Source organism: Cryptomeria japonica, chromosome 4, assembly GCF_030272615.1.
Source record: "Cryptomeria japonica chromosome 4, Sugi_1.0, whole genome shotgun sequence".
NCBI lineage: Eukaryota > Viridiplantae > Streptophyta > Pinopsida > Cupressales > Cupressaceae > Cryptomeria > Cryptomeria japonica.
Window position 1 is genome coordinate 306,821,712 of NC_081408.1, and position 284,077 is coordinate 307,105,788.

General features: G+C 37.9%; 1 protein-coding gene across 3 annotated transcripts; it reads left to right on the forward strand.

The window, feature by feature from the left end:
* Window positions 1-21,014: 21,014 nt before the first annotated feature.
* On the forward strand, window positions 21,015-205,237 carry LOC131052122 (uncharacterized). 3 transcript variants are annotated; one of them, XM_057986722.2, is made up of 15 exons: window positions 21,015-21,266; window positions 59,921-59,959; window positions 60,210-60,264; window positions 60,368-60,459; window positions 92,400-93,195; window positions 93,410-93,477; window positions 93,760-93,842; window positions 105,557-105,656; window positions 111,897-111,982; window positions 149,509-149,591; window positions 149,721-149,857; window positions 149,960-150,061; window positions 195,734-196,030; window positions 204,353-204,475; window positions 204,692-205,237. In XM_057986722.2, exons 3-15 carry the CDS (start codon window positions 60,261-60,263, stop codon window positions 205,112-205,114), a joined length of 2,394 nt encoding a protein of 797 aa, XP_057842705.2. In that variant the 5' UTR covers window positions 21,015-21,266; window positions 59,921-59,959; window positions 60,210-60,260; the 3' UTR covers window positions 205,115-205,237. The 3 variants fall into 3 exon arrangements, with proteins under 3 accessions (XP_057842705.2, XP_057842704.2, XP_059075790.1); XM_059219807.1 differs by having other exon boundaries at window positions 21,118-21,266; window positions 59,875-59,959; XM_057986721.2 differs by lacking the exon at window positions 59,921-59,959 and having other exon boundaries at window positions 21,016-21,266.
* The last annotated feature ends 78,840 nt before the right edge of the window (window positions 205,238-284,077 follow it).

Sequence of the window (284,077 nt, forward strand, 5' to 3'; positions counted from 1 at the left end):
CCACTTAATTTAAAATTAAAATTTGATCCAAGGTTGCAAATTTGAATTTGAATTTTAATTAGCAACCAAATTTGAAGACGGAAATTCAAAATTTAAATAACCCACAAGTTCAAGTTAAAAATTTAATCATTAGGGTTTTTGAAATTAACCACTTAATTTTAAAAATTAATAGTGAAATTTGACTTAATTTGAATTTGCAAATTGTAAAGTGGAAAATTTAACCCTAGTGACTCCCCACCTAGGAGAGAGAACAAGGATAACTTGGGAGAAACTTCACATTCAAAAGAGGGACTTGAATCCACTAGATCCAAATCCAAGGAGAACAAGGATATGAATTTCAAGTGGATTGCAAGGGTTGGAAAGTGATTTGCCACTTTTGTAAATAGATATGCTGACGTGTTGACTATGTATAAAAGGGAGATAAAATGATTGAAATGGGGAGCTACCAGTTTGGGATCCCGTTGTAATTTTGAATCTAAGATATTCAGACTGATACGGATCTGCCCTGCAAATTTGGAGAAAAGTCATTGGGACTGTGTTGAAAGTGCACATGGTCCTCCGAAAAATACACATGCCAAAAAGGGTTTTTTTGTCTCTGTAAATGGAGTCCAATCCTACAATTATAGTTGCTCACCTACAACCTACACACAGAAAAGAGGGGAAAAAGGATTATGGATAGGGGTTTGCCTCAGTCAAACCTCGGTTGAGGAATCAACCTTAAAAGAAAGTAATTGCAATACTTAAATATACAGGTGTCGAGGGATGGGGCACTGAGTGGGCCTGTATGGCTATAGTGTGGCCTACCAAGTGGTTGTTGGCATGATTGGCATAATTGATGCAGATGAATAATGGTGACTAAACCGGTAAAGGACTGTTTGTGATGACATTGTGATGAAGAGATTGATATTGTATGATCGGATGACTTTGATCAATTATTTGTGTTCTCGTTGATGGCAACTGATGTTTACTATGTTGTATTTTTGCTAGGGTTTAAGGACCGATAAAGAATTATCTTAACCGGTAATAATTTTATTGGTATTTTGATGATGTTTTGGTTGTCATTGATGGACACACACTACTTGATGTATGAGTTATGCTCAACCGGTAGTTGTTCCAACTTGTATTGTATGTCATTGAATGTGTAGTCTTTAGACTATTGGTATTTTGTAGGAGATGGTTTACTGGTCACAGATTGACTGAAGACCCCAAGCGGTATGAAGACCCCAAGAGGTACGAGGATCTCAATCGGAACGAAGGACCCGAGCGGTAGTTAATTTTTTATTAGAACACTACGATCTTCCAGTCTTCATTTTTGACAACCGATAATCGGTATATTGTATCAACCAATATATATCTGTGATGAGTTACCAATCGGTAGTATTGTAATATGTGATGAGTTATCATCCACCGACACTTTGGTGATGTTTTTTGTGTCATGTTACCAAATGTGTCTAGATGCACTATACCTAGGAACTTGTAGTCTAATCTTATTGGACCAACATGAAATCAAATTCCTTTATAAGGACATCATGTCTAGGTTTTGTATGCGATACAGAAAAGGAAAGGTTATTATGTGCGATCATTGACGAGAAGGTTAGGTCTATGTAAAGAGATAGAGTGTGGAGATATAGAAGACTGAAGTAATGCTGAAATGCATTAACAAGGAGTTGTCAAGGATCTAATTAAGCATAATGTGCTATTATCTAGATCATTCACTTGTTGATTACTCACAACTTCGACAATCTAAGGCCCTTAACCGGGTAGGCTCAACAAAGCCTTTGTAAATCCTATAACAAGGTGGTTCACAACTGTGGATCTTAAATCCTCTAACAGGTAGTCTTTAACATGACTTAACTCCTAACAGAGATCTAGATTCCTAACAGGATCTATTCTGGTGAAGAATATTGTATGACCTTAACCAGTCTGTTTACTATTCTGCAAATAGTTACTTGTGAGTTTCTGCTTATCGTGGTTTTTCCCATTTGGGTTTCCACATCAAAGATCTTATGCTATGGTGATTGTGCTCTTGTGGGTGAAAGCTTTGTTTGCTATTTGGTTTGCATTTATCTTAACCGATTTATTAGTGAATCTGCTACATCGGTTATCCGCTAAATTTTTTAAGAGTTTGTTTACAATATTTTTTGGCATACTAATTCACCCCCTCTCTTAGTATTCATCAGATTTTTGGTTTGGCGGTGATCTACATCAAATTAAAATGTTGGTGATGACCTGGCACAAACCATGTGAAGTGTTTGAAAGATGTTTTGGCGCATTTGGAGAGCGAATTTCTTTGGAATATGCAAAGTGCTTAGCGGAGTGTTCTAAGGGTTTAAATTTGTATCAGATCGAGATGCGATGATAATTCAAAAATTGTAATTGACTTCTAATTGATTATATGATCCATATGATGATCAATGATAATCTATAATAAGTTGTAAAAGATTTGTGATGATCTATGTTGTAAGTCTTAGAGTTTTGTAACTGACTAAGTTGAAAATGTTATTTATGTCAATATAGTTGATGTTTGTTGTGTCGGTGGTTTTGAGAAAAGTGTGAAGCCGAACCATAGATATGCCAAAGAGTAGCAAATTTGGAGTTTAATTGGATCTAATCAAGCAATCAGTTAAGTGTTGTACTCAAATCATTCACTGTTGTTCTCTAACAATTGCAACAGTCAAAATCCCTTAACTGGGTAGGTCCTAACAAGCCTGACATTGTAAATCCGTTAAACAGGTAGCTCTATATCAAAGTGTTAAATCCTCTCATGAGGTTGATCCTAACAGGTCAAAGCTCCTAACATGGCTCATCATCTAAATCCCTTAACCAGGTGACTCCTAACAGGGACTGCTCCTAACAGGGCATCATTGTAAGCTTCTAACCAGGCTAGGCTCCTAATAGGGCGCATTCTGAAAGAGTGCACAATTTTTGTGGGTACCAATTCCCACCGTGGTTTTTCCCTACTTGGGTTTCCATGTGAAAAACATGGTGTTCATATGGTGAATGTTTTTATGTGTTGTTATGTTTTACTTTCAGTTTATGCATATTGATGAACACTTAATGAGTTGTTATGATAAACCAGTTTAACAGCTGGTTATAAGTGACTACCGGTAATGGTAAAGAGTTTATTACTGGTTTATGTTTGATTTGAAGAATTTTTATAAGTTCAAGTTTTGAGATTGAAATTATTGTTAAAACCGATTCACCCCCCCTCTGAGTATTAACCAGATCCTCTAAGATTAACAATTGGTATCAGAGCATTGGTCCTCTATGTGTAGAAAGCTTAACAGCTTGAGGGAAAGATCCTGAAGAAAGATGATGAAGGAGGGTCCCAAGTTTACCAAGGACAACTACCAGATATGGAAAGACTGGATGAAGATATACATTAAAGGATTGGGTGCTCAATATTGGAATCATGTGTTAACCAAGTATGTTGCTCCTACTACTAGCCCCTTGACACCGGATGAGCTTAAAGAACAACAAGAAAACATTCAAGCCTTGGAAGCAATTGTAAGTACTTTATCTAATTTTGAGTATATAGATGTTCATGGATTAGAAACTGCATTTGAAGTATGGGAGAAATTAGAATTGATTTATGGAGGAGATGAACATGTTCAAAGAGCAAAAGAAGAAAGTTTAAGAGACAAATTTGGTGACATGAAAATGGCTGATGGTGAGAACATTGCACAATATGGTCAAAGGATTAAAGAAGTTGTAGGTGGCATTAAGAGTGTTGGAGGTAAGATTGATGATGATATTGTTGTTAGTAAAATGCTTAGAACTCTCCTACCACAATATGCTATTAGAGTTTCTGCAATTCAAGAACTGAGATCTATCGCTAAAGATAAAGTCATTGTTGATTCTCTTATTGGAAAGTTTACTGCATTTGAGTTAAACAACTTTGATAATAGTGTTTCAAAATCGTCTGAATATTTTTTTAAAGCTTTTGCAACCAGTACATCTATTAGGAAAGGAAAGGATATTTACCATAATCATGACTGCAGGTCTAGTCATGGCGGTAGTAGAGGTGAGGATGATAATGAAGATCATCTAATGGAACTTGAGGCACTATTGGCTAAAAGATCTCCTAGAGGCACTGATAAATATAACAGTAAATTACCCTTGAAGTATTTTACCTGCAATAAGATTCAACACATTTCTGCAAATTATCCTAACTGTGATAGAAAAGAAAAGTTCAAGAAATTCAAAGGAAAAGGATAGAAACATTGCTATGTTGCAGTTGATGAAGGAGTAACTAATGAAGAATCAGAAGATGATGACAATGAGGAGATAGTGTTTGTTGTTGTGAAGGAAGATCCAACTGATGAAAAGGCATTGGCGTCTCACATGGATAGTAGTGATGAATGGATAATAGATAGTGGTTGCTCACACCACATGACCGGTGATAGAAATAAGTTCTCATCCCTTGAAGAATTTGATGGCGGTGTGGTAAAATTTGGTAACACACCCTGCATGGTTAAAGGTAAAGGAACTATTTCATTAAATGGAAAAAGCAATGCAGATGATGTCTTTTGGGTTAATAGATTAAGACATAACCTTTTGAATGTTGGTCAATTAAATGATAAGGGATATCTTCTAGAATTTAAAAGTGGAGTGTGCAGGATTCTTGGAAGTAATGGAGAATTGAGTGCTACTAGAAAGCGGACAAGAGGTAATCTATTTCATCTGAATACTAATGTGAATATTTGTTTGGTGGCAAAGATTAAATATGACGGGTTATGACACAAGAGGTTTTGTCATGTTAATTTTGACAATTTGATAAAGCTTGGTAAATCAAGTATTGTGAAGTTTTGTGATGAACAGGGAATCATGAGGCAGATGTCAGCTCCAAGAACTCCACAACAGAAAGGGATAGTAGAGAGAATGAATAGAACAATTGTTGAAGCTACTAGAACCATGTTGATTCAAGGTGAAGTACCGAAAATGTTTTGGAGAGAAGCAGTTAGCATTGTTGTCTACACTTTGAACCAGGTACTTGTCAAGAGAGGTAACAACAAAACACCTTATGAGTTATGGCATGGCAAGACTCCTACTGTAAGTTACTTTAAAAAATTTGGGAGTAGATGTTTCATTAAACATGATGATTACACTAGAAAGTTTGATGCAAAGTGTGATGAAGGTATTTTTCTTGGTTATTCTACAAAGAGTAAGGCTTTCAAATGTTATAACAAGAGAACAAAAAGGATCATTGAAAGTGAAAATGTAAAGGTAGATGAACTCTCTGAGAAATATGATAAGACCAGCAGATCTGAACCTAAGAAATATGAGGAAAACCTTGTGCTCATTGAATCGGAAGTACAAAAGAACGATGAGCAGGAAAATGCAAAAATAGGTGCTCAACCAGTAAATGAAGAGAGCGATGAAGAACATGAAGCAGAAGGCACAACACCAGAACCGGTAATACTAAGATATGTCAGACTAAATCATTCAGAAGAATAAATTATAGGAGATAAAAATATTGGCGTACAAACTATAGAGCCTAAAATAGTAAGAGAGACATTGAAGGATGATGATTGGATCAATGCCATGAGTGACGAATTGGATCAGGTAGAGAAGAACAAGACATAGATACTTGTTCCGAGACCGAAAGACAAGAATTTGATTAGCACTAAATGGGTCTTTAGAAACAAGTTGAATGAAGAAGTCAAGGTTGTGAAGAATAAAGCAAGGTTGGTATGCAAAGGCTATGCATAAGAAGAAGAAGAAGACTATGGAGAAACCTTTGCACCGCTGGCGAGATTGGAAGGAGTAAGAATTTTACTTTCTTATGTTGCTAAGAACTTTCTTAGGTCCCTGTGAAATTTTAAAAAGAAGTACGGTGGCGGTGGGGGGAAAACCCCCACAAATTTTTTTTTTTTTTTTATATAAATAAAACTTTTACATTAAATATGTAATAACTGCAAAAATAATAATATGAATTTTTTTTTAAAAATCACAAAAAAATTCAAAATATATTTTTTTTTTTGAAATTCATACTGTACAACCTAATAGGTTGAATTTTTCCTCCAAGCCTGAAATCTGATTTTCACCCAATATGGGTGAATTTATAGTCAAAATTCATGGAAATGGCCACCCAGACATAATGGTGAGGTTGGATCTAGTCTAGGACACCTCTAAAATATTCTTCTCCTCATATCTTCCTCTTGACCTCCTTCAAGGATGCAATAAAATCTCTCCAAAGGCTATGCAAAGGTGCTCCAACCACTTTGATACCATGTGATATTATGCTTGAAGCAACCAAGATCAAAGAGACTAAAAAATAACACAATGACAAGAGAGATAAAATATGACAAGAATAAAGTGTATTCCTATCAATATGCAAAAGAGATCTAGATCATCAAGAATTACATACAATGTATGAAGAGCTTGCTTATAAAGATAAGGTGAAACAATCATCAGTGAGGAGGGACCTCAAAGAGATCAATCTGGATCGGTCATCAAGAGTAAACATAATGAAACACAAAGATACGATGGAGGCAATGCAGAATAGGTTATTTTATTTCATGAAAATTGATTACATCCAGCCAGTAACAATTGGGTTACAACATATCGGCTCACAAGCCTAGTAGAACATACAAAATAGGTCACAATCGGGACCTTGAATCTTGAAATCTATCTTCTATGCATAGTCTAAGAGACAAGAGAGCACAAGGCTAAGAGAAAAGAGAGCACACAATGATGACATGTGGCTCAATGAGATGCAAGGGTAGTTAGGAGAAATAGTAAAATATTCCACATGAGGTGGATCACCCACCGAAGGTGGAATTATCACTCCACAATAAGTGGATATGATAAAGTAATAACAAGATCACACCATAAAAGGTGGAAATTCTCCTACATACACACTTTCAATGTATGCACATCTCCCGAAGTGTCTCATATGCAAACTACAATGTTATGCATGTACCCAAGTAAACTTAAGTAAAGTGTAATTATATCCAACATGATTAAATAATTACACCAACAAAGGCAATCTATTGAAATATCCTCCACCCAATATCACATAATTTACACTTTATGAACACACAGTTCCTCTCTACATATGATCGCTCCATTTCAGAAACTGTTCTCAAGTAAACACAAAGGATCACTTTTGTAATCATACTTGGTCGATGTGTGAACTGTTAACTTAAAAAAAAACTCAGAGGCTCTAAAAATAGTGTAACTTAATAATGTCACGCATGCGAATAATCTTTTATGCTTTATACCTTTTCAAAATACTAAAGCTTCCTTATTAGTCTTTCAACCACCAATTCAGTTACTATTTTGAAAATCTCTGTCACCCGTACCCATGCAACTTATTTCACCGCCGCTTTGAATCCCTTGGTCTTGTTGCATACAAGGCTTTCTATTTGTCCCATCTAGAGCTATACTTTTGTGAGTGATTTGATGTGATCTTCATGTCCTTTGATCATAAAATTCACGTTTTCCACCTTCATGAATTATAATATTCCTTGTGTCAATATCTTCAATTCTTATCTATCGATTTAAGCACATATATCACTGCCCACAAAGGCTCGACTTGACACTTGATCCCCACATGTCATTCCTTTTGAGCTTTTTTCAAATCCACGTGTATCTCTAACATTTCTTTTTTATGCTTGGAACTCGTTGAAGCCATCCTTTGTGCCTCTTTGTGTGTTGAGCTGACATGTTAGACCCCATTTTCATCAGTTGATAGAGCACCTCATCCTTTTTTACTCAAAGCTCATTGAAATGAAGAAAATGCCTCCAATGAGTGTTGAGTGAATTTTTCATATTACTTCTATAATCATTCTCCTTGAATACTCATTGAACTAGAAACAAAAAGTTCACCAAACTCCGTGTTCTTAATCTTTTGTGGCACGACTTGTGATAGTGAAATAAGAAAAGCACCTTCACCATGTGTTGAGCTCTTCTTTGGAACATTGTTTAACCGCCACACTAGACAACAACTCAACATACACAAAAGACGTCTCAAAAGCAAGGCCGACTTTAAAACAAGTAAAATCACGTGCTTTGATTCAAGTCTCTAGGACATCATGTAGGAGGGGAACAAAGATTAAGGTAAATTAAATATTAAAGTTACCAATTGAAGAAAAGACGTTAGGAACTAAGGGCCCGTTTCCAATAATAAAGAACTCATGTTAAAGTGACTTAAACAATAGGTGACCAAAACAAAAGGTCAATGATAAAAAAGAACATGCCTGCCAAAGGGACATTTAAATTCATGTTGGGACACAATTTTGATTTATTCATTGAGCCCTCAAAAAGTTTTTTAACAAATTTTTTAAGGCTACTAACACATTAGAAATTACCCAAGATAACATTATTAATGTATTTTCCTCTCCACTAGAAGTAACTGTAGACGTATAAATCTGACCACTTTCCTAAGTGAATATTTAATATTCATTTTAACCTCGTTCCCCCTATTAATAAAATTCTATTTAATTAATTTCTTCATATTCATCTATTTGATTAAATAAATTACTCAATTTATTTAATTAAGTTCACCTAAACCTTTTCTAGCCTTTGATTAAATAAATCACTTTATTTAATTAATTCCCCTTTCTCCCTTTTTAATTAAATTTACATTTAATTAAATTAATCATTGCAAATAAATAAATCTAATTTATTTATTTAAAATCCCCCTCTTGCATTTTCTTGCATCTCCCACCTGCCTTCTAAACCTCCTTCTAGATTCTTCTAATCACTTCCAATTTAGCCTAATCCATCTTCTAATTATTGTCACAATCCTAAGCAAAGAGAAGTCACTTCTCAAAGTCTTCAAAGTCTTTGAAAACCATTAAAGGCCTTATGTCCTCAACAAGTTAACCCTCAAAGTCTTCCAAACCATTTAAGGGTCTTACATAACCATTAATGGTTAACTCAACCTTCTTGCATGATTAGAGACTTTCTCTCTAACTCAACCCTCATCTAACCCAAGGGTCTCATCAAGCATTCATGGCTTTAACCTTGGTTATCCCTTTAACCCTTGCACGAGAGTTTACCTCTCGGGTAAAAGCTTTATCCATTGGATAACCTTAGTATAACCTTAACCCTTACCTCCTACGGTAACTTTCATGTCTTCTCAAGCATTTAATGCTTCTTTCATCCCCTCTCAAGCAGCCTTTTGTTGACAATTGTCACCATTTCATTGGTGAGAATTATGAACATGGATTGATTAAATTTCAATCCTGGCCCTTATTAAGATTATTCAATCTTGACCATCCATTGCCCTATTTTCCCTATAAATAGAGTTCTCATTCTCTCATTTTGATATAGAAGTTTTCATGCATCAAGCTTACAGTCATTTTACTAAGCATTTTAGCCTCTCTTTGATAAATCATCTTAATAAACATTTAGAAATATTTTAATATCATAGAATATTCATGTTAGACTAGTATATCATTGCTAGGATAATTAGCTAAATCTTATCATCATCTTTATGCTAGCTTTATCATCATAGTTTCAATATCATACATGTCTTAGGAATGCATTCATGTATAATAATCAAACATCACTCGTTCTTGGAGTTGTCATTCCTAAGTCACTTTTCTTAGTGATCTGAGAGCAAAGACATTGACTTTAGGGATCCTGTGAGATAGAGAACAATGGGACACCCCTTGGGAAGTTGAGCTATTTTGATATAGTTCCTATAACTTGCACCAAGAGTCTCATTGGTGTGTGAGCCTTTTGAATCATACTTTTACACTTATGTCACCCTCATTTCCCGCATAGAGTAACATCCAATATGCTTAATGATTTTGATAAGTTATTGGTAGAAACTGGTTCCAAGCCTAGAATGAGCCATCTATTGAGAATCCTTCAGTTGTGGTTGTTACTACCTCTACTTCATCTATATTAATTGTTGTTTCTCAAGGCTAGGGGATTACATCTCAAACACTATTTTTCGGTTTTGAAAATGTTTTTGTACTTCCCCATGGTTTCTTACAAATTCCCCTAAAAGAAAGAAAAAGGTAATTTCTCCCGATGAGTTTAATTTTTTTCAACGAGTCATTGTGAAGCCGAAATATACCAAGAAGGCCAAAACTATCTCAAGAGTAAGAATTGACCAGACCAGGGATAAGTATGTTGAGATTGCATAACCTCCCGTGGATAAGAGTGTAGATGAAGTTCGAGTATAAGATTATGTTGCGAAAAGAATATATCTTGGCAAATAAACTCATGATGGTGCCAAGCAGGATGCACAAGAGGCCTTCTGATCTCTCATTGTCAAATATGATGAGGAAAATGCTAAGAAATATTAGCTCAAGGTTCAGGTGGAATTACTTACCAATGTTTTAGTCAAAATTACTAAGTCCACTGAGATAGTTGAGCCAGTAACTTCATCAATTGATGAAATATCCATCAAGCAAGTTGAGAAGCTCACCTCAAGAGGTACTATAGTGGGTGAATGGATGGACAGGATGCTGAGTCAAGGGACACATCTTTTGACTTCAACAACCAGGTTGATTGATAGTATTCAGGGTGTTCAATATGAATTTGATACCATGTTCGAGACATTGACACAAGGTATTGAAACACATGAAAACAGTTTCGAAGCATGACTCAAATTGAGAGATTTTTCTTAGGATGTTCTTGTTGACAATAATATCGTTCCTTTAAGGAAATTCTATGTGCAACATAAAAAACTTCTGAAACATAGAATGGAAGTTTGAGAATAATTGATTGAAGATATCAAAAAGGCTAGGAAAACTAGTCACTTGGTACTGTAAAATAAATCCTAGCCAAGATCACATAATTTCCTTGTAAAATGTTTGATGAAGAGAAAAGATTACTACCCTTGGATTTGTTTATTCGGGCTTTCAATTTATTCATCAAGATGAGGTTGAGCGAGAAGACTTCTCAATTTTCTCACTTGACAAGTTGATAGAAATTCAAGTGATTTTGGATGATCTGGACTCTCTTTTAAAGAGATCTAAGAAGGAATGCACCTTATTGGAAAATTCACTCACTAGAATATAAGTTATCTTTGGCTATGAAGATGAACTGAATGATGTTGAAATCCAAGTTTCTTTTCAAAAGTATGAATAATTTTTGAAGAAAGATGGAGATGACGAGACACAAAATGGAACACCCCTTAGTCATTTTATACATTCATAAGATAGTGCCATTTTGTAGTTTCCATTGACATTTTCAAGTGTCATTTTAGAAAATAGTTTTGCATTTAGGAGTCTATGTATCTTAAGTCAAATCTAATTATTTCTTTGACTTAGTCTTAAGTTAGTTGTACATTTCCTATTTTTTCTCATCACACCTCTTCTATATATATGAGGTTTCTCTTTGTAATTAGCATCTTTATTTTATGCAACAAAACTCTGTCGAAGTGAAAAGCAAAGTAAGATTTTGTGTTCATGTTGTGAATTTGCAAGCTTATATAAGAGAATATAAGTTTGGCTTTCAAACTTTGTGTTGGAATCAATCTTGTGTATGATATAGATGTTATTATGTCATTTATGTTTTATGTTCTTGAAAAATTTAAGCTGAGCAGTGTTATTTGTCTGAGATATTGAAGAATAGTTTGAGTTCATATAAGTAGACTTTGTGTTACTTTGATAATTTGAGTATAGGAGCTTTGTGTGGGTAATAGTTTAAAGACTTTGAGCTTGTGCTTATTATCTTAAATGTTTATTGATAAGTTGTATATGAATAGCAACCTATAGACTTTAAGCTTTAGTTGTTATTTAAAAAAAAATGTTAGAAAAAGAGTTATTTGTAAGACGCTGATAGGATAGTAATTAAAAGAAGACTTCGAACTTCATTGTTACTTTCCTATCCCATTAGTTATTTTGTGAAAAGAGGAGCAACGAAAGGATATGTATTCTTATGGAAACTTTGCTTCTTAATTAGCATAGATTTTAGTATTAATGCAAATGAGAAATTGTTTTTAGTCTTAAGAAAATAAATCCATTCTAGATAGAGAATTGGAAAGTACTTACTCTAAAAAAAAGAAAGTGAAGTAATTGCATCATCCTGGATTAGTGTAAAGTTATAAGGTAGATTAATATTAAATATAGTTTGTAGTAGAAAAGGGGGAGCCTTCTCTTATAAATAGGAGGGACTGTATCTTGCCTTCTAAGAGATTGTCTCACATATTATGATGAAATCCACATTTTGTAAACATCCTTGAGTTTACAAAATTTTCACCCAACACATAATTATATTAAAATTATAAAAATTTACATAGAGACCAACATGCCAACTAACCAAAAATAATTATGGTTGGCAATTGAATGAAAAAGCCACCCTAGCAAAATAGAAACCTCTAAATACAAGCTAATCCTAACCTAACCCAAAATCCATCCTAGAAGGACCAATCATCATATGACAAAGAAAGTCACAAGTTGACAGATACATCTTTCAACATTGTTAAATACAACAAAACCCAACCCCAACGACTCACCTACAACGAAGACCTAAGAAACCTCCCCAAAGATACAAACCATTAGACCGCACTAAGGAGGGACCAACAAAAAGACAAAAAAGTAGAGGTGATTCATTCACTCCTTGTGATAGAAGTCATTTTAGCAGACCACCTTCACTATTCTCTCCATCTAGGCCTCATTCTCTTCCATCACAATTCCCACCACATGATTTAAAAACTCTTTCCCTACTGTGGCCCAACAATTATGGCATTCTAATTTGTGAGTAGAAATGGTTGCTTTGTCACTTCCACATTAGGTAGGAATAGCTTTGGAATGTTGTCAAGCCAAGGAATCCCAATGCCTCGTTCAAATAAGACCATATTGTCTATGTTCAATAATTTTTTTGCCTTGAGCACATGCTTGAGCAACAACAACGATTAAAACTTGGGCTCCCCTAGGTCAAGTAGTGATGCAAGAAAGTAAGAAGTAATATCTGTATTTAATAGGTATCTATTGGTCGAGTGCAAGAACTCTCTACCCAACACCATCTTGATTAATTCCATAGACAACAACTTTTCAAAGTGCATGCTACCTGTAGTTGTTGCTCATTGATGAAACCAAGAAATGACATTTGTCTCTTGTGAGTTCTAAGCTTAATTGACATCTCCATATTTGAAGCTTATGAGCAAGAATATCTACAATGTTTTACTTATAGGAGAACTTGTGTTACTCCCCACACATCGTAATTGCCAAGATATGAGAGATCGTAAATGTCTTGTCCAACCGATGCTAAGAAGAGGTCATGTTTATGCCAATTTATACTAATCCAATGTTTGGATCTCCTAAAATCTAGACACCAAATTGTGAAAAAGATACAGAATGAAATAAATTTAAATAACGCAACTTCCAAGGTACCAATAAATGACCATAAGAAGCTCAAAATTTAATGCTAGTAGTACAAAATGCAACAGATAGGACATATTCCATCGACTGCCACTAGTGTGTCACCCAAACCCAATTGGTCCGTGTGACTAAGCTGGCTAATCTGTTGACATCTCTATTTGCTTCACGATAAATGTGATTTATAGTGAAAGTATCAATAAATCGAAGAAAATCCATTATCCTATCCACCAACACACCAAGTTTCTAGTTCATCGTACTTTTCAATGCACTCACCACAAAGAATCGCCTTCTATCTCCATGTTGGGAATGTTCAAATCTTTTTAAAATAGTAACTCTTGAATTAATGCTTTTAATTTAGCCACAACATTGGTATATTTCTGCAAAGGGATCTTGAGCCCGTCAATTACCAAACCCTCCCACATTCTTATAATACAACCAACCCTAGAGGGGGTAGGATTACCACAAGAGGCACCAATCAGTTTGAACCACCCAAATTTTGAGGGACCCCATGTCATGTGCATTCTAATTGAGTCCATTGCACTTCCACCCATGCCTCCAAAGGAAGGGATCCACAATCCAAGCCAATTGAATTGTATTATATCATCCAAATCAGTGAATTGAGCATACTTCTTAAGGTGTAGAGTAGATCTACTATTGACAATTTATATAATGAGATTTCCTTCTCAAAAAATCTATGTTTTTGTTCTTTCCATTTTTCCCAGATTAAGAGGGAAGGGTTTGAGATCTATAGGAAGCCAAAGAGGGAAGACCTATGAAGAAGCAATCACCCCTTGAAGAGGATCATAATGTCATTTAGGAGGGTGGTGATCCACCCCAACTTAACACACAACCACCTCCAACAAATTTGGGTGAAGGGACAACCAAGTAAAAGATGGTTAATTGTCTTCCCTTCTCACCTAGAAAGAACACATCTTGACTGACATTCATACCCCATCCTCTTGAACTTGTTTGTAGTTAATATTTTATCTTGGATCATAACCCAGATAAAGAATCTGGCCTTGGGCAAGCAAAATTTTCTCCAACATAAACGAATCAAAGTATTTTCTCCTAGTTGAAGATCTACCTTTGCCACCATCCTATATCCATCCTTGGCATTGAACGAACTATTCTTCAACCCAACCTAAATCAATTTGTGCTAACCCCTTCAAAACACCATAGTTTTGCCCATCAATACCCCTTAAGTCGATTCACTTCATCCTCTAGAAGAGGGAGGGAATGAAAATCCTTCCAATACCAACCCAACAAGGGATCATCATTGATGAATGCTACATAATCTTTAACAATGCATCCTAGTGTTGCTTCAAGAAAGCCTTGGTGTAGTCTGCAACTACCATGTTATCAATGTTTGGATAACCCCCCTTCCCCCCCTCCCCCTAAGAAGCTTCTCAAAATAATATTGAGCCTCCATCGTGAATGTCTCATGAAAGGTAATCTGTAACAATTGACCTACAACTAAGCATGAAATTCCACACCCGAGATCCACGACAAGGATTCATAACTTTGAAAATGTCAGCTGGATTGTTGTTAACCAAAATTTTTTTTGGAGAGTTTTGACCCATTTAAGTTGAGGTTCTTTATCCATCCTCCACACAAATTTAGCTCTCAAGGGTTTATTTTGGCAAAGTTGATTGTGGATTCCAACACCCTTCACTCCTTAGCCCTACAAACATTATCCCAAGAGATCAAGGCCACCTTGTCTTTCTTAGCAAGACCTTTCCAAAAGAATCTTCTCATTTTCTAGATCAATAGATGATTTACTCCCACAAAGAGTGAAAGAGAAGACAACAAGTAAATAAGAATTATCAAAATCATATATTTTAACACGACAATACTGCTAGCCCAAGATAACCATCGACCCTTCCAAGATGAGGCTCTCTTATCCATTTTATCTCCTAAGGGATCCCATAGTTTGGTAGTTCTTAATCCTTTATCCAAAGGCAAACCTAGATAATTACAATTTAATTTGCTTACTTTAATGTTTAAAATACTTAGGATCTTTGCTTCCTTTATAGGAAGAACCATAAAGAAGAAAAAAATTGACTTTTCTTTACTGATCTCCTGACTTGAGGCTTTAACATATTAATTGAGATCTCCTAAAAATGTAGATCTTCTATTTTCTTTGCGGTCCCAAACAAAATTATATCATCAACAAATTGTTGGTGAGATATAGCTTGTAATGTGCTAGTCACTTGAATCTCCTCAATTAAACTAGAATATTGAGCACTTTTGAAGGCTCTTCCTAAGACTTCAACCATGATAATGAACAAGAAAGGTGACAAGGGGGCCTCAACCCTAGAAGCTTCGAAGAAACCCATGAGAGTCTCATTAACCATAACTTAGAACCTAGGGCTACAAATATAGTTGAAAATTTAGTTAGTCCATTGTTTGTCAAATCTAAAGGCCTTTAAAGTCTTACACATGAAACACCAATCAACTTTGTCATAGGTTTTTTTTAATGTCTAACTCAATGAGCATGCTAGGAGCCTTATTGTTTTGGGCTAAATAGACGACCTCTTGAGGAATAATGATACCATATAGAATGGATCTCCTAGGAACAAATCCAATTTGTTCTTCTAACAATGATGTTCAAAAGGAGCCTCTTCAATCTATTGACCATTACCTTTGCCAATATTTTATATATTGTGTTACAAAGGGAGATTGGTCAAAATTCATCTAGAGAATCGACATTTTTCTTCTTAGGGATGAGAATAATGAAGTATTGATTTCCCTCAAGAATCTACCTGGGTTCTTGGTGGACTCTAATGCTTCCACCAATTCCAAGCCCACCATTTTCCAATATTTTTGAAAGAAGCCTATATGAAAGCCATCTCGCCTTAGGGATTTGTTAGGATGCAACTATTATAAGGCTCCTTCAATTTATTCCTTAGTGAAGCTTGCATTTAGGGGTCCATTCTAATCCTCTGTATCAATTTAGGAATCCGTCTAATAAGGTCTAGCTAAGCCTGAAGGTCTGGTCCTTCCAAAGTGTTTAGGAGACTAGAGAAATATGCAACAAACTCGTTAGTAATCTCAACTGTTTCTTTAATGAAAGAACCACCTGGTTGCTTCAATTTTGAGATTATATTTATATCCTAACACTACTTAGTCACATTGTGAAAAAAAAACTTAAATTCTTGTCCTCCTCTGTCAACCAAGTCTCTCTCTATTTTTGCCTCCAAAATACTTCTTCCTTAGCCAAAAATATCTTCATAGGATTTCAAAAGGTCTCTTTTCATCATAAAGCTATTATGATCCATCCCATTTCTCAATACCTATTCATGTCGGACAATGAGTTTCCCTTCTAAAACACTTTTGGATTCAAAGATGTTTTTAAAATGATCCTTGTTTCACTAGATGAGCTTCTGTTTAATCACTTTAAGCTTTGAAACAAGGCATAAAAGATTGGACTATGAAAATTGTTCCTCCAACCACCAAGTATCAATAAGATCAAATAAGGTCACATGTTGCATCCACATTTCTCAAATCTAAATGGGCATCTGAAGGGTTTCCTATCTCCCACTAGAACTAATTAGATTAGACAATGATGCGAGTTAGAAGAAGGATAAATAAAACCCTTTAAACCAAAAGGGAAGGTGGCCAAGTTCCATCAAAAAAATAATTTGTCTAACTTTTTTGCAATGTTACTGAACCCTAACCTTTTGTTATTCCAAGTATAGGAGCCATTTCCCAAACCAAGATCTCTAGTAGATAGTTTCTAACCACCCAATCCTTGAAGTCTTTATGTGTTAGGTTAAATATTTGGATCCATCCTCTCTTATCCTATATATGTAAAATAAAATTAAGATATCCTCTAATAATGTTATGTGAGAAGGGATTGGCAGCAAGAAACCCATCCAACTTCATCCAGAGTTCTTTCTTCTTGAGGAAAACAATTGAACCATAAATAATTATCAACAAAAAGTGCGAGTTTGATGGGAGGAAATGCACTAGACCACCTAACCATTGTTTATCTTCTGCCAATTCTCAAATATCATTGAAGAAGGGTTCCAAGGGATAGGTAAACCTCCTATAGCACCATTGGATTGATTTGCCTCTATTTTTCAGTTCTTGATTTTCTTAGTAAAAAGATCCATCTCTAACTTGATTAGTTTAGTTTCTTGGATAAGTAGCATATCTGCCTTTGTTATCCCTAACTTGCGCTTGACCAAGCATTGCTTGTTAGGGGCATTTAACTCATAACATTCCAATAAAAGAGCATCATGACCCTTGGGTAAGGGGACTCCCTTTTCTTATCTTAGTAACATGGCGATTTTGAGTTGATCTTCTACTTCTCCATCTTTACTTTTGAGCTCTTGTAAAGTTTTCATGCCTTTCTCTTTAATCATGCTTTTTCCATATTTTGGATTTGTTTTAAGAGATAGAGTTTGATAGTGCCTAATTTATCTAGATCAATTGACATCTCTACATCTATCACTAGTTGGTCAACACCCCCAAATAGGATTTCTTGCTTTGCTTCTTGTACCTCTCCATCCTCTAACAACTCTTTCAAAAGATCCCATTTCTTGCAATGATTATTATGGTTTGAGGATGGATCTATTTCAACTACCTTGGCATGGTAACCAATGATACCAAAAAACTCACAAACTGCCCCCAATTACAAAAAACCATCACCCATGTCAAGATTCAAAAAATCTACCTCAATTTAGTTAGCCACCTGAAGGTCTCCACCCCGTTCTAATTTGTTAGGAGCCTACTAATTTACGTCCAAAACCTCCCTTTGGGTTTTATCTTCCTTTATTTCTGGATGTGGTTTTGGAGCCTCAAAGGGACATACATCCTCAACATGGGCTGTATATTTGATTAGGATTGATAAAAAACCTTTTGACACACTAGGGTTTCTGTCCACCTGTTTTAGTAATCTAAAATCTCATTTTTTTTGAGACTCTTCTCAACTCTTTTTCTAGCAATGGAGTTTTCCCTTTCTCCAAACCCTAATCGAACTTCTCCTCCTCTACAATCTATTGGAGCTTAGTAGTTTGATTTGAGTTGATTTTCCCTGAAGGTGATCCCTCATTAGCCTTAAAAGCCCCCAAACTACTCCTCCCCTCATTTGTGATTTTAGTCTTTACTGCCAGCCTAAAACTTCTTGCTTGAATAGTCTTTCTCTAAAGGCATCGACCTTAGATCTAACTCCTTGCCTTTTGATACCACCTTCCATATTAAGAGATAATCTCTAATTCCTCCAAAACCTCTAGATCCATAATAATTTCCACATTTACATCTGCCACAGATCTTGATTTTCCATTGAAAAAATCATGTACCCCTAAAAAGGAGCTAAGGGCATCACTTATCTTAATTAGGACATCAATATTCTAATATTCCACGAGAAGACCAACAAGAAAAATCCACATTGGAGTTTTCTTAATTTTGTATTTAAACCAATTGAAATTCAGGATCCAGTCCAAGAAATGAAAACTAGGTCCCTAAAAAAATAAAGGATTTCCATAGAGGATCTCTTGTTTTAGGGAAGAATTTATGCATTCAATAAGAAAGAAGTAATTAAGGAGGGGTTGGATGCTTATCCTACCTTTGAAAGAGATCTTCTACCATTTCGTAGTTTAGTTGCTAGGGCAACCATCTCCGCACCATTTTGACTAACATGGCCCAATCCTTGAGATGATCCATGAATGAAGCAATGATCTTCAATGATAACAAAAAGCCTTTGCTGCTATGTGGCTTTGTAGGATAGACAATCTTTCTTTTTGGCCCACTTGCAACTTCTCTATACCTTTGCCCCCATTACATTTGTCACTCATTTTAACATTCTTCAATAAATTTCTCTAGATATATGCCTTACGCCTGAACTCTTGTCCCTTTCTCCCAATGCCAACTGGGTTCGAATTGGCTCTAGTCGCAAATAGAAGTTTTATAGGAAACCCTTCCCCATATGTCAATATTCACTTGCCTCTTTGGGATGCTCCTCTAACTCACACCTTGCCTTTGTGCTCATTGTGCCGTCTAGCTCTATTATCTGCTCCTTTTGCCATTTTTCCTTCAAAATTTATTTAATTATCTAACATTTCCCTCTCATTATCTAATTGAGATTTATATTTTTAAACTTAATATATTGTGACATTATTTATCATTGGTTTAAATTTTTTGGTGTTATAGGAGCAAATTTATAGGAATGATAGATTTTTTAGGTTTTTTAGATTTCTTTATATTTAAAAAAGAAATATGTATTTAATTTAATTTTTTTAATTTTTTAATTTTTAATATTGTACATAGTGATTTTTCTTTATAGATATATAAATTTTAATATTTTTTTTAATTTTTCAAAGGTAATAACATTAATTAGCTGTTGAATTTGATTAACAATATTTAAATTAAGTTAAATAAAAAATGAAACTTATTCATTACAAGCATTACACAACAAGTATTTCTTTAAAAAAAATCAACTCAATTATTGTATGTATTCTTTATAATTATAATTTTGTATATTTTTTTCCAAAATGATCTTTTTTATCATTTTAATATGTACAAAATATTTTGATAGCTTTTAATATAAATTTAAATATTTTCATTTAGTCATTAAAAATACCTATTTTCACTCTAATGTTTATATTTTATAATTTTATAATTATTAATAATTATTTTATTTAAAAAATTACAATTAATATTACATAAATAGAATTAAAATAATATAATCTTAAACTAATAATCAATTATTAAGTTTATGGTTAATTTTATTATTATAATTATAAATATATATTTTAGTTAAATTATGATTATACTTTTAAGAAAATGTTGATTATTAAGTTTATGGTTAATTTTATTATTATAATTATAAATATATATTTTAGTTAAATTATGATTATACTTTTAAGAAAATGTATATTTTCACAATAGTGTTTATGATATATATTATAATTATTAATATTTTATTGAAGTAAGAGTCATAATTAATATTACATAAAAATAATTAAAATAATAATAATTCAAAATTATAATATATTTTAAAAAAGTATATTTTCACTATAGTATTTATATTATAATTATTAATACTATTTTCTTGAAGTGAGAGTCATAGTTAATATTACTTAAGTATAATTAAAATATTAAAATTTTAAAATACAATAATTCAAAGCACTTGTTTCTTTAATGTGATGTACATTATACTTTTGTATAAAAATGATATGTATAATCATTTATAATAATAATAATGTGATAAATTATATTAGATATCATGAAATTGATCATAAATACCCAATTACTATTTTCTTTAGTGTAATTACATATATAAATGATGTATACTTATTTATTGTGATGATTTGATAAATTATATTACATATTTCATTAAGTATGAAATTTATGAAGAATATATATATATATATATATTTTTGATGGAGGTTCACAAAGTAGTTTTTGCCACCCGATACAAGGGCACGAGTCAATACGCTGCACCTCTTTGGCTCTTATCCATTCCGTCAAATTCGCCCGGGGCACGATCCAGACCTCATTCCTTAAGATGTCGGAGCCATGCACTCAACAAGACTTGATCCCTAGTGGGCTCATTTAGAACCTTTCAACTGTCTATATTCAATATAATATATTTGAATATTTAATTTTTTTCCTCAATATCAATTAAAAAAACAAAAACAATATAATCTTTATTGCACTTAAATTTTTTTTTTTTTTTAAAACTCGCCACCGGTAACTAATATTTTCGTGTAAAAGGATGCAAAAACTTTTCTCCGGCTCATAACTTGGAGCTCTAAAACCCGACCGATATTTAAAGAGCCCTAAACCCTGATATTTTAAATTTAATTTCCATTATTCTGAGTAGAAGCAGCATTTGCAGCGAGACTGGTTTTGGTTCGTCAAATTTTTTAAAACTTCCGCTTTGGTAGGGTTTCGTAATATTTATCCTGCAAATTCTGCCAATTTTTTTCCATTGGATTTGTCAGCACGACACAATTTTTGCAGAATCTTGAGGTAAATCACTTCGCATGGTGACTTTTTATTGTGGGAATCTGTACCCGGCCGTGAAACTTTTTGTTGTGTTTAATTTCAGTCTAAAACAATTCTGTTGTTATTTGTTAAATGAAGGCATCGAATACGTGCATTTATTTATGGCTGTTTTCACATGTTATAGCATTGTAATACTTTTTTGATTTATTGATTAAAAAAAAAATAGCAGTTTAAAAAGGAACTGCCATGAAAAAGAGAAAACAACCAAGTAATTACGATGCATAGCCCAAGGACAATTAAACAACTTTCTACAGAATAGCAGGAGGACTTGTATTAAGAAATTCTACATGAACATCCAGACTAGGATGTAACAACAGCAGCCACAGCCCTCTAGAAATATGATTGAGCCGAACTTTTAACTTCCGAGCAATCAACAAGCTGATCCAGGAGCATACTCTTAAAAAAATACAGCTGAAGCACAAATTAAAATTGAAATTTAAATAAGTTCTGGAGCAAAAATTGGCGTTAATCACCTCCAAAAGCTGCTTGTATTTAGCATTTTTTTTTCAGCTGAGAACACTGAGTGACAAATTGTAACATGATGTCATAGTAAAATTTTAGTATTTTTACTTCTTGATAAATCGAATGATTAGAAAACATAGCTAAACATCTACTTTTTTTGTATGTGAAGCAAAATAATTTGTTTCATAGTATCAACAACTGCATTTTTATGAAGTCCATTACCCAAAATAACTTCTTTCCAACCGAACACATAATAAAAAATAGCAAGGAAATGACCAAATATAACATTCAATATATTTTGCCGCAAAAAATACCAAAAAATATGTTTTAAGCTTTTAGTATGCTGACAATAAGGACTCTTGGCTGGCTGAATCTTCAAATATTTCAATCTATCGGCAATAGGAAGCTTGTAGTGCAGGATTTTTCAAGTTGGATTTGAGCTTTTGCCAACATTGTAGACTTTCAATTTTGAGCACTAAAGTTCTTCCACTTGTTTTCTCAAAATCTACAACTCCATTTTGTTTTGTCTTGGATTTAATTCCATATTTGGAAGGAGTTTAAGATAGATCTTCTTTAAAGGGAAACAAAAAAACTGATATTTCTCCAGTCAAAACCAGTATTTGAAGAAATTACATTGTAAAAGCATACAAATTTCATAAGAAGATCCATAGGAACCAAAATTTTCACAAAGATCACAAACCCCTTAAACCTATTGTTTAAACTAAATGATATTTTGGAGTTTTGCCAGTTAGCCCAATCAAGGGAGTTGAAGTCCCAAATATCACCAAATTGCTGCACAACTTTTTTTGATAGATAATGAGATTGTTTAGGAAAGGTAACAACAAGTAGTTGCTTATGATATTGAACAAGCCAATTCCACCAAATAGAAGAAGTCAAAAAACTAAAATCATGTTGCAAGGAATCCTTGATCCAATTTAGAAATTTGCAGAGTTGTTGCTAGGTCTTTCAAATAGATTATAACAAGAATGATGCTATCTAGCCACCCAACTCCCCACCATTTGCTATTCATAGCAACAAGAATAATATGGTGACAAACCGAGATTTTCCATTGTTCTTTTTTTCTTCAGATAATTCAATATTCGATGTATTAACAAAGGAGATGATGGGTCCTTAAATAGAGCTTACAAGACGATGTTTCTAAAAAGAAACAATTGTTAATAGGAGTTACAAGTAACGCTAAAAATAGAGACTACCTGTCTAACTCTTAAGACTAAAAAAAGAACTCAAGATGACAACTAAGACGACAACTAAGTATAACAACTAAGATAACCATTATAGAATAAATAAAATATTATTTTAATACCCTCCTTAATGGTCATTTTACTCAATACCCTACAAAGGACATTGCAGGTCTTTTGATCACAAATGCAAAGAAGATTGCCCCTTCTCTTCAGAACACTCTGTTGTTACTAACATCCTGTGAGGATCTGCAAAATGTTAATGATCAAGAATACCAGAATTTGTCCAACTTGATGTAATGCTCACACGTGAATCACATAACTATCACACACGAATTACTGTGCTGAAAAAGAACTTGAAACCACGATTTTGAGGAAAAATCGGCAAAGCCTTTTTTAGATGAGCATTGAGCACTGTTCACTCCAGCAACTCCAAAATAGATTGCAAGATACCATGATTACAGATGTTCGCCCCAACAACTCTAGGTGCGACCCAAAAGAGATTGCGACTAACCATGATTTTTGTGGAAAAAATTGTCAAACCCTGAAATTGAAGTTGCAAATCATTGTTTTTTTGGTGGAAAAAAATAAGAATAACAAAACCCCACACGAACATTGCGAAGTATAGATGATACACGATTTTTGAGGAGAAGAATCGATCAAAACCCAACAAACAATTTTTTTAGGAAAAAAATCGTGAAAACTCAAAAACAATTTCTTAGGAAAAAATCGTGAAAACCCATACAAATAATTTTTGAGGAAAAACCATAAAAACCCACGGAATAATTTAGTAACTTAGTCAAAAAATGCAACCAGAAAATGAGCAAATACAGTGTCGCCATGAAAGGAATTGTGTGCAAAAAACTCGACAAACCCGTCATTGCATGCAGAAAAAAAGAGAGCTCAAAATCCTGATAGAAAAATGGGAAATCCACTAAAAACCACGAACTTGGCACCCACAAACCCATTGCATAGTTGTTGGGGAAAAATGAATAGAGCACGCGTCGAAAATCCTACGCATAGGGTCGGGGGAAACAACAAAGATCGTGTGGCATGATTAAAAAAAAACCTGTCGCCGTTGCAATTGAACCACGAAAAATCACGCCCTGAATAATGAACAGATGTGCCGTTGGAAAAACATAGACTTGTGACCGTAGAATCGTGTGAAAAACACCCAAAAAAGCCACCAAAAAAACGACCCAAAACTAGGTTGCACAGCTTGTGAAAAATGCCGCCGACAAATGTTGCTGTCACAAACACAAACGCAAAACATAAACCCTTTGAACAGCAAAAATTGCCCAATAGACATAAAAAGACGGGTTAAAAAAACCCTCATGAAAATACCTTAAAAAAAAACTCTGCGAAAACTACCCACGAATTTGATAAAATTTGCCAAAAAAATTCCAAATATTTTTTCCATAAAAAAAACCACGAAATTCTGACCCAAATTGCAGAATTTGAAAAACCTCTCAAAATCTTGGGCCCTTCGTGAGGGAGTTAGACCTAGACCCGCTCCCGCTCTGATACCATGTTTAGATAATTCAATATTCAAGGTATTAACAAAGGATATGATGGCTCTTTAAATAGAGCTTACAAGACGATGTTTCTAAAAAGAAACAATCATTAGCGGGAGTTACAAGTAACGCTAAAAATAGGCTACTTGACTAACTCTAAGACTCTAAAAAAAGAATTCAAGATGACAACTAAGATGACCATTATAGATGAAAAAAAATATTATTTTAATATCTTTTCGTGACACAACTCTCATTTTCCATTTAGCTGATATACAAGTCCCTGGTGTCTTGGGATCCAAAATATCCAGTCCACTTTTATTTTTAGGTTGTATACAATGTAAAAAAGAAGAGGATCTAAAGCCAGTTTTTTTGTCCCAATTAGTCCACAAGAATTGTTAAAATATTTCATTTCAGTCATCATATCCTTTTTTGTAGGGCATCCAGCAAAAGGAGTAGTAAACATGAGAAGCCAAGAATATTCAATTCACCAGTTGTATTTTGCCAGCTAATGGTAGAAATTTATTTTCTGTAATGTCCCCTTGTTGAAATAAGATTTATTAATAAATAATAATAATAAATTAAAATATAAAAGAATAAAAATAAAAATTAATATAATTAAAATTTAGTTAAGGTTAATGAATGGTCCAAAGGCATGAAATGAAAAGTTGTGTCTCCTTCAAACATGAGATATAAAAGGGAGAGAAGAGAACTTGATTTGGGGAGAAAAAGGAAAAAAGGAAGAAAGAAGGGAGCAAAGGAATTAAGGAAGCATTAATGGGAAGAAGATAAGGAACTGACTCTTTCAAAGGGGCAGCAATGATGAAAGGTTGTGACCCTTTCCAAGGGTGGTAATTGTGAAAGGTTGTGACCATTAACAGTGGTGTGACTCTCCCTCACATTGGAGGATATAAGGTGGAGAAGTTTTCATTTGAGAAGGAAGGATCCATGGAATAGAACAAAATATCTTAAGCATTTAAAAGTAGATTTAGGAGTAGACCTAAATCAGAATCATAAGAAAATCATGATATGAACATTTATCAAAGAGACCAGAACACATACAAATCTGCAAACAATAATAAAGCAGGCATCGAAGGAAAAGAAGAGGAAACATTAAATCAATAACCAGCGAATCAGACCTGATGGGATAGAAAGGATTCTCATATACACATATATATCTGAGTATAGGCAGCAGATCAGATTGATATAAACAACAGACCTGTGCATTTAAAGGGGGAAGCAACATCGAATTGAATCTGTCCAAATTACCACAACAGACCGAAAATACATAGCCTGCAATAATTTTTGAAGTATATTGGGCAAGATTTAGTGTCCTTCCAAAAGGGGACATTACATTTTCCCAAGTATAGATTTTGTTTTTCAGCTTGGTTATGAACAAAATCTGCATATTATAAAGAGTGACCTCCAATCCAAAGGGAATACCCAGGTATTGAGTAATCTGTCCATGCCTGATTTGTTGTTTGTAACTAGGCTAAGGAAAAGGGGTATTCAGATTGCCTAAGGCAACATCCGAATCCCTAAAGGGCTGGGCCCTTTTGCCAAAGGGTAACTTGTAGAGCTGGACCCTTCACACCAAAGAAGATAGCGTGTTCCTAAATAGGGCCAGCCCTATAATGAACACGCCACACTCATAAAGACCTAAATCAAATTGGTGCCAAAATATATATTTAAATAAGTCGACTTGAAAGGGTATATGCACCATATAAATAAAGGCTATTTGGCAAGTTAAAAAACGATCATTCATTCATGCTCTTAGCGATATTCATCTGCCTCTTGGTGTGCGAAAATAATCAGTGAACTTGGCGAATTTATCCAAGGAAGATATAGCGAATTTTGGTGCTCCTTATTGCTGTTAGATGGTGCATTAAAGTGCAGACTTGAGAGACTCATACTTGCAGACCTGAAGCAAACTTGAAAGTGCAGATTCAGTTGTAATGAAAGAGCAGACCTGGTGTATTAAAAGGGGCAGATCTGATTCATTCAAGTGTGCAGTTTGAAGATCCCAGATCTGAGTCACATGATTTGAGCTAAGTATTGTATTGTTGCAATTCAGAATTGAATACATAATCAGACCTATGGGTCTTTAGTGCTGGGTTTTTCCTCCTTGGAGGTTTTCCTAGGGTAATTGAGTTGGTCTCTTGTGCACTTGTTTTCTTTCTTTCGTTTACTTGCTTATCATTTACTTAATGTTAATCTGAAATTAAATACTGAAAGTCTGATTGCTGGTTTGAGACACAAAATTTACATGATTTGCTTCCATTATTTAGGAATCCAATGTGGAATCAAATCACACTGGATCATGAGAAATTCAGTTTTATGATAAGCTAACTTTGATCTCAAAATGGGGCAATACAAATTTAGAACCTCCAAAACACTCATTTTTTTTGATTCAAAATTTAGAATGAAGAGCATACTGTCATCAAGAAAATGTGAATAAAGAACTATTGCATTGTTTGGGATAGAAATACCTTTGATCAAGCTCATTGATTATATTTTTGCAGCAGATAATCGAGTGCATCAACAACAAGAACAGAGAGGAATGGTGATTAAGGACAAACTTGCCTTGCTTGATAGATTGTTATAGGGGGAATAGATTGGTCGATGAATTATTTATCACCAATTGGGCATCTGTATCTTTAAATAACATTTGAATCTGTTTACATATTCTGGGAGAAAACACAACAATTGCAAGATTTTGATGATAAAACCCGATTGCATTTTGCCATAGGCTTTATCAAAATCTATCTTCACTAGCAAAGCATTTTGCCTTGATTCTTGTGCTCGTTCACTAGTTTTCCAAGCCTTGATTAAGTTATCAAGAATAAATTTGCCACTTGGGAACCTTGTTTGTTTAGTTCTAACTATCCTTTTGCCATTTGGTTGATCACTGCAGCTAAAGCTTTAACAATAATTTCATAAGAGGTGTTAAGTAATAAGATGCCATCCAAGGATACAATCCACATTTAACCCCTTTGGAAGAAGCTTGATAGGCCTTTATTAGTATTAGATTCTAACAAACCTTGTTTCAAAGCTTCCAAGTATACAAGATAAAAATCTTCCTTAATATTCTGCCACATTGTTTGGTAAAATGCAACTAATGGCCCATCAATCCTCGAAATTTTACTAGGGGCCATGCTCCAAGTCTTCTATGGAAAGATATTAGTCTAGAAATCAACTATATTCATGATACACCTTTTTTAGGTATGTGTTCTTTGATAATATCTTCTAATATTAATTATCTTGCTAGTGAGGGTCCTTTCTAAAAAGCTTCTCATAAAAATGTGAAATATATATTTAATTTCTTCTAGGTTTGTATGAACCTCTCTAGTCTCATCTTGCTAGCGAGGGTCGTTTCTAAAAATCTTCTCATAAAAATTGTAAAATATACATTTAATTTCTTGTGGGTTTGTATGAACCTCTCCAATCTCATCTTGCATTGCTCAAATATATTCCTTATGTTTATAATTTAGGTAATTGAAGAATCATTTAGAACCTCTATTGGCCTTCTTACTTGAATGTAATCTAGCCTTGATTATGGTCTCATTGTGACGTTTTCACACATCGCCCCAATGCAAATGGGGACCCCCTACTTTTTAGGCACTTCCGGTCTTTTGGCTTTGCTTTTTGGGTCTTTTCGCAACAATCTCGTCAGTCTCTCTGCTTTGTGAGTGGTCGGGGGTCAAATTGATTAAGTCTGCTTTTCGTTTGAGCGAATTTGGTTAAGTCTAGGGCTCGTTTTATCAATTTTAGGGTTTCTATCTTTAGTCCTAGATTTTAGGGGTTTCTGTTAGGGTTTTGGAAAAATTGAACATATCATTGGAATCAACACCCCTCAAGGAACCTCTTAGTAAAATTTGAGTCAAAACGGAGCAATCTTCTATTTTTAGAAAGTTACTATTTTTTAGGGATTTTATTGAGTCCCAGAATGTCTTCATTTTGCCAAAAAACAAATTTACTATTTTTAGTAATTTCTATTTTTAGTAAGTTCCTATTTTTTAGGGATTTTATTGAGTCCCAGAATATCTTCATTTTGCCAAAAAACAAATTTACTATTTTTAGTAATTTCTATTTTTAGTAAGTTTCTATTTTTAGTAAGTGCTTTCCTGACCTATTTTGTCCAAACCCAAACATTTTGAAACACTTACTATTTGGGAAAATCTATTTTTGGCAGGTTTTTCATAGGAAAACATTGGAAACTGAACATCCCTGAGGACGCTGAAGACTGAACGTTCTTGAAGATCATTTCTAAATCTGGAAGAGTCAGAAGGCAGACAAGTGTGATCAAAATTTGGCTAAGTATGGGAACCAGTCCAAGAATGGAAAGCTCAAAAAATCATCTGTCTGGAAATTCACATCAGTCCACAAATGTCATCTTGATCCGGAAATGGCCTGAAATTTGACTGTCTGAAAATTTAAAAGATCTTCTAAAACCTAGAATTGCATTATAATTCCTAGAGATCTGAAACCACTCTCAAACATCCTGCCAATATATATTAAATATAACTTAAAAGTATAAGAAAGGAAAAAGACATATTGAAATGCCACTTAAATTGAATGAGACCAACTTGTAGAAATCATGAAATTCCTCCTTCCTTGGAAAATAGCCCGTGAAGTAGAAGAGGTGCCAAAATGTAGCATGCATGGAGGGATGGAAAAATTGTGAATTCCTTGGCCTAGGTAAAATTCCGCCCTAGCATTGTGGAGGGCACCAAAAATCAAGTGGCAAGGAAAATTTGAAAGTCATTGAATTCCTTGACCAAAGGGAAATAGCGCCCTAGGGAAGGAGGCGCCAAAGGGAGGTAACGAAGGTGAAAGTTAAAAATCATGAATTCCTCCCTGAATGCAGAATACTGCCCAAAGTGTCAAGAGGGCACCAAACAGAGGTATCCATGGAGAGCAAGAATTTCATCCATCAAAGTCAAAATTCTATACCTAGTTAGGAAAATTGAAAATTCTTCCAAGGCTTGGAAATGATGAATTCCACCATGAAGAGTGAATTCCACGCCTAAGTTGGAAAACTGAAAATTGTCTAAGAAATGAAAATCCAAGGGTCAAGGAGGAATGGAAAAGCAGAAATCCCCTCGGGAAATTTTTAGAAAAATCCATTTTTAGATACCAAATCTCGTTTGAATTTCAATTTTTTTGTAGATTTGCATTCGTAGGAGAATTTTTTCTCTCCTTGACCAAAACCCTAATTTTGTGGAAGATCCCTAAAAAATAGGAGATGGTGGAAAATTGTTGAAAAGCTCTTCCAGAGCAAGGCAAGTTAAAAAAACTTCAAGAAAATGCTTCCAGAGTTAAAGATTCTCCCTCCTGAAGTTTTCTCTCTCCAGGGGTTTCTCGCCTAGTAGCAACCAAGTCAGCGCATATTGAATTAATAGCAGATTCCTTTTGCATGCGACCATCACGTCTAGGAGGTGATGGTGCATTTATGGCTTCGTGGTGGTGCACTTATTGTAGGAATATTTTGACCAAGTGGTGGATTGGTCGATGCATGTTGAATGCATGAAGAATCTTTTTGCATGTAGCCGCCATATTAATGATTTTATGATAGATTCTTGCCGCATGTAGCCGTCGTATGGAGAATGATGGGCATTTATTTTTTGCATGGGATTATTCATGGTATTTTGGGCAAATTTGATGTAATGGAGTGCATTTAATGCACGAGTGGATGCCATTCTCGGATTGTTTGAATTTATTGTATATGGGCTTAGTGGGCATTAATTGTTGATTCCCACTTTGTTGAATCATGTGTGGGGGATCTTTTAGGGAAAACCCTAATTAGGGTTTTGCATGTAATCATGGCCTGAGGCCTATATAAAGGGGTGACCCCCCTCATTTGTAAAGGGGGGAGATTTGTATGAAATTGTTGCGATAAGTTTTTTGAGATAATAACAATGAAACATTGTTCTTTGATGGTGTCCACTTAAGTTATTTCTTCAGAACTTGCATGGTTTCACCTTCCTCACTTAGAGTAGAAGTAGTATAGTGCTTTGATTTCAATGGAAAATGTAATGGTGTCTGATGAATTTCCATGGTTCATACTTTTTTCATCTTGCTGATTGTAAGTTGCAGTGTAAAGTTAGCCCGAGCCACTAAATTTGTGCTAAGTTCAGTTGTGGATAGTTGTTTGGATTGCGCCGTTTTGGGTATTCAAATGCATTTTCTATATTTGAAAATCCTTCAACATCCTCAAAAGATTGCATTGGTTCTTGCGGAGTTGTAGTTAAACTTGGCGAAGCAGAGCTTGGTTTATTTGGAATTTGTCCACCAGAGCACTCTTCATTGATATCATTGCCCTTAGGAGTAGATTTAGATCCTTATGAACCCTTTCCCCTTTATTTTCAGTTCATTTTAGTTCGTTTGAAGCAACAACATCACAAAATTGCCATATCTGATGATGAAGTTCCAACCACAGTGAAGAAGTGAAAGAATGATCCAAACGTAAGGCCCCTTGGATTACCAGCAATCACATTCGCCAACTGAGTCACGTCCATTGCATGAAGGAACCTTGGAGTTAGCCGTTTGAACTTTCCATAATCTTAGCATACTGTTAAACTTTGATCAAGAGAGAGTGAAGTGACCATTGGTAACTTTACTCTGTGTTCGATGCTGTCATAAAAAACACGTCAACAGGTCCCTTGCCCCTTGTACACATCAAGTTTATGAAGTTGGGTTTTGATATCAGCTATAGAAGTTTGAATAGTTATATCACTAAGGTTTGGACTAAGTGGATTTCTATTGATTTTTAACTTCCCTTAGAAAGATATGAATAGTAATATTACTTAGCGAGAGACACCAATCTCTCCTTTAGGGAGGAGGCACCAATCTCTTCTGCAAAAATTCACCTTATAAATCTGCCTTAAATTTCAATAGGCCTGCAATACATCTGCCTTAAATCTGCTATGAATCACTTCAACTTCTTCACAATACTGCTCTAAACCTCTTCACAAATCTGCTCCAACTCTTTTCATAAATCTGCTCTTAATGTCTTTGCAAATCTGCTTTAACCTTCTTCACATATCTCCAATACTCTTCATATTTCCTGTTCTAGATCTGGTCTAGATCTGCTATAGATTACCTCCAAAATTCTGCTATAAGACTGCTCTTAAGTCTGCACCGAATCTGCTGCAAATCACCTCCAAAAGTCTGTTATAAAACTCCTTGAAAGGTCTGCTATGAATCTTCCTCGCAAATCACCTTGAAGTTTTGCCTTAAATCAGCCTTAAATCACCTTGAATATCTGCCTTAAATCTGCTCTTAGGTGTGCTCTAAATCTGCTATAAATCACCTCCAAAAGTCTGCTATAAGTCTCCTTGAGGGTCTGCTACAAATCTGCTGATGGAGAATATACTTCTGCTCTATATTTGGAAGATATTTCGATAATTGCTTGATGTCTTTACCTTAACTTCATCTTTAATTTATACCCCAATCATGCCTTTTCACCCAAGAGGTCGGCCTCATATGAAAATAATAATTCTATAATGAATGGTCCTACTTATCAATTGATGAGTTAAAGGGGCTCTATAATGAATGGTTCATAAGGCACAACACTTGCTGAAGGTTTTGCAAATGGGGTTGCAAGCTAAGTGGGTTTAACCTTGGAGGGAACTCCGTGGTTAAGCGCGCTTGAGTTGGAGTAGTACTGGGATGGGTGACCTCCCGGAAAGTCCCAATGCTTCATCCCTGTGAGCATCACCTGGATGCAATGAGTGCTAAGTGGACCATTCATTCTCATGAGAGATGGGTTCTTGTGAACCACTACTCATGAAACATGGGTCAATGAGTTTGACCCAAAACTACACAGTTGAACCTTGATAGCAATATCATAATAATAATTCTAGTTTAGTTTCACCAAGGAGGTTGGCTAGCTTTTTCACATAAATGAATTTATTCTAGTTCCCGAAGTTTTTATTATACCAAGGAGGTCAGCCAGCCCATAAAATTTAATTATTTATCTTTGGAACTCAGTAAATGTTTTCTGACGAGACCTCCTTTGATATCAATATTTAATCATCTTGACATTAATTCCCTGTTGACATCAATGGCAACAATATTTCCAACAATCTCCCCTTTTATCATTGGTGTCAACTTCGTGATCAAACAATGTTATGAACATAATGCTCCCCTTGTCTCTAATGCTTCCAATTTTTGTAACTCTCCCCCTTTGACTTCAATGACAAAGGGATGCCCAACACTTACAAAGAATCTCCCTCTTTTTACAATACTTTGTGACATCAACATCATTTTCTTTTTTCCAGTAACTCTCCCCCTTTCTGAAATCAATGACAATGAGATGCTTATTATTTTCAATCAGCCAATCTATCTTTGAATTGTCTTCTTCACAGAGCTTGTAAGCTATTGCAATAATTATTTCTCCTTGAATTTATCTTGTCCTCAAATTTGTGCATGGAGTGCATTTGGCACACTCATAGATTTTTCCTCCACATTATCTTGCTCTTGTTTCCTTCTCCATACTTTTGTAAACTTTCCCTCGTGTTTGTTCATGGTATCTTCCTTGTTCTCTTTGGGTTCTAGTAGACTACTACTACAAAATCTTGCTTTATGCCCATGGTTGTTGCAGTTGTAGCAAATGACATTATGATCTACCAATGGAACAAAAGAATTATAGTTCCTTCTTGAAAACCCATTAGTACTTCTATATGTGTTCCAACTTAATTATATCTCACATGTTCTCTACAATTTGTTGCCTTATGACCAAAATGATTGCATGAAACACAATAACCATAAAAGAAACTTTTGAACCTCATCATATGTTGCTGTTTTGTTTGGGAGGTGTTCACATTAATTTTCCCGTAACTAAGGTTTTCGGCCGGGTTGCTTATTTTGCCTTTTCAGTTTTCCAGCAGTGCAGGGCGTACAAGACAATTGTCAGCTCGGCGTTACTCCCCTGGTCCGTATTTGGTGTTTAGTTTTTGGAGTAGCGCGACGGTGACAAATGGAGAGATGTTGGTGATTGGACTTCTTTTTGGGGCCCACATTTCAACGCACAAAGCAAACGGTTACTTGACACCGTCATGTTTTGGCGGGTGCATTTCTGTTTGAAAGGGTTTCCTAGCTTGCCCTCTGCTGTTAGCAAAATCTTTTCGGTTTATGACAGTATGAAGATCGTTGCAGGCAGGGAGTGAAGTCTTGGGGCCGTTTTGCTGGGTGTGATCTTCAGGGCGACACGGCATGGTTTTCTGTTCGGGGGTGGTTATGCCTTTTTGGCATGCTTGGGAGCTGTTTGTAGAGCCGCGAGCTCTATTTATGCTTGCTTTTTCCCTGTTAGTAGGGGTTTAGAACTTTTCAAGAAGAACAATTAAGTTTGTTTAGTAGGAATTTTAGCCTTTTAAAACTATTATTGTTTTCTGGAGAAGGTTATTCAAATTGTGCCTGCGACCTTTGTGATACTTCTTTCAGTACGTTGTGATGGTCTTTTTTTGTGCTGTTCTATTAGAATTCCAATAACTTTGGGAGTACATTTATCTAAGATTTTGCCGATTAAACTATGTTTTGCACAGGAGAATGTCATAAAACTCCTTGGGAGCATTTGCAAAATGTAGCCACTGTCTGCACTGCCCATGGTATCACTGAACAAAATGTGGCTCTAAGATTGCTCGTAGCCTCTTTCAAGGGAAAAGCTTTGGATTGGTTCAGATCCTTTGGCCCCAACACTATAGGAGATTGGGATCAGCTGGGAGATCGTTTCTTTCAGAGATTCTCGGATAAAGCTGACAGATCGTCCTTGATGCACCAACTCATCACAATAAAGAGGGCTCTGACCGAAGCACTAATTGATTTTAATCTGAGATTTCAACAAACCTGGTAGAGGATACCTTTGTTTGCTCGCCCTCCGACGGATATGGCTTTCGTATTCTATTTAAAAGTTTTCAATTCTGACATATTAGTGATGATTCAATATTTAGGAGGCAATACTCTTCCGCAAGCATTTGACATAGCAGTCCAAGCTGAAAATAACCTTATCGACATTGGGAAGCTAGCCTCTCGCCCTAGAATGCCAGTATTCCCTGAAATATCCACTCAAGTCTTAGAAGAAGCTACTTCCAGTACGTCCGCTCCGCAGTCTATGTATTCGTTCCCTACTCCCCAAACCGCTTCTCTGGTTGCTGAAGTTAGTGATATGAAGAATCTCCTAAGATCCTTCTCCAATGAGATTGTCAACCTAAAAAGAGCCCAGGTGTCTCCCGCCGAGCCCCCTTTTCAGCAAAATTTCCAAGGGAATCGACCTCCGTACCAACATATAAATCATCGTGCTAATAAACCTCCTCAACCGAATGGCCAAATAGTCCCAGTCCCCAATCCGTTGCAGGTTGTCTACCCAACCACTGGTAGGGAACTGATAGTGGGCCAAAATAACTTGGCGGGCGACACCAACTCTTGGTGTTTCCCGTGCAACAATGCTCATACTCCAAGGAATTGCCCAAGAGGGAATTTGCAGCAGAGGGTTGCAGAACAAAGGAATTCAGGCATGATGTCGGATGAGTCTGCATATACATCTCCGGGTATGGATAATGCGGCTTTTGTCGCTCAGATGCAAGGGATGTCATTGCAACAAGAAGCAGAAATCACCCCTGATCATGCGCTTTTTTCATGGATGGAAGATGAGGATGCAGTGCTGACCAACGATGCAGTCACCCCGAAGGATGGAACTCCTCTCGTGCACGCAGATTACAATCTCCGCTCCAAAAGGCGTTTGACCGGGGAAAGCACCATCAGTATGAGAGCAGTGCCCGTGGACAGCCCCCCTGAACCACCAGTCACTAACTCTACCTATCCGAGAAAAGAGTTCATCCCTTATAAGCCGGAGGAGCCGAAGGTTCTCACACCTCAGGTGCTAGACGTGGTAGAGCAATTGAAGAAGGCCTCGACTCATGTCTCTCTGCGGGACCTCCTGAGTATTCTGGAGCAAAAGAACAGACTAAGAGAGGCGTTGTCTCATGACGGAAAAGACGCAAGTGCGATAGCTCCGCAATCTCTTCATATTGACGGAACGGGTCTCCGACCCACAACAGGCAAAGCGCACTCTCTAGCCGTATTAACAAATGAAGGCTCGCCCCCTGCAGCCCAAGTAGAAGGTAAGCCTAAGCCAAATCCTTTCTACCTTACCCTTATAGTTGGAGATAAAATTTTGCATAACTCCATGATAGATTCCGGGGCTAGCACTACCGTCATGCCTAAGCAAATCACCGAAGTATTAAACATCAGGCATGACCCTTTGAATAAAGTGGTTATGCAGCTCGATGGGAACAGGGTTCAGATGAGAGGTCTCATCAAAAACCTCCCCCTAACGTTGTTTGCATGTCCAAGTGTGATGGTGCCTCAAGAAGTAGTGGTCATTGATATCCCGCCTGTCTTTGGGTTCTGTCTTTCTCGAGATTTTACTGCTAAAATAGGAGGCTATATGTCCCTAGATTGGTCCCATCTCATCCTCCTTACCCAACGTGGTGCCAAGCTGAAAATCCTTTCAGAACCCCTTCATGCTGAGTATATAGCCAACCAGGCCTTGATCAATTTCGAACCTACACACACCTCTATATCAAACGATGAACGAAAAGTGGTAGAGCTTTTAGAAGACGAAGAAGTAACGAGAGAAATTCCACCTGAGCAAGAGGCCTTCTTGAATGAGTTCATAGATTCAGACCCCTTCTCTAACTACCATGCCACCGGCCTGGGTACCTATTGCATTTTTGAAGAAAATCAGATCATCCCAAAGTTTACTAAGGATCCGTTCTCTGAAGAGCAGTTGTCTTCGGCACTATGGACCCTACACTTCGACGGCGCCAAATGCAAGATGGACTCCAGAGCTGGAGTTTGTCTCACCCCCCCTTTGGGCGAACAAATCCTAAAGCCTTTCCGGTTGCAGTTCGCATGCTCAAATAATGAAGCGGAGTATGAAGGACTGATTCAAGGTTTGAAAATGGCGGAAAGGATGGGCATTAAAAAGTTGAAAGTCCTTGGCGATTCTGAGTTGGTGGTCCATCAAGTTCGAGGGATATCTAGTGCCAAGCACGTCCGCATGAGGTCTTACCGCGCTAGAGTGTGGGATCTAATAGAGAGTTTCGATGCTTTCAGTATCATAACCATTCCTCGGAAACTAAATACCACAGCGGACCAAATGGCCACCATTAGAGCACAATTTGATCCTGCTACGGACTTTCTCACCAGCTCCCAAGCAGTCAGCGTGGTTGTTCGCTCGGCTATCCCTGATAATGATACTCACTGGCAAGTGTTCGAGAGCGATGAACATATCACTTTGTTCATCCAAAGCTCGGGAGAATTTGTTGATCAGCTGCAGCCTAAGATAAAGGAAGCCTACGGGAATCAGGTCATCCAATTGAGATCTAACAAGCTCCCTAACGGTTTGATCACTTTAGAGAACCTGTTTGACCACGAGGATGCCAAAAAAGATAAGCGGAAGCTCACAGCAAACAAAGAGGATTATGCCGAAATGTCAGTCGACAGTGGGAGAGTTCTCAAGGTCGGAAAGGATGTTTCCTCCGAAGATAGAAAGAAGTTGGCCCGATATTGTGATGAATATGAAGGTGTCATGGCTTGGTCTTATGAGGATTTAAGAGGATACGATCCTAGTATCATCCAACATACCATCGAGCTTGCAAATGAGGCCAAACCGGTCCGGCAGAAGCAAAGACCGGTTAACCCAAAAATTGAGTCTCTCATGGCTCAGGAGTTGAAAAAGCTGATCAAATCAAGGATCATTTACCCCATAAAACATAGTACATGGGTGTCAAATTTGGTGCCTATTAGGAAAAAGAACGAAGATATCCGGCTCTGTGTGGATTTCCGAGATCTAAATCAGGCGTCTCTCAAAGACCACTATCCTCTGCCATCAATGGAGCAATTACTGAGCACGGTGGCGGGATCAGGAATGTTCTCAATGCTCGACGGTTTCTCAGGATATAACCAGGTAAGTGTGAAAGCGGAGGACCAACACAAGATGACGTTCACCACTAAGTGGGGGACGTTTGCATACCAAAAGATGCCTTTCGGATTGTCAAATGCTGGGGCAACATTTCAAAGTGCCATGGATTTAGTTTTCAAAGAGCTAATTAATAAGATCATCTTAATATACTTAGATGATCTGACCGTGTTTTCCAAGCACAGGGAGGATCATTTTGACCATCTCGAATTAGTCCTCCAAAAATGTCTTGAATTTGGGATTTCTTTAAACCAAAAAAGTGTATCTTTGGGGTTCCTCAAGGAAAATTACTTGGGCATATAGTTTCAAAAGAGGGTGTTTCCATTGACCTAGACCGAGTCAAGGCCATTAAGGATCTTCCCCTCCCGATCAACAAAAAGGGAGTCCAATCTTTTTTAGGAAAGGTCAATTTTGTTAGTCGTTTCATTTCTGACTTTGCCGGAATAATAAGACCCATCACCCTCATGTTAAAAAAAGATATACATTTCAAATGGACTATTGAGGCCAAAGAAGCTTTTGATGAAATAAAAAATGCTATTTGTTCCGCTCCTGTATTGTCTAACCCAGACATGTCAAAAGATTTCATAATGTACGTCTTTTCTGGTTAGCATAGCATCGCCATGGTCCTAACCCAAAAAGGTGCCCAAAAAGGAGGAGAGCATCCCATAGTTTTCCATTCAAAAACTTTTAAGGATTATGAGGCCCGATACAACTTCATCGAGAAGCAGGCCTTAGCCGCTGTAAAAGGACTAAAGAAATTCGGGCATTTCATTGCCTGTAATAAAACCACGGTGTACGTAGCCCATCCCGCAGTAAGGGAATACATTATGGAGGGTGACATCACTGAAAAAAGGGCAAATTGGATCACCAAGATCCTAGAATATGATGGCGATATCAAGCCAACAAAGCTCGTTCGTGGGAGAGGCTTGTGTGAATATATAGTGCAAGAATGCGAGCCCCGCGATGATGAAGTGGCCACAGAGGAAACGGTTATGCTTTTGCTTGATGTTCCAAACAACAGCTGGATTGACAAAAGAAAGCAATTCATGAAGACCAGGATTTTTCCCGAAGATCTCCCCCCGGCTATGAGGAGATTTTACAGACTCCAAAATAGCGGTTTCCGCTTAATAGATGGAACTCTTTTCAAAAGAAATTTTGATGGAGTCCTGCTCTGTTGTGTAGATCGGAGCCAAGATGATAAAATCCTACACGAGTTCCACTATGACTCCTCAGGAGGCCATTTCTCTGCACCCACAATTGCTATCAAGATTACTCAAGCCGGGTATTTTTGGCCGCCCATGTTCAAAGACACACAATTTAGTGAGGGGATGCAAAGAGTGCCAGTATTACATGGGAAGGAGCAAGAAAGCTGCAATGCCACTCAGGCCTGTGTCAGTGGAAGAGCCTTTGGCTCAATGGGGCCTTGATTTTATCGGAATGATCAACCCCCCCAGTTCAGCCGGACATAAGTGGATCCTGACTGCTATTGATTATTTCACTAGATGGTCCGAAGCTGTTCCTTTATGGAATTCATTAGAAAGCGAGGTGCTGGCTTTCCTAGAAGATCTAGTGTGCGGATACGGTCCCCCAATAACCATTATATCGGATAATGCTCGCGCATTCATAGGCTCGCGAATTACCCAATTCACCCTCAACAGAGGTATTTATCTCAAAACCTCTTCTAACTACTATCCTCAAGGGAATGGACTTGTCGAGTCCACTAACAAAAACTTGATCAGACTTATTAAATGGATAGGTTCTGAATACAAGAGGGAATGGCATCACCACTTAAGAAGCGCATTATGGGCGGACCACATAACACCCAAGCAGATTCTAAAAAACTCCCCGTATAAGCTGGTATACGGAAAGGATGCACTTTTCCCCATGTCGCTAGAAATCCCAGCTTTGCAATTACTAAAATCAATGGAAGTGGCTGAAAATGGCCCTATGGCCGTAAGATTGGCAGAGATTATGGAGCTAGAAGAAGCAAGGGAGGCAGCATTTGCGGCCCTCCAAGGCAGACAGGAAGTCGTCAAAAGATGGTTTGACAGTAAAAAGAGCTCTGATTTGGTCTTCAGCCTCGGGGACCTTGTATTAAAATATAATGAGAGGGCGGCGAAGCCTGGTCAGCACGCCAAGTTCGACTACCTGTGGGAGGGACCTTTCCGCATTATACATTGTAAAGGTTTCAATGCTTTCGAGCTAGAAGACATGAATGGGGACCCCCTCCCAATCTCGGTTAATGGTTTCCACCTCAAGCCTTTTCATTAGGTGTTCCGTGCCCTTTTGAATGTATATAATGTATATATTGTATTTTAGTGCCTATTTATCTTATTTATTCCAAGCAAGAATAGAAAGAAGAGAAAACAGAGAAAGGAGAAAAGCGCAAAATCCATTATATTAAAAACATTTTTGTATTTTCATTACATAATGAGTAGGCTCTTGACCTCTCCTTTTTCTACAATCATTTTGCTCAAGTCCAAGACGACGGTTCATCCCATCTTTAGCAGCTCTCCTCAGTCTTGGCCTCCTCAGCGTCAAATGTTTCCTCTTCTCCTGACCACTCAGAGTCAGAAGCGCTCTTGAGCTCCCTGGGCATGAAAATAACAACCAGGTTTGGTTGTTGATCTGGCGTCAAAATTCTCGGGAAGATATAGTCCCTGAATCCAGTATACAAGTCCGTACCTTCCGGGACCGGGACTATCAAATGAACACGCAAAAGAAATTCCGCGGCAAGATCGACGCGATATCGATGAGAGGACAACGTCAGTGTTTTCAGCCCACTGATGAGCGGGTGCCAAGCTACCTCCTCGTTGTGTGTGATGAACCGCTCCAGGTCAAATGGCAAGGGAAGCCCTCAGAAAGGGACGTAGTATGCAACCACATTCTCCAATCCGCCCAAGTAATCTTTGGAAAAGAGAGCCTGAGTCAGCTACGACGCTAGCAACCCAGATTGACCGCAATCTAGCAGAGAGGCTATGAATCGTGAACAAATGTCTGTATTCACTCGGTATCGGTCTGGATTATCAATAAAATCTTCTCCAAGTATCCATTTAATGGCGGCTATTATTAAAGGATTCTTCCTACGCGTCATCCTCTGCAACCTCCGATTAGAGATATTTCCCAAGAAAGCGACCTGCGCTTTGTTGCTGACGAGCCTAACTGGAGTATCCATGACTACAAAAGTTCCGCCGTTAAAGCTTGCAATGTGGTAAAAGAATGTTTGAAAAGACATATTTATAGTAGAATTTCAGCAGAAGATGTCAAATGCTCAAAGTGCATGCCTTCCCAAATCCCAATGTTTCTGTCATATCTCCATTAATTCGCGTCATGCGAATGGGCTTGTTCTCAGAATACCGATGTCCTGCTAGTTACCTCGAGAGGGAGGTTGATACGAGCAAAGAGCCACGCGTATGTACAGGTACATCGCGTTTTAAATACCAAGTTCTGCTAGACTGTTTCAGCCTGCACGAACTTTATTACCGACTGATCCTCTCGATCAAAGAAAAGATTTGCTTGAATGAATTTTCCTCGAGTAACGGCAGACTAGCCAAAGGCATTCTTGGGAAGTGGGAATGGCGGCGCCCTTCATCCGTGGGAGTTTATTGCAACAACAATTTGAGCTGGCGCGCGTGTAAGCAGGTACTTGCCATTAAGCGTTCGCTTTTGCGAAAATCTAGGCGCGTTTTGCATTTAAGGCTTGAGGCTCTTCCCTCTTATCCGTCCGTTTTTGAAAAGCGAAAGAAAGGAAGACGAGGTATTTTTCTCTCTCGATTTTAGAATTTTTCCAGCAAAGGAAGGAAGCTTTCTGCCCATAATGGAGTTCGAGGTTGCGTCCGCAAGTGTTGTTCCTGGAGGTTTCGGGGAGCTATCCTATAAAGAAGGAGTATCCAAAAATGAAGGCCAAGGCTAAAATGACAACTTGGAATGCGTCTGCTGTTCTGGATTCCTTGGAAAATATTTTCGAACCCGAAGTTCGTAAGCAGCCTAAGAGTCTCAGAGAGGCTGCATGCTCCTGGATGATTCATCACAGAGCTGACTCCCAATCCGTGGCAACATGTTTTTGGAATAGCAGTGCTCCCCAATGCGTGGTTCCCCTGGTCCCATACTGCCCTGAGCTCATAGCAGCTTGCGCGGAGGTTTTCGATCCCTCCTCATGCTCTGTCAACGACTCCCTCTTGAGATTGGTAGTATCTCCAGAGGCCATTAGGGAGATGATGTGCTGCCCAATTTTTGAAGCAACAGAGGTTTTCTCAGAAAGCTCAATGGAGGAGTTCTGGAGCACCAGGAGGGATGCTTTGACATTCTGTCAAAGCACTCTCAATCGAAGTCTATCCTCTGGACTTCCGAAGTTCCCTTTGTCCTACAGTGATCTAAGGCAAGAAGACCTTAAAGATATCTCTTCTACCCTGGCATGGCTGTGTGGTCATGACAGCGACCGGATATCACAGCCTCCATGATGGGTTTTCTCTTAAAATGTAGGAAGCAAAGGGAACTGTTTCACTTTGACTTCTTTGTGACTATTGCCAGGGCCATTATTAAACAATTATCTGAGTTCCAACAGTTGCGGCACTTCAGATTCTCTTCAGTATTGGTGCACCTTCTTTTACACCAAAATGAGGCTTTCTTCAGTCAGTTCATGCGGTTGGCCATGTACGATGAATCCGGAAACAGAATGCCGGTGTCCTGCTGGACACCTCTTCTGCTGGCCTCCTATGATTCATATCAGTTTTCGGATCTGTTCATGACTCCCGTGCTCAAAGACCTCAGAGTGATCCCCAATGAGCTATTAGCCCGTTTCTCCCAGGTCCAGATGAATTGGATGCAAAATGAACACCCTCCTTGCGACTGGTTCATGGGCCTTGATTTTTCTTTCATCCGGGTGCATGGGTTCTTCGAAGAACCCTTTCGGTTGCCTACTTACGTAACTGATCGAATCCTAGCTCTCGAAATCGCAAGGCAGTTGATGAGGATCGAAGGAGCCATTGGAGCGGGAAAGCATGATACCTCTATCATCAAAGACAACAAGGCCATTGGTCCAATCACTCTAGTGAGAAGGAAAATTGTAGAAGAGATCCTGACCTCAAAAATGGCACAGCTCGGTCTTGTAGTGATTGATGATTCTTGGAGCTATGACCTTGACGACTGCCTAAGCAAAAGAAAGAATGTTGTTAGGCATGAGCCTCAGAATTCATGGGCAGAGCGCACGAACCCATGGGTTGACGACTCGATCTTATATGTAGGCCTTGATGATTTTCCTGTCCTAAGACGCCCCCCATGGCTAAAGTTTTATTCCCCCTTGCAGAAATTCAACCCCGCGAAGCCTATCCCTCGAGCGTTGTTGGAAAATATGAAGACTTTAGCTTGGCCCAGAAGAAAAAGGGAAGATTTTTGGGTCTATCGACAAGAGGTGAATCAGCCTAGAGCTAGCATTGGAAATGCCCCGCTGGATGAGCGTTTTGAGTAGGAATGGTGTAAGGTAAATAAATCTGATGATGAGACAGGTGACAGTTCCTCACGCGGGGACTCGTCTCTCGAGGTTGCCCCGTGGCAGGAGGTAGAGGTTATAAATATTGAAAGGCAAGATCCAGAGCCACGAATTCTCCTTCCTTTGGATGGCGCAGCTCGCAGACCTCGCTCGCAGGCTGGTAAAAGGCGGTCCGAGAAGTAGTCGCGTGAAAGCCCTCCAAAGAAGAGGCAACATCCTAGCACATCAGGAGGGAGCCCGCCCTCTCAAACCCCATAAACATCCTCAGATCTTCAGCGGCCGGTGTCTTCCTTTGCTCAGGTACGTCCCTTTTTTACCTCATCTCTTGTTCAGGATATTTCTTTAGCTGTCCCCATGACCGCAATGCAGGCCTCAGTCTCTACTGCTCTCATTTTAGCCCCGGCGGGTACGTCGGTTGATCCCCAAAATGTTCTCCCGCAGGCCTCTGTCCCTTTCCTGGCCACAACTTTTATATCCACAACTTTTCCCTCGCCAATATCAGAAACAACCCCTGTGTTGCGTAGGCTACGTTTTGGAGAATCCTCCCCTCAGATTATGGGAGTAGCGTCCTCAAGCCCTGTCCCGTTAGGACCTTCCCCCTTTGTCCCGTTATTTTCCCCGTCGGCTCTGGCTCATCCCATCCAGACTGCTTTTGTTGGGCCTATTTTGCAATTCCCTTTTGCAGTTCCTCTAGGCGCAGCCTTTGCGGGTCAGGCTATCGATAATCCAGATGAGTTCCAGCAGCAGGTCGCTTATGATAGAACTACTTGCTTTGGTAAGATGGGCAAGCGAAAGGAAAAGGAAGGTGCTCGTCCAGCCCCCCCTCATTTGCAGACACATTTCAGCGAGCAAAAGGATTGCCTCTACTTTGCAAATCTTTTCCCCAAGGTTGACAAGCCGGAATCTGAGATGAGACCTAATGATTACACACTACACGCCATCGACGTTAGCCTTCAAAGTGCCATGACATCTGACAAATTAGAGATGATGGAGGAGACTTCAAAAGCCGTATCCACAGATTTTATCAAGAAGTGTCGCCGTCTGGAAAAGATCCAAGCGAAGAATGCTAGTCTCGGAGATTCCCTCACCCAGCAAAAAAAGGAAGATAAAGCTCGGAGCTAAGAAATCAATCATCCACAAAGCCTGCTGGCTCAGGCTAATTCAGAAAAAGGGAAGCTACAGTCGGCCTTCAACAATGTGAGCTCTCAGCTAAAAGGCCAAGAGACGACAAGGAACGTGGCTCTAAAGGAATTGCAGGAGAAGGATGCAGAGATACAACAATTAAAGGTAGCCTCTAGGGATGTTACTCAGGTCCAAATGCAGTTGCGTGAGGAAATTCTTCTAAAAGAGGATTATGCCCGTCAACTGAGTGAGGCTCAAGTATCATTGTCTGAAGAAAAGATGAAATTCGAAGCAGAACTGAAAGCGAGAGAGGCTAGTCTCGGACAATCCAGTGAGCGCATTTCAGAGGTGGAGACTCTTTTGCGGCATGAACAAGATCATACATCGCAGCTACATCAAGCTGTCCGAAATGGAGAGGCAAAGATCCTCACTTTGGAGAATCAAGTAGCCATTAAACAAAGCAAATGCAGCAGGCTCCAACAGGAGATGGTTGCGAAGGATGATGAAATTTTGTGATTGCTGAGTATTCCACCTCCGGAGCAGGTTTCCCAAGACTTTTCTACCATATTGACAAAACTGTATGTTTTTCATTGGGAAAAGGTAAAACAGTGTTGCCCTTCGCTGCAACCTGTGCTAAGATTCCTTAGTGAAGCGCAATCCCTCTGTGCCTAGGCCAATGCCCTTATTAGCAGTTCCATGCTTGTCATCGGTCCTAAGTTCCCGGTAGCCCAGGATCTTATTCCGTTGCTGTATGCTGCTCGAGATGAAGAATTAAGGGAAAAGGGGATTGTTGACCGTCGGCAATTGATTAGAAAGACGAATGTTTTCATCAACCGGCACAAGGTAATCATGCAGACTTCGGCAGCCCTTGCACCTTTGCAGTTTCCAGTTCCGGACGTCAAGCTGCATTTAGAGAGGTTTGTTTCCTTGGGCCCGCCTTCTCCGTTTCCCGCGGATGATACTGTGTTAGGAATTGAGCAAATATTAAGCCAAGTTGAGCATTTGCAACAAGATAGAGCTTTCCTGCAGCGCCTAAGGAATCCTATTTCGGCAGCCGAGGGGGAGTGTCTTTTACACCCTCTGGCCCAACTCTCTGCTCTCCTAAAGCAGGTCCAGGATGAACTTGCACCCTTACCGTTTGATGAAGTGATTTGCCTAGATCAGTATTTCCAGAATTTGGAGGCGTAGGTTTCAGTCTTCGAGGATGAATGGTTGCCTTTGCAACAGGCCTTCGATCTGCTCCATCTCGTTTTGGCATAAGGTTTGGTCTGCGAGCCAGTAGTTTTTGGGTTCCCAAATTCCGCAGGCAGAATTTCCCCTGTTAGTCGCCAAGAAATGTTCACATTAATTTTCTCGTAACTAAGGTTTTCGGCCGGGTTGCTTATTTTGCCTTTTCAGTTTTCCAGTAGCGCAGGGCGTACAAGACAATTGTCAGCTTGGCGTTACTCCCCCAATCCGTATTTGGCATTCAGTTTTTGGAGTAGCGCGACGGTGACAAATGGAGAGACGTTGTTGACTAGACTTCTTTTTGGGGCCCACCTTTTAGCGCACAAAGCAAACGGTTACTCGACACCGTCATGTTTTGGCGGGTGCATTTCTGTTTGAAAGGGTTTCCTAGCTTGCCCTCTGCGGTTAGCGAAATCTTTTCGGTTTATGACAGTATGAAGATTGTTGTGGGCAGGGAGTGAAGTCTTGGGGCCGTTTTGCTGGGTGTGATCTTCAGGGCGACATGGCATGGTTTTTTGTTCAGGGGTGGTTATGCCTTTTTGGCTTGTTTGGGAGTTGTTTCCAGAGCCGCAGGCTCTATTTATGCTTGTTTTTTCCCTGTTAGTAGGGGTTCAAAACTTTTCAAGAAGAACAATTAAGTTTGTTTAGTAGGAATTTTAGCCTTTTAAAACTGTTATTGTTTTCTGGAGAAGGTTATTCAAACTGTGCCTGTGGCCTTTGTGATACTTCTTTCAGTATGCTATGATGGTCTTTTCTGTGCTGTTCTATTAGAATTCCAATAACTTTGGGAGTACATTTATCTAAGATTTTGCCGATTAAACTATGTTTTGCACTTGTTATTTGGTAAATGCATGATAAGTATTTCCTTATGTTGCAAAGAAATTTAATTGCATCTTGGCTATGTTCCTAATTCAGACTTGTAGATTGTTGAATGGGCTTTAAAATCATATGTACTTGGGTTTTGTATGCTCATGTCTTCTAAAAATGCTCTGGCGTATCACCTCAATAGTCTAGATTTATTGTTCTTAAAGTTTCCTTCTTTTCCCTTTCCTCCAAACCCATAAGGAAGAGCGGGCTTCTCAATCCCGGAGGTCATTCAGTGAAACCTGCGCAACTGGTCCCCCATCACTGAATTTCCGATAAGGCTGTTCGTTTCCAAGGTAAAATTTAGAGTCAACAGAAGGACTTTCTAAAGTTGTTCTTGTTAACTTCTGGAGGAGTATTGATTATTTTTGGATCCCAATTCTTCTTTTTCTTGCTTTCACTTTTGATTGGGCTTTTTAGGGATTCAACATACCTCTTTGGCTCTTTATTTGACTTCTTTGGTGCATTTTTGGAGACTTCTTTATTGGCCATTTGGTTTTCTTTATGACCAAGTCTTGTCTTATTGAATGGTGACTTCTCTTCATTTTAATATATCATCCAAAATCTTGTACTCTTATCAAACTCGAGGCTCTTGTTCAACTTGGAGGATGTCTTACCTAGTTCCTTTCTCAAAGAAACAATTTCGGACCCTAACCTTTGACACAATATTCTAACTTTACGTTTAATTGGTTTCTCATCTCTTCCTCAATCCTTTTCCCTTCTTCAATTTGAACTTTTAGATCGATGATCACTTTTTCGGATTTTTCAAGGCTTCATACTAACTCCACATTAGTTTTATTGTCCTCTTGAAGTTGTAGCTCAATTTTCTGATTTCTTTTCTTAAGTTTCTCAATCTCTTTGTAGGCATAATGGAGTTCTTCCTCAAGATCCACTTCCCCTTTGTCTTCACCATGCGCTTCCTTTAAATCTTTTTCTTCTACATCCATCTCTTGTTTTCTTTCACTCATAAAGTCATCTTCTCTTTCTAGGATATCATCTTTTGTTTTTGTTGCCAAGCGTGTTCCGTTTCTCACCTCGTCACTTTTGCTTTCCTCTTTGCTATCACTTGCATTTGGTTTTGTTTGCTGATCAAAGCTCTGCTTGGTATTTCCTTTTCTTCTTGCTATGTGTGCTCCCCTAGATCAACCTTCAAGTTGTCAAACTATTTTTGAAGTAACCAACTCTCATACCAATTGATGAGCACATGATATATTGAGAGGGGGAGGGGTAAGGGGTGAATCAGTATAATACAATCTTCAACTTTTTCAAACTCAATACAATATCATTCATATAAGATGCAACAATTACGCGACACAAGAACGCAAGATTTACGTAGAAAACATTACAAGGGAAAACCACGACAAAAATATTATTTATATAAACTTGTCTTACAAACTTCATAGGCACCAACTCATAGGAGACACCAATCACTTCAATTCGTAGGCACCAGCTCCCACAACTAAGCACCAACTTAGTGAAGGACACCAATCTCTCCTCTAGGAAGGAGGCACCAACCTCTTCTATAAAAATTCACCTTATAAATCTGCCTTAAATCTGCTATGAATCACTTCAACTTCTTCACAATTCTGTGCTAAACCTCTTCACAAATCTGCTCCAATTCTTTTCATAAATCTGCTCTTGATATCTTTGCATATCTACTCTGACCTTCATAAAAACCAAATCTGCAATACTCTTCATATTTCCTGCTCTAGATCTGCTACAGATTACCTTAAAAAATCTGCTATAAGACTACTCTTAAGTTTGCTCCAAATCTGCTCTTAGGTCTGTTCCAAATCTTCTACAAATCAGCCTGCTATGAATCTTTCTTCGTGAAGATCTGCCTTAAATTACCTTGAAAATCAGCCTCAAATCTGCTCTTAGGTCTGCTCCAAATCTGCTACAAATCACCTCCAAAAATCTGCTATAAATTTCATTGAAAGGTCTACTACAAACCTGTTGATGGAGAATATACTTCTGCTCTAAATCTGAATGATATTTCATTAGCTGCTTGATGTCTTTACCTCAACTTCATCTTTAATTTATACCCAAATCATGCCTTTTCATCGAAGAGGTCGTCAGCCTCATGTGAAAATAATAATTTTAATTTAATTTCACTAATGAGGTTGGCCAAGCTTTGCACATAAGTAAATTTATTTTAGGTCCGCAACTTTTTATTTTACCAAGGAGGTCCACCAACTTTTGCTTATAAATAAATTTATTTTATTATTAATACATAGGTTGGTGAACCGTTAAAATTTAAGTATTTATCTTTAATTGAATAAATATTTTTTGATTAAACCTCCTTTGACTATCAATAATAAGTCGTCTTGACATTAATTCCCCTTTGACATCAATGACAACAATATTTCCAACACAAATTATTACATTTTTCCTCTAGTGAAAACCCTTGTGGTTTGGAGATTGAACTTGGTTCATCTCAACCATTTGGAGGACAAAAACCCTTTTGGAGAAGATTGGCCATGGTGGTCAAAGATCCTCTCTGCTGATTCAGTGTGGCTCATTCAGAGTTGCAGGTTGTGCTTGGAAAGAAGATTGCAAGTTCAGTTGAAGGTTAAATCGTGAAGACTTGTAGGCAAGATGATTTATTTAAGTTAGAGGTGATTGTTCCTCTTGAGTTTTATTTATTTTTGATTGGTAATATGCAGCCAAAGCTGCGGAAATATATTAATTTGTTGAAAAATTACATGAGATTTAATCAACAGTCTGAGCAACATGGCTTTAGGACTACTGCCAGAGAACCCAAAATCCAAAAACCACTCAACCTACTGGTTTCTGATACCACTATCAGATACAAAATCTACTCTACTGCCAAAAATAGCAGATAATGAACAATTAAAATCAGCTCTGAAAGGTCAAACCCCAGATTTGGTGTGAGATCAGAGAAGCATTCCGTTGCTTGCTTCTGCACATTTTTTGTTGTTCTTCTTTTTCTAGACTGTGTGCCATGCATTTGCTCTGTCTCCCTCAAAATAATTCTTTAGAGGATGAGGTGAAGCTTGAGAGGGAGTGTAAGCTAGCCTACGAGAATTGGAACTTGCATCAAGGGCTGAGGAGTCTGAAGGATGCTTGACCACTAGGGCTGTGATTATCGTGTCACTGTATTGTGGAGGATCCACCATGACGGAAGAGGCCTTATTGAGTGCTGTGTTGCAAGAAGTCGATGAGGCAGGACCTTGCCTAAAGATTTTGTAGCCAGGTAAGGGAGAGGCTCTGCCAACACATGAATCTTTTCTGTGTTAGGTTCATCACCAGCAATTGGAGAAAGATATTGGTGACAGGGTTTAGCCCCAACTCACCAAGTGCCCCTCCTTTTAGGATCATTAGAGGTTTTGTTGCCCTTTGATGGATTGTGCCCAATGCAGTAACATCTTCGACACCTGAAGGGTATTCTTCATAATCAATCGGTTGCTTCCACACCTTATTGCAGGATTTGATTTCAATTTCTGTGGGTAAAGGTTTTGAAAGATCCATTTCCACCAAAATGTGAGCTAATGTGAAAGATGTCTAAAGGGTAAAAGTAGATTTTGAATTGGAAGATGCATTGTGTGAGTCTCAACATCCTCAGAGGTCTCCTTATCCAAGTCAACAAAGAGCTAAGTGGGCATTCCATAATTGAGTATTGGAGCATCCATCGATCCAGCGCAAGATATGGGGTTGCTTGAGACCCCAACGCTAAAAGAGGGGATCCAATACAATTCACCCGTTGGGAATGGTTTGGGGCTTTGCTTTCCCTCACCATTGATCCTCCTAGTGTTTAGAACTCTGTGACTAGGAAATGAAGCACTCACCTTGTCAGTGCCGTCACCAGATGCTAGGTTTCTAGGAGGATTTGAATCGGATCGATCAAAAGCCCTAAAGGAGGAATGATTGCCTGAGCTGCCATCAACAATACAAAAACTCGATGTCCATTTAGAGGAATTGCTTGAAATAGAGATGTTTTGAGTCTTGGTGCTAGGAGGAATGAAGTCAAAGAGTGCAAAGTGGTCACTTACACCGGGAGATCATTCCTTGCTCCGATCAAAAACCCTAGTCGCATGTAGAACAAAATTATTTGAGAGTGCCATTTTTTTTAATAGTAGAAAAAATATTATTATGGGGTGCCTCTTGAGTTTATTGTTATTCTTGATTTGAAGGATTTATTGGGAGGTTTAGTTCATCTTTTTAGCAGCTAGCTCTTCAGCAACTAGGCATTGAAAGCTATGATGTAATAAGTCAATGGTTTCACTTCCTCTTGTTGGGCATATGAGTATATGAAATTTCGGCTTGAAGTTTGTGCTGGATGTGGAGGAGATTTGGAAACCATGTCAGTCCTTAGCCAATTCACGGGTCAGAGACAGAGTTAGATTGTGGAGCTAGCAAGGAGACAGTAGTGAATAAATACAAAATAAAAGGGAAATCGTGCGCCTATTGAAAGACGAGTGGTGAGATGGCAGTTTAGAGCAGCCGACTATTTCCAAAAGGAAACAAAAAGGGAATCGTGGGAAATGAATAAGCTGGGTGTGGAAATTAAATTTGAGTTGGCATTGAAAATAAAGACTTACTGGAGGTGATTTAAGGCATAAAACTGATTGCTGCTAGTTTCAAGGAGCTCATGGGAAATCTAGCTTGATGTGAGGTTGGTGAATGTTTAGTTTGGGTAGATGTAATTGTGCAAATCATACTAATGTGACTGAATGGGTTTTCTGTTCGATTGGTTTAAGGATGGCATGAAGCTCCAATACTTTGGTGTGAGAGGGGGATAATTGTTGAGTGCAAGGAAAGTGCAAGGAAAGCATTTTCTTTGTTGGTCGTTTCTCTTTGTAGGATTGTAATGCGCTTACAAGGTCTCATTGAGGGAGATTTTGTTTGACTGATGTTGCTGCCTCCAAAGGGCAATTGTGACCATCCCTCTAAAGTCAGAAAGATGCTAATGTCAAGTTTGTAAACTGAATTCATTACAGCAGATTCTTAAATAAATTATTGTTGCTTTATTTCCTTCCAGTTAGTGTATGCTGCTGCTGTGTTATTTATTCTCAGTGCAGTTTATAAAGTCTTCCCAATACACTTAAATATTAGCAAACTCCAAGCATCATTAAACTCAGCAAACTGGAACCCTTCACAAACCCATGCAAGCGAACTGTTGGACATAATTACAAGTGAGAAGTGCCAATTTTTTTTGTAGCTACAACAGTGGTGTTTCTTACAGATTTAGAACTTGCTGAGTGCTTGCAAGATATTTTCAAAGCTAAGTTACTCAACCTTGAAATTGCCGATTAATAGTGCTAAGTTTTGGCTGTGGTCTTATGGATAAACATGTAAACAAAGCAAAAGTGCGGTAAAAATGCTGATTTTTGGTCTTTTAAAGTAAATCTGACCAATGCAGGCATTTTTGTGTGATTTTAGATAGTATTTCAATTGCATATGAATAATGGCATGTACTATGAAGGTCTATGTCATAGTTCGAAAACTTTGCAGACTCGCCGCAGACTTGCCAAGACTCGTGAGTCCGTTGGCGGGCCGAGTTGACTTGCCACGGACTCGTGAGCTGAGTCCATTTAACACACTCGTGATTTTTTGCAGTGGACTCGGCTAGAGTCTAATATCAGGGCTCACGAGTCCTTCATCAGGACTCTTGACATTTGCTGGAAACACACAGTTAGACTTAAAACACATTTTTTTTTCACTTTCCCTCATTTCAGTCAATTGTTATTGCTCAAAACAAGTCTGTAGGGTTTGAAGAAGGTGAGGAAACAAGATCAAAGATGAGGACTTTGATGTTGAAGAAGAAGAATCAACTCATCATTTAGATACCTCAGCATCTACTAGTTCAAGGCTGGAAAAATTGAGTTATATTAGGAGAAGCAAGATGAAGATGTAGTCTTTAGTTTGCTGTCTTTCACATTTGGACATATCATTATATGTTATTTTGTAAACATTTATAAACTTATGCTGCTGTTATACATTTTGAAGTTTGAAAGTCGAAACTATGAGTATGAATGATGAAATTTCAAATATTGAGTATTTGGAGATCATATGACGTGTAATGTTTCAATTATGACTCTTATGGTCTCTAAATGCATTAATTTCTTTTTCTTTTTTTGTAAAACTATGGTTTTCTTTTTTTGCTGAGCCCTTGCCAAGTCCTTTCCCGAGTTTTTGCCGAGTCTGAGTCCGAGTCCAATTTTTGGGTTGCCGAGTTCGAGTTTTCCAACTATGGTTTATGTGGTCCCAAAATCCTTAGTTTGGGCTTGCTGGTGAGGGCTTTGTTCCTTGATCCTGCATCGTATTGTGGTAGGGTATGTGCTTGGGGTGCTGCTCACTGACTCCCTTCGGGGCTTTTCCCCTAGACCTTACAAGAGTTGCTACCTTCCAACTCTATGTTGGGCTACCAACTCCAATATTAGAATATTTAATTATATCTTAGTCACCTATATTTAGTTCCTTGTTTAATGGTCATTTAGCTTTTTAGTTAATTAGCTTTTAAGCTTTATTTAGCATTTAGCTTTTTAGTAGTTCACTTTAAACGACTTGTTCTTAATATAGAATGTCGTCCTTGTAATCTCTTTATATACGCTTGTATATTGTTGAATAGTTTATCTGATTATTGAATCATTCATTGAATTTATTTTTCATGGTATCAAAACAGGTCGATGGGATTCTTTAAAGTTTGGCAAATTTTTTAATAAAAATTCATGGCCTTCTTTCTGGAATATTTTCCAGATTTTTTTTTGTTGTTTTTTAATAAAAAAATGATTTTGCGTTTTTGAAGGCTTTTTGAGGGTTTCTGGTTCGTGGGTGAATTTCTTTGTGTTGGGCAGCAATTCATGTTTTTTTAGGTTTTGGAGATTTTTGGGCCTGCAACCTGGAGTTTTTTTTTGCAGATTGAAAATTTTCCCAGGGTTTCTGCAATTTTCGGCTAGGGTTTTGACCCTTCAGTTCAAGTCAAAATTTTATTCTGGTTGCAGATTCTTGATGGGTTTTTCGAGACCTCAACTGGGTTGTCAGATTTTTTCAGGGTGCATCGTTTTTCGTGCCTCAATTTTTGAGCCGTCGGATTTGCATTTTGATTTCAGATTTTTGGTGGGTTTTTCGAGAGATTTTCTGGGTTGGTCTTAGATTTTTCTAGGTGCCTCGTTTTCCATGCCTCAAATTTTGTGCTAGCGAATCTGCCTTGGAATTTAAAAACAGTCCGCAATTTCTGCTAATTTTGTGGACGTCGGGAATTTTGGTGTTTTCTCGGCACTATTTATGCTGTTTTAAGTTTGCAGAAAATTTTAATTTATGGGTTTCTTCCAAACCTCAAAATTTGCACCTTGGAATTCGTGCCAGAATTCTCCTCCAGGGTTTCAGTTTTTTCAACAACTGCTTCTATTTTGATTTAAAAAAATAAATCAGATTCTTTTGTCTCTTGCTTTCACTCAGTTGACCTCGATCAACCTCGGTTTCCGTGATGGCATCTTTTACCAAAATCATGTTGGAACACAGACAAAAGTTCAACAACTGCCACAACATTTGGAAACAGTGCATGTTCACGATATTTGAATATCGTTGCCTTGATCAAATTGATTTAGGCCATACCTCGTCCTACAGGTCCCAGGGTTTTCACATTTTTTTTCCTCAAAAATTGTTCGTGGGGTTTATAATTTTTAAAAATTATTATCAGTCATCTGCAAAGCTTGCGTGGGTTTTCTGATTTTTCTCCACAAAAAATCATGGGAGGGTTTTGCTTGATTTTTCCTCAAAAATCAGGGTGTGTTGTTTTACCATGTGATGTCTGCTATTTTGCCGCGTGAGGTTTGCTGTTTTACCACATGATGTCTGCTGTTTTTCCATGTGATGTCTGGTGTCTTTCTTGCATGATGTCTGATGTTTTACCGCGTGATGTTTGGTATTTTACCACGTGGTGTTTTGGGTCTTGCCATGCGAAGTTTCTGGGTTTTTACCATTTTTTTCCACAAAAAACGTTTCAAGGGTTTTTACCATTTTTTTCCACAAAAATGATGATTTTGTGTCTTCAGTATTGAAGGGTTTGCCGATTTTTCCTCAAAATCATGGTTTCAGGTTTCAGTTTGGTTACCCAATGTCAGGTTGGATGGATTCTAGTGTTCTTGGTCATTAACACTTTTCAGATCCAGGGAGGGCCTCCACCGCAGCAGAGTGTTCTTTTCATTTGTGATCAAAAAACCTGCAATAGGGTAGTTAGTAGATAGAATGACCATTAAGGGAGGGTATTAGAATATTTAATTATATTTTAGTCACCTATATTTAGTTCCTTGTTCAATGGTCATTTAGCTTTTTAGTTGATTAGCTTTTAAGCTTTATTTAGCATTTAGCTTTTTCTTTTTAGTTAATTAGCTTTTAAACTTTATTTAGCGTTTAGCTTTTTAGTAGTTCACTTTAAACGATTTGTTCTTAATTTAGAACGTCGTCCTTGTAATCTCTTTATATACGCTTGTATATTGTTGAATAGTTTTTCCGATTATTGAATCATTCATTCAATTTATTTTTCATCCAAATCTTTGCTTTGGTTTTTGAAAAGCAAAAAATATAAATTGTTTCAAACCCATGTTTTCCGTAGATGAAATTTGTAAAATATTAAAGCAGATATGTAATGACAAGACATTCTCATTGTTGCACAATAGATCCTAGTTGCTATGTGTTGACGTGTATTTTGTACACAATCATACACAGAATAAAATACCTAAAGGCATCTTATCCTCTCTTGAGAAAATAGTCTCTAACTGCTGAAGATTCGCGTAAAGGATCAGTTAGGTAGACTCCAAGGTTCTTTTAGTGGGATCTCCACGTGTGGACAAGCTCCAGTGGTATGATGTGATTTGCTAGAATCACAAGGGGACTTACATTGAACTTCCGATCTGCTTTGCTGGACACAGGCTCTTACTAACTTAGATTAAAAAAAATGGAAAAAGGATAAGGGCGAAGAGAGGATCTAATCCTAATACTAAGGATGTAGGAGCAATGATTGATTTTTGATGAAACTCTAACTAGATCTTGTTTTGACATCAATGGAACATCTACACAAGACTAGTGCGATCTTCTAAGGGAGCTTTATGATGTTCAAATCATCACCGCAGGCATAGATACCATCCAAGTTGATGCATATCAATGAAGAGGCGACAAATTGAAATTGAGCTTAAGCTGAATGATTCCAGTTGACTACGCAAGGCAAGTCTGCAATCAACAAACTGCTAGTAGTATGGATGTAAGAATTCCACCATCAATCAATCACATTTCCTCCATTCATCTAATTATCTACCATCTAAGATTGAAGACTTCAACAAGAAACCATGCAAATTGCAAGAAAACGACATATTTCACCATTACTTCAATGAAAATGGAGTTTGTTTACAATCAATGGCAACAATTTCTTGCCTTGTCCTCCTATTCTACTCTAATTGCTATTCTATCAACTATATTCTAACTCTTCCAACTATTTACAACTCTCTCTAATCATTTAAAATTTTTCCTTTACAAAATGAAATGCCTGGGCTTATATAGTGCCCACAATACAATTTGATGGCTTAGATCAATTCGAGATCAATGGCCAAGATTTTACAATGAAAACCCTAATTAGGGTTTGTTACAACCATTACATAACATTTAATGCTTGACCAATGATAAAATTGTATTGCTTGGACACATGTCCCTTTTAGAAAAATCGACCAATGGATAGCCGGGGTAGGTACATCGGAGTTTGTGCCACCTTCCATGAGTTAAGTACATTGAATCTGGACATGCTGAGGTGGACTTCACTGACTGGAGGAGTGATGACTGGGATGCCACCTCATCTGACACTTGAAGCTTGCTAGATATTCAATTTGATGTCGTTGAGAGGCTATCTTTAATTAACTCTTGTTCTAACTCCTTTTGTCCTTGATGTGCAGGATGACGATGTACCTCGCCTTGGAACGCTGGATTGAAAGAGGTCGCCCATGTCTTGGCTTGATCGTCCTGGCGAAGACCGTCCTGGCGAAGACCGTCCTTGATCCGGCTTGATTTTCCTTGAAGAGACCTCCATTTGATGCCTACACAACATTTCAAAATTAGTAACAAGATTTTGCAATACATAACATAAATTAGAGAGCAAATTTTAGGAAACTTAATGATAAGTCCTTTATTAACCATTTCCTAAAACAACTGAGCTAAGGCAAAACAAAATTTCAAAATCCAAAATTAAGGAAATGACGATCAACGTTCGAAATTAAAACAATAAATCCATATCGTCATACCTCTTTGAGAGCTTAACTCTAGAATGCAAAATAAAGGAATTCGCCTAGGCAAAATTTGAAATTCGATAGTCTTTGACTTGATCTTGAAGGATAATGAACGTCCTCCTTATTAATTCGCCACCCTTGGAATCTTTGATGTGTTCTTCAATGTCCTTGGCAAGTTCGCCTAACTTGAAACTTCAAGTTCGCCTCTCCTTTGGATAGATGTTTCGCCTTGGATAAAACTAGTGCCTTCTTTTGTTTTGAAATGAAATTCGCTCCTTCAAACACACTCGCACTCCCTTGATGATGTTTGCGCCTTCCTTGACAAGACCCGCACCTTGAAGATAATTTCGCACTTCTTCCTTTGAGATCGCATGAAAAATGATAATGTGAAAATAATGATTCTCACCTCCCTTTATAGCGCTCATCTCACAATTACCACCTTAGGCCGACTTGATAATTAATAAGGCAAATTTAAAATAAACTTAAAAGGCCGACCTTCAAAAACAAATAAATACCAAGCGCTCCTTTTGATTTTTAATGATTAATTAATAATTAATTAAATGCCTTTCGTTTTTTAATTTGCAAATTTCGATTTTAATAAAGGCAAAATAATTAATAAATGTTTAACGCCACATTAAATGCTAGTTTAAATGGATTTTCAATTTTATCGAACTTAGCATTTAAGGAAAATTTGAAATGTTTATTTGGCGCCAAAACTATGAAAATGAGAGGGACGTACCTCATCGCCCTGGTCCCTTGGAGAGGGACAGGAGCGAACTTAAGCATTTTGGTCCTTTGTTGACGTTTGATAATCTTCAATTTGTCTTCAACGGGTTCGATTGACCTCCTTTCTTGCCTTCGAACATAAAATTTGCTTGATCTTTGCCCAGATCGTACCTTATGAAGAACTTCGCTCTGGTCCTTCAGTGAGGGACAGGAGCGAATTTGACCCTCTAGGCAAAACTTCATCATTTCATTGTTTTTTGATCAAGTCTGGATGTTCTATCATGCTCATTTCGTCCTTCACCATGCCTTTGATGTCTCGATTCGTCCAAACAAGGTCAGGAATGGCTCAACTAAGCATTTTCGCTCTGGTCCCTTGGTGAGGGACACGAGCGATTCGCCTTGGTCCCTTGGAGAGGGACACGAGCGCATTTCGCTCTGGACCCTTGGAGAAGGACACGAGCGAAATTTGACTTTTCGCACTCTCAATCAGGACAATTTTAATGGAATATAACATTTAAGTATAAGTGTACTTTAAGTTATATTCCATATATACTTTCAGGATGTTTGAGAGTGGTTTCAGACCTCCAGGAGTTATATTGCAAAATCTAGTTTTTGGAGGTTTTTTCAGTTTCCAGACTTAGTCAAATTTCAGGATCAGGACATTCCAGACTTAGCCAAATTTCAGGATCAGGACCTCACTCAAGCCGGACTTGCTACCCTGTTAATCTCCCCGACAACACTTCAAGTTATATTCATTTGATAAAATGTACCTCTTTGGACCTTCTCACATCGTCAAGACGTTAAAATCTTGCAAGGACAAAGCAAAATTGGATTTGTAGCTCCGGTCCTTCACTGAGGGACAGGAGCGATTTAGGCAATTAGCACTGTTATGGACGTCCCAAAAATCTTCAATTTATATTCAACGCATTTATCTCATGTTTTTCCTTGTTTTTGAACGTAAACTTGCCTTGACCTTTGTCTGGATTTTGCATAATGAAGGAAATCGCTCTGGTCCCTGGGAGAGGGACGAGAGCTACAAGGTACCTCGCCCTGGTCCCTTGGAGAGGGACAGGAGCGATTTGGTCAATATAGGTCATTCTCCTTCGTTTTTGCATCTCAAATTATATTCATTTGGCAAAGCATCTTCCTTTGGACGTCCTCAAATCATTAAGTCATCAAAATCTTGCAAGGACAAGACGAAATTTGAATTGTAGCTCCGGTCCTTCACTGAGGGACAGGAGCGATTTTCCTCCTGGAGGCATTTCTGTGCTCATGAAAATCTTCAATTTATATTCAATGGAAAGATCTCGCCGTTCTCCATCACTTCAAACGTAAAATTTGTCTGGACTCTGCAAGAATGATGAGATATTTGAGATTGAGCTCCTATCCTTCACTGAGGGACAGGAGCGATTTTGCTCCTACAGGCCAAAATATCATGATTTTACACATTTTATCACTTCACAAGGCGAAAACAAATCATTTGAAATGCCTAGGATCAAAATTCAAAAAAGTCAAAATTTGGTCAAAAATATTCAATTGGACAAAAATTCACATTTCATCTTCAACACTTAGACAAATTTAAGCTCTGCATCAACATTCCAATTGAAAATTAGACCATTCTGGCGAATTCATTTCATTCAAAATTTGCATTCTAGAAAAGGAAATTCAAAAGCCCTCAAAAACGACTGGATTTTGGCCTGAAAAGACGGTAATTAGAACCCTAAGGCTTGACCCTAAATCCAGACAACCAACAAACTAACAAAACCCTAGAAAAAGCAAAGCGAAAACGAACAAAATGAGCAAAAAAACATGGGTCCCCATTTGCAATGGGGCGATGTGTGAAAACGTCACAACACTATGCAAGACATTCTGATTGCTATGCAGGAGATCTTAGTTACTGCATAAGGGTTTATAGTGGCTGTGTAAGAGATTAGTTTAGTGCACAAAATGATTATCTTCGTTGTGCAAGTATCTTTCTTGCCGTGCAAGGTATTCCTTTGGTCAAAAAGCAGTCTCCTTGTCACACTTGGCACCCTCTGGGTGCACAACCTCTTTTCTTTGCCATGCAAGAAACATTCTTTGTGATATAATTCTGAAAAAAAGAGTATATTATTCTGAATATCCTCTCTGATTTTCAGACCTGGTGGCAACATAGGGAGGGCCAAGGTCAAAGGTCTACCCGCCACCCTCGAGGCACCCATAATCTCCTTCAGGAGCGCAATGTTTTTGGTCACATGCAACCATCACTCATACTAGTTAGTAGGGTCACTAGTACAGCATGGTGGTTAATCACTAGACTACGAATGTGACGAAAGATTTCCTGGCACATTCAGGTTTGGGAGCATAACTCTCATGCGTTTACAATGCACCCAAAGTTAATTTGCTTAGCTTACAAATTACAGCGAAAAAGTAAACTACACTTTCATTAGGTGATTCTCATATGCTTTCAAATTGTCCGAATTTAGCTTTTTAAGTTTACAAATTACAGCAAAAAAGTTACACCAAACATAACTATAACTCAAACAGTGCACATAACATTTTGCCTTCATGCTTTTGTAATTTGCTTTTTTGAGATGCATTTCATCATTAACAATGTTACATTACTGCTCTGCATATTACCTTTGACCTTTGACAAATCAACTTCTAAGGCAATCTCTTGTTACTAGTGAAAACACTATTTAAACGTATTTTGATCTATTAAATCAAAGAATACTTTTCTAGGTTTTAATTTTATGAGAATGAAATGGTTTAACTAGATACATAATAGTAGCAGCAACAATTGAACTGACAACCTTGTTTCAGCTTGCTGATGCTTGGTTTGCAATTCCAATCAGTCCCGAGGTAAAATTCCATCTTCAATATAATAAATCTCATTGCTGATGGTTTTCGTGTTCAATCTAAAGCAAGAAAAACCTGTGTTTGGTGGAGAACAACCTTTTCCATCTAAAATCTTCCTTCAAATAAATAAAAAATCTGTTATTTTTACTATATAACAATTGGTTGAATTGACATTCTAATCTTGCAAGAACTCTATGTAAATTATATTGGATTGTGATACAACTTTGTGTGTTTTGTAAAATTTTCAATGCAGATTACATTGCATTTCACTGACTGCCTGTCAAGGAGGCTGCAGTCTTTGGCAATGGGTAGGTTTTTAACCTTTGAATTACAGTCTGATTTTATACGTATAACCAAAACTGTAGTTCTTTTTTTGGTACTCACATGGTTCATTTCATAAATAATTTACAGAAAAGGATGCAGTCAAATCCAGGAAGGCAAGGAGAAAGGAAGCAAGGTTGGCAAAGCAGCAACAGCGACTTCAATCACGGGTTCACCACCAAGTCTGTCTTCTTTCTTTCTATTTACAGACTATGTATATGGGTTTTCTTGTTATGCTTTGTAGATTTGGGCTGAGTTTATAAGAGATATTTTAATCTGCATGGCATAATCTTGGATCACATTCTCAAGAGCTGTAAAGGTGATGATGACAATAATCATAACTTATTAGTAGATTTGACTTTTTTAGACAAGATTCTGTAGGACCTCTCAAAGTGTATAGGCAAATTAATATAATAATGGCCTTGATTATTTTAATCCTAAAGAACACAAAAATTGAGTTCAACATTCTTTAGGCTAGAATGGGTCTGTAAAAACCATTTGGTACACTTATATGTACTCATATTTATGACAGCATAATCATGGGGTTACGTGGTACATACTGTCAAATAACACGCTGCCATGAATTTTTAATATTCCATCAATCAATAGAATTTTACACTACATCATTTTTTCTTGGGACCCCCTTATACGCCACTACCTCTATTTTTTTCCTTTTTCTTTTTAAAAGTTGTTTGACCCTATGACCACAACCTCTCCACACATTTGCTGAAGATATTGTTACAAAACTTTCTAGCTGCCATTTGAATAATCACAGGTGAACAAAATAAAAGCTTCACAGCATTCAGACCCCTTTTGAAAATCCCCATTTTTAAGAGCTCTTACAAGCTTATTGGCAACATTTCAACATCACATATCATCAGCTTAATAAACAAACTGTTCGTAGTGGGAGTAGAAGGCCCCGCATTATCATCATGATTAGGTCCCCTATACAATTTTCTCCTTCTTCTTGTCCGCCCTTCATCTGTTTGGCCTATAATCTACTGCACTTGTTCCGTACGTTCATGGAAATGGTGTTCGATCAGTTCTTCCCATGCTAGAAACATGTGTAATGTCCCTTTTTTGAAATTAAGCGAAGTTGCCCATCACACATTTTCTGTGGATTTTGGGAATTTTGCACTAATGAAATGGGATTAAAACCGTAATAAAGAGGGCCTCAAGAAAAGTTAAAATATAAAAGACATGAAATGAAAAAGCTGTGAATCCCTCGAACATGAGATATAAAAGGGAGAAGAGAACCTCATTCGAGGGTGTAATATTCTTACTATGCCCCTTTGAAACTTAATACAGTATATGTTTATTTATTTTAAAGAAATTGATAACAGCAGCAATTATTTAAATTTCGACTCCAAACTATTTAAAAAAGGTAGGCATTGGATAACAAGTTTTTTATATTGAAATTCTGGAAATTTGATTCATGGACTGGTTTTTTCAGTGTTCCACCGGCGTTGGGGATGGGTTTCTGGGACGGGGGGACCAAGGGCCTAAGTTTGGGGACGGCAGTGGGGGGTGGCAGGGTGGTGGTGCTGATATAGTTATACATATACATATAGTACTTGAAAAACTAGTTTTGAAAAGATGTATGACAGTATAATAGTATAAGAATTACATTTCAAATGAAACTATAGGAAATTTGAAGTACCAAATCTAAATACTAAAATTTCTTCAATGCTAATTGCTAAATAAAATTGACAAATGAAATTGTCAAATTGGAGATCTCTATAATATCGAAAAAGGAAAATATGAATATCTGATGCCATTGCAAAGTCTATAATAATAAAGATGATTTTACATGATTCATCATTACAATGAGTAGCCAAATACAAATACTAATAGCAATAGCATTACAAAAGAGACTAGAGTCAAAGACAAAATGGCAAAACTCAAAATGTAGCTAATGGAGGCCTCTAATCATCTGCGAACTCCTTTTTTAAAAATTTTTAATTTACAACATTGCATTCACGTGGGGCGACGAGAGATGTTTGGGCGTCTCCCTGCCCCTCGAGAGATGTGCAGACGTCTCCCAAGGAGACTCGAGGATGTCTCCACGTCTCCTCGGCAGACGTAGAGACGTCTCCCTGTCTTCGGCGGCGCTTGGGTGGCGGTGGCGGGATGGCGGGGGACGTTGCGTCCCCGTCCCCTTGTCCCGGAGACATCCCCGTCTCCGAGACGCGGCCAAAAGGGGGGGGGATGCGTACCCGTGGTACATTGGGTTTTTTCAATAATCGAATTTATAGATCACGCATACCAATCAATAAGCCTGATTTGCTGTCAAAGGATTAATCTCATATGTGGAGCAGACCATAAACTGGAAGCTTTTTGGCGTCCAAAACCCTTAAGGAGCTGCGATATGTATTCTGGTCACCTGTGTGTGTTCTGGTTGGTGGAAAGGCTTTATATCAATTGCAGATCGCTGTACCCACAAATTGCTTCAGACTGAAATAAACTCTCCCAGATTGCTAGAAAGACCACCAACAATTCCAGTGATAGGTATTTTGATGAAATCATTGCTTCCAAACTAGAGTAGAATGCTGTTGCAGACCTGGGGCTACGTCCAGAACTGCTAAGACATGGTTTTCGTCCTGTGCTTATGCTGAGTTGCAGAGCTCATAATTCAACAAGAGAAGACAAAACATAATAATACTCTTAAACATTGACCTCTCTTTAAATAATAGCTTCAGCAAAAGGCATCGATCCATCTAGATACCTCCTTAAAAGACTTGGGCACAATATCCAATGTTATGTAAATTATTAAATTGACCCCCATAATGATTCGCCTAGGGGAAACAACTTAATAACTTAAAATGGCCCCAACTTAAGTTATATTGATGAGTTATAATTTTTGATCTCCAATCATTAGCTTTTTGGGGTAAGTCATTAATTATTTATTTATCCCCTTTATTAATTGATTAATTCTAGCCTAGGGGATGAGAGTGGCTAGAATTTGACTGTCATTGGCCTTTCAAAAGAATGGGGACATTACAGTCCTCCCTTCTCGGAATTGCTCCAGCAATTGCAAGCTAGGGTGCTGCAATATCTCCTCACCTTCCCATGTGGCGTCTTCAAGGGGCAAATTCTTCCACTTGATTAAGTATTCTCGGACCACTTTATTTCTTAACCTCCTCTCTCTCCAATCTGCAATTCCTTCAGGAACTAAAACCAACTTCTCCTCTTCATCTAAAGGCAGCAACTCAGGAGAAACAACTGTATGCTGGCCTAACACTTTCTTGAGGCAGGAAACGTGAAGTACATTATGTATTTTGCTGCCCTCTGGCAACTCCAACTCGTATGCAATTGCTCCTACTCTCTTCAAAATCCTGTAGGGCCCATAAAAACATGTCTTTAACTTTTCTGCCCCACATATCTTCATCGTGGACTGTCTGTATGGCTGCAAGCGTAGAAAGACTAAGTCTCCCACTTCAAAAGTCTGTTCAACTTGGTGCCTGTCAGCATACATTTTCTGTTGGTTCTGGGCATGATGTATGTTATCTTTGAGTGCTTTGAGAATATCTTCATAGCTCTGCAGAGTCTCCTTAGCCCGTGGGTCCTTACTGTCATCAAATGCTAAATCCATAAATGATAAAGCCTCATATCCATACAAAGCTTTGAAAGGTGACATGCCAATGGACATGTGATAGGTAGTATTGTAGCAATACTCACCAAGATAGAGCCACCTCACCCAAGCATGCTGCTGTCCTGAAACATAGTTTCGCAAATAGCCTTCAATCCACTTGTTAACTGTTTCTGTCTGCCCATCCGTTTGAGGATGGTAGCTGGTGCTAGGTGTCAATTCAGTTTCTACCAATCTGAACAACTCTTGCCAAAATATACTCATAAATCTGCTATCTCTATCACTCACAATTGTTTTGGGCAATCCGTGCAATTTGAAGATCTCCCTGAAAAATAATTCTGCAATCTGCAATGCTGAGGAATCTGTAGGAACAGCAAAGAAGTGTGCATACTTAATGAGCCGGTCAACTACCACAAAGACACAATCTTTCCCCTGCACATGAGGTAGACCTGTAGTAAAATCCATTGATATCCCTTCCCATTTCTGCTCAGGTATTGGCAAGGGCTGTAGAAGGCCTGCAGGAAATGTGTGTTCTGAATTGTTTTGCTGACAAGTCAGGCACTATCTAACATGTTGGAGAACATCATCCTTTAATCCCTTCCAAGTAAATCTCTCACGAATATGGCGAGAAGTTTTGAAGAAACCGAGATGTCCTGCCATGTGTGTATCATGTAATGCCTTCACAAGCAAAAGAATTCTTTGAAAATTTGTAATCAGTTTAGAGCCAGGTACAAGATAGATGCTGCTTATATAATAAATAATGTCATCCATCATTGCATATTTGTCATCCTATACCTTATCATCAAACAGATCACAAGCAAAAGAACTCTTTGAATATTTAGTCAATAGCTGCGTTTTCCAATCTGCTGCGATCTCGGTGAGGGAACAAAGAGTGGGTTTCCTAGGAAGAGCATCGGCCACAACATTTTTCTTTCCCTTTACATATTCTACATCAAAATCGTAAGCTTGAATCTTGCTTACCCATTTTTGTTGCCGCTCATTCAGACCCTTCTGCTCCAGGAAATACTTCAGACTGTTATGATTTGTCCGCACTATGAAACGAGTCCCTACCAAGTACTGCTTGAACTTAGCTAGCGCATGCATAATCGCTATCATCTCCTTATCATATGTGGAATAGAGTTTCTCAGTGTCTTTCAACTTTCTACTTTCATATGTGATTGGTTGCCCGTTTTGCATTAACACTGCACCAATTCCTTGTCCCGATGCATCACACTCCAATACAAATGTCTGCGTGAAGTTTGGTAATGCCAACACTAGACATGAGCTCATAGCATCCTTAATCTTATCAAAGGCTAATTGTGCACCTTCTGACCATAAGAATGCACCCTTCTTAGTTAAATTTGTCAGTGGAGAGGGTAACTGTGAAAACCCGCGCACAAACCTCCTGTAATATGAACACAACCCCAAGAAGCCTCTCAACTCAGATATGCTTTTAGGTGGTGGCCAGTCTTAAGATTGCCTGAATCTTTTCTTGATGTACCTTCCAACCATTAGCGCCAATGATATGCCCTAGATGCCTTAGAGGCTTTTGCATAAATTGACTGAATCTCCATTATGCCCAGCACCACATCCAAATGATGCAAGTGATCACTCCAAGTTCTGCTATAAATCAAGATGTCATCGAAGAGACCAAAACAAATTTTCTCAACTGCTCTCGAAACACATGATTCATACAAGATTGAAATGTGGCCGATGCATTTGTGAGTCCAAAGGGCATGACCAGGAACTCAAAATGCCTGTAATGGCAACGAAAGGTAGTTTTGGGAATATCCTCTTCTTTGACTCGTATCTGATGATAACCGGAGCGTAGATCTATTTGTAATGTCCCTCCTTGGGATTTTCCCTAATTCAGTCCTGAGACAACAATTTCAACTTATAGTGAGAATTATAATACATTTATAAATTAAATATTATCAAATCTGAGGACATTTCACTATAATATTTAACTTAAATTTCTATGAATAATTCAGAAAGTAGAACTTAAAAGAAGGTAGAACTTTTTTTTTTTTTTTTATGGTAAGAGCTATCATTAAAGGGGATAGCACCCTTATATTAACTTCAAAAAGTATTACAAAATTGGCTTCTAGGCCTGATATCATCATCCCTCTACCTAATATAACCCCCTGGAAATACAAAAATCCATCTACATGTCATCCTGATACTCTACCTATCTAGACCCTTACATTCTTTAAATATTTGCAAAGAACAGTATGTCCAAAAGTGGGGATCTTCTCATATCCAAAGACAGAAATAGTAACCACATTATGCACCTCCAGGGAGGGCTTGCATAATAACCCCGGCGTACTCACCCACATTGATCACTGTCTTTGTAGCTCCCGCCGAAAACCACCATGTCTCTAAGATTGTCACCCTACGAAAGGGAGCCATGTTCCCATTCCCTACTGCACATCTGAAAACCTTACAGGCATTCTCCCCGAACGTCCTCATCAGCTCTCTCAGTTCTTCCTTCTCCAGCCTCTTGGCCTCTGTCCTCTTTTGCTCACTGTCATCCGATGCCTCACTCCCATCATCCTCACTCTCCTCCTCTTCATCTTCAGACTCAGAAGGTAGGAACATGCTCGGCTGGAAGTAAGTTTTTAGGATGCTAAACCACTCATTCTCTGGCAGATTTAGAATGGTATCGGCTACACAGTTCCCATTGGCAGGTTTAGCAAATCCACACAACAACTCCACAGCCCTTTCCCTATTCTCAATGACATCCACTAAAGGCATTAGGACAGCTTCATAGACCGTGGAATCACACCAATGCCGCTCAAAATTAAGCGTTATCCCTACCAGTCCTTTGATCGCCCCATAGACATACTCTTCTGTAATAAACAAAGAGCGAATTTGTGCATCAAGAGTTTCCTCGTAGTTCATACAGCCAATTCTACCAAAATATGCCATTAGAAAAGGATGCTTCTCCTTCCCAAAATTCTGCTCCACACTCCAATATCTTGTTGCCGAGCCAAGTGAGGTGAGTCTAATATAATTTCTGATTTATCTAGTAGTTTCCTAAATAACTCCCACTTGCTAAAAAGATCAAGGTCTTGCAAACTGCACCGTATTGTCTTGCAAATGCTTTGTTGACCAGATGTTACATTCTCTGCCGTCACTGCTTCTTTGAAAGCACGACTTCTCTGCTATCGTCTCATGGTGCTGCAGGTACAGTTGCAGACCTAGAACTAGGACATCTTACCCAATCCCGTCTCTGTTCCTTTCAATTAAATCCATTCTGTTCATCTCCTTAATCTCCGAGCTTATCGAGTCAAGGTCAACAATCACCTCAGCCTTGTCCGATATGACACCCAGATTGGCAAGAAGATCTGCCAATCAATTTCCCTCCCTATAGATGTGAGATATCTCATAGGGCTTGATTGAATGTAGCAGGTTGTGTATCCGAGGTAGCCATCTGGCCAATTGCCAATTTGTGAATCTGGAGTTAATAATTCCATTTTAATAATTTGAGAATCTCCTTCAATCTGTACATTTTTTAAACCTTTCTTTTTGCAAAGAAGCAACCCAGCCACAAGTGCTCTAATTTCTGCATAATTGTTTGTTGTATGTCCAATCTTCCCATAGGTGCCTACCACAATATTCCCTACCTCATCACGTATGACTTCCCCATAACCAGCCTGTCCAGGATTGCCTCTATAGGCCCCATCAAAATTTACTTTTACCCAGTTACAGAGAGGCTTAGTCCATCGAACTTGCTTCCTATCTAATTTCTTATTTGTATAGTGGCAGATTACATTCTTAAAAGACCAAATCTTTTCCATTTCTAGATCCCAATCATTGAGTCTGAGCTTTCTGACATTTTTAGGCTTACCACTAAGAGCTTCCTCAATACCAGCCTTAAGATTTCTAATTACCACCGCAATTGGATTAGATATCTCTTTGAATATACGCTTGATCCTTTCCTTCCAGATCTGCCAGACAATCATTGCAGGGCCTACCTGCCACAATGCACCCCATTTAGATTGGCTATAAATTGGCCATGAGACTAAAAAATCTTTCAGAGTCACATTTCTTGCTGTACAAAGGTTCATCATGCCTAGAAACCAATCCCAACACCCTTGAGCAAACTTGTAGTTGAGCAGTAAATGATCCACCGTTTCTTCGTCAGTGTTGCATAGCGTACACCAACTTGGTCCTTGAATACCAATTGTCTTGAGTATATCCCCAGTAAGGATTCGGCCGTTCAGGGCAATCCATAGGAACGCCCCTGCTTTAGGCAGCACCCATTTATTCCAACATAACTTGCCAGGCCAGTTTGGATTGACCACTCTGTGTCTCTGTACTTCATATCCCAACTTAACGTTGTACTCCCCTGACTTGGCAGCACACCAAAATATACAATCCTCATTCGTGGCTAAGACTGCTCTGTATTTTCGTAATTCCTCCAACCTCTTGCACAACTTAGGGTTGCCTATTGCTATCCTTTTCCATGTCCTAATGCCATGACCGTCAACTTCTTCAAAATAATTAGCCACTTGCCAGCCTAAGGCTAATTCAATAGAATTAATCCAATCCATGTCTTCGAAGCTTTCAGTCAGTGGCGGTTCACCCTCCCATGAATCTCGCCAAAACTTAGCCCTCCGCCCATTGCCTACCTTCCAGGAGATGTGATTTGTGACAATGTGTTGGCTTTTCCATAGAAAGTTCCACGTAGGAGAACCCATTTCCAAATCAGCCATTGTGAGAATTCGGTCCGGCACATCCGAATCCAGATATTTCTTCTGGAAAATTCTGCACCATAACTTTTCCGGATTCTTGTACATTTTCCATGACAGCTTTGCCCCAAGGGCCATGTTTTGGAGATTCATTTTTCTCAACCCTGCACCCCCATCCTCTTTCAGCAGACACATGGTATCCCAGTTGATCAAAGGTATCCTTCTATGATCCTTGGCCCCATCCCAAGCAAATTTCTTTATAAGTCCATCTAATTTGGCTCCAACTTGATTCGACATATGGAAACATTGCATGCTGTAAATCGGAACTGCAGCTAACACAGACCTTATCATTAGAAGTCGGCCCGCCTGAGTGAGCTACCTATTCTTCCATTGCTCCGATTTCATTTTGCATGAGTTTAATACATCATCCCAAATTTGATTCTGCCTACTACCCTTATCTATTCTGATCCCCAAGTATTTAAGAGGCAATTCGGTATTGCTGAAGCCCAGTACCTGAGCGATGCGATTCTGATTCCCTTTGTTTATATTAAAGAAGAAAATCTGTGACTTATCCTTATTCATTTCATGACCCGAAAGTTGGGAGTATTCTTCTAATACTTCCCTCACTCCTAAGGCTTCCTTTACCGTGGCTTCTCCAAACAAGATTGTGTCATCCGCGAACTGTGAGTGTGTGATGGGATCCATAGCTCTATGGACCCGAACGCCATTCCACAGCCTTGCCGCCCTCTTCAAATTAATCAATTTCCCCAACACCTCCGCCATTAGGACAAAAAGAGCAGGGGATAGGGGGTCCCCCTGCCTCAACCCATTGGTTGCTTTAAAAAAACCACACACTGCCCCGTTTACCAGTAATGAAAAATTGACTGTGGATATGCAGTCTATCCATTCCTTTGGGAAGCCATAACAAATTAGTACTTTGACCAAGAATTGCCATACCACCTTATCGTATGCTTTTGCAACATCAAGCTTTATGATCATGCCTTTTAACTTCTCCTTGTGTATAGAGTGCAATACTTCAGACACAAGAATGATGCTGTCTGCTAGCTCCCTTCCAGGGGTAAACCCATTTTGGTTTTCCGAGATGAGGTGAGGTAGTATTTTCTTCAGTCTGATAGCCATCGCCTTCGATAATATTTTATATATATTGTTGCATAGCGATATAGGTCTAAAATCATTCATTGTTATGCAATCCTGTTTTTTGGGAATTAGTGCTATAAGTGTGTTATTCATTTCTTTAACAAACTTACCTTTTTTCCTGAATTCTTCTGCCACCATCCATATGTCGCGGCCCATAAAGTCCTAGCATTTTTGGTAGAAGTCCGCAGTCATTCCATCTGGGCCCGGGGTCTTATGGGGGTGTAGTTCAAATGTAGCTGTTTTAATTTCGTCCAAGGAATACGGTTCGCACAACATCGCGGCCTCATCCGCTGATACCATCCTATGTAAAATTTCGGATAATCTGTTGTCTGATGCATTCCAAGGCTGATTGCTACTCCCCAAAACTTTTTCGAAGTGCTCAAGTGCTGCTTGCTCAATACCAACCTCAGTGTTTCTCAGAGTCCCACTGTCATCCAGGACCGATACTATTCTGTTCTTGTTTCTTCTGCCTTTGGCAGAAGCATGAAAAAATTTGGTGTTTCGATCCCCTTCTACAATCCATAGTGCCCTTGATTTGTCCCTCCAGTATACCTCTTCTCTACTCAATAATTCAGCATATTGGACCTTAAGTGATTTTTCTTTTATGAAATCTTCTTGGTCCATACCTATCGACATAACTCTGTTATTAATCTCTTCCAATTCTTCTTCCAATCTTATTTTCTCTGTGAAGATATTTTTAAATGTCAACTTATTCCATTGCTTGATTTTATTTTTAATGTATTGGATTCTTTTGACAAACTGGTAGCTAGGAGATCCCATATAGGAATTGCTCTCTTGCCACCATACCTTTAATGAATCTAGAAAAAACGGATCTCTCCACCACATGCTCTGAAACTTAAAGTAATTCCTATTTTTGGGCATCTCATGGTTGATAGACAGTACAACCGGTAAATGATCCGAGCCCGCTTGTGGAATAATGTTAGTATCCATGGAAAAGTTGCCATTGGTCCACCATTCACCTACAAAGAAACGATCTAATCTTTCGGAAATATTAGAAAAGTTGATTCTTCTATTGGTCCATGTAAACTTACCATTTTTAGGAACCACATCCATTACTTGACATCTCGAAATGAATTCTCTAAAATCCTCCATTACTCTTGAGCTCTTTCTAAGACCACCAGCCTTCTCATCTATATCGAGAATTGCGTTGAAGTCCCCTGCAAGGATAACTTTCTGTTTATCCATAAATTGTAATTGATCATAAATCTCAGTCCATACCCTCAGCTTATCGTCTGTTTTGATTGGCCCATAAACGTTGACAAGTGGGAAGTATATGCCCTCGATTATATGTTTGATGTTGCAAACCATCCAAAATTCATTGGAAGCAATTGGATTTACCTCAAAGATTTCTGAATTCCATAGCATTCTAAGCCCCCCAGCTGTACCTCTAGCGTCTTGGAACAATCCTTCCCATTTTGAGCAATACTTTATGAATTCCTGTGCTTTATCTCCGCATAACTTTGTTTCCTGAAATAAGATCATGTCCGTCTCAAGCTTGATCAACGCTCTTTTGATCAAGCGTCTTTTGTCAAGGGCCGAAAGTCCCTTGACATTCCATGAAGCGATCTTCATCTCTTTCCAAGGGAGGGGCTGCCTCCCTTGGAGCTCTTTAGAAAGTCTCGAACGCTGACTATCCCTTTTTCATTACCTTTTTCTTCCCTAATTTGCCGATTGCTTTTCCTGCCTTTACCTCCTTTAGCCCGACCTAGGAGAGCATTGGAAGATTGGCTAATGCATCTGGGATCTAAAATATCAATTGCATCACCATCTTCTTCTGCCTCTGAATTGCTAGTGTTGGATTCAATGATGCAATCATCATTTTCATTCGCAACTGGAATTTCTATAGAATGAGTCAAACCAGGGTTTGTGTTGTCCTCCCACTCTTGGTTGTCTAATTCAGATTCCACCATACAAGGCTGAGGAGTAGGCTCTGTGTGGATGAAATCCTTAGATTGTGTCATCAGATCCTCTTGAGTCATCTGAGGCCTAGCATTCATTTTCTCCAGCTAGACCGTTTTTTCATCCTTCTGTATTTTATTTTTTGCCTTACGCATATACATTCTACATTTCTTTGTTGAATGTGATCTGCTTCCACACCTTTGGCATTCCTTCAAGTCTTCCTCAATTTCTATATTCTGCTTTCAAATCCCGTTCGCCGTGATTAAATTTAAACAAGAAGGAATCTGTTTAACTGCTGCAAGTCTCATCCTCGCGTAAACATAAGAATCATTTTCAATTATACCCTCATCTATCTCCAATAAGGTACCCAGTGAATGGCCAATTTTTTCAAGACACGGATCCCTCCAGTACTCAATTGGTATATTGAACAATCTAATCCATATGGGTGTTTCATAGACCGCCAAATTTAATGGATTAAAGTTGGGTGTCCAGGGTTGAATGTATAATGGAGACTTTTCAAAATACCAGTTTTTCGTATTTAGGGCTTTGTCTCTTTCATCTTTATATGCGAAAATTATGATAAAAAAGCCTTTTGGGAGGTATTTCACCACTACCTGGCTACCCCAATTCTTCTCAACCCAGGGCGTGATGCATTTTCTTGGCTGTTTGGGACCAATAATTCGGGCAATAAACGCTAGGTCTTCCCAGATACCCTTCTCTTCCATCACTTCGTCTGTTAAATCAATTGATATCGAATTGTCTTTGTTGCTTTCTTCGGTAGGTTTTGATTGTGGCTCAATCTCCTTAAAGAATTCAGTCTGATCATTGCTCCAATTCCTGTGAATTGATCCGTTATTGTTCCAGTCCCTTCCGATATTCGCCAATTTGCCTGAATAACCGACGACTGTTTCTTTGTTTGATCGCCAAATAGGTCATCCGCCTCCCCTGAAATCGCTTCCTACTGCTTTCCACCATCCTGTGTTCTTCTATTATGAGGATCCCATTGTGAATTTTCCACTGTTTTCTGTGCGTCGTGCTCCTTCTGCTCCTCGCCCAACCTCTGCACCTCACAAAACCTCTGCGCGCTGTGCTCCTTCTGAGTTTCGCTCGCCATTTCTTTCATAATACTTCAATATAACCTTTATCATTTATAAAACAAGGTAGAACTTATCTTGATAGCTTTCTCCATTTATGTACTTGAGAGTGGTGCTCCTATATCATAAACTTATGCTCTACTAGAGAGATTCAAATCTGAAAACAAGAAATAAAAGTCTTCAAGCGTCTTTCTTCAATTTCCCCTACTTATTCTTTTATGTATTTTTCTCCCTCTTCTTAAATTAATGAATGTACTTGATATGTCTCCCTTATATATACCATGCCATAATCTTCATATGACTCTCTCTAAATCATGTGTTGACACTTCAATTGATCATGATTTACTACAGCTTTTATTTGATTGGTATCTCACAAGTAGTGGAGAATGGTGAAAAACACAAGTAATTTTCCCAAACAAAAATCTTCAACATGTTGTTGACTCCTCTTAGACATTCATTGACCCTTTGGTAATAACCTACAAATTCCTTGTGAAAGCTTAAGTGGGGTTGAAGTAAAAAACACAACCAATTTTTCAAAGAATTACAAGTGGGTCCCATTCCATTTAGTGGAGCTGCTGCTAAAAACACAAAAAATTGTGAAACCTTCAAAACCTCTTCTAATTGTTGCAAATGCTGTTTGGAGATTCTTTTATTATAATTATTGTGTGGGGCCAACAAAGCACTTTGGCAAGTGTATTCTAATACTAATAAATCTGAATTTCTATTGAAGTCCTGTTTCTTTAATTCTGATATCTGTCAGATCAAAGGCCCCCACATGGTATTCCTTCCTTTATAATCTGCTTCCACATCACAAGATAATTATAAATGCTGCTGAATTAATATATGTTTTCTGAATTCTCCCCCCTTTGACCAACAATGTCTGGTTATAATAATCAGACAGAGCATATATAGAACATCCTATATTGTGTCACGTATCCTATACCACAACTACAGAATTGAATTGAACTGCTGTATATTTTATCTCTTATAAATGCCAATATCTCCTCTTGTGGTTCGTGTATTCTGACCTTCTCCGATTTCTCCTTCTCCCCCCTTTGTTGAATGTGTGAGTCTTCATTTATACTTCTATCTCTTAAAGGTTGCACCTCTTTGATGAGTCATATCTCTCCCATTTGGATCAGTTCATTGTACCCATAATGCTCTTAGAGATCGTTGGCAACTTTAGCTGATAATCAGCCTTCTTTTAAAGGTGGCATCACTTGTTAATTTTGTTTTAAGACTTGATCGATGTCATTACCCTTTTAATTCGTATCCATCAGCCATGATCATAATCAAATCGGATTTGTACATAATCAATATTGGCTTATCATGATTGCTATCCAATCAACTCTTAATGTCAACTATACTTGTGTAGTCAGTCCAAACGATATTTTATTTGTTGATTATAATATAGGTGAGAGGTGTCGAATGTAAATGGTTTCTTTATTCTGTTATGATCAGTGAACATGGCTAACCAATCGATGAACATAATGTGTGTAATCACTACCGTTTCTTCATCCATCGATTTCCATTCACTACCGTCATGCCAATAATCGATCTTTGTCTTCCCTTGTTTAGCGGCACTTACTATATTAATATACAATGCTTGGTGACCTACAATCTTTGTATGAGCATTTACTAATCTTGCGTGTCATCGATGTTCCATTATTTAGACAGTCAACTTTAAATGAGTCTTCGTTGTATTTAACTAATAATCTCGAACTCATTTATATTATATTTTATTATTATTATTATTATATATATATATTTTTTTTTATTATTATTTTTTTTTCCTCTTTTGTATTTTAATTGTATTATTATTTATTATTGAATATATAAATTATGTTGAAGTTATTATATAATAAATAATAATCATATATAACAATAATAATAAATAATAATCATAACAAATAATAATAATCATTAATAATTATATATTAGAGGAAAATCGTGAAGTCTCATAAATGAGACGATTTTCCAATATTATTAAATGTTAATTAATAAATCTTTTAATTATCGTATTTATTTAATCCAATGTCCAAGGAGGGGTTATGACACTATTATGGAGAAGTACACGGCCCCGTGTAGTTCATCGATCAACTCATCGATCCTGGGTATGGGATATCTGTTTTTTTATAGTTTTCTTATTCAATGCCTTGTAATCTATACATATGCGCATCGTCCCATCTTTCTTCTTAACCAAAACTACTGATGAGGCAAATGGGCTTGAACTGGGCCTTATATGTCCCGTACTGAGAAGCTCTTTAATTGTCTTCTCAATCTCCTCCGTAAAGTGACGTGGGTGCCGATAAGGTGTGGTGATCATGGGCTTTGATCCCTCTTCGACCTCAATCACATGTTCAAATCCTTTGTTAGGTGGCCGACTAGGAGGTATGTCTCCAAAAATTGCACTATGCTTATCTAACATTGTCTGTATGTCCACATGGTACTTTGGTTTCCTGCTGGAGGTCGGTTTAGTGGAAACAAAACATTGTGCTGCCCAATCGACATCTCCATGCCTGAAAAGGGCCTCCATCCTTCTAGCTGACACCACCTGAGGACCACCATCTGTCATGGCCTTAAGTATTGTCTTTTTCCCATTCACCATAAATTCCAACTGCATCTGTTTGAAGTCTTAAACATAGTTCAAGTGACTCCAACCACTCCAATCCCAACACAACATGTATGTTACTGAGATTAATCACATAGAAGTTCCCTGTCAAAGTGTAGTCACCAAACTGTATACTGAGTTAGGGAATTACCTTAGTGCAAGTCAACGGAAAACCATCAGCCACTATGACACTGAATCCTGGAAACTCCTTAGCCTGAAGCCCATGCCTCATTACTAATCCTTCGTCAATGAAGTTATGCGTGGCTCCGCTGTCAACCAAACATACCATCCTCTGTCCCTTAAGAACACCCTTCAGCCTGAATGGCCGGCTACAAGGAACTCCAGATAAAGTAGCAATATGTGGAAATTCTTTAGTCGCGGAGTCCTCCAACTCTATCTGTGGTGGGTCTCCTTGATTAGAACCCTCATCAGTGCTATGATCCTATTCTTCTTGTTCTTCATCCTCAGAAATCACCTCCATCAAATGCACCTTGCCTTTACCAAGGCAATGATGGCCGGGCTCCCATGGTTACTTGCAGTTAAAGTATAACTTCTTCCTGCGAAGTTCATTCCTAGACTCCTGATTTGGTTTTGATGGAAAGTTCTTTTGTTGTTTGAAACCTTTTTGCTTTTATTGGGAACCACTAAAGAACTTCTTCTGCGGTTGGAAGGGAGGTGTGGTCTCTAGATCCAATGCTAGACTAATGGCATCGTGTAATGTGCTAGGCTTATGAGCCTTCACCAACCCTCACAATCTGTCACTCAGGCCTTCAACAAATAGCATTGTAACACGCCTCTCGGACATATCAGGGGCCATCATTGCAATTTTTTGAAATTCGTTGATATATGCTTCTACATGACCAATCTGCTTAAGCTGTGCCAACTCCCTATAATAGACCTCCACATCTTTTTGTCAAACCGGGCTATCAATTTATTGACAAATTATTCATAAGAATGAATTAGTGCATGATCCCGAGAGACCAACGCATGTTGCCACCAGTCATAGGCCACTCCTTCTAAATGCATTGTGGCAAATTGAATGGCCTTATCTTCTTCCATCGGTTTGAGTGACAGGAAGGTGTCAAGTTTGTGTACCCAAGATTTGACACTCATCTGTCCACTGCCATCAAAAGTAGGTAAAGGGATTTTATTTAGTGCATCCTTATATTCTGCCGGTTGAACACCATGCCTACCTTGTCCTCTAGGCCTTTCGTCTTGCTTGTTCATACGGTATCTAGTCTTTTCCTTCTGCTGATCCATGAACTGATTCAAGTTCATTAACGCTCTAACTTGTTCCAGAAGTGTCATGTAATCAGCATATGCAGCCATCACATCAACTGTTATATGAGTTTCTTCCTCTGGTTGCTACAGGATTGTCTCTTCCTCATTTTGTCTAGGCAAGGAGGTAGGACAAAGGGGTCTATTTGATCGTGTAGTCACTGTCTTAACAGCATTAGACCCTGCTCTGCCATGGTTTTCATGTCTACTATTGGCCCGACTGGGTACACTACTTGATCTTCTGGACCTAGAACGATCCATCCTCAACTGACCCATAGCAGTGATCATTCGATCTTGGAATTGTTGAAACATTTGCTGCTGCTGCTGAGCAAATGTTGTCAGAAATTTATCCATTTGATTGCTTAAATCTCGAGGTGGTGATCCATCTCTTCTCTCACCCATTTCATCTTCAGCTGGTCTGATTTCAGATTCCTCCTGATGCCCGGACCGGACCTACTTCTGGTGTTATATCTATACATAGAATTTCTTTATTTTGACATGCAACCACCAAATTCACCATGAAACTGGCATGCAAGTGATATTTGTTGATGTTTATAGCGTCGGTCAGTATCCTTCTGAGCCAACAAAGCAAAACTAAATGTCTAATTGGCCTTCCAGCCTTAGACATTTTGTGAAATCGAGTCATATGTATCGATTTAATATTTATATGCTCTTACCGATTTTTTTGTATTTGAAATTACCACTAAATATAGTCCCGCCATCTTTTGTGAAAAGTCGGGTTAATAATAATATAACCAATGACTAATAAATAAGACGTGTTGATTGGTAAGAAGCCGACTTTTGGTATAAGTCGTGTTGATTGCTAAGAAGCCGACTTTTGGCATAAGTCGTGTTGCTTGATCATGATATGGTCGGGTATATAGATCGGTGCACTCCATCTCCTTTGGAAATTCAGAATTATCATAAAAGCAGATCGTATTCTACTTTGACATCATAGCGATATTCTTCAGCGGTTCGAATCTCCCACACAACAAGCAGATCGTGTTCATCCTTAAGCAGTGATACATTCATCTTTTGCAGATCGTATCTTAGTATATCTTTACTCAGCAGTTGCATAGACAGTGAGTGGAGTGCACTTTTCATACACTGCAGATCGTATATATATTCTCACACTTTGTGAATGGACGATTAAAGTATTCAATAAATTGTTTGATGCTAGCTTCAAGGAGTGAAGCAAATTCATTGTAAAGACATCTTGTAAATTGATAAATACAATAAGGAACATCATTGCTGGGTTTATCACCTTCAAGAGGAAGGTTTTCCCAGGGTGAATTTTGTGCATTTGTGTTTGAATTATTTCTATCTAATCTGATTACTAAAATTTAACATGGTATCAGAGCCACGGTGAAAGAAGATTGTGATCAAATTCTCTACAACTTCTTAGTTTTCTCTTCTCTCTCCTTTATTCGAAAAGTATCCTCTAAGTCTTGAAAATGGTCAACGGCCTTAAAGTTGAAGATAGGCTTGAAGGCGCATCTAACTTTACCTCATGGAAGTTTAGAGTGCTCATTGCACTTGAAGAAAATGATCTTCAATTCGTGGAAGAAAAGGATCTATTCTAACCTGAAGATCATGAGGAGAAACTTCAATTCAAGAAAAATGCCATCAAAGCAAAGAAGATGTTAATCGACTCCATGAGGGATCACTTGGTGCCTCTCATATCCAAGATGACAACTGCGAGAGATATGTTCAAAACCTTGGAAGATTTATATGAGATTAACAACATAAGTAGGGCTCTTGCCTTGAGGCAGCAACTCCACTAAGTGAAGATGGCGAAAGGAGATTCAGTCATCACCTACTTCATGAGAATTTCAGAATTGAGAGATCAACTAAGTGCAATTGGAGATCAAGTGATTGATAAAGACCTTGTCATGCTAGCCTTGAATGGTTTGCCTCATTCATGGGAGCCATTTATCCAAAGCATAAGTGGAAGGTCCAAATTACCTAAGTTTGATTGACTCCATGTAGATTGTATTCAAGAAGAATCAAGATTGATCGCTAGAGGAATTATCAAGAGTTCTCAAAATGAAGATACACATGTTCTTGCCACTCAATCTACCAAGAAACGTAAGTATTGGAAGAAGGGCAACTTCAAAAAGCATAGAGATTTCAAATCAGATTCTGCACCAGACTCTAGGAAGAGGAAGAAAGATCTCTCTAGCATCCAGTGTTTTAGGTGTGACAAGACCTAATCATCAAGGAGCAAACATCAATGAAGTCTCATCTTAGAAGGAGGTTGAAGATAACTCGAATGGTTTTCTTTTCATATCAGCATTATCAAGCAATGTTCCTACGGACAGTGATACATGGTTAATCGATAGTGGAGCCTCTTGACATATCAACGGTCATCGGGAGCACTTTTCTGATCTAGTGGAGAAAGAGTCACATCTCCATGTTATTATTGGGGATGATGCACGCTATGCTGTAAGAGGAGTTGGTGCGACATCTCTAAACCTTGAATCTGGAGTTTCTCTACACCTAAGTGATGTATTGTTCGTGCTAGGGATTAAGAGAAACCTTGTGTCTATTTCAGCCTTGGAGGATAAGGGCTATCAAATTGCATTTTCTGAAGGAAGAGTTCTTGCTTGGCCTAAGAACTCTAGCATCAAGACTGCTCGAGTGATCGGAAATCGACATGAGAGTTTATACAAACTCTCCACTCTCCCTGTTCAAGCTCTTATTCTTGATTCTTCCAATTCCAGCGAACTCTGGCACCGAAGACTTGGACATCTTCACTTCAGGGCTCTTCCATCATTGGAGAAGATGGTAAAAGGTATTCCTAAACTTATTCATGTAAATGATGGTACTTGTAAAGGTTGTGCTATGGGCAAAAATATTAAAAGTCCTTTTCATAACAGTGAAAGTAGGTCTAAAGAAATCCTAGATCTTGTACATTCAGATTTATGTGGTCCAATGTCAATTCCATCCCTAAGTGGATGTTTCTATTATGTAACTTTAATAGATGACTACTCTAGGATGACTTGGATTTATTTCTTAAGGTCTAAAGAGTCTGCTGAAGTCCTAGGTAGGTTTAAAGAGTTTAAAGATCTTGTAGAAAATTTATCTAGAAAGAAAATTAAAATTTTAAGGTTTGAAAATTTTAAGGTCGTGATTTCTGTATTGAGGTAGGGATCAAGAGGGAGTTTTGTGTTCCTTACAACCCTCAACAAAATGGGGTGGCTGAAAGGAAGAACAAATCTATTGTTGAAGCTGCAAAAGCTATGATTCATTATCAAGACTTTCAGATTTATCTGTGGGCAGAAGCCTCTAGAACATCAGTGTATTTCAGAATAGGTGTCCTCATCGTATATTAAAAAATATGACTCCTGAAGAAGCCTTTTTAGGTATCAAGCTTGATATCAGCCACCTGAGATTGTTTGGTTGTCCTGTGTATGTTCATATTCCCAAGGACAAGAGATCCAAGTTGGAACCTTCTGGCAAGAGAGGAATATTTGTGGGCTACAGTGAAATCTCCGAAGCCTACCGTATTTACATTCCTGGTCAGAAGCAAATAGAAGTTAGCAGGGATGTCACATTTGAGGAAGATGTTGCATTCAGGAAATCAAAGGGCTCATGCATGGAGATAGATGATGAGACCCCTCAAGACATGGATGTTGATCATGCTCCTGAGATTTAGAGGGAGACTACAAAACCTGATATGAGTAATGACACAATTGAACCTTTGGATCCCATTGATGGGCCTAGAGATATTGTTGTGTCTCGAAAGAGACCTCTTTGGGTGCAAAACACTATGCAGGTAGCATAACAGTTTGCCGCTCCTAGAGGCACATTCAGAGAAAGCAAAAGACCACAAATATTTTTTGGTTATGTTGCATTAATGTGTAATCTTATTGAGTCTGAACCTTCTAGTCTAGAGGAAGCCGCAAAACAACAAGTTTGGAAAGATGCAATGGATGAGGAGTATCAATCCATCCCAAAGAACAATGTGTGGGATATTTTGCTATGCAGTGAGTGCACTTAGCCAGTTCATGAGTGAACCTAGACAGATACTTGCGTGGCACAGTTGGATATGGCTTGAAATACTCTTCTAGTGTGGACCTGATACTTGAAGGATATTTTGATTCTTTTTGGGCAGGGAGTGTTATTGATCATAAGAGCACTTCTGGTTGCTGCTTCAGCTTGGGATCTGCTATGATTTCCTGGTGTAGCAGGAAGCAGTCTTCTGTAGCTCTAAGCACTGTAGAGGCAGAATACATTGCAGCATGTGTGGCAAGTCGCGAAGCAGTGTGGCTTCGCAAGCTCCTTGCAGGATTGTTTGGACAATCATTGGAGCCTACTACCATACATTGTGATTACCAAAGCTGTGTGAGGCTTTTAGTCAATCAAGTATTTCATGACAGAACGAAGCATGTAGAGATTCAGTACCACTATATTAGAGATATGGTACAAAGGAATGCTGTTTAGTTGAGATACATTTGTACCGAGGAACAAACGACTGACATTTTCACGAAGCCTCTTGCAAAAGTGAAATTTGTGCATTTTCAAGACAAGCTTGGAATTGTGGAAAATGAAGCCCTTGCTGAGAGGGAGTCTCAGCATTAGTGATTACTTGATATGTATTATAATGCATTCTTATCTGTGAGAGAAGTTTGAGGTGCAAGCCTTTGTCATGCATTCGTCTCTGTGAGAGAAGTTTGAGGTATCAACCTTTGTTGAGCATTCTTCAATGTGAGAGAAGTTTGAGGTATCAGCCCTTGTTGAGCATTCTTCTCCGTGAGAGAAGTTTGAGGTATCAGCCCTTGTTGTGCATTCTTCTCTGTGAGAGAAGTTTGAGGTTCCAGCCCTTGTTTCACTTTCTACAAGTAGGTGTGGTGAATGTCATGTGAGAGACTCCATGACTTAGCATTTGTGTGTACTCACCCTCTGGAAGTAGCCATGGTGAATATGACTATACAACTCAGATGTCGAGAAGGATTCCTCCCTAGCTAAGAGGGAGTGTTGATGTTTATAGCGTCGGTTAGTATCCTTCTGAGCCGACAGAGCAAAACTAAACGTCTAATTGGCCTTCCGGCCTTAGACATTTTGTGAAATCGAGTCATATGTATCGATTTAATATTTATATGCTCTTACCGATTTTTTTGTATTTGAAATTACCACTAAATATAATCCCGCCATCTTTTGTGAAAAGTTGGGTTAATAATAATATAACCAATGACTAATAAATAAGACGTGTTGATTGGTAAGAAGTCGACTTTTGGTATAAGTCGTGTTGCTTGATCATGATATGGTCGGGTATATAGATCAGTGCACTCCATCTCCTTTGGAAATTCGGAATTGTCATAAAAGCAGATCGTATTCTACTTCGACATCATAGCGATTTTCTTCAGTAGTTTGAATCTCCCACACAGCAAGCAGATCGTGTTCATCCTTAAGCAGTGATATATTCATCTTCTGCAGATCGTATCTTAGTATATCTTCACTAGCAGTTGCATAGACAGTGAGTGAACTGCACTTCTCATACACTGCAGATCGTATATATATTTTCACATTTTGTGAATGGAAGATTAAAGTATTCAATAAATTGTTTGATCAGCTTTGAGGAGTGAAGCAAATTCATTGTAAAGACATCTTGTAAATTGATAAATAGAATAAGGAACATCATTGCTGGGTTTTTCACCTTCAAGAGGAAGGTTTTCCCAGGGTAAATTTTGTGCATTTGTGTTTGAATTATTTCTATCTAATCTGATGACTAAAATTTAACTATATTCCCACACAGGCTGTTAGGAAGAGTGGCTCCGATACCACTGTAATATTCTCTACTATGCCCTTTTGAAACTTAATACAATATATGTTTATTTATTTTAAAGAAATTGATAACAGGAGCAATTATTTAAATTTCGAATCCAAACTAATAAAAAAAGCTAGGCATTGGATAACAAGTTTTGTATATTGAAATTCTTGAAATTTGATTCATGGACTGGTTTTTTCAATAATTGAATTTATAGATCACACATACCAATCAATAAGCTTGATTTGCTGTCAAAGGATTAATCTCAGATGTGCAGCAGACCATAAACTGGAAGCTTTTTGGCGTCCAAAGCCCTCAAGGAGCTGCGATATGTATTCTGGTCATGTGTGTGTGTTCTGGTTGGTGGAAAGGCTCTATATCAATTGCAGATCGCTGTACCCACAAACTACTTCAGGCTGAAATAAACTCTCCCAGATTGCTAGAAAGACCACCAACAATTCCAGCGATAGGTATTTTGATGAAATTACTGCTTCCAAACTAGAGTAGAATGCTGTTGCAGACCTGGGGCTACGTCCAGAACTGCTAAGATAGGGTTTTCTTCCTGTGCTTATGCTGAGTTGCAGAGCTCATAATTCAACAAGAGAAGACAAAACATAATAATACTCTTAAACATTGACCTCTCTTTAAATAATTGCTTCAGCAAAAGGCATCGATCCATCTGGATACCTCCTTAATAGACTTAGGCACAATATCCAATGTTATGTAAATTATTAAATTGACCCCCATAATGATTCGCCTAGGGGAAACAACTTAATAACTTAAAATGGCCCCAACTTAAGTTATATTTATGAGTTATAATTTTTGATCTCCAATCATTAGCTTTTTGGGGTAAGTCATTAATTATTTATTTATCCCCTTTATTAATTGATTAATTCTAGCCTAGGGGATGAGAGTGGCTAGAATTCGACTGTCAATGGCCTGTCAAAAGAATGGGGACATTACAGAGGGGGGATAATTTGGGAATCAGAAGTGCAGATCTGATTTAAATAACATGTGCAGATCTGATTGTGAAAGGTTGTTTGCCTTTCAAAGGGCAGAAATAATGAAGAGTTGCACTCTTTCAAAGGTTGCTAATGGTGAAAGGGTGTGTCTCTTGCCCAAGGGCATACATGATGAAGAAGTGTGACCTCTCCCTCACATTGAGAGGTTTAAAGGGAAGGAATCAAAAGCATCCAATGACATCATCATTGATCTGATCAGATCAGATCAGATCTGTTATTAAGCTACAGGCGTGGTATGCATGGGGATGTGCTCAATATGTATGCTTAATGTATGAAGCCTGATAATATTCGTATGCAGAATTTAGTAGGAATATTAATATAGACTGCAATATGTATGAGAGTCATACTTAATTTCATATATATATATTCATAGTACATGAAAGACTATTATATTAATAGCCCAGTCCTTAGTCTTCTGCTAATGCCTGTGTAGGGATAGGGGTTTGTGTAGGGAAAGGTGGAGTAATTCAGTCGCTAGATGAGTAAATCCCAAGATGGGTAAGCGATGCAGCCAAGGTTCGGAGGGTCCTCAAGGAGAACGATCCAGATCATGCAGCAAGAGTAACACAACGGAAGCATCGATACAAAATAGAGAAAAGGCAAGATCAAACATCTGCAACATCATAGATTCGTCATAATTTATCCGACAACATGCGGGCAACATGCAGGCTTACAGGCCTAGTTTCAGAATAGATTCCAGATTACAATCCATCTAGACCTCCAAGAGGTGTTCATATTGCCAATCAAGAATCTATATCATCCTATCTTTCTAGTACTCTCCTAGAATCAAATACAACAGTCTATATAGCATCCATAACACAGTCGGGTCGCCCACAAAAGATTACATTCTCTAAGACGGGAAAAATGAAACATGTAAAATAGGTTGGGCCCCAAGTGTGAAGATATCTGCCAAGAACAAGAATGAAGTGTGGACCACCAAGGAAGGTCAACCAAGGGCCTATGAACATCGTGTGTGGTGCCAATTAGATCCGCAAGTCACCAAATCGCTCTGCAAGAGAAGAAATCTCCAACTAGCCGTCAAGGTCAAACTGCCCCGGGAACGAAGAAATAGACGATCCAGAAGCGACAACTTGCCAGAAAAGAGTCCAAATGAATTGAAAATTAGGAACTAGGAACAAGAACAAGTGTGGAAGCCAAAAATCTGATCCACAATGGAAAATGAACAACTACCGGAGAATGCCGTAAGAGCCACAAAAGCTGCAACACAGAATTGAACCAGAACAAAACTGAAAATAAATATTTTTGGTTGATGCAAGATTGCTCATCAATCAGGGATGCTCTTGCATCAGACACCCCAGGTAGAAAAGATGTTCCATGAGAGGGAACTCATGAACATCAAAAAGGATTTGGGATATAGATCCCATGCTCATTTTTGATCCAAATATCTTCCTTGTCTGCAAATTTCTTCCTCTGTACCCCTTTCGGTACCTCAACCAGATCCTCCAACTTTTTCTCTTCTCCTCTCCTTGCTTCATACCTACACACTGTCTCTTACCTCCACTCTCCTCCTTCTGCAAATCTAATTTATTTCTTCCACGAAAATTCATCTTATGTGCCACCATAACTCTAACTTTATTGCCATCTGGTACCACTTTTCTATTAGACCCATCAACAAGGCCATCTTTTGCATCCTGCTTCTTAGCACAACAATTCTTTACTAAACTTAGATTCTTTACTTCCTTCTCCTTCTTCAAAGAAGCCAAAGTAAACTTCTGCTCATCCTTCTCAATAGTGATTAGGTTTCTTCTACAATCATAGATAGCTCCTCTATCAAACTGCTAAGGTCTATTCAGCAAAACGTGACAAGCACTCATAGGCAAGACATCACACCAAGACTTCATCTTTGTAAGGTCCAATATTAAATTTTACCAAGCACTGCTCTCTCACCTTTACCACATGATCATCTTTCAATCAACTCACCTTGTAAGGACAAGGATGCTCAAGCCTCTTCAAACCAAGCTTTTCCACCATCTCTTTTGATACCAGACTTTTAGTACTTCCACTATTCACAATAACTTTACAACATTTAAATTTTGATTTGCATACAGTCCGAAAAAGATTCTTCCTTTGTGTAGGTCCAATTTCCTCTCTGCTTTGCTCTACCAAGACTCTTCTAAACATAAGGTATTCTTCCTGTTCCGGTTCTACCATGCTCTCATTTGTAGCTCCAGTCTCCTGATCCTCGTTTACCATGAAATTCCTTGCCATCCCTTTACTAGTCCCCTGAGAACACTCATAAGATTTATGTTCGGTTTCTTTACACTAGAAACATTTACCCAAGAATTCCTTGCTGCTACTGCCATTTCCTTTTCTTTGTGTCTTTTGATCCAGTTCTTTACTCCATTTAGATTTTGATTCTTCTTCAACAGTTTGCTTCTCCATACTGCCTCTCATCTACCCTCTATTCGTTGCATATCTCTCTCTTCCGTTAGGGTTATTCTGCTGTCTTCTTTTCACTACACCTTTTGCCTTCAGAGCATGTTGGTAAGCCTCCTCAACTTTAGAAATCTTTAGTATACTCATCTCATCCTGAATGTTAAATCTATGTCCATTTATGTATCTAGCCACCTTCTCCTTATCCATCTCTCGATGTCCAGATCTGATCATCTTGTAGAATTCCTCAGTATACTCTTTCACACTCTCGTCCTTCTGCTTTAAGTTCTGCAACTTCTTAAACAATTCCAACTCATAGGCTTTTGGAATGAATTTTGCCTTTAATCTCGCTACCATCTGTCTCCACCGGGTGATTTTCATCTCACCATTCTCCACTCTATCCCTCTGCAATTCTCTCCACCATAAAGCAGCATGCCCTTTCAACTTAGTTTGTTCTAACCTAACCCTCTATAGATCTTTAATATCTTCAAACTCAAAGTAGTCCTCCAATTCTCCCATCCAATCTATCAGGTATTCCAGATTCAATGTACCTGAAAAGTTAGAAACCTCAACTTTATGAATTTTACTCACTTGTGCCACTGCTCTAAGGAATCTATCTTCTCCCTCATCTGCTGGTCCTTCAGCCTCTTCGACCTCTAGCTCTTCCCCTGCCTCTTCATATTCTTCCTTTGATTCCGTATTCCTTTGCAAACCAGCCAGCGCGTTTCGGATCTCATTCCTGAAATCCTCCATCATCTGCTCTACCCTCCTAGGGTTTATCCTTCTCGGTGGCATCTCCTCCTTTGCTCCGGTGCAACTGCCTCAGCTCGACGGTCTGACTACAAAGTTCCAATTGCCTCACAGTCGGCGATCTATTGAACACACTTGCAACCTGCCTTAAATCAACGATCTGTTCACCCCAAAGGAATGCCTCAAGGTTTGCAACTAGCTTTGATACCATCTGATGCAACCAAGGTCCGAAGGGTCTTCAAGGAGAACAATCCAGATCATGCAACAAGAGTAACACAACGGAAGCACCAATACAAAATAGAGAAAAGGCAAGATCAGACATCCACAATATCATAGATTCATCATAAATTATCCAGCAACATGCAGGCTCACAGGCCTAGTTGTAGAATACATTCTAGATTACAATCCATCCGGACCTCCAAGAGGTGTTCGTATTGCCAATCAAGAATCTATATCATCGTATCTCTCTACTACTCTCCTAGAATCAAATACAACAGTATATATAGCATCCGGAACACATCTGGGTCGACCACAAAAGCTTACATTCTCCAAGACGAGAAAAATGAAACGTGTAAAATAGGCCGGGCCCCAAGTGTCAAGATCTCCTCTGCAAAGAACAAGAATGAAGTGTGGACGACCAAGGAAGGTTGGCTAAGGGCCTAGGAACATTGTGTGTGGTGCCAATTAGATCCATAAGTCATGAAAGCGCTCCGCAAGAGAAGAAATCTCCAACTAGCCGCTAAGCTCAAACTGCTCCAGGAACCAAGAAATAGACGATCCGGAAGCGACAACTTGTCGGAAAAGAGTCGAAATGAACTGAAAATCAGGAACAAGGAACAAGAACAAGTCTGGAAGCCAAAAACCTGATCCACAACGGAAAATGAACAACTACCGGAGAATGCCGGAAGAGCCACAAAAGCTGTAACACAGAACTGAACAAGAACAAAACTGAAAACAAATATTTTTGGTTGATGCAAGATTGCTCATCAATTGGAGATGCTCCTGCATCAGTAAGGACATATATTTCTCAAGCCTTGAGGGAGAGTCCTGAGATGGGTATAAACATATGTTCCTAAGAAACCTTGAGGGAGCCTACTCATAGATTGTTTCCAAGCGCCCTAGCAATAGTAATTCCACTGTCTTCCATAGGGTTAGGAAGAAGTGAGGGCGAACCCTAAATTTAATGTTATTTATTGCATTTTATATAACTAATCTCAATATCTTAATATGAGACATAATGATGTTAAATGATGTATGTAACTATTGGGAAATAGGTAGCGTTCTAGTAAGGGACATTACAATTGGTATAAGAGCTTTGATCTTTGAATCATTCCAGTCAATAAGAAGGAATCTAATAACACATGTATTTGTGTGTATGCGCCATGTTTGCATATATCCATGTGTATGCTCCATCTTTTTATGTTTATGGTTCATGTCTGGTATGTTTCCAGCATGTTTATTTCATGTGTGTTTCCAAAGCCATTTCATATTGGGAATCATTTTGAACACTCCATGATCATTTCTTGAGGACAAGCAATCTTGAGGGGGGCGGACTGTAATGTCCCCACTTTGAAATATAATTTAATAATAAACAATAAATACAAAAGAATAATGATAAAAATTAAATTAAAATATAAATGAATATAATTAAATATAATTAAAGTTTAAGTAAGTTAATGAATGGTCAAAAGACATGAAATGTAAAAGTTGTGACTCCTTCAAACATGAGATATAAAAGAGAGAAGAGAACCTCATTTGAGGGTGGCTAATTTGTGAATTAGAAGTGCAGATCTGATTGTGAAAGGTTGTATCGCTTTCAAAGGGTAGAATTAATGAAGAGTTGCACTCTTTCAAAGAGTGCTAATGGTGAAAGGGTGTGTCTCTTGGCAATGGGCATGCATGATGAAGAGGTGTGACCTCTCCCTCAAATTAAGAGGTTTAAAGGAAAGGAATCAAAAGAATCTAGTGACATCACCATCGATCAGATCAGATCAGATCTGTTATTAAATTACAGGCAGTAACATCTTTGTTCTTGGTGGTATGCATGGGGATGTGCTGAATATGTATGCTTAATATATGAAGTCTGATAATGTTCTTTTGCAGAATGTAGTAGTAATATTAATATAGACTGCAATATGTATGACAGTCATACTTAATTTCATTTACATTCATAGTGCATGAAAGATTATTATATATATAGCCTATTCCTTAATCTTCCGCTAATGCCTTCATGAGGATAGGTTGGTTTGTGTAGGGAAAGGCAGAGTAATTCGATCACTAAATGGGTAAATCCTAAGATGGGTAAGGACATATAATTCTGAAGCCTTGAGGGAGAGTCCCGAGTTGGACATAAACATATGTTCTTAAGAAATTTTGAGGTAGCCCACTCGTAGACTGTTTCCAAGTGCCCTAGCACAATAATTCCACCGACTTTTGTAGGGTTAGGGAAGAAGTGAGGGTGAACCCTAAGTTTAATTAGTTATTTATTGCATTATATACATTTCTAATCCCAATAACCTAATTTAAAACATAATGATGTTAAATGATGTATGTAACTATTGAGAAATAGGTAGTGTTCTAATAGGGGACATTACATGGCAACTCAATTTGGTTGGATAGGCCATCATATGGACATGAAGAGTGCCTTTTTCAATGGAGATTGTAAGAAGTACAAATGTATTAACCACAAGGTTTTCAAGTTATAGGGAAGTAGTATCTTGTATGGTGACTGGAAAAATCTCTATATAGCTTGTAATAGGCACCTAGGGCGTGGTACATCAAAATCGATAGCTACTTGGATGAATGGGGGTACCAATGGAGTCCTTTAGATTCCAATCTATATGTTAGAAGCATAGGTAATGATATCATTATGCTGGTCATATATGTAGATGATTAATAAGTAGCGACACACATGCTATTAAATAGATCAAATCTATTATGATTGTGACTTTCGACATGACCAATCTAGCCCCCCTACATTATTGGCCAATTGTACAAGTTTGGCAAATAGCCGGTGGCATTTTTGTTTTACAAACTAAATATTCCAGAAGTTTGCTCAATAAATTTATAATGATTAATTTCAAAATCTTGTCCACACCTATGGAGAAAGGGTTGAAGCTTTAAGCCAACATTGACTGTCAGAAAATTAATGAGTCATCCTGTAGGCAAATATTGGGGAGCTTAATATATCTTACAACCACCAGACTTTATTTGAGCTATGTTGTGAGTTTTATTTCTCGATTCATGACAACACCAAAGATAAAACATTGAACTTTAGTGAGGAGGGTGTGGAGATATGTGAAAGGGACCCTTGACTTTGGCATTCTATAAGTGTACTGGAGAATGGTGATGGGGGTCCCTTGACTTTGGCATTCTATAAGTGTACTGGAGAATGGTGATGGGGGTTTATGGTTTCAGATTGGGCACGTTATGTGGATGATAGAAATTCCACTTTTGGATATGTTTTCAGCCTTGGCATGGGTGAGATATGTAGTAGCTCTTTTCTCAATTGAAGTAGAACATTGAGGAGTAGCGAAAGGAGCATTTGAGGTAGTTTGGTTCAATAGGATGCATTCATGTGAAAATGCAATAGACAACGCATATAAACCCTGTTTTATGGCAATCAGGGAGTGCTCAGACTTGCCAAGCATCCAATTTTCCATAAGCATACCATACATGTCGAAATACGTTGCTGCTTCATCATACAACTTGTAGAAGATGGAATAGAGGACCAAATTGTAGATATTCTTGCAGTCTTTGGGTGTTGACAGATTTGTAAAATTTTGGGATATGCTTGGTGTAATTAGTAGATTGATCATTAAAGGAGGATACCAAAGTAATTATTATTTAGTAACTGTCAATTAGTTATTATTAGTAGGTTTTCATAAAGTCGTTTCGACTTTAGGATATACTTTATGTTTTATTTCACTTTAGTATGCTTTTTTTATTTGCCCTACATTTATAACATGGGTTGCCTCCCATACTTGTAATCCTAAATAAGAAAGCATTTGCTTCTTATTTTATCAATGAATATGTTGTTAAATTTTATGTGCTTGATTTCTGTAATAAATGTAATGCATCTCTTAGGGTTTACCCATTTTGGGTTAACCCCCTTAATTTAGAATTTTTTGTTTTTGTTATTGTTCTTTTGGCTTGTAACCTCTTGTTTTTTAAGATATGCTCTTGTTCTACTGCTCATGTTCTACTCCCACTTGCTATCGTAACTGGCTGTACTTCCAGGCCCCATTGATCTCTTTTGGTTATTCCTGGACATTAATATAATCTCTCTCTCTCTCTCTCTCACACACACACACACACACACACACACACACAAACACACACATCGTCTAACCACTGATTTAACATTGCTATGTCTTCTTTTATCATATCTTCTTCACTATCTATGAAGGATTTTAAGGTTATCCATTATACGCTTGCATCTGCCATCTTCTAAGCATTTAAAACTATGTTTCAAGGAACGCCACAAACATTCACGTCTATTTTTCTCCTAGGATTGTTCATTTTGGAGCACAGACAAGATTTTCTTGTAGAAAGGCATTTAAATGCGTCTATCATTCTTATTATTGAGCGTATTGCAATTCATCCACAATGTCACAATATGCAGAACATTTCGGCATCTCCTATCTCTGGAAGTTAGGATTGTGCAACTTCTTAGTTGAGTCTTTGTAGCCTCTCTCTCCCTTTTCAATTTTCATGGCACTACAATTCTTCTTCCTCTCCATTTCAAATGCTATTATACACATATTTGGTTGGATTGGCATTTCATTTGTCAAAAATTATTTTGTTTAGTATTAAAGGCAACTTCAATAATGAAAATCTAGTCTCATAAATTGGTTTTCCATTTAGTTCTTAGTTCTAATGTTTTATAATATAATTGCCACAACTTTGGAAACTGACCACATCAATATATATCCAAGTGTCTTCGTCTTGGACATATGGTCCTTCTAATCCAATGACAGCAGCCTTTTTCCTTCCATTATTGTTTTGCTCAGTAGCGAACTTGATATCGCCCCTCTTTACTTGGAAGCAGTAATGATTAATGTAATGCCATAAACTGAAGCATTATGCAGAAGTTTCACATGTTGTCATTAGAATTGAATTTTGTGGACCTTTCCCAAGGAGGTTGTCACTTTTATTACTTTGACTAGCACTAAACTGGTGTTCTGAAGAGCAACAAGGCTTCTGAATATTCTCACATGCCATAAATGCACCATAGCTTTGAAACCTTGCCATTAAACTTTATCCACATAAATTTCAATTGGTATTACTAATCACAAAATTCTATCATTACTGGATAACAATTCTTTTATTACAATTTGTTAAATATTACTTTGCAGGACTGCATTCTTGATGAATCTGAATCCTCCCTCCAAACAATTTATGTTTGAAAATTGCATTTATAAATTTTATACTATCAAAAGACTTATATGGTGTTTTAACCATTCATTAATTGTTGGCTATAGTATGTTTATTAATCTAACATTAATACATCTTAAATTTTAATATATTTAGAGCTCAAAGTTCGCCTCTTTCAACATGTTTATTCCAAGAGCACCTTTGACATTCATCATAAAAAGATGTATAAAGTTTGTTCATAAGAAAACTCTCTTTTACTCCAAAGAAACCTGTTTGTTCTTCCTCACAAACTGGCAATCATTGTCTTTTAATTTTCTTTTGACATGCTTGGATAAGCTTGGAATATTTAGATTTGCACATTGTATTTTTATGTTCTATAGAACCTTTAGCTGTTTTCTCTGTGTACTTATTTTCACATGCTTTATACCATTTGAAGATATTAATGACTTACAAATATCTTTTGAAGGCCTTTATGAAACGTAAAAGGGACAAGTTGATGCTGTCAAAATCAAACAAAGTGGCATCACCATGTGATAGGAAGTATTCAACATTAGATAAGAAGGTACAGAAATGTCAAAACAATGTTGAGCCAAATGATACAAGTTCTAAAAGCTCAAGAATGAAGGGATCGTCTGACAAACGATCCAGTACAAAGTTTGAAGAGTATATAAAAATGGAGGAGCAGAAGACAATTTCTGCTGATGAAGATTTACTGATGGAGCAACAGCTTGCAAAAAGGCTGAAGGTCAAGGAAGGTAAGCTTGGTGGTTCTAAGGATGGGCTGAATGATCTCATGGATGGACTTTTTTCATGTGATGATTATGTAGAAGTAGATTTTGAAACGCAAAGAAAAGAAAAAAAGAAGAAAAAGAAACCAGTGGAGCCTTCTGATGCTAAGAGTAAACCAAAAAAGTTGTCGGAAGAGTCTACTTCCTCTGTGAAAAGGGACCCTAATTTTCTAGGTCACAATGAATCAAGTGAAATGTCTATGGAGGTGGATGTTATGCTTGAGGATGCTAAGGATAAATGTATTGAGCTTGAAGGGTCTGAAGCTTGTGTGGAGGGCTGTCAAGGGAATGTGAATGATACATTTAGACCTAATCATTTGTGTAATTCAATGTCAAAAGCTGCTGGTACAAGTAAAAAGACTGACCAACAAATTAACACAGAAAGTTCTTTGGTAAAGTATGTGGCACCACATTTGCGGTCAAATTTGACAGATTCAGCTAATGAATCTGCTCAGACACGGCGGCACATCAGAGGTTTGTTGGCCACCTAAAATAATATCATCATTAAATATGGGATTAAAAACAGGCTTCTCTTTTGTTCTTTATTTTTCAGGTTTTGGGTGCTTTCTTTTGATGAAGAACTTTACTTTAAAAGAAAGCAATGAAGCATGCGAGATTTTGTTTACTAGTTCACGGGTTACTTATTTTCATGGTGCTTTTTGCTGATTTGCATCCATTGTTTTTACAGGTCTTTTGAATAGGCTCTCAGAGTGCAATGTTGAATCGGTTGCAGCAGAAATTTCATCTGTTTTTCAGGTAGGATATTCTCTTTAGGCCTTTTTCTCATGAAGTGTATACTGAGAATCATTCTGTAGTCTCATCTTTAGCATCTGTCATTCATTGTTGATGTATCTCTGATTTGTATTAATATATGCTTAATGCTGAGTGAAGTACTTCCCTTTTAGATATTCATTGGTTACTTAAATCTGATTTTGTTATGCTAGTTTCATGTTATTACTATTATTCTTTTGAGTTTGCTAAGTACTTAGCTTGGTTATGATTGTGTTCTGTAAAACCTTACTTTTACAATTTTTGAAGTCGCATGGTAGGAGTTTGGTAGCTCAAATCGTTGCAGCTGAAGTTGTGGCATCATGTTCCAAAGGACCACGTGGCAATGAACAGTAAGGGCATTCCCATTTCTTCAGTAATTTCAGGTTTAGTGACATTTTGCTATGGTAGTGTATATGTTGTTTTTGCAATTTCTCTTCCTAAAAACTATTTGTTTTAATGTTTAGGGGGATGGTTTCATGTAATATCTCTTCTTTGAATCAAATATACCTGTGATCCTTTGATGATCACACCCCTGCAAGAAAGATATGTTTGGCTAATGGGATAACTGAAATATTCTTTTCTCCAATGTTTATGAAGAAAAACACTATTTCTCTTGTTTGTTCTCCTACTCTCCACCCTATTGTGACGTTTTCACACATCGCCCCATTGCAAATGGGGACCCCACTTTTTTCACTTTCTAGGTTAGTTGTCTTAGCTTAGACATTGGTAGTTGTCAAGTCTTTGCTATTTAGCCTTTTATTTGTAGTTGCTCAAGAGCTGATCAAGTCTCTCCCTTCAGTCCAAGTGTCCGACCTGCCTCTCCTAATACTACCAGTGGATGCTGAGGTCCGATCCCTTCCTTCCATCTCCTCCATTGCCTACTTTTATTTCAACCCTTATACCTCCCAACTTTCATTTACCACACCTTCTATTTCCTACCTTTCACTCCCATCATTCTCCATTTCCTAACCTCCCTTCCCTAAACCTCTCCTTTCATTCACCCTACCTTCCTCTAACCTTCATCCCCACTTCCTACCTTTCTTCTACCTTTTATACCCTCCATTCCCTACATTTTCTAACCTATATCTCATACCCTTTACTCCCTTTAGCCTACCATGCACACTTCATACCCTTTACCCCTTTATTCCCCTAAGCTTACCTATCCTAACCCACCTTCCTTTCCTTAGCCTAACCCCCATCCCATCCCATCCTACCCGTTCACTACCCTTTATACCTCCCGTTCCACTTCACTCCCCAACATATCTTAATTCCTTTCATTACCCCTTATACCTCCCACATCCTCCATCTACCTTCCCCACGGTATGTCCTACCGTTCCCTACATCCCCCATATCCATATTTTCCCCAACATCCTCTACTTCTTTCCTCACGTGGCACCTTTTTTTACCACTATTCACTTTCAACCCACAACATCCTAACATTCCTCTCCCTCTCCTTGCCACGCATTGCTTGGGCCCACCAAAACTTTGGAAAGAAGGTAAAAGTTTTAAGGCATTTTTTTAAAAGAAAGCATCCACTTCACCATTTCCTTGCAAGGTGTGGAGCCTGGCCTTTGAAAGAAAAGACGTGTCACATAAATAAAACACATAAATTTAAATTCAAATAAGGTAAAATCAGACATAAAAAGAGGTCTTATCAAGCATTGAAGCCAGTAATGCAGGCCTAAACAAAGACAAATTTCTGCCTATCAGATCATAGAGAGAGAGAACAGAACGCAGAGATAAAGATTTGAGCAAGCATTAAGGTTGGAATTCAAGCAATACCAACGAATTTGATCAGCCACCAAGAGCAATATCAGCCATATCAAATTCAAGCAAACAGTATTAAGGAGATAGATGGCAGCCCTAAATCAAGGAGGATTCAAAAGGTGAAGGCAAGCAAAATTGATTAATCAGATCATTGCATGCGAATGGAGCTCTCAGGACTGATTTATCAATGAAGATTCTTGTTCACACAAAGATAAAAAAGTTCTACACCAAAAGAATTTGTGCAAATGAACACAGAATACCGATCAGTCTTGGTGAGAGGGGCAATCAATATTGATCAAGAGCACTTACGTTTACAAATGAAGAGTAAAGCACTGATTTGCTTAGTGTCAACAAAGGGATCAAGGTTTGATCAAACATATCAACTCATACAAATGAGGCTTTGAAGGCCGTTTTGACTAGAAGCTGCAAAAGGATCAAAATCTGATCAACCCAATCTGCTGGTACAAATGAAGCCTGGAAACCCGATTTGCCTTTGTGTAATATAACAATCAAAATCTGATCAAACATGTGTGTTGATGCAAATGAAAGATAAAATACCGCTCAGCTAGCAAATTGCTACAAATGAAGCCCTTGAGGCTGAAATCTAATACAAATGGGGGTTAAAATGCCGCTAGCATGCAGTGGTACGAATGAAAGTGAAAATACCGCTCATGTTGAGAGTCTGCAATTAAAGAACAAAATCACCGATTGACAATGTGAGAAAATGGATGCTAGAGAAGATAACTGACATGTTAGTCAATTTCTTTCTTGTGCAAACAAAGACAAAAAGTCCGATTTGTTTTGGTGAATGAAGGCAAGTGAAATTCAATCTTCCAAATGACTTTAGTATGAATGAACACAAAAAATCCGATCCACTTTGATAGAGCAAAGTAATTAAATTAAATTTTGATTGCTCAAATCAATTTAGTACAATTGAAGGTGAAATGGCCGACTTAGCAAAGAAGATTTTGTTCATGAAAAAATGAAAAATGCTTTTCACAAAATGAACTTGGTAGAATGAACCTTGAATTGCCGCCACTTCAAGTTTGAATTTGACAAAATGAAAGTGGTACGAACGAAATGCAAAATGAACTTGGTATGAATGAACTTTGAAATGCCGCCACTTCAAGTTTGGATTTGACAAAATGAAAGTGGTACGAACGAAATACAAAATGACTTTGGTATGAATGAAAGGCAAAATACCGATTTGCTAAGTGATTAATATTTGATCAAATCAAAATCAAATTGTGCAAATAAAGATGCAAATACTTATTTGATAATGTAAAACAAAGGATGAATGCCGACTAGTTTTGTGCAATTGGAAGCATGAATGCTGACCTCCCTTGAACATCAAATTAATTGGTGGAGATGCAAGTTGGCTAATATGAAGGAAGCACCCAGCAAATAACAATGAAACGATTTATTTATGATGCAAGTCGGCCCATATCAGGAAAGGACACATCCTTTCATCAAGTGCTTATAAATAAAGATGCTTTTGAATTCTTTTAATAATCATTCAAAGCAATTAAATAATTTCAAATCAGATCTGCATTTCCAGAATAGGCGAATTATAGTATTAGGTAGCGAATCTGACAACCATTTTGATCATTGCATTTGATCAAAATACTCTTAAGAGGGCGATTTTGATTAAGAGAAAGTTTTAGGATCAAGTTGAAGGCAGATAAGGGGCATCATTCTTTGAAAATTCACATAGCATTAGACCAGAAATAACTTGAAAATCAGAGATGCAAGATTATTTCACAAATCAGACCTAAGATAGTCATTTCCAAGATTAGTAAGATCTGGTATATATACATTCTCTAGAGGTTTTCAAGTATTGCTCCTCATTTGTAGTTGTTCTTTAAGGAATTTCTTTGCTCTTGCAGGATCGATACAACGTAAAGAAGTCAAGACTCCAAAGTATAAAGGAAAGACCATACAATCATATCGAGGCAAATCAACATTGTGAAGCGTTCACCACCTTCAAGGGTTCATCAAATGTCAAGGATCAACATCTAAAGTCAAGATGGAGATGAACAACATTAGCATGAAGGACTTAGGTTCAACACCAAGACAACAACAAGGCAGGATTCACACTAAAAGGAAGTGATGAAAAATCAAGGATTCCACAACATGAAGTCAAGAACGATACCAAGGAATGACAAGATTAAGATCATGAATAAGGGAAGATCAACCATCATATCACATCGAAGATCAACCATCACATCACATTGAGCAAACTGAATAATGTTGAGTATCAAGAGATATTGCTCAAACACTTTGTATTGATCTATCAAGTCTACAAGTGCAAATTGAGATGGTATCCTAGTCACCACTCATCCAATCAAGAGGTTCCATGTCAACATGTCCAGATGCAACACACTTGACTCATCTTATGGAGACACAAACTTTGAGATACCTACCCTCATTTTCTATTGGTTAACATTCAATATTGAACCTAAGTTTAATATTCTCATTGGCCATAATGGAGTTTTTAACAAACCCTAATTAGGGTTTCTATCATGTAATCTTGACCATTGATTGTGAATCAATCTGAGCCATTCATTGTAAAGAGCTAACTATATAAGGCTCAATCTTCTCATTTGTAAGGAATTAATAATAGGTCAACAATAGTAGAAGAATAGAAAATAGTTATCAATTAGAGTAGAAGTTAGATTAGGAGAAGGCAAAGATTGTTGCCAAGACTTTGTTGTAAAGAGCATATGATTTCGTTGAAGCTATGGTGAATTTAATGTGTTATTTCAACAAGTTGCATGGTCTCTACTTCTCAATTCATTTTCATGTTGATTAGATGAATGATAGAACTTTGTGCATGATCAATGGCGAAAGTCATATATCCATACCACTAACAATTTGCTGATTATAAGTTTGCCTTGTGCGGCCAACTGGAATCCTTAAATGAGCTTAACTTCAATTGCTATTGACACTTTGATATGCATCACCTTGATGGTATCTTTGTTGTTGATAGTAATTCGAACATCATTTTTGCTTTCCTTAGAAGATCACACTAAGCTTTGTGGAGTTGTTGCTTTGCATGTAAAAGCAAGGCTTAGTCGAGTTTCACCAAAGATTGTCCATCGTTCCTACATTCTTAGCATTAGATTAGAATCTCTAAACTTTATGTCTTTTGCCATTTTTTTTTTTCCAAGCAAGTAGTTAGAGTCTATGTTCCAGCAACATCCAAGCATTCAAGCATTCAAGTACTCAATGCAAGTCCCCTTGGATTACCAACAATCGCATCAACCAATTGAGCTATCTACACATCAAGACCTGACTAAAGAAACCTTGGAGTCATCTTGGTTGATCACATCATTTAGCATCCAAGAAGATTTTGATCAAGAGAGGATAGAATACTTTTGGTATTTTATTCTGTGTTTGAAGTGCATAAAAACACATCAACACATCCCACAAGAGAATGACGCTAGTTCGGGTCATGGACAATACCAATCAGATGATAAAGAAAGTTATGATCATGGATATTTAAAAGTAGCGAAGAGGACTCTTCAAGAACAACAATAGTGCACAAAGTATTGCCGATCAAGGTGTATTGATCTGCCATCAACACTGAATAACTTAAATGAGGCATGCATTTATAGTTACAATAAGCTAAACGCTATGGTTTAGGTTCTGAAGTGAAACATGGCCATATACTGGGTAAGTGGGTAACTCAAATGAGCATCACTCCCACTTTTATTGTCAATCACATCTCTTGTGTATTTATTAATGACTATCAAGTGGTGTCAAATTAGTTAATAGGGCAACTTCTCGATCAATGTACAACTTTGCTGTATGCACCCATGCCTGCAATAATATTCAGTGCTGTGCCAAAATCAAAGTTTGATACCCACCTCAATTTTGTGTCAATTATGCACCAATAGCTGCTGTGTCAAAGTCACTTTTTTGTGAATACAGACTGTGCCAAAGTCACCTTTTTGTGAATACGGACTGTGCCAAAGTCTAGTCAGCACCACCTCTGATATTCAGGGCCAAGCCATTGCTGCACCAAACTCCAATTTATAGTGGAGCCTTGTACAGATGGGACATTTTTGTCAGTTACAAATCCAATCCTTGTAAGTTTATGATGGATTAAAGTTGAATTTCCTCATCTACCTAAATGCCATCATTGTGTGATCTATACAATATGTATTATAAGTACAATGTACTTATATAAGTGCTTTCATATGAAGGATTACATGTCTCATCTTAGAGAACTTGTGTACAGAGCCATTTTACTACTATGTTACCGGTTCAGCCCCTTGAACCTATAGGTTTGGGTCTGATTTGGGTTCAATTCATAGGGGGGGTCCGTGTAGGGTTCATGAAAATCATTGTGGGTTCGTCCAGGACAAACCTAGGCGAACCTGTCACAAATCTTCGGAATTTTGAGCTGCCATCCAAGCATGAATCCAATGTAATGCGTCTGCAAAAATATCCTCTGTTCAAATCTACTCGTCGCATCTATGCCCTCTATCTAGTTGGGCTGATGTATTATGTATAATAACAATATGAATGAGCAAATGTCCAAGCTCGAGGAGCTGGCCATATCCGCAACTCATTATGAGAACAAAGGGGTAGTTGAAATTGAATGACACTTTATCTTTGAATGTGTTGCTGACCAAGATATCTATGGTCAATATGAGAACAACTTGAAGGAGGGTTGTCTAAACCAACTTTCGAGGGAGCAAGGCTTCACAATACTATTAGCTTCTTGATAAAGATTCATAATCAGAGACTAACATCGAGTAGAACTTGAAGATGGCTTAGGATGTGATTCTTGGTCCCTTAGAGTACTGGTCTCGTGGAAATCATTAAAATTCATTCAATTCAATCCAGTTATCACTAATTGGGAATGTCTGTAATCAAGGAATCAAATCATAGGATGAAGATTAAGTGGAGGATGGAGTCTTTCTCCATCCATCACTATTGTTCTTTTTTCATTTCCTAAGTTTTTTGTTTTATGTTTTAGGTAAGGTCTTAGGTTTAATTTTTAATTTAATTTTTTTTTCTCTATTTTAGTAATGAGTTCTAATTAGGGTTAAATATATGAGGATTATATTACAATTGTTTTATCATTATAATGTTTTTTAATTAAAATAATAGTTATGATTGTAAACCTAATTTTTAATTATATTATTTTTATTAAGATTAGGATTATAATTAATACTTGATAAATATCATTCAAATAATATATGTTTAAAATAATAATGATTGTTTAATCAATTTCTCTCATATCTCTTGACATATTTTACATAGTTTTTAAAAAGATATACATGATAGTTTTTTAATGCATCTTTATATCGAAATTTGAAAAAAGTAAAATGATATTTATTTATAATAAAAATGTATTTATATTTCTTCTTTATTAATATTATCTTTCTTTATATTTTTATTATTATATTATATTATTATTTATGAACTTTATTAATATTTATAAGACAGATATTATTATATATTAAAATATGTATATATATTTTATTTTTATATGTTTATATATGGACGAACCCAAAGTGAACACAACCCCAATTTTTATTTTTTGATCGAATCCTCAAATTGAATCCCCCAACCCAAACTTGAACGAGTATGAGGACCGGTAACATAGTATTACTATAGTGAAATGCGATTCTTTATTTGATGTGATTTATTCTATCTCATCTCTTTGTTGTGCATTCAGCTTTCTTCATTTGAGTGCATGTTGCTTAATTAACTTCCATCAATGTGATAGGAAAATTCCTCATTGACTATGTTTGTCCCTAAGTTATTTTGCATAGATTTGGATTAACGGTCTTAGAGCATTGAATATCTATGAGAAGCGAGTACAAGAAGGATGAGATTCTCAATGTCAATCTCTTTTTCTATGCAGTCTTAGATAGTAGCCAACTCTAAAATACTCACTGTAGTTTGCAAAATGATGAAAGCTGCACTTCAGAGATAGAACAAACAACTTTGACAATTTTGCATGGATTATGTAGCAAGTGAATTCATTTTCAATTTCTTGCCAAGAGGCATAACTATAGTGGCAAGAAGTGATGGAATGTAGTGGTGCTAACAATTGAACCATGGGGATGTGTTCCCCACGTTTTCGAGACAAGGGGATGTGAGGGAAATGTCCCCCCGTCACACTGCGACTATTGTCGGGATGTCAGGGACTTCTAGGAGTCCCTTGGCTGTCCCGGGGACTCCTAGGACTGTCTCATCATCCCCAGTTAGAAAATCCAACCCTAAACAAAAAATGGTGAAAAATATGTGAAAATGACATTCATAATGATGAGGTTTTGAAGGCCCTATTTGTGCTTGCTGGCAAGGGCTCCGCCCCTCGACCTTGCCCTATATTGTGCTATGGAGCACCCAAAGGGTGCTGCCCTCAGATCCCCTCACCGACTACACTGGGGGCTTTGCCTACAGACCATGCAAGGTGTGCTGCCCCTTGGCTTCACTAGAGGCTTTTCTCCCAGACCCTCGCAAGGGGCATTACTTCTTGACCTCATTGGGAGCTCTACACCAAACCCCCACAAGGGGCACTACCCCTTGACCCCAACCCTCCATCCACCATTCTAATTGTTAATGCAATCATTGCCATGCTTTTTATGTTTATTAGTTTAAACTTTACTTAGTTTAGTAGAGTTTCATTTGCAATTCTTATACTTATTCTTGATTTGCTCCCAAAGTTTCTAATCTTTGCCCACCATTGTTAATGTTCAAATTTCAAATTTCAATGCAATCATTCTCATGTTTTTAATGTTTATTAGTGTAAACTTTACATAGTGTGGCAAAGTTTCATTTATAGTTCTTATTCTTATTCCTATTCCTTACACATTTATAACTAATTTTTCAAGTACTATACGTTTATGTGCCGCCCTACTCCGGCCCCCCACCATCATCCCCTCACCATCCCCAAACTTAGGCTCTTGGTACCCACATCTCCGGAATTCGTCTTCTCGTCCCCTAGTCCTAAAACTCCATGGAATATTGGTGTTAACAAAAACTATTAAAGAGCCGACATCTATTTAAAAAAAAACATAACATAACTATTAAGTAAATAAAATAAAATAATGCAGTTTATACAAAGATAATAACTCTTATATAATTCTAAAGTAAAATTTATACAAAGAAAATAACTCCTAAATAATTCTAAAGTAAAATAAAATAAAATTGTAGAACACAATTCTACTACTGAGATGGGGGTGTTGAATCAGTAGTAGATTAAAATTTCAATTCCTTAATTAATTATGCATACTTGATAAACTGAAAAGCAGAATAAAAATCAGAACTGAAAAGAATGCAACTGCACATAGGATCCAACACATATGAAATACATGGAAAACCTGGAATAGGAAAAACCACGGTGAGAAATGCTGCTAGGATCTACTGTCCTAATCCAGCCTCGCAAAAAGTGTATGCAATACTTAGGGCACCAACCCTAAGGAATCATCAAATTTCTTGCTTGAGAGCACCAACTCTTACAAACACAACTTTTCAGTCTGAGCACCAACTCGGCATCCTTTGGCATCAACCATAAGAATGTCACAAACAAAAGAATTCTTTTCTGGAAGCATACATTTACAAACTGAACATCATAATCTTTTCAAATATGAATCAGTCTTATATTCAATTTGCAAATAAACTTTTCTATCCTGTCTGCATTCTTTTAGAAAGACCCTGTTTACATCAACTCAACACAACTTTATCAAGCAAAGGAATGGCATATATATCACTGCTGATCTTGTTGATATTCAGAATCAATTAAGCAACATATAGATTATATAATTACTGTATACGTCAATCTTCCACTATGATCTGCATGCTCTCTGCATCTTGCAATGGCAAGGTTCTTTTCATCATCTCATCAGCATTCTCATTCAGATTCTCAGCATCTTACACACCTCGTTTGGCATTCTAACACAAAGCCTTATTCATGAGTTTTTATGTTCTGAATAACACACAATCTTCTGCTCTTATAAATACAGATTTTACTATCAAACTCTAAGCATTATTCAACACCACACACACACTCCAAGCCTCAAACTTACATCCATATAAATAGAACCTGATAATTGTTACAAACAGTTAACAGTTACAGCCGGTTATAACTGATTTGGTTGGCTGTTAACAATTAGTTCATAACTTCTTTCAACCAACCTTAAACAATACAACTGCTTAGATCATATATCTTCCCATCGATGACATAAAACATTGTCATGAAAAGCCAAATGAATCATATCTATTCACAACCTTTAAACTCCACGGTTATAACTGCTTTTCCAACCATATATGTAAAATTTAGCAATGCTTAATACAATCGGTGAAACAGTTAGACCAACCATTTGTCAACCAAACCCCACAGATATTAATGCTCAATACGTTTGCCAAGCATTCTTAGTTTGTGAAACTTTTATGTAGACACAGTCCGAGACCAAGAAGACATAATGGTAACGTAAAATCTGATCCAACTGATAATCTGAAATCGCAGTAAATAAAGAATGTATTGTTTTGTTTGTGGACATAATAACACGGTTTCCTCTTTGTTGCTTCTGTCTGATTCAAGGTCAAAACAAACATTTCCAAGACACAAAATCTGCAACAACATGGTGTGATACTATCATTGAAGATAGGTCTGTAACTTCCAAATTCTACCAACCGATTGCAATTTCAGTATCAATCTAGAGTTTCAGAATCTCTTGACATTAATGACAAATATATAGACTTCTAACAAAAATAATTATTAAGTAAATAAAATAATTTAAAAATCTCTTTATATAAAATAACAAATAAATATAACTTGTGAATAAAATTATAAAAAATTATCTGAAATACACAATTCTAAAATAAAATAAACTATCTTTTCAATAAATAAAATAACTCTTAAATAAACAATAATAGCTCTTCATATAAAAATAAAGTAAAATAAAATAACTATTACTCATGTAAAAAGTAAAATAAAATTTAAATAATCCTAAAGTAAAATAGAAGTAGGATATCCATTTTTAAATTTTTATCTAAAATATGCTGAAAGATATACTTCCCGAGGCACCTATTTTTAATCAATTTGTTATATATAAGTGGAATAGGTGCCTCAAGAAGGATATCTCTTGGTGTAAGTTAGATATATTTTTTGAAAGATAGCTAGTTAGTCATTAGGCTCAGCTAGATGTGTGTTCAGTGGTCCTAGTTTGTGTCATGTACAAGTTAGCTTTAACATTGAAGAGAAAAATACTCAGAAACCTATGGAGGAGAACCAACTTTGACAGAAAATTAGATGCAGTAGAAAGAAAGTAATGACATACTCACAATATAACAAGGGAATCTACCTTTTAGGGAAAAGCCCGGCAAAAGCAACACTCACTGTATGAACTTAATTATTCACAATATAGTAAAATATTTCATGCTTGTGACTACCCCTAATCAATGCACCAGTGTTTATAGGCACACTAATATAGGAAACCGCTAAGTTGTATTACAATAAAATGGGTCAGAAAAACCATCTACATGGGTCCAATTTTTTTTTTTCAGTGGTTCTCACATTTGAACCCCTTTATGAGGGGCTGCTGGCACCCCATAAATGCCAACCTGGGTGTTGCCCTGGACTCCACTAATTGTTTGCAGAATCAAAAGAGGTTCTTGTTTTTTTATTAATATTACAACATCAATCGTTATGGTCACAGTTCATCCAGTTAGCATTCACTTCCTATTAGTTCACTGAAACGATACTTTCTTTATGACTGCTTTACCATTTTGGGGAATGAATAGCATGATAGAGTGTGCTAGATAAATAGTTGCATACATGCTGTTATTTTCCAGTATAAACTTATTCATTGAAAATGTTACTTAAAACTTTTTTATCAGTCTGGATTCCATTGTATAGTAGTTACTCTACTATTTCTAAAAGTGTAAAGCTTAATTGCTTTTGATTTTTTGTATTCATAAAGTAATAGGAGATCTGAAGCCATCGTAGACAATCTCTGAGAAACATAGGTTGAGTACAGTGGAAATAATTCTGAAACCAAAATTTGTACCATTTTATTTTTCTTAAATCTACATAACTGATGTGTTGAGTTCTTAGAAATGGTTTTTAAACATAGAGAAGCACTGAGGTGATTGTCATGTTACATCAGAAGTCTATGACAACACTCTTCTTGCATTTATGAAACTATTTTTTTTCAATTTTGAATATTCATAAACAGCTTAACTGCATCTGGAAATTTGTCAGAGGTTCTTTTCATTGCGTTCTGATTTGTATTTCAGAAATTAACAGTCTCCTGGATTGGATTTTTGTTTGAAGGTATGCAGCTGTTTTTGCTGCTTTTGTTTCAGGAATTGCAGCTTCAGTTGGTATGGATTTTGGAGCGAAGCTTTTTGCTTCCCTGGCAACTTCCTTTGAGGTAAGCGTCCTTTGATTTACCGAATGAGTCTTATGAAATTCAATGGATATGTATGAGATTTGCAAACAGGGCGTGGTTCCCAAACAGTTTTCTTACGCTAGCTTATGATGGTGAATGGAAGGATGTGTTGTGAACTTATGACTATTGAATTGTAATGCATTTGTAATGATTACAATGCCTTGGAAAGGATAAATGCAGATCCTTATATTTGTATAAATCTACCTGAAAGTTTTCTCTCACTAATTAAATTGACATTTGGGGCAATAGTTATTGCTAGTTACAGGAACATATGTTTCTTTGCTTGTAACTGGCATCAAAGTTTCATATATTGAGCTGTATGCTTGCCATTTTGTGCACAATATGTAATATTCACTGCATAATGTATTGTGCAGATATTCATTTCCAAACAAAGCATTTGTGTGGTTTTGAATGCTATTGTTATCTTAACACTGGATATGTTTCTAATACTGAATAAACCTTATCTTCCTGAACATTGTTTGTATCTAACAACTTGGCTTTTGTTCTTCAGCAGTTTTCAGCATCCTTTTAGGAAGCTGCAGATCATATCATCTTGTTTTTGTGTCATTTTGAATATGTTAAATGTCTTACCTCCTTTACAATTGGCTTTGTGATTGCTTATTGCCCAAGACTGGTTTGTTCTTTTATTTTAGTCTTTTATTTCAAGGCATATTTTGAATGCATGTGTCTAGACTCTAAATACTAAAATACCTTCTTTGGGCATATTATACTTTTCCTTCCCAAGCCCTAGCATTGAAATCTTATAACGAGCTTGTTATCGTTATAACATGCGCAGTATATTGTGTTATTTAGGTTGATATTATAGTCAATTTCATCAGAAGATTTCAAATAAGATGTTGCTGGCATTAGAACACTATTACGTTGCCCTACCATTGAATCTTATAAGGAGCTTGCTATTGTTATAACATGTGGAGGATATCGTGTTATTTAGCTTGATATTATAGTCAATTTCATCACAAGATTTCTAATAAGATGTTGCTCGCATTATAACACAATTACATTGAGCGTCATCTATGATCTTAAACAAGTCAGGGTAGCATTAAATACTAGATATGCTCAGAACCATTGTTTGTGTTCACTTTTTTGATTGTTTGGTTTTCTTGTTATGCAAACTTTCCTGCAAGTTGTGGTAGCATTATATAATCACCTCGTATTAGAGCATTGGGCAATTGGTGGCCTTTTTTTTGCTTAAGGCTTTGAGGTCATTCATTCATTAACTCAAGCCTGAAATGTTGTATTAGACATATTTCAGTGTTAATCATATAACCCTAGATCGGTCTGTCAGGTATACAAGCATGCTGCATAACACTTGATGAGACAATGAGGCTACAGACAAATACTTATAGGAACCTTTATTGTTGTGATAACTTACGATATTATTAACTGATTAAGGATATTACTTTCGTAATGTACATCAAAACTAGATGTACACAACAATGTTAATAAATGATTGTTCAGGCAATAGTTTCAGAGAAATATCAAATGGATCATATTAGGTATAATATACTAGAGACATATTTACATGAACATTCCATTCACAGCTTCACAACAGAAAAAATATAAGTTAATATAAAAAACAATGGGTATATAGAAATGCCAACTGGATCATCCTGGGCTTAGCGTACTAAAAATATGATGTCCACAAAGGGAATATTTTATTTAATATTTCAAAAAATGTTGTATAGAAATGGGAAGTAGATAATTTTGGGCTTAGTATGCTGGAAACTGTGATGCACTTGAATACCCCACTCCAGGAGGTTTTTATAGACGAAACAGGAGCCATGTTCTCTTATTATAAGAAGTATCTTATGTGTTTAGTGATCTTTTCATTACTAATTCACTTTTTTAAGCTTCATATATTTATTATTTTTCATCCAACATGCACAACCACCATTCCTCTTTCTCTGCTTACTCCTTTCCTTTCCACAGCTATAACATACAGCAGGATTTAGGCACCTTTACTGAATTACGATTCTAGTTTGCTCATTCAGAAAAAATGCTCTTTGTAACCAGTGCATTAACTTCCAAAGATGAAGTCGAGAGATCTTCTTTGATCAAGAATGCTTGTAGAATTCTACTTGTACGTGCTAATATTTTAGAACTCATGGCTGTAGAATTTTTTCCTTGATCTGGAAGTTCAGTTCTTTAATGGTATGCATAAGATGAGCGCCCACTAAAATTTTGTTTTTACTGATTCGAAATTGGACTTTTAAACTTTGTTTTTGTGCAGTTTGTATTCATGCATAATATTTGGTGTCCAAATTATTCAAGTTCAAGTAATTTTTCAATAATTTGATTACAATTTTACTTAGTTTATTTTTTTGTTGTTATTTTTCCCTTAAAAGTCTTCTTTCTAACTCTTAATTTTTTCCCTTTGAAATTCAGAATGTGTTTGTGGCCCAAGCTACATTTTTCCTTTAACATTGTAATTGCTACCCTAGCTTCCTAGTTTATTTAATGATGATGGTACTATAATTCTAACATAGTATATGTGTTTTTAGATTGCATATTGGGGTATCTGTAGAACCCCCTGTCCATGATGAAAGATTTTACAAAATTACATCCATATGACAAACTGAGAGAGCTTCCAAATAGGCATAGGAAACAGTAGGGTCTAAGAGACAGCACAAACTCAATAGCATAAGTATATGGTCCAAGCTCTCAATAATGGACTACTCGGGCATAAATTACTTGGGAATCAAAATCTTTGCACAACTCTAATTTATAAAAATAATATTCAATTAAGCAACAAACCACACCAATGAAAGAGTGTGGTCTACAAAAGGATGCAGTATTGTGATTGATGGTTGGATAGATGCTAGAATTCGTCCAATACTTAATATCATGGTAACATGCAACAAAGGGTTTTATTTTTTGAAGGCTATAGATTGTTTAGGGCAAGAAAAAAATGCTACATTCCTTCATAATCAGCTATGTGATGGCATTGAGGAAGTGGGGGCATCACATGTAATCCAAGTTGTTATATAGATGCTGCCCCTGTTCGTAAAGCAATTGTTTGTTGGTGCTAAACAAGTATAGGCATATATTTTGGACACCTTGTGTGTGCATTTGTTGAATAATGCACTCAAAGTCATTGGCAAGTTCTTGTTACTCTTGGATGTCTTTGAAAAGGGTAGAAAAATACGGATGTTCATATGTAACCATCATGACACACAAGCCATTTATCAAAAAGTTGTTAAGGGGGAACTTCTCAAACTTGCTGATTCATAGATTGCTTCTTATTTTATTCTTCTTGAGCTTCTTTATCAAGTCAAAGGAGCTCTGTGTTCCAAGTAGTAACGCATGGGCATCTTGGTGACAATCTACATTAGATACTATAGTTGAGGTGAAGGTGTGGCCCTTGATGATTGTTTTGGGCTGACGTTAAATTTGTTGTGGACTTTATTAAGCCCATATGTGAGGTGATCGAATTTCCAAATTCAGACAAACCATGTTTGGGAGAAATTTATGAAAAAATAAATTGCATGTGTGAAAGAGTTAAGAAAATAACAGATGCAATAGATCTTTCTCTATATCATTTGATAGAAGAAAAGAAACATGGAAGATGGAACAAGCTTAACACATCCCTTCTTTGTGCTACCTACGCCTTAAATCCTAAATGGTATGATATACAAGTGATCGATAAGAGGGCTCCATATGAAGATAGGAAGGTACTGAATTGATTTTGGGTTGTAATAAAAATTATTTATGGCTGAGATGAGGATGCTTCAATTATGAGGACTTAGTGGAATAAGTGTTAACATGGGCATGGTGATTTTTCTTCCTTGGAAGCCTTATATGATATTTATGCAAAGAAAGACCTTATAGAGTGGTGGTAGAACCATGGAGGTGAAACCCCTGAATTGAAATCATTTGCAATAAGATTGCTCTCACAACCAGTCAACTCTTCATTTTTGGAGAGGAATTGGAGTACTTATGGTTTTATTTATTCGCTGAAAAGGAACCAATTAGGGTCAAAGAAAATGGGGAACCTAGTGTATATTCATAGCTCACCTTGCCTTCTCTCTCATGTAGAGTCTGGTCACAAGGAGGGTCCTTCAACAAAATGGAACCAAATTTCACCTAATGGAAAAGTTGCAGCTTTGGTGGATGAAGTAGTTGAAGCAAATGGATTTAGTGATATATCCCCAATTCTTCTGCCAATAGAGGAGCTTGAGCTTGTGAGTGATGAGTATGTGGAGAGAATCATAATTGAGGCCTAAAAATGTATGACATAGAATTGTAAACAATAGATTTTTGATTTTTGTATGTGTATCAAGCTATCGACATTTCTGAATTTCGATGTGTAATATCAATATGTGGCATGAAATCTTTAACTCTTTGACATTTGTGTGTTTAAACTTTGAAATTAATCTTAAGTTTTACTAGTACTCTTGTTTTGAAAGTTCAATTTCATGACATTTTTAGTTTTAATGTTAGCAAATTAATAAATTAATAAATTATATTAAAAAATGGTGTCTCCAAGTACTCCCGTCTCCTACTTTTCAAAAATAGATGTACTGGTATTGGTATCAATCTCCCATACTAGTATTAGTACTGTTCTCTTGGCAACCATGCTTTATTTATGTTTTTAAGTTCACCTGCCTTCATGAGTGCACTTTTTGGATCTTGGCACCTCATGTTTTGTCTTTATTTAAGTGATTGGGGTGCTCTTTTTAGGATCTTGGTGCAATTTTTCATATTTTTCACTTCACTTATGAGTGCATTTTGGGGTCTCCTTGCCATTTTAAAAACATTTTCATGTTTTAAGTTTCAATTAAGTTAATGAAGCACTTAATTTGGACCCTTATAGTACAATTATTGTTATATTTTCAGGTTGACATTGACCTTAAAGTGAAAATGATTCCTTTTAACACTAGTGTCACTTTTTTGTAACCTTGTTTTCATTGACTTTGGACAACTTATGCACATTTTCACTTAATGATTGCTTTTTGTTCTAATTTTAAGTTGATCCGCAATACACTTTCCCACTTTCAGTTAAGTCACTTTTTAGACCAGAAACACTCTTTTTGACTTGCTGAGCCCTTTTATAAACTTGAAAGTGCAACTTTCTGATTTGCTATGCACCTTTTGCACTCAAAGCTCACTAAAATTGACTCTCCTTCTAATGATTGCAGACTTGGACAACCTATGCAGCTTTTTGTGTTTTATCATTGAATTTTGGACATCTCCTTGACAGAACATGGTCCATGAGCCTTGATGTACCATTTCCTTCTCTTGGACCAGTTTACCTTTCTTTCTTTGTCTGAGTTCTTGTCTTCACCTTGTTTGATGTGTCAGAAAATTACTTTGTTGGCCTTGCCAAGATGTTGACTATGACAATGACAATGTCATTAATCATGGGAGATGAGGATTTGAGTATGGTTCACAAATGTGAAACCGCAGGGTTTTGGCTTGAAACATGACTAAATATGAATATTTGTGTATGGGTATGACATGTTGTTTTCTAAACTTACCACAGAAGTGTGCAGAGCTTAGCTGACACAACCAAAGTTGTGTGGTATCAGATACGAAGAATTGAGCTATCCATTTTTGACCGCATGTTTTTGAGACCATGATCAAAACCATTTTAAATATGATATTCAATATAGTGTACTACCGTTGTACTACAGGATAGTGAAAGTTATATATTCTTCTTGACGAAATGCTTGAACATTTTGGAAAAATATTGTGACTATATGTTGTTTTTACTAAAACATTCATATATGTCTTTTGCTCAGCCTATTTAGGATGAAGACTATTAGGAACCGCTAAAAAATGGCATCTCTAGATTGAGCATTGCTTGGCAACTGAATTAAAATTCTTAAAATTCATTGTTTCTGTACTCTGTCTTTGCTGTCCTGGATAACCACCACAGGAAGCACTTATAATAATAACCATGTGCAATTTTCATTAAACTAGTCAGGTTCCTGATTAATCTTCATGGTTGGTCTGTGTGAAGGCAACCTATCTTTTAAGATGGCTCCACTAAAAAAATGCTGCTATTTTCATTATAGAATGGGTAATTGTTTTGAATCTTTGATCATTAATGTAAATTGAAATTGTTGTTGCCTTCTTATAGAGGAGTCATCAAATCAACTTAGGAAGATTTTTAGTATATATAACTTTACATTGGAGATCAATAATTAAGTTGCAGGCTTTTCTTTCTAAATGTTGAAATTCTTGTGTGCGATTTTACAGGAAGAACACAGGAGAGAAGATGGTCTCGCATTGAGAAATATTACACTGCTGCTTTCTTATCTTTACATATTTGGACTCTGCTCCAGGTTAGCGTTATGCTATTTTCTATTATAACTGTCATCTTACTTCTTCTTCTATGATTATCCTTGGTGCATGTTTATGTTTTCTTCTCACATCCTTAAAAATTAATAGCCTTTCTTATTTCCTAAGTGAGCCTATTAGTTAAATGATTCTTAGTTTCAGTGCTTGTTTTCTCTACAAATTGAAGATCTTGATCTTTTATTCTACACTGAAACTTTCAGCTTCAGTTGTGCTTTTCTGCCCTATTAACTGCTTCAATTGATTTAACTTGACAGAGGCATATACCACTATTGGTAAGAAGTTGGTTTGAAAGCCAATTTGAGAAACCTAAATTCTTTATCACAAATTTCCAGAATTACGTGGAGCATTGTGTGATAATTTGACTGTGCTTCTTTCTGCGGCAGCTGCTACTGCTGATGTTTTCTACTGCCCTCTAAGACCAATAAGATCTACAAAACCTATTTATAATCACATCAATTATGTTTTTATCTTAATGCATTACATCTATAATTTAGTATATTGAAAATTGATCATTGACATCATTTTAAACCTTATTAAGTTATTCCTGATATTTTTCTTTTTCAATAATATAACGGGGGTTCTATAGTGGTGCCCACCCAAAAAAATAAAACCTGAGTACATGAAAAGCAAACAACAACCAAACAACAGAAACCATAAGGGCTTAATAAGCTTTCCCTAAAAAAAGAGTCGCCTTAAACCTCAAATATCAACACCTGTTGTCAAAAATTCAGTCAGTTTTTATGTTTTAAATGAGACTGGAGTACCATTTCCAAAGATACATTATTTTTGGATTTAGATTTCTTTCTATTGATTGTGTCCATTCAATTTTTTTTTTGCAAAGAAAGAAACATCCCTTCTTCAATATCATATTTACAATTGTTCCCAACTTCTGAATTTAAATCCTCTTCCAAGGAGTAGGGTCCTGCCCTAAATTTCATTGCATCTCTGAATATTTTTCTGAGTTGGCATATGATAATTCTAAAAGTAAATTGCATCCATCCATTTTTACTCTGTTTTGCTTATCAGCCCTATAGTCAATAAATTGCTCTTCACTCCTTTGCGATACCTCAACTATTTTCCTTCCCATTTCAGCCTTAAGATTTTCTTCCTTCCCCATTACCAGCTCGCCTCACTTGCATTATCCACCTCTAGGACTTGTTTAGACTCTAATGCTTCCTCTCTAGGGCTATTGGGCGCTGACTCAAAAGAGTAGTACACCATTTGATGTTCAGGAGGCACATCTTCCACCAAGAGGATCTTCAAGGAGGCTTTTTAGATTTTGTACATTCTTCTGCCTTATGTACTTCCTGAAAGCAATACCAACAATGGAAATAGGATTTTTCATAATCTAGTGGTTGAATCTAGATTTTATTACATACCTTTAGCTCAATCTTTTCTAGAAGATCACAACATAAATCTCTTTTTACAAGGATCTTCGTTGAAGCCGTAAGCATGTATGAGGCAACATAGCTAGATTTTTTTTGAAAGATACTCCAATATTTTTTGTAGTAGAATGCTTTCCAAAATATAAAGGAAGGTTTGGAAGCTATACCCATATGGGAGAAACTTTAATGTCTTCTTTGAATTTATTGAACCTAGGAAACAATGATTTTCAGAACAATGAAGCATATACCCAGAACCAAGGACCTTTTTCCATTGTTTTGTAGATCACCACTAGTGCCTCTAGTAATCGTTTCTAGATCACCACTAGTGCCTCTAGTAATGGTTTCTAGGCCTTCTCAATCTATTCATTGAAATTTGGGTGGCTAGAGAGTGCTGAAACTACCTATCAGCCACATCTCTGAGTAAAGCTCCATTTCTTCTTTTTAATCCTCTCCTAGTTATAGAATAAAGCTTTTTGCTTGCTCATCCTAATGATGGATCGTAGAGTGTGATGTGGAATGTTGATGAAGAAAAAAGCTTACATAGTCGAATCTAGCAATATTCAAGCTAAGGCTTATTTGTTGAACCCAACGCACTGCTCTTAGCCTTTGAGCTTTGATTGCTTCTTAGTATTTTTCTTAGTTTGTGTATGTTGACTAACAATATCCATAGAGGGAAGGCCCTTCATAGTCTTCTTATAAGATCATTGTCTTTGGAAGATGGATCCTATTTACTCTTTCTTCTTCCATCTTGTGGCCTAATTGGCATAATGGGTTCAATATTGCTGCCAAACCGAAGGCCCTCTTATGATACTTGTGTTCTTCCTTAACATAGCTATGAGAGCTCCCATATCCGACCACACACATTTCCTCATCCACAGCGTTGTCATGTTGACATCAACAATTTTTGTCCATCAACCAACTCCCTACTTCATTTGCATTTTGGTTTTGACACTTGGACTTTGTAGGTGTCATTCTTAATCATATGAGCTCCTTGTTGCAAGCAATATTTTTTTATTGGTGGTAGAATTTTGAGAGATTTGCATTGGTGTAGACAGTTTTTTAATTTTGGCATTGAATTTTCCTAGGATGTCCGGTTCGCTAGTCTGGACCCCTGGTTTTGGTCCAGTTCGATCTGGGTCCTAGTCTTGGGCCAATCTGCTTGTGGGTTCAGACAGGGTCTGTGACCAATGCGGCTGGTTTGAATTGGTTGGATCAGGTTCGAACGCAGGCCTGACTCGAGCGAATTTTGTCGGACCACGGGCAAACCCAGTTGAAAAGTGATGCCAAATAGTGTTTTGTTGCAAATTTTATAATATTTGACATCCACAACCCTAAGAAGTGGATTTTAAATGACTTATGCTGGGTTTTATATCTCATTTGGTGTGCAAATAGATTGTTTTATCTTGAGTTGGAGCAAACAGGTGGTTGAACAAAAGTTTGGTTGAGGAAGAGGGAGTTGGAAGATTGATTTGTGAAGCTTGATCATGTGTTTGTGCTTCATCCCTACTCCTTTGCAAGCTTCTATTGGGTGAAAGAGGTAAGTTGTTTTTCATTTTATCTCGTTTTTGTTTAATTTTTTAAAATTTTTTCATTTCTCTTTGATTCATAATTGTCCAAAAGATCTACCTAATTTTTTTTTCCATTCTCTTGTTTTTATTTTGATTGTGTATAAAATTTCTTGCCATAGGAACTACAATGGCATCTACCTCTTCCTCCATAGGCAATAATGAACAACAACCAAATTCTGATTCTCCTTTGTGGAAGTATGTTGATATTATAAGACCCCTTCTAGGAGGTGGGGGATTTTGTTGGAAATGTTGGGGTTGTGATAAAGAAAGGAATAGTTCATATTTTAGGGTGGCGGGTCATTTGTGTGGAATACCTAGAAGAGGAGCCAAGAAATGCCCTGGAAAAAAAATGCTCCTATACCAAATGAGCCAATATTAAAATATATCACAGAGCATGAAGAGGTAGAAGAGAGAGAAGCACATAGACAAAATATGCACATAAAAAAATAAATCAAAGGGAATGCAGCCCCCATCTTCGAATATTGTGATAGAAGAGCACCCCTTTTATGCTACCACAACTGAGCCTGGCATTGAAACTCAAGCACCCATTCCATGCAAAAGAAAGGGACCTCTGGGAATTTCATTTCAAAATGAGAGTCGAGACATTGCCGACCAAGATATAGCAAGATGTATATATGCAAATGGGTTGCCTTTCAGTGTTGTTCGCTCCCCATATTAGAAGAAGATGCTGAAAAGTGTCAATGAAGCTCCAAAAGGGTATAAGGGCCCCCTTTATTAGAAGATACACAACACCTTGTTGGAAAGAGAGGTCAAGGGGGTTGAGGATGCATTGAAGCCCATAAGGGATTCATGGATTGAGACAGGGATATCCATTGATTTAGATGGGTGGAAAGATTCAAGAAACTGTCCCTTGATCAATGTCATAGCTGTGTCCCCTAAAGGGGCAATGTTTTGAAATATATGGATTGTGAGGGGGAAGTAAAAGATGGGCAATTTATTGCCGATATTCTCATCTGTGCCATTGAGATAGTGGGACCTAGAAACGTTGTTCAAGTCATAATGGACAACACAAAGAATTGTAGAGCTGCTGGTTTGTTGGTTGAAGAGCAATATCAACATATCATTTCGACACCTTGTGTGGTCCACTCACTCAATCTTATGCTACAAAAGATTGGGAATAAAATTGGGTGGATCAAAGATGTGGATGCAGAGGTTGACGACATCTAGATGTTCATCACAAACCACCACGTCTCAAGGAATTTTCAGATTATTCTCAAATTTGGAGCTATTGAAGGTAAATGAACTTGAATTAGTAATTTAATTAAAAAAATTAAAATTAGTATTTTACATTTTCTGATTTTCATAATTTGATTGTTTAATGTGTATTTTTTTTACATGTTTGGCTCTATTTAATTGTACTTTTTTGCTTTAATTTCTATTACAGGTTGCTAAGACCCGTTTTGCATCGAACTTAATCGTCTTGAGATGACTTGTGAAATTGAAAGCGACACTTTGCAATATGGTGATCAGCAATAATTGGTCTATATGGAAGCAAAGTAGCACTAAGAGGGCAGCAAAAATCAGGCTAAGAATATTGGATGACTCATGGTGGGAAAATGTGGAGTATCTCCTTCGCTTCACCAAGCCCATTATGGGTTTGCTTTGCTACACTAACATGGATAGGCCTTGCATTGGAGAGGTGTATGATGGCATTGACTCAATGCTTGAGAAGATGAAGAAAACCATAAATGACAAAGAGCAAGACCCCGAGGAGACCTTCTCCAAACAATTGCAAGCAATTGTTGTAGAACTATGGAACAAGATGACCACTCCTCTACATCTTCTTGCCTATGCATTGACACCAAAATATTATAGCAACCAATTGCTTGATATGTCAGGAAGTGTCTGATGGGTACAAGGCACCATTCCTTAGACTCTTTCCTGATGATGATATGTGAAATTTGATGTCAGATGAGTTCATAGAGTTTTTGAATGCAAGAGGTCTAAGTATTGACGCTCTTCGTCATCGATTTAAGAAGCATGCTCATAGTTGGTTGTACGTCCATGGCCAATGATTCCAATTGCTGCAACCCCTCACAATCTAAATTATATCGCATTTAAGTTTTATTTATAATTTTAATTTATTTTGTCTTCATAGGTCGCTAGTAATTTTATCACTTTAATAATTTAGTTTTAATTGTTTACTTTGTCTTGTCTTCATAGGTTGCTAGTTTTTCTACATCAGAAAGAAAGTGGAGCACATATTCTTTCATCCACTCAGTAAAGCACAATAGGTTGCAATCAAAAAGAGTGGAGAACTTAGTATATGTGCATTCAACTTGCCTCTCCTTTCACACAAGCAGAATGAATACAAAGAAGGGGAGTCAAAGATGTGGGATATGAATGCAGAGCATACGGACTTGGATGCTTCCCCTTCTTAGCTTGCAGTTGCTGCATCTCAGCTTGCAATTGTTGCATTGGAGGACTTGGACAGCCAGAATGTTATTGGTGCAGCTGATCCCATTGGCCTTGGCAGTATTTGTGAATCAACTAATGCCACTGAAGAAGAAGAAGAAGAAGAAGAAGAAGAAGAAGAAGAAGAAGAAGAATCCATAAGATGATTTAAACCTAGTATAAGTTCCAATTGTTGCAAGTTGAATTTTGAAACAATGATACTTGAACTTAATATTATCATTTTAATATTTAGATGCTGAACTTGAAGTATATGATGCTATGATTACAAGTTTATGGTGTTTTTGTTGTTTATATGATATTAAGTGGCATTCTAATCTTAATTCATGCTTATAGGTTGTACACACACACACGCGCGCACACACACACACATATTACATGTTTTTGTACTAACGAACCCAAACCCTATTTCAAAATTTTGCCGTACCGGCGAACCAGTTATTCAAACCTAAAACTTGAACTCAAACCCAAACATGCAACCTAGGAATTTTCTATAAATTGTAGATTCTCACAAGTTTTATTGAGTGGTTCTCATTTTGGGAACTTCTTGGACTTTGTTTGGGCTTATGGTACTAGTAACTTTTTTTTTGGTGAATTGTTTTCTGAAAGTGCACAATTGTTTGCATAATTTGGTGTGGTGTATTCAAATTGATCTTATTCTATCATAAAAATTGTACTTCGAATTTTGTGGCCAAATTTGGCATCTTTAATATTCTAAGATCACTTTGTTGATTGGCAAGTGGCAGCTGTAACCATACTAAGTATGAAGTGTCAAGATGGGGGGACCATTGATTGAGTGAATTTGTGGGAGTAATCTTGTGCCTTTGTTAGATTGAGTCTCTTGATTAGCTTGTTGTGTGACTAAAATTTGAGGAGAATATCATTGTCATTCATGGGTATTTCAGCTCATCCTTTTGTCATTGACTTGGAAAGAGAGAATTATAAGTCTCGGCAAGATGAAATTTTGTAGCATTTCAAATGGCTTAATCTTTTGCTCAGTCCCTATGGACTTCTCCCCAAACCAAGTACTTTGTATCAACAACTTGTATGGCAAGAAAATATTGATCATGTCCTTGGTTTCATTGGCTGTAATGTTGATTACTACATACCGTCACAATTGGCATTGAGTGCCCTTGTACCCTTTAGCTCAATTTAGGAGATGTGTGAAGATCAATTGGATCTCCTCCATTCTTAAAAGAGCCTACCTTGGATTGCCTTATTCCTTTAGATGATTTTGATAATTCACCATATGATCATAAAAAAACTATGGTATTTATTGATTGGGAAGAACTTGAATAAAAAGATGACAGAGAGACTTTTGATGCTCGCTCTCCTTCTACAAAGACTTCCATTGAGACTTTGGTTCCAAATTCTTCCAAAGAACGCTAATCTAGATTGGGAGAACTAATCTTTTTTATCTATGAGTCAAGCATCTTGTGTGGACACACCTTCATGGGATGAGTAATGTAGTCAAACGACATGCATTGAGATCTCATCTCCATGTCTTGTTGCTTTTGATGAGACTCATCTTGCTACATTCAAGGCTTCTAATGATTTTTTGCAGTAAGACATTCATCGTTTTCTAGATACAATTACTTTTGATTTGTACTTTATAGACATTGTAGGCTTGTTTTGTGAGTCTTATCTTGCAGATTTGGAGGACACTATTGAAGATATTCATTTCCTCTTTGATATTAGCTCTTGTGGACTGGTCTCTCTTCTCTTTGATGGGGGGATTGTTTCCTCGCATGGGGTTTTATGCTTCAAATACCTTAGAGAGCATCTTGTCTTTTCTCTCTTTTGGAGAGGGAATTTTTCCTATGTTATTTTCTACTTTTATCTATTTGTGAGAGATTCATTTGTACACAGGTACCTAACATGGCCTTGTAGTTGGGACCCATCATTGAATCTTGACATGTTTTCTCATTCTTACTAAGTTGTAATTAAGGAGGGTGTGTTCGTGTGAATGGGTTATTATCAAACTAGTTTTCCTCTTAGGTCCCATTCACTTGTTTACTTAGTGCATTGTTACTTTTTGTTCTAAGTCATAAGATTAAGACATGGTCATGATTTTATGTTTTGTCTCACCTTGTCCTATATAACTAAGGAGTTCTCTTTGTAATGACATTCATACCGTAGGGATTATCTTGCCTTTTGTCTTGGCCTATCTATTTGTGAGATTCATTTGTACATGGGTACCTAACATAGCTATGTAGTTGGGACCCATCATTGATTCTTTACATGTTTTCTCCTCCCTAAGTTGCAATTAGGGAGGGGTGTTGGTGTGAATGGGGTATTATCTAACTAGTTTTCCTCTTAGGTTCCATTCACCCTAGTTTAATTAGTGCATTATTACTTTTTGTCTTATCTCATAAGATTAAGATACATGCCATAATTTTATTTTGTTTTATGTCACACCTTTAATGATATAAAAATGCAATCATATTGTGTGTATGCATCCTTTGATAGAATAGAATTGTTCTCTCATGTTAGTTCTATCTTGTGCTTTCATTGAAGCTCCTAGATCTTGGGTGGCTACCTCTGTAGCCAAATATTCTAAACCAACTCTTACATTATTTCGTTCCCTCCACGCGGAGTCTCATTCAACACATTTTTTCTTTGCAAACCTTGCCCTCAATGTTGATATGGGTTTCTAGAAATTCTTCTTGATGTGAAATGAAAAGATAAGGTTCTGTGTTTCCTGAATATAGTTATTTTTAAAATTTGAGAAGGAAAATGTTTTATAGGGAAAAGCAAAAGTTTAAAAAATAATTAGTTATTTTTCAAAGTTTTGCAATATAGCCATGTTTTAAAAAAAAATCAATTTTGGAGGATATAAAAATTTATATATTTTCTTGACTTAATTTCAAATATTGTAAATAAGTCATTTTGGTGCAGACAAAATTTGCAAAACCTAAAACAAATTGCGATGTTTGGTATATATGATACTGTAGATTAACATTTATGGGTCAAGCTGTCATGATTGAACTATTGCATCTACCCCTTAACATAGTTGCAACAACAACGTCTTGGCTTAACTCATATAAATTGTGGGGAAGAAATAAGGACATAATTTTCATTACCCATTTGTCACTATTGTTAGATGTAAATCTTGATTGTGAGAAGTTTTGAGTAGGATTTCTTTCTAAGCACGTGTCATTGATAAGGCAAATTCTTTTTACAAGCTGCCTAGGTGCCATGTACCATTGCTCTCACGTGCTTTAACTTCCCTTGCATGTACTGATGTGTATATTGAAAGGAATAACTTCTTTCACATTCAGACAGGTATATAGTTTGAAGTTACTCACATTACCTACATCATGCACGACAAGGTGAGCTTGAACATCAAGTCAAAATGTGTACGTCTAACTACTTGGAGAATGGTTTAAGATCTGTATTTGATAAGCTTCCACTTGTTGAATTGAGAGTTGTTCTACATTAGAAGCAAGGCACAAAGTGTTGTGTTATGGCCATGTACAAAATAAAAAACACAATTAAAAAGAAAACAATAACTATAAATTTAAAAGTATAATTGACATAAAACTATTTAAAAGTAACAAAAAAAATAATATTTACTACATTTTTCAAAGCAAAACAATTTTTAGTTAAAATAATGAATGGTGACTTTTCAAAAGGTAAAATTAAAAGCTACTACAAATCTATTTGCAAAGGAACTGCTCTTCAAATAAATATAAAGTAAACAATGTAGATAAAATCATAGTTGAAAAACTCGGACTCGACAATGACTCGACAAGCCCAAAATTTTTAAAAAACTCGGGACTCACAAAAACTCAGCAATAACTCGACAACTTTATTGAACATTTGAAAATACGTTTTTTTAAAATATTCTTCAAAAACACACATTTACACCGGGATTATTAGAAATCAGGATTATCTTAGATTCTTAATATTTCTACAACATATATATTTAATGTAATCTACATATTTTTTTATATAAATTGTTCTTTTCATTTAATCTCAATTCTTTTTAATACACTGGTCTTTATATATAAATGTGAAATACACCAATTCGTTAAAAAAAAATTACTTTGTTCATTATTATTAAAAAAAATATAGATTGTTCATTGTTGTATGTATTTGATATCGCAATGTTTCTGGGAATAAAACTTGTTGATATCTCCTGTAGAAATTATTTCTTATTAGTATGATGTGAATTTCGCCTCAAATAACATATACAAATATGAAATGTACACAAAACGATGAACCCATAAACCATGTGAAAGCTACATAGTGAGAAAGAGTACAAAATTCAATATAGATTAATAAAATTGTGTTTGAAATATATTGAAAATCGAATAAAACAAGAAAGCTCTCTGTGCGTCGTTTTTTTTTTGTTCTCACGCCCTATTCATGTTGGCGGTGTCGCAAGTACACTCCGTGTCGCGGCGACAAAACATGAAATACATAATAAAAATTAGGTTTTCGACGCCTTAAAACTTTATTACTTTTTTACCGACGAGTTTCTCCACGTTTTTCAGCGATTTTTGGCGATTTTTTAGAATTTTTTATTGCTGCGCGTTTTTTAAAAACTCGTTGCCGAGTTTAATCACGAGTGACTCGCGGCCAACTATGGCTCGTGAGTCTATGGAAAACCAATAGAGTTTTTCATCCATGGATAAAATAACATGATTCTCAAATACAGAAAAATTTATGTAAAAATAAAATAGTTTTGAAGTAAAATAAAATAATTCTTAGCTAAATAAAATAGCTTGAGACTAATATGTCTTGACATTTTAAGATAGATGTTTCTAAGATATCTATGCTAGTTATGTTTTTTTGTTGTAAAACTTTTGTTTATTCAAGTGACACAGAACATGATCAACAACTTGAAAGGAATGAGGGACTCAATGTTGGTCATAAAAGTGTCTTAAACTTGGCTTGGGTCTTCTGAAGGTCCTGAAGTTTTGTATGTAGTTTGACAATATTTTGTACGAAGCTAGAAGTTCTGTCTCGCTGCTTTCACTCATGGGATGTATCTTGAGTTGTAATGGCAAATGGAATTTCATAAGGCATGAAAGGTTGGGAGCCATAACAAAGTTTGGAAGGGGAATGCCCTATAAGAACATTAGTAGATTTGGTTGTAGCTATGTTGAGTGACCTACAAATACATGTCCCATTGCCTTTTCTTTTGATTAGTCAGGGTGAGAAGATGGGTTAAAATGCGATTAACAACCTCATCTTGACTATTAGTTTGCAGACAAAAGGATGTAGAAAATCACGATGTGCAATTATATTGAGTAAGAACCCAAAATTGTTCCAAACATGCTTGAATAAGAAGTCTGCAGCTTGTGGAGCTTCAATGGCCTTGGAGCATGGCTTTAAAATATCCACTTGGACAACTAACAAATGACCACAAATATATAGTCTTGCTGTTGTTGAGTGTGGGTAACTCAAAAGCCCATGGAAATGGATTCATATAGTAGAGAATATACTGGGAATGGTTGATATTAATTTCAAGGCTTAGGTGGACTGCAAAGAGAGCACTAAAAGTTGCAATCCTAAACCTGTGTCTACACAGAAAGCCAATAGAAATACCATTGAAGGTTTTGCAAGGTCTTTAGTGTGCCAAAATGTCTATTGTAGGAGGATGAATAAGCTTAATTAGAGCTTGACAAGAAGGGTGTCTAGGAATGCAAATTTGAGTAAAATTAGACTGCAAGCAATCCAAAATATTTTAGTCAAGGAAAGGTGATTAATCCACCATTGTAAAATGTTGTAAAGCTTGAACAGTGGGACCACATTGAGTATTTGTGAAGTAAAGAGATTCTTGGATTTCCACTAACCATATTTTACAATCCTAAGTGAGGAACAAAGATTTGCAATTTTGGTGGCGATGCCTCTCTTATATTTTATCACCAAGTGAATTGTAGGGAAAGTTAGGGATGCGTCTCCAACCTTTATTGACATGTCCCAGTTTCCAAAATGTTTTGGGGATGGGGGCATGCATGGGGGATGTCCTTGGGCCATTCCCATTTTCTAACATTGCTCAGAAACATTTCCGAAACGTGGGTTCATGCAAGAAGATAAAAGGGGACAATTGACTATCCCCAACAAAAAGTAATGCTTTTAAAAAAAACACACTAAAGGTTTTGAAAAAACAATATTTTATTCATTGTTGTTAAACACCACAACCTCATTTGAATGCTATTTCATTCTATGTTTGTCCAAAAACATTACAGTAGGGTTTGAAGGAAAAACAACTTTTTTTAGCATGGTATGAAGGAGCAATTGTAAGGGAGGTTGAATCTAGGGCATATTTGGTGGTGAGACAACAATTTCTTGAAAGAGGTAAATCATTCTATCCTTTTTTTTATTTTTTTCAATTTTTTGTCAAAGCTGAAAATAAGAAATGTGTAATTGTTCTTTTTTCATTTTTTCAGTTTAATTTTTCATTATATCTCATAAAACTAACATGAGGAGCAGTGTGAATGACAAGAGTGGCAATGAAGTGAATGAATCTCAAATAAGTGTAAGAGTTTCAGCCTCATCAGATTGTGGAAGTGTTGGGAGTGGAGGTGGAAAGCCAATGAATCCATTTGAGTGCCCTTCTATTAACCTGTGACACCCCTAGATGCCAACAAGAAAAATTTAGGGGTGAGTAGTGTTTGGTTGTGTCAAATTTTCAAGAATGATCTTAGAGGGAGCTACACATGGTTATGGTCTCATTTATTAGATGTGTTACGCCATGGAGTTAAGGTTTGTCCAAACATAAAGAAGGATGAGAAGGTAGAGGCTCATAGATTGCACGTGGAGGTGAAATTGAGGTCTAAAGGTTTGACAATGTCAACATATTCTTCTGCAAGTGGATAGTCATTTATGCCTATGCCATCCATTGTTGGTAGTGGTAGTAGTGATATTGTCACAAGAGTAAAGAGGAAGAGTAGTGGTGGTGGGAGGCCAATGATAGTTTCAAGTATGTTTAATGTGTAGGCATGGGATGCAATAGAGTCTTCCATTGCCAAATGTTTTTATTCCCATTCCATCCCATTTCATATGGCCTGTTCTTTTTATTTCAAACAAATGATTTAAAGACGTAGCCGTTATTGGTCACTCATTTGTCCCCCTTGGAGGTCTTAAACTACACACTACCCTCCTAGACAATGAATATTCTAAGGTTAATTTGCTAATGGAGTATATGAGGCAAACTTGGAGAAGGATGGGATTGATATTAGACATTGACGACTCATCAATATCATAGTCACATGCCTAGTTGTCTTTTTTCTTTAGAGTTGTGGATACTTTTAGTTTAGCATTTTGAGAGAGGCCATAGAGGAGGTTGGGGCCTCAAATATTGTATGGGTGGTCATCGATTCAACATGTATGTGTAAATTGGTTGGCATGATGGTGGAGTGTGTTCACAAGCACATATTCTGGATCCCATGTTATGTTCATCCATTGAACAATGCATTGAAAGATATAGCAAAAGTAGATTGGATGAAGCAAGTGGTGTTAGAAGCTAGAGATATTCCAATGTTCATTTGCAATCACCATATCTAACTTGCTCTCTTCAATACATTTCAAAGGAATTCCAAAATTTGTTGAGACAAGATATGCTAGTTACTTCATTTTGTTAGAGAGGATGCTTGAGGTGCATGAGCCTCTACAATTGATGATGGTGAATTCAGAGTGGATTAGATGGCATAAGTCAAGCTCTATTGAAGGAAAAGCTATCAAACAAAGGATCCTTGATGACGATTGGTGCTCAACTTTGAGGTAAGACATTGTTGATTTTATTAAATATTAAATTGCTGATTTTCATAGTACATTTTTTATTTTAATATTGTAATTTTATTGCTCAATGTTTCAACTTTCGAAGTTTCTAACTTGATAGTTAATTCTTTTGAACTTTTTCTTTGCATTTTGTCATTAGATAAGATGATAGGGACTCTCTTAATCTTCAAGAGATATATGAGACATTTGACAACATGCTTGGAAAGATAAAGCAAACAATTTTGGTGAAGGATCCTACTTTGGGATTAGGTGAGCAGCATATTAAGCTCATTGTGATGTGGAGCTGGAACACAATGAACACTGCGCTACATATGGCAACCTTTTCTCTATGTCCCATGTGGTATGCACCAATGGTTGGAAGGTTGCCTCCTTGTAATGATGATGAACTGAAAGATGGGCTAATGAATACCTTCCAAAATATGTATTCACTTGAGTGGTCTACAATACTTTGCACACAATGGCTTGCCTTCACAAATCTTCATGGTCCACTTAGCAAAGTAGAGGTGAAGATACAACTACATTTTCTCAAATCGATCATATTAGATGGTGGACATGGTACATGAGGATACACCACTATTGAGGATGCTTTCCATTCACTTCCTTTCATAGGTTGCTAGTTCCTCTATTGCAAAGAGGAATTGGTCTACATATGGCTTTATCCATTTGCATCAAGAGGAATAGGCTTACCTCTAGATGAGAGGAGAAACTAGTGGCCGTGCATAGTACTCTTTGACTTAAGGATTGTAGGACTCTAGAGTATTGATAGACTCTAACTTCATGGTCGTTGCCCAGGTCAATGAGGGGACATAGGAGGGATTGGTTAGGATTCCATTGGATGAGGCAAACCCTCACAGTGGTAGCATCTTAGAGGACTCCAGTTTTGATGTAGTGTTGAGAGATGCAGATTAGGGGCAGTAATGCACTTTCCTTTTTTGTATTTTCATGTTGTAATTAAATGTGAAACTTGCAGCCTTAGGGCATTTTGTTGTAACTTGTATACTATTTCTTAATATCACGTTTGTATAATCCTCACCACCATTGAAGATCACTGAATCTGGGCAACTTGTGTACTTGGTGAACCAATCCTTTTGGTGAGTAAAATGTCGAGATATTTTGGCCATGAAAGGATAGAAGGTTGACTCGTGCTCAGATTGCTTTGCGACATGAACCCTTTGTGGAGGCCTTTCTTGGTTAGATTTCTTTTCAGCCAACCGCTTCTTGTAGTTCTTCTTCATATGATTAAGTTTACCACAATAGTGATGTGATATTTTTGAGATTCTTCAAAGTATCATCATTATTTCCTTGACCTTTGTTAGGCGCCAATTAGGAATAAAAATATTAAGTTATAGTTTATGTCATTTTTGTTCTGTGTGGGGTCGGCCATGTGGGTTCCTGTGTCAGTTATGATGATTGGTACCTCAGCCAACCGCTAGGTAGTATATATTGCCATGTAAGGGAACCCTGGCAATAGGAATGAAGATACACACAAAGAGGCCACGAAGGTGGAAGTATGGGAGGATCAAGTGACGGAGGATTTGGTGGAACTGTGGGATGTTTCCGTCGCTTAGTATGTGCAGAGGGAAGCTCGGGAGTGAGTGGTCCCTGAGGGCACAGTATGTGAGGAACTCACAGTAAATTTGTTCGTGTTTGATCTTCTTGGGAGCCTTCCTAGACTGCTGGCACGAAACCTCATTGAACGACAAGAGCAGAGGGAAGAAATCAGTCATGAATGTCGTCGACAACAAATCCTGCTGCAGTACCAAGAAAGGAGCCGTAGGGAAGAAAGAGGGATACGAGTAGACGTCGTACCCTTGGCAATCAATGCCCCTATGTCCCAACAAAGACTGACGACGTGGTACCAACGAAGAAGTAGGCGAGGGGTCGGTATGGAGATCCCTACGTATCAGAGAACAAAATGAGCAGAGATGTTAGTTGAGGGAGATTGCTGAAGGCTTGGAGAGTCCGAAAAGGCAGAGCAAGAGTCGGAGCGTGAGTCAAAGCTGTAGGCGGGAGAAGCAGAAACCGTGTACGTGGAACTAGTTGGTAGAGGTTGCGAGCAACTTACCATTGCCGGACGTAGTGAAGGAAGATCTCGCCGACCAGGCTGCTCACTCGATGTCGAGTGAAGAAACCGGAACTCAGTTTGAGAGCAATCCGTTGGAGCAATCCGACTGTGACGAAGAGGTCGCATGGGATCTGTAGGGTGAGGTCGCCGAGCTCTTTGAAAGTAATCTGTATAGAATTGGGAGTTTGTCTCTTGCAGAACAGTAAAAAATAGGAGGGCCAAAGACAATAATCCCAAGGAGGGATTATAGGAGTGAGGGTGACCAAGGTGCGGAGGACAGAGGGGGACGTGTAGAAAGCTGGCGTACAGAGATGAACAGTCCAATCTAGCCGAACGCATACGACACCTTCCAGGCGACATATAACACCTTCCAGGCGGCACATAACACCTCCCAAGTGGGACAAAGTATCTTCTAGGTAAAAACAATGGCACACAACTAGAACACTCTAGAGTGACAAAAACATACAAGATTCATGGGCGACGGGTCAGAGGACCCCGTAGGGCACTGCAAAACATGTGTAACCATTTGGGAAGTGAACGATCAAGATGACCAAGATTATTGGTTGAAAGCGTTCCCAACCACTCTTTGGGGGATCACGATTGACTGGTATACGAACCTTGATGCCCAACACAAAACAAGTTGGAATGCTTTGAAGAGGGCCTTCCAAGAGGAATTCAAGCTCCCGAGGGATGATAATGAGATTGTGACCGAGATCTATAGTACTAAGCAAGGGAAAAGTGAAAGTGTTTGGGCCAATAACTATAGGCTGAAGGAGTTGCTAAACAAGATGAAAAATCAGCTGACCAATGGGTTGAAAAAGAGATGGTTTGTGGAGGGACTCGTACCATCCCTGAGAAGGAAGATGAAGGTCGTCCCTCCGCCATCGTACGAAGAAGCCTACAATAGAGCAATGGACATCGAAAGTGAAATCAAAATGTTCAAAGGGAAGAGGAGGGCGAGCAACGACGACGGTAGGAATGAAGATAGTGATGGCGAGTCCAAGACCATATAGGCCCTCCGTAGCGATATGATGAGGATGATGAGGGAGTTGAAGGCCGACAAGGAGAATGGCAAAGAGGGTAAAGAACTCTTGTGTATTGATTGCAAGGCAGAAGGTCACACTAAGAGAACATACCCAGGAAAATCTTTTTGTGACATCTGTCAAGTGCTGGGGCATTCCATCAAGGAATGCCCGTATAATCTAAAAAACACGGAGCACACAAGTGCTCCTCGCCCAACTGGAGCAAATCACTCCGCCAACCACACCACCCAAACCAACAAACTCTGATGCTTCACCAGGGGGCTATCGCAACAATTGGTGAGGGAATAATCGGTCCAATACCAACACGCCAAAGATTAAAATCCAGTACGACGCAAAAAGGGCAACCTATGATTCAATGCTGCAAATGTAATGAATGGGGTCACTTTGGTCGAGAGTGCCAGAATGGAAATAACAATGGGAGTTTTCTTTGTAAGTGGTGCAGACCGGGAAATCATGAGGGCACGAATTGCTCGAAACGAAAGGGGGTGAATATGCTAGATGTGAAGGAACCAGAGGAGGTACTGGCAATTGCAAGATTGCAGAGCAAGAAGGATGTGTATCCAGATCCCCGTACGGAGAAAGAGAGACTCCGGGAAGCAAAAGCAGACATTGAATGGGTGATGGCGTAGGAACAAAGAGCCTTGCACAATGCTGCCAGCACCCCACTTCGGTCAGGGCCTGAAAAGACTATTATCAAGTAGATGTTGCAAACCACCGTACCCGTATGGGTATCCGATCTTCTGCAAACAATGCCACAATTGAGGATGGCTCTCATAAATGCAATCGGTGACAACACCGTCGACCAGGAACACCATTCGGTGGCAGCAAAACCACCCAGTACGGACCTCATGACAAAACCAGAACTTCCTGGCACGACTGCCACATACCCCATGCTGCTCACTGTGAGTATCAGTCGGAAGCCGACTGTGGTGGAAATGGAGATAATGGGGCAGAAATTGACAAACACAATTGTGGACGACGGCTACGGAGTGAATGTATTGCCAAAAGAGACATAGAGGGGTCTCGACAAACCAACCCTCTGGCCACCAACCTTCGACCTTGTCGGTGCGGACCAACACAGCATCAAACCTCTTGGAACCCTCATGGCACAAAAGGTTGTTGTGGGTACACAACATTTCTTCCTTGATTTTGTGGTCATTTTGTTGGAGAGGAAGGACTATGACTCCCTCCTCGGGAGGGGATGGTTGATTATGGCTAAGGCAAACCATAATTGGAAGAGGAATACACTCTCCATCGAGAGTGAAGGCTAGAAGTACGTAATTGACCTACGGAACCAAGCTGTAAGTGAGGAATTGGCATCATCTGATTCCAACTTGGATGACTCGCAGAATGAGGTTCCCAAGAAGGGAGGTGGAGGATGGAACCTGTTGGTGTACTTTTTATCATATATTGAGCATTAGAATAAAATGTCCCATGATACTCTATCCTCTTGAAAAACCACCGCTTGTGTTAAGATTGCGAGAATATCATATGGCGATTCCAAGGTTTCTTTTGTCAGGTCTTGACATGTGGATAATCTCAATGGGTATTGTGATATGTTGGTAATACACAAAGGGACTTACGCTTGGCTTGTTCAATTCACAATAGAGTTTTATCGTTTGGATTCGGATCATAGACTTAAAGAAAACTAAAAAGGAGATAAGGTTTAGAAATTCTAATCTATTGCTAAGAATTCAAGAGACGGTATTGACTAGGTGATTTCAATAAACAACACTTTGCTTCACCATATTTAGGACAACTACACAAAGTGAGTGCGATCTTTGAGGGATGTGCTTATGATTTTCATACTTATGAATAATACCAACAATTGAACAATTTTACTCGAAGTAGAAGTTAAATCCTTCACAAAATAAGCTTAGACTAACTTTACACAATGAACAAAAATCATCTGTTCATCAAAAGTATGAGCGGAAATTCACCATAAATCAATACTTATCAAATCTTGCATTCTTCTAACATACATGAAATAAAATCTAAACAATGATGAGGGATAAGAACCATGCCAACTCCAAAATAAAAGAGGTAATAACCATCAATTTGAATAATGCATTACTTATTACTTTGGCGATTGTATGCAACAATTTAGTTATCTCATCATGTTTTGCAACATGCTCCCATAATTTACAAATGAGGGGTTGAGCTCAATTTATAGGCTCCCCAATTACAATTTAATGGCCAAGATTGATTTCCAATCAACGGTCAAAATTAAAGCAACCTAACCCTAATCAAAGTTTTCCAAAATAGATCAAATATCTGTCCGATGAGAGACAAGTGGCACAAGATGCTATCTTTTAGGATTGCACCCCCTTCTTCTGTTGAGAGGTAGTGTGTTCAATGAACTTGGACATGTTGACTTGAATTTCCCAATTTGTGCCGAAAAATTTGCCCTAAGTATAGAAATTTGTCTGGAATACTTTTGTTGCCACCAATTTGTGTTGCACGCGGGAGCTTGTCTTTGACTCTTCAGAAATGAAATCCTTCAAGAAATCTGGAATTTCCTTCCATACTTTCGCCAAGTCTGAAGACTTTTCCTTCTTTATGCCTGGCGACTCTTTCAGGTGCCTTGAATTTGGAGAAGAATTTGATTCATGTGCTTGTCTTGTCAATTTATTTCTTCCTGTCATGGTAGACTTGGATAAGTCGAGCCAACCTTTGTTTATGCTTTAATCTTTCTTCCATGCCTTGGCATGCTTCGTGTCAATTTGTTTGCCCTTGGACTTGGAATGTTCTTGGACAATCATTTCCTTGTGTTTGGTGGATTTGGAAAAGTTTGGACATGTGACTTTTCACACATCGCCCCATTGCAAATGGGAACCCCCTACTTTTTAGGCCCTCTGGGTCTTTTGGCTTTCGTTTTTGGGTCTTTTCATAGTAGTCTCGTCAGTCTCTCTAAGTTTTCAAGTGAGGGGTCAATTTGATCAAGTCTGCTTTTCGTTTGAGTGATTTGATTAAATCTAGGGCTTGTTTTGGCTATTTTAGGGTTTCTGCCTTTAGTCCTAGATTTTAGGGGTTTCTTTAAGGGTTTTGGAAAAACTGAACATACAACTGGAATCAGGACCCTTCTAGGAACCTCCCAGTAAAATTTGAGCCAAAACGGAGCAACTTTCTATTTTTAGAAAGTTCCTACTCTTTAGGGATTTTAGTGAGTCCCGGAATGTCGTCATTTTGCCAAAAGTCAAACTTACTATTTTTTGTAATTTCTATTTTTAATAAGTTTCTATTTATAGAAAGTCATTTTGTGTCCCGTTCTAGGGATCTAACACTGACGCTTTGAAGGTTTCTATTTTTGGAAGTTCATTTTTTGGCAGGACCATTTAGGCGAAGTGATGAAGGCCAAGCATTCACGACTACTTTTAATTCCGGAAAGTCAGAAAGTAGACAGAGAGTCAAAAAATGGCTAAGTGTTGAAAGCCCAGTCCAAGAATGAGAAGCTCAAAAAATCATCCAAGTCTGGAAAGCAACATAAAAATCCTTCAGCAAATCAATTTGACATCCAAATGAAGGAGTCTGGTATCAAGGAGGGAAGAAAAGATGAATTTCCTTCCCTTAAGCAATCTAGCGCTCAAGCTAGGAAGAGGACCCGAATAGTAAGGGGTCATGGAAAAATCAAAATGCATTGAGTTCCAAGCCTAAGTCACAGTTCCGCCCTAGAAAGTAATAGGGCGCCAAAACCACCCCGCCATGGAATTCATGAAAAGTCAATATTCGTTCCTCCTAGCAATAGTCCACCCTAGGCATGGCAAGGGTGCCAAATTCACATAATCTTGGAAAGAGTGCTCAAGGAAGGAAATCCTAGCCTTGGTCAAAATATTGCCCAAGAAGGTCATAGGGCGCTAAAGTTGAGGGTCCTTGGAATGCATTGAAATATGATGAATCCTTGACAGTGATAAAAATCCGCCCAAGGCATGGTGAAGGTGCCAAATCCAAGGGATGGTGGAAAGTCCAAACGAAGTATGAATTCCTCCACAAGCAAGAATAACACCTAAGAAGGTGATAGGGCGCTAAAGAAGGTAATCCATGGAGAGCATGGAAAATGCCAAGTTCCATGCACAATTAAAAATGGCGCCCATGTCTTGAGATAGGCGCTAAACTAAGGCACTCATGGAGAACTTTGAAAATTGTGAATTCCCTGAACTTAGTCAGATTCCGCCCTGCTCCTCAGGAGGGCACCAAAAGTCAAGTAGCAAGGAAAATTTGGAAGTCATTGAATTCCTTGACCAAAGGGAAATAGCGCCCTAGGGAAGAAGGAGGCGCCAAAGGGAGGTAATGAAGGAGAAAGTTAAAAATCATGAATTCCTCCCTCAATGTAGAATACTGCCCAAAGTGTCAGGAGGGCACCAAACCAAGGTATCAATGGAGAACAAGAATTTCATCCATCAAAGTCAAAATTCTATACCCAGTTAGGAATATTGAAAATTCTTCCAAGGCTTGGAAATGATAAAGTCCACCATGAAGAGTGAATTCTATGCCTAAGTTGGAAAACAAAAAATTGTCTAAGAAATGAAAATCCAAGGGTCAAGAAGGAATGGAAAAGCAGAAATCCCTGCGGGAATTTCTTAGAAAAATCCATTTTTAGACACCAAATCTTGTCTGAATTTCAAAATTTTTGCAGATTTGGATTCGTAGGAGAATTTTCTTTCTCCTTGACCAAAACCCTAATTTTGTGAAAGATCCCTAAAAAATAGAAGATATTGGAAAATTGTTGAAAATCTCCTCCAAGGCAAGGAGAGTTGAAAAACTTAAAAAAAAATGCTTCCAGAGTCAAAGATTCTCTCTCTTGAAGTTCTCCCTCCAAGCATTTCTCGCCAAGTGGCAGCTAGGTCAGCACATATGGAATTAATGACAGATTCCTTGTGCTATGGTCGTCACGTCCAGGAGATGATGGTGCATTTATGTCTTCGTGGTGGTGCACTTATTATGGGGATATCTTGACCAAGTGGTGGACCAGTCAATGCATGTTGAATGCGTAAAAAAATCTTTTGCATGCAACCGTTGTATTAATGATTTTATGACAGATTCCTGCCACATGTAGCCGTCGTGTGGAGAATGATGGACATTTATTCCTACATGGAATATTCATTGTATTTTGGGTAAATCTGATGTAATGGGGTGCATTTAATGCACTGATGGACGCCATTTTTGGGCTTTTAGAATAATTGTATGTGGGCTTAGTGGGCATTAATAGCCGATTCCCACCTTGTTGCATCTTGAGTGGGGAGTCTTTAGGGTTTGCATGTAGTCAATGCTAGGAGCCGAATGCCTATATAAAGGGGTGACCTCCCTCATTTGTAAGGAGGGAGCTTTGTATGAAATTGTTGCGATAAGTTTTTGAGATAATAATAGTGAAACATTGTTCTTTGATAGTGTCCACTTAAGTTATTTTTTCAAAAGTTGCATGGTTTCACCTTCCTCGCTTAGAGTAGAATTTTATTTTCTCAGTTGTTAGATAAAGTGTTTGGATATGAATGGAGAATGTAATGGTGTTTGATGAATTTCCATGGTTCATACTTTTTGCATCTTGTTGATTGTAAGTTGTAGTGTAAAGTTAGCATGAACCCCCAAATTTGTGCTAATTTCGATTGTGAATGGTCGTTTGGATTGCATCGTGTTGGTATTCAAATGCACTTTCTCAATATGAAAATTTTTCAACATCCTCAGAAGATTACATTGGTTCTTGTGGAGTTGTAGTTTATCTTAGCGAAGCAGAGCTTGTTTTTTTTTGGAATTTGTCCACCAAAGCATTAATTGTTGATATCATGGCCCTTAGGAATAGATTTAGATCCTTTTGAACCCTTTTCCCTTTATTTTCAGTTCAGTTTAGTTTAGTCCATTCGAAGCAGCAGCATCACAAAATTGCCATATCCGATGATGGAGTTCCAGCCACAACAAAGAAGTGAAAGAATGATGCAAACGAAAGGTCCCTTGGATTACCAACAATCACATCAGCCAATTGAGTCACGTCTGTAGCATAAAGGAACCTTGGAGTTGATTGTTTGAACTTCTTGCAATCTTAGCTTGCAATCACACTTTGATCAAGAGAGAGTGAAGTGACCGTTAGGCAACTTTATTCTGTGTTCGACGTAGTCATAAAAAACACGTCAAGAGGATAGTCATGGGCCTTCTTGTATTTTGGCAGATTTGGAAATATGATCGGACAATTTGTTTTCGAATTTTCCTTGATCTTGATTTATGGCGATCTTGGATGAATACATGCCATCTTTATGCTTGCTTAGCAAATTTCCTCTTGGCAAGGCGGAATTTACACATCCTTGGACAAGTTTCAATTTGTGTCTTATTTTATTGGACAAACCTTGGCTAATCTTTTCCTTCCAAGGCGAACTTGGATTGCCTTGTCTTCATGGATCAGATTTGGAGGTCTCATCACTCGGCTTTATTTATTCTTTCCATGTCATGTGCTTGGAAGATCATTCTCCAAGCCTTCTCTTTTTATTATCCAACTTGATTGCTTGGAAGTTTAGACAATTTGTTTTGCTTTATTCCTCAGTGAATTTGGATAACATTCTTCCTTAACCCTGGTAGGGCGGACTTTCTTGAATCTTGGACATGAATGATTTGTTCTTGGAAGATCATTAGTCATTCCTTCTCAGGCGGACTTAGAAGACAAGACATGTTCTTCTTTGTTGGCGAATTGGAATATGCTAAGACATATTACTTTGTCTTTGTGCTCACCAAACTTCCAATCTGTTACCTTTTAATTTGCTGTCTATGATGAACTTGGATGAGTCTTGGACATGTCAAACTTATTGAGTGCTTCCTTCAACCTTTTGGAATGCTTTGTTTCCTATCTCCATGCAAATTTTGTTGTCTCTGTCAGAAGTCTAATAATCTGATCAAGTTCTATCATGTTTGGAAGTTGCTTACTTTGCTCATCCTTGGCGAATTCTGGACATAGGCTTATGCTACAACTTTGGCGAATTTGGATGATGTCTTGACATGTTCATTGCTAACTTGGAAGGCGGATTTGGATGAGAATTTGAACATGTCTAGGCAGACTTGGCAAAAGACTTTGCCATGTGCTCATGCTTTGTTGCCTTGGACGAACCTTAGACAATCACCTTCCAACTTTCTTGACCTCGTGTAGGAGTTTGACTATCTCTTGCCAAGAGTTAATTAACCAATGGTAGGAGTTTACCATGTGTCTGACAATTTTACTTGCCTAGGCGGACTTTGATCATGCTTGGAAGGAATTCATCTTCTCCTTGTCATGCCAACTTGGAAGATTCCATGCCAAGGCGAACTTGGAAGATTGTTGCACATGTTCAAGGTGGACTTGGATAGTTCTTAGACATGCTAGACTTGGCAAACTTTGTCAATTTGTGTTTGCTCTTTGTCATGACCTTCTTCATATTTTCCTTAGGCTGGGCGAAGTTTGAAAACCCTTTGCCAACCTTAATTTGTCTTCATCATGGCGGATTTGGAAGAAGTCTGATTGCCATATTCTGATCAATTCCCATCATGCTTTTCTTTATGGCTAGCAAACTTCATTGGTACTTTGCTGCCTTAACCTGCAAAAACACGTGAAAATTCCATATTATTTTCAGATTTTAATTCTGATTTTTAATTCTCTTTTCTGAAAATTTCACTTTCAGCTTGTCAAAAGGTTAAATTTCTGCGAAAAAGCGGACTGAAAGTGAAGGATTTGGTCAAGAAATTGATAAAATTGAGAGAAATAAGACAGAGAGGTAAGAAAATTCAGTCGGATTGAATCTTTGAATGACTGAAATTTACCTTCAACTGTGAAATTCTGTCTTAAAATCTAAAAAAAAAGCACCGAATTTCTTGATTTCAACACTTGAAGAATTTTATTCTTGAAAATTTCTCTTCAAAAATTCACAAATTTTGAGAGAAAACTTCTTCTCAATTGCTCTCCAAATTCTCAACCTGGATAATGAATTGTGAAAATGAGTTGGTTGAAAATATATAGTCTAGGATTCCTTAACTTCTAAGTTTTATTTTTGTTTTATTGTTTTTATTTTTATTTTTTAAATTATTTTATTATTTTTTCTCTCAAAAAGTCATCTTTATCAAGGAATCTTCTAGAACTTTCTTTAAATTTCCAAAATTCTAGAAGTTTTTTTTTGGAATATTTCTAAGTGTTGAAAAATAATCCTTGAAAATAATTAGTTTATTTTATTTTATTTTTAATTTTTTCCAACATGGTCTAACCTCAAGTAGGAGTTTAACTAACTCTTGTCAAGAGTCAATTAACCATTGGTAGGAGTTTACCAAGTATCGGACATTTTTGCTTGATCAACTTCCTTATGCCTTGGCAGACTTGACTGATCATCTGCCATTTTCATTTCTTCAACTTAGGTGAAATTTTCAATGTGCCATATCCCAATGTTACCTTTATACTTGATCATCAGTTTATTTGGAACAAAACCCTAATTAGGGTTTCCACCTTGCTTTTTGCACTTCGAGACCTAATTTTTGAAATCTGAGAACATGGGTAGCAATAATTTGGCATGGAGATCAAAACCCTAATCTCAGAAAAAAGCAAAAAAGCAACCCTTGCTTTTTATACTTAGAAGCAACAATTTTCAAATCTAAAGACATGGACAGGACTGATATGGCCTAAAGAACAAAACCCTAATCTCAGGAAAAAGCAAAAATTTCGAAGCCCTACTTTTTATACCTAGAGACGATTTTCAAAGTCCGACAACATGGGCAATAATGAAATAGCCCAAGGAACAAAACCCATATGCCACTTTCAGAAATTCAGAAAAAACGAAACAGCAGAAATTTCTAAAAATAGAAAGTTGTCAAAAATGACCCAAAGCAATTGCGATCCTCGTCCTTCAGACCTTCCAAGCACTTTGACTACATTCATACATGACTCTAAGCATGATTTCTCAACTTGGCTCGGGATGAATTCTCAAAAACTCTAGCTCCTCATTGTAAAAAGATTGGTGATTAGCAGCTACAACGCCAAAGAAAAACCCAAAAAGAAAAAAAAGGGGGTCCCCATTTGCAGTGGGGCGATGTGTGAAAAAGGTCACAAGACAACCCAATGACGAAGGGGTATTGGAATTAGAAGGATGCTCTGAGGATGAAACCAGTTCTCTGGCCGAACTTTTTCACTGGCAAATGGAAGACTACAAAATGTTCTATCTGGAGTGCCACATGCTGCGGATATGCAAGATCAAAGAGTCAGGTGATGGTACGAAGGATGCAACATTCCCTCCGGAGTATAGGGAGTACTGTGAGGGTGTGGCACGGGTGGATGAAACACACGCCCATCGGTTTGAACGGGATAAGGCTATCAAGTACGAAGAATCAAATGTGAAGAGGGTCAACTTGGGCAAGGAGGACGATCGGAAGGTGATACCTATAGGGATGACTGGAACCCCGTACTCAAAGCAACAACCTTCAAAATATTCATGGAGTACAAGGTCGTCTTCGTCTAGACGTACAAGGATTTGAAGGGGATACCTTCGGAGTTGTTCTTACACCGCATACCCCTTGTACCCAGAGCCCAGCCCGTACGGAGGAGGCCATACAGAATGAATAAGAATTATGCAGCAAAGGTGAATGAAGAAATTGAGAAGATGCTGGAGACTGGAATTATCTTCAAGGTGATTGGATATCGCCAATTGTCATCTCTCTAAAGAAGGAAGCAAACCGGATTAGGATATGTGTGGACTTTCAATGCTTGAATGCTATGACTATCAAGGACCCGTTCCCAATTCCGTTCACTGACAACATTTTGGAGGAGGTAGCGGGCCACGAGATTTACTCATTCCTGGACGAATTTTCTGGATATAACCAGATCAATATCGCGGAAGAAGATAAGCTGAAAACGACATTCATAGTGGAGGATGGAGTATATGCATACAATCGGATGCCCTTCGGCCTGTGTAATGCTCCAACAACCTTCCAGTAGATCATATTGCATATTTTTGATGGGATGTCGGTTGGAAGTTTCAAGGCATTCCTCGATGACTGGTCTATCTACAGTAAGAACTAAACCCATTTGAATGCATTTGGGGAATGCATGGAGAGATGTTGACGGGCTCGATTGGCCCTGAACCCCAAGAAGTGCCGATTCATGGTACCACAAGGGAAGCTGTTGGGGCACATTGTGTGCAATGAAGGGTTGAAGATAGATCCTGACAAGGTAGGGGTGATTGTGAACATGGAGAGTCCAGTGGATGTCACGGGGGTGAAATCCTTTCTCGGGCATGTCGGCTACTATAGGAGGTTTATCAAGAGCTTTGCACAAGTATCCTGTCCATTGGACAAGCTGACAAGGAAGGGAGAACCGTTCAAGTGGGGGATGGAGTAGGAAGAAGCTTTCAAGGAGTTAAAATTGCGACTGGTGAGTGTACCAATCCTTGCATACCCCGACTGGAACAAGGAGTTCAACGTTCACGTGGATGTCTCCAGTTATGCCATCGGTGCCACTCTGGCACAGGTGGGCGTACAGGGATTGGATCACCCCATTTTTTTCGCCAGTTGTTTGCTTTCGAAGGCCGAGCGGAACTACAACACGACAGAGAGGGAGCCACTAAGAATGGTGTACCTCGTACAAACGTTCCGCCACTACCTCCTTGCAACACCATTCACTTTTTATGTGGACCATCAAGCTCTGATGTATTTGGCAAATAAGCCAATAATCCAAGGACGGGTAAGCCGATAGTTGTTATGACTTCAGGAGTTCACCTTCACCATTGTCGTACAGCCCGGAAAGAGTCATGTCATTGCGGACCAGTTGTCAAGGATCAATTCTGGAGAACCCACGGAAGGAGTAAATGAGGACTTTCCAGACGCTCACTTGTTCCAAATCGCTGTACTACCTCCTTGGTATGAGGACATTGGCGAGTACCTATCCACCTTGACTTTCCCATGAGATATGCCACTAGGGGAACACCGTAAGCTCGCATTGAAGAGAAAAACCTTCCAACTGATCAATGGTCTACTGCACAAGATGGGACCTGAGCAGATCGTGCGTAGATGCGTGATGGAGGAAATTCGGAGTGTACTAAAAGAAGCTCATGACAGGCTTGCGGGAGGCCACATGGGACCTGATGCTACCGCATGGAAGGTACTATTGGCAGGGCTGTGGTGGCCAACCATGCATAATGATGCATGAGAATGGGTTGTAGGATGTGATACATGTTAGCGTACGGGAAAACCACTAAAGCGGGATTTCATGCCCCTATTTCCCTCTCAGCCGTAGGAACTGTTTGAAAGATGGGGATTGGTTTTTGTAGGGCCTCTGAAGGTGATCAATATGCATAGATGCCGGTACATTGTCGTGTCTATCGAATATCTCACCAAGCGGGCCAAAGTGAGAGCTCTCCCAGACAACACTGCCGTTAGTACGACAAGGTTCTTGTACGAGCAAATTGTGATTAGGTTTGGGATTCCAATTCAGATTACAAGTGATCGAGGAGTTCACTTTGTTAATCAGGTCATTCGGATGATGACAACAGAATTTAAAATCTTCCACAATTTATCCAGTCCGTACTATTCGCAGGCAAATGGCTAGGCGAAAGCCACAAACAAGATACCCATCTCCATCATTTACAAGCTGTGCGGAGTAGAACAGGAGGACAAGGAGGAGCAGCATCTCCTCGCAGTACTCCGGGCGTACTGTACAACGTACAAGGTGACAATGGGTCACATCCTGTTCCAACTTATGTACGACCAAGAAGTCGTGGTGCTGACAAAGTACACTGTACCAAGCTTAAGAATTGTAGTAGACAGTCGGCTCGGGGATGAGGAAAGTTTGAAGGCCCTTCTTATGAACCTCATGAAGTTAGATGAACGTCGGATGATGGAACAGTGGGCGACGGAAGTAGCCCAACACTGACAGAAGTACTGGCACGACAAACATCTTCGGCAGACAAACTTCCGTCCCGGCCAATTGGTTCTAAAGTATAACGGATGAAACAAACTTTGACCTGGTAAGTTTAGGGTTCATTGGTTGGGGCCCTATAAAATCAAAGAAGTGGGGAAGAATGGAGCAGTAAAACTTTCCAGCCTGGAGGATAACCCAATACGCGACCCTGTAAATGGCTCGAATTTGAAACTGTATCGGGAACGTGATAAACTAGTCCTATCAATCAACATGTTGGGATATGCCATGAAGGGAGACTGGACCATCGGATGAAGCAAGGAAGTGGAAGAAGACCCCATGGTTGTGACAGAACCCTACCGGCATGACGAGGATTGGGCCTAGCCACTCACATTCATTGAAGAAAGACTCGTGCCCAAACAAGTCGAAGGCATTGTAGTACCTAGAATTCACAAGTACCTTACAAATGCCTATTTCGGTGATCCGACCGTATGGATAAGGATCACGGGGCATTGGAGGAAGAGAGCTCCATACGAAGGATTCCGTGAAGGCTATATTGTGTACGACATTGATGAGGAAGCAAAGGCTAAAAGGAAGGCGGAACTTGCCGAGAAGGAAGGGGAGCCAGTTGACTTGGAAGAAGAGGTAGATTTGGAGGAGTACGGTGCAACCTTAGGACTGTGTTTGAAAATGGTACTAAAAGTTGAAGACTTGTTTGTGATAGCATCGCGACTTGGCGAGCAGGAAGCATGCCCCAATGCACTTTATTGGGTCATCCCTAACCCTGCAGGCCCATCGCAGGTGGATGGCGCGAAAGTGACATTGTACCAACAATATGGAGGTCGGTACGTAGATGGAAGTTATAAAGGAGTAGGACCGACACCATTGGTGGACAACATATGAGACTTGGAATATGTGGGCACGTGTTGCCCTGAGGAGTGTTACAGGAGACTACCGCACATATGTGCATAGTTGTATGACTCAGAGATCAGAGTAAGACCTCAGGAAGATCCCACTGGGGTAAAGAGGAAAATGGAGGATCCGAAGGAGGGTGACGATCAAGTAGGACCAAGCAAAAAGCGGAAGGAAGAGGACATTGGTAGTAAGGTAAGACCGAGGAAATGAGTGAAACGTCAGGTACAAAAAGCTAAGTTGCTTAAAGAGAAGAAGATAGTACGAGCTCGAGAAGGAAAGGTGGTACACCCCAAGGTGTAGAAAAGCAATAAAACAAGCAGGGGGAAGCAAGTTGCCGAGTACCATGGCCACTTAAAGGTAGGAGGGTTAAAATCTAAATATTCTTGCCAAGTTCAAATATTAAAAAGATATCTTAAAGGAGATTATTATAAATTGAAAAAGCAAGGCAAGTATTAAAAATAAAAAAAATGGGTTAGCAAAAATAAAAAAATTAAAACAAAGGGTAAATATTGTAAAGTTCGTAAAAGAAAAATTGAATGTGGTAAAAAGAAGATTATTTTATAAAAAATTATTGAAGTTTACCCTAACCCTAAAAGTGAGAAACTTTTATAAATTTTCCCGAGTGGCCATTCCAAACAAATCATATAGCCAGAGAGTCGGAGGAAATTGAGATTTTGGCAGTAACAGGAGCAGAGAAGGAAGCTCGTATGAATCCGTACAACACGGATTGATATCCGTACGAAAGTTGGAAGAGGACAATCCATACGATTTTCGTACGGAATTTGTAGAAGGAAATCAAGTGAAAGGAAGAAATCTATACGAAAATTGCAATTGAGGGAATTCAGGTGACGATAAATAATTCGTACAACACGTGTACAGGAATTGCAGAGACAGGAAGAACTCAATATGATATTCGTACAACAGGAAATCAGGTTATAGAGCACTTGTACGGTATCCGTATGGAAATTCCAGACGACAATATTCTCTGTATGATCATCCAAACCAGGCGTGAAGGGGTGAGAAGGAAGTTTATACAAATTTGTACGGAACTGAGAAAAATCCGTACAAGATTAGCTGAAGGAGAAAATCCGTATGGAGGAAGCATAGAGGAATTTAGCAAAACCTTTATGGAAGGGAGTTTGTACACACAAATGTCGTATGGTCGGTACACACAAATTCCGTACGGTTGGTACGGCTGGAGGAGACAGGAAGAATTTCCGTACGCTAAAGACAGTTGGCGAAATTTAGCCGATTGCGGAAACGGTTGTGACAGCGTCAGTGTACATCTAGAGGGATAGTTGGAAGGAGACAAAAAATCGACAAAGGCAAAATAATTCACGCAAGGGATATGGCTACACCAGGAAGCGGCAAGGGGAACAAGATCAGGGCACGAGTGCAGAGAGACAAACTTGTGATGGTACAATCTTTGACATGGGAAGGTTTGAATGGTAGCGACTGTTGCACATGGTGGGAAGAGATCAATGATGCCAATGTCATCAAGCACAATTTGAAGAGAGAAGACGTCGATAAGATTTTAGTCATGCCCGTGTTTCACGTCAAAGCATTTGAACTTGTGCTGAAGGGTATGGTGGTAGGTTAAGATAGGCACACACACAGGTCGATGGTAAGATATGGTGATTGCAATATGACCATTTCTTTCTCAGCTGTAGAGTTTGCTAGGATATTTGGAATTCTGAACTAGGGTAGTCCAGTGATCAAACAAAAGATGACCCTTGAACAGAAACAACAATTGGTACGGTTGGTCTGCCACGAAGATTTGACTCAAGAAGAACAAGATGGTATCTGGAAATCTGGAAGTAGCTGTGGGGTGAAGTGGACATTTTTGGTGAATGTAGAATGGCTATGTATCATGGATATCATCAAGAGCAAGGTGACAGGAGCTAGTAGAGGGTTGGACATCGCCGTGTGGATGTTGTACCTAATGAACGGGTTGAGGAATGGCACGGTGTTCAATTGGGCATCCTTCCTCTTTGAGCGTATTCGAGAATGCCTAGGGCTACAACATAAGGTCTTGTACATGTCGCACCACGCCATTGCTATGTTTTTGGATGTCGTTCGTACGAGGGGCGACTTGCAATCGTTGGCAAGATTGGAGCCGTACAAGTCACCCATCTTTTTTGGACACATTTAGATACCATGACGGTGGAGAACTGCAGAAGAAGCAACGACGGCAAGATGTGGGACATTTTGCAAGTGCAAAAAGTGAGGCCAGTGAAAAGGAAGTTATGGAGGCGTCCTCGTTTGATGAGTAGAGTGGCGAAGAGGAAATATTCCGAATGGCGTCAACCGGGGCACATGCAGTGGCCGAAGTGGACATTGTTGGAGACAAGCCAATGGTCGAAGGAGTTGGAGAGAGTAGCATGGTGGCAAAGAATCCCCCTACACCATTAGACATTGGTCAGGGAAGCCAATCAGCACCACGCAGGAAAGAGTGGGCAAAGTGAGTGTCGTCACAGGTGGTTGATGTGGTGGAAGTAGAGGCTTCACCACCACCGCCACCTAGGGCAACATCTGGTCTAGATGTAGCAGTGACATAACTCAGCCCCACATGTGCTGATCATCAGGAGCAGACCATAGATTCATGGCTGTTGGAGACTCTTGGGGTACGAGTGGAGGAGTTGCAGGAGGTGCCACTTTCACCTGGCGGGGATGGCGGAATGGGCATTGGCGAAGGAGATTTCGAAGGGCGAGAGGATGCATAGATGCACTAGAAGACATTGGAGGAGAGGAATCTTCCTCAGCTCATGGAGAGGAACTAGTACTTCGGTTGGCGAAGCCTAACCCAGCGGACCCACTCGGCACCATGCAACAATGTGTGTCTCAGTTGGAGGGAATGGCGAAATTATTGACTGATGTCGGCCACATTGTGAAGGATGTGGATTTTGGACATGATCCCAAGGTAGCTCGAGTGGCCGAGCGGCTTTTATCCTTTGTCAGGGAGGACTACGAGGGAGAATTTTTCAAATGCTTCACGACCAAAGGATGGCCGAAGTCGGAAACCCCTGAGAAGATTAGTGCGTGGATGGCCAATGTGATAATAACTGAGGAGAGCGACATTTATGGCTCTCTGTGTGGGGTGGAGATAGCCTTCCGAGACTTGGTCCTAAAGCATCGAAGGACAACAATAGTGAGGATGGAGGATGTGACAACACAACGAGATCAAGCGATACAAGAAGCCAAGGGTGCCAAAAAAACTTTGGCCTATCACATACAAAAGAGCCAGGAGGAGTTGGCTCAGGAACACTCTTGGGTCACATCATTGGAGGAGACTGTGGCTAAGTATGTTCAGGTCCTGGAAGCCAGTGGGGAGGAGAAGTCTGAGTTGGTGAGACTGGAGGTTAGCCTGGCAGAAAAAGATAAGGAGTTGCACAGACACGGTGAGGAGCTTCAGAAAGCTCGCAACAAAGTACTTGGGGCGACCCATATGGTGAAGATGGCACGAGAGCGGGAACTTGCGGCCACCCAGTGCCTTCAGCAGCGGGCCGACACTTCTTAGTCGTATGTACTTCTAGGGACGCCCTCTCATCCCTCTCCACATTAGTTCCAATTTTGCTTTCATTACGACTTCTTTTTTTGGGGGACTGATGTTAGGCGGCAATTACGAATAAAACTCTTAAGTTATAGTTTATGTTATTTTTGTTATGTGTGGGGTTGGCTGTGCGGGTTCCCGTGTCAGTTATGACGGTTGGTACCTTGGCCAACCGCCAAGTAGTATATATTGCCATGTAAGGGAACCCTGACAATAGGAATGATGTACTAGTTTTTGGAAGCAATAAAGGAAACATCTTTTTGCCATATTGTTGTGACTGTTAATATTAATTTATGTTCTGAATATAATGAAGTTGCTGGTTATATGTTCTGCGTGTATTTCTTGTTTATTTTGTGAACTTGAATAACTCACTGTAGGGAGGAAACAACCTTTCTGTTGAGGCCACTTGCCAATTTCCTTTTGTCTTCGGCTACAGGCCTGTTCCATGGTTGATGTTTCATTGTTGCTACCAAACTGCTTCTTCTATCTGTCTTGTTGCAAGAGGGTGTTGCACAAATAATCAAACTTTAGGTCAACATTGGTAGATGTGATATTGAGTGTTTTTATGAAGTACTCATGTTTGTCACAAGTTCTTTAGCATAATTGCCACCATATTTTCTTCCATATTGCAACCAATAGTTGCCAACTAATTGCAAATGTCCTTGATCTTCATTAAATGTTGTTGCTAGGACATCTCATCCATCATGATGGAGAAAGGCATATTTTCCAAGAAGGCTTTGCCTTTATGTTACATCTCGGGCAGATCTTACAGGTGCTTCCAAATCTCCACAAAGGTTTTTCTTGATGGAACCTCTGAAAGCATTTTATATGTTATGGATAATTTAATGAGCATAATGACTTTGTGATTATGCTAATCAAACTTGTATTGGTCTTTACTTGCAAATGTTGGCTGAGTTTCAATACCAAGGATGATTTTATCGAGGCATTTGTACTTGAAGATTGTGAGCATGCATTGTTTCCAAGTGTTTTATTGTTAGTGAAGCATTGGCTGTCTTCCAACTTGATGTTGGGTAATGAAGTCATCCCTCTTGCAATACAAAATCATGAAAAATGAAGAAACAAGCTACTATTAGACTTGTAGGTCAAATTTGAGTCAACACCACAAGCATTATTTATAAAAAATCATCAAAAAATCTAGTAGGGCAACAAAAACTACAATTCTACTAAAAAATTGTAAAAAGCATAGAAAAACAATTTTGGAAAGTTTTGGCCACCCACGTTTTTGGAAAAAAATGTTAAAAAATGAATAAAACCCTAGAAACCTTAGGTACCTTTGTTGGTCATGATTTTGTTAAAAATTTGCTGAGAAGTAGTTGAAAAATTGTTAAAAAATCGATATTGAAATCATACGTGTTGCCATTCAAGTGCAAAAAAATCACAATTTGTTAAGAAAACGCCGATGTGACTTTTGCAGATTAGCAAAACTCTTGTTGCATGCAAAATAGCAAAAAATGTGCCCTAGCCGTGCGATTTCAAAAACCTGCCAGTCGCTAGATGTTAGCCAATTATTTGGTTAAAAAATCATGTATGAAACATTATTGAAAAATGGAAAATGGCTGTGGAGAATATGGAAACCTTTGGCAAGATTTCTAGATAAAAATCTGGTTAAAAAAAATGACATGATTTTGACCTTGGAAAACATGCAATTTTGGAGAGAACACACAATTTTGAGTAGAAAAAATTCCATGATTTCTAGGGAAAGAACCCACGGCTTTTTTTTTACATCTGCTAAAAATGCAAAAATTTACCTATGAATTTGTTGAAAATATCACCAGAAGCCCTTGTACGAATCCGTATAGCTTTGTTTGGCATGTTCTTCTGTGTCACGCATGTACAATTCATCACCATGATAGTTCATAGAATGCATGTGCTCATTGATGCCAAGATTTCACTTAGGCTTTGATACCATATAATGGAAATAACATGGAGAATGATTACCAAGATATACGATATTTATTGAGGAGCGTAAGTCTCTTTAAACAAGAGTTACAAAAGATCTATTCGTAAAGGATAAGGTTGACAACTAAGAAATCAAAGAATAAGAATAACAACTAAAAGAATATTATTGAAGTCTATCCTAAGTTCCAATGTTACAAGAATCGGACTCCACAAAGACTCGACACATCAAGAAACCCAAGAAATTCAGAGATTTTTAAGGATTTAAAACTTGTTTCATGCACCCTTTAATAAATGAACCTTAAAGACACAATAACATCATCAAATATAAGCTAATTTGATCACATACACAATTATACATTGATCACATTAGCATAACTATAAACACATATTTTAGCCGAAGGAACACATTTAGATATATAAATATTGTCAAATGTATAGAAAACTCATGGAATATGAAATCCATGGCATCAAAGCACATACCAAAACTAAATATAATTCTATGGCTTAGAGGAGGTTGCATTACTCATCCCCACATTACAGCAAGTCATGCGTTGGTGTCAAAGATAGGTCCTAGATGATGATGTAGACATGATATTTGCTTTGTCTTAATGATTGGTTTGTATATTCAAGTGAGGAATCTATTATTAATTTTTTTGAAAGCCTTCAAGATTGCATGTTTTGTTGACAAGCTTATTAACAAAGAACAGTGGTTAAGTAAAAGATAAATGGTTATGTTCTATTTTGACTTTAGCTAGGATAGTAATAGATTAGATTCTTCTATGAGTTGGCTATGCAAGGTGTGATACATTTTGCATTATGAAAATGGCATTTCTTGCCAACTACGACTTAACTTGTATTCAATGGCAATGCAAGGTGTGATACATTTTGCATTATGAAAATTGCATTTCTTGCCAACTATGACTTAACTTGTATTCAATGGTACAAGGACTGTAGCATGCCAACTTTGCCTATGGCACTCTTTGTATACTAAAGAAATTGTTCAATGTATGAAGCAAGATAATTCTTGATTGTGGCTTTGCTTGTGAATATGTAGAGATTTGCAACAAGGGATATGTTATTTTAAGATTTTTATAACACTAAAATGGGGTTGAGGGGTAGCACCTCTTGTGGGGGTCTGGGGGCAGCGCCCCCAACAAATTTGAAGGGCAATGCCCCTCATGGGGTTGAGGGGCAACGCCCTTGGCGCATTCCTGGTCTTGATACAGGATGGGGTTGAGGAGGCAGAGCTGCTGCCACCAAGCCCAAATGAAGACCTTCAAAACCACACAAACCATGGCGCATACCATTTTCATACTTAAAAAAAATCCTAGATGGGCATGTCATAAATCAAAGAAGCATTAGAATTTTGTAAGTATTTTAAAAGAAAAAATGAAAATGTCTGTCTTAGACCCATCCTTGCTGAGTCTTGGTGAGTCTGGGAAAGAATCGGAGGACTCAAAGGCCCAGTCTCCCAGACTCAGCCAGCCTAGCTCGCCTTGGACTCACCGAGTCTTGGCGAGTCTCATTTCTATGATCCTAATGACTTAATTGACCATTATAAACTAATATTACAATATTACTTTAATAATAGTGCAGGATGCCTTTGGTCTTTGAGCTGAATGATCACATTTTGTGGTTTGCTAAATAACATAGAGAATGATTACCAAGATATATAAAAGTTTTATTGTATCCTTTATAAAACAAATGTTTTTATATAAAAGTTTAAGAACATACCAAGCTATGCCTGATAACCTACAAGTATGAGTCAAGTCGTAGAAAATCAAAATCTGTCATTTGAGTAGAAACTAAAATGGGACTTGGTTAACTTGTATAGTTTAGAATCCAAAACAAGATTATTTATGGTTACCAAATGGGACCCATTTCTAGAATGATGGTGCTTCCACCAAGCCTTTGCTAGTCCTAGAGATAAGTTGGACCATTGATTCTAATTTCTGTTGACATTGTTGAGTGTTTGATCATGGTTTCACTTGCCCATCTCTTAAAATAAGATTTAAACTCATTTTAGTGCTGCAAGAGGTTTGAACTGCTTTCCTTTTGGATTCTGAGAATGGCAAAACGTTTTTCATATTTTCCGGATGGCTATTGAAATCATATATAAAAGTTAGTATGAATTTTTAAAACACAAATAAATTAAAAATACCTAAAAAGGACTTAAAGACTAAAAAACTGAAATTTCAAAAATCTAAACATTTAAATATATTTCCCAAAAATATAATAATTAGCACAAAGTATACAGCTCTTGAAAATTCTGACCGCTAGTCCACCATCTAGCTTGGTATTGTTCAATAGAATAGGCAATGGGGATACATCCTTGGGGAACACTGATTTATGGATTGATTTGGCAGAGCTAGTTTGCTATTGCTAAACTGTTTATTTGCTAGCATTAGGGTAGAATTTCTTTCCTAATCTTTTCTATCTTGGTTTGAGCTTTTGTTGAGAATTGAGATTTATAAGTATTTACCCTAACCTATTGCACTTCTAAATTCTTCCGCTATTTTGGTTTTGTGTAAACTTTAAATTTGATATTGGATGGTGCCTTCGGTAGTGGATGTTTTGATAGTAGCTTGATTTATTCGGGCTCAACAACACAATTAGGAAAAGTGTTTCAGGGTGTTTAGTGAAGCTTAATGTCTTAAAAACCATAATGATAGACTTTAATTTAAGAAGCTTTAGATTCTTTTGGTTAAATGGTAAATTTGACTGTGTATTCTGGCATTCCTATTCTGTCCAGTCATCAAGAAAAGGTTCTCAGTGTTGTGCTAGGATGATAGCAAGCTTTTTCAAGAGGTGCACGCTTATTATATAGGGTATAACTGATAAAAAAGATTCTTTTCTGTGATCAGCATTGCTGTCACCTACATGCTTGTCTGTGCACGCTTGAATATAAGCATATTCTGTTATGAGGGAGTCTGAGGACATATTTTCCAGAAGTTTTTGTTAAGTCAATAATCTTATGATGTTATTTTTATGTCTCTAAAAGTGCTCATGGATCTTTGTCTTTGGTGGTTGTTGACAGTGACTTAATTTATGACCTCCTTGATTCGTTGAGCAAACGCTTGGAAGAATTGGATGTCTCTGTGATATTGACAATCTTGCAATGTATGCATTTTCTTTGACTGGTGTTTTGTTTTATATTTTATATTTTTACATATAGTAAGATGTCATGCCACCAAAAGCTTATTGTAGTATGCTGAATGCCATAATAAATTTTGTGTATGACCTGAGCAGGCTGTGGCATGTGCTTAAGAAGTGATGATCCAGCTGCAATGAAAGATTTCATTTTTGGTATTCAACAACATGTCCATGAGTTGAAAGCTCTAGCTTCAGGCACGCAAGATAGAAATCCTATAGTCAATGGCAAAAGGGTATTGTAATGATGTGACATGGCAAAACACTTGAAGCTATATAGTTGTTGGAGAAGGAAGTCAATTAGTCTCAAGCTAATTTCTTTGGCCTCTTATTGGCAGATGGAATATATGCTGGAAACTATTTGTGATATAAAAAATAACAAGAAGCGGCCAAAAGAGGAGTCCTCGCCTCATGCTCGTCTGAAAAAATGGTTACAAAAGGTTCTTCAATTTAGGGAACTAAATCTGTCGTCATTCTACTATAAAACATTTTTGTATTGGAATCTGTATTATGGAAGTATTGTTTTGGCACAAAGGATTCAAGCATGTATCATTTGTTTCTGTTAAATATCTATATAGAAATGCTAATTACTAGGCTTTTTACATTCTAACACAGGCAAGTTTTCCATAGAATTATGATTATGGTTAATAGCTGGAGTTGCTGGTTTGGTTATGGCAGTTCACATTTTTTTACTCAGGTTCTTACATATAATTTTGCTAGAAGAAGCAGAGATTTGGAACAAGAATTAGGAAAGAGTGAAGACCATGAAGGAATAATTTTTCTAGATTCTGTTTTTAAACACTTCATTCAAAGTTTCAGATGAAATACAAGATATAATCATTGAAGGTAAGCTTATTGGTTCGGCTATCTTGGAACTAGAACAAAATGTGGTGATAGCCAAATTCATTGGAATCCGGCCAAGTATGGATAAAATTAAAACTGGATGGGCTTGAAATGGTACACCTGTCCATGCTGATGTATCCAGTTCCTACCGAAAGGGTTTTAATAGATCATTTTCCAATGAGAGGAAGATACAGATAGGATTATGAGGGGAGGTCCATGGTTCATGGGAAATGCTGGATTATATTTGAAGAAGTAGATAACAGGTTTCGATCCCTTGACATAAACCCTTTCTAGGCTCCAGTTCAGGTAAGATTGTATAATTTACCACTGGAATTCTGTAGTGAAGATATTTTCAAAATGATTGGGGATTTTCGTATAGTGCACCCTAGGATTTCTCCTATTAAACCTTTTAATTAGTAATCTATTGAAATTGTTATATCAGCTGATGGAGCTGTGGCCTTAAGTGATCAGTCCATGATACCACCATTCATATACAATATCCTCAAGATGCAATGTAGCAAAATTTATGGCCTCATCCTGAATCATGGGTCTAAGAGATAGGTATGTGTCCAACTTCTGTACAAATGCATATGCTATGCATTTGCTAGATCCATAGAAGGTGGGGAGTGTCAACATTTCTTGAACATGTTTCATATCTCTTGGGATAGATGATAACCTTGGTTCAAGCCTAAGGTTGGTTCAAGTTATAAAGTTGTTTAGAGACATTTTAGCTTGGATCTCCTTTGGGAAAAATTGTTACTCTACATAACATGCTATAATGTCATCTACAATTGGGATTTGAACTTTAGAGCTAGGGACCTTTTTATGCACCTCACGGTCTCTTGAGTGTTGTTAGGAGTGGCTGTATGATTGTTAGCTTCTAAATCGCTTCCTTCAAAATTGTGCTTCCTAGGCATGTTCTGTTGTTGTGTGGCTAGGTTGGATCCCTTCTAGGGCCGACCTAGTGCACAAAATGCCGGGTGGCCTATCGGCCTTGGCATCTTGATATCTCAGTTGTATGAGTCTAATTTGGGGTAGGCCTTATTTGGGTGAACCACTTGTGTGTAACTTGTGATTAAGTTAAATGTAACTTGCAACTAAGGGAGACTCATATGTAACTTGTAACATATAGATCTGACCCTATCCTTGGCACCAAAAGTATATGGCCGAATTGAGATCTATTAGGAGGTATTGATTCATATATATGCAAGGTCATGATTGCATCAATAGCAATGAATTCAAGAACTTGAAGATCATGTAGTGTGCTCAGGGGTGATGATAAGAGCTTATCGTCTATGGTTGGGAAGGCAACAGATTTGATGTTTGCCTATGGTTAACGAGCACTACCATAAAATCAACATGGTATCAGAGTGGGTTCCTTCTATAGAGCCTAACCGCTTGAAGGTAGATCCCGTGCTTTTGTGAGGGATCTGAAAACGGAGTTTCATAGTTTGGATTATGTGTATGTCTGACACGCTTTTTGTGGTTACTGGGGTGGTGTGCGCTCTGGGAGTACAAAATTGTCGTCTGAAATTTTGACCCCAAGGCTTTTGCTCGGGTTGGAAACTACCATGGAAGATTTGGTTGTTGATAAGATCTTTAACGATGGCGTGGGCCTCGTTCCGTCGGAGCGTGCTGTTAAACTTTATGATGCATTGCACATGTATTTGTCCCGAGCGGGGATCGATGGCGTGAAGGTCGACGTTATTCATATTTTGGAGTTGTTGAGCGAGGGCCTTGGTGGGCGGGTGGAACTGGCTAAGGGTTATTTTAATGGGCTGAGCGAGTCCGTGAGGAAGTACTTCAAGGGAAATGGAGTGATTGCATTGCAACGACTTTGTGTATCTGGGCACTAAGTAAATCACCGTCGACCGTGTTGGACGAATCAGAGATTGCATTCAAGGAAGATTGCTTGCATTTCTTCGTAGAGGAAGAATCAACATTCAAGGGATGTTTGACATATCGTCAGAAGTAACCTTGGACGAAGAGGTCAGAAGATTGATTTCAGCTTTAGAGGGAGCTTGAGGAAGCCTAACATTTCAGCTTCAGAGGGAGCTTGAGGAAGCCTAACATTTCAGCTTCAGAGGGAGCTTGACATTTCAGCTTCAGAGAGAGCTTGACATTTCAGCTTCAGAGGGAGCCATGTCATCAAGAAAATTTCGTTAACGAGTTCTTCTTTGCGAGGGAGAAGTTCAAGGTGCGATCCCTTGTTAATGAGTTCTTCTCTGTGAGGGAGAAGTTCGAGGTGCAATCCCTTGTTAATGAGTTCTTCTCTGTGAGGGAAAAGTTCAAGGTGCACATTCTCCTCTGCGAGAGAAGTTTGAGGTGAAAGGCCTCGTTCCACCCTCTGCAAGTAGGCATGGTGGAGATGCATTCTTCTTTGGGAGAAGTTTGAGGTTAGAGCCCTCGTTCCACCCTCTGCGAGTAGGCATGGTGGTAGTGCACCCTTCTCTGAGAGAAGGTTGAGGTGAAAGCCCTCGTTCCACCCTCTGCGAGTAGGTATGGTGGAGATGCATTCTTCTCTGGGAGAAGTCTGAGGTTAGAGCCCTCGTTCCACCCTCTGTGAGTAGGCTTGGTCGAGATGCATTCTTCTCTGGGAGAAGTTTGAGGTTAGAGCCCTTGTTCCACCCTCTGCGATTAGGCATGGTGGAGCCACCCTCTGCGAGTAGGCATGGTGAGCCCACCCTATGTGAGTAGGTATGGTGGGTATCATGGAAGAAATTCCATGATGAGCTTGTTCACCCTCTGGGAGTAGCTATGGTGAATGTATTATTCATGGGAGTAGACATGGTGTTAGTCACTATGTGACTTGGTTATTCAGAAGGAATCCTCCCTAGCTAAGGGGGAGTGTTGTTGTGTAGCTAGGTCAGATCCCTTCTAGGGCCGACCTAGTGCACAAAATGCCAAGTGGCCTGTCGGCCTTGGCATTTGGATATCTCAGTTGTATGAGTCTAATTTGGGGCAAGCCCTATTTATGGCGAACCACTTGTGTGTAACTTGTGATTAAGTTAAATGCAACTTGCAACTAAGGGAGACTCATATGTAACTTGTAATATATAGATTTGACCCTATCCTTGGCGCCAAAAGTATATGGCCGACTTGAGATCTATTAGGAGGTATTGATTCATATATATGCAAGGTCATGATTGCATCAATAGCAATGAATTCAATAACTTGAAGATCATGTAGTGTGCTCAGGGGTGACAATAAGAGCTTATCATCTATGGTTGGGAAGGCAACAGATCTGATGTTTACCTGTGGTTAATGAGCACTACCATAAAATCAACACGTTCATGTTATTGTCCATTTTGTGAAGCATTTGTGCCAACATATCCAACATAATATCAATTTTTTCCTTTTTTGCCATAACACTGTGTTATAGGGTAGTACCTATGGAAGAGTTTCACCTTTTGGAATCCTTGAAGGATGTTTTTGCTTTTCGATTTCTCTCAAATGATAGCTACTTGCTCTCTCATTGGAATGCATAAAAGTTTAGCAAGTAGTCAACTAAATTTGCAAAGAAAATCTGTTCGCAGGAACACTAGATCTAATACCATTATAATGCCCCCCACAAGTATTTACGCAAACATTTTGGGTATTTAAATTTTTGGCCTACCTGTTTAAGTAGAACCTTCAAATAACTCTAGATTAAATTGAGAAGTGCTAGAACATTTTCAGCTATAATATTCGACAAAAACCTCCCTTGCATTGTGATGGATAGCCATATGTTTCTTTAAAGATCTTATTTTGGCATAGGTCGAGATGATAAATTTTTTGGAATTTGGAATTCCACCTGCTAAATGCATTTGCTTAAAAGTCTTGAAAGCCTTTTCATGAAATCTATTTTGAGCATACTTTGCAATCATGTTGTCCATGAGACCACATTTTTTTTGAAGTTTTTTGTCAAATAGATTATGTACTTTGTTTGTGGTTCCATGTTTTCTATACTTGTCTACCACAGCGACTGCAAGATTTTACACCAACCAAATGCACATGTTTGATAGTTTACAAAATACCAATGTTCCACGGAAACGCGTTTCCCCCTCCCAGGCCCAAGTACCCCCGTCCCTGAAACCCGTCCCCGAAACTTTTTCCCTTTGTCCCCCCGTCCCCGAAGCCCGTCCCCGCGTCCCCCCGTCTCCCCATCCCCAACATCCGTGGAACACTGCAAAATACTTACTAGATCTCTCTAGTACATATTTTGCAATCATGGTATGTTGTGAGACATCTCTTTGAAGCATGCTGTCAAACCTTTGACGTGCCTTGTCTATCCCTTCACCATGGCATATACACTTAATCAGAGCACTTGCAACCTTTTGTGTGTAGCAATGACATTTCACGAGATTAGATCTTTCTGAGGCATCCCTTTCTACAATCCTTGTCCACGCTTCTACATTCTCCATGCATGTTCACCAGAGCTTCCTACATTCCATTATGCAATTTAGAAGTTGAGGAAGGCATTAGAATGTCTTTAAACAAAGGTTTAAAGAGCTGGGGAGGTTCCAAATACCATAGGAATCTCCTATTTGTTCTAACTTCCCATTCAAATGCCACTAAGTGAACTAAAATGCCTTCTTAAAGTTATGTTGGGGATTTGAGGGTCATTGGGAACTATTGGGGGTTCCTAGTTAGATAGTAACTTAGCATTGGTTGAAATGTCGGGGGTTAAAGGTGCTTGACAAATCCACAAACACCGTGGATGAAGATCCATGCATAACTATTACTTGGAATGACATTTTCTCTTGAAATCTTGCCACATTATCAATAACGTTGTCATAACACCCCTTGTCACACCATTTTGTTTAAGCTTCTATAAAACACCCAATTTAATTGTTTTCGCAAATTGCTTAGTGAAAACTTGAACTTTTAATATCTTGCAAAGCATAAGGCATTTTGGTCCGAAAAGTTGCCACATTAGGCTAAATACTATCAAGACATTCCCATAAAAGGATTTTGCACCATCTCTCATGAATTTTGAGATTTAATATGTTACCGTAATTCTTAGCAAATTGCATAATTGTTTTGATGGTTCTAGTTGAAATGTAATTTTCTACTCAAATTGGCATACCTTTACTGGTTTTAACAAATGGAATTGACATGAACTAGGTTAAACATGACATTTCAAAGATGGATAAGTATGCCAGACTATTATGAAAAGCATAGGAAACTAATCTTTTTGTGACTAAAAGCAATTTCAAGAAAGAGTTTGACACATGATGATGCTTGTCATTTCAAACGCAAAAAGTGTAAAACTTGTGAGTTTAAAATTGGGGCCAACATGACCAATTGTCGATACAATTCTTCATTGACTAGAAACATAACTGATTGCAAAACATAGATCTGGTCTTGTAGTAGTATGATTAATCAAACAATCGACCAATTGTTGATAGATCGTTTCATTGACTTGTTATCAAACAATGTTCGTTGAGAGCTTGATCCAAACTTCCATAGGTGTAGATATAGGATTACATTTAGTCATTTGGAATTTTGTTAAAGGAGATTTCGCACACGTAGTTTGTGATACAAAGATCTTATGATTAGTGTGCAAACATTCTACACCTAAACAAAATTGAAGCACGCATATATCTATCATTATACAAACAAAACATATATCATGTTTCACCTTTTGAATAAAATAGCATTGCTTCCAGTGCTGTAAAATCACCAACTAGGTCATCACTATTGATTTTGACATAGAGAGTAGGTTTAGATTAATTTTTTTGAAACAAGAATCCCTAAGATTTTGACCAATTTTAAAATACTAAGCTCAAGGAGCTTGCTTAAGTCCATACAAGGACTTTAGCATCCTGCAAGCCAAATTTTTGTTCTCTAGAACTTGGAACCACTGCGGTTGAGTCATGTAGAACTCTTCCTCCGATTTTTCTTCATAGTCTTTTCCTTGTGCATATTCTTTAGCAACAAGATGAGTTTTATACTTGTATAAAGAACCATTTGATTTACACTTCATTTTATAAATCAATTTGCAACCAATGGATTTCTTTCTCGGGGGCAACATTGGCAACACCCAAGTCTTATTTTTCATTAAGGCATCATATTCCACTTTGATGGTAGCTATTGATTGTAACTAAGTAGAATGCGGATTCCAATTGCCTTAAGGTAACATTGGAATCTGCCAAGGGCTGGGCCCTTCTCTCCCTTCTCCCACGCCACTCTTAGGGCTGAGACCTTCTCCTACACGCCACTCTTAGGGCTGGGCCCTCTCTCTCACGCCAACATAAAATAGGGCAGACCCTATCCTCACGCCACTTGATGTGGCTTTATAAAAACATGATAAGGAATAATAATAAATAAAATAAAGGTTATTTTATGCTACGACTTTAGGGGTTTATACCTAAGGAAGATATATATATGAGTTCATCAAACGAAGTAAACACGATTTTCATATCACTCATACAATGCGATCTGCTCTGCTCCTAAATGTGATCTGCCCTCCTACACTTGGCAAATCTGCTCCTTGGTGAACTGCAAGAACATTTAGCTACATGCTGTTTCAGCCTATCGAAGTTATCTTCTGCTGGTGGATGTTTTGGTCATCTACAACTAGGGCATCACTCTACATCACCTTGGCAACTTGCTCTTTGGACAGCAATCAGAGATAAGTGTTGTAATCAGCTCTGAGGATCTTTCTTGCTGGGTTTTTCCTCCTAGGAGGTTTTCCCAGGGTACTTGTGTGTTGTGTGTTGTGTGTTCATTTTGTTCATTTATTTACTTTTATTAATTCTGGAAATTCCTAAGTACTAACAACAATTCATATAATCTGGAAATTAAGTTAAATTCCTATTTTCTGAGTATTGAATTAATCTAAAAGACTAAAATCAACAGTAGCTTCCCATTCAGACTTCCCTTTTGCCTTTGCAAATCTACTAGGCTCAAATATTTGAGAAATGGTAGAAGTTAGACAAATTTTTGCCCGCTCACTACCTTGTGCAAGATGTTCACCTGAACGTGTAGATTGGCCTTTTGTCACTTAACCTTCCATCACCTTAAGCGATTCATTCTTCTAGACATCCTTCAGCATGGTATAGTACCACTTTGGTCTGTTTTGCAGGCAAGCTAAGGCTTCTAATCTACTAAGAAATTTTTGAACAAGGGGTAAAAATTTATTAATAAAAAAATATCATTAGTACAATAAAGCATAAACTAGTAATTAACAAAGGATCCCACACCCAATTCCATAACCAACTCTTGAAAAGCACCAAACAAAACACCCAACCATCACAGATTATTTGTTGATGTGTGTTTTATGCACATGCAAGTATTAGAATAAAATACCAAAGTCCTTTACCCTCTCTTGAACCAAATCACCTTAGATGCTAAGGGTAAGATCAACTAAAATGATTCCATGGTTTCTATAGTCAGGTCTTGACGAGTGGGTAACTCAATGCCTGATGTGAATTGATATTTTCACTTGGGGACTTACACAATTGTTCGAATCAACTTCACTTATCATGAATGTGGAGTGGGTGTACTGATAACTTAGGATTTGGCAATGTAGCTCTTGACTAAATTCTAACAAGACTTTTAAAAAAAAGACAAAAGGGAATAGGGATAGGAATTCTATTCTAAGCCTAGAATGCAAGAAATGATGAATAAATTCAGTGGAATCAAACTAGGCAAGGGCTCACCATCGAGTCGAACAAATTTTGACACAAGCTTAGTGCAACCATCTAAGGTATATCTCAAAGATATTCAAATTACTACCATCAAACATTGATACCATCCAAGTTGATGCATAACAATGGACGTATAATAATCGAAGTTAAGTTTGCATAAATTTCCAGTTGACCACGCACGACGCACTTACAATTAGCAAGAGGCTAGTGGTATGGATTAATGGATTCCACACAAATACATTCAACAAATTCTTTCATTCAATCAAACAAACATTGAAAGCAAATTCTAATCTAAAATTCTAATCTAACTTGGAGGAATTGAGAACCTTGAATGCAAAACAACACTTAAACAAAAAATAATCACCATCAAGTCGAACAATGATTTATATTCAAATCTGTAGCATCTACCAACAACTCTCAAAAATCTCTCTCTTACAAATGAGAGGCAATGAGGTATATATAGAGTCTCATACAAAATGGATGGCCAACATTAAAGCAAAATCAAGGGCCAAGATCACGCCAACAAAGCCCTAGAGTTGCCCTAATTAGGGTTTACATAAAAAATGTTGCCACCAACATATGGCCCAATAGAAATACACCTAGTCATCAAATAGGGAATCTTCTAGAAGATTTTGTCCTGCATCTCTTTCTCTCATAGCATAATCCAAGAATCTAGCTAATACAGAATCTAATTCCTCCGTGGAAATGCTGGGTAAGGTATCCTACTATAAATCAATCACGTCCAACGCATCCGAGGAAGCATCCAAGGTGTTCTCCCAATCTGACATGAGCTTCTGCGAGTTGTGAACATGAATCAACAAAGAGACCAAATCATCCATTTGATTCTTCTTCAAAGAGTCCAACTGATTGAAGTACATGAACTTCATCTTGTCTCTCAATTTTGCTAAGTGTAAACCACTGGTTTCGCTAACATCAACTCCCAATAATTCCTCAATTGAGGCAAGGATCTTCAACTGAATATCATGAATTGATCCTTCCATCTCTGCACAACTCTTTTGTGCGCTCTCATAAGTTGATTTCTTCATGGCTAATGAACAATACTAGCCATGGAAATCGTATCTATCTCCATCATGCACAATATTCTCCCTGATCAATGTGGATGTAGGAATTTTCTTTAAAGCTCTGAGGTGTGGAATAGTCTTCTCTTGAATAGGTCGGAATTCCTCTTTAACTCCCTCTAAATACTGTATCTTGAATATGAGCCTTGTTGTCTTGTTAAAAGCTTGGACAAAATGAGTGAGGAAATCATCCGCCTGTCTCTTTGTATCTTCAATCCATTTCTCCACCTCCGAAAGTGTATCTCTCGTTGTCTCATAATGTGTATGTAGTCCACGATCAACTGCAATAGGGGAAATAAGCGTGGGATTCTCATGGCTTATCCCTGCAATGTAGTCTCTAAGTCTAATAGTCTCTTCTTCATACGTCTCTCTTTTTTCAATCTCCTGGTTGAATCTCGCAATCTCCTGGTCGAATCTCGCACTGATTGCCTTGAGCATATCACCAACCTTTTGGAATTTCTTCTCTTTTGCAGTATGACCAAGGGCAACTGTAGTAATTTGGGAATCCACGGGAGTGGCAATGTTCGTCGTTACATCTCCAATAGGAACAACCACCTGTGCAATCTGCATTCTTGTCTCATCTCTAGCTACATGTGACAAAATTTCAGCATTCTTAGGTTCTTTCTCCTTGTTGCTCCTAGCTAAGTAGTCATGAATGTCATCAATAGGCTGCGCCTCTACCATCTTCTTACTTTTCTCCATAGTCTTCATCAGCCAATCAGGAATAGTGACCATCTCCATACCATCATCAAGACATATCTCTCGATCAAGCTCTCTCAACATCGAGATAACATCATTAGGATCATCTCTGGTCAAATCGTATACATTCTTCCCCAAACTAACCTCCAAAAGGAGAGTAGGGGATCTTGGTTGATCATCATCTTCATTAGGTGGAGTAGATGTAGCTGTGGCATGTAAATCCTGAACATTCTTGGTAATATCACTATGTTAGAACATTGCTCAAACTCTTTGTTCTGTTCTGGCACTTCAACTTCCTTGATTGATGAGACAGTGAGGGGAGGTGAAGGAATGATAATCTTTTGCTTCTTCTTCTTAACCTTCTCAATCTTCTTCCATCTAGCCTTGACTTCTCCTGGTGTGTTCTTCCTTCGCTCAAGAGCTTGACTCTCCTCATCCGCATGAATCCTGATAGTCCTTTGATCATCTTCGGAAGAGAATTCCTTCTGTTTCATCTTGTCATAAGTGAAGCTAACACCCATGTCAACTAACTTGTTCATCTGATTGTCTACCCATTCTCGGGAGAAACTCAAGACCTCTCTCATCAATACATTCAAATCTATCACTTCTTGTTTTGACCAATTAGGCAATAGATTTGCCTTCTTCATTTCATTCTCATATTGTGGATGCGTATGATCCTTGTCATCTAATATCTGACCAGGAATGAGAAAAAGTCCACACTTCCTCATGAAATCCACTGACATTCTGGACCACATTCTTCTTTTCACTACTTGCTCGTCCATCAGGTTGGCCCAATAATCTTCTATGTCTACCTTGTGGATGAACTTATCTCCCCCGATCCTTCCAACTTTCTTATTTGGATCAAACCTTTCTCTTCTTTTGTATGTTGCAAATCGATAGAATGCAAGTTCTTCAATTGTTGTGCTAGTTGCTGCGGTGGATTGACAAATCTCCAATGTCTTCCCCACGGAAATAGAAAATGACATGCTTGTTCTATGTTTGTCCTTCTGGATAAAATCAAACTCCAAAAGTTGTCTCACCACCTCAAGTAATATTATTTTGTTTGCAGGATACCTAGGAAGCCTGTAAGGTTCGGATTGAAATCCATGAATCCTTAGGTATGTGAAAGTGGGAAACTATATGTACCACGATCCATATTTCTCTATCAGCTCTGTTGCCTCCTTGGACAATCTCTTGTGGATCTCGCCTTGCAACGTTCACGTTATGTACATAGTGAATGCATCATTCACTCTCTTATAATCTTCAATTTTATACATGTTTAGCTGTGGATAACACTCATAACTCCTGTACTGTCCTTGTCCATTCTCGACTTCACCTTTGCATATCAATCTTTTGTAGGTAACAAATCGTGCAAGCAGGTACACCAGGTAGGAAGTCATGGCGAATGACCAGGATCTCTCCACATTCCTTAGCTGAAAATCTAGATTGTCACTTTTGATTTTTGACCAATTAATGAGTGTTCCTTTCAGACAAGGATGAAATAGAACATCCACCTGTCGTATATTGAACCTTGTGGCATCCCCATCACTCGGTTAAGCAGGAATACTAAATCACTATATTGATCTTTGAAATCTGTGCACATGAATGTCTTGGGAGCCTTGGAATGATGAGACCTAGGTTCGATCATCCATTCCTTGTTCACTACGGTCTTGCATGCATCCATCTTCTTCTTATATCTTTCTTCATATTCATCCTTGGTTCTATCTTTCATGTATATTCCACGTGGAATTCCAAACACCTCAACAAGGTAGGCAATGATGCCACCCTTAGGAGTCTTGATCATTCGGGAGCAAGGATCATAACATTGTGCACACTCCAGAATTAGCTCGCTACATTGTATGGACTGCGGAAATCCAGCGGCCTGATAAATACCACTCTATATAATGGTTGCATAAGCTGGGGAAGGAATTTGGCTTCCAATTCCAAACATCCGTTGTCGCATCTGGTCCATGTTCAAGAAATGCAAGTTCGTGTCTGTAATCTCCTTCCATCTGGATGACATCTTGGATTCTATATAGAATCCCATCTCAACTATCTTCTGCTGTTCCCTCCGAATGCTAATTCTAGACTTCGACATTGCACCTGTATGAAGCTGAAAGTTAGACACTTCGGAAAATTTATCCTGATAACTATTTTCAGAGTTAAATATGTTCTGATTTCTTAATGATTTAGACAAGTTTATGGATGAAAATCAAGAATTTTATTCATATCTTAAACAAATTCTGAAAATAGAATGAAAATGTGACAAGATTAGGGTATGAAACCCTCATGAGATTTATTAAAATCATCAATTTTTAGACTTAGCAAAGTCTGAAGACACCTCCTTATACTTAGAAATTTCATCCAAATTAGAGTGCAAAGGAGTATACCGGATCAGGAAATTGACTAGGAAAGGTGTGAAAAGTAGTGTTTTCACACAAAAGTTGTCTGAGGACACCTTCCCAAGTCAACAATGGCTGCCAGCAAGCCTGAAGACAACCTGCAACTCTATAAACCAGTCATTAAAATCATGTTGCAATTGCGTGTTATGCAAAAATTATGATGAAAATAAGTTTCCCAAGGCAAAAATGAACAAATTTGAGCATGTATGTAGGGCTGGAAGTGAATTTTCAGTCTGAAGACAAGTTTGAAAATGGATTTTTCAGACTTACCAGCACCTCTAGGAATGATAGTTACCTCAGAAAATTGCCAAGAAATGGTGCAAAAATGTTCTCCAAGTGAAATCGCCCAAATAGGTAGGTGGCTGGAAATGAATGTTTTCTGAGGACAGCCCCTTGACAATGGAGTTTCAGACCTGCAACAGCAGTAAGGTCTGAAAATGCTCTAAAAATCCTCAAAAACACCCCCAAACAAAAATACCCTAGGCTGGAACAAGCCGGTTGGTGAGAAATAATTCTGAAAATGTGTTACTAGCCAACAATGGAGGTCAAGAATCTTAGCAAAAGGTGAAAACATCAGGTCTGAAAATGTTGATCAGCAATTTCCCAGCTATGGCGGCACCAAACATGAAGAAATACACCTAAAAATGGAGGTGAATGACCCCCAAAACAAAATCGCTTTCTCCCAAAAATGGCGCCACCTCTAGCAAAATCGCCAAGTCTGAAAAATGTCTTCAAATGCCTTGCAATGGCTGCCAAGGAAAATCGCCTAAGGCTGGGAATGAAGAAAAATGAACAACGAAATCAACTTCGAGAGCACAGGGACATGATATACAAGAGCATAGAAGGAGCCAGATCAATGTACGAAGATGATCCAGATGCTTGTCGAAGCATTATCAATAAGAACTGGCTACTCAAAAGTCGTCCCCGTCTGAGCAAGGTCCCGAACACACCGCATAGGATTGATTTTCAGGAGGAGTACAGAGATTTAATTACCATGCTCAACCGAGTTACAGGAGCCCCTCATGCCTTCTATTTCGAGAAGTGGATGTTTTACTTCATCCAGGTGATTGTTCAAGGGAAAGGTACAATACATTGGGCTAAGATGATTAGCCATTGCTTAGACGTACAGTTGAGGAGACTCAAGGCTACTAAGTCCTTCCACATGAGTTCATATGTCATCTATGCCTTGATCAGGAGTGTTGAATACGCAGGACTACCCCACAGAGGAGTGATTGGAAGAGGACCCGGCGAGGTCAGAGCTTGTGATTCCTATGCCTACTTGCATCATCCGCCAGGGAGCAACTATAAGTTGGTTAATGATACTTTCACGATGAACATCACAAGGACGTTGCAAGGTGGGATTCACAACAGGTTATCTCAGGATGCCCAGGAATTCATAAAGAGGTACGGTGCTTGGTTCATTCAGTTTCCCAAGTTCACTTATATTAGAGTGCATGGATGTCCTTTACCACCATACATGTTGCCGAGATATCCGACAGACAGAATTGTGTTACTTGAAATAACAAGACAGTTGGCAGCATATGTGAAGGCATTCAGACACAGACATCAGAATGGAGTTCCAGTACCCATTATTTTGGGTAATTCAGTTGAGGTATGTCCTAATGCTTTAGCGATGGATGACGCAGAGAAGGAGTTAGCCTTGTATTCTTTTTCATCTTTTGCTTTGAGAGAAAGCTTTGATCCACATGGACATTTAGAGGAGACGGTCGGTAGAAGGTTTAGGCATGAGTATCAGATTGAAGATTTTATGATGAATCTCTTAGATGATCTTGAAGTGAAACGAAAAATGCATTCTAGATTGCCTTTGGATTTCATCAGGAAATGCAGGATTTACAGAGTGGCCGACCAAGCTCAGGACAGTGGCAGACATATCCAGTCTTCCTATGATCGAGAAAGCAAAACAGTAAGGTTAGATTGGAATGAGCCCGAGGTCGTGGATTTAGATACTTTGATGGCACCAGTCTTGTCTTGTACTCGCAGATGGGTTGACATTCAGCATCAGAAGTTGAGAGAACAAGGCATAGCTATGTCTTTCACTTTGGAAGAGAAACCTGCCGAAGGTGGAGCTAGTGTGAGTGAAGGCAATCCTAATCCTAGAAATTCAGGTGAAGGTAACCTTCGATGTGCCAGTGAGGGCAATCTCCATCCAAGAGGTTCGAAGAGGAAAGAGAGACCTGGAAAGAGAGAGTCTTCCAAGACGAAACAAGAGGCTAACAGAGATCGATCATCCGGTACTTCTTCTAGACCTGAGAAGAGAACAATTCAAGTGGAAGAATCCATGGAGTCGATGGTACAGAACGATAGACAGGAGGAAGGACAGGCACAACATGGTTCACCAGATGGATCTCTCCAAGACTATGAGTTAGATGAAGGCAAAGAAGACAATGAAATAACATCTCCTCCCAGACAAGAAGAAGTAGTGCATAAAGAGATTCGAGTTCAAGAAACAAGATCGATTATCCCAGATTGGTTGAAGGAAAGATTAACCAAGGTGATCGTAGTAGAGGACGAAGACAATGCAATTGATTTAGAGAGCCTTGTTGGACGTTCACACGAAGTAACAGAGAAGAGAAAGGCTACCAAGATGTCCAAGATGATTCGAGATGAGACTGGATCCAGGAAATTGCAGATAGCTACACCGGCAGCAGACAAATATGAAGGTGAGATCCTAGCAGAAGAATATGATATACAGACTGTTGAGTTAGGACCACCTACAGCAGAGCAGACTCTAGATGATGCTACCGATTCATTTGAGGCATTGAAAGACAAGCTTAGAGAAGAAATGGAGAAGAACAGAAAGCTTGAGAGAGAGGTCGGTGCATGGAGGACATATTTCAGTCACATCAATGAACCTTTGGGACGTCAGGATCCAGTTAGATCACCAGTGCAAGCATTGCCGCTTCAATCAATCAATGAAGCAGAAAGATTCAGGAACATGGTCCAACGTACAAGTAATTGGATGGATAGATCTCATACAGTGGCCATAGAGTTTGTAACAAGGATGATGAAGTTTATTCATCAAGCTATCCAGGTTCTTGAGATGATCCACAATTTGATGATAACAGTAGCTGCATTCGCCCATACCAAGGACGTTATCATTCCTGTCTTGAAAGTTATTAGACACACATCAAGGAAGATTTTAGCGTAGGAGAGGATCTTGGATGGAGAACCTCACAGTTTGTTTCATTGGTCAACCTTACTCCATATGAAGAATGTTTTCTTTGAGGAGATCAGTACTAGATGTAGCCAAGTTGAGGAGGTGATCAATCCGACCCAGGACAGAATATTTGAGGTACTTCGTACCATTCTTGGCAGAAGGATCGAGGTCGAGACAGATGTGGATATGCAGGAACTAGAGGATAGAATCAAGGTCATCTTTTGCAAGGACGCAAATGTTACAGATGAGCAGTATGATCAGATGTTCGCCATCATGCTCCTGATTGAGAGGACGAAGGAACTTGAATCTACTTGGGAGGCAACTCTTCTAGATGCATTCGATCAGGTCATCCACTTAGAAGAGAGTATGAAGAATCTTCCCGAGATTCCAATCGCAGAAATCGAAGGAATCGTGACAAAATTCATTGCATATGCTAAAAAAGAGAATTGGAAAGGGAATAAGATTCTAGATGAAAGGTTGTTACAGATGACATGACATCTTATTTCTCATTGGTTTATGCCTCCTAGGTTTTTGTGCCAAATTTAATATTTGGCTATGTATTTAATATTGTTCAGTAAAAAGGAGGCCATTTGTAACAAACCCTAATTAGGGTTTAGGTGTCATGATCTTGTCCATTGATTTACTTTCAATCTGGGCCTTTCATTGTAATTGGGGATGCTATTTATACCCCCATTTTTCATTTCATTGGGTAATAGAGAAATAGTGGAATAGTGTGAGAGTTAATAGTTGATGTAAGAGAGATTAGAGTTAGAAGCAATTTCATTTTGTAGTAAGATTGAGCTTTGAAGAGAGAAATTCAAGCAATTGTTGTATATGATGACTTGGAAATCAATAAAATATTGAAGTTATGGTGTTTTGTTGCAAATTTCTTGAGTTATCTTCATGGTTGTTTGATCTACTTGAATCGTGCTCAATCAAAGTAGTTTGTTAATTTGAAAGACTAAGTGTGAGACTTGATATTTAGTAGGATTCGTACTCCAAACCACTAGCTTCTTGTTGATTGTAGGAACGCCTTGCGTGGTCGACTGGAAAAGACCTTGAATCCTTAATCTTCAAACGTTATCGCATCTTGGATATGTACCTTCGTGGTAGTGTCCATGATCTTTGATGCATTGAATATCATTTTATTACCTTAGAAGATCGCACTAATTTCAATTGAGTTGTTATCTTATGGCAAAATTGAAGTTGGTTGAATCTTGCCAAGTCTTGTCTACACGAAGTCATCCTTAGGGTTAGATTAGATTAGACCTCTTTCAAACCCTATCCTTTTGTTATTTTTGAAAAAGTTTCTTAGTTTAGCAAATCTTGAGCTTTCGGAATACGTAAGGCCCCTTGGAGGAAACAGCAAATCACATCATACCGCTCGAAGCTTGTCCACACGTAGAGACCCTACTAAAAGAACCTTGGAGTCTACCTAACTGATCCTTTATGCGTATCTTCAGCAGTTAGAGACTATTTTCTCAAGAGAGGATAAGATGCCTATTGGTATTTTATTCTGTGTATGATGGTGTACAAAATACACGTCAACAGTATCCGGACTTCAAAAATATCAAAATCATCATGGTGGAAATTCACCCTATGTCTGGAATCACTATCTGCATTAAAATCCTCAAAATCTCGTCAGAAAAGTCTTGGTGGAAAATCGATAGGCATCAGGAATCATCATTTTAGTCCTCATTAAAGTCATCCGCAGTCCTGGTAGAAAATTGTGGGTTGTCAGGAAGAATTCCCACAGTTAGCCAAATTTTTATCATCTTGGTGGAAAATCGCTTTATGTCTGGATAATGAATGGGGGAAAAATGAGGTCCATCAGGAATCCAAGGGAAATTCACCACCAGTCAAGATTTTGAGTGGGGGAAAATCATGAGTCATCAGGAATGTGGGGGAAAAGAACCTCCCATCAGGAATTTTCACATTTTGACCCTTAGAACATGGATTTTCATCCGGAATTTAATAGTTTAACCACTCAAAATCATCCGAACACTGAGAATTTTCAATAAAATGCATCGAGACTTAAGCAAATTTAGCCAAATTTGAGCATAACAAAAGGAAACCTATCGGGATAAATTGCAAAGTCAACTTGAATAACTTCCTAGGAGCGAGAAAACAACTCCTAAAGGTCTTGAAACACTTAGGCACTTAAAAATCATTGACGAGGACATTCAAAAACACGTTAACACTCAAAGGTTTACACTTAGACAAAATTAGGATCATTTAAAATCTCAAACAAAATTAGGATCATTTAAAATCTCAAACAAAATTAGTATCATTTAAAATCTCAAACAAAATTAGGATCATTTAAAATCTCAAACAAAATTAGGATTATTTAAAATCTCAACTTTCACGCACTTGATCCTATAACTTCAAAACCCTAAATGACAATAGGAATGATAAAAAATCCGAGACTTGGGCACGGGAACTCAAAATTGCCCACTATGCTGCCAGAACCCTAAACTAATCAACGTAGAAAGAAGGAAAGAGGGGGTCCCCGTTTGCAATGGGGTGATGTGTGATAAGGTCACACCATTATCCTTAAGAATTAACCTCTCAAGCCTTTGAGAGCACTTGAAAGGGAGGTGCTCCCACCCAACAACACACCAATCTCCCATGTATTCTGAAGCCCATTTAGCTAAGCAATTTGCAATGCTATTCCATTCCCACGGAATATGAACATAAGAGATAAAATCCAAAGGTCCTCTCAACCATAGGAATATTCCATAAAATTCCTGATTATTCAGAATATTAACCAGAATCTAAGAATCTGTCTCACAAATAATATTTCTCTAGCCCAATTCACAACATCTCTCCAAGGAAATGAGCAACACCAAAGCCCATAAGATTGCTAGTCTGGTGATCCTTATAAATTGAGAAGAAGAAAAGAACCTTACCTAAACTATCTCTCCCAATACCTGCTACCCCAACATGCTCGAGATTACCCCTAGACGAGCCATCTATGTTAATCTTAACTAATCCGAGGGAGGGTGGTTTCTACTTCCCTTATTTGGATTTTCTTTCCACAAACCTTCCTCTTCCTCATAGAGTTTACCTTCAAACTACTCGCGACTAAACCCAAACCTTTCATTACCTCCACCTCCCTAGGCTCCAGAGGATCATCCATTTCACAATTAACCAGAACAGTCTCTTGAATGATACCTAAAATTCACTACCAAATCTGATGCACCATCAACTACCTTCCTTGAAAGATTTTGCAGTTATTTTTTGACCAAATTTGCTAGAGGATGCAAGTGGGACCAATACCCCAAGCCACTTGAAGAAAGAGAGCTTTGGCAGGTGGCCTTCCAAGGCTCCTCCAAAACTCCATTAAAGAGGAGGCTCGAACACAAGCCTGCTTCGAAGTACTCCACTACAAATGCTAAAGGTACTTTGAGAAACCACACTAAAGGAAAAGATGGGTGAGCTCGGGCTCTCCTCATCCTTCCCACAAAGAACACAAATCAACAGACCATGAAATCCATGCTTTTGGAGATTCTCCTAAGGCATCTGTTATGGGTTTCAAGCAAAACTTACATTTAGGCCACACATACTTATACCACAAATTTTTCCACCAAGGAACTGCATTAGCCCCATCCTTTTGTCTAGCAAGTTCCCGATATCATACAAACAGAGTAAATCCCTCGTGGGTCAAGACAACAAGCCAAAAGATCATCTTCCCTTAGGTAGTTGCACACTCTACCCGCAAGAATTTTGGTGAGCTCAACCCAGTCCTCCAACACACCTCTAGGCGGCTATTCACTAGAATGCTTCCATCTGTAAACCTCCACTTTGCCTATACTTTGAGCTAACTTAAAATCCTCCAACCTCTACCAAACAACTTCTATGAAACAAATGGAAAGAGATCGAAGTTGAGGGTACATAGACAAAATAGGGGGATAACCATCCCAAGAATCGGACCATAAAAGAGCCATTGATCCCTCGTTGGATATCCAAAAAAGGCCTTGTTTCACTAGCTCCACTCCTCTCTTCAGAGTGTCCTAAATCTTAGAACCTCTTCTTGTTAGATAAAACCTTGGCACATCATTAAGATCCATTCCCCTCAAGTACTTTAGGGAAATAATTTTGGTTCAACTGTGATCTTGCTTGGTGCACCACCGCCAATAGAGCTTAGTAGCTAAAGCATAACCTGAAAGTAAAGCATGACACAATCCCAACCCTCATTGGATAGGTCTGCAAACGGTATCCCATTTCACCAAACTCCACTTAGAGGAGGAAAGATTGCCAACCCCTAAAACTTGCTTAGAGAGAGCCTCTAGCCCCTTGACAAAACCAGAAGGGGCTACTTGGACCATATTTCTATATATTGATAGTGCTTGGATCATAGATTTCAAAAGCTCAATTCTACCTTCCAAAGACAACGACTTGAAAGTCCAATGAATTACTTTCTCGCGGAACTTATACAAAATTTTCTGCCAAGTTACTCTCGGTAGTGATTGTGTTGGTTGAAAATTTTGTACACCTGGGGGATGTGCAAAATTGTGGTTTCAAGCACAGTGTGTGAGTATAATACTCTGCTAATTTAGGGAAGGCTCCCCCTATCTATTAACTAATCTAATCTAATATGGGTGAGACAACAATCTTTCTTTTTCTTTCAAGAAAAACTATATTGTTTTCTCTTCACAGAAAAGAAATCACAATTGGAAATAAATAACAACAATAACTTATAAAGCAAAATGAGAGGGAGGAAACGAAGTTTCCTGAAAGCACAAAGACTTCCGTCACTTCCTCCGAGATGGGAAAACAATATCAAGCGCAAAGTCTTGAATATCTAAAATCCTATCTACCCTTTTATAATAATAACTTCTAAGAACAAGAGCAACGCATAGCAGCACAAAGTCCGCAAATATAATGCACTTTTGAGACTAAAATGGGAATTATCACGAGCACAAAGTCTTGCAATATTTCACAACTTTCAAATTACGAACTAAAACTAATTTCACCCTTGATGTCTACAACACAAAGTCTGCAATTATTTGTAGTGAAGCTCTTTCCAACAACCTTCTACAATTTCAAGTAAGCACAAAGATACATTTCACAATGACACAAGAACACAATGGGAATCAAATAAGATCTCAACACAAAGTCTGAAATCCCACACTTCTTTATATTACTCAACAGATGCCAATTTACAACTATAAAGCTCAAAGTCTTTATGAGTATAAAATTCTGTAGAATTTACTTGCTTGCATAAAAGATAAGATATACAATAGACCCCCTCAAATATATATAGGAGAGGGAATTTGAGAAAAGGTGGGCGGGTCCTGACTTGAGAAATTCTCTCAACCACCATGACTTATTCGAACGACAGTCCTAATCTAACTTAACTTGTAGTTTCTCTACATGTAATTACATTGTACAAAAGTGCAAGTGAAAAGTACACTTGCACTCACAAAATTTGTCTTTACATGTAACTTGTCAAAAGCAAAATACATAAAACAAAAACTAAGTGTATGGGACACTCTTTATTCCTTCTCATTCGTAGACGTGAAATACTGGAAACTGCTGATTGATCTTTGCAATTTATCTGGATCCGGCCCTGAAGTATTCTTGGCAATTGGAACAGTCTTGATGATCACACCATAATACCTCACTGTTGCTTCCTAATGTTCTTCAAGAACAATTTGCATCTTATCATAGAATATCTGGTAGTTCACAAACCTATGGATCAAATCCACAGTAAATTGTTTTGGCTCTAGTTCTTGGCGGAGTCTTGAAACCATCTCTACAAGTACCTCATCTGCTGCAAGCAACTCTCCATCTGAATTTAGAATCTTACAAGATATTTTATCATAATTAGAAAGTATGTCTTGTTCAACCTCGCCACTCATCTCAAGTGTTGTTAATGTTTATATCAGATTTGAATATAGGATCTTTTAAATCTTATTAATGCAATTTCCACTTCTTATATCAATATAAGGATTCCTTTGTATATCAATTAATTTAACATGAACTGCTGTACAATGATCATTTAAAACTGATATTAATCTTATTGCAATTTTACATGAAAACATAATCAATTAATATATTAAATTTCCAACAGCAAATGGCCTGCAATATTCTAGGATGCAGTCAATATTGTTTCTGCACTGTAATTATTCTGTACATCCACAATACGATTGTCTCCCTCCTTATATAAGGAGAGAGACATGCCTTCGTAGAGGCATGCCTCTACGTGGATCATGTCCACATAGAGACATGTCTCTCGATCGTGCAAGAACATGCCGATACATAATGAAATGTAGTTGATAATTATTGGTAACCAATTTGCATTTGTTACATTTGTTTATATGATTTGCTAAATGCACATAATCTGATCGATAGTAAATATCGATAAGCATATGATTAAATGTTATTTGATATAATCAAATTAATTATGTGTATATTGAATAGTGTATAGTTATATATTTTTAAATATATACATATGTGTTGTGACGTATTCACACATCGCCCCATTGCAAATGGAGACCCCTATTTTTTTTTTCTTTCTGGGGTTTTCTTTCTAGGTTTTTAGGGTTTTGTCTGTTAGCCTTTGCATGCTGAGTGTTGCCAGAGGGATCACTAGGATGGCAAGCTCTGCTTGAGCCAGGGGGAGTTAGCAGGTGCTCCAGGTTAAGGTTTCTTTGAAAGTCTTCCTTAGGACAAGGTTTTGCTCTTGTTGCTAATTGTGTCTTGTTTGAGTTTGAGGAGGTCAATGAAGCTTGGTGAGTGAATATCATCCTTGAAGGTCTGAATTAAGTCAAATTGGTGAGTGATGAAGTCTGGAATGTCATCCCGAACTTCAAATGTCCTAAAATTTCGCTGTGTCTGGAATGTCATCTTGATCCTGAAATTTGACTAAATTTGGAAAATTGAAGAATCCTCCAAAAACTAGATTTTGCATTATAACTGCTGGAGGTTCGAAACCACTCTCAAACATCCTGATAGTATATATGGAATATAACTTAAAGTATAAGAATTTCTTCTTTCTTATACTTAAATGTTATATTCCATACATGAATCCTGACGAAGAGACCAAAATGTGAAATTTCGCTCTTGACCCTTCCAAAGGGTCCAAGGCGAATTTCTATTTCGCTCGTGACCCTTCCAAAGGGTCCAGAGCGAAATTCTCCATGAGACATTCTACTTTGACCCAAACTTAGAACTAACTCATTCCCAGGCATTATTGAGGGCAAAGCACTTGTTTGGATGAAGAAATGTGAGAAATGAAGTCAAGATTTGAGCCTAAATGTGAATTTCGCTCCCGACCCTTCCAAAGGGTCCAAAGCGAAATTCTCCCTAGACACTATTTTCTCCCTTGTTTGGGCTAACATCCTTGTTCCTTGGACATGGTGGGGGTAGATGGATATGTCTTTGCCTTTCCAAGTGATAGAATGTGAAGGACTGGAGGATTTTAGCCTAAAATAGAAATTTCGCTCCTGACCCTTCCAAAGGGTCCAGAGCTAAATTCTTGATAAACCTCTTTTGCTTCCATGTTTAGGCCACAAACCTTGTTCCTTGAGCGAGGAGTGGTGTATTTTTACCTTCCGGAGAAGATTGGAGTTGAAGAGATGAAGAGTCAAGCCTAGAGTAGGAATTTCACTCCTGACCCTTCCAAAGGGTCCAGAGCGAAATTCCCCAAATCCCTCTTTTCCTTCCATTTTTGTGTCAAGCTAAGTGTGGATCAAGGTAGATTGAGCTTGGAAGGACCCTTAGGCTTGCCTTTGAATTGATTGTGGCCACCAATGATCAAGATTTTGAACTTAAACTAGGATTTCGCTCCTGACCCTTCCAAAGGTTCCAAGGCGAAATCCTAAATAGGTCTTGTCCTGGCCATGGTTTTTTAGCAAAATTCTCCTTTTTAGCCATGTTGGGGCCAAGGAAGTGTTGTTATGTTTAGAGATAGATCCAAAGGTGAGAATCAAGTAAGAACAAAGTGAGAGGAGTGGAGTTGAACAGTCCAGGGCGAAATTCTTCAAGCCACCTATTTTTCCCTTGATTGAAGCCAAAACTTTGATCCCTGTGGCATGATTGGAAGAAAAGTGATGTATTCTCACCTTGCAAGATAGATTGGAGTGAAGGAAATGAAATATCAAGTGAACAACTTGAATTTCGCTCCTGACCCTTCCAAAGGGTCCAGAGCAAAATTCTCAAAATGTCATTTTTCCTTAAAGTTTGTGCTAGGCCAGGACAGTGATCAAGGTGAATTAGACTTAAAGATGGCCATAGGCATGTGCTTGAATAGGTTATGAGTCCAAGAGGTAAGGATTTTGAGCTAAAGAATGAATATCGCTCCTGACCCTTCCAAAGGGTCCAAAGCGAAATTCTCTATTTCACCCAATTTGCTCATGATGAAGGTCAAGAGATGGATTCCTAGGCCTTGTTGGAGAGAAGACTAGTGTATGCTTGCCTTGGAAGACATTTTGGAGTGGAGAAGTGATAGAACTTGAGCCTAAACACGAATTTCGCTCCTGACCCTTCCAGAGGGTCCAGAGCGAGATTCCTAAGTGGTCTAATATTTTGCCTAGGTCCTTGAGCAAAACCTATTCCTTGGCAATTTTGGAGGTGAATGACTTGATCTTGGTGAAGTAATGTTGAAAATGAGGTCTGATTGAGCAACTTTGTCAAAATTTGCTCCTGACCCTTCCAAAGGGTCCAGAGCGAAATTTTTATAGGGCCTGTCTCTGGAGAGGATATTGAACGAAATTCCATTTTGATGTCTTCTCATTAACGATTTAAGGTATAAAATGCTATGTTAGAATGAATTTATTATGTGTCCTTTATCATCTTTTGGTTTGTTTTGCAAATGAAAGAACCGGCCAGGACAAGGACAACCTCTTCCAGTCCATCGTCATCAAGGACGTTCCACAGGCAAAAGAGAAGACTCAAGGTGCTTCGAAGCATTGGAAGACTAGGGGTGTTCAAGGAGTTCGAGTTAACCTCAAGACTTCATTCTTTCACAAGATGACAAAGAAAGGGCTTTGGTAGCACTTCTAGTTGGAGGTGTGCTACTGGAGAAGAAAGACTTGACAATAAGGAAGCCTGGTCAAACAAAGTAAGTACATCATTCATCATGTCAAAAGACTGAAGAGGATCAACCAAGTCACAAGTGTTAGACAAGGTGGCATCCCAGTCATCATTCTTCCGATTAGATTGGTCCACCTCAGCATGACCGGATTCAATGTACCTAATTTATCGGAGGCGGCACAAACTTCGGTGTACCTACCCTTGCTTCCTATTGGTCCTCACTCTTGGAATGTAATTTTCTCATTGGCTAAAGGAAGTTTGTTGTAACAAACCCTAATTAGGGTTTCTATCTTGTAATCCTAGCCATTGATTCTAAGTCAATCAGAGCTGTTTGTTTGTAAAGGGCTCTCTATATAAAGCCATGGCTCCTCATTTGTAAAGGTTAATAGTTAATGGTTGGTGAATAGTTAGAAATAGTGAATAGTCAGCTGATAGAATAGCAATTAGAGTAGATTAGGAGGACAAGGCAAGAAATTGTTGCCATTGATTGTAAATAAACTCCATTTTCATTGAAGTTATGGTGAAGTGTGTTGTTTCTTTGCAATATGCATGGTCTCTTGTTGAATCTTCATTTTAGATGATAGATAATTAAATTGAATGAAAGAAGTTATTGAATGCACTTGTGTGGAATCCACCTAGTCCAAACCACTAGCCTTTTGCTGACTGTAAGTGCGCCTTGCGTGGTCAACTGGCATAGAATGAGCTTAATCCCGAGTCGTAACACCTCTGTTCATGCATTATCTTGAATGGTGATCAGTATTTGATGTTGTACGATTTGAACATATTTGAAACATCCCTTAGAAGATCGCACTGAGTTGGTGTTGAATTGTTCAACCTGATGGTAAGACCCAGCCCAGTAGGACTCCACCTAGTCATTCATCCATCTTCTCGCATTCTAGGTCTTAGAGTAGACTTCCTGAACCTTGTATCTTTTGCCATTTCTTTATCTTCTAGTTAGTAAATAGGACTTGTGATTCCAGCAAATCAGACGTTCAGGTCATCGAATGTAAGTCCCCTTGTGATTCCAGCAAAATCACATCATACCGCAAGAGCTTATCCACATGTAGAGACCCTACATACAAGAACCTTGGAGTTACTCGGATTGATCCTTCGGCAAGATCTTTAGCAGTCGGGAAACTTTGTTCAAGAGAGGATAATATACCTTGGTATTTTATTCCGTGTTTGGTCGTGTACAAAAAACACATCAACAATATGATTAACTCATAATCATATTTCAAGATTAATATTTAAGGAAGAATCTTATTAAATACATAATGCAAATAATGGATTAATACTTGTAGAGGATAGATATCAAATGCTTAAGGCTGATAGGCTAATTAAGCATTTGATTTCGTCGATTAGAATTATCTGACCGAAGCTACAAAACATTAACAAGTGTTACCTGAACATCTTTGATGAGTTCTTTGACAACCAACAATTTGTTTGTCAAAAGTTCATCAAATTCTATGTAATGTTTTTTGTCAAATATAATCATATTGTTGCACAATATCTCCAACTTAATCTGATCCATTTGATGCCAGATCTTCAAATCTTCTTCAATTGAGCTAAGACTTTGCTTGAAAACTTGTTAAGTCTCATTCAATTTGGTTCTTGCTGCTCTAACGCTGCTCAAAACATGCAACACCACCTTCACTAATTGGGTACTTTGATCAGTCAACTGATCAACCTAGGTATCAACTGCTCTAGCCTTTTGAGCAACCTTTTCCAATTGTTTGACGAATCCTTCGGAAGTAGAGGAGGTCAATGGATCAACTTGTTTTGAATAATTCGTTATCTTTTGAATTACTGTAATGAGTTGTGAATTCCTCTCTTTAAGCTCATTCTTCTTTGCCAGTAATTCATCATAATTCTGGACCAAGAGAGCTATTGAATCCATGACATCATGTATGACACTTGTATGTGTCTTCTTACCAAGTTCTATCCTTGTAAGCCTGTAGTTTGATAGCTGCATCTCTTCCGATGGCTTTTCAACTAGTGGCTTTGCTACTTCTGCATATTTTGTCTTATTCTTATCCACCACCACCACCCACAAAACTGTCTTTGCTTTCTTCGCGGCTCTGTGCTTAAGTTTTGCAACTTGTCGGAAATCAAAGATATCGATAGAGATCTCTTGCTTCTTCCTGTTAGGTGTGATCAAACTCAGCCAAGTGGGTAGTTCTAATGAGTTCGTATCAGAGACAACAACTGTGGTTTCTGAAGGAACAGGTTCTTCTTGTACCATAGTTGTGACTCGAGGAGAAGTTTCTGTTTGAACAACAACAATTCTCTGCTTAGGTGGTAACTCATTACCTGCCTCTGTTATGAACTTTTCAAAGTTCAAAGCAAAAGTATCAACCTCAGGAAAGGAAACACTGGACATGGCCACATAAGAGGGATTGATTTCAAAAACATTCTCAAGGCTGTCTGCCATGAGACATTTCAGCAAATAACCCTATGTTAACACCAACAGATGTACTTGGTTCCACAGGGTTTACATATATAGTAGAAAATGAATCCACATTTGTCTCAATTGGAGACATAGGAACATCCAATGACAGTTGTGGAATAGCCGTATGAGGAGAATTTGAACCATCTGAAGGGGGTGATTCTACTGCATTTTCATCATGAGTCTCATCTTTAGCATCAACGACATGGATCTGTACCTGTGGTTTCTCCTTCCCTTTCAACGACACTTCTGGTAGAGGAATAACCAAGGCCTTGCTAACTCGCAACTTGATCCTTGTGCTGGAAGAAGAGGTACCTTCCTTAGATTTGATCCTGACTTCAGATCTTCGCCCAGTAGGCCCAGCCAAATCACTTTCATTCTCAACCTTAATCTTGATAGTTTTGACCCTATTATCTTTTAACCAGGCATTTGTGCTTGCAAGGATGGGTTCAAATTTATCAATGATAGTCACATTCCTTTTTTGAATATTGTGGAGAAGGAAGAGGAGCTTCTGCAACTCTTTGCTCAACATGCTCACGATCGAGGATCTTTCCATCATCTACCACGTCCTTTGGAATTTTGGTTAAATCAAGATCTACAATTTGTTCCAAAGTAAGCCTACTTTAGTCCATTCTCCTAATTTCCTCCTTAGTGCGGAGATAAATTCAGATGTCCTCTAGACGATGGACATTTGTAAAGGCCCTTTTGATCTTGTCCTTTATGCGTCGGTAATCGAAATCCTTTTTGGCTATGAACTTCCTCAACTTGATTTCCTCGAGTTTTGTCTCTATTGCCTTAGCCCTTGCTGAGGTATTCGAGGAATATCAACCAATCTGCAATGGATTATGTGAGGAAATGTTTATTCCGAGTTTATGATTGGCAACTTGTACCGCATGAACTACCATCAATTGTCTTTCTAATTCCATCGGGAGAACCTTATCCATAGGATACTGAGGTAACATGTATGGCTGTCCCTCAAAACATCCAACCCTCATATATGTGAAGGTTGGGAACTGCAAAAACAAACATCCATATTCATTCACCTTCTTCCATGCAGCCTCAAAAACCCTTTTGTTTTTGAGTGTTTTATCAAAGAGACACATGAAGTGACCAAAGAGTGCATCCTGCACTCTTCTGTAATGAAGCCTACTAGGTCTTAGAGTCAACTGATCATAATATTTTCATACAGGCACTAGGGATCTGTCACCCTTGGTAGAAAGACCAGGAAACTGTTTGAGTGACGCTGCAATATAAACCAAGCATGAATTCATATAGAAAGTAAGAGTGTTGGGAACTTGTGACAATTGCTCACACAAGTTGTCACTGATAATTTGTGCTCAAAAGATGTGGGATTGACCCTTCCTCATGACCACGATGTACTTGTACATCCAGATCTCGAACACATTAGAATGCCTCAAACCCATGATCTTGCTAAGAAGCGTGATCATGTCACCTACTTCTTCAATGAAATCACATCTATACATTTTAGGCCATCTCGAGAAGCAGGTCTGGGGAGTTTTCAGCCACTTAGCATTAATGTGCCGGATACAATCCGATCTCCTTTGATTATAATGATCCAAGGCACTCTTCATGGTTATATCAGCATATATAGGAGATGCAGGGACTTTGAAGGTTTTGTCTATTGTTTGATCTGGATCCAGTCTTATAATTACATTCCTGTCTTCATCTCTAATTGTTCTCGTTTCCTGATCAAAGTGAGCAGCACATGTGAGAACAAACTCAGGCTCTAAGGCGGCCACTGGAAATGAAGACACTAGATGAATATGATTGTTCAGGAGCAATTGCATACTTAAGAGGGTAAGAACATCTTCAGCTGCAACTGGTGATTCCATAGTCTTCAAGTTTTGAAACCCAATGCCCATACAAGAACTTGGGAAGGGTAAAACTGCTTGAACTAACACAACAATGTTTTATAGATGAGCTTGGACAGCGATGGGGGGAAAATCGGATCTCATGGAGGTGTTTGCAAGTGGAAACTTTTCACTTTTCGCACTTGTAGTCAGGTCTTGAAGACCTGACTACAAGTGTAAATGTGAAAATTTGGAATATGGAAAACTTGAAATGGAAGGTTTGAAACCCGATTGCACAGGGATGATGAATGCAAGGCATATGGAAAGCATTGTGGAATGAAAGGGAATGGCTGCAAGTAGCATGAGCTCATAAAAAATAGTGGAAAATAATCATTTTAGCATTGGCAATCGGGTCTTGGGAACCCGATTGCAAGGGAGCATTTTCTTGTAATTTCAAAATGTGCAATGACATGCTATGGACCTGATTTTGAGGGCAACATTACACTTGTATTCGGGTTTTAAAACCCCGACTACAAGTGACTTGGACATATACCAAATATGTGAATGCAAAGGATCATTGGGTGGGATTTAAACTCGTGAATTGCTGACATGATATGGGAAAAACTTACATTATTCGCTTGTAGTTGGGTCTTTAAGACCCGATTGCAAGTGATAATGTTTTAGTTGCACTTGGGAAACTTGTAATGACATGTAAAACCCGACTTGCATAAAGGATATTTTGTTGATGTGTAGCTAGGTCGGATCCTTCTAGGGCCGACCTAGTACACTTGATGGCTAAGTGGCCTGTCGGCCTTAGCCATATTGATGGTTCAATTTGATATGTAAACATTGTTTAAGTCTGGCCCTAATCGGGTATCACATGTAACTTGTAATTGAGCAAGACCTATATGTAACTTGTAATTGTATTGGACAAGACCTATATGCATGTAACTTGTAATTTATAGTTCTGATCCTATTCTTGGCTCCAAAACAATAAGGCTGACCTAAGGTCTATTAGGAGGCATTGAGGCATATATATACAAGTTGATTTGTAATCAGTCAATACCAATTCACATACAGTGAACTATCTCTGTCTACTGATCAGCGATTTGCCTTTGTCAAGTGAATTAGTGTTTCAGTCTAGCGAATTCATCCTGATTACTTTCTTGGCTAAGTGAACATCATACAAGGCTGACGAACTTCCTTTCAAGGCTGCTGAATCCATTCACAGCAACTGTGAACTTCATCTAGGGCAGCGATGTATTCAAGGACATAGCCTTCAGCATGGTGTATCGCCTACAACAAGATAAGTTGCCCTAATGTGTGCCCTAATTTGAAGTATGCTTCATGTGTGAAGCAAGATTGTAAATCTACTACTGGGTTTAATAAATATAATTTGAGATCTTTTGTTGCTGGGTTTTTCACCTCCAAGAGGGAGGTTTTCCCAGGGTGCTGTTGTGTTATGTGTGTTGCATTTGTTATTCTCTGCTTTCTGTTATCAGTCTGATCCTAAACTAACATATTTGACACATGATCACTTGTATTCCATACAAAAAGACCCGATTGCATATGTATCATAAAACCATGGGAAGAATTTACTCACAATCTACTTGTAGTCGGGTCTATTAGATCCGATTGGATGTGAGAACATAACTTGCACCAGAGGTAACAAGACCCGACTCTACTTACAAATGACAATTATTAACTTGTAGTCGAGTTATCAAACCCTGACTGCACGCAATTTGTAAGTTTGCAAAAATATGCGCATGACCCGAACTTGTAATTGGGTGTGACAAACTCGATAGATGCAAGGAAAAACACTTGTAGTTGGGTTATCAAAACCTGACTGCAAATGATTCGAATGAATGGTAAATTGCGGGCTAACACACGACTTGACTGTGAGTGGTTAGAATTCTTCATGATGCTATGGCAAACGGAGGATGGGAACAATTGCGAATTCGTCCAATGATGCAAAATGTAGGAGAAAGCCTATGGAAAGCATAACAGCTATGAACCCTACGCCTGTGACCGAATCATGAAGATTTTGCAGACCATCCGAACTTACAACCAAAGGAAAAATCTAAATGCAAGTAAAGAAAAGAAATAAGAAACCAAAGACATACCTGAAAATGAAAAGCTATCCAAGAATATGTCTGAAAGCAAGAAATCCTTAACAAATTTTGAAAAGATGAGCTCCAAACTTATAGCAAAAGAAGAAAGACTCCTCCTCCAATGCAATCTCCTTCAAATTAATTGCAACCCTTGGAAATAGCAGAGGAAGATCATCTAAAAAGGACTCTATAAAGACAGAGCCCAAGCTTTAAAGGATCCTCTAAAAACCCAAAAGCAAAGGCTTTAGGAAAGAGAAAGAACTTGTAATTGGGCTTGAAAACCCTAACTACAAGTTATAAAAGGCTTGCAAAAAGACTTGTAATCGGGTATCAAAACCCTGACTACAAGTAATAAAGCAAAAACAACACTTATCAAAAGAAATCAACCTTTCACTTGTAATTGGGTCTTAAGGACCTAACTACAAGTGATTTTTTGCACTTGCAATATGGTGTGAGAAACTCGAAATGCACTAGGAGGACAAAAAAAAGAACTTAAAACAACAAAAACAAGCCAAGAAAATAAAAGAAAAAGCACACACCCAAAATAGGTAAGACTTAAAACAAAATTTCAATATCTTGGAAAGCGTGCATAAAGACTCAAAGGATGAATTTTAATTAAAGAATTCAATAGGGTTGCTTTCATTTTTTATTCACAAAAATGAGGACAACTGATTGTGGAGCAAGGGGAATACCCAAGTACACCAAAGGAAGGGATCCATGTTGAAACTTGAGAATTTGAACAAACTTGTCTTGAATAATAAGTAGAGTATTAAAGAAGAAAATAGAAGACTTGTTTTCATTAATCTCCTGACCAAAAGCAACACGATAAATGTTTAACGACCTCTTGAAATTAGAAGCCTCTTGAATTCTCGCCAATCCCATAAGAGCTGTGTCATCTAGAAATTGTAAATGATATTGTGAAGGAATAGTATAATCCCGCTTCTAGCCAGAGATAAGCCCTTGATGAACATGATTCTTGAGAAATTGACCCAACCCATCAGCCATTAAAACAAATAGAAAAGGGGAAAGACGATTCCCCTGCCACAGGCCCCTTGAAGCACCAAACAAAGAAGTCAGCCATAAAAACAAATAGACAGGGGGAAAGAGAATTCCCCTACCGCAGGCCCCTTGAAGCACCAAACAAAGAAGTCAGTTCACTATTGATCAAAACAGAAAAGGAAATAAAGGTGACACAACTCATAACCCAACTGATCCAATCATGATCAAAACTAATGGCTAACCGATCATATGCTTTGGCCATATCATGCTTGATGAACATTGCCTTTGCCTTAGATGTCTCCATAGTATGTAAAGCCTCCACAACAATAACAACCCTATCTATTATTTGTCTCCTAGCCACAAAACGACCTTGCTCCTATCAAGCCTATCAAGAATTTTCTTGAATCTCTCACCAATCAGCTTGGAGATAATCTTATATACCTCATTGCATAGGGCAATAGACCTAAACATATCTAGGGAGTTAGCTCCCTCTCTCTTCAGGATAAGAACCAAAAAAGTGGAACTCATTGCTCTTAGCATATGTTTGCTGCTATATGATTCTTGAATTACAGCTAGTAAATCATCCCTAACAATCACCCAAAAGTCTTGAAAGAATTCAATCGGAAAGCCATATAGTCCAGGAGCTTTGCCTGCCTTTATCTAAAAAACATTCCCCTCAAGTTTCTCCATGGTAATTGGGCTATTAAACTTCTCATTCATCTCCATGGTGACTAAAGATGGAATGAACTCTTTTGTGAATAAGGAAGAAAATGTTGAACAACCTCCTTGGCAATATCTTGTGAAGAAGATAACTAAACTCCACGAGATGGCACAATTGTAGAGATGGAATTCTCATGCTTCTTAGCTTTGATTGAGTTGAAAAAGAAGGCAGTATTTCTATCATCCTCTTGTAGCCAATCAATTCTAGACTTTTGTTTCACTACATTTCTTCCCGAAGTTCCCACTCTACAACCTCCTTGATAGCTTTGGTTTCCTTAGTGAATTCCATGGTAAGCCCATCTTTCTCTTGTTAATATCATCTAATCGGTTTTGAGCCCCTTCTTGAAAATATTCTCAAAATTTTGTCTATTCCATTTCTTGAGCTGAAACTTAACATACTGAAGCTTTTTAAGAAAAACAAACATAGTTGTATCATACCTTGGTCTACCCCTGACCCACCAATCTTCCATTAGGTCTTGCAATGATGGATGATACAGCCACATAAGTTGGAATTTAAAGGAAGGATTCTTGGTTATTCCATTGAAAGCTTAATGGGCCAATGATCAAAGCCTCTCCAATCCAAAATCTTCGAGTTGATACTTCTGCTATTACCAATTTAAAAACTTGAGACCAAAAATCTGTTCAATCTCTCAGAGTTAGAGTTTGCACCACACCTCCTATTGCTACAAGTGAATTGGCCATTACTTGGCTTAATATCTCTCCTCCAAACAACTGATAGCATTAGAATCCTTGAGACCAAAAATCTGTTCAATCTCTCAGAGTTAGAGTTTGCACCACACCTCCTATTGCTACAAGTGAATTGGCCATTACTTGGCTTAATATCTCTCCTCCAAACAACTGATAGCATTAGAATCCCTGGCCAAAATCTTGGGGTGAAAGGGGGCTAGAGTTCTCACATATCTGATATGGCTCCACAAACTAAGCTTTGTAGCATAGTCTGACGGAGCATACAGATTTGTAAACAAAATAAATTCTCTAGAATAAAAGCAAGTAGCAACCATTGAAAGAGAGTACCTATTAGATATCCACCAACAAGGGGTGCGCTTTCGTGGCTCCCATAGGCAAATGATCCCTCTAGCATTGCCTTGGGCACCAATACACTGCTATTCACCCCTCTACCAAAGCTTGGAGGCAATACTAGCCATACCTTCTACAGATAACTTCAACCCCTGAATGAATATCTCATCAAGAGAATGAACTTTAATTAAATCTCGAACAACTTTTTGTCTAGGGATGTTGTTCAACCCCCTTGCATTCCATGAGAGAACTATCATTTCTGTAGGTTGGAGAAGTGAAAGTCAATGGTCTTTGTTATCACAAAAGCTCGCACCCTTGTTGAGCTATCAACTCAGCAACCTTGTGAAACATGGAAACAACCCCGAAGTGTGGGACCTTACGCAAGGGGTTGAATCTCCGGAGAAGGCCGACTTCCTTCTCAATCCAGGTGCAGGTATTAAACCAACTCAACACTTCAAAACTTACTCCTAAGCCTATCCTAACAACTTGCAGAGCTAAAGGGAAGAGAGAATTGCTTGAAATAAAAGGAGGTGATGCACCAAGAAGAGATTGCTCCTCCCCCTACCGAAATGACACAAAGAATCAACTGAAAAACCCAGGAGATGCACAAATTTAGTTGTATGAGTGACCCCAATGCATGTATGGAGGTTAGAATTTGCTGAGTTCCAAGAGGGGAGAAGGTTTCCCACAAGTCACACTCAGAAATAAGTTAACATAGTAGAAATGAGAGAAGAGCCACAAAACATACAACTGTGATGAAGGTAAGAAAACATACACAGCATACATAAGTTGAAAGAAGGCAAGAATGGTGATTTCAATTAATTATAAGGCCAATGGCCAACTTACAGTTGCAAAATACAGAATAATACAAGAGAAGTGAGAGAGCATAGAATAGCTCAAACCAACAGGGAGAGAACCCCTTACAATGAGGCTTAACAACCTTTATATAGAAAATTGGTTACAAGAGTGATCATGATCCCTGTATGTCAGTCTGGGAGTGCAGGGAAGTGCATGCACTTGACTTCTGTACATGCAAGCAACCTAGCCATACCCACAAAAGGCAACCCTAAGAAGGGTGGATTGACTGACCTTCCAAAGTCGGAGCATGCAGACATGACATAAGTCACCACAACAAGCATGGCCCCGTACCTCTCCTGATGGAAATCCTTCCAAAAACATTAAATGCACCCCTATGGCTCCACAAAAGAAGGTGCATAAGTCACAAAAGCTATCGAAGCATTTAAAGCTTTGAGTGTTGATCACCCCATCCGAAAGTGTTGCCAGCTGGAAAGAAGTCCGGGGACTTCGGAAACTCGGGTTCCTGAGGTGGGGAAGACAAGGAAAGAACCTCAGAACCTCGGGGTTCCGGGAAGGAGAAAAGAGAGCAGCAGGGAACTTCGGGACCTTGGGGTTCCGGAGAAATGAAAAAAAGGGCTAAGGAAGGAACTTCAGAACCTCGGGGTTCTGGAGTTCCGGAAAAGAAGAAGGGAAGCAAAGTAAGAGAACTTCGGAACCTCGGGGCTCTGGAGTTCCAGAGAAAGAAAGGAAGAAAGCAAGGGAAAGGAACTTTGGAACATTGGGGTTCCGGAGTTCCAGGGAAGGGAAGAAGAGGAGAAAGGAACTTCGGAACCTCGTGGTTCTAGAGTTCTGGGGAACGGAAGAGAAAGGGAAAGAAGGAGAGGAACTTCGGAACCTCAGGGTTTCGGGGCTCCAGGAAAGGGAAAAAAGAGGAGAGAACTTTGGAACCTCGGGGTTCCAGGGTTCCGGAGAAGGAAAACGAGAGAAGGCAAAGAGAAAGAACTTCAGAACCTCAGGGTTCTGGGGTTCCGGGGAAGGAAGAAAAGGCCAAGGGAGGAACTTTCTCCGGACAAGGCAACACCTCACACTTCATGATTCTTCTGCTTTTCTCCTTGATCAACTAGGGCAGCATTGGTCCATGGATCGTATCTCTGATCGCTTCTTATTGATGGACCAAGGGTGTCATAAAATGACAACATTTTTGGTGATTTCTATGGGATGCTTGCTTGCTCAGCATGAAGCCCAGAAGCCTTGAGCATCCATTGGGCACTGAGGCATTGAAAGACCCAAAACATGTGTGCGCCATCACTTTGAGGAAAACTAGAAACTAGAACGCACACCCTTTTAAGGAGAATGCGGTAGGTGCACAAGCATTTATGAAAGCAAAAAAACTTCTAGTCTAATATTTACATAGTCATCAAAACCCTGTTCAGAAGCAGGGCTTGAGATGAATCCCATTCACTGGGATTGGAAGAACCTCACCATCAAGCCTGGAGAGATGAAATGCATTGGCCTCCTTGCAACTAGTGATGACATATGGGCCACTCCAGATAGCATCAAATTTGAAGTGTTGCCCAGCTTTGGCCTTGTCTGCATCCCACTTGAGAACTAGATCTCCGTCTTTGAAGACCCTATTGGTCGCCTTTTTGTCAAAAACTTTCTTGACCTGCTCTTGATGAGTCTCAAGTGTATGCATAGCCTGATTTCGAACCTCCTCCAGCTCCATCAGCTCAACCAGCCTTATTGTCATGGCATCATTCTCTATTAATTCCAACTGATGTGCTAGTTCAAGAGATGGTAACTCCAGGGAAGTTGAGAGTCTTGCTTCCTTCCCATATACTAGCATGAAAGGGGAGTTACCAATCGCCCTCTTGGGTGTGATCCTGATAGCCCATAAGGCTGTCCTCAACTTAGTATGAGATGCCCTCTGATTGTCTTCAATTGTCCTTTTAATTATCCCGATGAGGTTCTTGTTGGAAGATTCAGCCAAGCCATTACCCTAAGGGTAATAGTTGGATGACGTTTTCAAGTATACACCATGCTTAACTACCCAAGAACTGATTTGGGTTCCAACAAATGCCCTGGCATTGTCTGATATGATGGTGGAAGGAACAACAAATCTTGTCACAGTTCCATTAAGGAATTCCAACACCAAGGCCTCAATGGCATCCCTCAATGCAACTGCCTCTGTCCACCTAGTGAAGTAATCTGTTGCGGCCAAGATCCATTTATGGCCAGCACTAGAAGGTGGGTTTATCATGCCAATGGAGTCTAAACCCCATTGGACGAACGATTGATCTACTTGGATGGGATGAAGAGGTAGGGCAGCTAGTCTTTGCTTCCCAGAGAAGAGAGCACATTTCTTGCAATTCTTCACCCATCTATTTGAGTCATTGAATAAAGATGGCTAGTAATAACCAGCCCTCATTATTTTGATAGCCGTAGTCCTTGTAGAGAAGTGGCCCCCTGAAGAGCCACCATGAAATTCCTCTAACAATCAGCTGACTTGGTTTTGCTCGATACATCTTAGTAAGACTCCATTAGAGTCTTTTTGAAAAAGAGTGCCATTCACTAGGACATAGGGAATGAACTGCAACCTGAAATGCCTTCTTTTGGTCCTGTCCAGACCTTGGGGATATCTACCTTCCATTAAGAAGGTGGTCATGTCACTTACCCAACTGAATTGAGTGTTGTTGCTAGTTGGTTGATCCTCTTGTAACACAAGGGCGACCTTTGAAGTAGTCTCAGAAGATGAGACAAGCTGTTCACATAGGCCCCTGCCTCTTACAAACTTGGTGATCTTGATGTTGATGTCACACTCCATGACCTTGGTTATCCACCCAACCCTCTTTTCACTGATGTCCTTGTTTAGAAGGAAATCTTTGACACTTGCATGTGGAACTAAGAGCTGGATCTTGTTGCTGGACATCATGTGTGAACTTTTTTAATGCCCTCACAACAGTGAGGACTTGTTTTTCGACATAACTATACTTAAGCTCATAGTCCTTTAGCCCCTCACTAAAGAAAGCAATGGGTTGCTCCAAATTGTCATCGTTCAGTTGTGTTAGGACAATTGAGATGCTGGATTCTCCTTCGAGGTATACAAGATAAAATCCCTTTCATAATTAGGATTGACAAGGGTAGGGGCCTGAGCAATTGCTTGTTTGATCTCTTCAAAACCGGCCCTCCCCTCCTTGGTCCAACTGAAAGCCAAGTTTTTCTTCAACATGGAAGTGAGGGGTTTTACCATGGTGGCAAGGTTGGGAATGAACCTCCTCACAAAGTTGATCCTACCAAGGAAACTTTGCAATCCATTCTTGTGACTAGGGAGTGGAAGAGAAAGAATAGCCTCCACTCACTCTGGGTCAATGTTCAAACCCTCCTTGGATATGATGTGTCCTAGCAATCTTCCTTGATCAGTAGCAAATACACACTTGCTAGGGTTCAAGGACACACCATACTCCCTGCATTTCATGAACACCTACTCAAGATGACCAAGATGATCAGTTGCATGCTTCGAATAAATAGTTATGTCATCAAGGTATACAAGCACAAACTTTGCTAATACACCCTTGATAGCCATGTCCATTGCTCTTTGAAACGTGGCACCTGCATTGGTTAGAGGGCATTTTACAATAAGCATAGGTATCCCACTTAGTAGTAAACACAGTCTTGTATTGATCTGATTCTTGGACCAAGATCTGATTGTAGCCTGAATACCCATCCAAGAATGAAAATCTTTCCGAGACAGAGACCTTTTGGAGAATCTGCTCCATAGAGAGAAGGGGATAGTGATCCTTGAGGGAGGCTCTATTGAGATCCCTAAAGTCTACACATAGCCTGATTTCCCCATTCTTCTTCCTTATAGGGACAAGGTCGGTCACCCAGGAGGAGTGCTTGATAGGGAAGATGATATTGGCTTCTATGAGCTTGTTCAACTCCTTCCTCATTAGTGGCTCAATCTTGGGGTTTATTGGCCTTTGTTTTTGTCTAACTGGCTTTGCATTCGGGTTTAGCTCTATAGTATGCTGGGCTAAGCTAGGGTCAAAACCCTTCAAATCTTCATAGGTCCAAGCAACTATGTCATATTTTTGGTAAAGCTCAACAAAGGCCTCTTGCTCGGTTGAGGAACACACCTTGGCCAAGTTTAAGGACCTACCCTCAGCAACAACAACTGGCTTGTAATCACCCCTCTTTGCAGCCAAGTTCATCTTCTTCTTCAACCGATCATCCGAGTTGAAAATGCCTTCCAAGGTAACTAGACCTTTAGGCCATTTGTTGGAGCTGAGCTGCATGATTTGGTCTCCATACTGGTCTTGCAGCTTAGACTGATTTTTAGCAGAAAATTCTGCTTCATTTTGCAAGAAGTTGACGATCTGCTGATCACTTTCAAACACTTGCCAATTTACCTGATTGTTTGGGACAACAGACCTCACAACAAGCCTGATGTGTTGCTCCTTCTCATTTGCAACATGCGCTAGTATGTCGAAATGAGCATTAACCGCTGCAGGCCTATCAACATGCTTGTTCTGACCTCTAGGAATGCTTTGGATATTGAAGGCCTCAAATCCTTTAATCAAATCCCAAACCCTGTGTTTGTATGATTTGAGTAGGTTGTTTTTTGCTACACTTTGAGCTCGGATATGATTAACAACTAACTCACTATCTCCAAATACTTGCAAAGATTTGATCTTTCTGCTTTGTGCAAGTTGGAGGCCTTGGATCAAGGCTTCATACTCAACGACATTGTTGGTGCAACCAAATTGAAGCTTAAAAGAGAAGAAATATTTCTCTTGCTCAGGAGAAACAAGCATCACACCAACACCTGCACCGTTTCAAATAACATGCTCCATAACCCCTTTGGGTCTGCTTGTGTCTTGATGAGGTTAGGGATAGGAGTATCCTCTTCGTGGATACAATAGGTGCCAAGCCCAATTTCTTCAGTCTAAGCTAATGGATCAAACTGAAAAGCGTTGGCCCATTCGTCCAACAAGCAATCAGGGACCTCTTGCAAAAGAGTAGCAGGCGCACAGACAGTACACTCCTCTCCCTCTTCATGCAAAGTGCAATTCATGTTTATAGGGCTGGGGTTGTAGGGCTCAATGTGGTTTTCAGCAATGGGCTCTGCCCTTATGGTAACCTTGGTACCATACCTTGTTCGAAATAGCATGTGGGACCAATTAGAAGACAGGTACCCACCTATCTTGGCGATGAAGTCTCTAAACAGGCAAATGGCAAAGAAGGCAGGGAGGTCAATGATTGATACGTCTTGCAAGACAGTGCAACCAGGGCATGCATGCAAGGTTAACTTCAAATTTTTAACAACCCCAATGTCTTAATAGAAGTGCCATCTAATTGGACCACCCCTCTAGTCACAGGTTCATATTCTATGCCAAGAAGATTAGCTACCTTTTTGGGCATGACTGAGCTACTAGCTCTTGAGTCTATCATGTTGTTATGAACTAAGTTATCTCCTATGATTAAGGAGAGATAGAAAGGGGGAGGCTTGCTTATCTTGCTTGAATCTTCCTCTTCTCTGGGTTGCACCAAACTAGTGGAGACTGCCTTTCTGTTTACTACTGCCTCGTCACTTGACTGATCGACGTCCTTCAGTGCCTCCTTAAGCAAATCCCTTTGAGATGGGATGGAAAGGGGCTCCCACATAGTGACATTGAGGTTGGCCTTCTTCATCTGATCAACTATGTTGAAAGGAGCACTAGCTGATTATAGAGGACCCTTTGAGGCTACAAGGTCTACTTTTTCTCTTTGGACAACTTGGTCCTCCTCCCGCCTCTTGCTCCCTTGCAAGGTATTCTGGCTTGTATCATGGACAGCTGCATTGGGCATTGGAGCTTGGGCTGATGTTGAAGGTGAGGCAGCCTCGATGGCTCTCTTCTTTGACCTTGTATATTGCAGCATAGACTCACCATTTGTTTGGTTCAAACCACAGAATTCTGCCTCCTGCCAGTTAACAAAGGTAGAATCCCCTTGCAAGTAAGCCTGCGTACTAACACTAGGCTGATTCGGGTCATATTGCTGGCCAAAAGTGGTCGGCTCATTCGGCTCATCCTGCACCGCTAAGGCTTGGACAAACCCTCCATTTTGGCATGCACCTTGGTTGTGTGGCTGATTGTATGGTTGACACCAATCTTGCTCTTGGGCAAGGTTATTTTGCATTGGAACTATCGCCTTTGAATTGATTGCAGCTGTGGGGTTCACACTATTCAAAGGCCTGGCGTTGCTCCATTGGTTTTGCCCTTGAAAGAGTGGCCTATTCTACTGATAGTTCTGATTTTGTGCTTGATAAGGTTTGCTATGCTGGGCTTGTTGCCTCTTTAGTGTCACCATCTCATTGCTAAAATTTTGCAATAGAGCCTTGACCTCATGGAGCTCATTGGAGGATGTAGATGGTGTGGATGATTGACCTGCGGAAGCCATGGGGACAGGAGCCAAGGTGGGTTGTTGAGTAGGAGCTTCTGGGAAGAGAGGCATTGGAGGCCTTGGAGCTATCTTCCTAGCCTAAATCAAACAATTTTTGCCTTGATGGCTATGTCATATGCACCCGGTAAAGAGGCTCCACCCATTGATTGTACCATGACAGCTATATCGCTTTTGAGAGCTCTAAGATAATACAAGAAGGCATGATTTAGAGATGGCTTCACTAGAGCAGGAATTCTATTCCATGTCTTATGGAATCTGAAATTGAAATCTCCCATGAACTCGTGGGGTGCCCTCTTGATCGTAGTCAACTGCTCCACAAGTGATAGGTGATCACTTTTGTCTTCGAAATGGTTGCACAACCTCTCTCCCAATTCATCCCAATTGTGAATGGAGCTAGACGACAACCCTCTATACCACTACAAAGCTTTGCCTTTCAAAGATGTGGCTAAGAGTCTGACAACAACATCATCCTGAGTGATATTATGGACGGAGCAGATGTTTGCAATGTCCTGGATGTGCTCAATGGGGGTAGTAGCTGTTTCACTAGTGAAGTATGGTATACTCTTCAACGCAGCCACTGGTATGTCATTCCATTGAGTCAAAATAAGGGGGCTCCCCCCATTTAAGGTAACAAAAACTTGATTTCTTGCCATGTGAAACAATGGTCTATTGATATGAGTGGTGGGAGCCCTTTATAGTAATGGTCTTGTGAATGGAGGGGTAGAATGAGACCTGGGAGATGGAGTGCTTACAATCCTGACCTCCCTAACTGGTGACAATGAAGGTCTACCTCTCTGCCTTCTAGAGCCTAAAGATGAGAGTTCTTCGAATTGGAAACTACCTCTAGAAGACACCCTTGTATGAATTCTAGGCAGGAAATCTGGAGTTGCAACAAGTCATGAGCAAGTAGCGGACCTATTGAGCAGAGACTTCGGAACCTCAGGGTTTCGGGTTTAAGCACTTCGGAACCTCAGGGTTCCGGGGTTTCGAAGTTGTGATGACTTGGGAACCTGGGGGTTCCGGGATCCCTTAGTTTTGAACTTCGTATGAACAAGAACTGAACTTTGAGGAGAGTCACGAAGTGCTTGAAAGGTGATTGCCTCTAAAGGCTGAAACACTAAAAATTAGCATTGAATCCTTAGCATGTATGTCGAACTAAGTCTCATCGGGTGTGCCAAAAACTGTTATCACAAAAGCTCGCACCCTTGTTGAGCTATCAACTCATCAACTTTGTGAAACATGGAAACAACCCCGAAGTGTGGGACCTTACGCAAGGGGTTGAATCTCCGGAGAAGGCCGACTTCCTTCTCAATCCAGGTGCTGGTGTTGAACCAACTCAACACTTCAAAACTTACTCCTAAGCCTATCCTAACAACTTGCAGAGCTAAAGGGAAGAGAGAATTGCTTGAAATAAAAGGAGGTGATGCACCAAGAAGAGATTGTTCCTCTGCCTACCCAAAATGACACAAAGAATCAACTAAAAAACCTAGGAGATGCACAAACTTCAGTTGTATGAGTGACCCCAATGCATGTATGGAGGTTAGAATTTGCTGAATCCCAAGAGGGGAGAAGGTTTCCCACAAGTCACACTCAGAAATAAGTTAACACAGTATAAATGAGAGAAGAGCCACAAAACATACACCTATGATGAAGGTAAGAAAACATACACAGCATACATAAGTTGAAAGAAGGCAAGAATGGTGTTTTCAATTAATTATAAGGCCAATGGCCAACTTACAGTTGCAAAATACAGAATAATACAAGAGAAGTGAGAGAGCATAGAATAGCTCAAACCAACAGGGAGAGAACCCCTTACAATGAGGATTAACATCCTTTATATAGAAAATTGGTTACAAGAGTGATCATGACCCCTGTATGTCAGTCTGGGAGTGCAGGGAAGTGCATGCACCTGACTTCTGTACATGCAAGCAACCTAGTCATACCCACATAAGGCAACCCTAAGAAGGGTGGATTGACTGACCTTCCAAAGTCGGAGCATGCAGACATGACATAAGTCACCACAACAAGCATGGCCCCGTACCTCTTCTGATGGAAATCCTGCCAAAAACATCAAATGCACCCTTGTGGCTCCACAAAAGAAGGTGCATAAGTCACAAAAACTATTGGAGCATTTAAAGCTTTGAGTGTTGATCACGCCATCCGGAAGTGTTGCCAGCCGAGAAGTAGTCCAGGGACTTCGGAAACTCGGGTTCTCGAGGTGGGGAAGACAAGGAAAGAACCTCAGAACCTTGGGGTTCTGGGAAGGAGAAAAGAGAGTAGCAGGTAACTTCAAGACCTCGGGGTTCCAGAGTTTCGGAGAACTGAAAAAAAGGGCTAAGGAGTGAACTTCGGAACCTTGGGGTTCCAGAGTTCTGGGGAACTAAAAAGTAGGCAAGGAAAAGGCGGGACTTGAGTTCCGGGGAAGGGAAGAAGAGGAGAAAGGAACCTCAGAACCTCAGGGTTCCGGGGAACGGAAGAGAAAGGGAAAGAAAGAGAGGAACTTCGGAACCTCGGGGTTCTGAAGAAGGAAAACGAGAGACGACAAAGAGAAAGAACTTCAAAACCTTAGGGAAGCAAAGGAAGAGAACTTCGGAACCTCGGGGCTTCAGAGTTCCAGAGAAAGAAAGGAAGAAAGCAAGGGAAAGGAACTTCGGTTTGTCGGGCTTTCAGAGTTCTGGGGAACAGAAGAGAAAGGGAAAGAAAGAGAGGAACTTCGGAACCTTGGGGTTCTGGGGCTTCGAGAAAGGGAAAAAGGAGAAGAGAGAACTTTGGAACCTCGGGGTTCTAGGGTTTCGAAGAAGGAAAATGAGAGAAGGCAAAGAGAAAGAACTTCGAAACCTCGGGGTTTTGGGGTTTCGGGGAAGGAAGAAAAGGCCAAGGGAGGAACTTCCTCCAGACAAGGAAACACCTCACACTTCATGATTCTTCTGCTTTTCTCCTTGATCAACTGGGGCAGCGCTGGTCCATGGATCGTATCTCTGATCGGTTCTTACTGATGGACCAAGGGTGTCATAAAATGACAACAGTCTTGACCAACCCTAATTCCACTAAATTGTCTCCCATCAATTTTATTTTCTCCAAATTCTTCTTCCTTCTAGTCTTAAAAGATTTCTTAGGACCATTATTTTTAAAATTCTTTTGCTGCAAACCAAGAGTTGTTGGTGTTTTACTACTAGCTCTTGCATTAGAAACATCCACCCCAGGAGGTGGGGCACTAATAGCCAATTGGATATTTTATGAGTATCTCCTCATATCTGTTCTAATTTCAAGGGCACAAAACTTGTATGCAAACCTTCTAGGTTCATAACTTGTTGATCAAAATTTTCCAGGGCATCAAAGCAATTAAAAAGCCCCTTCGATTGTTTGTCCTTAAACGTTCTTTTCAACCCTTTGCCTTTATTACAAGGTCTCATTGGTATAAATCCTTCATTATTCTTTTCACCTTCTTCGATGGGGGCCTTTCCTTTATCCTTCAATGGCATCACACATGGGTCATATTGGATGGGTCCTCTTTGGAAAGGCCACCTGTGGGACTGGATTTTGGACAAATTCTTTGCAAATGCCCATATTCATGACATATATGACATCTAAAAGGTAGAGCTTCATAATCGATTTGTTGCACCCATGAAGTGGAGCCAACTCGAATTTACATTGAATCTAGTAATGGTTTATTCAAATCAAGTTCAATACAAACATGAGCACAAGAAATGACCTTTTCATCCAAAGTCTAGAATGAAGGAACCAACGGCTTTCCCAAAAGAAATGCTATCATGTGCAAAATGTCATGTCTCCAGAACTCTAATGGGAGCCAAGGAAGTCTTACCCAAACTGGGATCCTTGATGGGAGCTCCATCGTCGGATTAAATCCTAAATGCCAAGGCTTGATGAATAATCCAGTTTGATTATGAAAATAGGGGCTGCCTTCAAAAGCCTTGTTGCTATCTACCAGACGAGAGAAAACAAATGTAAAATAGCCATTGGTTGAAATCATAACCTCCAATTTCCTTTCAGGATTCCAAGTTCTCCAAACCCACTACTCCAAGAATGGAAGAGAAACCTGGATTCCCATAAGTTTGCAAATTAAAGCATGAGCACTTAGGTTATTCACATCTTCTGCAATCGAGTTTGGTTGAATCACCCGGATTGGCCTATCTTGGCTTCTTTCCAAGCAACCATTAACATTTTGGATTATAGGGCCTCCGTTCTTCATAGAACCCTCTACATGCAAGTTCTTGTTGCAATAATTGACACCATTCCTGACTCTGAAGAACACTGCTCAAAACCCGACGCCACATCCCATAATGAAGGACTCTCCTGAGAGAAAACACCCTTTGCCATGGCCAAACAACTATCCATGTTATGCACCTAAACACAGAAAAAAGAAAGAAAGAACCCCCAATTGCTGAAACCACCCCCAAGGTTCACCCTGTATGCTGGAACAGATCCCACAACTGCCCTTTCACCACCCGCACAACTCCCAACAGGCCCTCCCCCACATGCACAACACACAGCAGAAGAAAGATGCACGGTTAGGGCACAAACCCAAGTCCATGCAACCAGCCTCAAGCAAGTCACCATCACACCACCATTATTCAACTATAATCTACTAAGTAATTGCATATAAGTAAAATTGTTGTATGTTTAGGCACTTGAGATGGTTTACTGTAATTTTAATTCCAATTATTTTGAAATTTAATTCAGTTATATAAATTTCTGTTACTTTGTTCTAATACATGTGTATATTTTAATTTGGAGCAATGTTTGATTTAAATATCTGTTACTCTGTTATAACAGATGTTTTAACTCTGGAGCAATGCTTGATATGGAAGTAGATGTGTTAAAGCCTTACTGAATGTGTTATGTTACATCTGCAGCTTAGAGTGGATGATGTTCAACTTCGATGTATAAAATGGAGCAAACTATTAGATCCTAACAAGAAAGGGCAGTGGTGGCTTTCTGGAGATATGGAGACAGCAGGCAAAGACTGTAAGGTTGGGATTGCTGACGTGATTGATGCAGAAGTTGCAGAAGCACAAAAGATGCTACATCTAGCATCTTCTCAAAGGATGAATACAGAAGCTCGCCGAGCCATTTTTTGTATTATCATGAGTGGAGAAGATTACCTAGATGCCTTCGAAAAGATCCTTAGATTAACTTTACCTGGAAAACAGGTAAGCATTGCTTGCATCCTTTGCTTTTTCAAAATACACCGAACCTTTGCATCTTTTACATGCAATGAAATGGTTTATTTCTGCAATTAAGTATTTTGATTATTTCATTTTAAATATGTGTAGATAGAAAAGTTGTTATAGGAAGTGCAGAAATGTTTAAAATGATTTAAGGCATCATGTGAAATAGGAAACTAACTTTTTAGCTAATTAATATTAAACTTATATAATTAAATTTTTTTTTATATCAAAGTCCAATTAAAATAATATGTATTTTGGCACTTAATTTGATGTCGGGATTTGCAATCTTGTTACAATCCTTATAAGCATGATAAATCAAGGTTTCTTAAAATGTGGAACTGGAATTTGTAGAAGGAAAATCTCTATGCACACACTAATCCATCTACATAAGATCACACAATGAAAACATTGTAGTATAATATATCATATGGGAGAAGGAAGGTGAGATTATCACACATGATACAGATATGCTGCAGTGGTAACTGTTATATTCATATAACTTTGAGCACAAGAATTACTTCACATAGATACTACCTTCTTTACAATTCATATATTCTCTATGATCTGATAACTAATTGCTAGGAGCAATGGACGTTTTGTAGAGAGCATAGGAATGGAACAGGTACAGGAACAATGGTTGGAACAACCTGACACAAAAAAAATTGAACCATTCCCAGCTCATACAGGTCGTAACATAGACATATTACTTCTCATGAATATATAGAAAAACATAACTACAAAGTACTTTTATTTCTTTGTTATCAAAATCATGTACAATTTTGGGTGTTTAGTGATAGGTACCAAGTTTGAGTCCTGCAGTGGACATTGTTGTGTTGCTTAAAGTTGATCTTTAGTGGACAATGTGTTTCAATGTATGGGGATGAGAACCCCTGATTTGTGGCCTCACTGGCTGGGGTTGGTTAAAAACCAGATTTAATTTATCAAAAAAAGTTATTAATTTATTTAAGATTTAATTTTTGTATTACTTTTCAGTTTTTAATTTATTAAAATTTTATTAAATTTAATATCATTATTAATAGTTATTAATCATACAGTTATTTTAATGAAGCTTATGTTTATTAAACTTAATTTATTGTTATATAAAATATTTTTAAATATATTTTATTTATATTAAATTATATGAATTAGTTTTGAATAGGTTATATATATATATATGAACAAATTCGATTAACTATGAAGATCAACGGCTGAAACTCTTTTAGAGGGGATGCAAGATGATTGGAATCATCCCACCATTGAATAGATTTGAATAGGATAAGAAGTCATGAAAAGGTTCATACTTCATATTAATTACTGTTCGAAACTTGTGTCTATTGATGTCAGCAGAAACTACAGAGAGCAACGAACAACAAATGCCAGTTCAAGCTACATATCGCTCTCTACTGACACACACAGAAATGCGAACGCTACAGTCGCAGGTAAGCAAGCTTTAGCGATCTGGAACAGAATGATCCAATGCAGGAAGACATTACGTTTCCGTCAAGTGATGCAGATTATGCAGAATGAATGAAACAAATGTTTGAAACCTTTGACAGAAATGGAATGCCTAAAATACTGAGTGCCTGACTGTAATTAACGTTCGATGACAGAAAAAAAAAATTCTCAACATACCTTTGCAGGCTCAAAGAAGTTGCAGTAAGTTGCCTATACAGCTGTGCATAAATGTGTGCAATATGGCACATTATTTGTTTTGTAGTTTTAGTTTTTAATTTTCTTTTTATGGGGTTTTGTGGCGGGAGAGGACAGGGCCAAATAAGCGCTTTTCACAGGATCACCTGCTCAAATTATTTTCCGCCATTCACGGTTAAGACCTACGCTGTGCACTGCCCATGGTCAGGTTGGGAGCGCCACATGTGACCAACAGCTTCGAGAAATTCTGAATTATGTCTGCAGTTCATTAGGGGCTAGGCCAGTCAACGGGATCCAATGCCATAGGACTCACGAGTTTCATGCCTAGTGGAATGGCTTTCTAATATATATAGATTCATATTCCTCTATAATTGTAGAGGAGAAAATTCTCAGATGTGTGTCTCACTAGTAATATTTCTATCCCTTCGTATCTATCCTTCCTTTGTTCTCAACCTATCTCTTATCTATCTCTTTATATCTTCCACTTTCTTCCATTCTCTTCCTATGTTTTTCTCTCTTTCTCTCTCTCTTCCCCCTCTCTCTTCCATGCCTCTGTATCTCTATCTCTACTTCTCTCTATTTGTATGCCTCTTTGTTTCTTTCACTCTCTCTCTCCCTCTATGTATTGTCCAATTGAGTAATTTAAACTACTTAGGACACACAAATCAATAAAATCAAACTCAGTTATTCCTAGATTTAGGATGTTTTTAGTTTATAGGGCAATTTTTAAGCTTCACCAATAAATAGACTAGAGGCTTTCTTATAAGCATATGAGGCTCCCTTCATACATAGACTCAAGACTCTCAAACATGTTGATCAACATCACTTTTCTCTCCCACTAATATATTTAATTGTTTAAGATGAAAGTATCAATAAGAATTTTTTATTTATTATTTAAATCCATCTCCATCTCCATCTTCCTTTCTATCTCTCTCCCCTATCTCTATCTCCTTAACTCTCTCTCACTCTCACACACACATGCCCTATTTTTTTCCATCCCCATCTCTATATCTATTTCAATTGACCTCATGTACTACAAAAAAATTCAAAAAATAAACATTTTTCTTGATCGACTTCCCACATCTCTTTTTTCGGCGTACCCGTTGCACACCAAGGTGCTATTGCTAGTTATAATACTGTTAAAATTTTGCTATGATAGCTTGAAAGATTATTGAAAACAAATCCTTTCAGCTAATTATGCTAAGAATTTTTTGATACAATGGAGGTGAAACTTGGCTTTGTTTGAATGATGAATCCTGGCAATATAAACATTGATTCATGACACCTGTTGTTCCTTTCGCGATGGTTATTCTCAACCAAATGAAACTGGGTGAGGGAAAGAATTTCTAAACCAGATGAACATTGTTAATGAATAGGATGAGTGCTGTTGCGGAAAAAATGCAAATCATGTTATCAATGCCATGTAAATGTGTTTTTGGTTTAATTTATATGATGTTGGAATAATTCTTTATTGGAAAGCAAGTGTTCTAACTTCCATTCCAACTTCCACTCTAACTTCCACTTAAGATATTTTAAAGGGGAAAAGTAAAAAATGATTTTAACAAACATTCTCTGCACTTGTTCCCCTTTTTTCAAATGCTATATTATAAGCAGAATTTATTACCAAACAAAATGAAAAGAGAACTGTATATTTAGCTGTAACATACACTATGCCCATGGTTTCACAGTATAAACACTCATATCACAAACATCGCTATGAATCAACTGCAAAACTTGGCTAGACCTCCAACTTGATTGTTGTGGGACTTTATAATGATTGTTCCTTCCTATAATGCATGTTTCATTAAGAATATTCTATTTTCCAAAGGTCGGTAGTTAATGCACCATATCTTTTCTCTGCAAGTCTGTCAAACTATGCAAATTCAATTGCTCATAATTGAGGTGCTGCAACTTCTGGAAATTAACATTCTCTGTCTGTGCAATTGTTATATGCCCCTCATAACTGATTAAATTTCACAAATCAATCCTCAAGCACACTTTGATAACCCAATTTTCCTATAGCTACAAAAGACAAGTGCTTTCCAAAGTTGGAACATATCATATATTATGAATGAAAGTTTTAGTATCATTAAGAAGTTTTACTTTCACGCTTCCAATCCCAACTTCTCTATGAAGATTCTTTTTTGCAAGTTTGATGGAGTTTAGATTTGCCTTTTGATACTCCCAAAAGAAATCCTTCCCGATGATCATGTCATGTTGCTCTTATATCCATGATCCATGCATGTCTAGTTTTCAAATTTTCCACTGGAATTTCCTGCACATACCACTCCTATTGCAGTGTAAGTAGATTCATATTTGTCACTCTCAGATTTGCCTTTTGATACTCCCAAATGAAATTCTTTCTGAATGTCATGTGTGGTGGCTCCAATTTATGATCCACACGTGTCAGGTTTTCAAGTTTTCTATTAGAATTTCTATTGCAATGTAAGCATATTATTATTTCCTAGTGTCAACAAAATTTGAATAATAATCATCATCATAGTGTTGTGAGGTATTCACACATCGCCCTATTGCAAATGGGGACCCCCACTTTTTTCTACTTTCGAGGATAGTGTTAGAGTCCTCAACTATTAGCCTTTGCTAGGGGTATAGGTGGTCAAAAAAAAACTAGGAGTCAAGTGGATAGCCTTTATGAATGTGAAGTGAGTAAGTTTGTAAAGTCTAGATATCATGAGTGAAGAAGGATTACTAATTAGAGGGTCACTTCAAGTGCTCCTCTTGATGAGCGAACTTCACTTCATGTGCACCCCTTATGTAGCGAACTTCTTGCACTTCTCCCACAGAGTGAAAACTTATCCTAAGACCTCATGTTGAGCATGTTATCATGTATTGAAGTTGAGAGAGTAAGTGAAAGTGAGCAAAGGAGAGTTTAGTCTTGATTTGAAATCCACTTCATAAGCTCAGCCTCAGGAGTGAACTTCATGTAGAACTTCAAGAACTCAAGCTATATGGGCGAACATCAAAAATCAGCATAGATGAGAGAACTTCAAGATTCAAGGGAGATGAGCGAATTTCATATTCAAGCAACTAAGGGTGAACTTCACAAATCAGCATAGATAAGCGAACTTCAGGAATCAAAACATATGGGAGAACTTCATGTTGAACTTTATGAACTCAAGCTATATGGGCGAACTTCAAAAATCAGCATAGATGAGCGAACTTCAAGAATGAAGGGAGATGAGTGAACTTCATGATTAAAGGGAGATCAACAACTTCAGGAATATGAGCGAACTTTAGGAATCAACCTACATAAACGAAATTCACAAATTGGAGGAGATGAACGAATTTGCCCAAGACAAGATACAAGGCAGCTAATAGATTATTTCCTAGAGCTAATTTGACACTTTAGTATGCCTAAGAGAGAACGATTTTGAATAGTGAAAAACGAGTAAGAAGTTAACTCCATGAACTAGAACGAATGAGCAAACTTCATGTTTTGAGGTACATGAGCGAACTTCACAACTGGAGGTAGATGAGTGAACTTCATGTCTTGTAGATGGAGAGTGAACTTCATGAGAATGAGTTTGAGAGAGAATTTCATGTGATGACCTCCAAGAGTGAACTTCATATGCAAAGAAATAGTGATTTTGATTTGAAAGCGAACTTCATAAATTGAGCAGGGGGAACGAATTTCTTCTAGTAGTCTTCCCTAAGGGCAATTCATCATATTTGTATCAATAAATGGTGGGAAGGCTCAACATTGGAACCCATAGAATGAAGATAAATGAAGGAGAGCAAGTTCAAAGACAGGGGCAACTTCATAAACATCAAGGGTGGAGTGAACTTCAAGAGCTCCTCTCTAAGAGCGACATCAACTTCAAGTGCTCCTTCATGAAGACGAATTCTCTCCAAATCCTCTTATCAAACCTGCAAAACACATAAAATCAAGAGATGTATCAAGTTAGAAAAACTATCAAGGTTATATATTATGTATTTGATATCATGTTTGTTTTGTGTTGTAGATGAGAGAGGATGGTGATTGCAAAGCAAAAGGAGAAAGATTGTAAGATCTACATCACCGTGCAAGGAAGAAAACTTCATTTACAAGCATAGAACGCCCAAGAAGAATCTCAAGTCTCACAGCACCAGGGAGTCATAGAGAAGGAATTCCAAATCAAAGAAGCAGTTGTGCCATCAAAAGTTCGTTCCAAGGCAACATCAATACTTCAAAATTAAGATCTATACCTTGCACCTCCATGATTGAAGCCCTCGAGAGGATAGTTTCAGAAGAGTTAATCAAAGTTAGAAGATCATCATCATCATCGCTGAAACTGAATAATGTTGAGTATCAAGAAATATTCCTTCATGATGATCAAGGAGAAATATATTCTGACAATTTCTGACCAGCTCTGACTTTTTGTGTAGTTAAAAAGGGATTGTTTGCTTAAAAAAAAATATATATTCTGGTTCCCATTGCATTATCAAGGAGAAATATTTATATTTTTCTAGAGTTACATTTTAATTGAAAGGGCAAATGTTTTGAGCTGTCACAGAAAACGGGTTAATTTTGAATCCTATTCACAGTCTTGGAAAGTAAGTCAATTGTATCTCATGTAGATGTAGTCAATTGGTTTCTTTATCACTAGCTGACTGTAGCATAATATGGTGCCAAGCAATTTATGTTATGTTCCTAATTTCCTGGCCACAGCAAATGAAAGAATGGTATAATTATTTTTGGTCAGCCGCATCCTTTATGCTAATCAAGTCTTTACGGGAGGTGGGAGGTGTTAGGGTTTAAGGCAGATTGGAGTAATAAACAATATTATATATAATGCAGAATAAGAGAGGCAAAAATAACAAATCAGAATAACATAAATTTAATGTGGTTCACCCATTGTCGGCTATATCCACCAGAGAAACAACCGTCCCCTTCTTTTCTAGTATCCAGCAAAGAGTAGATTACAATATGATGATATTTAACATTACACAACCACTTATTTATCAAGTCTTTTGACATTTTACAAAGGTCGGTTTACATGCCAGACTAATAGCCAACTCCTTTATTAAATAATGGACAATTTTTGCTTTGGGGGCGCTGCCTCCATACCGTTGGCTCTGCTTCTAGGACCTTGTCACGAGGGGCTTTGCTCACCCTGCACTCCCCCATTAATTGATTTGGGGGAAAATGCGGCCGATCAAGTCATCAAAATTTAAGTTCACTAGCATGATCAGTCGCCACATTCCAACGGAAGATTTCCATCATAACATAGTAATATGACCACAATTCTTATCTTTGTTGATTGTGACTTATGAGTTAGTTGCATCACATAGTGGAGACGTATGGAAGATTATCCACAAACCTTGGCCACACCTGTATGTTATGAGATATTTGCATCTAGCTGGATGTGGTTTACATGATATGTTATCTGTTCAATATTGCTGTAGCATTTAGAAGGAAAAAGTTCCACCTGTTTAGCAAGAAAATGTCTAGTATCATTCCATTATTGAGGTTTCAGCTTTCAAATGTTGCTCTGGTCAAGATCTCTTTAATTGTTTTATGCGAGCCACAATCCACCCTTTCTACATGCAAGCCGCACTTATTGAAGTTAATATAACACAGTTTACATTTTTTTATGGTGATCTATAAAACATTCCTTCAATTCGTTGCGATATCTTAGTTTCTTTTGGAAGTACCATTTCCACAGCAGGCTGCACTCTAGTCTGGAGGAGCTATATCTATATAAGTTTTTAAGCTTAAGGTCACTTGTTAGTTTGGACCTATAGAAAGAGTGCCCAATCTTCGAAGGCACTGATAAATGGGTAAACTTATTCCTTGCATTTCGCCTGAATCTATTTGATGAAATGCTCTTATTCAGATAATTGGATAAATGTTTGACAAAATGTGCATATTCAAAATATTGGAATATGTATCTAAGCTGGTTCAAATATTTTCGTAAATGAAAATCACTCATCATCGGAATAATCCGGAAAGTATTACACTGGATTCTTTCATTTTCAATACTTTCATTGTAATATTTTCTGTTCAAAAAGGGTTTCAAAAGTTGTGATGGGTGTCCACAGAGCGTACTCATACAAGCTCAACAAAGATGGAAAACTAAGGGATGTGGAAGAGCTTGACTCTTCAAATTCCTTATTTCCCTACAATACCTTGAAGGAAAAAATGATGTCGATGACCTTCCAACTTCCATCCTGTCCGCACAAAAACTAAAAACTAAATATTTTTATGTAGAAACCAAGCCTGAAATACATTGAATCAATATTCCTAACTCTTTTGATTTAATATGAAGGTCCATGTACGCAGTGACGCAGATAAACTAGAAAGCAAGATAGTATGCATTATGTAATACTAAATTAGAAAACCGCTTGTTCATCAAGGCTGGATTATTAACAACCCTTCAAGCGCAGCTGCTATCTGCTGCCCGAGGCTTTTTTTTTCCTTGGTGGATACATTTGTCTTGTCTTGGTCAGTGTATCCTATTATGCTGAAACTTAAATATACATTTAATTCCAAAGATAAAGTATATCGTGGTACACCAGTATTTATTACCTTCTTCATGGCAAACGTGATGTTTGAATTTGGGTTTAACTTTGTAAAGGAACGAATGTTTTTTTTATTTGAACGGGTCATGGAATGCACAGTCTCATGTTATTGTGGACCTAATGTGACTGCAGGATAGGGAGATTGTACGGGTTCTTGTAGATTGCTGCTTGCAAGAGAAAGTCTTTAATAAGTACTATTCTCTTCTTGCAGCCAAGTTGTGTCACCATGATAAGAATCATAAGTTCTCATTGCAGGTACGTGTGATGGCACATCAGATTATTCTCTTGTGCAACTGTTGAAATATTACCGTTACATTGGCTTACACAGGCAAAATATTATTACAGAGCTGTGTTTTGTACTTGGATACATTGTTTCCATATAATTGATACATAATATACAAATCATTTCGATATGCATATGTTTATTGATTTCTGCAGGAGGTACTATAACCTTGAATATCTGTCTTGTAGTATTGCTTGTGGGACCAGTTTAAGCAGCTCGATTCAATGGAATTGCGAAGATTAGCCAATCTTGCTCGGTTCCTTGCTGATCTAATTGGATCATTTTCTCTCTCTCTTTCTGTGCTTAAAGCAATTGATTTTACTGATTGTGCAATGTTGACTTCTAAAGTTATTGTGCACTTCCGCATATTATTTGAGACCTTGTTCACAGAGTTTTCAGATAATGTTATTTGGAATATTTTCACACGCATTGCTAGTTTTCCTGAGCTTGAGAACTTACGAAATGGGCTGGAACTATTCATCTACCAACATGTAAACAAAAATGCTCTTACAGAAGAGCAGCTTGGTCCTCCTGAAAGTGGTTCATTGATTGTGAGTAAATGTAAGGTGGCTAAAAAAGCCCTCACTAATGTAGCTGGCATCCTTATGTGAACCCTCCTCTATATGGACATAGGCTTGCTTGGAAACTTATCACAAGTATTAAGAGAGACCTTGCCATATTACTTGTTATATTAGAAGCGGATTATATATATATAACATTTGTTTTACTTTTCATTCTTTCCTCTGGGTAAAAAAAAATCATCACATCTTTACATGTAATGGCTCTTATATTAATAGTTCGATTCAATAAACACATATACGCACATGCATATATATTTATCATTTCAATGACTTTATTGATATGCTTTTCTATGGTATCTATTTTCTGGCGATGTTGTCCCTTTAAGAGCAAACCTTGCATCGCATTTGCACGATACTATGATTGTTTTGAACAAGTTCTATGGATGGAATGTTGTGGTCATAAGCCTCATCCTTAGTTTGTGCAAAGTCATTATTCAATTTTCTTAGGTCAGGATTTCATGTAGCTGCTTAGCTTATTTTGACTAGCGGTCACTGTTCAATATTTCAACAAGTTATTGGTGGAGCTAGTGGTCTGATGAATATTTCATTTTTTTTTGCTTATTTTTTAACAGACCTTAAATTTTAGTTTTTAAATTGTTCAAGTTTTTCTAAAATAAATTTTTAAAATATTATTGTTTTTTTTTCCTATGTTAAATTGTGAAAGTAATGACAAACAGATGTTAAAAAGAAGGGAAATAAATTTATGGAGCCACTTGGCATTTTCTCAATATGATGTTTATTCTCAATTCCCAAATAATAGCTGCTCCACTAAAATAGGGAGAGACCTCAAATTATTGTTTTAGCATGATTAAAAGTTTGCATGGGAACATTCTAGTTGCTCACATTTAAGCGATGACAGGGGGGGCATGGACTTACTACTAGATCGTTCAATATTAAATTCACTTTCAAATACATATCCCTAATAATTTTAATTAGAAACTTCCTTATCATGGAACACATTATAGTAGACATTATCACTTGCATATTCTTGATTCTTTATTTTTAAGTAGCATGATCTCTTATTTTTCAACTCCCAATAGTATGATAGAAGGGATGAGGTCACGATTGTATCTTTAGTGACATTAGCATAATGGATTACACTCAAGTCTTTCACTCTTACCCAAAGATGTATAAACATAGACTTGCATTCTTGTGTTAGATAGCACAATGATCTCATGAATGATATAGAATCCTCCATCACAATAATAATAATGTGACTTCTCTTTGATGTTCTTCCATTTATACTTCCATTGGGGATTGTAATCTTCCTCTAATACATTGACATTTATGAAAACAATAAACTAGTAATATAAATTTATTGAATTGCAAAGAACACAACATCTATAAAAATAATAGTAAACACTAATATCCAAAAATATGAAAACATGTATGTTTATCTTCATGTAAACTCATCCAAATCCAAACGCCCTCTTAGATTTAGTTGGTTCAATCACAAACCATTGGTTTGATGGTTCTTAAATGTTTTATCCAATAATATGACAGGCTATGTTTCATTTAGTATTTTCAATCACGACCAATTGGTTCAGTGATTCTTTATAAAAATTTTCACTCTTAACACTATCAAACACAAAATGTGAAGTTAGAATTACATTACTCATGTGAGTGATGTGTAAAGTCTAAATGTAGCCATGTCTTGACATGCATACCCAATCATGCCATTTACGCAATGTTTCATTGTAATATGTTTTGTTATGCAAGTTGTAAATTTGGATGTGTTACATCTCTAAATATTGCACAAATTTTTATTGTAGGTTATCAATGCAAATATGTATACATTTTTATTCATCAATATAATGTTTTATGATCAATGTAAATTTAAATTGTTATATAATACAATCATTAAATATTACATAAATTGTGAATATATCATTCAAAGTTTTAAAAAATGTCATGCTTTACTCAAGTCATCTACTCAAAGTATGCATTGTACAACCTTTCCTTTACTCGCTTCCCGAAGTTCCAGTTGGCAAGAGCCGTCATCTCGTACTCAAGGTATGCGTTGTCTGTAGGTTAGCCTTCTCAATTGGGCTAGGGAGATTTGGCTCGCCTAGGACAAATATTCTCCGCCACCTTAGCTGGAGAATTTAATGCATACCCACTCCTCATTTTAGGTCTTAAAGAGTGCACCCGATGATCTTGCCTTAGTGTATTCTGCAAGTTGTTTTCATCACTTCCCTGTTAGAATCATCCCAAAGCTCTTTGTTCATTCTTTCTTGTCGGAATCCTCCTATCGCCCTCCATGTCGATTGAGGCTCCGCATGGTTTCATTATGAGTGTATATCCAAGGCTTTCTTCTTGCTTTGGAGCAGACATTCCCATCTCCTTCTTGGCTTCGACACACCAAGTATCCTTCATAAATTTTTTTGAACTTGAGACTTAAGTGCCTCCTCCACTCGGAGCCTCTTATCCTTTTGGTGGTAAAAATGATTCTGGGAAGTGGCCACTTGAATAGGGAGGAGTATCCGCGAGACAACACCAGCATCTCTTCCAGATTCGTTGCCTCTTTGTTGGACCAAAAATTAGCTAAGCAAGTTGTATGAAGCCTTACCAAAAGCTCTTTCCAAAGGAAATCCTTCAAGAATTTCAAGAGATTCTGAAGAAGGCACTCCATGACTCAGGGGCTCCTCGACCAAGCGAGGGGATTTTGTTCAATGCCTGTGGCGAGCTCATCAAGTATTACCCCTTCCTATTGGACTTGAAAGGGAAAGACCTGGATAGACACAGGGTTTTCGCTGGAGTTGGCCTGAGGTACCTTAAGTGGCGGTTCCTAGGGGAAAATCCGAAGGGTCAGGGTAGAGAGGAGGACCTCATCCAATTCGCAAGACTCAATGGAATCCTGCCCTTGAAAGCTGATGATGAGGAGCTCCAAGCCGAACAAGAATGTCGGGGTGGTGCAAGAAGGGGCCGTCGAGGGTCTGGTCGTGGTCATGGTCGTGGCCGCCCTATGGGTAGAGGTCGTGGGAGAGTGAGAAATGGATCGTCTCAACCCGAACCCTCGAGTGAAACTGCAAGCTAGGTTCCCCATTTTGGTTCTATTTAAAAATAATAATTTTTTCGATTGCTTAATCTAAGACTCTGGTTACAGTTAATTTTAGCTACATATTTATGTTTAAAATCTTTGTTTCGGCAGTTGAGAATCTGCCATCTAAACTCTTTATAGTTTTATTTTCTTGGACTGCATAATCTTGCTAGGTTTTGAAACAAGAAAATATGGTGCTTATGGTTTTTTGCCTGCTCGGAAACCCTCTATTTTTGGAATATGCTGAGAATGGTTTTTGAGGCTACACCATTCAGCCATGTCAATACTGTAATTAATGCAAAATTAATATAAATCTCAGCTCTGCCTTTACTGATAAAAAAAAAAAAGTCATCTACTCAGAGTTTCACAAAATTATACTATCACTCAAGATATAAATTTGGATTAATAGAACAAACTTTAATTTTCTTCATAAATGATAATTTGTTAATGATGTAGCGTCAGAAGTAATCCTTCTGGCCGACTGAGACCAAATATGTGAATGGCCTATCAGCCTTACATATTTGGTAATTCGATCATTCAAATTTAACCAATCTTTGCTGATTTCTATTAAGCAAATTAATGTTAATATTACTAATCAATAATAATAGAATCGATATTGATAAGGAAGTCATTGTTAGTCTAATCAATATATATTAACATATGGATTATTGGCTTGGTTAATTGATTGACATTAATTAACACATTATCTAAAGGCTTTAAGTTAGCCGATTGATTAGTTAGCGATTTGTGAGAAAGTCGCTATCCTTCGTGCCTCTATGTAGGGTGGCGACTCTTGGAAAGAGTCACCCCCTCAGCGATGATATAAGTGACAAACAGTGTGTTCGAACAAGGAGATACGGATCACGTATAATGCACACTGAATAACATCAGACCCGTAGCACATCGAACATAATGTTGAATATCAACAACAATAAATTATCTAATATCAGATCGAATAAGATCAACAAGGAATAAGCGAATGTTTGACGTATAGCAGAGCACATCAAATTGATACAACTGACAAGGAGGATTGAATGATTCACGGTGTACAATCTCAGGTTGGATATCGACAGTCAGCATACACGGGACAGTTAGTATTCACGGTGAATAATATCTGGTTAATAACATATCAAATATATGAATGGTATCAGACCGAATACGACTGTGAGCAAACTTAGATCGATACCATATCGCATAAATATATATAGCAGACAGTAGCATCTAATACGTATAACCCATTATTATATTCAGCAATATACCCTCGAACATTGCATTAATTCACAGGCGACACATACAACATCAGATCGCCATCCATAAGTAAGAAGATTGAATTTATTGTGTCAGGGCGAATCGTTTAGTGGCGGATTATATATTTTCAGCACTTCGAACACATTCCAGTAGGTCGTTTCAACCACTCAGCGTATCGTGTAAGCACATTATCAGATTGAGTATTCACAGATCAGCAGACCAAAGGAATATTACTGTTGATTGAATATAACATACATTATATCTGATAAACAATATGCTCAGGTAGATCGAATCTGATCGAGAATACAACACTGCAAATTTGAGATATACACCAACAGATAAAAGACATTCGAACACACAGAAACGAAGTTCAAATTCATACTCAGATAAAGATTATCTAATTGATATCAAATTGTGATCAAAGCACAAATAAAATTTTAAATTTACCTGAACTTAATTTATCATGTAGGTAATTCATTCAAGCTTGTCATCCATCATTGTCCCAATCGTGTGCCTTGTGCAATGTTTTATACTCTTGTATAGTGTCACACGTGATTTTGAGTTAGAAGTGTAACAAATATAGACAGTGTAGGCTTGCTTGTTAAGACATTGATCTAAAGATGTAGATGGATGTTGCATGATGTAGGAATTAAGCCATGGACAAAGAAAAATGAAGTAAAATAAGTTGGGGAATCATAACACTAGGGTTACTAGGTTTTATAATTCAATAAGGAATATATGATTAATTATTATAATATAAAAAAATCATTAAGTGTGATTTGGCCATATAACTCATTAGTTTTCTAGTTGAACATATTTCATTTATTTACGAGTTATAAAGGTCAAAATCATGAGTTCTATGAAAGATACGAGCCTATATGTATGGTATAAAATGTATGATTATGATATTATATGATTTATCTTATGGTCAATCTCATTAGAGAATACTTATAGTATGGTAATATATACAAGGATAGACAATGAAATGTTTTCTTTAAAAATTACAAATAAAAGCAACTCCTCATCTTCTATCAACACACATCTTATGTATTTTTCACTTGTGAGATCGTTAAAGAATAGATCAATATAACACGAATGACATTGTTGAAATTGTGTCATGTGCATGAAGATTACGTAGAAATTTATGATACGAGCACGCGTGATGGATTGATGGAAATAGTTAATAAACATTGGAATGTCTATCTTCATTCTTTTAAATTAGATATAAACTAAAAATATATAGTGACCATCATAAATAGAATGTTATAACACTTATTTTCATATTAGTACAAAAATGTCAACATTTATGAGATTCTATGATTATTCTCCCCCATGTGTTATATCTTAGTAGTGAGTGAGAAACCTTTATTTATTTACTCTACCAGCTATACAAAGTTGAGAGTAAATACTACAAACTTTCTATAGCCAATATCAATTCCTAGCCATTCATAATGTTAGGACATTAGGTACTTCAAATTTAAACCATAATAATAATTAAATTAATAGCCACTAGCCGAAGTTAGGTCTCGTTAACTCGTTACTCCCTTCCGGTTGAACAATTAAAGGAGGGGCCACCCTTTACACCCCCTCTCCGGGCCTTTCTCACGAATAGTAGGGGACCTCCCCAATCCCGACACATTGACCAAATGAAGGAAGGATAAGAGTATCATGTAAACATATTTGTAAAAACAATCATTGAATAATAATTGACACAATACATAAAATTTGTGAGAGAAAAAAGCTTATGATAAAAATCCCACAAAATATCATTCAATAGTAAGAAAACACACATTAAGTTTATATAATTATAAACATAAAAACATAGCTAATACGATCTTACCTCTCCTCCTCCCCATAAATGCCTTACAAGTACTTGTAGTTATTCTAATCTATGAATGTGAACCATTCACATATATATATTGATTCCCATAGAGAGCTCTATGTGGAGTCAATGCAATTTGTACATTGGAGTGGTTATAATGCAGTCTAGTCCAAGAGTCTTATTAGACTGTTGGACTTAGCAGCCTAAACCTATACAATTCATACCAATGATTAAGAAAAAAGATTACACACTTATTCATTAAAAAATCGACATTTGTCAGAACTCTCAAAACTCTCTTCCCATAACTCTCCAAACAACCAACGCTTCCTCTCCAGAATGCCCACAGACAACATTGAATCGTTAATAATATGAAGCTCAAATAAGTTGAACTGTCACAAGGGATTCACATTCTCAAAGCTGAAGAAATGCCTACCCAAGAAATGTTTCCTTCCATAGCACAAGGAATTCTGATCACCATTATTTGAAAATCCATAAGTCGCTCAAGTCTTCCGTTAACCAAAACCTTTCATATTCTCCATTTCGGTAGATCAAAACTTTCATGAACCTCTTTTGACAAGTTGGTGAGTTCCTGGTGAATCTTCTTTTGACATAATTGGCTTCCAAAGAATTTACTTTCCAAGAACCATTCTTCCTTTCACCTCATCAAATTCCTTTTTTTTTAAATTTCCTCTTTCGAGGAACCAAGAGTTTTGCGAGCCATATGTTTTGACAAAAGGAAAAGTTCGTGAACTAACGATTTTGTTGAAGACGATTTTTTTAAACCTTTTTCTCCTTTGCATTTTAAGGAGTTGCCATTATCAATTCCTAGCCATTCATAATGTTAGGACATATGGAACTTCAAGTTACATTGTTTTTCAAAGAGGTAGTTAGGTTGTATGGCTAATTTGATGAGTATTGGTATTTATGCAAACTTGGTAACTTTAAGTTTAAATCATAACAGTGTTGAAATTAAGTGGTTAAATTTTTTCAGAGATCTCAATTTTTTTGTCATTTATTAGATTTGAGCTAAATAAATTTGGAATTAGTTATGGAAACAACTATTTAGCAAGTTATATAAGGGCACATCTTCTAATATGTACACATTTTTTTCCTTATATAACTTGCTAAATAGTTGTCTAGATAGCCGGTTCCAATAAATTCTCTTACGACTTATCATCAAAACCAAACCAAACAAAAAAAATAAAATTTGATTTTGTTGGTTGATGTTGAATCGTATGTGAACCTAAATTCTCTTGCATCAGGCACATTAGGTAAGTGATTTATCATGAGTTTGGAACTCATGAATGTTTTTGTAATTGAGGGAATTTGCCACCTCAAGGATGATGCATCCTTGAGGGCAAATTGTCCTTCCGATTACCTTTGCGAACTAGCGCTGAGATGAGCCAGGGGATAACAGAATTATGCAAGAAGTGCTAGACACCTGAGATGTTAATGTTGTGTAACTTCGGTCAGATAATTGTGATCGTCAAAATCAAATGCTTAAGTGGCCAATTGGCCTTAAGCATTTGATAGTTGCTTTATCCTTGCAAGTTATGCTAAATTAGCTTATATGTATTGTCACCGAAGTATTTGTAATTGATGATTGGATTTAATACTCATATATTAATATATATTACAAATGTATATATGTATCTATATATCTATATATACAATAATGTTTGTGATTTACATTATTGATATATATGTATATATAATATATACATATGTTTTTGTAATAAAGAAAAGATGACTATTAAATATGTTTATTAAAACCAGTAGTCGATATAATCTACTTGTTACATTTAATCGCTTGACAAACATTAGGTGACTTAAAGTCGAATTGGTTAATTATACCATCTTGCATTTTAGTGTATTGTCTTTAATGTTTATCGGTCTAACCCTCATGAATTCGTGGAGACATGTCTTCGTAGAGACATGTCTCTACATGGATGTTATTCCACGTAGAGGCATGCCTCTACATAGGCATGCCTCCACACCATTGTATATATGGTGTATAGATGCAGTTAAGGGACAATATAGAAATCAGAAATATTGAACCAGTTGGCTTGCACAAAAAACAAACATTGCTGTTACATATTCATTGAAATACAAATCATAAATTTGGATTGTTATTTCTTACTTGCTTATATTCAAAATAGATCAAATCAATATATGATAAAAGAAGTACTTTGATAAATAAAATAACCTTTAGCATTCTCAAATCTGATAAATTAACATGGTATCAGAGCCAGTCTAAGGAAGATCATATCAGATTTAAATCAAGAATAGAAATTATATTGAAATCACATATAAACTCCCCTATCTCTTACTTACCTCAAAATGGTAAATGGGGTTAGATTTGAGGACCGCCTTGAAGGGGCATCAAATTTCATTTAATGGAAATTTAGAATCATGACTACACTAAGAGAACATGAATTAGAAACCCTCGTGCACAAAGATTCATCCATGCCAGAAGATGAAGATGAGAAAAGACTTAGGATTAAAAACAATAACAAAACTATGAAGATATTGGTAGATGTGAAAGATCACACATTGCCTATCATCTCCAAATTGGATACAACAAGCAAAATGTTTTCAACATTGAAAACATGTATGAAATTAACAACACTAGTAGGGTACTATCCTTAAAACAAAAACTTCATCATATAAAGATACATAAGGGTGAATCTATCACCTCATATTTCATGAGAATTAGGGAATTAAAAGACCGACTCTCTACAATCGGTCATATCGCAGATAGTAAATAGCTAACCCTGTTAGCACTAAATGGACTACCAAGATCATGGGAAGGATTCATACAAGGAATCAATGCTCGTGCCGAACTACTTGATTTTGATAGATTAAAGACTGATTGCGTCCAGGAGGAATCAAGACTTATTGTAAGGGGAGATAATCAAACCACTTCAAATGAAGACATTTGTGTTCTAAATTCTTCCTCACACAAAAAGGGAAAGAAAAGAAATTTTAAAGGGAAGAAGGACAAAGAACCTAAAGGAAACAGAGGAAAATACTCTCACAAAAGGAAACGAGATATGACCAAAGTCTAATATTTTAGATGTGATGAATATGGACACTATGCCATTAAGTGCCTAGATAGATTAAAGACTCGAGTATCCTTTGCAGAAGTTGAAAAATCAAGGGAAGATGAAAAATCAGAAAAGCTTGTATTCTACTCTGCCCTTTCAAGTCAAGTTTCAACAAAATTCTAATACTTGGGTGATTGATAGTGGAGCATCCAGACATATTACTGGATTCAAAGAACATCTTGATGACTTAAAAGGAAATTCAAATGAAGAAGTAACCATTGGGGATGATTCAAGCTACCCTATGAAAGGGATTGGGACCTACACCATAAATTTGAAATCAAGGATTTCTCTTCAACTTTTAGGAGTACTATATGTACCAGGGATAAAAAGAAATCTAGTCTCCATTTCAGCACTTGAATATAAGGTTTATAGAGTCACCTTCATGGAAGGAAAAGTCTTAGCTTGGCCAAAGAATTCAACCATAAAGAAAGCCTACACAATTGGAGTAAGACACAGATGCCTTTACAAACTATGCACGTCTCTCCCTCAAGATTTGTTACATGAATCACTAGACTCAAATAAAATTTGGCACAAGAGGTTAGAGCATCTACATTTCCGAGCTCTTCCCACAATTGAAAAGTTGGTGATTGGTCTACCCAAATTAAAACAAAATCATGAAGGTACGTGTAAAGGATGTGCTCTTGGAAAGAACACAAAAGGTATGTTTCACTCCAGCACTAGCAAAACAACAAATATATTAGGAATTGTTCATTCTGATTTATGTGGACCAATGTCTGTAACCTCCTTAGGAGGATTTTCATATTACATTATTTTTGTTGATGACTATTCTAGGAAGACATGGATCTATTTACTAAAATAAAAAGGGTCAGAAGAAATCCTTATGAGATTTAAGGAATTCAAAGCCCTAGTAGAAAATCTATCTTGTAAGAAAATAAAAATCTCAAAGACAGACAATGGGGGGAATACACTTCAGAAATATTTAAGATTTTTTGTAAAAATGCTGGGATTAAGAGGGAGTACACTGTTCCCTACAACCCCCAACAAAATGGGATAGCAAAAAGGAAAAATAGGTCTATTGTAGAGCCATGATGTATGACCAAAATTTAAACACCTTCTTCTAGGCAGAAGCATCTAGCACTAATGTATACATTCAAAACAAGAGCCCTCACTCTCTCCTAGATAATAAAACCCCAAAAGAGCCTTCTTTCGAGCTAAGCCTGACATAAGCCATCTAAGAATCTTTGGTTGTCCTATACCTATTCATATACCAAAAGAAAAGAGGACCAAGCTAGATCCCTGAGGAATAAAAGGCATTTTTGTAGGTTATAGTGAAACCTCCAAAGCTTACAGAATTTATATTCCAAGTCAAAAGCAAATTGAACTAAGTAGAGATGTGATATTTGAAGAAGATATTGCCTTCATGAAATCTAAAATCTCTCAAGATTTAGAAGACCCTCATCCTCCTCAAAACATGGAAGAAAATCCAGTTGCTGGGATTCAGAGGGAGACTCTAGAAACTATAAACAATGATGATAATGAGAATAACTCAGATCCTCAAAATCCTGTCCCCCTTGAGAATCGTAAAAGGCCTCTTCGGGCTAGAAAAATGATTCAAGAAGAAAAAGACATATGTTACTAAGTTAATGCACTTAGTCAGTTCATGTGTGAACCAAAGGAGATACATTTGATGGTTGCAAAACATATTCTGAGATATCTTCGAGGCACTATTGGCTATGGACTCAAATATGCTAATGTTGAACTAAACCTACATGGGTTCACATATTCAGATTGAGCTGGAAGTGTGGTAGATAGGAAAAGCACATTAGGGTGTTGTTTCAGTCTAGGATAAACTATGATATCCTAGATAAGTAGGAAGCAATCTTCAGTGGCTCAGAGTTCTACAGAAGTCGAGTACATTGCAACTTTTATGGGGACCAGAGAAGCAATATGGTTAAGGAAACTACTTGTGAGCATGTTTGGTCAACCACTGAATCCTACTCTTATTCATTGTGACAACCAGAGCTGTATAAAGCTATCTATTAATCCAATATTTCATGATAGATCCAAACATATTGAGATTCCTTATCACTATGTTAGAGACATGGTTGAAAGGAATGCTATCCAACTAAAATATGTGAGTATAGGCAAGTAGACTGCAGACATTCTCACCAAACCTTTGTCTAAAGAAAAGGTTGAGTACTTTCATAAGAAAATTGGCATGGTTGAAAATATAAGTTAAATTGATAATGTAATTTTTTATCTGTTGTACTATTTCTTATTTGTCATGTGTGAAACTATATGACTATTTAATCTTTGTGTGACTTGAAAAGATGTCGATTTTTTAGAGTTTCACTTATTTTGGTTAAAAGTACTCTTACCTCACTATCAGGAATAGATATTATGAGACTTGATATTTGCAACTTTGTCATGATAGTTTACATCTCTCCAGGCATTATGATTGATATCATGAGACTTGATATTTGCAACTTTGTCATGATAGTTTACATCTCTGCAGGCATTATGATTGATATCATGAGACTTGATATCTTGAGAAATCATAATGATTGAGATGATCATGGTGAATATTATGAGACATAATATTCATGGATAGGCTAAGATTTATATCCCCATGATAGGTATCATGTGACTTGATACCAGTGCACATATCATGGATCTTGGATACTCTTTGAGAACCATGACAAAATATCACGAGAAGTGATATTTGTCACTAATACATTTGGTCTAGATTTCTGATGGAGGTTTCCGATGGAGAAGGTATATTGTGACCAATTTTTTTTTTTTTAAATGCTCGAATTCATCAGAATTTCGACGATAATTTCACATTTGGTTTCAATGGAGAAGGCATTAGGAATGATTTTTTTTTTTTTTTAAAGTGCCCACGTTCATCGAAATTTTGATGACAACGGGCATTACTTCAAAAAAAAAAAGAAACACTTGAATTCATTTTAACCCAAAGCTGCAATCCCGCGCAAGCAGAGCTCTATCACTAATTGCGTGTGATCTCCTCCACCCAATCCTAAATAAAACTACCTGCCTATGAAAAGTAGAGCTCTATCACTCCCACCCAACCCAACACTCGAGCTTCACTGTGGTGGCACATTCCAACTTTGACATTTCACGCAATTTAACAACTAAAAGGTTAGGGCGCTCTACTTCATATGAATTTTCATTTTGGGGTTGCACATTATCGATTTAATATTGATTATTGAATTTTGCATATGAATTTTGGACCTACTGCAAGGGAACTTTATGCCACGCTATCGACAGCTAGATTATCTATGAAGATCATGATTATCGATACCCAGATTAACATTGATCATGCTAACAAAATATGGAAGTTGAACCTTAACAATAAAATGTTGAAGAAAACCCTTAAGTCTTGTTGAAGCTCCCATACATCATATCAGGAATAATCCTAAAAAGGACCTCTTTCCTTACATTCCCATCATTAGTATACTAGACCTAATAGACATACTAGCATGCATAATTCCTCTAAAACATAGCATTATTTCGCAAGGGCTTCAAGAATGATAGCTAGATAAGTGCCAATTTCTATTGCTTTCACTACAGAAGCCATTGAGAGCCAACCATCTTCCGCATCCAACATCCTTTGGAAGGGGGATAAATTTTTGTTGATGACCCCAATTCAGTACACCTCCCATGCATCTTCTATCATGGTTTTCTTTCTTTCCTTCTCTGCCTTTGCTTGGACGTGATCCTCTTCCGAATCTGATGAGACATAATTGCTCGAGTTGAAATACAGACCCAACAGGCTTACCCAACTGCTTAAATCCAGGTTCAAGATTTCGTTAGCAACGACCTGCCCATCCACAGAGTGAATAAATCCATCTATCTTTTGGATACATGCCTCCTTTGAATCCAAAACATCGACCATTGGGCAGACGACTTCGTAGACGAAACCATCACACCAATGTCTACCACCACCCAAGATGGAGGTCACCAGTCTCCATACCACATCTCCTACCCTGTCATCGGTATGAAACAACCTCCTACAATGCATTTGAAAACTTTTCTCTCTACACATGCAACTCAAAACGAAATGGTGAACCATTTCTGTGACACTTAGTTGAATATCGCATGCCTCCTCTCTACAAACACAATGGCCTTTTTATAATGATCAATCGTGAAACTACTAGGCCACAATTTTGGAATCAATTAGATCAGTCTAATTCCTCTCGATTGAATATTGTCCTTGATATCTTCCTGCAATATGCACATAATCTTTCTGAAGTGCTAGCTATGTACCTCTATTTGATGTATTGCTCATACTCATCCTTCTCTCCTGTCAAGATTGGTTTACAGAGATCCTTAGTACAAACCGAGGCAAAATTTCACATTTTTTAACCTATTTTTGTTCTGATGTTCTGATTTGCACGATCCTTATCGCTTCTTACAATCCTTAAGAGCTCTGCACTCTGTTCCTCGTGAATGATTTCTTCTTTTTCATATCTTGACTCGATACTACTGAAGCTTTAGAGCATGTATTTCTTTTGGAGACTATATGAGAGAGATTGGGCAAATATACAAATAACAATAGACCGTTGGACTTCATCGAGTAATTAAGAAAAGAAGAATTGGAGTGGTACTTGAAGAACTATCCTCAACACTCAGTCACTTGGGATGTAGTAAAAAAAGAGAATTTTTAGCAAACTTTGGCACTCTAGAAATTCCAACTAAAAGTGTTAGTAGGATGCAAAACTTAACACAAGGAGACAATTAATCAGTTAAAATATTTAACAAGAAATTTAAGGAAGTATATAGAAAAATGGAGGAACCTTTAAGTGAAAAAAAGAAAATAGAATAGTTCATACATGTATTACATAGAGATATTTGAACAATATTGGATGGAAGTACCTAACAAATATGTTTATTCGATTGCCATGGCATACCAGATTGAAGCTCAATTATGGAGAAGACTGAAGAAAGATAGGAATGCTAAAATCCTTGAAGATTTACAACTAAAAGTACATAAATTAGTAGTACAACAAGTAAACAAGGTCGGTGAACCTAAAAAGCCTAAGAAAATTTGGTATACATGCTTGTTGTGACGTATTCACACATCGTCCCATTGCAAATGGGGACCCCAACTTTTTGCTTTCTAGGGTTTTATTTTTAGGTCTTTTAGGTTCTTGTCTATTGACCTTTTGCATTTGAAGGGTCACCAGGGGGCTCATTAGGGTAGTAGGCTTTGCTTGAGTCAGGTGGATCTCCTCAAGAGGTTAGGTCAATTGAGTGATTAGGGGTAATTTAGATCATTCCTAGGGTGTTTTTTGTGTACTATCTGGTCGCACTTCAAGTTGCTAAATCAAACCTTGGTTGAATACATAATGTCATCCTGATCCTAAAATGTCTTGAAATTTGGATAAGTCTGGAATGTCATCCTGATCCTGAAATTTGGCTAAGTCTGGAATGTCATCCTGATCTTGAAATTTGACTAAGTCTAGAAAATTGAAGAATCCTCCAAAAACTAGATTTTGCATTATAACTCCTGGAGGTCCGAAACCACTCTCAAACATCTTGACAGTATATATGGAATATAACTTAAAGTATAAGAAAGAAGAAAGATATAAGGAAATGTCACTTATATCTTTCTTCTTTCTTATACTTAAATGTTATATTCCATTTATGAATCCTGACGAAGAGGCTAAAATGTCAAATTTCGCTCTTGACCCTTCCAAAGGGTCCAAAGCGAAATTTCACAAAGGACCTAAATTCTTCACCTAAATTATTGAATGGTTGAGAAAACTTGCATGGATATGGAAGGAAATGGATCTAAGATCAAGTCTAAGACAAAGTCAAGTCAGTTTGAAGGTGAATTGAGCCTAGAATAGGAATTTCGCTCCTGACCCTTCCAAAGGATCCAGAGCGAAATTCATATAAGACCCTATTTCTTCACAAAATCTTGAACTAGATGTCAACTTGAGGAGAAAATTCACTTGATCATGATGGAAGGAGGCCTAAGAAGTTATATTCAAGCCAAGGAAGGGAGAAAAAAGGTGAGAAATGAGCCCAAGTAAGAATTTCGCTCTTGACCCTTCCAAAGGGTCCAGAGCGAATTCACATAACCTTCATTTTATTCCTTGTCATGGCCAAGTTTTGGACTTCTAAGGCATGGTTGGAGTGACCTTGAGGTTTTCTATCCTTTGAAAGAAGGTTTGAGGTGATGAAATGGCGAGAATCAACCTATAATGAAAATTTCATTCCTGACTCTTCAAAGGGTCCAGAGCGAAATTCTTAGAGGACACCTTTTTTCTTCCTTGTTTGCATTGAAAGCTTTGTTCCTTGGACATGGTTGGGGTAGATTGATATATTATTTCCTTAGGAAGTGATTGAAAGCATTGAAAATTGAGGATTTTGTCCAAAACTAGAATTTCGCTCCTAACCCTTCCAAAGGGTCCAGAGCGAAATTCTTCATAGGCCTCATTTGCTTCCTTACTTAGACTACCAACCTTGTTCTTTGGGTGTATTTGGAAGTAGATTAACATGTATTTTCATTTTGAAGTGATGGAATGTGAATAAGTGAAGTATTTTAGCCTAAAACTAGAATTTCGCTCCTAACCCTTCCAAAGGGTCCAGAGCAAAATTCTCAAAATCTACCTTTTTCTCTCAATTTTGTGTCATGCCAAGTGTGGATTAGGGTGAATTAAGATTGAAGATGTCCTTAAGCATGGCTTTGATTTTCTTGTGATCACAAAATGTGAAGGAATTGAGCTAAAACTAGAATTTTGCTCCTAACCCTTCCAAAGGGTCCAGAGCAAAATTCTTGAGAACACCTATTTTCCCCTTGGAGAAAGTCAAATCCTTGGTTTTTATGGCATGGATGGGAGTGGAGTGATGTTTCCTTGCCTTTTGAGGTGGATTGGATTTGAAAAAATGAATAAATGAGCTCAAGACAAGAATTTCGCTCCTGACCCTTCCAAAGGGTCCAGAGCGAAATTACCAAAATCTATTCTTTCTTCCAATATTTGTGTCAAGACAAACCTTGATCAGGGTGGATTGAGCTTGGAGAGACCCCTAGGAATTCCTTTGAATGGCTTGAGGTCAAGTTAATGATGAATATTTTGAGCTAGAACAAGGATTTTGCTCCTGACCCTTCCAAAGGGTCCAGAGCAAAATCCTAAATAGGTCCTGTCCCCAGCCATGGTTTTTAGTGAAATTATCCTTTCATGTCGTTTTGAGGTCAAAAAAAGTGTTGTCTTCATAGGGGAAAGATCCAAAGATGAGATTCTAGTTATAGAAAGTGAGAAGGATAAATATAGGTGAAGGAAAACAAGCAAATCAAGAATTTTGCTCCTGACCTTTCCAAAGGGTCCAGAGCAAAATTCCCCAAATCACCTAGTTTTCCCATGATTGAGATTAAGAGATGGATTCCTAGGCCTTGGTGGAGAGAAGGATATAATGTGCTTGTCTTGGAAGGCATTTTGGAGTAGAGAAATGATAGAATTTGTCCTAGAATGTGAATTTCGCTCCTGACCCTTCCAAAGGGTCCATAGCGAAATTCTTAGAACCTCTATTTTGCTCCAATTTTGCATCAAACCTAGTGTTAATTGAGATTAAGGGCATCCTTATACATTCATTTGAGCAAGTTGTGGTCACAAAATGAGAAGAATTCGAGCCAAAATGCAAATTTTGCTCCTAACCCTTCCAAAGGGTCCAAAGCGAAATTCCTTATAGGTCCTGTCCTTGGCCAAGGTCCAAAGCAAAATCCTCTTTTTGGGTCTTTTTGGGGGTCAAATCGATGATGTCTTCAGGAGAAATTGATTCAAAGGTCAAGAGAAGTTCAAGGCGAGGAGATGAAGAAATTTGAGCTAAAATGCAAATTTTGCTCCTGACCCTTCCAAAGGGTCCAGAGCGAAATTCTTATAGGGCCTGTCCTTGGGGAGGATCTTGAGCGGATTTCATTCTAGTGCCTTTTGTTGATGATTGAAGGTAGAAAATGCTATGTTAGAATGAATTTATTATGTGTCCTTAATCACCTTTTGGTTTGTTTTGCAGATGAAAGAAGACCAGGCCAGGACAAGGACGACCTATTCGAAGCCCATCATCATCAAGGACGTTCCAAATGCATAAAGGAGGACTCAAGGTATTTTGAAGCATTGGAAGACTTCAAGTGTTCGAGGAGTTGCAATCTAGCCTCAAGACCTCATTCTACCACATGATGACAGAGAAGAAGACACTTCAAGGCGAGGCATGCTACCAGAGAAAGAACACTTGACAGTGAGGAAGCCTCATCAAGCACATGGAAGTCAAGGAGGTACATAATTCTTCACATCAAGGACATAGGAGGATCAACCAAGACACAAACGTCAGACAAGGTGGCATCCCAGTCATTTTTCCTCTAGTTGGATTGGTCCACCTCAACATGTCTTGATTCAATGTACCTGACTCATCGGGGATGGCACAAACTTTGGTGTACCTACCCCTGCTTCCTATTGGTCCACACCCATTGAATGTAATTTTCTCATTGGCTAAGGAAGTTTAATATAAAAAACCCTAATTAGGGTTTCTGTCTTGTAGTCCTATCCATTGATTCTAAATCAATCAAAGTCGACAATTTGTAAAGGGCCCTCTATATAAAGCCCTGGCTCTTCATTTGTAAAGGGTTGATAGTCAGAGATTAGTTAATAGTTAGGAATTAGCAAAAAGAGATAGAGATAGCATTTTAGAGTAGAGTAGAAAGAGAAGGCAAAGATTGTTGTCAAGATATTGTTGCAAAAGAAATGTAAACTTCATTGAAGGAATGGTGAGTTCTATGTGTCGATTCTACAATTTGTATGGTCTCTATACTTCTCAAGTTTAATTTCATGTTATTAGATGAATGGAAGAAATTTGTATGATCAATGGTGAAATTTGTATATCCATACTACTAGCGGTTTGTTGATTGCAAACTTGCCTTGCGTAGTCAACTGGAATCATTCAACTTAAGCTTAACTTCAATTATTGCTTCTTCATTGGTATGCATCAACCTAACGGTGTCTATGCTTGTAGTGGTGATCTGAACATCATAAATATTTCCTTAGAAGATCACACTAACCTTGTGGAGATGATCCTAGCATGTCAAAGAAAGACTTAGTTAAAGTTTCATCAAAGGTCATTCATTGCTCCTACATTCTTAGTGTTAGAATTTGATTCCTCTCCAACCCTTATCCTTTTCCCTTTTCTAAAAATCAAGGATTAGCAAAGACCCATATTCTAGTGATATCCAAAGCAAATCAGACGCTCAGGTCATCGAATGTAAGTCCCGTTGTGATTCCAGCAAAATCACATCATACCACAAGAGCTTATCCAACATAGAGACCCTACATATCAGAACCTTGGAGTTGCTTCGATTGATCCTTTGGCGAGATCTTCAGTAGTCGGGGAAACTTTGTTCAAGAGAGGATAAGATACTTTGGTATTTTATTCTGTGTTCGCATGTGCATAAAAAACACATCAACAATACTGTAATGGGTAAGGGTGTATCCAAAACGAATGCCCCAAGGACAGATCAAAGAAGACAAGTTAGCTACAATGAAATTAGTATGACCCAATTCTATGTGCTATGTTATTTATCAAGAATGAAATATACATCTAACAGAAGATTGTCTGAAGAAAAAACTCCAATCTAAAATGGAGGAAATGAATATTGTCATAATCACAACTATGATGTGGATAAGAAAAGCAATGTTGGATACTAAATCCCACACTGGCAAGATAACCAAAATTCCTACTGCATGTTGAATAATTAACAACAAAGTTATCACGACGACAATAGACAATCTAATTATAGAGGAGGTACATGAAGAGATTGAAGCAATGGAAGAAGAAGTGATGCAAATTGTTTTCACTATGGAAAAGTGGAACATCATGCATTTATATGTTGGGCGGAGAAGAAAGAGAAATGTGATTTTTGCGAGAAAGACACTTAATATATATTTTCATATGAAAATGCAAGAATATTCTTTTAAAAACTAGCTAGTCAACCTACCCAAAGTGATGAGTTACAAAGAGAAGCAAGAATGATTTGAAGATGCTATAGCAAGGAATTAGAGGATGTCATAGAATAGATATGGGGTCCTTGGATACTTCTATGCAAGAGTACTCTAGAGGAAAACCAGTAATGGAGAATAAGAAGAAAAATAAAACTAGATGGGAGAAGAAAGCGCATGTTCTAACTAGACAAGGTACTGATACTAGAAAGAATAAGAAGAAATAAATGGTAGAGGAAGGTTATGAAGAATATTATAGTCTAGAAGAAGAAGATGATGAAGAACCAAAATATTTTTAGCCAAATAAAAAGAAACATGAGAGAGTGGTAGAGTAGGCTAAATAATCAATAATTCAACAATAACATGAAGAGGATGGTTGTTTCACTAAGGAAGAAGTTAAAATGCTTTAAGAACTAGCAGCCCTTGCCAAACAAAAGGACTTGGTGCTTAAATTAAAACTATGGGGAAAGTACTGGAATAAGAAGAAACAAGTGAACCAGTTATTTGAGGACTGGAATTGGAAGAATGGTTGAAAGTAATTAGAACCCAACCCACCACCTCAGAGTTAAGGAGTATGTAAGTTAGTCAAGTGGTTGGATAAATAGACCAAATTTGTAGAAAATAGATGTTACAAGGTTCACAAGGATGAAGAAGAGGCAAATCCAAAAATAGATATTAAGGTAGGAAAAGGAGAATGACAATTACAAGTAAAGAAGGATTCTAAAAATCACTATTATAATTAACCACTTAATCTCTGAGAAGAAAACATAGCTATATCATATATCCCAAAAATGGCAACAATAGGAGATTATTAGGAAAGAACTAGTTGTAGTATCGATAATTGAATTATTGACATAGTTTGAGGAACTATTCCCCTAAACTTTCATGGAGATGAAGGGAATTAAGGAAGTAGGTACTATGAAAATACAACTAAAGGAGAGCACTAAACCACATAGGAAAAGACCACACTGCGTAAACCCTAACATGAAGAAAGGGGTGGAAATAGAGCCAAACAAAGCTATCCAAAGAAAGATTCATTATTACCCGTGTTGACTACTTAGCCAAATTGGTAGAAATAAACCAACCAAAGATTATATTGCATATACTGCTGCTAAATTCTTGTACAATAATATCATTACCAAATTTGAGTGCTTCTTAAGTATCACAAGTCATGAGGGAAAGCATTTTGTCAATAAAATAATGTTGTCTTTGATTATATTTGGCATAATAAAAGGTGAATTTCAATAATGTTGTCTTCGATTATATTTGGCATCTAAACTCATTGGTAAGTTCTTATGCAGCAGTGTTTTGATTTTTTTTAGTTTGTCTATCCATTTGTAATGCAGCAAAGCAGTTATAAAAAGATCTTTGAAAGATGTATAAGAGTATACAGTTTCATAGAGTTCACAATATTTATTATTCTACTATTTTTGAAACGTGATAATGAGCATGTGAATTACTTGAAATATATAATTATTGAATAAAGTTGAAACCTTAATTTAAAATTTAATGAAGCTATTGATACAAAAGACATAAAATTATTTATTATGGTTATTCTTTTGATAGTTTATAAAAAATTTCATTTCAAAAAGTAAAGTAAATATAGTAGTTAATGACATATGCCTAGAGGCCCCACTGTCCGCATACCAAGCATTCCTAGGAATGTGCTAGTATAAAGACAATATACCATTGAGGAATCTTTATCAAACTTACAATTGGGGTAACCAGTGTCTTTAGAATAATGATTTTTGTTTTATTTCCAAGTTAAATAACCCCACCAATGGGTGGAAAATCTTGTGTACATATGTATTTTATACCTAATGCTTTGTATGGTTCCATGATGCAATCTACATTTGCTAAGTGTGTTGGAGAGACTGGTTTTTGTGTCTCAGTTTGATAAGAACATGAGATGATGAGTTTTGGGTGGTGTGAATGCAATAATCAGGCTTTGGAAGAGTTAGTGGAAGTCTAGAAGGGTGTGTGAAGACATCACAAATATGTCCCAAGGGTTGGCAATGCCAAATACCCAAACCAAAGAAGGAAGATGATGACTAGCCTAATGCCAGTGCTTTAGACTGCAACAATGCAATAGTGGGTTGAAATAATCCAAGTGGAAAGGGGTGTAAGCAAGGGGTTTGTGTGTGTTTGGTGTCAAGAAAGAGATTAGAAGGGGTTCACAATCTTTGTGATAAGAATTTGGAGTATTGGGAAGGGGGTTTGTCCCTTGAAAGTGTGACTGCCCCAAGCATACATGACTGTCTTAATAGGACAATGTTGCAGCAGTAGGATACTTTGTGACCTTTAGGGTGGTTGGGAGGGTAAAACAGGGTGTTTGGCTATGAAAAGAGTTCCCTTGAAGTTGTCATCTAGTACCTTGGAGTGGTATGCACCCATTTGGCATTGGGAGTTGTGTCTAAGAGCCATTAGAAGTGCTAATTGGAGTTGGACTTGTGTGAGTAAGGTTTTAGAGTTTTGGTGTGATTTAGTGGTTGGAAGGGCTTAAGTTGGCCTTGGGAAAATTGAATAATCCTAGACTAATGTATTCTACTGGTTGGAGGTGGGTTGAGAAGCATGAGTCTGCTTTTGGGGCGTTCAAGCCATGTGAGCATCCAGTAACCTTGTGAGGCTCCTGTAGCTCTATGAAGAGTAATCACCTATTTGAGTAGGTGAGTTGGAGGAAATATCTCCACTAGTTGGTTGTGTGTGTGGATGTTCTGCATCATAATCATATTCTTGGGATCAAGGAAAGGAGCTCATAAGGCCATGAACAATATAAATCATAAAAATACCAAGGGTCATGATCCTATACACACCTACATTATTTAGAAGAATGAAAAAAACTAACAAGAATCCATGGTGTTTTCAAGAATCCATGGTGCATGGGAATGGATAGTTACTTTCCTTTTAGACTAACTTGGGTCTATGACTCTCAATGGCATTCATCCCAAAATTATATGTAATATCATTCACTTGCACCCAAGGTGTGACTGAGAATTTTGTCTTACTTGTCACTGATTTGGATAGTATTGAGAGGATCTTATAAGGATGACTATCACCATACTCTCGATGACTTCACAACATTGATAATGAATTCACATTAGACACTCATGGATTACCCCAATTAGACATCAGTCAACTTAAGATATGATACAAGGATTGCATACCACAAAGCCATTATCATATCACCTGCTCTAAATCACCACAAAGCCATTAGATATGTTTTGAGATGAAAAAGATGAGTTAAATGGTTTTGGTTCAATTTGCAAAATTTCTATGTTCAAGTAATTTAATTTGGTATATTATACTGAAATGTGATTTCATAACTAACATTTCAACTTCTATATAACTAGTTCTATAGCCCGATTTTTTTGCCTGTGAAGAAAGACCATGTCAGACAATATCAACAAACAACAAAATAAGGAGACAATTGCTAGATTGTGGTCTAACTTGAAAAGAAAAGGTGATGGAAAATGTTATTGTTCCTGCAAAATTTGTAAGGGGTTAAAGACTAGAAGACTTCTAATCAAAACAACTAAGAAACATTGTAGGATGCATGGTCACATTGAAGGTGGACATGATTATCATCCATTGGTAAGTTTTTCATTATATTGTTTTAACAATTTATATACATAAGAAATCACTTGATGATGAGATCATGATCATGGTTTATTTATGTTTATCAATTTTATATAGGTCGAGCACCCCAGAGCACATGATATGGATCAACACAAACCGAAGAATATGGTTTTCCAAGTGGAGGAACATGGAGGTGTGAATATCAAAGCTGAAGATAATGATCCCATGGAAGATGACGATCATGAGCCACAAAACACAATTGAAGATGATGGTACAAATACATTGATCCATGACACATTTAGTACTAGCGCAAATGATTATGATGATGAAGATGACCTTGATGTTGTTCATGATGTCCCTCTACTTGAGAAGGCATCTGAGGCCCTTTACGAAGGCTCCCAGACAACTCTTCTCTCTGTTGTATTGTTGTTGGTGAACTTGAAGGTTATGAATGGTTTATCCAACATAACAATCTCACGTATGTTAAGGTATGTCATATATGTCATTATAGTTAATAAATGGTGAATCATGTACCACTAATATTCTTTATATTAACAAATTATATTTTTTTGTTGTAGATTGATAGGTGAGTTTTTGTTACCACCATCAAATATTCTACCTTGCTCATATCGAGAATTATCTGCCATTATGAAAGATATTGGAATGGAGTGTCAAGCAATAGATGCTTGTCCCAATGATCATATTATATATCACAAACAACATGAATTTCAAATTGAATGCCCTGAATGTCATATCAGTAGATATTGAACAGATCAAATAACAAAAAAGGTTCCTCGCAAGGTTCTTCATTATATTCCCATTATTCCACGTATGCAACGATTATTCAAGTGCACTAGCTTGGCACAATTTATGGATTACCATGCACGCAATAGAAGTTGAGATGACATTATTCAAATGCATGCAGATGGTTCAACATTTATGGACATAGAGGAAATGTGGCCACACTTTAAAGAAGAACCTCGTAATCTTAGGCTTTCATTGGCAACGGATGGTGTCAATCCATTTGGAGAGCTGAGATCTATTTACTCAGTGTGGCTTGTTTTTGTTATCAACAATAACATTCCTCCATGGATGTCAATAAAGAGGGAGCACATAATGTTGGCAATGATTGTTCCAGGTATCTTATCATTTAATAGTCGTCTACATTTAATTATAAATATTGCAGTAAAATGGTCATAATAATTATGTAATGTTTTTGTTCATTCGATTAGGTAAGTACCAAGTTAAAGATATGAATATATATATTGAGCCTCTTATCGACGAGTTGCTGGAGTTATGGAATGGTGTCACTATGTATGACGTCTCTAGACCAATAGGACAAAGACAATTTCAATTCCATGTGATGCTTGCATGGACAATACACGATGCCCTAGGGATAACACATTTTTGTGATATGTTATAGTGTTCAAGTTGTGCATGATAATTATAATTAAAAAAATTAAAATATTTAATTCAATTATACATTATCTTGTAGGTCTTCAAACAAAGGGAAAAATTGCATGTCCAGTTTGTGGTCCAAAGATGAAATCTAGTCATTCAAAAAGTTTAGGAAAGCAAGTGTTTGATGATTATAGGCACTTTCTCCACAAAAATAATAAGTATCGAAATACTGAAAAATATCTTTTCAATGGGAAAGAACAAAATATATCAAAGCCACAAAGAATGACACCTCACCTGTGGAAGTTGGAATCTAATAGAATTAATTGTCAAGGTAATGACATTCCATCTAATGGTTTATGTCATAAAACATCTTTTATATTGTGTTTTGTTTACTAATGATGTGATTGATGATTGTGAAGGTCATCAAGGCATAAATGACCACCTTCGTAAGGGACTAAAAAGTTATCCCCGACAATTTAGTAGGTTGCCCTACTACGAGAAGTTACAAATTGTGCATTTGTTTGATACTATGCATATTGGAAAGAATATAACATAGACATTATGGAAAATATTGGATGGAAGGCGTGACAAAGAAAAAATTGTCAAAATTTGTAGTGACATTCAGGAATCTAATCATGCAATGAAAAATGTCATTCAATCAAATAGTCATGGAGACCAGATTAATATAAGTGACCTTCCTTGGTTATTAACGGACCAACAAAGCAATGCTATAAAAGAAGTCATACGAAAAAATCAATTTCCCACAAGATTTGCTGCGAACATAAACAATCTCATATCAAAGAAAAGTGAATTTGGGTCAGGGATGAAATGGCATGATTGGAATACCTTCATTAATGTAATTCATGTTCTTGTGTTTTTACTATATATTTGTATACTGTGCATGTACTTTTCATTGTATTATGTTAGAAAAAAATGAAAAGATAATTTTATAATTGTTGCAGTACGTTCTACCTCTATCTCTCCCAGACGACTTCGACAATAATGTCAAGAAAGTCATATATGATCTTGGAAAATACATGAGGTAAATAGTGATATTTGTTCAGTTTGTTGTATAGATATTATATTTGTGATTTGTTTTACTTGTTATGTAATATATTTTTTTGCGTCTTGAATATCTTGTAGGTGGTTGTCATGTAAAGAAATCCATAAAGAAGATATAAAATATTGGAAGAGAAAAATTCCTCATGTAATGTGTGAAATGCAAAAGAGTCTACCTTCAGCTTTTTTCAATGCACAAGAACACTACCTCATACACCAAGTTGAAGAGATTGAATTGTGTGGACCTGTACACACTAGGTCAATGTGGATGGTTGAGAGGCACTTGAAATTTTTGAAGGCTTTGGTTCGACAAAGAGCACATCCTGAGGGTTCTATGGTATACCAGACTATGGTGTACATTTTTGAATATCTTCCTAAGTTTGTAGCAAAGTTTCGTGTGGATCGCATTTGGGATCCCAACCCCATTAACAAATTCGAAGGGGAGTACTTGATGGGGAAAGGTAGATTGAGGAAAGTGAGAGGTAATTATAAGATGTTATTATAGTTAATTAATTCTTAATCTTTAAAATAGATCGGTTGTAAGACGTCTATTTATTTTTTATACCGTTGGTCGAGAGTGGGATGCACTACATTTGTATATTGCGAACAATCTTGATTGGATGATGGTATGGATTGAAGGTTGTCAACATTCTTCTCGCACATTAACATGGGAAGGTGTGGCTTCATTGGTTAAAGAAGCTCATTGTAATGGAGATTCCAATGTTACACAAAGAGAAATTGATTTAGCATATGGTTTAAGAGATAAACAGGTACGTATAAATTTATTAATCACCCATATGTCTATCAACTCACGATGCAATAATTTTTACATGTTTGACATATCGCAGGTGAAACACCACAACACTATGTGTTGCAATGGTCATAAATTTTGCATCAAAAATATGGATGACACAAAGAAAACTTTTGATTCTGGGATAACTGTAGTCTTTGAGGTGACAAATATTTCATCGAGAAACGACATACATCCTCAAGAGTCTCAAAATTGATACTATGGCATTTTGGATGATGTATTTGAGTGTGACTTTAATTCCTTCAAATTAGTTTTGTTCGTCGTCAAATGGTACAAGCTACGATTGAATAAAAATGATCTTGATAGAACTGTTATTGAACATGATAATGGTTTTACAATGGTTAATACAAGGTCATTTGAACCAGTTGGGGATGAGCCCTATGTTCTTCCAAGCCAATGTGAGCAGGTATTTTACTCAGAGGTTTCACATAAACCGGGTTGATCATTTGTTGTTAGACATGATCTAAGAGGAAGGCCGATAAAGTATAATGTAATGGAAGAAGAAGATATTGAAGAATTAGAAGATGATGTAGATGATGATCACGATCGATAGTTACTCGATGATGATGATGATGATGATGATGATGATGATGATGATGGTGATGGTGATGGTGATGGTGATGGTGATGGTGATGGTGATGGTGATGGTGATGGTGAAGACGATGGTGGTGGTGGTGGTGGTGGTGGTGGTGGTGGTGATGATGATGAATGAAATGTATGAGGTATGCGATTATTATATTATGTAGTACCCCTACTAGTTTGAACTCATTAGACTCATATTTTATTATTGGTTGTTTTTCAATGGATACATTACCATGACATATTATTCAGATTTTTATGACATTATGCTTTATTTGGAGATGAGATGTATAATTTATTTGCAGTATTTCAGTACTTGTGATTTATGGCAGTTTATGTATTATTGCTATGTACTGACATTTTACTTTATTTATGCAATGTGGAATTATATGTTGTGTGTTTGTGAGTGTATTGGATGCAAGGGGACGATTTTCCTTCACTCATTTCAGTGAGACAGGGAACATCGCGATTCTCCTTCATCGGTGTGTATGTTGTGTTTTCTATCTATATATATATATATATATATATGTGTGTATGTGTGTGTGTGTGTGTGTGTGTGTGTGTGTGTGTGTATGTGTGTGTGTGTGTGTGGTTCGGTGATGCAGGATATTGCAGGTACAAGTATCGGGTAGGTACGGGGTATCGTCTCCACCTAGCTTCACAGGTATGAGCGTGCCTTATATTTTCCGATGGAAGTGGAGGAGATAGTAGTTGACCCTATTTTACTCAGTTACACTCGTATGAGTGTCATCAGTTAGTTGTTTTGTCAGTTAGTTCGGTCTTCGAATTTTGTCATTTTATCTTTTATGGGTAAATGCTTGAGATTTGTTTAATTTGAGTGTTTTAGTGGATTTAATTTTATGAAATTATCTCAGCATTGTATTGTTTATGCATTGAGATTATAAATTTGGTTAATTAAAGAAATTATTAAATTAAGTTGCATGGTATTAGAAATATATTTTTATTTTAAAAATAAATTAGATTAATTGTATTTATTAATTTCTAAAGTTATAATTAAATAAATGAATAAAAGGAATAATTAGAATTAAAATATTGTTTTAATTCTTTATTTAGAAAAAGAATTAATTGGAATTAAAGTATTGTTTTAATTCTTTATTTAGAAAAAATTAATTAATTGGAATTAAAGTATTGTTTTAATTCTTTATTTAGAAAATTAATTAATTGGAATTAAAGTATTGTATTAATTCTTTATTTAGAAAATTAATTAATGTGTATGAGAAAAGTAAAGAAAGAATAATGTTTTTTAATTATTGCATGTGATAAATTTAGAAAATAAAATAAAAAAATTACTATTATTCTAAATTTAGGTTTTTTGTGAAAAAGCAATTGAACCTAGAATTTTAGTTTAAATAGGGGTTAGATCTTTATTTTAGTTACACACAGGGACACACAGGAACAGGTCAAGAATTTAGGTAAAGAAATTTATTGGAAGTTATTGAGGGGATTAGGGCTCTTCTACAGATTTCTTCCAGGAAAGCTATACCAGGTTGGATGATTTCTTAGTTGTGTGTTTTATTAAAAATATTTCTATTTGTCTCTGCTTGATGTGTGTGTAAAATAATTGTCAAATTCAAAACCCTCTTCTAGTGAATTTGAGTTTTGTTTTAAAATCCATGTCTGATGGGAATTTCTAATTTATGGGAAGTATGTAATTTTGAGAAAATTAAGGGAAATTATTATAGAAAATTTGTCAAATTTTAGGATGCATGGAAATTACAAGATTTGTGAGAAAAGGTATTTACCTGAGAAATGGTTTTTAATTACCTTAAGAAAATAAATTTAATTACACATTAAATTTATTTGGGTTAGTTAAATTTAAAAAAAATATATATTGTTCTTTTTATTATTTTACTTAAATTCTGTGAAAAGGGAATTATTGGAAAAATATTGTTTTTATTATTATTGTTAAAAATCTATTAAAAATATATATATTAAAAAAAAAATTTAAAAAAATTTAATTTATTAAATTATGTGGGGAGGCTATGCCTCTACCCATGCAACTCTACCTTTGGTAGTGGCTGCTGCCATAAGGCAACAGCGCCACCCAAGGGTAGCGGCTGCTGTCTTAGGACAGTAGCACTACCCAAAGGTAGCGGCTGCTGCCATAGGACAACAACGCTACCTAAGGGTAGCGTTAGCTGCCTATGGTAGCACCGCTACCTTGGTAGCCTTCACAAGTTTGTTTTTAAAAAAAAAAAAATTAATTTTAATTCTAAATTTTAGTTTTTAATTTTATTTATTATTTTATTTGTTATTTAGTTTGTTTTTTAAAATAGAAAATAATAATAATAATAATAAATAAATAATAATAAAATAATATTAATGTGTTAATATATATATATATATATATATATAGTTATTTTATTTTAATTGTCAATTTAAGAATAAAGAATTTAGAATTTAGTATTTTTATAATTTTAAATTCGATATACATATTGGAAATACATTAGGAGATTAATACATATGTAAATTTATTTTAAATCTTTTTGGACAAATGACAAGATGGATGTTTTTCGTATTAAATAGTTGTAAATTCTTGTTATCTAGAAATTCGTAAATTGCATGTTATTTATGCTTTGGCTGTTTTTAAGGAAAGATTGCCTGTAATAGGATCTTGCATATATTGTGTTCTCAGTCAAGTTTTATTTCATTGCAATTTTGGTTAAATTGTCATTGTGTCCTATGTTATTATTTCTCCTAGACCAGGTGTTGTTGTATAACCTATTTGATATGAGCCATTGTGTGTTTTTGTCCAAATGGTCAATCTTGGGTTGGTATTTGTGTATCCTTCACCTGTGCTTGTCAGGATTGTTTATGGTTGCCTGTTTCGCCATAGAGTTCTCGTAGAGAGAAACATTTCCTGTTAGTGTCCTAGGAGAGATAATGGCTTTCGAGCGGGGGTCGTGCTCGAAGTGGATAACAGGATAACCTGTCGAAAGTTAGTTAAAAAGTGATAACCTAATAATTGATTAGGGGGTGGGTAGATTAAATATTAATTAAGATAAATGTGCCTCGTGCATAGGTGAGTGCTTGTACAGGGCTCATAATGTTACGAGAAGGCCTGGAATGGCAAACTTACCACCTTGTCTTCACGAAAGGATTGGTAGGGTCCGCATGAGACTTAGTTGGAACCGGAGGCTCGGGAGAGGTTACCAGGAGAAACCTGAGTATGGGGGTCGGGACCTATGGAGGTTGTACCATGGTAACCATCAAGCTATGTGATGACACTCTTTTCTTAGAGTCACTAGTGTTTTGTGAGTTGTGTTACATGGATGGTTGCAGGGTCTTGTAGTCCTTTTGTACTTGTCTTACTTTGCTTGCTTGAGGGTTTCTACTATCTCCTAGCACGGTGGGGTGGTTCCATTTCGAGATCACATGGTCGAGTGGTAGTGCCACTTCCCATCGGATGTTCTGGATTGTATCTTCAGGAGAGGAAAGGCTTTGCTGGTGTTTCTTGGATCGTGGTTTATGTACCAGCTCTTGTTCGAGATCATTGTTCAGTTGAGACCGTGTGGTCATTGTATCAAACTTTTATGTAACCTTGATATTGTATCTTTGTAACCAGTGGTATTATTGGAAGCCATGTATTTATGGATATTGTAATATTATTATGTCAGTGAAATGAATGTTATTGTTCTGATCTTATGTTTAAATGATTTATGGAAATTGGATACATTGGAATACTTTTATATCTTTGTTTTGGATGTATGTGTAGTTTTAAACTTAAGTTTTCAATTTATCTAATTGAATGGATTAACTGTGGTGTTAATATAATCTATGAAATTATCTTCGTTGGTTACCCTTAGGAAAACATATGATAGACTTCCGTTGTGTTGATAAACGTGCAATGGTTTTAGTTAGTGCACTTAGTCTTTAACAAAAAAAAAAATTATTTCACCCTTTAGTTGCCTAGCTATGTTGTTTTCCTTTAGGGTTCCTAGGGGGCATTACATATTATCTATTTAATATTGATTTCTTGATAGAAATTTATTTGACTTATATGGTTACATAATTAATTCATTAAGTTTTGAATTCTAATGTCATTACATAATTAATTCATGATGCACATTTTAATGTTTTTAATTCATGTTCCATGACCTCTAACAAGTCCTTATAGTATAACTATGCCACCCCGAGGAGATGGAGATAGGGAGAGTGACTATTTATGTGACATTTTTTAAACTTTGTGTTTATTTATGGAATTTGGATTCTTTATTAGCTATGTGATGGATGTTGATTTAAAATACATATGTGATGGATTACATGTGACATTTTTTGAACTTTGTGTTTATTTATAGAATGTGGATTCTTTATTACGTATGTGATGGATGGTGATATATGATACATATGTGATGGATTACATGTTTATGATGACACATATGTGATTCTAATTATGATGCTCAATTACATATATGATGATACATCATGTGATGCTTATGATGCTTATGATACATATGTATTTATTGTTTATCAACTTACAAATGTAATGCTTATGATGCTCAATTGATGGTGTTGATTTCATGTATATATTTTGTGTGATGTCATCACCCTTGGTGGGAATAAGTCATTGACTACAAACATCGTCAACCCTTTAGTTGAGGATCCTGCATAGTGGTGCAGGAGCACCTAGCCTTCATTTCATCACCAGTTTGATAGCAGGTTTGATTTTTGTTTATTTTGAGTTGGAAAGGTTGTTTAAGTGTTTTTGAGTTGTTCTAAGTTGTTTGGATGAGTTTTGAACTCATTGTGTGGTCATGTTTCCTGTTTTCATCTTTTTGCTCCAAGTTGCCAGTTTGGAGTTGCCTAGCAAAATGTTGTAAAAAGTGAGTTTTTAATGTGTTTTTGTTTTGAAAATGTTTATACATGTTTTGTGCTTGGTTTTTAGGTGTGATTAGTGTTCTTAGGTGTTTTGTAGTCTTTGAGATCAACCTTGCATCATCTAGGCATCAAAAGTTGTCATTTAGACATCAAAATGTCAAATTTAAGTGCTCTTGGACATGTACCTATCCGTACAGGAGGATAACTAACTTGTAGAAGTATTTATTCTCCTAATTTTACCATTTTAAGGGTTGATAATTCAGATTTATCAAGCATTTTACAAGTTTGCACTACTTTTTACCTTGTTTTCCCTATGTTTTGACTCCATGTGAGCAGCAGTCCGTACACCTGCTGTACGTGGTTGTACTATTTTTGCATTTTCCAGTTCTATTATGTTTTCTGAAGCTTTCCCCTTTGGTGGCATTGAATTTCATTGAGTTTTGAGTTTTGTGCAAAATTATTTAGTTTTGACAGTTTCACTGCCTTGTCTAGGAAATTGGCAAGGATGCTTGACCAACTTGGCTTCTTGAAGCCCTAAATGTTCATGGCTTCTCAAGAACTAGTTGGTCAACTTGTAAGATATGTATATACATGTTTTTCTTTCCAAAATGCAGGTGTAAGAAGTTTTGTGGCCATGGAGCCCTAGGCAAGTGTGCCATTTGGCTAGGGTCTTTGAAGAAATTTGATGTTTTGCTCTTCTATAGAAAATGCATTTATCAGATGGACAGACTTGCTTTGATGTTTAAGGTTGTATGTCAAGGAAAAGAGGCTTTCTAAGCCATAATGAGGATGATTTCATTTTTAGTTTGTGAAAATAATGTAAAAGACAACGAGTCACTATTTTGGAGTTAATTTCCTTTCACTTGCTTACTCTCCACCATACATTGGAGTTTGTAAAGCATTGTACCTCTCTCTATTTGTTTGCAAACAAGATCAGGGAATGGTTTTTGACCCTACCCATGGGTCTTGAGGTTGCCAAAGATCAATTAATGATCCTTTAGGCAAGGTTGTAATGCCCAGCTGGCTATCACAGTCATTTATGACTGATTTTTGTATTCTTGGTTGATTGGTTTTTGTAATCTTCCTCTTCCAAGTGGCAGGTATAAAGGACATCAAGCATCCAAAGATAGAGTATTGCTAAAATGCACTAATCAGACCTTCAATAAGAATCTTGACAGTGTAAAGTGCAGGTCTAAAGTGAAAAACAGTGAGAAGGCAAAAATGCAGTCATAATTTCCTTGACAGTGAACAACTCTTTGTTTGTAATTGCCTAATGCCTTTTGTGCAGGGCTATTGTGATACTTTTTTGTCTCTAATGATAGAAATGTTCTCATGTTTTAGAATGTAATTGGTTTTCATACTAAATAAGTGTTTGTAGACAGCAATAATGGAAAAGTTGTCAATGTTGCATGCTCCTTATGAGCAACTTTTGTAAATCTTGTTTTCTAACCCTTGGAAGGTGTAAAAACTGTCTTTTCATGGCCTAATTAGCATGTAACATGGTAGAACCAAGTTTGTATGGTTCATATTGAAGGTCTCCAACTTGTTAGTCAATATTTGCCACCAAAACCCCTACAAACCCTCCTTTTTGCACCCATTTTTGGGACAGTCATGGAGAAGGCTTAATGGACCTTAAAACTCAAAAAATCTTCAAGAACTCCCAAAAGGGTATCCATATATGAGATTATTTTAGCTTGGAAGTCCATCGTTGGAGTAGGGTGAGCACAAAACCCCAAAAAGAGGGCTAATTCCTTGTAGCCCGTTTCAGGCCTCAAAATTAGTTTTTTGTCAAATCGGGTACACAAATGGAGGATGTAAAGCCTAAAACCCATCAAATCCAGTTGAGACAAGTTGTTCTTGCATACATTTAGCATATTTGGTGAGGTAGACTCCATAAGTTGGTTTGTAGCACTTGTGAAGGATCACTACACTCCAGAATGTAGAAGGCCAAAGACATCCATGGGAGTAAAACTTGACACAAACTTGTAAACCAACAAAAGGAGACCTTGGGTAGTCAGAGAACAGATCAAGATAGAGGAAATGAATTCCAAATGAGAGAGTAAGGTGTTAGATTATGAAGCCAAAAACTATGGAGCTGAAGCCTTTGAGTAACCAAGAAGAGTTTGACTTAGGGAGGTGGATCAAGGAGAGTTGCTAGGTTGTTTATAAACCTCTTGCACTCTGATTTTGGTGACTACACCTTGAAACCAGCAAGGACCTATCACTGAGTAAACATACAAGCCACTTGGGCAACCTTCTTGCATTACCTCCCTATCACATAGTCTACATAAAGTAAAGGTAAGGAAATAAAAAAATTACAATGATTATGATGACAACATTTTTTTTTATTTAATACTCTTTTTGTCTACAAAGTTCATGTTGTTCATGTTGTGTACTATGTAATTTTTAGCTAACATAAGATAATTGAATTACATGTGTAGGAACCTGAACCCCTTTGACGAGGATCCTGCACAGTCTCATGGATCAACAGGTATAAGTCAATACACCCTATAGAAACAAATTATTTTAAAAAAATTACTTGGAAAACAAACTTCCTCAATTTTTGAAACCTCGACATTAGCAGAAAATATAATACAATTATCAACACTTGAAGCCCTAGTTGGACTTATTCAAATTTTACTCTCAACATCAACTTTAGGGTCGACTTCTTCATCAACATTACGCTCATTTGCAAAATATCTCTCTGATTACCAACTAACTCTCTCATTTGATGGAGTGCAGGTACCACCAAATAGGTATTTGTCAGATGTGTCTTCCTTGAGTGAGGGAAATGCAAGAATGGAAAATGAAAGTGAGGCATGTAGTAGGTCTACAATAGGAAGATCAACTAGAGGTCAAAAGATTCGAAGAAAATTCAATAAACGTGTGAAATTTTTCCTTGCTCAAGGGGGGTCGTGTTCTTATGATGATGAGACCAAAGGCGACATTGAGGTACCCTTGAGGTACAAACATCTACAGAAATAATGGGTACCCAAGGAACTTCCTCTAATAAACATCGATTTTTCTTTTAACGATAGGATATATCGCATAGCACCTTCGTCGTTACATGGTTTGGGCCTATTTTCCATGGACGGCATAAAGGTTTGTTATAACAAAGTTGTTGAATTGATGGAGTTTGTCGGACCTTGTTACAATCACAATAATTGGATGCAGATTGTTCGATATAAAAAAAAGTATGCGTAGGTATGCGCTGTCAGCAAATTATAAACAACATAAAGATAATGATCAAAGTAAATGAGTGGTTGTATACATTGATGGAAGACCAAAAGCAACATGGAATATTGTAGGTTTTATAAATAGTACGAGACCTGGTTCAACTAATAAACAACCCAATTGCATATTTGAGGCACGCGAGGGAAATCATGTATCTGTATGTGCGATAAAATCAATAAGTGCAGGGGAAGAGCTGCTAATCGATTACAATTTGAATCATATAGATACAAACAAAGTTACTATCATGGGGGTGGTACATACTATATACCATTTAGATTAACCAACCTCCAATTAATGACTCCAATATACCATTTTATTATGAATTTTTTTGGCTAAGTCTATTGGTTTAATTTCACTAACGTTTTTATATTTTTTTCTTTGTCACATGATGACATGAATCCATCACATAGCACATACAAAGATGTAGGTCGCGACACTTCTACCGAGTAGGTAAACCTCATTGTAATTGTACAAATTAGATAGAAGCAAACTATTACATTATTATGTTCTTTTTTTGAATGCTTTAGACTAATTTTGTAATTGTTAATGATATTCTTGTCACAGACGGATGTTCGGGGAAAGGGAAAGGGAGATGCAGTACTTGAGCACCTCCCTAGGGATGTGGACTCAACAGGATTAAGTGATGATGACCCTGGAAATTCCACAAACCTTATGGAATTGATAAAAAAGTCAATTAGAAAAAGTGGTAGAAAGATTGTTCCTTTGGCATCCGTGGAGCCTCAGACTGACGAGATATGAGAGAGGGTGCAAAAATTGATTCGGACAATAGAAAACTTGCAAGTAAGTAGTAATGAAAGCTATAATTATAACAAAAATTCAATAATGGTTTATGTTTTATACTCTTTTATGTCATTAACTAAAATATGTATGTGTTGTTTTTACAACAATTTATGCGTCCTCATGAAACTGGAGGCCATAATCAGCGTGTTGCAGGTAGCTCAGGTGATGATGATTTTCTTGGCTTATCACTTTGAGTACCCAAAATACATCATATTTTATACTATCAATGTTCATAATAAAGGTCCATCGTTGTTTACAATTCTTGCACTTTTCATATATTTAATGTATTATTCTTCAGGTGTTGTCAATGTTCCTGTGCAAATGTCATCGGCGCCTCATCAGAGGTTAGACCCACCTGTATTGCTGACTGCAATGTCAGCAACACGCAGCATGCAGACATCCTCTACTGCATGTTATATTGGCCCGCCTACTATTGGTAGATCCCCCTTTTTCTCTATCTTCTGTTATGTGTTTATTTCCCTTCAAGCGTTCTTTGTTGGGGGAATTTCATAGTGGATTAATTTTTTGCAGCAGGAGATGCACATGAGGATGCGCCAGAGGCAACTACTGCTGATAACATACCATCATTTCTTGGATCTTCTCGTATTTCTAGTACAGGAATGTTGCAGGCCACATTGGTGATGAGCGATGAAGAAATGGTTCCCTTAAAGATACAGAAGGATCCAGGTAATTTAAAATTATTATTATATATAGTCTAATTGTAATTTACTTTTTGATCACTCGTTTTGGACTAATGATCCTATGAATTTTTTGCAGGAAATGATATTTTTTATAAAAATCTTAATGGCATTGCATTGCAGATATTTGGGCCCACCATACGTAAAAGGTGGAACATCATATGTCAACTAACCCTAATCCACTATTTTGATTTCATATCATTGCTAGAATAGTTTTCCTTTGATCCATTTCTTGAACTATAATAAATGTAGCTTCAGTTCATTTATGAATCTAACAGGTTTGTTTTTGCTTTAAAAGGTGGAATGACCAAGAAAAAAAGGTTAAAAGATGAATTAACAAACCATATGGTTGAGTGGTTTGGAAATGACACCTTTAACAAAACCAAGCTCCTTGAAAAAGATAGCACATATCTAAAGTATGTGAGGGACCAATACAGGACCCATTTAGAGAACAACGTAAAGTACGATGTCCCCCCATGATTCCAGAGAGAGAGTGGAAGGAGCTGATTTTGGATGCCAAGGAGAGAATTGAAAGGAAAAAAGGAAATACACCAACAGATGCCAAAAGAAGGTATGGGATATTATTAAGAATTTAATTATGTACACTTGCTGCACGAATTGTAAGTATCTGTAAATGAAATATCGCATCAAAATATTTATTAATTGCAAACAATTTTTTTTTTATCAAACAATGCAAGCGAAATTCATGATACCAAGCAAAAATGTAGGGCTCTGAATTCAATAGAGTGCCTAGAGAAGATGAGAAGAGAATTGCCTACCAGCAAGGCTATACAGTCATGGTTGATCAGCTACGAGAATTGAGTGGGCAAACACAAGATTCTGGTGCATCCGTCACAGAGGTATATAAGCTAAATGAAAATTATTTTAAATTGAATACTTTACCTGCAATAATCTAATCGATGTTGAGTTCCAACATAAAGTGACTATATTTGTTTTAAATAAGCAAGCAATGATAACAATGTGCATGACATTGGAATGCAGTGTGCTAATCGTGAAACACCACTTGCACATGAAGGTCCTGATGTGCATCCCAGTAGAGGACGTATTCATTTGCTATTCAAATTTATTTATGTAATTATTAATACAATTAAACATCTTAATTTATAATTAGAGTAGTAATTAATGTAACCTTTTTTCTTAATATTTTAGAGCATGTAGTCGGTGGTGACCAAGTGGAGCATGATCTGGGGACACAACATCAGGAATGTGATGTTCCCCAATCAGGTAAAGAGGACCACTGTCATTCCTTTAAACAAATTTAATTGCAATTGGTGTTCAACATTAATGTAACCTGTAGTATTTCAACTCCAAAGGATCTAGAGGTTGTTCAGCATGTTGAGGTTGAGGCTAGACAAAATGATGTGGCCCCATCAGGTAAAGAGCGCAACAGTTTTGCTCTCAAAATTAATGAAATACTTGTAACATTAATAAAAAAATATTTTGAATTTAACCCATTTCTTTGTTATTGCAGAGGACCCCCCTTCGCTTCAGCGTCCTCATCCTCAGTACAGGACTAGGCATACATCGAGATCACGAGCAGAGGGCAGAACAATTGAAGACGGGGGAAATGATGAAGAAAACGATATTCCACTCAGTCTTTTCATAGCTTCAAAGAAAAAACAAAAAAAGAAATGATTGTAATCTACCTTATTTGATAATGACTGATTTTTATGTGTTAATGAATGTAATTATGTGCTAATGAATGGTTATGAATGATGTGTTAATTAATATTGATGAATATTGCATTTTAATTAATGTTAATCAATGTTATGTGTTAATGAACCTTATGCGATATTAATGAATGGATGTTATATTTTATTAATGGTAGAATCGATGAATGAATGAATGTTATATGTTAATGGGGAATTTAGAGTGATGTTGGGGGGGGGGGGGGAGAGGGGCCAAATGAGCTTCCACCTTCACGTGGTTGGCCCTGTTAAGTAGAGAATATTAAACTATTCTCGAAACCAAGTGAAGATCAATAAGATAACACACTTTTCAATATTTCATTATGTTGCATAGTTAATCTTATTGAATAACGTATATTGACTCTTAATTGCAGGGTCCAACAGAGCCAACACGAACAACAACACCACAAGTTGATGGGTATAATGAACTCCCATATTGTCTTGTATGTACACTAACAATATGAGTTACTTCTAGTGTTGATGTCCATGGCCGGACTGCAAAAGTTATGAATATGCCTTATCCTTGTAAGTTTTTTTATTACTCGACATTTTCTTTAGCATTTTTAAATTTTCCTTATCATTTTAAGTCTAACCACTTTTATATGGAATTTATTGTTCTAGTTTTTATTAATTGATTCCATGGTTGCTCTATGTGAGGATTATTATGACTATATGCTGCTATTACTTGGTGATTCATATGGACTATTATTTAGGCATTCTCCTTATCACTGTTGTATGATCTGCATGGTTGCTATCTTATATTTGTCAACCAATCTTAGATTTTCCCTCGATGATCATGTATTTTCTTGCTATTTGTATTCCCCATAATTTGAGTCTTTCTCATACTATTTTTTATACACTTTCTCATCACCTAGACTAATGCATAAAGTTCTATCATAAGCTAGATAGTCCCTCATTGTTGAAAAGAAAACCTTTGAATAGTAGCATACTATTTTACCATTTTATAACAAGATGGCTCCCATGACATCCTTAGTAGCATTTGTGTAAGCTTCAATGAGCAACAAATAATTAGGTAAGGTCAACATTGGAGCATTGTGATGTAGTGCATGAAAATTATATTGTCAAACATAATTGAGAATATTCAGAGCATGATTCTGCTAGCCTGTTGGACGAACCTGGTTTAACAACTACTCAGTTAGAACTAATGATTCAGCCCTCTTCTTAAATAAATCAAAAATTGAATTGATCTGGCCAGCATTGCATTCTTATGAGTATGCCTTTAACTGCTAAGTGTCTAATATGTTTTGAGCATGCCTACTCCATGGGTGTTTTATATGTACACTTCCCTCATGTATACCTTGTGCTTGCACCATGTCTCCCATGTGTCTAGCATATGTGTTTTATATCGTTTGTGTATTTGTGTTACTTCATGAATGAGATGTTTTCAGATGTCTATTCCATGAATACCTCTCTCTTGTATGCTCCATGATCAATGTGTCTTCAACATGTCCACTCCATGAGAACCTTTCTCATATATGCTTCTTGTACCTTATGTGTATTTATGTATTACTTCATGGTTTACATGTATGATTCATGCCTTGCATGTATTCATATGTATGGTTTGTGCTTTACATAGTTCCTTCATGCCTTATGAGCTTTACTTCATGCCTTGCATATATTCATGTATGTTGATTCTTTGCTTACATGTATCCATTATCTTATGCCTTATGTGTACACTTCACATCTTATGGTATTTATGTATACTTTATGCTACGTGTATGCACATCTTATGTTATTTATGTATACTTTTTGCTACATGTATGTTGCATGCCTTAAGTGAATTTATGCGTACACTTCATGCTTTACATGTATTTGTGCCTCATGTGTACACTCTATGTTTTGCATGAATGCTTCTTGCCCCAAGTATATTCATGTGTATGCTCTATATGTATTCTTTATGTTTTATGTGAATACTTCATGCTTTAAGTGCATCCATGTGCCTCATGTATATTACTCTTAAATGCATGTTTTATGTATATATAACTGATAAATTGTGGATATTAATGTGTTTGTTGTGTCTTCAACATGATTTCCTCATTGTATGATTTATAAGTGTACTTTTTCATATATGCATTGTACCTTAGGGGGTATTTGTGTGTATTACTTCATGTCTCGCGTGGATGCTTCATGCTCTTGCCTTGCGTGTAACAATATGTATGTTTCATGACTTAAGAGAATTCATGCTCTACATATATTCAAGTGTATGCTTTATGACTTCAGTGGATTCATTCGGATGCCTCATGCTTTGTGTATGATTCCTGCTTTATGCGTTAAGTATATTCACAAGTATGCTTCATGATTTAAGTATTCATTGTATGCTTCATAATTCAAGTGTATTCATTTGTATGCTTCATGCTTCAAGGTATTCATTTAATGTATGTCTTATGACTCATGTGTATTCATTTGTATTCATGTTTCGAGTGTATTCTTCATGCTCCATGCACAACATGTGTGCTTAAGTGAATTCATTGACACTCTACGTATTACAATGAACATCTTGTTAGCATATAATTTTTCAAATTAATTATGCTCTTAAAATGTTGTTCTCCTCTATTTCTTGGTTTTATACATTGAACACTCTTTATCATGAGAATAGTTACTACTAGATTTTTTATGCAGGGATGATCTCACAACATCAGTCCTCTTTTATCTATGATTCGTCTCCTGATATTCAACCATCAGATGGGTGACTAAGGAGTGGCACTGAGTTGGGATAAGACAACTGAGGTTTATTTGGGAGCTAAACCTGTCAAACAAATCCTAAAGTGATCAGAAATGTAAGAGGGCAATTGAATTTCAGTTTTCATAGGTTTTCATCTCGACAAATTTGATTAGGAAGAGCATGATCTATGTGATATTTCAGATGTTAAGCTTTTAAGAGGTTTTTGTTTATATATAACACTGTAAGAAATGATATTTCATTAAGATAAGTATGTTTGGTTATAGAAAAAGGCTTATTTGTTCATCGATGTAACTTACCCCGAAGAAGGCTTATTAGCAAAGCCATTGAGAAGACATGAGTTATGCAAAAGGAAATAAGCTATCTCGATACTCGATGGGTCTATCAGGAAGACATACATTGATATATTCATAATAAAACACTATCGGCAAACAGTTACAAGCCATCGAGCTAACCTAAGTAATCGGGATGTGGCTTGACAGGCTATACTGATACCCGATGGAAACATAAAAGAAAAGGTTCATCGGGGAAGAAACAATCATCGGTACAAGGTGATAAGGGCTATACCGATACCTGATGGAAACATTGGTAAAACACATGTTGATAAAATAACTCAGAACAAAATGTTTTTGTGGTGCCAAGGAAATATTTCATTGGAAAAGTAATACCGACAAGTTGTTGCAAAGTTCTTTCAAACTGAAACCAGAAGCGACCTGTATTTAATGCTCTCAATTGAATTGGTGGCTCACATGAGGCTAATCAAAAACTTGATCGGGAAATAAAAGCACATGAATAGAGAATTATGTTCATAACTATTCACACAGCGTATCTTCTTCAAGTAGATAACATAATTGAATAACTAGGGCTAAGAAATCTTCACAATTGCAGAAATGGAGGCCTCGTGTTCTTCAGGGAAAAAGAGAATTGCTAAAGGGTCCAAGTCCACATCAAAGAAACCAAAAACATTAGAGACTCCTCCTGCACGGAGATTGAACCAGGACATGATCGACCAAATGCAAGCACCAGGGCCGAAATCTAAAAGATCAAAACAACATTTGCCCGTTAGAGATCAACTGGAGGACAAACTTAAGAGGGTCGGAGATGTGTGGACTAAGGTAAGGGGTTACGAACTTTTCCTATTTTATTTCTTGAGATGGAATAGGGAAGTTCCAATTTATAACCCGTGGATGAAAAATTTAGGAAAGTTGGTTGTTCCAAATGTGTTTGTAAATATTAGACTGTTGGAAACTTTGGTTAGGATTTATGATTTTGTAAAGAGGTGCATACAACTTCCAAATGATGATGCATTTATCAGGTTTAACAGAGGCACCATAGACAAAGTTTTTAACCTTGACTTTAATCCTGATGTGCCCTTATCTTTTGAGAAACTAGAAGAAGAATTTGTGAAAAGGGACACTACTTATAAAGGGTGGAATCTTGCCTTTCATAAGGCTGAGAAGGGTGTTTTGACTGATGAGGATGGTCCCCCTTTTAGCATGGACATATTCAAGGATTACTTGTAGTATACTTACATGTCATGTGGACAAGTGGGGGGTGTTGAAGTTCCGGATGTGACCAACATTGGGCCTCTAGTATTAGCAGATAATATACAAATGTATGAACCAAGGCTCTTTAATTATGTTGCATACCTTGCTGAGAAACTACACAAAGGCTTCTTGGACCTCGGGGACAATAAGGACCCCACATTTCAATTTTATTCATTGTTGATGCACATAATTTTGTTTTATGGAAGACATCAGGGCATGTGGCCATTGAGTCTACAATTGAACACAATAGACAGGGAAGGAAAACAACAACCTATACAGATGTGGACATCGGTATGGGACTCACGGTATGGAAGATCAAATTATATTATGTTTGAGGAATGGATTGTAAAACCGTTATATCAACTTTTTGGTGTCTCATGTGGGATCAATTTCACTTGAAATTTGGAAATTCTTAAGACCTGCTGCCTTTGATGATAGGGGTCTGGTGAACCACAATTGAGGTGATTAGCTAGTGCATAAGGACTTCACTTGTTTTAGAATTTATGGCTTTGAAGGACACCCTTATTTGCTGCCAAAACTTGTACCAGATAGAATTGCCTATTTGGAAATTGTGAGGCAGTTAAGTGTATCAAATGATAAACATTTTGGAAGCATGCACAAACAAGTTTTTATGCCTGGAACCCTTAGTTTCAGAGATTTTACTATTGTATCAACCAGGGCCTATAAGGCCATTGATAGAAAGCTAATTGAAGAATACAATCTATTCAAGTTTACGGCCAGAGCTAATTATGACCTCGAAGGATACATACGCATGTGCAAGAATGGACAGAGCCTAGGAGATTATGTGCACATTCCTGTGGAATTAGAGGACTTGTTTCAAAATATGGAAGAGGAAGAAGCCCAATTGGTTATTGATAATTTGAATAAAGACCTGGAAGAGAAGAGGTTGAGATTACAAGAAATGGAAGCAGAAGAAGAGGAAGGTGAAGAAGAATCAAAGGATACTGAAACCATATCTAGACAGCAGGCACCTGATATGGTTCAGGAACCAGACTTGCAGGAACAAGTTATCACCAGGTTAAGTATTCACAGTGATGCTCGGTATGATGCCTATTCGGCTTTTGTTTCAGATGATGTATTTGTTCAGTCTAAGGAATTTAAATCTTTTCTTTATCATTTCAAAGGCAATAAGTTAAGGGACTCTGTCCCTAATATTACCTCTGAAAATGAAGCAGAGTTATTGAGAAAACTTAAGGAAGAGATTGATGCAAAGGTCACAACTATGACCCCTCATAGAGGGAGACAACTTTTAATTGAAGTCAGTGTTATTGGTTTTCCCAGGATGGGACTTAAGTGCATCTTTCATTTTTGACAATATGTTGAAATCAAAAAATAAAGAGTTCAAATTAGATATCTAAGGAGTTCAAGATATTTTTATTGGTTCGAGATTTGATCAAGACGAAGAATCTCTATAGTTATGGGCCCTTTGCCCTCCTAACAAAAGACCAAAAACCATTGATGTGGATAAGGCCTTTGGGCACATGATGAAATTGAAGTTAGGTGAAGTGGACCCTATTATAACAGTAGATATGGGTATTGATCTTTTGTGGTTTAATAAAGCACAATTGATCAAGGTGATAAAAGAGAGAGATCAATATAAAGGTTTGTATGAGGGATTGCTAAGAGGAGGAGGTCAACCACTACTAATGATTCATGATGGATCCCAAATCAAAAACAAATATGAAGAGTTATTACAAGAAAATAAGAAGATCCAAAGGCAAATTCAAAGTGTGAGATCAGACACTTCCTCTGTATTGCTAACAAATAGATTTAATAAATTGTTGATACCTCTGGGAGAATTTTGGATTGTATATCAGAAGAACATGGACACTGCCCTGTCCCATCATCGGATCTACAACAAGTTGGGAACATTCCAACATGATAAGAGGATGGTAGGTGCTAATAAAAAACTAATTGAAGAAATAAAAGGTCTTATAGATGCACATGATAGGTTTGGAGAAGAATTGAAGAGTGAATTTGATGAATGTAAAGAAATAACACAGTATGGTTTTGTAGAGTTGATAGATCGGAATGGAGAAATCAAGGATAAAGACAAGTGGCTCTTAGAATGTCAGACCCTTCTCAATGTTGCTCTTGACATTGCTCATTCTGATGGTTTGGAATTGACAAGGACTATGGAACAGATGGAAAAGTTCATCACATGGGAGATTGTTATTAGGGACCTGATCCATGATGCAGACACCTATAAATCAGAAGAATACTTGAAGCACATTCAGAAATGTGGTGGGGTCCTTGGAGATTAAAATTATTTTCAAACACTGTAAGTTGTTGTTTTCAAGTTCTTTTATGTAATGTGTCTGGTAGTTAAGTTAGTTTTAGTCTATTAGGATAGTTTTTAGGTAGTTAGTTTTTTGTCAGTTTTAATTTGAATGAATGGGTATGTCCTTTCATCTTCAAACTGAATCCTCATCTATATATAGAGGATCTTTTCGGAAAAACATATGACATAAGTTCTTTATAGTTTTTATCAAGACAATCTTTCATGCTTTTCTTATGAACTCGTTGTCTGGAACTATCAAGTTGGTGGATGATACATGCTGAAATCAACTGGTTTAAGTATTATATTTTCAATATAAAGATTTAAGTGTTTTTATTTCATTATGGTATCTATCTTTCAATTGAATTGATTAGTTCCTTAGATAAATCTATTTACCTAGATTGTTTCATTGTGCAGTCTTATGTTGTTGTGATTAAGATTGAATTTTAGTTGGAATATCAATTTGGAGGATTGGTTGACAAACTTCAAATTGTCTTATTGGTCTTTCACAACAAGGTTAAATTCAGTAAGACTAACTGGATGTTATATTTTTATTACAACTCATATAGAAGCCTTTGAAATGATGGTCTTGTTTCATTAACAAGTTATTAAAACTGTCTCTAAGGTTATAGGTGAATATCTTATTTGAAATGGTATGAAATCAGTAAGGAATTAAGGCACTGGTCTTTAGTTGATTTTATATATTTGAATCAATTATTTTCAGAGTGAGATTCATTAAGGAAATATATTTCTTAATCATACAATTATCATTTTATAAACATTCATTTACAAGTAACTGTTACAGTTTTCAGATAATAAAATCAGGTTCAAGAACAATTGCCATCTTGGAGCTATAAGGTTTTCTAAATTCGTTATAGAAAGTTTCACACCAACAGAGTGGATTGGGTGATAAGATTTACCCGCCTAGGTTGAGTGAAGCCTAAGTGTAGGGGAATTTGGTCTACAACCATTCCCGTTTGTTGGCCAAGACTGATTGAGAGATCATTAGGAGAAGTGGCAATACTCTATGATTTCCAATCTGTGGTTTTGGGAACCAACACATCCCATGCTTTATAAGATACATATATTCACATGTATGATCCTTATTCAAATCATACCTTAAATATATTCATGTATTTATATGTACTTCTTTATTGGTATGATCCAAGATTTGTGTCTGATTGATATCTTATGTGTATTCATGTGTCTTGTGCACTATATGTGTCAAAGGTATATTTCATACTTTATGTAAATACTTAATCCTTTATGGGGTTGAGTCGTATTGTTGTGCTTTCATCTTGATTAATTCATGGATGTATGGTCCTCCCTAATGCATACTCGTGTTGTTGTGCAATTATTTGAGTTTGCATGGGTATGCTAGGTATCATGTCACCTTGATTTTTTCAAGATCAACTTGAATGGGAGAGTGGTTGATAATGTAACTAAATTTGCATGGTGCCAAATTTTCATTTGTTGAGGTTGGTTTGCAGCTTGTGTTGGCATAGCTCCCCAACTCACTTAAAATATTGAATCCTTTAATTGGACAACAACATGTATAGTTGATTGTCAACACTTTTGGAAGTTGGAGGGTCTTATTCAACTTTGTAATGCAATAAATTCTAATATTGGAGCTTGTGTAAAGTAATGTCTTATTCAATTGGAAGGTCTTATTCAGTTTTGTAATCCAATCAACTCTGATGTTCAACTTTTAGAGTAACATCCCATACAACTGCAGCACTTCAGCATTAGATGAGTTGTCAATTACAATACTACTGGCTGGAGTATTGGAATGGCTTGCAGTGAAATTATATTTTCTGAGTTTGTTTTTCATTGTATTTCATTCTTAATTGGTTTGATAACTTGTTATATGTCTACAGAATGTTGTGCCAACAAATTTGATTGATAAAGAGGGAGAAGTCGGGCCAGTGGAAATTCAAAGAAATGAGTCTGAAATTGCTGGAATTGAGCAGCTCTTGAAAAATAAAACACTCTCGAGGTGGGCAATTATTTTGAATACAATGTTTACTATTTTAAGTTTGTTTTATTCCAATAGATCTTTGTACAGTTCATTCTTTTCTATCTTCCATTATCATGCTTATTTGATAACTTTGGATGTACCTGTCGTGGGAGGGAGATTTATGCTAGTAGACATGGTTGGATCTGAGAATATTGATCAATCTATCTTTGTTGGGTTTGAGGCAAAACTTCAGGTATTCCTTTTCCTTATTATTGTCATTCATTGTGCACAACATTTATATATACAAGGTCAGACTGCAAGTATCCATTTTATAATTCTGAGATTTATAACGCAAGCATATCACACACAAAAAATCCAAATGAATGTTACTAAATAGAGAATTCCAAACCACAATATTAGAATTGCATCTCCTCCAAAATGGTATTGCTCTAAACTTAATATTGCTCGTACATGTAACTTTCCTCTCCTCATTTGGTGAACGCTTTAAATTCCTTTTGAAAGATGTCATGCACTATATATACATATTTCTTTAGTTAATAATTGCAAACTTTATAGAGAAAATGCATATAATTTTATTTATTTCTAGTGTTTGGTATCACTTTTCTTTGGCAATCATCAAGGAAAGATTAATGTTTTAAGGTTTTGAATCACTATTTTTGGCAAACATCGGGATAAGTTTATTAGTTTCTAAGGTTTAGATCACTTTGCTTGGTCAATCACAAGGATATTTTGTTATTAGATTGGAGAAAAGTTAAAATATATATACAACTAATTATTTATATATTGTACATGATCTTTTGTTTCCCTAGCATGAAAGATAACAAGAATTCCTTGTATTTTTTTATCATTTGAATTCATTATCGACTTTACAACTAAATCTAGCCTAAAGTTAAACTCTCATAACTATTTGGGTTGTTAAGATGTTTTTATATTTTCACTACTTGTGTTATACAATTGGGAATTATGACCTTCACATTCACAATTCATGGCCAACATGTGCCTTAATCAATACTCAAATTATTCATATGCAAACCCAAATCATATAAATAATAAATGTCAAATTGACCTGAACAAATGAATGGAGTCACCTACTCAGTGTCTCCTACTCCCTAATAGATAATGGGAGATCAATTACACAATCTATAATATGCAACAAACTGCTACAAACCTTACAAAATGAATCATTAGCTCACTACATCATGGCCATGGACATTGGAGGATCCTCTTAGAATGGTTTAATCTTCTTAAATTCTATTCCATAGTTGAACTATAAGCTTTAGTAAACACTCTTGTTCAAGAACTCCAACACCATGACTTGACCAAAGGTAACTTAGGTAACTTTGTCAATCACAAACATTTAATGAAATTATAGAAGTCCTTAACACCCAAGGCTGATCAAAAACATGAATAGATTCTTCAAGATTTTCACCATGGTTGTATATCCTAAATTACCATACGAAGTTAGATCTATCTCCCCTTAGAACAAAAATGCAACACTTTCCCACTCTTACATAGAAAACTATTTCAACTCTAACTCTCATGCGCAAGCTTCTATCATGTCCCCGACATGACAACCAGACTCACACCATCTCTAATAAGGAAAAATTCTCTTGTTTCAAGACTTCACAATTTTCTATAACTCAAATCGTGCCAAAACATCAATCTGGCCCTTTGTTAATGCAAAGAATGATATATACATAGCAATCAAGGTATATATCATTGTCTTTGAGGAGTGGTCATATTATCAACTAAGGCAGAAACCTTATTGTAGACACCTTAAAGTAATTATTTTTAATTACTTTTAATTCCTCACATAATTAATTAATTAATTATGTTAATTCAAATTCTCCTCAATATTAATTAAATATAATTAATATTGTCACTATAGTATGTGACTGATTTATTTAATAAATCAATCCCTTTCTTTATTCTTCTAAAAAATTAAATCCTCACAAATCTTCCTCTTGGCTAATTAATTTCAATTAATTGGTTAACCTACATGCTTCCTACAAACCATCTTCTTAATTCATCATTAACCTAATAAAGTCTTCTAGAAACTCCCTAAACTCACTTAACCTTATTCTTCTAATTTTTAATTCCCTCCACTCATTCTCTCTCCTAGTCAAATCCTTCTACAAATCCTAATCCCACCTAGCATATCCTCTAATCCCCCTCCTAATGAGTTTCTAATGGCTAATCATCATGATTAGCCACGAAGTCAACTCCTTTTCCCTTCCATCCAACCACTAGCTTTTAATGCTCTTTTCCTAGGTGAATGTGAGATCTTCAAAATCTCACAATCCTCTAGGCATCTCCTCTCCCAAGGAATTTTTAATTCCTTCTTATTCCTCCAATCCCCATGATTATCCCTTTTTAAAGAAATTTAAATTTCTCCTCCCCATTCTTCAAGGAATGTCACATCCCTTGCTCCTCTCAAGGCACATTGGGAAGTCTTCCCAATGCACTTTGCTCTTCTCAAGGTACCTTGGGAAGTATTCCCAATGTACCTTGAGGAGTGTAGAGACAAGAAATGCCTTTAAGACATATCTCTTGGTCTCCACACCCTCTCTTGGGCCTTGTGTGAGCTCACAAGAAATCCTAGCCCTTCATCTTGAATCCATCCTAGCCATCCATTCTTCCTCTCCTCTTCCTATAAATTGAGGACTCCATCCCTCCATTCTTCATCTCCAAGTTCAGTAATCTTATGCAGCCCTTTTGAGCCTAGAAAAATCATTTTAGCATCCTTATCATGTCAAAATCATCCTACATCCACACTTAATCATCTTATTTCCATCATCTTCCAAATCCATTCCATTTGTGCACAACATTGGAGAGCCATCCACATCAAGCAAGCAAGAGGAGCACATCAAGTGGAGCATCATCCAAGGGCACCTTCACTTCATCAAGATCCATCCGAAGGAGAAGATAAAAGGATCGTGTGAGGTATATACATTTTCATTATTCATGTTTTCATGCATTTCAAATTATGTCTTTGATTTCATATACTTCCATGTTTGATTTGCATGCTTATTAACTAATCCCACCTCACGGGTCTTTTTCCCCTCTTCATTTTGGCCCACCTGATGGGACCCACGTCCCTAATAACTAATGTTTTTTATGAGTTTTTGTGAGTTGTGAGACGCAGGTTCCGGAATAGTGCGACTGTAGCAAAAAAAAAAAAAAAATCTTTGGTGGCTCTGTATTTCAGCGTGAGCACTCTGCACATTCTCCCATCTCCTCCTCATTCTTCTTCTTCTAACTATCTTTTTTTTTTTTTTTTCTGTTCCTGTTTCAGCATGACAGCTTTGCGATTAGCGCAAGCGTTTTTGTTTAATTTTAATAATCTGTCTGACCACAAGAATTAATTAAAAATTCTGTTTCTTTTCTATTTCTGCGCAATCCTTATTTCTGTTTCTTTTCTTTTTTTGATTTTTAGGCACTTAGGCTTAATTAGGGGGATAAATGAATCATTGTCTTTTTTGTTTATGGAAAGTGTGAAAGTAGGAGAATATGCTCGTCTATCTAGACAATCAGAAATCTATTTGTTTAGCGTGACTGTCTGCTATGTTGTCTACTTTATCTTCACTCCATTTTCCTCCAAACTTCACTAGATCCCCCGCATTGCCATTTTGCACATTTCCTTCCTTGGGGGCCTTATCCCAAAATCCACTTTTTGAAGCCCAAAATCCCACATTCCTCTATTTTTAGGGTTTGTCATAACTCCTTCCCCTTTTATCCAATCACCTCCAAATTTTCCCATATTGTCCATCTCCAACTTTTGCTTCTTTGTGCCTCTTGGACAAATTTTTCCATTCCTTCATCTCTCCTCCAAAATCCCCATTTTTTGCTTGCTTATCCCTTGGAAAGTAGCAAACACCTAGTCAAACACCATTTACCCATCAAATTTTCCTCCAAATCCACATTTGTCAAATTTATTCATGTTTTTCTACTTATTCCCAAAAATTCAAAAAAATTAATATTTTTGTCATTTTGTTGTCTTTTGCAGGACGCTTGTTGAAGACTCCATTTTTCAAACTACTAATCAAGGTGTTTTGTAGGTTGCCTAAGAAATCCGACCAAACATTGTGCATTTATTTAAATTAGGCACCTAGATATTAATTAAAATGGAATGAACCATTGTCTTATGTGTCTTTAAGAAAAGCGTAAAGGTAGGAGAGTATGCTCTCGTCTAGCTAGACGATCAAAAATCCAGACCCTCCAACCTTTTCTTGTTTGATTGCATGTTTACCTCTAGTGGGTCTGCCCTCCCAACTTTCTCTTTGAGAAGGTAAGAGGGGAACGACCCAAGTGAGTACACCCGAACCTGGGGTTCCCAACTTACTATAATAAATAGGCCATTGACTACGAAAGGGTCAATGGTTGGGGCTATATGAGAGTTCACTCTCACATTGGGTTCTTAGTAGGATCCTAGAGATTTCAATCACGCTTGCGTGACTACTAAGTTCTTGGTGCTTCGTTGGGCTATAGGCCTCAATTGTGCTTGCGCAACTTCGAAGGGTAGCTCCTAATGGGAAGACTTACTAAACACCTTGTTCATAGTGGCCAAAAACCTTCTAGTCATTGGTGCAGGAAGTCGGACCTCTAAAGCCGCCCATATTTTTACGGCCCTTAGTAGAGACACAAAGTTCGCCATGAGGAGTTTTCATGGGAATTGATGCTTGGTTGCCCCGAGAAGTGAGTGTCATGGAGGGGAGCCAGTGGGGTCAAGCATCTAAGTGTCTGCTCTGGGTGAGCGTAGCCGGGAAACCGATTGGGATCTAATGACTATTATCCTTGCCAACCTTAAGAATGTTGTATATGAGCATGAGTGTCTTTGAGATAATATGCATTTGATCATTGTGTTTGTTTTGTTTGATACATACTTGCCAAGAGAAGACTAAAAACATATCACTATCCCCAAACACTTTGCAAAAAGACTTATCAAGACACAAACAATTGTCCAAGTCATTACCCACACAAAGTCCAAAATTGTGTCAAAACTCTGTTCATCCCATGTTTCATAAGCCCAAGAGAGAAGCTAAGAGTCCATCCTCTCCATCAACATTCAAGATTGTTCTATGAAACACCAACTATTGTCCAAACCAAGGTGGTCATGTCCCTTCATATAACTTGTCATTCGAATCTATCCTCCATTGAGTCATGTTCATACCAAGAACAACCTAGTCATCAAGTTTCTTCTAAGCCATCACTATCATACCTCCTCCATCAATCATCCTCAAATTTCCTAAGGACTTAGCACATTAAATCAATCTCCCACAGTTATCAAATCAATTATCAAAATTCAAATCCAATCATCCTCTAATCCAATTTAACCTCGTGTTAAGGTTACATGCCTTGTGAAATTCCATTTAGACCTCATCATTAATCAATTGGCTCTTGTGCTTGAAGGGGAATTATCTCCAAGTACCTTTTGCCTAATCCTTTTGAGTCGATCAAGACTCTTAACTCACGTCTTTACTTTGCTTAGGGTCATTAGTCAACCCTTGGTATAAGAAAGGTTTTTTAATCATCAAATCCAAGGTCTAAATTCTACACAACTTGGCCATCACCTTACTTGTGGTTGCATCCACCACCTAAAATCCTCATCCAAGGACTAAGGTGTCAAATCCTAATCAAATCCGGGCTCTAATCCGAGAACCATACCAATCAACAAAATCCCTTGTCATAAAAGACAAAATCCAAAATTCCACAAATATCTTGCTAAGTCCTTTCATCACAAATTTCCCCCTCCAAACTTTTCCAAGGTTAAATGTGTATGGTTACAACTTGATCCCAAAAGAGAAAGATGGCTGAACAACAATATGGCATGCCAGACATTAGTGCCCTGTATGAAGATCCCACACAAGATCCTACACAAAGTGGGCAACCTAGCAATCAAGATCAAAGCCAAAATCCTAGCATGGTTAGCCAAGATGAACTCTCTCCAGAAGTGCAAACTTTCCTAGCAGATTCTTATAACCAAGAGATGATGGAAAAGTTTATTCAACACAATCCCATTGCACTTCTAAAAACTCTCCTTGAAAATGGAGCTCAAATTCTGCCTAAATTTAATAGATCCGCTCTCGCCCAACAGCCACAAGGAGACCTCACTCCCACACAAAGTGCTACACCTATTATTCAAACTCAATCAATCGCAGCCCCATCAATCATCCAAGCTCAATCAATGCCACCCGCAGCACTTCCCACCGTGGTCTCCATCCCATCTTCTTCCTCCTTAACATCTATACCACTATCAAATCCAATCTGATCTATTCTCCAACACACTTCTCTACCACCTCCTTCCATTCAACCACATATTTCTATTCCACAAACTTCCCTTCCTGCCAACAATGTCACAAATTTCATTTGGGCCGTACTCAATCTCATCACAACAGTTTGCGGACCGCAACCAACTATCACACAAATCCCTATGATATCGGTCCTCACATCCCACATTCCCACCTCCTCATCATATCAATGCATTGGTGGTGGTGCACCTTCTTTGGCTCACCCAATTCTTGGGGCAAATACAATTCATCATTATCAAAGTCCACAACAAGACCTCATCAAGGAAATTCAAGACATGAAAAATATCATCAAGGTCATGAAACAAAGGACTAATAAAAGGAAAACTTACTCGTTCAAAGAGTTTTGCCCTTGTCCTTACGACCCGTCTATATCAGTTGCACCCTATCCCCCAGGATTTGAGATCCCCAAATTCACCAAGTATGAAGGCAAAAAAGACCCCCACAACCATGTCCGAGAATTCCACATCTTATGCCAAGAAGTCTCCTATAGTGACCTTTATCTTCGCAGACTCTTTCCCAAGAGTCTCACGGGATACGCCTTGGCATGGTTCTCATCTCTACCGCAAGGTTCCATTGTCTCCTTTCTAGACTTGGCAAAAAAATTTGTGGCCCACTATGCTTACAACATGGTTAATGATGTTTCTATGATGGACCTATGCAATACAAAACAAAGGCCTGGAGAAACCTTTGCCAATTTCCTACAAAGATGGCGACATCTTATCAAAAGATTCCAGTGGGACATGTCAGAACAACATCAAATTGAGCTATTTCAAAAGAACTTGGTGCCTGAACTTTTGAGACCCTTAATATCCCAATGTATCAAATCCTTCCAAAAATTGACCGATAAGGGCCTCGCCCTTGAACGTGTCTTGTTGGAGGAAGGAACCTTGAAACATTACCATAAATTGACACAAAGTTATTTCTCTTATCATAACGACAAGCCAAAATTCTGGTCTAAGAACAAAAACGTGGTCAATGATGGTGTAACTGATGCAAGGTGGGTCCAAACCGTGGCTGCTCCCCCAAAATCCACCACCAATAATCATCAATTCAATAATAAAAACAATCAAAATCAATACCAAAAACCTCACAACAATGTCTCAATCCAAGGATGACCACCCCGATCGAATAACAAGACCCCAAGAGACTTCACTAATCTTGCTGAGCCTATTGAAATGGTGTTTCAAAAACTTGTCCAAACAAGTGTAGTGGTTTTTCCAATCACTCGCCCGTTTGACCCCAATCAACCTAAACCAAGATGGTATAATGAAAATGAGTATTCTGAATACCATCGAATCAAGGGACATGATACACGAAAGTATATGAAACTAAAGATCTACATACAAGATCTCATTGATAGAGGTGAGATTGAAGTAGCAAATGCAAAACCTAGTAATAACAATGACAAACTCAAAATGTACTAGGAACCCTTCCCGAAGCATGATAAAGGAAAAGGCTCATCATCTAACGCAGTGGGTTATGACTACACTAATCACATAACTGGCTTTGATTTTTTTGTAGGTCACATTGAACCTACAGATAATCATATCAATGTCATAACCATCCAAGGAGTTAATCCTCCTTCTTCCCAAAGCAGACCAAATCCTGCTAGGATAGTCATTCAAGGTGCCACGCCTTCCACCTCCCATTTCCAGAATGACTGCAATGTAACTACACGTCGAGGTAAAGTCCCCATCCAAGGATTCCCTCCCCCACCAAATCCGCTGCCCATGTCTTCCACCCACCGATATGACCTCCTGGACCAACTTGGGAAGACCCCCGCTCAGATCTCCATTTTGGAACTTCTTAAAACTTCCCCGGTCCATAAAGAAATTTTGGAACAAGCCTTTCTCGAATCACGCGTTCCTAATAACATCAATGCCACCCAATTCCAAGCCCTCATTGAAAACCTTGCAACCCAACAGCACCTGGTATTTACCTCCAAAGATGCTCTCGCAGATGAAGACCGTAACAAACCTTTGCACATCGAAGCTCTTATCCACAAGCATAAGGTCAAATGTATCATGATAGATGGTGGATCCGGGCTTAATCTGTGTACATACAAATTAATAAAACAATTGGGACTTTCTGAGGATCTGATAGACACATCAGGAAGGATCACAATAAAGGCATATGATGATGCAGAAAGAATTTCAAAGGGCATGATCACCTTACCTCTTCAAGTGGGCCCCATTACAATTGAAACCCCTTGCCAAGTACTAGATCTTGATCTCCCCTATAACATTCTCCTCGAGTGGCCATGGATTCATTCCTTGCAGGCCGTTCCCTCCACCTATCACCAATGCATCAAATTCCCCTTCAATGGAAGAGAGATAACTATCAAAAGTGATCCACAACCCTTCCAGTATTGCAAACTCCTAGAGGAAAACCATCCATATCATTGCCCATTAAATAGACCCTCGCCAACGCCTCCATCTGACACATCAAATGTTGCATCCACATCATCCCAACCAGATAATCAAATCAAGATCTTGGACAATGGCTATGGAGAATACAAATTGGAAGATGTCTTATTAATAGGCAACCTCCCTCTCTCTCCTAAGTCATTGGGCAAACCATTTAAGGAGTTCAAAAAGGACCCGAAACTAGTCATACAATGCCAAAATACCACCTTCCAGCAATGGGGCCCACTTAATGAGGAGAGTCTTGAAGAAGCAGATGTCTCTTCCTGGTTGTACTGGGAAGAGGATGATGAGCCAACGAAAGTACCCAGTAAAATGTACCCAAAAGCATCTTCCATAGTTGAAAAAATGGGATACAAAGGATACGGCCTGGGACCAGAGGAAAAAGGAAGAAAAGCACCCATAAATCCTATCTCCTATAGATACAACAAAGGCTTGGGGTACACTCTGATGCCTAAGATTATTGTCGTTGGTGCCCCTTCTAGTCCTTCTTCGGATATCGAAAGCGCTGATGAAGAGGAATTCCATGAAATGCCTTATGAATACGAGAAAGATATCTTCTTTGACACTTACATCAATACCATCACCCCCGTAACCCCTCCCACTTCACACGAGCTACATCTTGTCCATCCTGAACTCATTGTCTGGGGCCAACGAGACAAACCCACTTTAGATATCTGTGTCGATGACAATGCTCTCATTGCTCTCCTGACGGCGTGAAACCTAGAAGATTGTAACATAATCAAGGGTATTCAACTACACGAAAAGGGATACTTTGGTAGTCAGGTCAATGCCCTTAGCCACAAAAAAGATAATAAAAGTAAAAGACATGATTCCCTAGGTGAAAACCTCCCTGAGACACCTTTGGATGAACAAAAAATAAAAACAAAGGGCATATCCGAAAGTGAAAACTTGGAAAAGGCACTTGACGATGAGGGACTTGACCTCCCTACCATTGGTTACCTTCCACAGGACAAATCAAATTTGCTGATAGAAGAAATAGATAGCATCAACATGGGCACCGAAGTCATTCCAAAAAATGTGCTCATTGCCAAATCCCTCACAGAAATAGAGAAATAAGACTTCATCAACTTCCTTACAAAAGTAAAAATCAATTTTGCATGGTCCTATTCCGATATGCAAGGGTTGGATCTTGCCTTGGTGGTTCACAATCTCGTCGTCAGCCCAGATGCAAAACCTATAAAACAAAAACTGCGCAAAATGCACCCGCATATTGCTCTCCTGGTCAAGGCGAAACTCCAAAAGATATTAGATGCAAAATTCATCAAACCCATAGACTACACTGAATGGGTCTCTAACATTGTACCTGTCAGCAAACCTATCGAGGGCATTCGCATCTGTACAGATTTTCGAGATCTAAATAGAGCTTGTCCTAAAGATGATTTCCTGCTCCCCAATATAGACATGATTGTGGACCTTACAGCAGGACATGAAATGCTATCACTAATGGATGGGTTTTTTGGATACAACCAAATCAGGATAGCAGATGAGGATCAGCATAAAACCGCATTCACAACACCATGGGGTACTTTCTATTATCGAGTCATGCCTTTTGGTCTCAAAAATGTTGGAGCTACATACCAACGTGCCATGACAATAATTTTTCATGACCTCTTACACAAAATTATGGAGGACTATATGGATGATCTGCTAGGCAAATCTAAGACAAGACAAGAACACATTCCCATTCTAATGCAGATCTTTAGATTCATTGTTTCCCGCAGAGGCATCGAGGTTGATCCTGCAAAGGTAAAAGCTATTATGGAAATGCCTCCGCCAAGAACTCTCAAACAATTGCGCAGTCTCCAGGGAAAACTCCAGTCTGTCAGGCGTTTCATTTCACAGCTAGCAGACAAGTGCCATCCATTTGCACACCTGTTGCGTAAAGACACAAAATTCAAATGGGATTGCTTATGTCAAAAGGCCTTTGAGAAATTAAAAGAATATCTAGCATCACCTCCAGTTTTGATGCCACCTACCTCTGGAAACCCCCTCATTTTATACATATGTGCTACTATAGTGGCATTGGGGGCATTACTGGCGCAACAGATGATCAAGGGAAGGAACATGCCATTTACTACATCAGTCGGACATTGGTAGGATATGAACTCAATTACACCCCCATTGAAAGAGCATGTTTGGCATTAGTGTTTAGCACACAAAAACTTCGACACTATATGCTGAACAACAAAATAAAGCTGATTGCCAAGATTGATCCACTTAAATATCTCCTGTCAAAAGCTACTCTCAGTGGTAAAATTGCCAAATGGGTCATGCTCCTAAGTGAGTTTGACATCAAATATGTGGACAGAAAGGCAATCAAGGGACAAGTCATTGCAAATCAGTTGGTTGAAGATCCACTTCTAGGTGACCATCCTATTCTCACAGAATTACCAGATGAGTTCATTATGATTGTTTCCACATCCTCCACATAGCAATTATACTTTGATGGCTCCTGCACCCAAAATGGATTAGGGGCAGGAATATTATTGGTTACACCTCAAGGAGATGGCATCCCCAAATCATACAAAATAGCCTTTGCATGTACCAATAACATAGGAGAATACGAGGCACTCATCACAGGTTTGCGTCTGGCTATCCACTAGAAAATAAAGGAGTTACAAGTTTATGGTGATTCTCAACTCATTATAAAACAAGTCAATGATGAGTACCAGACAAAAGATGATAAACTCCTTCCTTACCATACCATGGTTGAAGATCTTAAGCAATATTTCACAGCAATCACATTTAATCAAATCCCATGAACAAACAACAGGGTTGTAGATGCAATGGCCACCATTGGCTCCCTCCTTCAAATGCCAGCACACAGTCAGAAGTGCAAGTTCTTGGTCGAGCAATTATTTATACTAGCATATGACCTATCAGAGTCTTAAATGGTGTGTGTTTTGGTTGGTCCCGAGTCCCCTTGGTACCAAGAAACCTTCTCTTTCCTCAAAGACAACACCATTCCCCCACATCTCACAAAAACCCAACAACAAACCTTCATCCGCCGATGTGCTCGTTACACCATCCTCGGAGACACCCTATTCAGAAGGCATTTCGATGGTTCCCTCCTAAGGTGTTTAGATAAACAAGAAGTAGAATGGGCATCACGCGAAGTACACGAGGGCATTTGTGGGGCACACTCAAGTGCGCTCACATTGGCTAAAAAACTTTTAAGAACAGGATACTATTGGCCTAAAATGGAAGAAGATGCATACAACTATGTGAAGAAATGCATCCCTCGCCAGCAACATGGCGACAAGGTTCATGCACCATAACAAGAATTGCAGCCATTTATTACACCCTGGCCCTTCTCACAGTGGGGGCTCGATCTCATTGGGAAAATCCACCCTTCATCCTCCAACGGACATAAGTTCATTATAACCGCCACCGAGTATTTCACCAAGTGGGTAGAGGCTATCCCTCTTATTTTTACCACTGGTAAGCAGATATCCAAATTCATCTTGAACTACCTGATATGCCGATATGGCATTCCAAAAGTTATTATCACAAGTAATGGAAAACAATTTAAAAACCAGAATGTCAAAGAACTCTGCCAAAAATTCAACATCCAACGTCACTTCTCCACCCCATATTATCCCCAAGGCAACGGCCAAGCTAAGGCTTCTAATAAAACCTTAATCAAAATCCTCAAAAAGACAGTCAATGAAGCTGGCCGCAATTGGCACCTCCAACTCCATCCCGCTTTGTGGGCCTACCGCACCTCCATCCGCACCCCCACAGGCGTCACCCCTTATTCCCTGGTCTTTGGCTTCGAAGCCATCCTTCCCCTTGAGATCGAGATCCCCTCTCTAAGGGTATCACTGCAAGACATCCTACCAGAGGAAGAATATAGAATTGCCCACTTACAAGAGCTAGAATTGTTAGATGAAAGGCGCCTCAAGGCCTTGAACCATCTCTGGGTATATCAGAACCGCTTGTGTATAAGTTATCACAAAAAAGTCAGAACCCAGGAATTCCAAGTTGGTGATCTTGTCCTCATGGAGAATCAAAAAAATCTACAAGAAAGAGAAAAGAAAGGCAAGTTTGAGCCTAATTGGCTTGGACCATATGTAATCACAGCAAAATATGGATCAGGAGCTTATCAGTTGGCTACTCCTAAAGGCATTCCTTTGGATGATCCAATGAATATCATGCACCTCAAAATATTTTATGCTTAGTCCTCAAAAAGTCTTAAATTGTCAAAAAAATAAAGAAAAAATAAAAAAATCAAATAAAAAAAATGAGAAAAAGATCCTGAAAAAAAATCGTCACTTTGGTGAAAACCTGGCAAACAGGCGCCTTATGACACAAAAAAATTAAAAAATTAGAAAAAGAAAGAAAAACAATTCGTCCACTAGTGAAAACCACTTGGTGGCGCTACAGACAAGTACCTTGGTGAAAACCTCTGTGCAGGCGCCAAGGTAAATAACCGGATCCACTGTCTATCTGATCGACACTGCAAATCATCCGCCATCCAGCCCACCCATGCACAACATTCCTTCTTTTCTGCCTCCCAATAAAACATGTGTATGATGATAAGTCTCCGCCTGAGTCATGAACAAGGAATGTCCTATTAAAACTGAGCTTTTATGCCTCTGTGTAAGCATCAAGAAGTCTTGAGAAACAATCTCAAGTCCATGGCTCACTCTTCAAAGCCATTAAATCGCTTGCCTAATCCAAAAGCCCACTTTGTCCTACGGATGACTCCTTCCCTTGCCTGGCAACCTAATCCTTCATCCTAGTTCTACTCTTGGCAAGAGGTATCATTTGGTCGCAAGGAAGTGACTTGTTAGATTTTGTTAGATCTTTTCATATAGACTTGCATCTTTTGCCCTATGACTGCCACTATTTACGTCTGCCTGGGTTCTTCCATATCCAGGTACGTTATGATAGGCACATACTAGGGCATATTTCATAGTATGGCATGTTTTGGATCCCTCTTGTATAAATTAGCGACCTGGTACTAGTGTTTATCAACACTTACCTTCTTGTGTACAAGAGGTATCGGTGTGTTTGAGGGTTTCCTTGCACAAACCCACAACTTTGTATTAGTGTTTCTTAACACTTGCATTGTTGTGTGCAAGAAATTCTCATTTGTCTACAGAGTCAGTCCACACCCTGGGTTCCTCATGGCATCCTAATTTCTATAATCAGTGGTGCAAGCCACTCAGGGCAACATCAAACTAGGTTGGCTCTCCACATTTGTTGTGCACAAAATCTCACCATCATTCCATCAAATCCTAAACTCAATAATCCCATGGAGTTCTCAATTTCCCCCACTTTCCATCTATTCCATATTCTTCTATCTAAGATCATTGTGTTATTATTGGCATATTCCCTCTTTTTATTAATTCATTCAATACATTTACCATATAAGATTGCATCACATAAATAAAAGATACACTCATCCATATAGCATTACATTTAGACTGCATCATAAATCATTCACACGTGTACATAAAACATAAAAATCACTCATCTTGCATCCAAAAACTATGTCAGCAACACATCATAAACATACATAAATAAGCATCCACTCTACATCACAAAATAGATCAACATAGCACATCCATGATTGCATCCATATATGACATCATAAGAAAAACAAAAATAATCCATCACAATAAATGCTACACATCATTTGTCACCAATCGAATCATGTATACATATATATATAAAGAGGAAAATATGTCCGTCATGATACAATGACCCCTCATTGGGTCCGTTGTGGCATATATGGGCCCCCGTGAGGGCCCATCTTCCCCCGTGGTCTCGCCTCTCCTATTCTTCTTTCCAAATTCTTCACGACTGCTTCATATTTCTTCCTCATTTATCCCTTCCACCCTGATTCTTCTTCCTGTTTTTTTTTCGAGAATTTTTCGTCCTTTTTTTGAAAAAATTCTTGAGGGGGCATACACCTCCCATGCTTTATGGTGGGGCATCTTTTTCTTCTTCTATCTTCTACACATCGCCAAAATGTAGACACTTAAAAATAATTATCTTAATTATTTTTAATTCCTCACATAATTAATTCTGATTCTGATCATGTCTTATATAGGATGTATCCTTCCTAAAACCAGACGTTGTGATCTGATCATGTCTTATACAGGATGAATCCTTCCTGAAACCAAACGTTGTGATCCGATCATGTCTTATACAGGATGAATCCTTCCCGAAACTAGATGTTGTGATCCGATCATGTCTTATACAGGATGAATCCTTCCTGAAACCAGATGTTGTGATCCGATCATGTCTTATACAGGATGAATCCTTCCTGAAACCAGACGTTGTGATCCGATCATGTCTTATACAGGATGAATCCTTCCTGAAACCAGACGTTGTGATCCGATCATGTCTTATACAAGATGAATCCTTCCCAAAACCAGACGTTGTGATCTGATCATGTCTTATACAAGATGAATCCTTCCCGAAACCAGACGTTGTGATCTGATCATGTCTTATACAGGATGAATCCTTCCTGAAACCAGACGTTGTGATCTGATCATGTCTTATACAGGATGTATCCTTCCTGAAATCAGACGCTCTGATCATGTCTTATACAGGATGACTCCTTCCCGAAATCGGACTGAATCTAGACCTTATCAATCGAATCAAACAAGATTATTCTTTGAATGAACGCGTCATTACACCTCACTTCAAAGAGGGGCAAAATGTAGACACCTAAAAGTAATTATTTTTAATTACTTTTAATTCCTCACATAATTAATTAATTAATTATGTTAATTCAAATTCTCCTCAATATTAATTAAAATATAATTAATATTGTCACTATAGTATGTGACTGATTTATTTAATAAATCAATCCCTTTCTTTATTCTTCTAAAAAAATAAATGCTCACAAATCTTCCTCTTGGCTAATTAATTTCAATTAATTGGTTAACCTACATGCTTCCTACAAACCATCTTCTTAATTCATCATTAACCTAATAAAGTCTTCTAGAAACTCCCTAAACTCACTTAACCTTATTCTTCTAATTTTTAATTCCCTCCACTCATTCTCTCTCCTAGTCAAATCCTTCTACAAATCCTAATCCCACCTAACTTTTCCTCTAATCCCCCTCCTAATGAGTTGCTAATGGCTAATCATCATGATTAGCCACGAAGTCAACCCCTTGTCCCTTCCATCCAACCACTAGCTTTTAATTCTCTTTTCCTAGGTGAATGTGAGATCTTCAAAATCTCACAATCCTCTAGGCATCTCCTCTCCCAAGGAATTTTTAATTTTTTCTTATTCCTCCAATCCCCATGATTATCCCTTTTTGGAGAATTTTAAATTCCTCCTCCCCATTCTTCAAGGAATGTCACATCCCTTGCTCCTCTCAAGGCACATTGGGAAGTCTTCTCAATGCACTTTGCTCTTCTCAAGGTACCTTGGGAAGTCTTCCCAATGTACCTTGTGGAGTGTGGAGACAAAAAATGCCTTTTAGGCATATCTCTTGGTCTCCACACCCTCTCTTGGGCCTTGTGTGAGCTCACAAGCAATCCTAGCCCTTCATCTTGAATCCATCCTAGCCATCCATTCTTCCTCTCCTCTTCCTATAAATTGAGGACTCCATCCCTCCATTCTTCATCTCCAAGTTCAGTAATCTTATGCAGCCCTTTTGAGCCTAGAAAAATCATTTTAGCATCCTTATCATGTCAAAATCATCCTACATCCACACTTAATCATCTCATTTCCGTCATCTTCCAAATCCATTCCATTTGTGCACAACATTGGAGAGCCATCCACATCAAGCAAGCAAGAGGAGCACATCAAGTGGAGCATCATCCAAGGGCGCCTTCACTTCATCAAGCTCCATCCGAAGGAGAAGGTAAAAGGATTGTGTGAGGTATATACATTTTCATTATTCATGTTTTCATGCATTTCAAATTATGTCTTTGATTTCATATACTTCCATGTTTGATTTGCATGCTTATTAACTAATCCCACCTCACAGATCTTTTTCCCCTCTTCACTTATTATTAGTGTTGCAATCTCAACCTTAGTGGAGCAGTGATCTCTATTGTGTGTTGAAAATTGTAGCTAGCTCGGATACCTGACTATTGAATTTTAATGTTGTTAATGACAATTAAGATTCCTATGTATTACCTCTCATGCAATCTGAACCACTTAGGGCTGGGCCCAAATACATGTGACTTGTAATTATGTCTTGCTATGAATATTGGCAAGACCTATATATAATGTAACTTGTGGATAGGACAGGCCCTATAAACGTAACTTGTAATTTGGTCTGACCCTAATTGGGCAATGTAACTTGTGGTACTATATTGAATGTAACTTGTAACTTGTGAATAGGGCAGGCCCTATCTTATGTATCTTGTAATCTTAACCCTATGTTTTGGTGCCAAATTGAAAGGGTCGACCTAGAGTGAATTGGTAGGCTAAGTCACATATACATACAAAGCCTTAGTCATTGTATCCACACACTCTCAACATGATGTCTTCAATTAGAAAATTATCTCCTTCATTCAGCAAATTGTTGCTCTAAGTCAGTGAACTATAATTTAAGGATAGCAAACCATCTTGCAGTGACAGCGATATTCATTCTAGAGACAGCGAACTATTCTCAAGGGTAGTACACTTCATCTTGTGGACAACGAGCTTCATTTGAAGGCTCTGAACTATCATTGATGACAATGATCTTCATCCTAGAGCAGCGAACACTATCTTTGGGGCAGCGAACCTCCTTCAACAAATACCCTATGCTTAGACATAATTTTATCATTTGTATATCCTTGGTTGAAGGCATTATCCTATTGTGCATAGTTTGCTAGTTCTGATTGCTTCAAGTGTTGAAGCCATATTGTAAGATACTTCTGATTGTTCCTTGTGCACATTGTTTTGCTTTCTGTTATTGTTATTTTTTGCTACAGTCTGATCCTAAAATTAACATGTCGGTTATTTAGAGATGCATACATGCTAGATAGACCCAATGCTTATCAACTTGTAACAAGAACAACATAAGATGAGTTATTTGGGAATGGGCAGGTTGAAGACAAGTTGAAGACCCCATCCAATAGGCTTAATAGCCTCCAATACCCGAGGTCTCAAAACTGAGGTCAAGGTTTGAATCATACCCCACATGCTAAAAGCAAACCAACAAGCACCATTGTAATTGGCATGCGTATTCTTTTTTTTTTAAAATAAATCTCCGTTGGAATTCTAAAGGCAACACAACTTTGCACTGATGGCCAAACCGTTGGATCAACAACATCCTCGTCGGTGCAAAGTTTCGGGCTGGTGTCAAAATTTTGACGCTAATTGAAGAAAAATCCAACGAGGATGTTGTATGTCTGACGATACTTTCTTGTCGGACAATCAACGTAGTCGTAGTCGATGCATATTTGTGGTGAGCGTCAAAATTCCGATGTCCATACGACGACATTTTTGGCCAGAGGAGCAATCATGGATGTCGTCAAAAAAGTTCACGATGTCGTCGGAATTCTGACATTAAATGGCATCATCAAAATGTCCGACGACGAGTTTTCAACGGTATCATTTATTGGTAGTACACCGAAAAGTAGTCGAAATTCTGACGATAGGCAGTCGGAAATCAGCCCCGAATGTACTAGTGTGTGGTTATGTCATGATTCTTTGATATCACGAGAAGGTGATGTCATTTGTTTGGGATAGAATTAATCCTCCCTAGCTAAGAGGGAGTGTTAATGTTGTGTAGCTTCGGTCAAATAATTCTGATCGTCGAAATCAAATGCTTAAGTGGCCAATTGGCCTTAAGCATTTGATAGTTGCTTTATCCTTGCAAGTTATGTTAAATTAGCTTATGTGTATTGTCACCGAAGTATTTATAATTTATGATTGGATTTAATACTCATATATTAATATATATTATAAATGTATATATGTATCTATATATCTATATATACAATAATGTTTGTGATTTACATTATTGATATATATGTATATATAATATATACATATGTTTTGTAATAAAGAAAAGCTGATTGTTAAATATGTTTATTAAAACCATTAGTCGATATAATCAACTTGTTACATTTAATCGCTTTACAAACATTAGTCGACTTAAAGTCAAATTAGTTAATTATACCATCTTGCATCTTAGCGTATTGTCTTTAACATTTATCGGTCTACCCCTCATGGGTTCGTGGAGACATTATGGAGACATGTCTCTACATGGATGCTATTCCACGTAGAGGCATGCCTCTACGTAGGCATGCCTCTACGTAGGCATGCCTCCACAACATTGTATATATGGTGTGTAGTTGCGGTTAAGGGACAATATAGAAACTGGAAATATTGAACCAGTCGGCCTCCACATGAAAAAACAAACATTGCTGTTACATATTCATTGAAATATAGATTATAAATTCTGATCGTTGTTTCTTACTTGCTTATATTCAAAAGAGATCAAATCAATATATGATAAAATAAGTACTTTGATAAATAAAATAACCCTTAGCATTCTCAAATCTAATAAAATTAACCCGACGTACGTCTCTAGATGACTTTGCAGAGCCTTTGTCCTCGTGATGAGCGCACAGAGCTAGGACACCAACACGGCGCAATGTCGTCCTGTACGGACAGAGCGCATAACACAGACAAAGTTTAGGATGTACTAACATAATTTGCAAAACAACTAGACAATGCTAAAATGACTAAAAAGCATGAATCACGAAATAGGATAAGAATATATTAAAGGAGTAAGAAAATCTCACTATAGGTCAATGCTATGAAGTCTACCGCAACTTGGCATCCTCCTCACAATGATATTCCTACACACATACAGGAGAGAAAATGTTGGGGTTGTGTTTCGGAGTCTGCCTAAGTCAGATCCCCATTTTGTTTATCCACCTCCACGAACAACCCAAGAAGCCACGAGAAAAGAGAAATGATAAAGATAGTAGATAATGCAATATGAGATTGGAAATAAAGATTGGAAAATGGAAAAGAGAGGTTTGAGTAGACTCCCCTTCCACGAACGATCGTTGGAGTGCTAGTGTGAAGTGCTTTAAATGCTTGAAAATGCTTGAAGTGTTGTAACAATGGTGGTTTTCTCCAAAATAATCTCCAAGAGCTCAACCTGCAAGAAGGAATACCGAAAACACCCAAAAAGAATCCCTCAAATGCCTCTAACATGAAAGATAAAGGCATGAGAAGGAATTCAGGTGTCGGTGGGTGCAAGCAGAGGCATTACAATTCCTTCCAGGCACGAGCGTAACGCTCAAACGGCCACCTACGGACTGTCAAATTCGTGAGATGCTAGCACGCCGCGTGGACGTCTTTGCGTCGTACATGTGTCCCCGAAGGTGATAGGTTGGTGGAGTTGGTAATGCTTCAGCCAAAGCTGACATGGATGATCTGAGTGAAGAAAAGGACATGATGGCGGTTCTTGACCTCCGATGACATGGAGGAAAAGTGCCATTTGTCATATTAATTACAAGGGATAATATTTTTGATATTAAATTTTGTCGCCACTTTAGTGAGCATGTCTTTGTCGAGAGATGTGAAGCTAAGTAGAGGAAGATACAGAGAAAGAACAGATACGATAGGGAGGCAAATTTTCATTGATCAGACGAGATTGGCCCCAGCGAGATGATGTCGAGATTTGGTATAGATGTTGTTATTTGGTACATCTCAAACACACTAGTTGTAGACTAGCATGATGGACAATAAGTAAAGAAATGGATAAGATAGCGTAACAGAAACAAACCTCGCTTTGGAGGAAAGCCCTTGGCTACAGAAAGATACGAGATAAGCGGTCGCCATAGGTATAAGATACGCCGATATGGGTCGCAAGATGAGTTATGCTAGATGGCCATATGATAGGGCATGATATGTCGATATGGATAACCATATGATAGGGCAGATAAAGATAAATTTGCCAGCATGGGTAGCTATGCGCTAGATAGCCATGCGATACGGCAGATAAAGATAGATTTGCTAGCATGGGTAGCGACGCGCTAGATAGCCATGCGATAGGGAAGATAAATTTGGTAAGTAGTAGATTGGCCCCTACAAAGGCACTCAAGAATAGTTTGGCCCCCATGTAGGTGATCATGGGAAAAGAAAAGATCAAGTGGCTTGGCCCCCACCTAGGCGATCTTGGAAAAGAAAAAGATCGAGTGGTTTGGCCTCCACCTAGGCAAACAAGGAAAACAATCGATAAAAGACACCAATGCAAAGGCTAAAAGGATAAATGCCAAATCTAAAAAGATAAGTGCATATATGATGCCCCCCCCTTAGAATGATAGGCATGGAAGGCATGTCATTCTACGGAAAAGAGCAGTAGTGGCATGTCAACATAACGAGATGTTTATGTGGAATGCCACCAATAGATAGTGACACATAAATATCCACAACATCAAAAGATGCAATGAAAGAGGACAGGGGGATCCGATAGTCTGGCATCAAAACCCATAGCAATGACAAAAGATATGTAACACAACTACGAGATTGGTATATCGTCTTAGTGCCAAATTTCTCGGATCTGAAGAAGAGCACATGAAAAAAAAGATAAAATAAAAATTTGGGTCAACATGGAAGAAGGCAAAGAATGCCCCCAACGCTTTGCATCGTCCTCGAAAGACGAAAAGCAAGATACGACAAATAGAGGAATGTGGACAATAGAAAATCCCCTGTATTTGAGCACCTATGGAGTAACTCAGGTCCTTCAGGAGAGCACAATGGATAAAGATAGTCAACCTCGTGTATCCAAGTACCTATGGAGTGACCTGGGTCCTCCGGGAGAGAAAAAATAGATAAAGCAAGCACAGGGGAACACAATCACATGCACATGCAAGCAAATGTAGATGAAAAATAAAGGTCCTAATGATCATCTAGAAGAGGATCGTACTGCAAGAGATCATCGTCCTCAAGAAGAGCCTCATCCTCCCAATCTAGGTCAAGGGGAGAAAGGGGGCGAGCTCAAAGAGGGACCATCGCAAGGGCCGCACTGGGTGCCTCACCAGTAGAGACAACAAGAGATGAAGCAGCAAAGACGTCTTCGTCTACAGGCTCGGAGGAGGCAAGAGTCAACGATTGCATGAAGATCGTAGACAAGGCTTGGATGTCCTCCAAGGAGTCAAACATGCAAGCTTCCGTGGAGGAAGCAAGTGACTCGCTTGGAGAAGATGAAACAAGAATAGGACTGCCAACCTCTAGAAGAGGGGCAGTGACAAATTCAGGAGAAGGCGGGGCCTTCTCGATCATACAAATAGAAACAAGCATACCAACGGGCACTGAGACAGGCAAAGGAAGGGATGAAGAACATACTTGCGAAGACTTGCGCCGTCGGAACTCCGAAACGGAGCCCTGCTTGAACTTGCTTTTATATGGGATAGGAGTGTCAGGCCTCCTATCAATTGTGGTAGGCTAAAGGACCCCAAGAAAAATAGGATGTTGGATTGGTGGCGAAGCAGGCAGGGCAGACAAAGCTGCACTAGGCACCACCTGCGTATGTGACATGTTAAGGGATCGAGACAAGGGAGGCATGTCCAACAAAGAAGTGATAAGAGGTGGCTCCAAAGAAGGAGCAATGAAAAATTGCACTCATTTAGAGGGAGGTTGATCGAAAGCCCCTGAAACAATAGGGAGTGAGACCAAAACAAGTGTAGAAATGTGAGCAACCAATGGAATAAGCTCTAAAATATCAATGTTGAGTGTCAGAGTGACACTAGCGGACTGTAAGGCAGCATCACGCTCTCAAGCTTGGGCCCATCGAAAGCATTTACACTCATGCGCACACTAATTCCAATGGAGGTGAGGACCACCAACCGGAGCCAGAGAGGATTCATGAGCATCGTGGTCCATAGAAGAGGCCTCAAAAATTGTGTCAAGGACGGGAGAAGGCCCAACTAATGAAACAGGAGGTACATCCTGGAGAGGCACCACATGCACAGCAACGGGTGCCATACCTCGTTGCACTCAAGGAGACATCGAAGGAACAGAGGTTGTCAGCACAAGTTGTGATGAAGGGACACAAGAAAAGCGCTTCCTTTTCTCATAATGAGAGGGCCAAGGAATATCGGCCATGATCGGGAGCTCGAAGGGAGAGTGGGTCGTGGACTTCGACAACATGGGTGCCTTTCCCTTGGTTGTAATGAGCGCAATCATAGGAACAACAAACACTATTGGAGGATATGCAGTCCTAGGCGGACGCGAAGGTCTATTCGAGGGAACAGGCTTAGCCTCGGCCCCCGATGATGAGGATACATGAGGCACTACCTGCTCCAAGATCGGAATCGATGGAGGAGGGGTCGATGCAGGAGGTGGCAATGAAACACTAGGTTGCACAGATGTAGGGGCTGACTCCCCTATTTTATATTGGTAATAAGCGCGATACATTGAATCACCATGGGGAAGCATAGGCCCCACCGGAGCAGGGCAAAAGTCATCCAACGAAAAATCCCCATGGGCGATCAAGGGTCGATATGCAGTGTCCTAGATGACATGCATCGTGCCCTCATGGGGAAAATTGAGACATTTGTGTACAACCGGGGGGATCACTTCCATAGAAATCATCCAAGGAATGCCGAGATTAACTTGGAAGATGTCCAATTCAGGAATGATGACAAACATAGAGGACACCGCCTTAGGCCCTACTAGGACTGTCAAGGTGATACTACCCAAGGGGCGGATAGAGAACCCATCATGCGTCGGTATATGCTAGCCGTTCACGAAAGAGATTCTCCTTTGATATAACATCTACTCTGCTAGATGGGTCAACCATCACACCTGTGATAGTTTGACTGTTCAGTTTAGCAGGGACGTAAAGAGGAACAAGCTCTCCACAATATGGGGCATCCAGAGGGGTAAATGAAAAAGACAGATCAAATACCTTCCCCTTCTGGGCTGGAGGTGAGCTAATGGGGGTGATGGTGACCATGTTCACATATGGACCATCATCCGGAGAAGGATCCAATGCAAAGATAAAGTTTTCTGAATGCAGAGGGAAAGGGTCGGTATAAATCTGCAAGTCGTTGTTGGTTTTATCAACAAACTTGTTTGATTTGTCCTTCTGTGTATCCACCTTGGTTGCACCACTATCGATGCGGTTTTGGACAACATGTCGAAGATGATAACATTGCTCAGTGTCGTGACCAGGCACATGATGATAATGACAAAACATTGAACCATCATACCAACACGGATAAGGCCAACTATTAGACAACGGTTTTATTTCCAAAAGGGTAATAAGATTGTCTTTCAATAACCATTGCATTATGCTCAGGTAGGAGTCATTCAACTTAGTGAAGACTCTATTTTGTTGTGGGGCTTGCACAGAAACCATCAGAGGAATAGCCGCAACATTAGCGACAACCTTATTCTTTCGAGACCCATCTGTGGATGTGCCTACAAAGGACCCACCGCGAGGGTTCGAAGAAGTATCTCCGAACTGCGACACAATGTGCTGGTAATCGGTGAGAGAAGAGCACATGTTAGCGAAGTTCTAATATTAGTTAAGAGATAGTTTCTCTCTTAATGTCAGTTGCAGATTGTTGATAAACATCCTCTATAGATCTCTATCTGGCAAGGAAAAGGGGATCTTGATAGAGTTATCTTGATATCTCGAAATGAAATATGTGATCTTTTCATTTGGCTTCTGTTTACAATGAACAAGGTCAATGATAGTGACCCTACTACCAATATTCGCCTGAAACCGTTTAAGGAAAAGGTCCATAAGCTGATCAAAGGTACGAATAGAGTGGTTAGGTGAGGAGCTATACCATTCTAACGCTTTCCCCTTGAAGGAGCACGAGGATAGTTTCAACAAAATGAAATCCAGAATATGGTAGTCACTACACATAGTCATAAAGGAATTTATATGCACGTTCGGGTCCTCATCACCATTGAATCTATCAAACTTCAAGAATTCAGCGACAGTCAGAAGGATGGTATTTAGGATGGTGATATCAAGGGGACTCTTCCTGTAATACGCAGGCATAGATGATTGACCAAAAGTAGAGGTTAAGTTTGTCAGTTGCAACTACAACTGCCCCATGTTTTGCAAGATTGTATTCAAGGCAGGATTAGAAGGTAGAGGAGGTGGAGGTGTGCCAGATCCACTGCCGCCTCCACCAGAACCTCCAGAAGGACTGGTTCCACCGATAGATGTAGTGTTGGTGCTAACCGTAAACATTTGAGTCGTAGCAGAAGCGAAGGTCGAGCCACTAGGCATGCCTGTATAACCCAACGAAGTAGTAGAGGCATTGATACCATGAATAGTGGGCCCAGGGTCGACCATATGCACTATCAAACTAGGTATGTTGACACTCAGCTAAGAGCCACAAACATTAGACTGACCATCTTGAGGAGAAGCATCTGCAAGGGGTACATGTCTCTCCACAGTCATGGACAACAGTCTCAACATCTCTAGACCTCTCTTATCTGAAATGAGCATATTTCTTAGGGTATTGACTACATTCCCTACTCAGGGGAGAACATTCTCTCGATTAAGGAACCCTTTGAAGTCTCTCAGGTTCTCCTCTAAACATTGGATCTGGTCAAAGTCAATAGTGACATCAGAGTCATGGTCAACACCGGGAGGAGAAGGCGATAGAGAGTTCATTGAGGAATTGTTCTGAGAACTAGTAGCTGAAGAGCCACCCATGAAAGGGATCCTAAGAGTGTGGCAAGTAAGAAAGTCGTTTGGGTCAAAAGAAGTATCCTTGTTCATAGTGTCGAGTAGAGGACTATAACGATCATGTGGGAAACTCTACCTAGATGACTTCCTAACTACGACTCTTGTGGTAGTCTAAGTTATAAAGCTCATAGACAAGCCACACGACGTTCAGGACCACACTACAGGGACACCAAATGATAAACATCATTTTAAACGATAAACAAAAAATGTAGAAATTTAAACTAAATGCGAATGAAAGTTTTTTTTTTCTTTTCCTTCTTTTTTATTTATTTTTAGATTGTTTTCAGATTTTTAAACTTTTGAAAATTTAAAAGACTAAATGCACCTAATTGAAGCAGAAAGCAAGTAATGAAAAGATAATCATGTTTCATGTCAGGTTAACCAGAATTTAATGGAGGGAATTTGCCACCTCAAGGATGATGCATCCTTGAGGACAAATTGTCCTTTCGATTACCTTTGCAAACTGGTGCTAAGATGAGCCAAGAGATAATAGAACTATGCAAGAAGTGTCAGACACTAGAGAGGCATCTCTGGACGACTTTGTAGAGCCTCTATCCTCAAGACGGGCACGTGGAGCTGGGACACCAGCGCGCGCTGTCATCCTATACGAACAGAGCGTAGAACATAAACAGAGTCTAAGATGTACTAACAAAATTTGCAAAATGACTAGACAATGCTAAAATGACTGAAAAGCACAAATCATGAAATAGGATAAGAAAATATTAAAGGAGTAAGAAAATCTCACAACGGGTCCACGCTATGAAGCCTCCCGAACTCGACGTCCTCCTCACGATGATATTCCTACACACATACAAGAGAGGAAAATGTTGGTGTTGTGTTTTGGAGTTTGCCTAAGTCAAACCCCCATTTTGGTGTTTCTACCTCGACGAACAACCCAAGAAGCCACGGGAAAAGATAAATGATAAAGATAGTAAATAATGCATTACAAAATTGGAAATAAAGATTAGAAAGTGGAAAAGAGAGGTTTGAGTAAACTCCCCTTCCACGAACAATCGTTGGAGTGTTGGTGTGAAGTGCTTGAAATTCTTGAAGTGTTGTAACAATGGTGGTGTTCTACAAAATAATCTCCAAGAGCTCAACTTGCAAGAAGGAATACCAAAAACGCCCAAAAAGAATCTCCTCAAATGCCTCTAACATGAAAGATAAAGGCTTGAGAAGGAATTCAGGCGTCGGTGGGAGCATGCAGAGGTATTATGATTCTTTCCGAGCGTGGGAGTAACACTCAAATGGCCACCTGTGAACTCTTAGATTCACGGGACGCTAGCACGCCATGCGGATGTCTCTGCACCGTGCATGTGTCCCCAAAGGTGACAGGTTGGCGGAGTTGGTAATACTTTTGCCATAGCTGACATGGATGGTCTGAGCGAACAAAAGGACATGATGGTGGATCCTGACCTCCATTGACATGGAGGAAAAGCGCCATTTATCATATTAATTACTAGGGATAATATTTTTGATATTATAGTTTGTAAAGCGGAAAATCGCAATCGAACCCTAGTTGCTCTCCCCTCTTCCAACTCCAAGGAGAGAGAAGGGAGATTCACTAGGGTTGATGGTTTTCACTTAGGGGAGAGACTTTACATTCAAAAGAGGGGTTGAAACCCACAAGATTCAATCCCACACAATGCAAGATTGGATGCTAAATGTGTTTCAAGGGTTAAGAAAGCAAGGCTACCCTCTTTTGTAAAGAATGTTGATAGAAGAATTAAGCTAGGAATGCATAGAAAGTGATAAAGATTCGCTTATAAACTGAGATAGGGATATGATATGAAGCTGCGGACCTGGAATTAGCAGTAAAATGTCGATACGGCATTGTCCTGCAAATTTGAGCAAAAGTTGACGAGACGATGGCGCCCGGCGTGCACACGGTCCTCCGAAAAATCCGCGAAACGAAGGGGGATCTGTTCGTCTCTGCACAAGGATTCCAGATCTTCAATTTCAGCCGCGTACCTGCAACCTACACACAGAAAAGTGAAGACGATTGGGGGGTTAGGGATTAGGGGTTTGCCTTTAGGTCAAACCCCGGTTTTGGAATTAACCAAGAAATGAGAAATGCTGTAAATGTAATGTAAAACGAGTACTAATACCTTGTTGTAAGGATGTTTGTATCCTTATGTGCGAAGGTATAGATGTTGTTGTTTGTTGTATGTTGTATGTAGCATGTAATGTGTTGTAAGTGATCTCCTCTTCAATGGTTGAATCCTTGTCTTGAATGCAACACTTAGCCTTGAATGGAGACTTAGAATGATCAATTGCTTGAAGGAATGCTTGAATGCTTGAATGCTTGAGTATAGTTTCCACGCTTTTTCCATCATGTCGAATGAAAGAGGAAAATGTAGTTTATATACTTGTCAATTAGGGCTGATAGACTGATTTTCCCGACCTTAGGCCGACCAGGAAAGATAATTTTCCAACTTGCAAACATAAAGACCCGAAGTCCAAAAGAGACCGGGCCCAAAATAGGACCCAGGGACCAGGGCGTTGGGCGCCCTGGTCCTGAAGGACCAGGGCTCTGGGCGCTCTGGTCCCACCTCCCGGGACAGCAGGGTGCAAAGGAGGTTCAGGCCAGGGTGCAAGAAAATGCAGTTTTCAGTGTCATAATCAGGTTTCGGGGTCTCCATTCAGGTTGCGTGTTGCGTCGCCATCGTGAAGACCGAAATGCGGTCGAAATTGCAAGTGTCGCAATTTTAGGACGCTACATAGTTTTAGCAAGTCTAGGGCTAAAATTCCATCTTAACCATTTTTTTAGCATTCTTCCAAGAGGCTTCACCTGCAATTCTATCCTTCTAATGAACCAGGTATTCTATATATTCTTATTCTTTTAGCCACACAAGAATCAATCACTTTATCTATCTTTTCAAATTTATTTAAAAAACAAAAATGTATAAATCCTTGTGTATCTGGCAAATCTAATTTTGTAGCCCCTCGTATGCTTGTCTCCCCTTCATGATACTTATACAAATCAACAACACTAAGAATGAAATATATATAATGGTTTTATATGTTCAATTCATAGGTAAATTGGATGAAAAATTTTGCAATACCCTACATGGGTTGATCTTTCATCTTAGCTTATTAAATGTTTCCTATGGGAACCTTTCTTTTCTCAGATGTGTCAAAAACCAAGTCACCAACCTGAAAATTTTGTTCTCTTCTATGCATATCAACATGATCCTTATACTTCTTGGCCCTCTTCTACAAATTCTCCTTCACCTCATTATGTAGCTCATAAAGATACTTAGCAAAATTCTTTGTTACAACACTTTTCCTATTTAAATTTGCACTATCCCTCAACTCATCAACACCTCTAGGATTGTAGACATAGATAATATGAAGCAAAAATTTTACCACACTCCTATCGATTGAATTATTAAAATAAAACTCTATCTAAGCCAATGCTAAGTCCTATTGGTTTGGTTTATCACCCACCAAATACCAAAACTTAAATTTACAACTTCAGTTTGACCATTAGTCTGAGGATGGTAAGCTAAACTAAAATTCCATTGTGTTTCCATCTTCCATAGTGTGTCAAAAATCACCAACATACTTGGTATCCTGATCAAACACAATACTTTTTGGCAAGCCATCCAAGCTAACTACCTCTTTGAAAAATAATGCAACTTGTAGGATGCATCATTACTTTTTTGATAAGGAATAAAATCAACCATCTTAGAAATATATGTCAACAACATAAATTGAATCATTACCTATTTGTGTTTGAAACAATCCCATAGCAAAATACATACTAATATACTCCCGCAGCCTCTCCACAGGGGCTTCACTTATTGAACTTGGGTTATATCATGTGGGTTCATGACATACTAAAGAATCCCCCTATTTTCAAAAAATATTGCCCTAAATTTCTTTCTTGTCAAATCCTCCCAATACACAGGCCAAATTAAAACATCCCCTATTTTCACTAGATATTGTATGTATCAATTTTTTTCTTTAACATTTTTCATACCCCTTTATATTTCTATCTTATGTTATGATAAAGAGTTGGTTGAGTTTTAAGAAAAACTCTATATTTTGAAGAAGGTGCTAATATTAATTGATGGGTTCTAAATTAACTGGATTTTCTATTTAACTTGGTTTGGTTTAAAGTTGGAGCCCTAGACACGTGTTAGGATTGTTTTTGCAACCCCTAGGGTTAGGGTTTCATAGATGTTTTGAGCTTTTGCATTTAAAAAACCTTTAGGCGGGCTTTTGTTCTAATTTTATGTTGATTGACTCATCCGATAAGTTTTCTTCTTAAGTTCTCTAACGGTTCTAAGTCATTGCATTAATTGGCCCCATGCCTAAGCCTTTATTTATTTTGTTGGTCGGTACATTTTCCTCAAGTCTTCATGCACATGTTTTTATTTTTCCTTAGTCAAGTGTCAGTGTGTATTGGTCCCCTCTTATGTCCTAGTAACTTCATCTTTAAATCATGTGCTTTAAGTAACTCTTAAGTCATGGTCCCACCTGGGAGTCATCGGGTTGTCATTGAAGTCTATATTATATTCCATCGATCCGTCGAGTTGATGTGGAAGCCCACGTCACTATAGATAAATAACAAAATCTGGTTTTTGTAACATCGATGATACCCTTCTTGAAGCTTCAATGACCTAACGATGTCCACTTGTCCACAAGGAGCCAGTGAAGGAATAATATTGAAGGTTTGATGGGAAATTTATTAGATCCCAATGACTTGATGATGCCATTTAGAATCTTTTGAGACTGCGCTAATTTTCATATCTCAATTTTGTGCATTAAAATTCTTTCCAGACTCAAATAGTGTTTTATTGTGACAAGCCTAGGATTTGAGGTAAAGGTTGTAAGAAAAGGGTGGCTCTTGATATTTTTTGAGATACAAAGGGATACCAAGATTGAACATGCAAAGAGATACTTATCAAATTATAATTAAACTTCATTAGGTAGATAAAAAGAATTAAGGTTTTAGTTTTGTTTCCCACTTGAAGCACTTGTAAATGCACATTGCCAGTGCAAAGGACATGCCACAATTTAAGCATCACTAGAGATTGTCAAGGAAATGACACTCTTTGAAAGTCACTAGATATTTTTGATTGGGTACCCTTGTGGGGTGAGTGGAATGCATACCTCAATTCTATGTAGTCATCCTTTTGAGCTACTATGATGCCACTCCTTGCCTTCCCTCAAGATCCTCATCCTTGTTACCATATCAACATTTTATGTGAGAATTGTCTCTTACTTTATAAGTAAGAGATCATGATTGCAAGTGTTTTATTTCCATTTTTAATGTTTTATTGTTAGCATGTGATATACTATGTCATGTGAATTATATTCCATGCATGTTGTTGGTGATACATTTCCCTTGAGCATGTTGTTGTGTGTTTACATCAGACCATCATTATGCATGCTCATTTCCATTTTGTATGTTTAATTGTTGGCATGTGACATGCTATGTGATGTGGACAATTTCTTGTGCAAATTGTTGGTGATGTTTTTCCACTTTGATTATGTTTTTCTATGATTGGTTGACAATACTTATTGTCATGTGTGCCTTGATGTTTATCATGCTTGTTGTCATGTACATGATATCATGGATGCTCCTTTTGGATTCATGTGTTTTTCAACTATAATCCCTTTGTATGGCATGTATGGCATAAGTGTGTGTGCTTGTGCCCAGGTGATTTTATCCTAGCATGGTAAGTTGGAACTACAAGTTCCACATGGCTAGGTGGCATGAAACCATAGTTGGGGATCAAAGATCTTGGAGGAATCATCTTGTAGAATCTTTGGATGGTAAGCAATTCAAAGATATCTACTCCTTGCATTAGTGTTTCATTTTTGTAAATATTGTAAAATTATTTTAGGACCTTGAGTCCTCTAATGTAATTCTAATAAATGGATATCAAATGTTAATATCATTTTGTATGTTCTTTACCATTGTAGTTATGTTGCTAAAATAAACTTGGAGCACATATAGATTTGGGTTTAAAATGAACATTATGTGCTAGAGTGTTTATTTTTGGTAATTGGGTTGTGTGTGTGAGAGAGAACCCACCATAGGGTGGTGTCATTTAGATCCTTATGGTAAAGTACAAGTAGGGCATGTTGGGAATATTTCCCTTCCCCCTCATGGCCTTGAACTCATGTTGGACTCCCTAGTAGACTTCCAATCTTTTGTGGAATATCTCCTTTTTTAGTTGGTGTGTTGGAGATTGGACATGGATGTCCTTGTTGGATTCCTAGTTTTTTATTAGGATAAAACAGGTTTTGAAGGGACCCATAACCCTTCACAACTAGAAAAAAGATAGGATTTGGAATCCTCAACCAGAAAGTTGTCCGAATAAAAGGAACAGGAAAGCACTAGACAACCATGGGTAAAAAGGACACCCATAACCAACAACAACAAAGCTACTAAAAGAACAACCTGCAACCAACCAAAAACCATCAAGGTTTACATTTAGAATTGCTCTTGTGGGATCAGAGAGTCATATCAAAAGAAGGCTTAAAGGACTTAGCTTTTTTGCCTTAAACATAAATCCATCCTTCTTCCACTTGCGTTGCCTAGTTGGTTTTGTTCATTATCTAGTTTTTGTGTGTTTTCATCTTATTTTAATGGGCCTTGGGCATTATCCCTAGGTTTGAAACCTATAATACTCTTCTATTCAATCTCTAGTTAACACCGCAATACAAAAATAGGACTACAACATAATAATGTAGCTTAAATTTTAAATTTGAACTCAAAAAGGTTTTTGAATTTATCTTCCATCTATTGGCCCATTTGTGAAGACTAGACTTAATGTGATGTGTAAATTATGAAGAAAATTTTAGTTTTATAAGATATGGTTAAAAATACTTAAATCTGAAATTTATCTTTTAAATTTCTTGGTTGGATCATTACAACCAAATATTGCTCAAGTAGTAAAAAATATAAGAAATATATCACCAAGCCAAGTGACCAGCATTGAACATTTGTGAAATAGTGCCCAAGTACTGAAGAAAACTATGGTTTATTGCTTATCAAGGTGCTAACAATATGTGCAAAGTGTTGAGTGTACATAGATTTATTAATTCAAATTGGGTTGGAGATTTTGGCAAAATAAATTTATATAAGTCGGTATGTGTTTATTATCTTTGACCAAACAATGATTTGGATGAGCAAGAGGTAGTGGACAATTGCT

Bases quoted from the DNA above. Each gene is read 5' to 3' on its own strand.
- LOC131052122 (XM_057986722.2), top strand. The intron at 93,843-105,556 runs GTAAGGGCATTC...TTTTGTTTGAAG, and splicing joins GGACCACGTGGCAATGAACA to GTATGCAGCTGTTTTTGCTG. The intron at 149,592-149,720 runs GTATGCATTTTC...TGACCTGAGCAG, and splicing joins GATATTGACAATCTTGCAAT to GCTGTGGCATGTGCTTAAGA.